Genomic DNA, 243,793 nt, shown 5'->3' with positions numbered 1-243,793 from the left:
TTGCTCGAGGGTGTTTCTTCTCCATTCAGGCCTCCCCAGGGTCGAGCCTCACCACTCCCCCTGCCCTCCTGCTGCTGGCTGAGGCCAACCCAGACCTGAGAACTATCTGCCACTTTTTCTAGGGCCTTCTGCCAGAAATCATCTTTTCAAGTCCAGCAGCTAGTCTAGCCGACAGCCCACTCAGGGGGCCGGCATTCACCCTGGGACTTCTGTTGCTCAGGGGAGGCTGTTCAAAGGCTTCATGGGTAGCTCATGGGCCAGAAAATCCTCTGCTACTGCCCAGGGGGCTCTGACAGTGCCCACCGCAGAATGAGTGAGGTTCCCCCCTGCCCCCGTCTCTCCAGCAGGCCAGGCGGCACTCGTCAGGCCTTCCCCTGGGAGAACAGGGGCCTGGGAAGGCCTCAGGGGCCAAAGCCACGGAGCAAGGTAGGGGATGCTCCAGCCTGGCAACCTCAGGGAGGTGTGGGCCAGTCCAGATGCAGAGGCACAGGCCAGCAGAGGTTGGGACCACTTATTTATTCAAGGCACGGTCATAGCATTAATAACAAGAAGGTTCGGCATTCTGGCACATTCCTTTAGTGGTGGTGGCCAAGGGAAGTCCACATCCCACACTGGGGGCCCCAGAGGATGCAATGCTGCTGATAGGCACTTTGCTTCCAGACGCATCTGAGGAAGAGGCAGCCAGGCTCGGAGCTACTCTTGGCCCAGTGGGGCACTTCTTAGAGGCTCTAGGCTATCCTGGGTTCCCTCAGAGGCAGCCCCCTCCAGAAGGAATCAAGCCTGGGGGGTGGTGTTTCTGTGGAAGGACGGGGAGGGACAGCTGGTAGGTAGACTGTGGGGTAGGGTCTGAAGGTGGTGGGTGGAGGCCAGTGGGTGAGACAAGCATGGGCTGAGTGGGCAGGCCAGAGGGGAGGTGCCTGGAGAGGGCCTGCATGTGGTGGGAAAGGAGCCAAAGCATGGCCACCCTGCCTTCACAGTGACCATGGGGGGAGAGTGGGGAGGACTTGCCAGTTGCCCTGGGTCTCCAGAAAGAGTTGAGAAGTGAAAGGATTCTGGAACTTTCCCAGCATTTGCACTGTCTTCTCTCAGAACCAACTGCGCTTGGCCCATATGCAGAGGGGGAAGCCCCCAGCCATGCTGCCGTGTAATCTGCTGGGACCCTTTCCAGCCCAGAGGCTGCTGGGTGGGCAGGGGACAAAGGAGGGGCAGTGACAGAAGCGGCAGGAATAGTCCAGCAGGGGCTGCAGGGATGGGGGGGTGCCAGCAAGTAGTGCCCAGTGGAGAGCCTACATGCCAGCTTCTGGCAGGAAGGCCACACGCACACCAAATATGCCTCCCGGGGGCGGGGGAGGGCCTGGAGCCGGCCACCTCCCCGTGGCATGGGCAGATCTCCCTGTTGGGGCCCTGACCGCTGCTCTGGAAAGGACCCTTCCCTTTGTTGGCTGGTGAAATGCTAGGAGGCAGCAGCCCTCAGGGACTGGCTGGGTATTATTTCCTCCTTATTCCTAACTGGACAAGGAGTGGGAGAGACTGCTAACGCCCCAGCTGACTCAAGCTCTCTGGGAAGATCCTTTATGCCAAGGTCTGGGCCAAGCTCCTGGGGTATGGCAATGTTTGCCTCTCGAGGGCTATTTTTTCCTCCGGTGAAGCCTGGAGCTTCTGCAGCTGAGAGATGGGCACAGGTGGAGCAGGGCTGAGACCCAGGCGTTCTGAGTTCAGGGGCACCCATGTGCACCTGGTGGGAAAGGTTTAGGTGAGTGAGCCTGGGGCCTACTTTCAGCAGGTTGGCTGCAAGGCCCCAGACCCCTGGAGCAGGGAGCTCAGGAGAGCTCTATAGCATGCAGAGCCCCTTGACTTGGCTGCTCCTCACCCATTCAGGCCTCAGTCAGCCCATCTCTGCATCCTCCCCTGCTGTGCTGCTGGGTGGGGGGGCGGTGGCTGTCCTCAGAGGCAGGGGTCTGCACCCCTATAACCATGACAAAGTGGCTGGGTGCTACCAGCATTATTCCTACTCAGGATTCAGTTCCACAAAGGTCCCGAGTGGTGGCCCTAGGAAGGCAGCCTTACTCCACCCGAAAGGGCTTCTCCATGGAGTACACACCCCACCCCCACAGTCCCTGGCAGGGTGTCTGCAGTGTCTGGGCCAGGACCATACTGGAGGCCACTTGGGTGGTCTTCAGTTCAGGGTACAGGCGGCCCCAAGAGAGGAAGGGTCCTACTGGGATGCCAGGGAATGGCCAGTGCCTTCAGTCTGAAGCATGGGCTTCTTACTCTAAGCTGTTGCCCACCTTGGCTATGCTGAGGGTCCAGGCACTCAGGTGAGTATGAGGCAGGAACAACTTTCAGGGGCCACGTCCTTGACCTTGAGGGTCCTCTCATTAGGCCTGGGGTTTGGAGAGCTGTATCTGGTTTCCCATCACCCAGCATTTGGGGAGAAGACCCCTCTCCGTGAATTTTCTGCCTCTGCCCCTCCCACCTCGTAGTAACCAGCCAAGGTTGCCTTCATCAAAATGCACACAGGTCCCATTTAATGAGCCCGGAGTGATCGTGTCCCAGCTGCCCTCGCAAGAATAGAGCAGAGGAGGGTCTCTACCCCGCAGCTCCGGGGGAGTCTGCTGCAGGGCAGAGGGCTAGGAAGGGTCTCAGCCTCCCCTGGCTCCGGGGGATCCCCAGGCAGGGGATGTCCTTGCCGAGGCCCAGCATACACACTTGTGCTTCCTCAGGCTGCGGGGGAGGGGAGAGTAGGGCTGGGCGCCGGGGTCGGAGCAGCAGTGGAAGCTCCTGGGCAGGGCAGCTGGTGAAGGGTGGCAAAGACGCTGGAGAGTCTTCGGCGGGCTTCTTTCTGCCTCCTCCCTTGTGCATATGCCTTCTCCACTCTGACCCCAGGAAGGTCCCTTGGCCTGCAGTCTCCATGCCCAGGGCCTCAGCCATGTCTGCCGAGATGTGGTGCCCGGCCGTAGCCTCCATCCCATCCCGGGGTCCCCTGCACTGCCCAGCACCTCCCGTTCTAGCTGGTCAGCAGGTCAGGACCTTCATATGGCCGACAGCTGTCGGGATGCAGACAGCTCCGTCGGGCCTTCCCAAAGTCTGCAAGGGGTAGTGGGGAGGTCCACGTGGCCCTCCTGCCTCCCCCCTGCCGGGACCTCCCCTGGCCGCCACTCCGGTGGAGTCGCCAGGTGGAGGCCTGGGGTCCTGGTCAGTGGTACTGGCTCTGGCCCTCCAGTTCCAGCCCTTCCTGGAACTGGGTGGAGCCCAGCTCCCTCGCAAAGCCCCTCGTACAACTCTCCTCTTCGCTCTCCTCCAGCTGTCTGTTCATGGTACCGTAGGTGTGCCGAGCAGGGGAGGAGGCAGGGGACAGGTTCATCTCGGGCTCCTGCAGCACCGTGGCCACGTACATCTGCTCAGGACAGAGAGAGGAGATGAGAGTGAGGTCACATCTGGGGCCAGGCCCTGGGCACGCCCTTGCACTCATGCCCTACCCCTGGAGCCTCTGCCCCTCTGAGCCACAGATCCTTCCTTCTCCCCCAGCAGCCTGAGGCCTGGCTGTCCCACCTGCTGAGGTGCTCTTGATCATTCCAAGAGCAACTGCACCTCCGAGGGGGAGGTAGCGCAGGCCTCCTAGCTCCTAGCCCACTGCTCCTTCAGTATGGTTCCATCCATTCTTGGTTCCAGGTCGGGCTGAACCTAGGGGGAGAGGACACGAGGCTCCCCTGTGCTGGGGTCTGAAGAGACCCCACCTCTGAGATAGTGCACTTCTTAATACACCAGAGAGGCACATCCACACACCCCCTGGGGTGGGTCATTGGCTGGCCTGTGAATCAGGATTTGCAACTGAGACTGCTAGCTGAGATCTTGGTCATGTGACCTGTCAAATCCAGGAATGGTCCCAGGAGCACCTGGGAGGGCAGCGAAGTAGAAAAACAGGAAGTGCTAGGGACAGAGCTGTCATCCTTTGAATGGCTTTGAAACCAACTCCTTATTTTGAAAATAGGTAATTATGGGATAGAATTAAATCTTTCCTATAGGAGTTCATGTCAGTGAAACCAAACAGTCCTGGTCTATGAGGGAATACTCTTCCTACAGAAGAATCTACATATTTGTAGGATTCCAAAGTAAACCCCATATAAACCTTCTGGTCATAAGGGGAAAAATGGTAACTTAACAATGGAAGAGGCCGTCATCCCCCTAATCTGGGAGTAGTCAGCATCACTGGTAAAAAATGGAACATTCTGTGTCTCTTGGTATGGTGCACGGCACTACCCATAATGTGTTTTAGCCCCAAAGGCTCAGAATCTATCCAGCCTTTGGATCAAATGTCTAGTTTTCAGGGAATACAGGAGATAGTGGAACCTGTTGCAAGACATCATGAAGAAATAGCTGGAAAAATCCAGAAGGTAGGGTATTCTGCAGGGCTACTGGCTGGATCAGCAGGTCATAAAGAAGAGATTGTATGAAATTACAGGAGACGCACAGGGACCAGAGTCATCTAGCATGGAGCCTGGACTGGATCTTGGTTTGGATGTGCTTTGTAAATGATATTTCTGAAACACTTAGAGCCACTTCAATATGGGCTGTGTATTTGAAGACAGAGAAATTTATATACATGGAAAGATGGAAACTGTTAACTAAAAATGCAGATTATACAACAGTATGAACAGTATCACCTCATTTTAGTTAAAATTATATATATGTATATTATATGTGTGCGTGTGTGTGTGTGTGCATGTGTGTGTGTGTGTGTACCTTGAAGAACAGACACTAAGTTAACAGTAGTCATCTCTGATTGGTGGGAATATGAACTTTTCATTTTCTTGTTTTGCTTATCTGTTTTTCCCCATAATTATCTGCAATACTCATAGACTACTGTTGTTATCACAAAAGATTAAAAAAATCAATTCCAACAATTATTATTATTGTTTTAAGCTCAGGCTTTAGAACATGACAGACCCGGTTCAAACTTTGTACTGCCACTTCTTTGTTCAGTAATGTCTTGGGGTCTAAATTAATTGACCGTGTTGAGCCTCAGCTTCCCCGTTTGTCAAAAAAGCATAAAAACCTCTACTGCGTGGGTGTATCATAAAGATGAGGAGCAAGACTGGCAACGTATCAGGTTCCTAAGTAGATTTCAGTAACCGATTGCTAACAATATTCCAGAGGGGTCGTCTTGCGAGGGCCCCTGAGGAGAGAGGCTACGTGCAGAGAGGCCCCCACTTTGAAAGCTGTGTAGACTCTCCAACACCGGAGTTCCTTCTCCCCATCACCTCCCAGAGGAAGTCTGCCCCTCTCTGCAGGGTTTTTCCCCCCGAGGTGAGGCCGACCTGCAGTTCTGTGCACGGGGGGTGGGCCTGTCCACCACGGTTGTCTCTGTGCATTTGTCCCCAGCTCTGCCACAATCACAGGGCCTCCTCTCTCCCCCTGGGGCCCTGCTGCCCACTGCATTTCCACCAGGACGAAAACTGTCTTCCGGTGCCCAAACGCTCCAGATTCTCTCTTCCGGGCCTTTGCATAGGCTGATCCTCTTCCTTGAATGCTTTTCCCCCACATCCTACTCCACCTAGCAGCCCCTCCTGCTCCCATTCCTAGAGTCGGATTAGACGGAGGCCTTCCCTGAGCACCTGGGCCGGCTGGCGCCCTTCTTCGGTGGTCCTCTGGTGCGCCCCGGGATCGGGACATGGGCCGAGCCGGTAGCCAGCTCAGAGCATGCGTTGGTGGCCGTGCGTCCACACCACGGGGGTGGCAGGGGTTGGGCAAGCGCTCGGGCCCTCCAGGCTGAGCCACGCTGCGGGCGCCACCCCTGCCTTACCATTCGGTGCAGGCTCCCAATAGCTCCCTGCAGCTCTGTCTGCGCCGCTCTGCCTGCCATGTGTGCCCTTGGAGGCAGCCTTCGGTCCTGAGGCCGCGCCCCAACATGTCCCTGTGTCTACACGACTGAGCTTGCTGTGGCTGGCTTCTCCCTGACATTTCTCTTCCTCTCTCTGTTCCTTACAGAGTATGTCTTGTTTCTTCTATCTTCCCACATCTTCAGCCAGGGCCACGGCAGCAATTGGACCTGGGCCAAGTCCTACTGTGTCAGGGGAGGGAGCCCAGGCGCCCCGGCTCCTCCCCAGTACCCAGGGGGTGGGCACTAAATGCCGGTGCCCCCCCCACTGCTGCTGGAGTCGCCCACCCCAGAGGTGGCCCCCCTCCTGACCTGTCCCCCAGGGTGAAGGCACTGACTCACAAGGGACGTGGGTGTGGAGGAGGTGCTGCTTGGCTCCATGTCGAACACGGTCTCCATCTCCTCCTCGGGCTGCGGCAGTAGGGAGAGATGTACAGGGTCACGGAAAGGGGGGGTCCACCCTCTGGCTCCCTCCCCCGCCAGATCTGCACCTGGACCTCTGGCTCCCCTGGAACGCCCAGACCTGCAGGCCTGGGCTGAAGCCCACGGGGACAGGATGAGGACTGGGATGCTGGTGGCTCTTTTCAATGTTCCATTCCCAAGATCCATAATGGGGTGAAGTGCAGAGAGTTGGGATTAGGATCGAAAATGAGCCTGCTTTGATTCTAGTCTCTTCTTTCCTCCCGGGGTTTCTGCTCTCTCTGAGAGCTGCCGAAATCACAGTCTAGGTCCCCTCCCATCTCCCTTCTCTAGAGTGGACACCCGGGCAACCAGCTCGCATGGCATTGTTGTACTGGGAAGACAGAGCCAGAGGCCTTGTCCCCTCTGGTTTCTCGTGGCCCTCGAGCCAGGGATGGAGGAAGGGCCAGGCAGAGAGGGCCGTGGGGGTCTGAGCCCAGGGCCTCCAGACACAAGGCCACTAAAAGTAAAAGGATTCTCTTCTAAGAGGCTCCTTCCTCCGACTCAACAGGATCCCAGAACTTTAAACAAACTTCCTTTCTTTTCTTTCTGTACATTCATTTTAAAAGGACACCATTTACTATTATAGACAGAAAACCTACATTAACTGACAAAAGCAGACACAGAAATAAATGCGAACCAACAGAATAATGGGTAACCATGAAAAATAAAAAAGATGTTTCAGTCCCTGGAAATCATTTTTAACATGCCTGCACAGACGCGCTGCGCCCCTTTGGGAAATGCCCATCTAGAGCGCACAGCATTGTTGGCATGGCTCTCGGCAGGCAGGGACTGGCTCCCTTCTCTGATGACAAGGCAGGGTCCCAGTGGCAAAGAGCTGAAGGAGTCACGTGGCCCAGACAGCCAGGCCTCTAGTTCAATAACCTGGGATTCCTTAAAAGGTGATACCTTTCCACCTCCCCAGGGAATCGTCCTCCTCCGCACCCACCCTTCCACCCTTCACCCCGTCCTTCTCTCTCAACCCTCCATCCTTGCAGTGGTGTTCACAGCTCGGTGGCTGGACAGACTCAGAATGTGGGAGGGATGCGTGACCAGCCTGCTGTTTGGAGGACATGCCAGAGGGGAGAGGAGGAGGGGATGGCCGTCTGTGAAACCTCCCCACCGCGCCTGGGCCACCCAAGGGCATGCACACATGCACACTGAGTGTGCACACACCATCACTGAAGGCAAGAGCCTTTCATCTCTCACGCTGTGGCTGTGCAGGTCTGAAGATGGCCTAGGGCCGTGTCCCCCGGGGGGCCGGAAGAACAAAGGGAGGAAAAGAAGGGTAACTCACCTCATAGTCAGATACCCTCTGGAGCTTCCCCAGAAGAGTGCTGAGGAAGGCGATTATCATGGAAATGATGAGCGTGGAAAGGGAGAAGAAGGTGATGGTGTGGAGCGTACCTGCCAAGGAGAAGAACAGGCTGTGGGCCTGGGTGCTTGAGAACAGGAGCTGCGGGCAGGAGTCTGGAGCCGAGATGCTGGGTCCCTAGGGACCACCTCAACACCTCTGTGGAGGCCTCGAGTCCAAGGCAGGGAGGCCCCTACCCCAATTCTCCTCCTAGCAACTGGAGTCAATGAGCCTGACACAGGACGCCATCCCTCGGTGCTATGTGACCATTGGAATTTGGCATCTTAAGGATTCCAGGAAAAGAATTTAATTGCCTTAAGCATCCACTCCAGTGCCCATTAAACCTGTCCTCCTCGACCTGTCAGTTTCCTTCCAATATCACAGTCCCTGGGGCAGTAGCTCTGGGTTACTCATTCATGCTGCTGCCCCCAAATACAGTCTCTGGCGCACACCTGCCCTTGCACCTAGCACCAGCGTTTACCTGTGCTAACGGCACTGAAAAGCAATCCAGAATTCAAGTCATTTACATTTCTCTCAGGAATATTTGGTAACTTTTTTATGCCACCAGTTTTCTACTGAGGTAAAGATTAAAAATCAATCTTTATAGGGGCAACTGGGTGGCTCAGTCGATTAAGCCTCTGCCCTCGGCTCAGGTCATGATCTGAGGGTCCTGGGGTCAAGCCCCACATCAAGCCCCACATTAAGCTCCCTGCTCAGCGGGGAGTCTGCTTCTCCCCCTCCCTCTGTGTCTACTCGCCTCCTCCCCCATGCTCTCTCTTTCTCAAATAAATAAATCTTTAAAAAAATCAATCTCTACAGTCAGAGGCTGACCCATGATGATGCTTGTCATCGTGTTTCTCCAAGAGCAAAATGGCAAGCAACCTCAATATGCAACAATGGAGAGCTGACTCAGATGGGTAGGATTCAATGCAGCTGTTCAAGGGCCCGTGCTCAAACAGGAAATTGCTCAGAACGTTATGTTGAGTGAAGAAACTCGGGATACGGGACCAAACATTATAAAGTAGAAATCATGATTTTGAAAAGTAAGAATAAAACAGTAACTGTCCCCTTCCCCCCATGCTCCTCTCTGTCCCCCAGCCTGTGCACACAGAATGAGGTCTGAAAGCCACAGCAGGCTCTGGGTGAGATTATGGGTCATTCAGAAACATACAGTCTAGGGCAGCCCGGGTGGCTCAGCGGTTTAGCGCTGCCTTCAGCCCAGGGCCTGATTCCTGGAGACCCGGGATGGAGTCCTACGTCGGGCTCCCTGCATGGAGCCTGCTTCTCTCTCTGTCTGTGTCTCTGCCTCTCTCTCTCTCTCTCTCTCTGTGCCTCTCATGAATAAATAAACAAAATCCTTAAAATAAATAGAAACATACAGTCTTTTATACTTTAGAGGAAAATTATTTAAAAAATGAAGTCCGCTAGATGGCAGGGAAAGACTAGAGGGATACGAAGTAGGGCGATGGCAACAAATGGATAATGCACACAAATAACTAAGGGCAGAGCTGTTTCCAGCCTCTACCGCAACAGGAGTAAGAAAATACGGTTTCCTTTCTCCGCTCCACTGAGAAGGCTAAGGTCCAGTGTCCCTGAGGGAAGACCAGTGTGGGGAGAAGGCAGGAAACCATCTGGTGGTGGAGAGGATGGGGAGGTCAGAGTGAGCTGCTTGCCGTGGGGCGGGGGAGGAATCTCTCCCTCCAAGGGGCCAGGGTCAGTAGCTTGGTGTAGCTAAGAGCAGGGGGAAAGCTGGCCACTGGCCAGACCCCAATCCTCCTCCAGGTTTTAGGGAATCCGAGAGACCAGGCATCTTATAGGGTCCTGGGGGGAGGTCATGGGAATTGACCCTGATAGCGAATATTCTATTCTGACCAGCCTTGAGTTAGAATGGAGGAAGGTGATGTTCCTTGCTCTGAGGGTCGTAAACCAAAGTGCATCTGATCTGGACCGTGTCGGTCCAAGCCGTCCCCTTAGCTTCCAAGTTCTGCTGGGACGAACCCAATTTAGGCCTGGAGGAGCCGCCGGGGGGGCTGCCATCCGGGAACAACCCTTGCTCCTCTCAGGCCTTTTCTGCTTTACCAGAGCAGAGGGGTTGTTGAGGGCTTTGTGCAGCCAAGGGGAGCAAGCAGAGGCAGGCCTGGTACCTACCTAATCGCAGGATGGAGAAGAAGAGCATCCAGAACAGACCCAGGAGCGGTGCAAAGATGGCCTGGTAGACGGCAGCCATGTGGATCTGCTCGTTGAGTTTGGTGGGTGCGTAGGAGTAGTACATGTTATAGCGGTCCGTGATGTGCTTCATGCACAGGTACAGCAGTCCTGGGGGGCCGGAAGGTGGAGGCATGCTCGGGGGCTGCTGCTTCCAGAGCCAGGCCCCCACCCCTGGTGCCCCCCGCCGCCACCAGGGCCATGCACCCTCCGGTAGGGAGAAGTTGAGCACCCCCACGTCGGGCCGCTTGCTGGAATATGAGATGGCCTGGGACAGACTATCAGCAGAGCAAGGAGAGGCTGGGGCCAGGGCTGGGGAGGTGGGGTGGCCCTGGGGGCCCCAAAGGAAGACTCACCGAAAGGCACGATGATAGGGCAGGTGATGCTGTACGCTATCACCACGCTGAACACGTTCATCATCCACGCGTACTCCCGCCCATACTGGAAGTCCATGGCCTGGCTCTGGGGCAGAAGGCGGGGCTCACTTGGTGGCCTGGTCCCCTTGCCTCGGCTCCTTCTGTGGCTCCTGGTCTATCCCCGGGGAGCTGCCCCGGAGGCTCAGCCTGGCGGACCAGCTCCCTGCCAACCCCAGCCCACCTCTCCTCACTCCTTGGGTCCTCTGTCCCCCTCCCATGGGAAGGAGTGCGTGCAGGGCAGGGCCCAGCCCCCACCTTTCTGATGTGGACTCTCTCTGGCTCCGACCTGGAGAAGAAGAGGCGGATGCTATATAGAAAGAGGGACCCCAGGCGCAACAGCTCCATGCCCGTGCCCAGCAAAGCCGCTGTGATCACGTAGTTGACAAAGAAGGCGCCGTTGTCTGGCAGGAACACACACCTGGCCGCGGGGACAGTGGAAGATGGCACAGAAGCCAGAGGGGGGATATTGGGTGGGGGTGGAGATGGGAGGGGTGGAGACGGGGAAAGGGTGGAGGGTGAGGGTGGAGATGGGGAGAGTAAGCTTCAATACACAGGTGCCCCCTGCCCACTGTAGTTCATGCACACCCTTCTGAGCAGGGATGGGGTTGGTCTACGTCAAGGGTGGGTGTGTAGGGAAATATACGATCTGGCGTGATCTAAAGCAGAGGTGAAAAAATAATTAAAAACATAAAGTGCTGTGGAAATGCCCTCAGAAAAGTGACTTATGGCTGCACCTGGGTGGCTCAGCGGTTGAGCTTCTGCTTTTGGCTCAGGTCATGATCCCGGGGTCCTGGGATCGAGTCCCATATCAGGCTCTCCACAGGAAGCCTGCTTTTCCCTCTGCCTGTGTCTCTGCCTCTCTCTGTGTGTTTCTCATGAATAAATGAAATCTTAAAAAAATAATAAAGCAGAGGTGCTTGACCAGGACCCCTAGATCCCAGAGAGTCCATGGTGGTGGTGGGGGGGTTGTGGGCGTCTATGACCTAGAATGGGGAAAAGAATTACATCTTGACATTCAGAAGCCTCTAACTGCAATGTACCACTTCTTTCCAATAAGAACGTGGGCAACAAATCACAGTGATATCAGCTACGGCTGTGACCCTGTCACCGTTGCAATCAGCCCACTGCAGTTGGTGGTGATATCTGACAATACCTTGCACTTTGAAGTGATGGTAGTTATTAAACACATGGCTAAATTAGACACACTAACTTTACATGACTGAAATGTTCTGTCTGCAAGGGGTGTTCTTGACATAGCTGGCCAGCTTCAGCTAGGAGCCACTGGGCCACCTGAATGAATGGCCACACTGCCTGTTCTCACGGTGGTGCCCCAGCATCTCTGTTGCTGTCTAGTGTCCCCATCTACACAATTCTGCCAGTTTCTTTGAGAGGAGAAATCTGCGAGCTTCCTGGATAGATTTCAGAACTCCTTCAAAAACTAGTCTTTCTTGATGGCACCAAAGTTGAGTCATGGGCTTACAACTCTTTTCTCTCATACAACTGTATCGAAGATACTGACCTAACCAAAGATGCACTCATTCATCCTAGAAAAAAAAGAGTCCAACTTATCACAAGTATAGTTTTAACTGCAGAAACTTTAGAGAACTCTGGTCCTTGCTCTATAAAACAAGCTGTGAGGGCACCTGGGTGGCTCAGTGGTTGAGCATCTGCCTTGGGCCCAGGGCATGATCCTGGGGTCCTGGGATGGAGTCCCACATTGGGCTACCCACAGGGAGCCTGCTTCTCCCTCTGCCTATGTCTCTGCCTCTCTTCTCTCTGTGCCTCTCATGAATAAATAAATAAAATCTTTAAAAATAAATAAAACAAGCTATGAAAGCTTGTGTGTCATTTGTGACATCACAATAAAGATGCAAACATCTGTGAAAATTGGGATTTTCAACATTTGTAACCTAAAAACAAAACAAAAGAAATCAAAATTGGCTGGATGTCCAATGTGATCTACGTGTTGCTTTGTCAAAGATCCTGCCACCCCAGTCAACTGAATGCTCTTCTGCTAGCTAAGTGGGCTCAGCATTCACACTGACTCTTTTTAAAACTAAATGTAACTTTAGGGACACCTGGGTGGCTCAGCGGTTGAGCGTCTGCCTTTGGCTCAGGGTGTGATCCCGGAGTCCTGGGATGGAGACCCACATCAGGCTCCCTGCATGGAGCCTGCTTCTCCCTCTGCCTCTGCCTCTGCCTCTGTGTGTGTGTGTGTCTTTCATGAATAGGTAAATAAAATCTTTAAAAAAAGAATGCAACTTCAGCTTACTTGTATTCAAAATGCATTGTCCTCTTATTAAATGTGATAATAAAGATTTTTATTACAAATTTACTTTTAGAAATATTTTGGTAACAATATTTCAATATAATTGGTGTTCTTTGCAACCCAGGTATTTTGTGCATTTAAAGACATCTATTCAGAGTGTATATGAAACTGGCAAAATCTGAATAAGCTCGGTGGATTGTATCAATGTCAATTTCCTGGTTGTGACAGGGTACTATAATTATGCCAGATGTTACCAGAGGTGGGAGGGAACTGGATGAAGGATACACAGGACAGTGTGGGGGCAGTTTCCTATAAATTTACAATTTGTTCCAAAACTTCATTCAGAGAAGGGATCCCTGGGCTTTACCAGATTGCCAAATGGGTCCATGGCGTGGGAAAGGTTAAGAGGTTGCTTAATGAGAGTCTTTGCATGCATTCATCTCTCTACCCGTGTGGGCAAATGAAGGAGATGTGTATCTACCTGGAGTGGACCTATGGAAGCCCCAGGGTACCCTGGGAGCGTGCTTGGGGCATACTCTTATACTCACTGGAACCTGATGGATGCCTGCTCCAAATAGTAGATATCAAAGAGCCACCGGAAAAAGACATCCAAACTAGAAGTAAGAATAAGGTAGGTCCTTTAGTTAATGAATCTAGGCTTGGGGTTCAGTCCCTCTTGGCCTATCTTCCCTCCCTCTGTCCTCCCTTATTCAATCCCTACAGACTCTTGCATTCTAATATCCCGGCTGCCAGTCCACACTGCCTCTCTGCCTTCTTAATGCTGGGCCACCCCCACCCCTAACCCTCTGGCCTCTCATCTCAAGGCCGCCTCTTCTAGCAAACCTTCACCAGCCGTTTTCCCCACAGTGCTTTCTCCCTCTTCGAATTTCTACTGTACATTGGCTGCATTTTTCCCACCTTAGGCTGTCGGTTAGCTGATGGGCATGGCTTGTTTCCCCAGCTGGATAATAAGCTCTTTGAAGGCAGAGTTCATGGCTGACGCCTTAGCGTCCACATGATACCTGGCTCATGCTAGGCATTGGACTGTCATTTGCGGAATGGATTTGCAGCAACCACAGGTAGGCCTATAGTATCTGAAAGAGGAGGTTCCAACTCTAGGGTGAGCCTGTCTGAGAGAGGAGGGATACTGGGAGGTGAGGTACCTGGTCAGTCCCATAGAGGGCAGAATAATCACCATGAACACCAGAAAGATATAGCACTTGTTCACTATGATCAGATTCTGGCTTGATCTAGAAGGGAACAAAGAAACATGTGATAAGAACCAGAGACCTAACAACAGCATGGATGGAGAGACAGAGACAGCTCCCTGGCCTAGACAATCGGTTGGCTAGTGCATACCAAAGCCATCTACACAGAGCACAGGGAGCTCTGCTGCAGCTGGGAGCAGCAGGCAAGGGCAGTAGAGTCAACTAGTCTGGTCAGCCGCGGGCACGGGATGGGGAGGAAGGGCACATGTGCGCTGTGGGCTTGATATCTTTGTCAGAGGGACATTACCAACAAGACTCAGGATCCCTGCCGAGTTTCAATAATCTACAAAAGCCATGCTCTTGGACAGAGAAAAGACCAGTAAGGGCTTCTGTTAGGATGGTAAGAACTTTAGGTGCAGGAAATCCCTTCTGAGATCCACACGGTCTTCAGGTAAAAGCAGGTCCACCTGCCCCAGGATATGGTAAATATTTTCTACCCAGATGGCTACCATCATAGAACTAGTAGGGCTAACCTGCTATTCGGGCTTAGTTATAGGTCCTATTGTTTAAAATGGGGGTGCTGCTCGGGCCACAGGGGCCTACAGTCAGGTTGAGTTCACAGGTTCCTCTGTGACAGCCTTCCTGATGTTTTTTAGACAAGTCCTGCTCTCTCCTCACCCTAGGCCTCCTGCCTAAAGTTCCAGGCCACCTGTCTCTGCCTACGGCTCCAAACCCTCAGTGCATGGCTGGAGGCTGAGGGAGCTGTCCAAGAAGGCCTTGCTTTGGGCCTGAACGTGCCTGAGGTGGTGGCCCAATCTCAGCATCCCTGAGGCCAGGGGCCCAGAGACAACTCGGTCTCCTCTTTCAAAAAAACCTATCTCTCTCTCTCTCTCTCTCTCTATCTCTATCTCTATCTCTCTCTCTATCTCTATCTATCTCATAGTGTCTTGGGATGGTTTTGGGTATCGAAGCCATCCCATGTCAGTTTGACTCCTTAGGCCAGATGGGAGGCCTGAGCCCCCAGGCTGGCGGGAGAGTGGGCTGGGGAAGGGGCTGGCGCCGGGGCAGAGAGCAGGAGAGGCAGAGAGCTAGGAGAGGAGCCCCCATCTCACCTGGTCCAGTGGGCCTCTAGGAAGGCGGAGAGGTAGACGATCAGAGGCAGTATCACTGTAAATGCCCAGAGCAACAGGGAGGGGAAGAATTGGGTTATGACCGGGCTCTGTAGGGGTAGAGCGGAGACGTGCAGAGACGTCAGTACAAGCAGTGCCCCTTCCCCTTCCGGGCCACCCTTGCTTCTCCCCCACCTCTGGCCTCTTCTCCCCCAGCTTTAGTCCCAGAGCAGGATTGGTTTCCCCAAGGAAACCAGGACTGCTCAGCGGTCCTGGCCTTTGTTGTCAGCCTGGCTGGCCAGGGGTCTGGGCTGAGGCTGACACCCCAAGGTCAAGGAGTGCTCTCAAGGGGCACGGGTCTTCTATGCTGAGGTCCCTGGAGGGGCAGCCTGGGCTCTTGGTGGTGACTTCGCCCCAGGGCCAGAGCCAGCAGCTGTCACTGACCTCATGGTTCAGAGAAGGCAGGTGGGACATTACCTTTAATGTGATGTCATGTGACAGGTGGGAGAGAAGGGAGAAGGTGTGAGGGAAGAATCCCTAGGGGCAGCTGTGCTGAGGCGTCCCTCCTGTGAAGCTGACAAGCAGCCCAAGCAGTATGGCTTGACTGCGTGCGTGCGTGCGTGCGTGCATGTGTCACTGGAATAAGGATGAGGATAATACGGAAGTGGAGGCCTTCTAGGCCTGTTATAACAGCCTGGAGGCTATAGGATTTGGAAATGGGCCGGCCCAGTTCCTCTGAAGTCCCTGTCAGGGCAAAGTCCCTGCATGACTCCTCCAGGGACCAGCGCTCCCAGCCCGGAGCGGGTGTGTGTGTGCAAGTGAGGGAGGTGAAGGTCCTGCTTCACCTGGGAACTGACCTCACTCTTTCCCACCCTCATCCCTATGCGCCAAATGGGGAGGGGGGCCCAACTCTAGAGAAAGTGAGAACAGAGCTGTCACACTTGCCACACCCTCTGCTGCACCTTTTGTACCCCTCGCTGGCCCAGGGTGACCCAATCTAAAGGAGCCCTCCAAGCCCCCTCATGACTGGACCACCCATTCCCTCCACAACTCACTCCAGAACCTGCCTGCAGCACCCCCACAGCCCCCCTCTTTCCTCTCCCGCTCCAGTCCCTCAGACAGGCAGTGACCTGCACAATCCCTTTAGGACACAGGACACTCTACGATACCATTTACACTGCTGCCACCTCCACAATGTTGGTGGTGCCCAGACTCCAGAGCCGTGTTCCAGGGGGCCCTCCCACCCTATTCTCGCCTGAGTTCTTCCTTCATCTCCCTGGGGCCCCACGCCTGGCCTGAGCAGAGGCAGGACCTGCAGCTTCTCGATGGGGCGAGTGACGTTGTACATGTCGATGGTGTTGATGATGATGGCAGGCGTGGTGAGGAAGAAGAAGAGGAAGAAGAGGAAGGTGTTGATTGCGATAAAGCGCGCCCACCAATGGAAGCGGCGGACCGACAGGTGTTTCCTGGGGAGGGATGGAGGAGGGAGATGCACTTAGGATCTCAGGTCTAGCCCTTAGACGGGGCCCACGTGTGGTTTCCAGCATGCCGGCTAGAGACCTGGATGGCCCTGGTCTAACTCAGCCCCCTCCGGCATCCTGCCAGGCCCAGACCTGAATGCACCGGGCCCTGGATCTGCCCCTCAGTCACACTCTTTGTCAAGGCCCTCGTGGTGGGGTGGGGTTAGGGGTGGGCAGAGGCTGTGGTGCCCAAGCCCAGTGGGGAACAAAGTAGGGGAACTGGCCCAGATTCCTTTCCCACCCTGTTCTCTTCCTTGATCTGGGAGGGGCTGAATGGAGAAGGGAGGGGCAGAGGGGGCTTACCAAATAATGTCTTTAGGGTGTGGGGCCAGGGCAACCCTCCAGTAGTAGGATTTGACGATGGTGGTCACCGAAGACTGCTGGGGGGGCACGCCACACTGGATGTACTTGTAATCTTCCCGGATGCTGCGGAGATGGGGGTAGGAGGCAGAGGTTGTGTGAGGGTCACAGTCTCAGGAGGGGTCCCATGCCAGGGTCCTACAGATGGCCCCACTTCCTGGGGATTTGTGAAGCCTCCCAGGATCTTAGAGGTGGGCAGCTCCTAAAGCCTAGTCCCTGGAGGAAAGAGGTACCAGTGGGAGGGCCTACCTGGGAAGAGAGGGGACCACATGGGTCTCAGCTGAAGTCTTTTCCCCTTGATGGCAGTGACAGCAAAAACACATGCTCTTTCCTTGAGAGTGACAAGCAAGGTACTAATTTCAGCCTCATCTTAGTATTAATAGCTACCAACTGAGTCCTTTTTGTGTGCCGGACACTGTGCTAATTGACAATGAATATAATCCCAATTGCACAGATTACTAAATTGAAGTCCCTGAAGACACAACCAAAGAGGGACAGGTGCTGGCACTGGAGTCCTTGGTCTTCTAATTCATGTTTCTGCTGTAATTAAGCCTCAGATTCACTCTACTGAATGACGGTGTCTCAGAAGAGAAACAGTTTTGTCTTATATTGGTATATTTTTATATAACATATATACCAAATAGAACATATATCGCTTCTTAACCCTCTGGGAAGTAGGTAGACAGGGAAGATATAAGTGGACCAAAATCGAGAGTTACAAAATTTGAGAGTATAAGTGACTTGCAAAATTACACACAATTGTATTTGACCAAATTCTAGGTGGTTCCACTGTTCCCTTATAGAGTGTGGGTGGGTGAGGACAAAGTGTTGTGTATGATCAGCTCCCTCAAGAGAGAGGAGGGCCCCACCATACTCCAGGAACTTATGCTGGGGTCCCCATCTATTTGATCCTGTCCTAAGGATCCTTCCAAAACTTTCCAGAGTGCTACTCCACTCCTTATCAAGGTACAGCTGCTAGAGGCTGGGGCAGAGGAGGGAGGAGGCTGTAAGGCTATGAATTAGGGGAGGCCTTGCAGCAGAGAGCAAGTAGAGCCTCTCTACCCTGACTCTGTCACTCGCGATGAGGAAAGGGGTGATGTGTAATGGGGGGAAATGGATTCATTCTTGTCAAGGCCTAGAAGAGAAACCAAGATGTCTATCCTGACCACCTCTGTGCTACAGCAAGGACATGAGAATGGGGAGCCCAGAGCCTGGGAGACAAGCAGAATCTGGCAGCTGTGGGGAAATGGATGCAGACATGCTCTGGAAAGCAAGATAGCGGCCGCCTCTGAGGTGCATGGAAGGGTTGAGGGGTGGTCAGAAGATGGCGAACTGGAGGGAGGTTCTCTCTCCTTCTCCCCTTGACTGGAATGGAGGTGAAAGAAGATGGTTTCAGAGAAGCAGAAGCTCATTCACAGGGCCGGGCTGGGCACAGCAAGCCGCTGGCCCTGGCACTCACTGCTTCGTCATCCTGGCGTCCTGGAAGGTGACAAAGATCAGGTCCAGACGCTTCAGCCGAACGCGGTTGAGCTCAGCGTTGAACTCGTCAGTCAGCTGCTCCTCCAGCTCACTATAATATTGCTCTGCATCTACCTGGGGCGAGATTTGGCCCTCAGCGCTGGAGAAGCCACAGCTCTAGGAAGGCCTTGCCTGGACATAGGCCTCCCTCCACTCAGGTGGTAGGCCTGAGGCTTTGGTTCCATTCCCAACTCCCTTCAAAGCCTGGCAAAGAGCTCAGGATCCCAGTGGGCTCCAAGACCCCAACTCGAGAACAGGAAAAGGTCGTAACTCTGACATTGGATCCCTGCTCTTAGATCCGGGGAAGGTGAGGCACACCTGGGGATTAGGGGTTGCTTTTTGGACTTGGGCTGGACTCCGGAGGAGTGATAGGATGTGTCTGCAGCATTTTCAGGAAATGGGGATGATTCATTTTCTGGATTGGCTAGAGTTTAGTCCTGCCCTGTGGCCTCCTCCAAGCCATGGTGGTTGGGTGCTAAGATGGAGCCGAGTGCCTTCAAATGTTCCTGTCCTAGCCCTCTGAAAGCCTGAGGCACGGCAGCCTACAGCAGTCTATTGTGTTCTCTCTGGTCCTCCCATCCAAGACTGGAAGTGAGCAAGAGCAAGCCCTCTTGGATCACTCCAGACAGGTATCCAAGAAAGGCCTCAGCTCCTCGGTATTATCAACAGGGAGGCAGGGTATGGTGGAAAGGGAGGGAGGAGCTAGGTGCCACAGCACCTGAGCAGATCTGAATAGGGCCGGAGGTACAGAGCCTGGACAGAGCTGGAGACCCAGGGCCCCAGCCCCTCCTCTGCTGCATCCCTTGATGCCTGGGCCAGGTACCTCTTTGAAGCAGGTCCAGCACTTGCAGAAGCACAGGCGGGAGCAGGGGTGGGTCTTGATCATCACCTTCCCACTCTTCTTGGCCTTGGCAGTGTAGTAGAGCCGGCCCCGCATCGCGTGGCGCCTGTCAGCCGGTGGGCAATGGAAACAAGGATCTTGCGGTTGGGGGCCAGCAGAGCCACATCCTCCCCTTGCACTCCCATCCCAGATCCAGACAGGCCCCGCTGCACTCACCTCTGATCATCCAACTCGATCAGGTTCCTGACGTCATAGCAGAAGTGGACTCTGGTCACTACGCACCCCGGATAGGCCTCACTGTAGCCACAGACATGAATGCTGAGCCAGCCTGTGGTGCTGGGGATGGGCCATCCTACCCCCACGCCCACCCAGAACTACAGCCCACAGGGCTGAGTGGCTCAGCTGCCTGTGGTCCCTTTTTTTGGGGGGGGGACTCCATTCCTTGTTCCTAAAGTCAAATTTCAGAGTTGATCCCTGGTAATCTGAGATTTGCCACCTCCTTCCCAGATGATCCAGAGTAGAGCCAGGGAGCAGACCTGGAAATTGCTGCTCACCAGAGAGAATTAGCTCCTGGGGCTAGGAATTTGGGTCACAAAAGATGCCCCAACATGACCTGCTCTAGATAACTGCGGTCAGGAGCTCACTGGGCTCTGTGGTTAGAGGAACGAGGGAAAGGAAGAAAATTGTACCCCACCACACTCACACCACGCAGGAAAGCCCTTGGCTTCAGAGACCCTACACTGGCCCCAGGGCCTCTTGCATTCTGGAAGGTTAATCCTGAGCCAGGTCCAGGATAGGCTACCACTTGGAGTGTTTCTCGCTCTGGCATCCTACTGCACCTTACTATCAGCATGAAGATCCAGGCAGGGTTACCGGGGGGAAGGTAACCAATGCTTCTGCCCCCTCGATCCACTTACTGAAAATGTTTAATGATGATTTCAGGGTCTTGGATATCCTTTGGGACATAGGTGATCATTAGGGTCCTTGTGACCTAGGTGGGGAGGGCAAATGGAGAAAGAAGACTGTGTTTACACAGGACTCCTAATGTCTGGGTCTTTGGTGGCTCAGAACTGTCTGGAGTAGGTCTGCTACTCAGCCAGGCTGTCTGGGCCTGTGTCCCTGAATTCAGCAGGCTGTGTGCCGTGGGCTGTGGGCAGCTGTGGGCAGCTGAGGGCAGCTGAGGGCAGGCATGCTTCATCTCTGTTATTCTCTGGGGTCCTGGTGCAGGTCCCCTGCCACAGACAGCTGAGGTCAAGGGAGGGAGAGCCAGAGGCTGCAGACCAGGCCGGGGAGGAAGACTAGAGCTCCGGGAGGAGCAAGGGCTGCTCGTGCTCTTGTGCTAACCAGAGGGCCCCGCCGTTGCTTGGCCCTGCTGCCTCTCCACTGTGCCACGTGAGGTTCACATAGCAGGGCTGTCCCTGACATTAGACTGGGCAGGGGGGTTAGGAGGTGAGTAGACTCTGGGGAGGGGATGGGGAAGCCCCTCAAACTTTATATTTTATTCTGTGAGTGGGAAATGTCTTCCCAGGCTATCCCCTCAGGTCTGGTAAACTGAGCTTCAAGAGATGGGAGTCTCAGCAGAAGCTTCTGGTAACAAGAAGGAAACCTGAAGTAGCTGAGTCCAGACTGGTCAAGGGTGCCCAAGCCTCCATGCTTGCAGGCCAAAGCATTCGGGGTAGCCTCTCAGAGGTATGCGGATTTGCATTCTGGGGTGGGTTAGAGTGTATTGGTCCTTTAGGATGGATGCCATCAAGGGAGGGAGAGGATCCTATTACACTGAAGCTCTGAATGGCTGAGGACAGAGCCCAGGGTGTTAGTCTGCACCATTCCCCTTTGTCACCAGAGCCAGGACAGCCCAAATACCCCTTCCCTTGCTGGTGCTGGTGCTGGTGCTGATGCTGGTGCTGGAGCTGGGGCTGGGTCTGGAGTTGTAATTGGTACTGGAGCTGGGGCTGGGCCTGGGGTTGGAGCTGGTACTGGAGCTAGTGCTGGTGCTAGAGCTGGGACTGGGCCTGGGGTTGGAGCTGGGGCTGGGGCTGGGACTGGGGTTGGAGCTGGATCTGGGGCTGGGGCTGGGGCAGGGGCTGGGCCTGGAGTTGGAGCTGGGGCCATATGGGTGTGGGTGCGGGTTTGGGCAGGCAGCACTGCTGGGCCCACCTGCAGCCCCTCAGCTTCACCTCTACACCCTAAGGACAGCTGTGCACTTTAAACACCAGGGCTGCCAATGTCAGGGAGCAGGTGTGTGAAGCGGTAAGGCCCCAGATGCGCCTCAACCAGTGATGGACAGGTTGTTGGTAGAAAAGTGCCCGGAAAGGCTGGGAAAATTCTAGGGTGCATGTCCTATCGGACTCCCAGGGCAGTGTGAGCCGCTCCTAGATGGCTCCCTCTTAACTGAACCTTCTTTTCCATCTCACTTCCCCACCCTCTAGAAGTTTTTCCTAGGAGCCACTTTTAGAATAAGTGAACGCTGTGGAAAACCCTTATCTTAGGGCCTGCTTGGGAGCTGGGGTGGGGGTGACCCAAACCAGGACAGTGGGGACACGTGGGCCAGGCCCTGGGGGGCGGGGTCTCTGACCTCAGAACTATGGAAGGGCAAGGAACTTGGGCACTCCCCAGCAGGGGGCACTGAGCACTCAGGATGGAAGCCCCTTGCTGGTCCAGGGGTTTGTTAACCCTTTAGTGGTGGGAGGTGGGGGCCCAGGGGTCTTCAGAGGGGGGTGGGGGCAGCAGGGCACAGGCGTAGGATGCACCTGGGAGCAGCTGTTTACCAACCAGTGTGGAAGTGTTTCCATGGTTTACCGACCAGGAGAGCTGTGCTAGGTGCCAGGTACTGATCCACTGGGCTAAGGGGAAGAGGCTTGCCCTGCTCAGGTGAGACTGCCCCCCACAGGTGTGCAGAATGTGCCCAACTGGGATGCCTCTGAGGGCTGGGAGTGGGGAGGTCCAACGGGGGAGCTTCTGGCTGGGAGGGAACAGTTCTGGGAGTTCTTTCCACTTACTCACCCTGTAGCTCCTCTTGGGCACAAACCCTAAACAGTGATGAGCCATGAAGACGAGGTTAAGGAGGAAGTAGAGGAAGGAGAAGCAGCTGTGCAGCCACAGAACCTTACTCCTGCCAGAAACAAGACACAGGAGGGATGAGAACACCCTCTCCCACCCCATACGGTGCCCCCTGGGCCACCCTCTGGTGCTTCCAGACACTTGGGCACCTTGGAATGGGATGGCCATGGTCAGAAGGGGGTGTCCCACGCCAGGTACTGAAGACTAACATTTATTGGGTACTTCCTATATGCCAGACCCAGGGTGGGTGGGACTCAATGCTTTCTGTACATTCTCTCACTAGACTCTCATGCCGTATGAAGGGGGCCCTGTGACTATCTTCATTTTAACTATAGGGAACTGAGGGTCAAGGTGGTGGGGGACCTGCCCGAGGTCACCCTAGCTGTGGCAGCACTGGGTGGCAGAAGCACTGGGGCTCCTCACGCTGTATTGTGCTGCTGGCGGCTCCCGCTCAGGCTCCCATAGCTGCCCAGTGGAGGGCCATGTGACCTCTGTGGTGGGGAATGGGGGGTCATACTCAGGCCCAGAGGGAGGAGGGCCCGGCAGATTCGCTCTGCTTCTCCTAAAGTAGCAAGAGTGGTGGCATTAGGGCTTTGGGGCTCATATGATGCTGTCCCAAGGCATCTGGCCAAGAGGACTGTTCAGAAATAGGGCCCTCCATATTTGGTGCAGTTTGAGAAGAGCAGAGCTGCCTTGCTTCAAAATATCTCCTCACCACTGGTCCCACGGGCATTTCACCTAGCATTCCCTGTCCCTGTCCAGCTGGATGTCTCACTTCTCCGTTTCTTCAGAGGGGCAGGTTTATGTGGTCTCTCAAGGACACGCCAGCTCTCTGCCAATATGGATTGATGGATGTTGAAGGGTTTTTCCTGCCCTATTAAAATTAACATCTTGCCGGGAAGCTGTAGGTACCTTGCACCAGTGGCTGGCCTGGGAGAAGCTGGTGAGCTCTGCTCTGGTACTGGCAGCACCAGGGGAAGAGGTGGCTGGAGGGGGAGGCAGGAGGATGCCACAGCCCCATTCTGCTGATTTTGGAGCTCGACAGATTGCAGGATTTGGGGGGGCAGAGGGGCAGGGCTGGGGCAGGGGAAGTGGGGCAGGAATGTGTGAAAGCTCACCCACACCTGCTGGACCTGCTGCATCAGCTTTGTCAGGAAGTCGGCCACACATGGCCAAGACACCCAGGGGGCCTGTTTTCTCAGCAGGGACCGGCAGGGCCATACCTGGCTCAGTACACATTGATTTAACCACCAACTGGGTGGGATGCTGTTCAAATCCATGAATCATGTCCAACAGCTGTTCTTCCTCAACAGACCAGAAATGAAGCTTGGGGTGGGCATGCACTGCCCCAGATTCAGGGCCAGCTAATGGCAGAGGTGGGGCATGAAGCCAGGTCATGTGGTTCCTCGGTCCCTTCCACCCCCACTATGGGAATTGGGTCTACGTTTTATTCACTATATGACGGTTGACTTGCACTATTTTGTGGGCAGGAAATAATAGCTTAAGCCTCTACTTCCTACAGAGTCCTTGCCACTTGGGTGCTGGACATATTAAACAAACAAGAACCATCTTTCCAAGTTTTTAGGAGTGGCCAGTTTGTTACCTCTTACAGATCCAGGGACACTGAGGCAACAAGAGTCCTGTCCCGCCAAGAGAATGCAACTTCTGGCCTCCCACTCAGTACACAGGTCCCAAGGAAACCAGGCCTTTCTTATCAGCAAAGCAGTGCCCACATTTCCAACCCACACATTGGACCTTCTCTCCCCACTGATGCCCCAGCCTGTAGAACGGGAGGTAAGAGGCGCAGGTACCTACTCTATGGAGACATTGACAATGGTGGTCCGACCAAAGTGGCTACTCCAATCTGGAAGAGAAGAAAGTGGCTGACCTCAAGGCCAGTTTCTTGGCTGAGCTGGGGGGTCGCTCAAATTCAAGGTTACTGAATGAACACCTGGGGTCTGGAGACGCTTGCCCACGTCCTGCCCTTCCTTCTCGTTCCCCAGAACTTGCCCCCAACTCCCAACAAAACCAGCAGAGGCCTCTTCTTCTCCCTGGGACTGCTGGTTCAGGCTCTATGGCTGTGCTGTGAGATCAAGTCTTGGTGTGGCATCCCCAGTGTCCAACTGGAGCATGGCAGGCACCAGAAAATGCTCATTGAAGGAGCCTGGGGTCCCGCCATCAGTGGAGGGATGAAACCAGCAAGGCTGTTAACCCTGGCAACCATCACAACAAGAATGTCCCATTGCCTCCTTCAGACAGACTATATCCTTCTGGCAAAGTGTGTTAGTTTGTCAGTTTAGACATCTCTGGATGTTATGAAATGTGCCCAGAAATCCTGCATTAGTATAACATACATATTATATAAAATATAGCCAACACACTAGCTCTTAGGAAGAGAATCTGGAAAGACAGAGGTTGCTTACTCTGGTGGCCATATTTGGTGGCACAGATGTTGGATGCCACCTTGAATTAGCTGAAGCTTACCTGTGGCTGAGGAGAGACAGACATGTGAGGAACCAGGGTACCATTGGCTGCCACCTGGGCATTTGGGGTGCTAAACTATACCACCCAGTTACACAGCCTCCAGCTCTGCCCATCCTCATAGCTCTACATGAAATCCTGGCTGGTTTTCGCTGAGTGCTCACTATGTGCTAGGCACTGGCCATACATTCTCTCCCAACCCCCATAGCTGAGGACCCAATGCCCAGGGAGATTGATCTGCTGAATATAAACTGAAATAACTTGCTAGATTGGGCGAAGGTATTTTCTGGGAAGCAGATATGGGTCAAAGTCAGGGAATCAAGATTTTTCTGTCTTTGAAGCCCAAACCAACAATGTCAGCCTGTCAAAAGGACTTGTCCCTTTTATAACAAGTGTACCAAGACTTCCCAGGAGACCAACTTTGCACTTCCAGTGCTGTGTCTGCCCCAGTGGAGGTGGGGAAAGATCAAGTGCAGGGATCTTTGCAGTAGATCACATGCCATAAAAAGGCCTAGCAAGCACCTGGCCAATTTCAGACTGAATTGCTACCACGTGCAGGGAAGGGAGGGTCCTGCTGCCATGTGCCAGGTCCTGGGCCAAACTTGTTCTCCACTTGGGGGAACTAAAGTTTAGGTTGCCTCAGGTCCCACAACAAATTTTGAGAAGTGGAATTAAATTTTGGATTTCTAGACTACCAAGACCCAAGCTCTATCCTGCCTACTGGGCTGCCCTTGTAGTGGCCCAGGCCCTGGGCACACTGAGCTCCACCTACCCAGAACGGTTCCAGTGTAGTTGATGGGCAAGATGATACCCAAGGAGGGGATGCAGAGTATCAGCACAAAGATGATGAGGTGATACTGGAACATGATGTAGGTGCGGGCATCGTCTCCACACTTGCTGATCAGATCCTCATTCCTGGAAGAGACATATAGACAAGGATCGTCCTCAGGGGGCCGATATGGACACAGACTAAGCTGGGCGGGGAGGGGAGGTGGGGGGGGGGAGGGTAGAGGGAGATTAGGAAGAGAAGATTATCACCCTATGCCCAAGTTTTTATTTTTATTTTTAGAAATATCACCCTTCATCTCAAAGCCTCTATCATGTCTGAAATGTATTTCACTGAATTTCAGAGGCATGTCCAAGGCAGAAGCTATTATTGACACACACTTGGGAATCCAGAAGCACTTTTTTTTTTTCAGAAGCACTTTTGAAATCAACCATCCATTCCATCTTTTATTGCTTCCTCATGCATGTTGAGTGCTTGCTATGGGGCGCGCACCAGACAAACCACTAGGGATAGCAAGATGCACCCTATTTCTTTTCTCTTTTAACTTGTAAATTAAAAGGGAATCTTTAAAGTCACAGGGAGACATCACTCCACATTGCCAGATTGGCCAAAATTAGAAAGTCAGACAATACCAAGTGTTGGTGAGGGTGGGGGTGGGGGGCACTGGGAGCTCTCCCACACCCACAGGCACGTAGTCTGGCACCGCCACTTTGGCAAACAGTGGGTATTATCTAAGGAAATTGAATATATGCACTCCCTATGACTTAGCAACTCCCACCTAGTCTTATTTCCAGTAGAAACACATATACATGTGTATCAAGAGACATGTATAAGAACCTCAGATGCCCAGCCCCAAACAACCTAAATGTCTACTGAAGACAAAAATGGACACAAGAATTGTGAGCCATAGGGGTGCCTGGCTGGCTCAGTCGGTGGAACGTGTGACTTTGGATCTTGGGGTTATGAGTTAAGCCCCACACTGGGCATGGAGCCTACTTAAAAAAAAAGAATTGTGAGATATATATGTATACATATGAGATATACATATACATATAATGATATATAGATAGATGATATATCACATAATATGTAGAATGAAATACTATACAGAGATAAAAATGAATGACCATAATTGAACTTCATAAACACAATATTGAGTGAAAGACCCAGGCACAAACAAATACATACTGAATGTTTTCAGACACGAAGTTCAAAAACAGGCGATACTCAACAATGGAGTTAGAAGTCAGGGTACGGGGCAGCCCTGGTGGCACAGCGGTTTAGCACCACCTTCAGCCCAGGGCCTGGTCCTGGAGACCTGGGATCGAGTCCCCCATCAGGCTCCCTGCATGGGGCCTGCTTCTCCCTCTGCCTATGTCTCTGCCTCTCTCTCTCTCTGTGTATCTCTCATAAATAAATAAATAAAATCTTTAAAAAAAAAGAAGTCAGGGTACGGGTTGCCTGTGGAGAGTGAGAAGTGAGTGGGAGGGGACAGGAAGGGGGGCATTGGGAGGAAGCAGGAGGAGGGCTCCTGGAGTGTTGACAATGTTCTAATCCTTGACCTGCTTTGCTATAACTGAGCTGGACATTGATTTTTTTTGTGCACTCTTCCATATGTGTGTTGTACTTCAAAAAAAAATTTCAAAGTAGCACATGCTTACTATAGAATTTTTGGGAAATAAAAGGAGAAGAAAATCAACCACCTACAATCTCAATCAGCCTAAGATAATGACTGTGAAGCACTTTGGTTCATTGCCTTTAGGTTTTTGTTGTTGTGATGATTTAACTTCGTGACCATAGTATAAACAGCATCGGATGTATTGCTGTGTTGCTCAGCATTTACTCTAAAGCCTTTTCTGAACATTTCACATTTTGTCTTAAATGTCTGCACGGCTGAACAGTGATTAACAATGACAGTGGCACTGACGGAGCACGGGTTCACACTCAGCACCAGGGTGGCCCCGACCCCATTGGTGGGCGAACCAGAGTTTACTCACCCTCACTCCAATCAGGCTTGTAGATTGTGTGCAACTTCTAGCATCCAGTCCAGGATTCAGGTTTATTTTTAAACAATACTATAAAGAGCATATCTTCAAGGCTTTTCAATATTCCCCATTTAGGGAATTATTTAGAGCTCTCGATTTTTTTTTTTTTTTTTTTAACTGCAAGCAGTTAAAATACTTCCTGGCCTGGACTTGAGAATTAAATCCCAAGAATGGAGTGGGTGGGAACTGGCGAGAAGGCTGGGTGCCAGAGAGCGGGAATGAAGGGAGGGTCCTGCTGCAGGCTGGGGTGCCAAGACCTGGTCACCTGACGGAGTGTGCCTCTGAGGAGGGGGGCGCAGAGAGCCTCTGTCTGATCTCCAGGAGGGAGCAGAGCGGGGCTGGGGGGCCAAGGACACAAGGATTTCCTTCCTGCTCCCCACCCTGGGCTCACTGCTCCGTCTGTCTCCCCGTCTCTCTGGGGGGAAGTCAGGCTATCCGCCTTACAGCAGCCTGCCTTACAGCTCCGGGGGAAGCTGTAGTTCTGAGTCTGTCTGGATTCCTCTACTTCATTGTTCCTCTTCTCAACCACGATGTTCCAGCCACCACCCTCTTCCTCACAATAAATCTCCCCTTGGCTCTGATCGCTTCCCTTCCCCTGCCTCTTTCTGGAGACCAACTGTATCCACTGTCCTCTCTTCACCTACTCACTCTTCTTCCCCTGGAACCACAACCGGGTTCAAGTGCACATGGGCCACTCTGAAATACAAGAAATTCCTCAAGCCTCCATTCCCTGACTTGTTTCCCCTCAAGAGCCAGTCAACACCTTCACCCTCCCTCTTCCCGCCTGCCTCTTCCTCTGCCTCTACTTTGTGGACAGCTTACCCTGGAATGGCCGTCCCCATGCAGACCCAAATCACTGCCGTCCACGCCCTCTTCTTACTCTCATTCCACTCACCCAAGAGCTGGGAGCTGCGGGCCACACCCTCCTGGGTCCTCGAAGCCCGAAGCCCGTGGCTTCCGTGAGTCCAGGCCCTAGAGATTGCGCCCTCTTCCTCCTGCCCCATCTACACTCTTTTTCAATCTTGCTCCCACAACTTCAATTATGGCCTCACGCACCCACCTCTGGCTCTGACCTTCCTTGGAAGCTTTAACTAACCCTGTTTTTCAATAGCTTGCCGGTCAACTCATGGTTTGCCCTAGCCTCTCTCACCCTTCTCCCAACTCCTCATATCTCCAGCTCCCAGAGAGTGGCATGGCTGTCTTCCCCAGAGACCAGACCCGGATCACTCCTTTTCTAAACCAGTTGAAAGCCAGGTGGAGACCCATAGACTGCAGCCCCATGATCTCTCTCCATCTGTCCCCTCCCTTCGTCAGCACCACTTCTCACCCAGGCACGGGAGAAACCTCCTCAGGTGCTCACTTTGCCTCTGGACTTTCTCAACTGCCAGTCCCCCCAGCCCATACTTCTGCCTACAAATAGGTTCTCATTCTGAGGATTCTGCTCAAAAAAAAAAAAAGAAAAAAAGAAAAAAAGAAAAGAAAAAGAAAAGAAAGGAATTGGCTCTCTACTGCCTCTAGATCAAAGCCCAGGATTCTCAGCATGGCAGTCGAGATCCTCCGGGCTGATCCTTCCAGCCCAATCTTTTAGCCTCTCTCTCTTGCCATGTATCCTTGTTTCTAGCCACACCAGACTAAACATTTCTGGATGCTCCCTGCCCATCTCTGCCCCAAACCTTCACTCACAGGGTCCTTTATTTGTGATGGATCCTCCAGGGGGCCTAGTAAGGAAATTCTTCCCATCTTTCAAGGCCTAGTACAAAACCTGCTTCTCCTGAACCCCCTATCCCTGGTTGGAATGAATTTCTTGCTTCCCAAATGCTCTTTGGACAGCAATTATAACCTCCCCATTATGAATTATATGTAGTGATTCTCGTTAACATTTGCCTCTCCAACTAGGCTGCCTGGGCTTTGTGCACAGGGGACTCTGGCATCCTTGTCCCTGCTCAGCAAATGTGTCAGGCTATCTTCTAGACACTGCTCTCAAATGCTGCAGGATGCATGGTGCAATAGCCAGCCTTCCTCCCTTCTTGGATTATGTGTTCCCAATGGAGGAGCCTTAGGGTGGAATAGGATAGGGGAAGAGGATCCTCACCCAGACACACACACAACTGTGCATACCAACCTACCCCTGACCTGCAGATCCAGGTATGCACACCTGAACAGCTGCACACACAGATGTGCACCAACATAGTGATGTGCCTCTTATTATCTCATATTTGCACACACACCACTGAGACACCTACCAAAGTGTTCTATTTTGTGAGCTTGTGCATGCCTTAAAAATTACCAAAGCCAGAGTGCCTGGGTGGCTCTGTTGCTTAAATGTCTGCCTTAAGCCAGGTCATGACCCCAGGGTCCTGCCATTGAGCCCTGTGTTGGGCTTCCTGCTCAGTAGGGAGCCTACTTCTCCCATTCCCTCTGCCCCTCCCACGGCTCCATCTCTCTCTTGCTCACTCATACTCTCTTTCAAATATAAAAATAAAATCTTTTTGAAAAAGTTACCATAGCAAAGCCAGAGAAGGTGCCAAGAAATAAACTATTTCCCCTCCACTCTCCCTTACATGTGGCTAGGATCTCTGAACCTCACACAAACTAGCTGTATCACTTCCTAGGGGCTCTGATGAATGACAAAGGAAGACTGGGGTGGAGGGAGGCAAGGCCATGGGGACTACTCCTCCATCAGTAGGGTTGGAGCTCCAACACCAGAGGCCAATGGTCCTGAGCCCAGCTTAGGATCCCCAGGGCTCAGGCCAGGTGCCTTGTGCCCCCTTCAGAAGGTCTAGAGAAAGAGAGGTGCCCTGAGGTGGCTCATGGGGGTACGGTGGGGTCTCAGGGGAAATGTATGAATGAAGCCCTTGACTAGTGGGCCTGGAGGCACACGAAGGAGGAAGTCCTCTGAGCCTTTGCCAAGAATGCAAATTAGCAGGCCCTGTCAGGCCCCTTGCTGCGGTGGCCTTTGAGGGGCAGCTGGGGGGCACCCCAAGGTAGGCACACCAGGCAAGAGAGGGCCCTGAAGGAGGGGTTTGAAAGATGGGCAGGGCAGGATGCATGGGGGATATTTAGGGAGTGCCCAGGAATGGACAGGGCTATGAGGTGGAGGCAGAGCTGTGTGCATGGGCATGAGTGTGTGCACATGTATACACGGACATCCACACAGTGGGGGCAAGGGGTTCTGGAAGGTGCTCAGCTGAAGCAGGGCAGAAGCAGGAGCATGGAGTCAGAATCCTGAAGCATGGGAGAATCAGGAGAAAACAGCTGACCTGGGGTTGGTCTCCTTCCCAAGTGGGGTCTGGCCCTAAAGAGACCCAGGAGGCCCGGCAGGCAAGGCGCTGGCCCTCGGTAATCAGAGCTGAGGCAAGAGGAAGTGCGCCCTTCTGCCCAGTGTTTTCTTTTCCATTTCAGTATGAGGAAAGATGGCCACAAAAATAAAGCAAAGAGCAATGCAGGAGGAATTTCTTTTTCCTAGTGTGGAGGTCATAAAAGCATGTTTCTATGTGTGAGAAAGTGGTCCTCTCTTGAGGGCTGCAGGCCAGGTCCAGTTCTCATTTCCTGCCCCAGGAAGCCCAGAGAGCATCCTCTGTCTGGGCTGGGCTAAGATGGTCAGGGTGCAGGGGTGGGGATTGGGGTGCAAAACTCAGGTCCCAGGCCCAGGCCTGCAGGGCAACAGGTGCTACCCCCATCGTCCCCCCTGTAAGGCAGCTGTTGGACAAGCTCAGAAGGTTCGGGCACTTACTTCATGGTGACGGTGTTGAAGAACCAGGAATAGAAGCCCTGGGGAGAAAGGAGAGAACATGTGAGAAAATCCAGGCCCGGGCCCCCCCTCCTCGGCTGTGGGAACCCAGGCCTCCTTCCAGGCAAGAGATGGCAGCGGGAAAGAGCACAGGCCCTGGAAGCAAGTGGGCTCCATCTGGAATCAGCGGTGACCATCCAAGGAGAGGTCTCCCTGGAAGTGAGCTGTGAGTTGACATTCCTGCCTCATGGCATTCTGTTACCATGAAATGGGAGCTTCATGGGCCTTGGGCCAGAGGGAGAGAAGGGACCCTTTGTGGGGTGGATGTCAGCTGCTTTCCGTCTGTCGCTCCTTGCTTCCTTCCAGAAAATGCCCCCACCTCGTGCATGCAGCCTGGTACGCTGACCATGAACTAGGGGTCTTGCCACCAGTGTCAGTTGATGGATGGGAGCATGACCCAAGTGGGGCCAATCAAAATTCTCATAAGGGGATTAGTAAGGGTGTTGTGGGAGGGGGTCTCTCTCTGCCTGAGCTCCTGCACCGTAATGAACACCATGCAGCCCACAGTGGCTTGGTGCCATCTTCAATGTCACGGGCAGGAGCACATCTGAAAGAAAAAGCCCACTCAGAGGAGAGAGGTCAGGAGAGGGGATCCTGGTGGCATTGCTGGACTTCCTGGATCTACCTGTATGCAAAAGTAGCCACTTTTCTCAAATTTCCCCCGATTTAAGCCACATACTGCTGTGGGTTTTTTTTTTTTTTTTCCAACACTAGTTTGAGCTGGGTTTCTTCTCTTACACCTGAGAGTCTTCTTGGTTGTGCCCTTCTCTCAGGGTCTTGCTGTCTGGAGTCTCTGGGTGGTGGGGAAAGGTAGCCTCAGCCTTGCAGGTGAGGGGAGACCTAGAGAGGAAGTCTGCTTGGGAAGAGCGTGTGTGAGGATGGGCAGGGGCCTATGGCCCCAAAAGCCACCAGATCCAGTGGGTAGTTAAGTTGCCCTGGAGCAGGCTTCCTTCTGGGATCCTGTAGGATTCAGCAAAATCTTGGAAAAGGTTGCAACTCTTGATTGAACCACATCTGATCACAAGCCAATCAGTAAAACAGGCAGGCCCACTTGGCTGACATTCCCTGGCCCCAACACTGATTGGGGAAGGGGTATTTCCCAAAAGGAAGCCATGGGGGTTGGGCTAGCAAGAAACAGAAGGAAGTTCCTGGCTCCCTTTGCTTTAAGGCCCGTTAAGTCCCCTTCCCTGTACTGGGGTTGACTGACAGCCAGATGTCCGCCTCAGGGGGAATCATTTCCCCAATTATGTCCCTCGGAACTAAGGTAAGGACACTCTCTAAAAGCAGGGGGCTCCTGGCTCAGTGGGTTAAGCATCTGACTCTTGATTTCGGCTCGGGTCATGATCTTGGGGTCGTGAGATCGAGCCCCACATCAGGCTCCGCACTCAGCATGGAGTCTGCTTGGGATTCTCTCCCTCTGCCTCTCCTCTTCTAAAAAAATTAATTAAAAAACAAAACAAAACACTGACATCGAGGTAGGAGTCAGAGCCATGTCGATGGCATTGATTGGGAGAGTCTCCAGGGAAGGGGAAAACTGCTAAATTAAGAACTGGGCTGAAAGTCTGACCACCTGCCCTGCACTGGAGGGTCTTTCTCCACCACCCACCTTTGGGCAAACAGGAGTGGTTTATTTAGGGAGCAAGTAGGTTCGTTGACGGTCCCTAGTGGGCATGCACAGTGGAGGATATACCTTCCTGGGAATCCCTTCCACCCCTTCTACAGCAGGTGCAAAGGTATATAGCACACTTGGCACGTGCGTATCATGGAATTCACACAGGACAGGACTGGCTGTCCAGGGGTAGAGGTCATGCATAGAAGTGTGGTCTACGTGCCTGAGAATATTGCACAGACACAGATGTGTGAGCAAGCCTGTGGAATCGTTGTCTATTCTCTCACAAAGGACACACATGCCCCTATGTGTACATCACGGCTATGAAAGGCATAAACCATTCAGAAAACTGAGCAGCTGCACAGGGGGCCTAAGAACAGATGCCGCCTCTCCTCTTGCCCCACCCTTTAGGCAATGGCCACAAGCTCCCAGGAGCCAGCTCAGCTGACCAGAGTGACAGCAGTGAGTTCATTGCACCTCTCTTGGTGGCCCCGCCCTCCTCACTCCCACCACATGGGGTAACAACCCCTTGGCTTCCCCCAGGCCACTCTGGCCCAGCTGAGGCTCCAGCATCCTGGCTGTGGTCCTCCAGGTCCACCTCACCCTCCAGGGGCCACCCTGCCTGTCTCATTTCTACCTCTGCAGTTTGACTGCCCTACTGTTGCCATCGTGATTTCTCAGAGGTTTTTAAAATAAATTATCTTTTTTGCCAATGTCCAAAAAAAAAAAAAAAAAATCCCAACCCAAGTAATATTTCTAAAAAGAAACCTGAGAACCACCTTGTAAGGTAGGTGTGACTGTCCTTATTCTATGGAGAGACTCTGAGAGACAAACTTGTCTGAGGCTCGCCCCACAGCTTGGGGCAGATGCTGGCAGGGAATGGGACCCGGTCTCTTGGAGGGATGATGATGGAAGGAATATGGTTCTACTCACTCACTGCCTCCAACAAATACATCTCACGTGCTCATTGCATGGAGAGCGGGACTGGGCACGGGGACAGCGGTGGGCAAGCTCAAGTCAGCGGCTGCTGTCACCGGGGGATCAGCAGGCTAGACTGATCTGGTAGGAGAGGTGCTGTTACAGACTGGGTTAAGAGCTCTGATGGAGGGGCACCTGGGTGGCTCAGTGGTCAAGCGTATGCCTTTGGCTCAGGTTGGGATCCTGGGATCAAGTCCTGCATCGGGCTCCCCACAGGGAGCCTGCTTCTCCCTCTGCCTGTATCTCTGCCTCTCTCTGAGTCTCTCATAAATAAATAAATAAAATCTTTAAAAAAAAAAAAAAAAAGCTCTGAAGAAAAAGAATGCATTCTCCACGGGTGGAGAACAAAAGATCTGGACCCACATGGGGAGGATGGGGCTCCTGGGGAAGCGATGCTGGGGCTGAAATCAGAACACAGGGCCAGTGTGTCAGCCCTGAGAGGGACTACTGGGGAGGGGGACGGGGAAGAGCAGGTGAAAGGCCCTCTGGGGTGGGGGGAGGATGTGGCACCTCTGGGGATCTAAAAGGTAGCCAAAGTGGCCAGGGACGAGGGAGTTGGGAGGAGCAGGACAGACTGGACAGATGGGCAGGAGACTAAAGCATGAGGCCACAGCGAGGCACCTGCACTTTATCCCAAGAGCACCAGGAAGCCACTGAAGGTTGGCACTGGGGAATGTGTGTCCCCAATCACAGGGATCACTTTGGATGCAGGTGGAAACGGGTGGGGCAGGATTGGTTAGGCGCCACCCTGGTCATCCAACAAGAGACTGATGGGGGCCTGGTGGGAGGTGTGGGGGGAGAGCTGGAAAGGAACAAGGTTGGGAAAGTGACCACCATACACCTTCCCATATCAACATCTTGGTAATGGACTGGCTGTCCCTGGGGGCCTGGGCCACACCAAGGGGGTGCACCTGGGTGGGCGGTGGGCAGAGTCTGAGACCAGGGATCTAGGAACAGGTGGGTGGAGGGATATCGTGGCATGTTTTGGACATAACAAATCCCAAATTCCTTTACAATATCCGTGTGGAGATCTTTTGAAGGCCACTGGATAGATGTATCTGGAGCCCAGAGGGAGTTTTAGTTGGAGACAGATAAAATGTAGGAGGGGTCTGCAAAAAGATGGCAGTTGAGGCCGTGAGTATGGGTGACACTGCCCAGGAGAGTGAGGAGGGGGTCTGGGACCAGCTGTGGAGGAGGAGCCCACAGAGGGGACAGAGAGGAACAGGCGGGTGGCAGAAGGAAACCCAGAGAGTGTGATGTCACAGAGGCAACTGCCAGCGCCTGTTCAAGCAGGGACAGTCTACAGGGCCAGATGTTTCTGAGAGATCAGATGAAATGAGAACTCAGGCAAGTCCATCAGACTGCATGGGGTGGGACAACCGATGACCTATCTAGGTGGGATAGAGGGGTGGAAGCCCCAGTGACGGGGTCGAGGAGTGAGAGTGAGGAAGTGGAGAGCACAGGTGCAGGCTGCTCTTTTGGTTTTGCTATGATGGGGCAGAGGGAGACAGGCAGGTATGGGTGTGGTAGGGCCATGACTGTCCCCGCCACCATCTGTAACACCCCGGCTCTGTCCCAGGATGGGGTAGTGCCTTCCCTGCCCCTTTGGGAGTTCGTGCACTGACCACTATATTTATTTATTTTATTTTATTTATTTTTTATTTTTATTTTTTTACTGACCACTATCCTATGGGCATCTGTCTGGGTGTGTCTGACCCAGGGAGAAAGCCCCATGAGGCAGGACTTGCTACATTCTGTCCCCTGCCTGGTCCCCAGAACAGTGTGGCTCAGAGCAGGGGCACCATGGCAACCAGCTAAGCAAATGGACAAACTTGGGTGGGGGACTGGCGTCTGACAGGCAAGAGAAGGAAGAGGAGATGGGGCTCCACCAAGCAGAGTTGGGTGGCAGGAGGTTAAGGGAATCCCTGCCTGATGTGAGGGATTTCCTACGTACAGGGGGAGGTGAGTCCTTGGCTCAGAGTGGGGGCTGTGATGAGGGTTGGAGACTTGAGAAGAGAGGGAAAATTACTTTTAAAAATCCTTTTAAAATATTAAAATTAAAAATATATATATATTAAAATTAAGGAACTCTTGCTTGGCACCCTAGGATGTAGGAATGGTTAATAGCTCCATCTTTCCAATGGGGAAACTGAGGCCTGGCAAGGCTGAGGGATGCGTCCACAGTCGCGTTGCCAGGTTGGATGTAGCTGGCTGGAAAGCCCCTGAGTATAATAGACCCACTTCTGCCTGCATACGGCAGGGCTGCCGCCCGGAGCCAAAAACCCCCTGGGCCTAGGCCCACCCCAGCACTCACCTTGTCCTTGTGTTCCATCTCTAGGGAAATATCTGAGGGAGACGTCTTCTCACTCTGCTCCCCGTAGATCAGCGAAGTCAAGCTGCAGCCAGGAAAAGCAGTGAGCAAGGAGGCAGGAAAGGAGAGAAAAGGCCTCAGGCCTTGCTGTCACCCCGGCTTCCCGGCCAAGAGCTGTGGGACCCTCCTGCCCGGTACCAGACACGCCTCAGCTAGTATGCCAAGCACACAGCTCTGGGGACAGACAGTAATCACTCCTGTTGCCAGGTGCCCAATGTATCTTGGGAGTCACAGGATCCAGAAAGTCTGAGATCTGAGAAAGAAGTGGCCTCGTGTCCAGAGACGATGGCCCCTCCCACCAAGTTCTCTTCCTACAACGAGGGTCAGAGCCGGAGCAGGAGTTGGTGCCAGGAAGACACCCGCTGTGTCCTGGTGGTGGCAGCACATCCCCCAGGGGAGCAGACTTGTCCTGACCCTCAGCCTCCCCTCACCTGTCATTGTGTATCAGCAGAGCCAAGCGCCCGTAGTCCCACGCAGCTTTCCGGAGGAAGGAGTAAACCAAAATGATGACCTACAGGGCAGGGAAGTGGGGGGAGAGATAGGCCTTCTGTGTGGCTGGCCTCTGCATCCCCATGGGGGAGACCCTGTCCCCCAGGTTCCCAGGAGCTCCCTGGGCTCCCCCACAAGGTGGCCAGCTCTGTTAGGGTAGAGGCCATGCCTTGTCTCAACTCTTGGATGCCCAGCACCCAGCAGCTTCCCAGCACAGAGTGGATTCTCAGAGTTTGCCGAATGAAGGCATCAGTGTCAGGTTTGGAACTATCCAACAAGAACATTCCGTGAAGAAATCAGCAAGGGGAGAGAGAAGGGAGGCCAAGGGCACTGGCTAGGTGGGCCTCTGGACAGTGGCGCATGGAGGGGAATCTTAGGAATCTGTCTATTCCTGCGGTCCCCTCTTCCCAGGGCTGCCCGGGATGTGACTGACATTCAGAGGTCCCCACCACCAGGGCTGGTATGCACTTGGAGAGCTGAGACCCCCCAGCGTCACTTGTGACAGTTGGCCGGTGTACCCCTCCCTGCCTCCCTGCCCACCGCAGAGCCCAGGACTTACCACCCACAAGAAGATGTTGAGGATGAGCACGGTGGGGATGCCCCCAAAGGCCTGCCCCTGCAGGACAGTGCTCCGAGATTGGAAACATTCATCCGTTATGTTCCGTGTCTTTTCTACCATATTCAGGTTGCTCAGTGGGACAGCCATCCTGGGGGCTCCCTGGTGACAAAATGATGCTCAGATCAGACAACAGAAGCCCTCTCACTCTGTAAATGCAGAAGCCCACCAGGGTGATGGGGAAAGGTGTACCCAGTACCCATCAGACCCAGGGCCCACAGCCAGCAGTTCCCTCAAACCCACCCAGGGCCATGATGAAAGAAGAGCCCGGTTCCCCTAGGAGAGTTTTTATTTTGTACCATTTGCTCCCTTGACCAAAAGAGTTGGCAAAAGCACATCCAAATGGATCTTCTTATTTCTACCTTTGTGAAATGTTTCTTGCATATAAATGAACAGACTTCACAAAGGCAGGTAGGACCCCAGAGTAGAAGTACTCAATTTGGAGAACAGAACTGCATTTGTGGGATGCCCATTCAGACAGGGTCTGACATCCTGTGATTCTCTGATCCAGTTTCTTTTTTTTTTTTTTTTTTTTCTGATCCAGTTTCTAGGAAAGGAAGGTTCCTAGGACAGAATGAGGTAAAGCTGCAAAGCGCCCAACACATACCAGTGCCTCAGTAAATGTCACTATCTTAATGTCGAATGGGAACCAGAGAGATCAGCAGCTTGCCCAGGGACCTGAGCCAATCCATTGAGGGCTCATGGTCATGGGCATCAATATTCTCCAGACTTGGGGAAGAATGGGAAGCACAGATCAGAATGGGAAGCACAGATCAGAACGGGAAGTGACTGGTAGCTGCTTGAGATTATCTGCGAAGTCGTTCTGGTTTTAAAAGATCATTTGTTTTGGCTCCAGACCTCATCTCACTCTAGGAACTCTTTACTTTTCATCCAAGAAAAGTAGGCTTATTCATTCATTCCTTCATTCCACAAGTATTTAGGCAACAGCTGCCTTGTGCGAGACTGATGCTGGTGATGCATCAGTGAACAAAGGTCACAGAGAAACCCCTCTCTTGCAGGATCCTGGTGGGGAGAAGCAGTACAGGGGTGAGGGCGAGCTTAGAATGGAAAAGAGGGAGACTGGGAAGGCCTCACTGGGAGGATGACATTTGGACAAAAACCTGAAGAGGGAGCAAACCCCACAGCAGGCACAGCAAAAGGCCTGGGTGTATAAGCTGCTTGGAGTGTTGAAGAAGGGCAAACAGGCCAATATGGCTGGATAGGGGAGAATGAACAGGATGGAGCTCAAGCCAAGGAGTGGCACAAAATGACCTACGTATTACAGGGATCGCTCTGACCCGTGGTTTGAAGATAAATGGGGGAGGGCAAGCAGACAAGTAAAAACAGAGAGGTAATTAGGAGGAATCTGTAGCAAGCCAGGCAAGAGGTAACCAAAGCCAGGACTGGGATAGAAGCAGAGGAGGTGGTGAGAAGTGCTCAGATTTTGGAAGTATTTTGAAGGCGAAGCCAAGATTTGCTGATAGAAGGGATGGTGGGCGGTGGGGCAAAAAGAGAGGAGTCTAGGATGACTGAGGTTTCTGGGCCCAGCAACTGGAAGAGTGGAGGTGCCGTTATTGGGTGCAACAGCCAAATAGTGCACGGTAGGGGGTGGTCAGGAGCTGGGTACTGGGCATGCTAAGTGGATATGCCACGTGGGTGGCTGGATACGTGAGTCTGCAGCTCAAAGGAGGCTCAGGAGACATAAATGTGAGAGTCACCAGCAGACAGATGACTCTTAGTGGCATAGGACTGGATCACCAAAGGAGTGAGCGCATGCTCAAAGTCTGAGCCTTGGGATGCTCCATCACAGGGAGGTGAGGTAGGTGAGGAGGAAACAGGAACCAGACTAGAAGAGCAGCCATCGAGGAGGGAGGAATAGTGGGAAAGGGTGGTGTCGTGGAAGCTAAGTAAAATGTCTCCAGGAGAACAAAGGGACCAGTTGTAATGATGTGGTCAAGTACGATAACAATTGAGAATTAGCCATAGGTAAAGCAATGTGGAGGTTTAGTCAGTGGCCTTGCTGGAACAGGTGCGAGAGGAGGATGCCAGGAGATGTGGAGCCAGTGGGTGTGAAATGATTCCTTCGAAAAGGAACAAGAGTTTGGAAGTGGTTATAATGGGAGAAGCAGCAGTATGTGGCATGCCAATGGGAATGGTCCAGTAGAAAATTAAAAGCTGGTGATGTGGGAGAGATGGGGCATTGCTGGAGCAATGTGAGGACGTGGGAAGGGCTGGGAACCGGCTCACAAGTGGAGAAGCTGGCCTTGGCCCAGAGCTGGATACTGACCGACAGCAGCAGGAGAGAGGCAGGTGCACAGGTGGAGCTCGTGGGCGTGCCCTCCCACGGCTTCTATTTCTCAGCCTCAGAGGGAACAAGGTCTCAAAGGTGACTGTGCAATGCTGGTGGTGGGCAGATGTGGGATGTTTGAGCACAGGATAAAGGCAGAAATAGAAGTCTAGAGGAGTGATGGAGTGAATGGATTTCAGGAATGTGGTAAGACTGCCAGGCAGCACGAAGGGTCCACTGAGGTTCATGGTCTTGAATGTATAGCCAGAGCAGCCAACTCATCAGGCATTTCCGCCAGCTGTGCTCACTGGGTGGCTGCAGGTGTGGAAGAGGCAGACAGCTCGACCTAACCAGGCTAGAGGTTTTCCCAGGTAAGTATGAGAATAAGAGAGTTGGAACTACATATGAGGGAGTAGTTTTAATGACTGGCCAGGTAAGGAGAGAAAGGAGACGAGATGGGCGAGGGATGGTGACAGGTGTCAGAGGTCCAGGGAGGTGGAACTGTGGAGCATGACAGACTGTGAGCTGACAGGGAAACAAGCTGTTAGAAGGGATTGGTTACAGATAGTGAGAAGGTCTGGGGCATGACCATGGAATGAATGGGGGAGTGGTGTCAAGGAACTGAGAGGCTGGAATGTCCTTTGTGGATACGTGGATACAGAAATCTGTAAGAATGGAGACCAGACGAATACTGGTGTGACAGTGAGGCAGGAGCTGAACTCTTCTGGGAAGGAGGAGACTGACCTGGTGATGCTTCAGGATAGTTGGTGCCTGTACCAACTCCCCTGTACCAACGACGGGGAGTGGGATGTTCAGGCTGATACCTTAGGTCCAAGGAGCCAGGAGGAAGGAGGAAGGAAGAAGACGCTGGAAATCACAAAGAGGAGCAAGGAAGATGTCTCTCCCATCCCCTGGCCTGAGAGGGTGGTAAGGGAAGTCCTGTGCTGGGGAGTCTCAGGTTCCAGTATCCGGTGGGCAGGTGAGGTGCTGCAGGACCCAGGGGTGTTTCTGGGCATCGTGGGCTCTGTGGCACTGAATCCCAGTTCCAATGCTCACTAGCCACCTTGAGCAAGCTACTTATGGTCTCCCTGCCTCATTTATTCATCTGTAAAAGGGGGGTGGTGTTCGTAACTAGTACCCCCTTCACAGTGCTGTCAAGAGGGATAAGTGGATTAAGATTCATCAGTCATGGAGGGCAGCCTGGGTGGCTCAGTGGTTTAACGCCGCCTTCAGCCCAGGGTGTGATCCTGGAGACCCGGGTCGAGTCCCATGTCAGGCTCCCTGCCTGGAGCCTGCTTCTCCCTCTGCCTCTCTCTCTCTCTGTGTGTGTGTGTCTCTCATGAATAAATAAATACAATCTTAAAAAAAAAAAAAATCTGTCAGTCATGGAGAACAATGCCTGGAACACAGAAGTACCACGTAGGCGCTTGTCGGATGAAAAGCAGACCCAGAGCTGAGGGGGGAGGGGGCGGACAGAGGAACGTTGTCCAGAGTTGGAGAAGCTTGGGGGATGAGGATGCAGAGAGGAATAAAGGTGAAGGTGCTGGTGTGCCGGACACAGGAGGTGGCCTGGAGGTCTGGGGCTCCCCGTGCTAACTCACAGAAATAATACAACACAAGAGCCCCCAGCCCCGCCGGTCAGATTAGCCTCTAACTGGAGCGGAGAGCCTCTGGCCTATGTTTTTCTGCTCCTCTTTCGGCCTCGGCTGCCCAAGGTTTTACCAACCCAGGTCACTGCTTAGCTCAGGCACACAAGCATGCTCAGCTAAATGTAAACTCATAATGGTTTACACTGAACACAGTATCTTTATTTATTTTTTATTTTTTTAAAGATTTTATTTATTCATGAGAGAGACAGAGACAGAGAGAGAGGCAGAGACACAGGCAGAGGGAGAAGCAGGCTCCGTGCGGGGAGCCCGACGTGGGACTCGATCCTGGAACTCGAGGATCAGGCCTGGGCTGAAGGCAGGCGCTAAGCCGCTGAGCACCCGGGTGTCCCCGACACAGCACCTTTAAATGCGGCGCCCCCGGGGCAGAGAAGCCCGAGGACAACCGCGGCAGCGAGCTGCAGTTCTGCCGGCGGCCACTGGGGGAGCCCGCGCGGAGGGAGCGGCCGGGGCGGCCGGGGCGGCGCGTGCGCGCTCGGGAGGCCGGGGTGGGCGCGGGCCCTCACCTGGGGCACTTCTGCAGGGAGGGGCCGAGGCGGGCCGGGGCTCCGCGCACCTGCGCGGCAGCTGCAGAACAGCACAGGCGGTGCAGGGACCGCGGGACCCAGGGGCCCAGGCCGCGTTCACGCGGCGTCATCCCTCAGGGCTCCCCGCCTCGCCTTTAGGCTCCGGATCCTCAGCCTTCATCACCCGCGTGTTTTGCAAATAGCTCTTCTCGGCCTGTGCCTCTTTTCGTTTCCTTCGTGCTATCTCAGGAGCGCTACAGTTTCGGATTCTGACAAAGCCCAATTTAACAAGCTGTCCTAATATGGACCGGGCTTTTGGCGCGGTGTCTACGAAATCTTAGCCTACCCCGAAGTCTTATTAAAGATTTTCTCCCCGGGGCCCTGGGATCCAGTCCTGGGCATCTGGCTCTGCCAGGGAGCCCGCTTCTCCCTCTGCCTGTGTCTCTGCCTCTCTGTGTGTCTCTCATGAATGAATAAATAAAATCTTAAAATAAGAATATAGATTTTCTCCATTTTCTTCTAAAAAATCATACAGTTTTAGCTCTGACACTAAAGTTGAGGATGAAAAAAAAATAAAGTTGAGGATGCATTTTAAGTTAGTTTGCACTGAACAGGAGGTAAGGGACTAAGTTCATCTTTCAGCATATGGCTATCTGGCTACCCAGCACCCTTTGCTGGATTCTCTTCTTTCTAAAAGGAGGGGAATGGCTGGGAAGCCCCAGTCAGGGCTATCTGGGGGACAGGAGGCAGGCCAGGAATGTGAAAGTGCTTGGTGGCCTGCAGCACATCCAAAAGGATGTGCAACTTATTATTTGGCTAATCCTGTGCATGATGAGGGAAGGGGAGAGGTCCTGGGCTGGGAAGAGCTCTGGCTTCCATCTGGCTCTAAGGAGGTCTGAGTTCTGGATGCTGCTCTTTTCTGCTCAGCTCCCACACATTCATTCACTTCTTCCAAAAGTGCCCCCCTTCCTCCTTTCCTCGTCTTTCCTTCTTTCCTTCCTTCCACAAAGAAGGGCTGAGTACCTACCATGCACCAGGCATCCTGCCAAGCTCTGGGGGCCTGGCAGACCTGGTTCCCACCCATAGGTGGCTCCCAGACTCACTGGGGAGACACGTAAGCATGCCAGGCACATGTCGCCACACACTCCAGCACACCTTGATAGCTCAGGTAAACACAGGGGCCATGGGGTGGGCCTGCCTCGAGTGGTCAGAGGAGCCTTCTGCCTGGAAGTGACCTCCGGGCTGAAATGTGAGGAGGTGGGATCGGCACAGTGTGGTGGGAAGCATGGACAGAGGGAACCACATGGGCCGAGACCCAGAGGAGGCACAGAGCGTGGTGCTTTGGGGAATGTGAAAATGAATAGTCATGTCTAGAGTGTAGGATGGATCACTGGTGTGTTCTTTTGTTTGTGCATTTATTCATTCAACAGGAATTCCTGGTGTATCTACTCTTGCCAGGCCCTGTGCAGGGCCCAGGAAGTACAAATGTGAAGTCTTCAGGAGGTTCCCATCCTTTGGGATTTGGGGAGAGGACTGCTGTTGGGAGAGTGGGGCCCCAGCAGCAGTTTTGTGTAGGAGGGTCTCTAGATACAAGGAGCAAGCATCTAAGCTCAGAGTAGGCTGCAACCCATTGGCACGGCAGGGCAGGGACAGGTGCAGCTTGGGCAGCACCGGGCAGGTGAGGGAAGCCGGTGAGGGAAGGAGGTGAGGAAGGACAAGAGGGAAGAGAGAGAGCCCCGCACCCAACTCAGCACCCCCATCCCTCCACCCCATATCCTCAGGGGCAGGCAGAGGCAGGATGAGGGAGGCTGTGGTAGAAACCCAGAGCATTGCCCGGCCTTTTGTCCTCACCCCTAAATCATGCCTGGACCCTCCTTTCTGGAGAGCTTTCCTCCTTCCTTCTTTCTAGCTCCTGGGTGTGAAGAACCGGAGTAGAGAGCTTTCTGGAGACCAAAGTATCAGCACTGGAAGGAATGAAACTTGGAATCTGAGGAATATAAAGGAACATAGAGCAGGGGCGCCCACCTGGCTGGTCGGGGCAGCAGGGGACTCCTCATTGGGCAGCAGGGGACTCCTCATTGGACATTTCACAGCAGGGCAGTGGGAAGAAGCAGACCATCTGCAGCCAGACTGTCTGGGCTGAAATCCCAGGTCCACCCCTGCTAGCTACGTGACCCTGGACAGTGACCTCACCTCTCTGAGCCTTGGTTTCCACCCCTGGAAAGTAGGGATAATAGGCACACTGCCTCACAAGGTTATTGTGAACACAAAATAAGCGAATTCACACAAAACCCTTTGCGGAGCGCTTGAGAGAGAGAGGGCTCACTATTTGTACTGTTGTCACTGGCACTAGCTTAACTGTGACATGGTGGTGAGGGCCCCAGACTGGACCATTCCTGGGTTCTGGCCACCTACTCTGTTCTGGAACAGGCCAGGGGAGAGATGTGAAATATGGGAAGGACTGTCCAATACCCCATAAACTGCAGCCTGTAGGTGGCTGTTGCCTCTGTTCTTCCTGCGAGGCAGAGACAAATGTCAGCCTTGCTTTCTGGGCCAACGAGGGGCAGGGAGAGATGGTGGTGAGTCAGGATTCTCAGCCCCCTCCTCAGCGGCACATCCCCTCTGATGGGGAAGCACATGACCTTCCTCCTTCCCATTTCTCCCTAAGCCTGGCCTCCAGTGGCAGAAGCTGGAGGCTCAGCCCTCCCAGGTCTAGACAAGGTTTACTCTGCCAAGTGGACAAAGGCTTTGAAAAGAACTAGCTCTGTATTTATTAGTCTCCTGGTCCATCGTTCACCCCCTTCCTTCCAGACCTGGCCTGGGTTCAGCTACTGCTATCCTCAGTAGCCAGGCCAGCGCTTTGCTCCCCTCTCTTCATCTTGAGGCCAAGGCCTCTGCATGAGGAGCCCAAACACCCCTGAATCCCGGAGCTAGGATGGTCTGGGAAGCCCTGGGAATTGGGGATGGGGAGAGGAGAGCAAGCTTATTAATAGCTAACATGTATTGGACACTTACTATAGAAGTTACATTTGAGTTACAGTTCACTTAATTCTCACAAGTACCAGTGGGTACTAAAGTCCTCCCTAGATGCAAAAGAAAATGAAGGCCTGGACAGGTTAAATAACTTGCCTAAGGTCCTGGAGCTATTAAGTGGCAGGGCTGGCCTTTTAACCTGGGCACTTTACAACCCTCTGCTCTCTACCTCCTAGACCCTCTGGACCTCTGCTGGGCTGGCAGTGCCGGGCAGGGGGCCGAGGAATGGAGTGACCTTGCTCAAGCCCTAGTCCAGGGATTGAATCTTGCCAAGGCTGTCAGGATGGTGCATGGGAAAGTGCCCTAGACTGAGGCTCTGGGTCACCTGTGTGGCCTTGGGCAGGTGGCTTCTCTTCTCTGGGCCTCCTGTCTACAGGATGAGGGGCTTCTATAGTTCTCCGAGGGCCAGACTGACCACGGATTCCAGATGTCTCAGAGACACAGCTTGCAGCCACCTGGCCTGTACTTCCTGGCCCTGCCCAACGCCACCATCCCCGTGAGTTCTCGGGAACTGATCCAGAGAGCTTGCAACTTGGTTGGACAAGCAAATCTCAGTAGGCCAAATCCATGTCCTAGGGAAAGAAGCTGGGTGGGGAGGCCACCCCCGCCTCGTCCTGTAACCCTGTCCCCCCTGCAATGCCAGAGCACCTGCTGCCACCATCTAGCCTTCTCACTGGCTTCAACACTTTTCATCACTTTTCTGCTAACAACAGGAAAGATGATTTCCCATGGCTTGTGACCTTAAATGAGCTGGAGCCCTTGGCTATGCGCAGCCCCCTACCTTACCACCTCCCCTTCTTCTCTGGGTCTCTCCTCATATTCCTTCCACTCACCCTGCTCTCAGATCTGCATCCCCATTTCCAGGGCCAGCTTGGCAGCTGGTTTGCAGGGGGACCCTGAGTAGAGGGAGTAGGGAAGTAGGGTCACTCCATGGAGGGTTCTGGTTAATGTCCCTCCCCTGCCGCCATGCCAGCTGGCCACGAATCTTCCTTACCCTAAACCACCCTGAATCTTAGTCTCCTCATATTGTCACAGTGAAGGGGGTTTTGCCCAAATTTACACGTGAAGAAATGGTCATCAGCAGGCTAAGAGGCTTGCCTCTGACTGGGGAAAGTGATGGAACAGGGATCAGAACTGGCTCCCCCTTCAGTGCTCTCAGGCTTGGATTGGTGATTCCTCAGCCTGGGGCTCGGGGGTAGGACACACTGGGATCCCCGAGAAGGTGTTTCGTAGATCCAGATACTCACGCCCCACTCCAGACTTTAAGAATGAGAACGTCCACTCCATTTTTAGGTGCAGCCAAGATAGAGAAACACCGGCTTAGGGTTCCCAGGATTATCTGCATCTAGATAAGGCATTCTTGCAGATCTAAAAGATTTTCTGATTCCTCCTAAAAGGAAGGAGGATGAGGAGATGTGGCCCATGCAGGAAAGTAGCTCAGCGCCACTTAAATCCTACCGCAGCCGGCAGCTCAGGACGCTGGTCCTTACATTATGCTCTGGAGAGACCTCCCCTTTCCCTCAGCTCTGTGGGAATCTGCGGAAGGTTGGCTGGAGGTCTACAGGGGCCCACACCACCCCTTCACTTGAATCCTCAAACTCCTGCCTCTCTCCCTGGGCCTGAGGTCCCTGGCCTGGTCACTTCATGGGGCACCAGGCCTGCTGTCTGTCCCGTCTCTGTGTCTCTCTGAGCTTCACCACTTTTTGCACCCTGGGTCTTTTGGCTGGGGTCTTTGCAGCACCTGAGTCCAGCTCAAATCCTGCTCCCCTAAGCCTCCCACCCTCCAGTGAGCAGCCCTGGGCTGCACCTAGTCCGCACCCTCTTTACACAGCTGGCCTTTGCTATCACTGCCTGGAACTCCTTGGCTTTTCCATGGATGTGAGCAACTAGCTCTCCCCCTACCCCCAACTCCACAGGTTCCTTGATGGCAGCCCATGTCATTGTGGTTCTCCCACAAGGACCAACATGTGGTAAGCCTCAATGAAAGACAGACAGTCCTTCACCCAGGGCCATACTCAGGGGCAGGGAATAATAAAATGTGATTTGGATATATTTGCACAGCATGAGTCACTCATTTGGCCCTGTCCCCGTGCCCCACCTACACACCATGGGTTATCAGGTCTCTCTCCCTAAGCCACAGCATGGAATAGAGGGGATATATGATTTGGGGGTCAGGAAACTGGCATCTAGCCCTATTAACTGCAACCTAACCTACTGCCACTCAGTTTTTCCTTCCATAAAATGGGTATAATCATGTCTGTACGGCCTCCACCAGGGGAGCTATGACAGTCAAAGGAGATAGTACGAGGAGACTCTTGTGTAACTCATGAGCACTGTAAATGTTGGTTTGCCGCCTTTGCTATCCTTTTCCCAGGACCGAGGTTGGTCTTCCTCCCTCAGCTACCCTTGAAGCCCCAGCACGGGGTGAGTGGACTGGGGTTCCACCTCACTGTCAGGTCTGCTATAATAATAAGGCCACCAGCAGCTGGGACCAGCAGGAGGACATTCAGCATTGTGCACAGCACTGCACAGAGTAGTGCACTTCTGCAGCCGCTGTCTCTGCTGGGGCTCTGTGGGTAGGGCTGGGCAGCGCTCGCTGGTGTCCCCATTACAAGAGCTACCATCTACAGAGAGAGTTTGACGTGCCAGGTGCTGTGCCAAGTTTCTTAATGAATGCATCATAACAAACCTATCGGATCATGTGTTAGATGCACTCGATGGCCTTCAGCATCCATTCCGCCTCGTTCTAGTGGACGTGGCTTCTACAAGCTAGAAAGTGAGACACCACATGTCCAACACTCCCTTTGTCGCTGGGACTCTGATCCAAGTTAGGTTCCATCAGGGACACATGCCACAGTCAGATTTACAAAGTGGGAAGGGGGAGGAGGCATCCCCCCAGCCCTGGGCTCAGGCTGTGTTCTGCCTACAAGCAATGTTGAGGAGAGGAAGGAGTTTTTAGCAGGAGATGGAAGCCCCAGCCTGGCTCCTAGAGATGGGGGTTGGGGGGTGGGGGTGGTGAGAGGCCACCATGCCCAAGGCTGCAGGGGATCCCTGACCCCTGGCTTGCAGGTGGAGGGATGTAAACTCATGGCTCCAGGAATCCATTCTGGTTTTTGGTTGACTCTGTTCCTTCTGACACCTGAGCTCCTAGCTCCTGGGCTGCTCCAGGGGTAGGTCCTCCTGGCCCCAGGGACCCCTCCAGCCTTATCTCCCCACTGTCTCTACAAGAAACCTCAGCCCCACCAAATGGGGGGGCCCCTCATCCCCTCAAAGGCCTTGGCTTTCTCTGCTTCTTCCATTATTCTCCCTTGTGGAAAGGCCTCTTGATCCTCCCTGAAGAAGAATGTTCCACTGCCAGGCCCCATTCACTTCTACTTCCCCCAGGCAGCCTTCCCCCAGCAGCCCCTTTCTCCCCTCAACCCCGTAGCCCTCAGTTAGCCCTCAGTTAAGCCCTCCTGAGTTCTCTACTGAGTTGTGGGTGCTGGAGAGGACAAGATGTGTCTCTTCCTCAAACCTCAATCTAGAAGGGAGTGAGAAAAGCCGTGGCTAAGAGGCAACTACAACACAGTGTGAGTGAGGGGCTCTGCTGCCGCAGCAGGATTCACACACAAGGGGGCACTGAGCCTGGTCTGGAGAATCCAGGGAGCCTTCCTGGAGAAGATGAACCTGTGTTGTTCTGCAGGTTGTGATGGAATCAACTGGAAGGGCTTTCTGTCACTTTTCTTAACTTGGCCAACAAGGCCTGCCTATCACTCCAGCTCCATCTTATATAGCAGTCCCCTTCTTTCATCCCCTGGCCTCATCTATCTTTCCCGCAATGCCCAGAGCATGCCACCTTCTCTCTTGCCACCAAGGGCCTTTGCATAGGCTAGTCCTTCTACTTAGAGTGTTCTTCCCTCCCACTAGTTGACTCATCCTCTCCTAGTTAATCTCAGCTCAATTTTTGCTTCCTTAGGGAAGAACTCCAGGCCAGGTCAAGCCCCCACATCCCATGCCTCAGAGCATCTTAGGCGACAGACATAGCATGACATTTAGGTGTGGTCCCTAGGGACCCAAATCCTGTCTCTGCTATTTATAAGCTCCATGTCTTTGGGTCAGTATCTTAGCTTCCCTGTGCCTCAGTTATCTTATCTGTAACATCTACCTCACTGCATGGATGTGAGGATTATATGAACCAATTTATATAAAATACAACAGTGCCTACTGCATAGCAATTGGCTTTATATAGTTAACTATTTTCCTTGTTTGTACCTAGACAGTTGATGTTTAGTTATGAGGTCATGTACCAAATGGCTGACTCCCCCAGGGGATGCAAAGCTCCGCGATGGCTATGTTTGCTTAGTATTTTCTCTGCTGTGTTGGTCAGAGCTTGGTGCCTCACAAATGTTTGAGGGAGGGAGGAATGACTGGCAGCGGGCTGCAGCAGGCCTCACTTGGCCCCCGATCTCCATCCCAGAGTGATCAGCTAGAGGAGCACCTACAAACTCTCTAACCTAAACCCCTCCTCCCACAGGTGAGCAGAGGTTGCTGCTGCCAAGTATGTCCCTGGCTTCTAGTCTCGCGGGGCTGAGCAGCCCCTGACCACCTCCATCTCCCCCTGGAATTCCGCTCAATCAGTGGATTGAGGGCATGGTGAAATCTCGGGCTGAGCAGCCAGTTCTGTCTTGATTTAAAAAAAAGAAAAGTGGCACATCTCCTCTGTGAGTGTCAGGGGAGCCGACAGATTTTCCCACTGCAAGCAGGGAAAGCTGCAGGCTTCAGCTGGACCCCGAGATGTTGTGATTCCCGTCTCCATGGTAACGAGTGCGCCTGAGCCTCAGCCAGCAAACACTGGGCAAAGGACTCGTCATCGTCATCACCATGCGGCCTGCAGTGGCACTGTCCCTGGTCAAGTCCTCTCCCCTGTCTCTCATGCAGCCAAGGATGGCTGGGTTTGCCTACAGCAGTCCCGCACGGACAGGAGGGGAGAGATGGCCAGATCATCCCCGAGTTGGCCCCAGTCAAAGCGGGATGGAGGGGCGGGGCAGCGGGGGTAAACAGCCAGGAGGACACTAGGTGTCATCCCTCAGCTCCTGCTGCTGCCAGGATGGGCTCTGGTGGACGCTGTCACAGACTGCGGAGACCCAAAGCTCTGCGGCCAGGGTGGAGCTGCAGCCCCCGCAGCCACAGATACCCCTGTCCCCCGGCGGCTGTTGATGGTTCACTGGTGTGCAGCTGGAACCAGCCTTAACGAACACCTGCTTTAGCTGGCACCAGCCTAGGGAATGAGCAGACGGGCCGGGTCGCGGCGAGCGCGCCGTCAGGTGGGAGAGACCCGAAAACACGAAAGCAGGCGATCAGGATAAAGGGTAACAGATGCTCTAGTCAGTGAAGCAAGCAAGATGCGGACGGCACGTGGAAAATGCCGCCTCCTGCACGCCTGCCTGGTCTCTGGGAAGGAGACCCAAGAAACTCTTGACAAGTGGTTGCCTTCTGGGAAGGAAGCTAGAAGCTGAGCACGGGGAGGACTGACTTTCATTATATTCTCCTTCTCACTTTTTTGGATTTTGTACCGTGCACACCTAACCAGCTCAGACAAAACAAAGTCAGACCAAGCTGAAAGGTGGCACCGTGTGTTAGGCGCTAGAGGAGGATGCGACCTGCTTGGTGGCAGGCCCGGAGAGGAGGAACGGGGCAACCTTGACATCGAGGACTCTTGTCCTCAGGATCTGAGGCTTCTCATCTGCCAGGGCTGGGTGTATCAGTACATGACCTTATTTGGAAATAGGGCCCCTGCGGCTATAACTAGTTCAAATGAAATTGTACTGGGTTAGTGTGGGCCTTTGATCCAGTGGGCATCCCTGTACGAAGGCCACATGGAGACAGGGAGGAGACGGCCCGTGGACATAGGCAGAGAGAGACGGGAGGCATGCAGCTACCAGTCAGCGAGCGCCTGGGGTGCTGGCTGCCACCACAAGCCAGGAAGAGGCAAGGGAGGACCGTCCCCGAGAGCCTGCACAGAGCACAGCCGTCCCAACGCCCTGGTTTCTGACGGCCAGCCTCCAGAACTGCAAGAAAATAAATGTCTGTTGTGTGAAGCCACCCAGTCTGTGGTGCTGTGGTGCAGCTGCTCTCTGAAACCAATTCAATGGATCTGTGCATTTGTGTTTGCGTATTTTGAGGCAGATCAGTGCATTTTGCATGGGTGCATCTGTGTATGCTGCAGGGTGGTATCTGGGTGTGCTTAGGAACGTGTTTATGACTACACTTTGTGTTTTGTGTGCTTATGTGTGTTTTGGGGTGATGCATGTTTGTTTTTATGTGTGGGCATGTTGTGTATGTGTATGCATGTTCGTGTATGTGTGTGTGAACACACATGTACGTAACCAATGATTTCTCAGGTCTTTCTTAGCCCTAACATTCCAAAAGTCTACCCTGAATTTGGCTACAGAGGTTAGTGCTGGGGGGATGCTGGCCACTGGCAGTGGGGAGGGACCCCAAGACAAGGTTGGAGCCACACCCATTCGTTCTGGTCTAGGGCTGCCTGGGAAACGGGCAGTCTATGGGAGCAGTGTTCTCTGCTGCACCTGCCTTGTCAGCAAAAGGGTCTGAAGCTCAGGAGTGTGGGGCCAGCAGGATCCATGCCCTGGGGTCCCAGCCCGACAGCTTTCTTGGAAGCCTTCAGCAGAGCAGAGACCCCCCCCTCCCCCCCCACCTGCTATGAATCTGAGTTACTCTGAAACGTTAGAGTGGTTCACAAAGACGGCTTGTTCTACCACAGATGCTGCCCCTGCCCAAGTTTGTGATGTGGCAGGTCTGGGTTGGAGTCTAGAAGCTCCCAGGTGATCCCGACACTGCTGGATGGGGCCGCGCTTCAAGGATCACTTCATTAGACTGTGAAACAGGCGGTGGGGCTGTCTTCGTCCTCCACCCCCTACCTGAGACCCGGGTGTGGGTATCCTGGTCTTTGAGGACAGGCCCTGGAAAGGTCAGGCCTGGCAGGCTCCATCTTATTCCCCAGTCTGTCTCTCCCAGCTGCCTGCCTGTCAACTGTGAAATCATTCATGCAGGTAAATAATGGGCCAGACTCTGTTCCTTCTAGTCAAGGTGCTTTTGGTCAAAGCACAAGATTCTAGTGGGTCCACAGACCCCAAAGGAACCGTGCATTCCATAAGTGCACTCCAGAGGCCCAGCGAAGGGGTGCTGGGAGCATAGCGGAGGAGCCCTGGGCAATCTGGAAGCGCTGCCCGGAGGTGGTGTTATCCAAGGCAGAGTTGGGAGGGCAGTAGGCACATTCTTCGAGGGCTTACTGCCAAGTGTTGTGCTAAGAGTCCATAAGCACGAGCTCTTTCAATGCTCACGACTCCAAGGTGGGAGCTACTGTTACTAAAGAGACTGGAGTCTGGCAGCCACATATCCAGCCTTCGGTTCATATGGGGCTTCTGACCTGGAGTTGGGAGTTGTGGCCACAGAGAGGGCAAGGCCATGATATGCCCAGAAGAGACTGTGCGCACACAAAAGTAGAGAGGGAGGTGGGCTTGGATTCCGTAAAGGCTTTCCCCAGAGACAGTTTGGGTCCCAGATGGAAACACACCAGCCCTCAGGGCAGCAGAGATGGAAGGGACACCCAGCTCTGTCCCCATCTGGCTAAATAGGGCAGGAGCCAGGCTGGCTGCCTCCGGGGGAGTCGGAGAGAGGCAGAGGGAGGGGCAAGAGTGTAGCTGCTCCCACGATGGGTGCGAGCCAGATGGCAGAGGCCACGGGGCTGGCTGGCACCGCTTCATAGGGTCTGGGGGGCAGAGAGGGCCCAGGACACAAGTGGCTTGAGAATCACGGCGCTGCGGTAGCGCGGGCTCTCTGGCTACAGAGCTGATGGTGATGAAGGGTGAAACTGCCCAGGTACTCCCAGTGCCCCCTCCTTCTCTGTTTCCCCACTGCATTTATCTCCTGTCCCCCTTTATCCATAGTTTAGGCTGTTCTCTGCCCTGACCCCCGTTAGAACGAAGGCCCTATGAAGACAGGGCCCACGTCTTCCCCTCTCATCGCTGAATATTCCAGTGTTTCCCATAGTGCCTGGGATCCCAACAAATTCATTCATTTGTTGAATGAATAAAGAAAAACGTGCCACACTGCACGAAGCAGCAGGGTCTGGTGTGTTCTCTCCCTGTCACTTCACTCCTGGCTTCCTAAGCTCGCACCACCAGAGCAGAAAATCCCTGTGAAAGCCACACAGAGCTCTGCTTCCTCCCTATGGAGCCTCACACCCTTGCCAGGAGTCTGGGAAGATTGGGACTGTTCCTACCCCCCGCTTGCCAAAGATAACACCACTTGCCTTCATCTTGGAATGGAGGCCAGGTGAGGAAATGTTCAACTAAGGAAAGCAAGAGGACTAGGGTAGCTCCACCCGGCAGCTTAGAGGAGCACCTCTGATGGATGGAATAGAACAGCCACAAGACACGGAGCGCCCACCCCATGCAGGTGCTGTATAGGTGCCCTGGGCACTTTGATCCATTTTGGCCTTTCCTCAACCCTATGGAATGGGTATTATTCTCCCATTTTATAGATGGAAGAGTAAAGGCTCAGAGAAGCTAGATGACACGGCCAAGGTTTCCCCACCCAGGGCGGAGCCTGGTTTTGGACCTGGGTCTGTCCTACCCCAACCTGGCACCTGCTTTTCCATGGTACAGGCCTCTGTTCTGCTAGGGAAACTGGAGGTGCAGGGCTCACCAGGCTCTCCGTCCCAGGTGCCAGATCACGGGTGGTCTCTGCTGGCCTCAGCCTTCCACCCAAGCTATGGGAGCTTAAGTTCTGGCCACCAGCCAGTAATGAATGAGGACAAGGACATCGTGTCGGCATGGCCTGAACTCATCCAAGAACGTGAGTTTCAACTGCACTCACCGCCTGCTCTGGCCTGTGCTGGGCATCCTCTCCTCACTCTGATGTGCACCGGCAAGGCTGGAGTCCAAATGGTATTCCCTGCATTTAAGGCCCCCGGCTGATCCAAGGCAAACCAAACCTGCCTCCGAGGCAGATCCAGCAGCCAACATCCAGGGGCTCCTCAAACTGGGGCACAGCTGAGAAAGCAGGAGAGCCTGGATCAAGCCTTCAGCTGTGGGGCTCTCTGCAGCTGCCCTTCTGTTCCTCGAGGACTCAGTTCGCCCACCCTGACGGTGGAAACCCTCTCTCACAGCAAACACTACTGATTCCTTATTACGTGCAAGGAAAATAATAAAGCTTCTGTTCTTGAGGCCTTCAAAGGACAGGTTAGACATAGTCCACCGAATGGGCAATGGGGAGCCATGGACGATTTCGGAGCAGGGCAGTGAGAGGACTGCAGAGTGTGGCTTTTGTCATGACCAGAGCTAATGTGTGGGAAGCACTCACTGAGTGCTGGAGGTTGTTCCGAGTGCTTTACAGATACTAACTTTAATCTTCACAGCCCCCCTGGGGTACTGTGTTATCCTCATTCTACAGATGAAAAGACTGATGCACACAGAGATTGCAAGGCCCGGGCTGGGACAGTGGGCATGGCCAGGGGAATGGAAGTGAGATACTGTCTCTGGCTAAGACTCCTTGCCCTGGATCTCAGGCTGGACCAGGAAATTATGAGGGAGACACATCAAGCACTTTGATCTGCGCAGAGAAGAACTCTATCTGCAATTGCTTTTATTGATAATGGCAACAATCACAGTATTCTTGGCCAATAGCCCACACAGGATAACTTCTTTGCCAGAAAAGAGATTTTAGAGACTCTCAAATAGAGATAGCTTATCACTGTGTGAGCCTGCCTTGACTACCCAATCCTTTCTTGATTTTATTAACTTAACTTGCTTAAATTGGGGAGAAAGCCTCACTGTAATGCTAACTTGGCTTTAATGCCTTCTAGCTTGGGATGTTTGATCACCACCAGGGGCCCCATCATAGAGTGGGATGAGTTGCTAGGAGTCACTGGGTTGGTGGAAGGAGAGGAAGGGTGGGGGGTGGAGGGTGGGGGGGTGGGAGGGCTAGGGGGTTGGGGGAGAGACCAGCTAAGGCCAGGTAGGGGAAGAGGCAGCTGAACCCAGGAAGGACTGCCTGAGACCCCAGGGCTTCCTATGTTGTTTTGACAAAATTACACGTGGGTCCTCTGAGACATTCAGCTCCACCACCGTCAACAGCACTACTGATAGAAGTAATGCTTGAGAAGTAAAAAGAGACTGAGGTTGGAGTATATCACTGAGATCCCTTCCAGCTCTAAGAGTCTATGAAGATGCCATCTGTCATAATCCTTTCCTGAGAGGCAAGGAATTCTTGGAAGAGTTGCTTACTGGGCCTGTCCCAGACTGGGGCTCAGCTGGGACCCATGCAGGACCCAGTTTACAGCTCAACCTGGGAGCATTTCAGGGTGGAGAGGGGCAGCACAGGGGACATGCTAACCAGAGCCAGAGTAGTCTTTGGACCCCCTTCCCAGGCTTTAGGAGCCAAGGTCCCCCAGGACAGTGTTCTTTGGAGAGGACTGAGCTTTCCGGCACTCCCCTCCCACCAGGTTGTGGGTTTCGGAGGGCTTAGGGAGAGCCTCCACCCATGCAGCAGCTGGAGAGCCAGAGGTCACAAGCAATGGGGCAGCTACATTTCCTTAGCCTGACAGAGGAGCTGCTGCCAGGGTCTTGGAACTGCCGGGTGAGATGGTGGGAAGAGAACCAACCTGGATCAGCAAGTGAGGTTTGTGGCTGAGGCGGATGGGTGGTCACCGGCCCTGCCTCCTCTTGATCTGTCCTCGGGCGCTTCCCAGTGGCCCAGCCTTGCCCTTGCTTGGTTCCTGACCACGCCGGTGGCTCCTCCAGGGCTCTGTGGCACAGGGGCGACAAAACACTCTCAGGTCTCCCCAGCCTCCTTGCAGCTGCTCACCCAGCCAAGGCCCAGCATGCTGGTCAGCACCTCCCCATGGGGCCTACCTCAGGGGAGTTCTCAAGGGGTGAGGGGCACCCCAGATGACCCCAGTCCGCCCCCTTTCTCTGCACCCAGCTGCCCATCCCTGGGGTGGGTGAGTGGGGAGCCATCCTTCACCGTGGGTGAGCATGAGCATGAGCCTGAGGGGAGGGGAGCTGTGGACAGAGCACTACACTAAAGGCACCCGGGTCTGCACTGCCACTTGCCTCCAGGTGACATGGGAGTACCCCACTTCCCCACACAGGAAGGGTGCTTCAGCCTAGATACCCAGATGCTGCCAACAAGGCTGAGCTGGGAGCTCAGAGGGGCCCATTACCATCAGGGGACTTCAGCATCATTTGGGGGCTGCTTGCTAAAATGGTTTCAGGGCCCTTACCCTAGCCCACTGAATCAGAATGCCTGGGAAAGTGCCTGGGGATCTGCATTTAACAGGTTCTCCCTGTGGATGCACCTGAAATAAGAGTCGCTGGACCATATGCCACAAAAGGGCCAAGATAAGGATGAAGCTTTGATCATATGCATGAAGGAAGGGGTCATTGGTCCCTTTCCTGCAAGCAGCGCCATAGGAGCCCCGTCTCTGCAGATAGACTAGCCAGGGGCCCCGGGCAGCTGCTGAAAACTTACTAGGCCCCATTTCTTTGGGGACAAGATGAAGACTGGAGACATCTCCCTAGCCCTTTCAGATTGAAAATTATAAATAGAAGAGGGGAACCCACTGGGAATTTAAAAAGAAAGTTCAGGGTGAGGCACTGAAATAGTACTCTGCCTTTCCAATTGCTTTCTTCTTAAATATTCATTTTAAATTCTTTTTGTTAAATATTTTACTTATTTATTTGAGAGAGAGAAACAGGACAAGCAGGGAGAAGGCTAGAGGGGGAGGGAGAAGCAGCCCCCCACCCCGCAGAGCGGGGAGCCCAAAGTGGGGCTCCATCCCAGGACCCTAAGATCAGGACCTGAGTCGGAGGCAGATGCCCAACCAACTAAGCCAGTATAGTAGCACTTCTTTTTAAATTTTGAAAATAAGGACACCTGGGTGGCTCAGTGGTGGAGCGTCTACCTTGGTTCAGGGCACAATCCTGGAGTCCCGAGATCGAGTCCCACATCAGGCTCCCTGCATGGAGCCTGCTTCTCCCTCTGCCTATGTCTCTGCCTCTCTCTCTCTCTCTCTGTCTCATGAATAAATAAAATCTTTAAAAATAATAAATTAATTCTGAAAATAACATGCTTATAGGAAAAAAAAAATCAAAGCATTTAAATCCTTGCACAAAATCCCCCTGCTATTCCTCCAAACCTTGGTCCCAAACACAGCCACATTTCCCATTTTACTTTTCTTCAAAAACTTTCCCATAAATACTGACAAATACACATCTATGCCTACATCTTTATTTTATTTTTTTAATATTTTATTTATTTATTCATGAGAGACACACATACATACAGAGGCAGAGACACAGGCAGAGGGAGAAGCAGGCTCCATGCAGGGAGCCCGATGCGGGACTCAATCCCAGGTCTCCAGGATCACGCCCTGGGCTGAAGGTTGTGCTAAACCGCTGAGCCACCCGGGCTGCCCTACATCTTTATTTTAAACCTAGCCAGGAACATATTCCTGGTACTGTTTTGTTAGTTTAACATACATCACACATCTCTGCATACTAGCACAGACAGATCCTTCATCTTTGTGGAGCTCATGTGTTCCATTGAAAAATGCACTGTAATTTATGTGAATCTATTCCGGTTGATGGATGTTTACATTGTTTCTACCCTTTTGCTGCAAAAAGCTGCAGAACAGCATCTTTGAGTTTTCTTTGTGTCTATGTCGGAGGTTAGCTGTAGGGTAAATGCTAAGGACTCGAAGATTAGGTGGATCTCAAATTCTGATAGATGTTTCCAAATTGTCTTCCAAAGAGGATAAACCAGTTCAAACTGCCCAGACAGGCCAGAGAATGTCTGTTGCCCTCCACCCTCGACAACATTGTGCATTATCAAATCATTAAGCTTTGCCAATATGAATGTTGAAAAATCATATCTGGTTTCAATGTGTCATTCTGTAATTATGAGAAAGGGCAGACATTATTTTCATGTTTATTGATTGATTTGCCTTTGCATTTCTTTTTCTGTAAATTGCCTATTATGTCCTTTTCAAATTATCTTACTGATTTTTTTTAAAGCATCTTTTTTTTTTTTTTTTAATTTAAATTCAATTTAGGGACTCCTGGGTGGCTCAGTGGTTGAGTATCTGCCTTCGGCTTAGGTCCTGATCCCAGGGGTCCTGGGATTGAGTCCTGCATCAGGCATCCCAAAGGGAGTTTGCTTCTTCCTCTGCCTATGTCTCTGCCTCTCTCTATGTGTCTCTCATCAATAAAATAAAAGTCTTTAAAAAATAATTTAAATTCAGTTTAGTTAACATATAATATATTGGTAGTTTCAAGGGTAGAGTTCAGTGATTCATCAGTTGCATATAACACCCAGTGCTCATTACATCACGTGCCCTCCTTAATACCCATCACCCAGTTACCCCATCCCCCCCACCCACTTCCCCCTCCAGCAATACTCAGTTTGCTTCCTATAGTTAAGAGTCTCTTATGGCTTGCTTCTCTCCGTTTTTATCTTACTTTATTTTTCCTTTCCTTTCCTTATGTTCATCTGTTTTGTTTCTTAAACTCCACATATGAGTGAAATCATGTATCTGTCTTTCTCTGACTTCCTTCACTTAGCATAATACCATCTAGTTCCACTCACATTGTTGCAAATGGCAAGATTTTATTCTTTTTGATGGTTGAGTAATATTCCATTGATAAATACCTGGTGGTGCAATTGCTGGGTTATAGGGAAACTCTATCTTTAACTTTTTCTTTTTTTTTTTTTTAAAGATTACTTAACATCTTTCTTTTTTTTTTTTTTTTAAAGATTTATTTATTTATTTATTCATGATAGACACAGAGATTGAGAGAGAGGCAGAGACACAGGAGGAGGGAGAAGTGGACTCCATGCCAGGAGCCCAACGCGGGACTCGATCCAGGGACTCAAGGACCGTGCCCCGGACCAAAGGCAGGTGCCAAACCGCTAAGCCACCCAGGGATCCCCTATCTTTAACTTTTTGAGGAACTTCCATACTATTTTCCAGAGTGGCTACACCAGTTTGTGTTCCCAGCATTCCTCACCAACATCTCTCATTTCCTGACTTGTTAATTTTCGCCGTTCTGACTGGTGTGAGCTGGTGTCTCATTGTGGTTTTGATCTGTATTTCCCTGATGCCGAGTGATGTTGATTTTTAAGAGGTTTTTCTAAGCTAAGGCAATTAATCAACTTGTCATGCGTATTGCAAACTGTCATATGTCTCTTTTTCATTTTTTTATGTCATCATTGGCTTACAGAAATTTCATATTTTCCTGTAAGCAAAGGTATTTTTTTACTAGAGCATCCTAAGAATATTTGCCCATGTTTTCCACTAGTACTGTTTGGGTTTTCTTTTTAATCTTTTTTTCTAGACTATATTTTGGTGTAAGGAACATAGTAGGGCCCAGCTTTATTTTTTTCCTCAAGGGGATAAACAGTTGCTCAAAGTCATGTATGAATAATCTATTTCCTCCCTCCACCCTACCACCCTCCCTCTAAGTTCAAAATCTCAATTTAACTATGTATACAATTTGAGGGATGCCTGGGTGGCTCAGTGGTTGAGTGTCTGCCTTTGGCTTGGATCATGATCCCAGGGTCCTGGGATTGAGTCCTGCAGCAGGCTCCCTGCAGGGAGCCTGCTTCTCTCTCTGCCTGTGTCTCTGCCTCTCTCTGTGTGTCTCTTATGAATAAATACAATCTTTTTAAATAAATAAATAAATAAATAAATAGGCCTCCTTTTATAACTTCTGTTTTTAAGATTCATATTGGATTGTACTTCTCAAGCAGTGTTAATGTTCAAGGTAAGAGTGGTCATTTTCCCCTAGTATATGTGTATATCTCTACACACACCTACACACACATGCATAAAACTATATTAAGCAATATCCATCTATTCTTAATAAATAAGAGTTAAAATTGAGACCTTGTGTAGTCAAAGCGATCTTGAAAAAGAAAAACAAAGCTAGAGGTATCAGATTTCAAGTTATACCAAGTGGTAGTAATCAAAAGAGTATGGTACTTGCATAAAGATAGACACATAGATCAATGGAATAGAGCAGAAAACCCAGAAATAAACCCCAATTATAAGGTCAATTAATCTTCAACAAAGGAGGGATGATACACAATGAAAAAAAGACAGTCTCTTCAACAAATGGTATTGGGAAAACCAGATAGCAATATGCAAAAGAATGAAACTGGACCACCTTCTTACACCATACCCAAAAATAAACTCAAGATGAATTAAAGACCTAAATGTGAGACCTGAAACCATAAAAATCCTAGCACAGGCAGTAATTTCTGTGACATCAGCTGTAGGAACATTTTTCTAGGTATGTCTCCTGAGGCAAAGGAAAGAAAAGCAAAAATTAACTATTGGGACTACATCAAAAATAAAAAGCTTTTGCACAGTGAAGGAAACAAAACAGAAAGGCAACCTACCGAATGGAGAAGATACTTACAGATGACATATCTGATAAAGGGTTAGTATCCAAAATATTTTTAAAAACTTCTAAAATTCACCATCTCAAAACCAAATAATCCAATTAAAAATGGGTAGAAGTCCTGAACAGACATTTTTTCAAAGAAGACATCCAGATGGCCAACAGACACATGAAAGGATGCTTAATATCATTCATCATCAGGGAAACGCATACCAAAACCACAATAAGCTATAACTTCACACCTGTCAGAATGGCTAAAATCAACAATACAGTGTTGGTGAGGATGTGGAGAAAAAGGAATGCTTGTGTACTGTTGGTGGGGATGCAAACTGATGCAGCCACTGTGGAAAACAGTATAGAGATTCTTCAAAAAATTAACAGTAGAACTACTGTACAATCCAATAATTGTACCATTAAGTATTTACCCAAAAAAACACAAAAACAGTCATTCAAAGGAATACATGCACCCCTTGGTTTATAGCAGCATTATCTGCAATAGCCAAACTATGCAAGCAGTCCAAATGTCATCCACAGATGAATGGAAAAAGAAAAGGTGGTATATACATATAATGGAATATTATTTGGCCATAAAAAGCATGAAATATTGCCATTTACAATGACATGGATAGAGCTAGAGAGTATAATGCTAAGCAAAATAAGTCAGAAAAAGACAAATACCATATGATCTCACTTAAATGTGGAATTTAAGAAACTAAACAGACGAGCAAAGGAAAAAGAGAGACAAACCAAGAAACAGATTCTTAACCATAGAGAACAAACTGATGGCTACCAGAGGGGATGGGTGACAGAGGGGATGGAGTTTAAAGAGTGTACTTATCATGATGCAAGAAAAATAAAGTAAAATGATAAAAACATTTTTAAAAAGAGGTACAATCAGAGACATATGTTGAACTTTACCAAATGCCTTTAAGGCATTTTTAGCATTTATGGAGATGTTTATGTGATTTTTTTTTTTTTTACCTCTTTTGACCTATTACTTTGTTCAAAATAGCCCCACTTGCTTGCGGTGCATTTGTTTTTTAAACATACTGCTGTGCGACTCTATTTGTTACTATTAATTTATTAATTTTGCACCAATATTCATAAGTTAGATTTTTTCAGTAATTTCTCTTTTTTGGTGCTCTTTGTCATGCTGTGCAGGCTTCATAGACTAATTTGGAATCTTTCCCTCTCTATGATCTGGTATGGTTGGTGCAACTTAAAAAACATGCTATTAGGGATGCCTGGGTGGCTCAGTTGGTTAAACATCCAATTCTTGATTTCAGCTCAAGTCATGATCTCAGGGTCATGGGATTGAGCGCCACATCGGCCTCCACACTGGGCATGGAATCTGCTTGGGATTCTCTCCCCCCCCGCCCCTGCCCTGCTCTTTCTCTCTCTCCTTCTCCCTCTGCCCCTCCCCTGCTCATGCTCTCCCTCAAAATAAATAAAGAACATCTTTTTTAAAAACAGAATTATCCCATCCTTGAAGGTTTATAAAAATTCAAAGTTGGCAGAACCCCAGGTTTTTTAGGGTGGAGTTTTATGAAAATGCAGTTTCTATCATGATTATTGATCTGTTGAGGCTTTCTAGTTAGTTCTTCTGGGGTCAAACTGGTGATTTAGATCTTCTCAGAAAACTGTCAGTTTCAGCTGATTTTCAACTGAATTCACATGTGGTCAAGCACAGTATCCTCTAAGAATTCTTTCTCTTTTCTCTATATAGTGGCTATTTCCCTATTTTAGTGTTCAATTTTACATATTTGGCTCATCCCTCTCCCAATCCCCGTTAGATTACCTAGACTTTTTTTTTTAAGATTTTATTTATTTATTCATGAGAGACAGAGAGAGAGAGGCAAAGACATAGGCAGAGGGAGAAGCAGGCTCCCTGTGGGGAGCGCAACACAGGACTTGATCCCAGGACCCTGGGAACACACCCTGAGCCAAAGGCAGACACTCAACCACTAAGCCACCCAGGTGCCCCTACTTAGACTTTAAAAAATCGTCCAATGACTCATGCTGTTCAAACAGTAGCCTACTGACCAGATGCACACCCAGAGATACAGAAGCTGGAATCAGGGACATCGATGAGGAAGGGAGTGGGGGAGGGGCAGCTTGACAAACACAAGCCAGGAAACCTTTAAAAAGTGCAGAGAGCCCCAGCACATATGCCCTGGCCTTGAACATCCTGCATCTCCTTTTCACAAATTCCCCACACCCAGTAAAATCCGACAACTCCCACCCCGCCTTCAACGCCCAGCTGTCACCTCCTCTTGGAACCTTTCCTGGATTTCCTGGGAAAAGTCGATGCCTTTCCTCTGACATTCAAGATTACTTTTGTTTTTAACTTTGAAAATATATTTTTTTAAGATTTTATTTTAGGGACGGCTGGGTGGCTCAGCGGTTAAGTGCCTGCCTTTGGCCCAGGGCGTGATCCTGGAGTCCTGGGATCGAGTCCCACATCGGCACCCTGCATGGAGCCTGCTTCTCCCTCTGCCTGTGTCTCTGCCTCTCTCTCTGTGTCTCTCATGAATAAATAAATAGTCTTAAAAAAAAAAAAAAGATTTTATTTTAAAGTAATCTCTACACCCAATGTGGGGCTCAAACTCACAACCCCAAGATCAAGAGTCACATGCTCCACCAAATGAACCAGCCAGATGCCCCTAATTTTGAAAACTTTTAAACACCAAAAAATTAAAAGAATAAAACCAATGGAATTAACCAGTGTTAACATTCTGTCATTTTTGTCTTGGATCTTTTTTGTTAAAAAAAACATTACTGACAAATTAAAAGTCTTTCCTTCTATCCACCAGCACCAGCTCATTCTTTCTCTAGCCAAAGACCACCACAAGCATGAATCTAGTAGCTACTGCAACATGTTTACATCCATAAATGACAAATAGTATTGTTTGTGATTTCCACTAAAATGAAATGTTCGTGAATGGTATTTTTCTGCAATTTCCTGTTTCTCACAATATTGTTTGAGATTGATTTATGTTAATACAGATAGTGTGTGTTTCTTGAGGTGTAAGTCACAAAACATAAAATTCCCCAATTACATGTGATCTACCTGCTGTGTAAGAACACATTTTTAGTTGTCTGCTCCGTCAGTGTAGACACTGAAGAGACTGAGGTGGAGACCTCTCGTGCTTCCAGCACTGCTACCCTAGATATCTTTGGAACTGTCTCCTCATGCACACATGTGGGTTTCTCTAGGTAATTATACACCTAGATGCAAAACTGTTGGGCATGAAGTATGTACATTTTCAGCTTTGAATGTCATTGCCAATATAGCTTCTGGCGCTCTGTCCTGCCGTTATTACAGCATTTCTGTAGCTGTTGCCACGATCAGTTGACTTGCCTACCTGCCCCCTCCCCATGAGTTACCAGAGGGCATGTGTGTGACTGGCACTCAATGAACACTTGACAAATGGAAGGATGAGCTCACTGTCTAGCACAAGAGACAGACACTAATGGGACAAGGACAAGACTATGAGACCTCCACTGGCTGGGATCCAGGGAAGGCTTCATGGAGGAGGTGGCATGTGAGCTGGACTCTGAAAGGCGCTGTCTGACCAAATGAAGATGGGGATGACGAAAGGACGGGCTGGGAGGAAGGGGTGGGTCAAACAGCCTGGGCATCTTTCATTTGCCAAGAGTAGTGGTTCTTAGCTGAGCTAAGTAAGGGGTGAGCATGAGCGGGGAGGGAAGGCCAGTGTGTGTACTTAGTAAAATCTTCAAGGTGATCTGATGCATCTCGCATCCCATGCAGGGAGAGCCTCTGAGCCAGAGTGGAGTGTATGGGAAGCAGGAAGGAAGCAGGAGGGCAGGCTGGGAAAGGTAATTGGGTTTAATCCAAGCTCAGTCTCTGATGGCAGGCTCTGGGAAGCCGGTAAGAAGTGACCAGGTCAGAGATGGGCTCAAAGATGATTCATCTGATAAGCAGGCAGATAGCTGTGATACCCGGGCCCGGGTCTAGATGTAGGTCAGAGAACCTTTGCCTCCCCACCCCTCTCCCTCCTCTGTCTCTTGGAACAGATAGACCACAGGGCCCGGACTTGTGCCTCAGACCCACAGGAGAGTGCTGGGACTTGGGCCCCTCCACGTCCTCCACTTTGTGGCTCTGTGAGCACAGGCCTAGGCTGCCTGTCCCCTCCCTCCCGGCTGTCTCATGCAGGTGTCCAGGCCAGGGAGCTGGGGAGACCCCCCGGGAAGCTCGAAGCCAAGGCCCCTGCACCAAATCTCCTGCCTAGCTCAGCCCCTCTGATCGAGCCTGCAGCGTGTCCCAGGGCGGAGGTATGGGTGGGGTGGGAATGCCGTCTGTCCATAATCCCGGCTATCCTTCAGCAGGGCCAGGCTCTGGGCACCCAGCCCAGAGTGGAGGGAAAGGGGAGAAAGCCTGACCTTCACTTCCAAGTCCTTTTGTCATAAGCAACTTCAGCAAAACCACCAGCAGCGGCAATAGCAGGTGAACGGAGGATGTGTCAGCCGTGCTCAGGGGAGGAGGGACACTCCACTGGAGTCAGACAGGCCTGGAGCCACTTTGGTGCCCATGTGCATGTGTGCGCATGCGTGGGGTTATGGCTGTTAAAACCTCTCTAAGCCTCAACATTCCCATCTATCAAGTGGGCTGTTCACACCTGCACTGCCCCTCACCCGGGGCGTGCAGGGGATTTAAAGGAATAACAAGGGATGCGAGGTCCCTGAGTGGCACCAGGACCTCAGGGCAGAGACATGGTTCAGACTGTCGTTCCATTGCCTGAGCAGCTCTCCCCAAAGGCTGGCCCTATTTTGCAGCCCTGGGCCCATGAGACCCCAGCCCAGAAGGGATCCCGGGTCCAACAACAGTTTGTCTGCTGTACGGGACAGACATCCTCCACGCCTGTCCCACACGCCCCACACACTCCCTCTGGTTCTGAGGAGACCTCCCCATCTGCCAACTCTTTCGTTCAGAGGGAACAGCTCAGTTCAAACAGTGCCAGAAGCAATCCACACTATTGATTAGCCATTGCCATGAAAGCATGGCCAGCCAGCCCACAGACCCTGGACAGCCTGCCACTGAGCAAGTATAGGGGAAGCACAGGGAAAGAAGGGGGCTCCCGGTCACTAAGCACATGCAGGCATATGTGCCTTTCCACTTCTTTCCATTCATCCTCATGCTGGCCCCCTGTGGTGGGGATTATTTCACCATGTTGTGAACAAGAGACTCATAGAAGTGAAGCAACCACATAATGAAGCAGGTGGAAACTCAGCTCCCAAGTGCCCCCAGACAGGGTGTCTCTGTATGCCTTGTCCCCCCACACTCTTGTGCCCTCAACAAAGCCCAATTGGCTTCCCCATGGGGCTCATTCGCCTTCTGCAGCATTTCCAGCCTATGGTCCAACTATTGCCACGCAGACACCAGAGGTGATGAGGCTCCCACATCAAAACCCAACACACGGCCACGTCCCCAGCCAACTGGCCCATCTGTATCTCCCAAGACCTCAGGATGCCTTTCTCTTCTGACAGGATCCCATGACTGAGGCCAGTGTCCCTCTGACTGGGCACAACTCTGAAGACTCAGCCGATCTCGTCTTGAGGGTGCTCGTGAGGAAGAGCAGAGTAGAAGGGTGGGAAAAACAGATGGTGGGAGCCCAGGACACTTGGATCCTGGTTTTGTAAGCGGGTCCAGGCTTCAGTTCCCTTTTGGAACAATCACAGCCTCAGACTGCTAGGAAGGAACTTGGCAGCTTGGTTGCACTCCTTGCCCTGGAAATACGGGATGTAGGGTTCTGGCCACAGGTGCTCTTCTAAAGAGCAGCCCTTGTTTTGCCCAGGGCAGTCTGGACAGATCCATGACAAGGACACATGGTACCTCATGAGTTGCCCAGGTTCCCATCCCAGCTCCCCCTGGAACCCTATTTTACACAAGTTGCACCAGTCAACTCATGATAAGAACGGTAGGGGGGGTGGGTCCGGTCCATAGCACTCATGCCTGTGTGTGAGCCAGGAAAACCACAGCTTTCCCAGGACAGAGAGGAGAGGACTTAGTGCCCTGCCTCAGGCACGACAGTGCACTTCAAGCTGCTGAGCTCACGTCCTCTGAGCATCTTGATTACAGTCAGTCCCAGAATGAGTCTGCCTAAAGCTCCAAAGGCCCCATGGCCTCCTGCACCCTGGGCACTGTGTGCAAAGAGCTCCCAGCACTTTATGCTCATTATCTCCACTGTTCTTCCACCAGCTGCTTCCCAGAGAGAAACAGAGGAGAAAGAGCGTCCCCAGCTGTGAGTCAGTGGGAGGTAAGAGGCCGGCAGCAAGGTCCACCATGCCACCAGTCACCAGTACTTTACTGCGTGGGGATCCTGCTAAATATCATAGGCAGCCAAAGAAGGGGAATAGAAGCCCTCAAGGGCCAAAATACAACTTGAGGTATGTTGGGGAGGATCAGCCTACCTTCCAACCTTCGAGGGGTACCCTACACTGGCCACAGGGGAGAGGGCATCCTCCATAGCAGGCATAGCCACATGTTCCCCGGGGAAGCTAGAAACAGCCTCAATCTATACCACAGTCTCCAGGAATAACACTACCCACCTGCAATAAATGCATGACATGCTTCCAAAGCCCTCTGACCCAACTGGGAAGGTGTTCTCATGCCCAGCTGTCAGGTAGGAAAACTAAGGGCAGGATGCCAATCAGTAGGGACTCTGGTCCAGAAGCAGGTGCCCTGCTCCTCTGTAAGTGGTTCTTCTCCCACAAGCCAAGAGCCTCTCTGCCACCTGCCCCTGCCTCTACCAGTCGGGAGGGACATACCGCCAGCTCCCCAGGACCACGGGGCAGTGGCCTTCCTCCTGGAGAAGGGCTAGAAGGGACCTTCAGGGATCCCAGCAGAGGAGCTGGACACACGGCAGGTCCTCTACTCTCTCTGGCCTTGTACTGTCACCCCCATGGGCAGCTAGTTCTGATCTAGTTTACTGGCAACCCTATCCCTTCCCAAAGGTCACCCCAGTGATTACTGGTGATCATCAAGCAGCCCAAGCCATGCTGCAGAATCACCGGGGTCTAGCTTCAGGGGCTCTGTGCTCAAGGGGTGTGTCCAAGGAGCAGCATCCACGTGCCAGGCACAAGCTAACTCCCTTTCACTTAGAATCAGGTTGGGCTGGCCAGAAACTCCCAGCCTGTGATGCTATCAGAGAGGAAACTGAAGTCACTGGGGTCTTCTCCCAGCTGTGATCACAACCGCTGGCACCAGGGCAGAAGGGATGGGTGCCCTTGTCCCTGAGGGCCCCACATAAATCGTGTTACGGGAAGGTAACCAAGTGACTGACTTTGGCTTCCTTCTTCTAGCTGCTTCTTTCTTTTTAACTTGAAAACATCTCGTAAAGGAGGAGAAAATGCCAGAGCTGTGGCCTCTCACTGACAGCCCCTTCCACCCCTCAGGAGGCACTCATGGCCTCACCCTACCAGGGCTGGGAGCTGTAGCAAGAGGAGAGGAAGGGGCCTCATCCACAGCCCGGTGGTGGGCCAGGGAATAGGAGACCTGTGTGTAGGCGAGAGACCTGGAGTAACGCACTGCACCCTCTGTGCCTCAGTTTCCTTGCCTGTACCACAGTGCTGTCTGGCTCCAGCTCTAAAATACAATATAGCTCTCTCCCTACCTCAGTTTCCTTCCAGAGAAAGGCACCTGCTTCAAACAGAAGAAAGACAAGGTGAATTCAGGAAAAGTTCACCTCCAAGAGCCACAGATCCAACAGTAGTCCATTTCCCCTGGGGACAGGAGTTGGGGAGAGAGCAAGGGTGAGCTGCTACAGAGGATGGCGTCGAGAGAAGGCCAGTCTTACCAACATGGTTCCCCAGCCTCTTCTCCAGTGAGACACAGGCCAACAAAGGAGAAAGTTCATCTCCTGGTCCCCTGTCCTTCCCACAGCAGCCTGGGAACTTGCAGGTGGCTTCCATCAAGGCCAGTTGGTACAGAGACTGATGCCCAGAACCGGGCTGCCCCGCCGTACCTTCCTCTCCCAGAAGCCAACTCCCTCTCTCCCCGAACCCACAAGGATGGTAGAGGCCCACAGTCCCTTGAGTCTCTTGAGCAATTTTCTCCTGGCCCCAGACAATTCTTATCCTTGCAGCGTTCCCACCCATAACACCTCAGGGGCCCATGCAGAAGCTGTACCCGCCTCCATTCTCAGGGAGGGGGAAAGGGGGCCTTGGGGTGGGGTGGTCCACCCCAGATTGGACCAGAGGTCCGGAGAGCCGGATTGGCCCCCGCCCCTCCAGAGAGCATCAGATGGTCAAGGCAGTGGCTGGGAGGCCAGCTCTGTAGGACCTGCTAAGTGACCTTGGTGAAGCCACAGCACCCCTGCGCCTCAGTTTCCCCAGGCCCATCACCCAAATGCAAAGTTTCTCTCTCAAGGCCAAGATGAGGACGGAGGCAAGACCCTTTCTTTGAAAGCACATGAGAAAGGGCGGCCTGCTCCAGCGCCGGCCGGGAGCCCGGAGCCCGGCCCACTGCACCGGGCGAGCCCCCCACCCGGCAGCGCCCAGCGGCGACGCTGCCATCACCCAGGGCGGTGAAGTAGGCTGCGGGGGGAGCGCCACCCTCGGGGCCCGGCCCGGCGAGTGGGCGGCACGCCCCGGGACTCCCGCGTGGGCACGGCCCAGGGAGCAGCCCCACCTGGCTGGCGGGGGGGGGGGGGGGGGGGGGAGGGGCCGCCCCCGCCCTCCCCACGGCGCAGCGCCCCGGCCGCGGCCCTCCCTGGCCGGCAGCTCCCCCCCCCGCGTCCCCGGTGCAGGCCGGCAGGAGCCCGGTGCAGGGCCCCCGCCCCCACCCCTCCGCCGGGGCCCGGGGAGCCTAGAGCAGAGCCAGCCCCCCCCCCCCGTCCTGCGCCCTCCTCCCCGCCGGGGCGCCCCGGCTGCTCCCGCCGCTGCTCTCCCCACCTGCGCCCGGTGACGGCCCAGCCCAGGGGGGGGCTCCAGGCCACGCGCTCACCTGAGAGCAGACCGCCGGCCGGCCCTCCCGCGGCCTGGCGGAGCCGGCCCCACCTGGCAAGGGACTGTCAGCAAATTCCCCGCTGCATCACCGCGGGAGCGGCGTCCCGGCTCCGCCCCGGCTGAGCCAACCTTGCTCCGCCCCAAGGCTGCTCTGACCCACCGGGGCACCCAGGCCCGAGGAGCCCCCACGGAGGCCCGGGCTCCGCCTCAGAGACCCCGTCGCTACCAGGAACCGTCTGCAAATTCCCATCCCGAACGCACCAGGCTGCGGGTCCCTTGCAGAAAGGGCTCCAGCTCCGGCTCCCCGATGCCCTGGGCCTCGGCGGCTGTCTTGCTGCTCTCTGGCCACCCCCCCACCTCACCCCCCCACCCCAAACTCTCCTCTGAGGCTTGTCCTCCTTCCAAACCAACCCACCCCCAGTGCCAACCAAAGCAAGAAAAGATGCACAACCACACAAAGGTAGCAGGGTTCTGGCCCGCCCTGGGACCCGCTCCTGGAGCCCAGTGGCTGATACCCCCCAGCAGAGAAGAGATCTACAAACTGGCCACAGCCCTGCCTGGGAGGCCGGAAGGAGTGGGCTGGGTCATTTCCAGTTTGTGAGGGCCACAGTCCCCTGCATGTCTCCAAATTCATCAAAGTCCTGGCTATTCTGCTAGAAATAACTGCTTTGGGCCCCGGCATCAGGTACCGGTGTTTTAATGTTTGAACCCCCAAGGATCAGTATGCAGAGTAAGGGGGTGGTGGTGAACCGTTGTTCTCACTTTCCCAGGCAGAGGCCCAGGCACGTCTATTTAATAGACATTATCCTGTACTTTTAGTACAATAGCTAATGGGTGAAGAGAGCTGCCGAACAATCTCTGAAAGGGACTGTATACAGTTTTATAAGGGTGACATACTGATCATTAGGAGTTGTTAGCAATAAGGTGAGAAGACCTAAGAGGAAGCAGCTGAGTACAAGGTCATGCAATGCTGCAGGGAAGGGAGCTGTGCTTTCATGGATTGCTTCCCCCTAACCAGCTGCACAAAGCCCTCTCTCAGGCTGGCGCCTTTGTTATGTCCCTCGCTGCCATGCATCTACTCCCCACCTCACTCCTTGGTTCTTCTGATCCAGCCACCCCTTGGACCCAAAGTGAGCCACTAGACAGATTCCGGCAATATCTGTCCATGCCTTCCCTCACTCCCCCCATTCATTCATTGATTTTTTTCATTCATGGGATAGGAAGGGCTTTGGGACATTACCACCCAGTGTCCACGGGGCATCAGGGTCTGGGTTTCAGCCCAGGCTCAGCTGTTAGTGTGCTGTGTAATCTTGGGTAACTCACTTGATCTGACTTGTTTTCCCCTCATCTGTAATCCTGAGGGGGCTGGGCTAGTGAGAGTCTAAGGCATCTCTGGCCTAACATTTGTTACTCTCTTCTATAATAAGGGCTGGCGGGAACAAAGAGCGGACCAGATAAATGCAAGAGCGTCATTTAAGAATTCTAGCTGCCTGGATTCGAATCCCAGCTGGGCCATCTAAATATGGGGCTTAACCTATATGAACGTCACTCTTTGCATGTGTAAAATGAGAGAAATAATAATAACTTTGGAGGGTGGGGATGAACTGAAATATTGTATACAAAGTAGATGCTCAGTGGATATGAGTGGTTGTTGCCATTGTTACAGTACTGGCAGGAGAGAGAAAAGTCTGCACAGAAGCAGCTTGCGGCTGCTCCTCTCTTTTCTCTATTTCCTCATTACAGAACTAGGGTGGAGGGACTGAGGATCTTGTGTAATGGAGCTAACAGCTGCTCCTTAGAAAGGCCCTGCGTTAACTGGGAAGAACATGGTCTTCAGACCCAGTTGAACCTTGGTTCAGATCTGAACGTTGTCTCTTAATAGCTCTGTGACCTCGTACAAGTTACTTAACCATGCTGGGATTAACTTCATCATCTGTAAAACAGGCGCCCTGACACAAACGAAAGAAGTCTTATAATAGTACCTACCTCGTAGAGTGACTAGGAATATAAAATGTATGTAAGGTATTTAACTCAGTTTTTCACATACAGAAGATGCAGGTCATTGTTAATGTCCCTTCCTGGAAAAACCTAGATAAAATGGTGGGAAGACCCTACACTGAAATTCCCAGGCATCCCGGACTGACTATCCTGGGAGGAGACTGATTTGTAAGTATTCGAACCCAGATCAAGAGCTGGTTTCAGCAGCTCTCCATCCCCTTTTCCAAGGTGCCATCCACACAGAACCTGTGCAGCCTGCCTCCCTAGATAATCCTGACCCCTGGACATGCCCTCTGGTGGGAGGTGAGGCCAGAATGGAAAGGTGGAAGCAGGTCTTCAAAGACCTCAAAGACAAGGCTAAGAAGTTTGGACTTGACTTAGTAGGCCCAAGTGAACCATGGAAAGTTTTTGAGCAGAAGCAAAGGATAAGGGATCCCTGGGTGGCGCAGCGGTTTGGCGCCTGTCTTTGGCCCGGGGCGCGATCCTGGAGACCTGGGATCGAATCCCACGTCGGGCTCCTAGTGCATGGAGCCTGCTTCTCCCTCTGCCTGTGTCTCTGCCTCTCTCTCTCTGTGTGTGACTATCATAAATAAATAAATAAATAAACTTAAAAAAAAAAAAAAAGAAGCAAAGGATAAGACTAATAAGCCTACACCCAAACCCACTCCCACTCCTAGAAGCAAGACCTGGTAGGCATCAAGAATGTACACTAAAGGGAGACACGACAAACTGAACTCCAATTAAAAAATATAAAAAAATAAAATAAAATAAAGGGAGACACAGAAGAGGAAGAATGAGAACCCATCCAGTGATACAATCGAAGAGATGACCCCAGTGTCCTAACCAACTGAACACCAACCACCTGGATGAGTGTGAAACTGGTAGAAGATGCTCAAGAAAAAGAAATGAATAGCTGAGGCTTTGTGGACCTGGGAGGCTTTTGAAGGAAAGGTGCTTTCAGCTTGTAGGTGCTGAGAACATTTTTTCATGCTCTTATGTGGATTGAGGTGGGAGCTCTATGAAAGACAATGACTGCTATGCTACTATCTTTATGACTCTTTCGTCAACCTCCAGTGGAACATAATCCAGAACAACAGCAAAGAAACCAAAGGCTTCTGAGCAATCCAAGCAGATGGTACTGTCAAACTGTCAAAATCGGGTGCTTTTCTGCAGAAGAGTACCTCGTATCTTCAATGAGAGCCGACCTACATTTACTCTACATGTCATTTCAACACACCCAGTGAGGCAGAGACTGCCAAGGGTCCCCTTATATCCTTTCCTTCCCACTTCCTTTTTGTTTTTTATTTTTAAAAGATTTTATTTATTTATTCATGAGAGACACAGAGAGGCAGAGACAGAGGGAGAAGCAGGCTCCACGCAGGGAGCCCGATGTGGGATTTGATCCCGGGATCACAGCCTGAGCCAAAGGCAGATGCTCAACCGCTGAGCCACCCAGGTGTCCCCTTCCCACTTCCTTTTTAGCAGTAGAGCTTCCAACCAAGATTAAAACCTGGATGCCTGGCTACCTTGCCAGAGACTACATTTCCCAGCCTCCCTTGCAGCCAGGAGCTGCTACCAAGTTCTAGCCAATGGGATGTGAGTGGAAGCGATGCTTCATTTCTGGGCCCCATTCTTAAGAGGAAGCTGCCTGCTGCCTGCTCCCCACTTCCTCTTTACCCCTGTGCAGACTGGACCAGGGGCAAGGGGGTGAGGTGGGAAGCAGCATTGATGAAGCTGACATGGACAATACCCTCGGGTTGCCCAGTCACCAAGACATTAGGAACCTGTGGTTCATAATGACCTGGAGGGGAAGACCACTTGGACTGCTGCTGACCACCTTGGTTTCTGTGACAACAGCTGAACCAGAAGCCTAACTGATAAACCTAGTTTCCTGATTGTCAAGCCCACAGAAGATGAGCAGGAGCACATTGGAAGAAAAAAGGACTCATAAATAAGCAAGCACAATGAAATAAGCAGAAGTCAAGAGCAAAAGAAGATAGGACAACTAGGAAACAAAGCCAGAAGTCATTTCGTTCTGGGTCATTCCAAAAAGATTGGGGACATTACAGGGTAATGTTGGAAATATGCTGAATCATTAAGAAAGTTTAATTCTGACCAAATGTTTTCTTTTAAAATGAAAGCAGTGTTCTATTTGGAAAGTATTTCTGATCAACAATGGTTAACATAAAATAAAACATATACATTTAAGGGTAGAGACCTTCAGCACCCAGAAAACTCAGCCATCCAAAATTATATTTCAAGAGTCAGAAAGCAGAGATTTTGATTCATTGATATTTACCTTCTCCCCTACTAGATTATAGGTCAGATTATAGCCCCTTTTTCTTTTAAATCCTATTATCTAGAGCAATGCCCTGACTCAATAAATACTTCTGAATGGCACTGGAGGTGAGATCCCAGAGCTTAGTACGGCCTCACTGATTTCACTGATCCATTATTGATCTGTGAAATTGCCTGAGGTCTCAACCATTCCAGTGGAGAGGACAAGGACATAGCCCTCACAAGAGTGTTATGGGCCCACGGTGGCCCTGGTACCTCCCCATTGTTGTCTAGAAATCATCTCATCAGAAACATTCCCCTGAGCTCATAAACACCTACACTCACATGGATGGTCATTGCAGAACTGAATGAAATTGCAAAAAACAAACACAACTGTATACAACCTATGCAACTGTTCATGGCCTTTCTATGCTGCCCAGATGAGATGTTCAGGAAAACTCAAAATGACAGGGAAAAGGTAGGAGACCTTTCTAGTGAGCTAGATGTGCTCACTGCCTATTTTTCATTAGTTTGATTCCACTGGTTTTAGGTTTCAAGGCAGGAGAGCTACACTAGAGTCTCTATCATCCCAGACCTGGTGCTGGGTCAAGACTGCTGGTGCTGGATAAGACTGCTAGGGAATAAGCAAAGAAGGGAAGGTGGCTGTGGTCCAGAGGTGATGAGCATGAGACTTCACAGATTTTGCTATACGACCCATATAAATATAAACTCATGCCACTAACAGGGACGGTATTTTTAAGGCAAAACTACATCACTATTCACACTTTGACAATCCAGATACTCTAGGGTATCTGCTGCCCCCCAAGAGCTGAACCAAAGCTCTCCAAGAATGTGAGTCCATTTTTTTGGAACTTGGGTTTCTGTCACACACTCTGATCTGCTTTTCTGAACAGAAGGGAATTTGATTTCCTGTGCAGAAGGTAAGGGAGCAATGTATTGAGGTGGAAAATTATTTTTCCAGTGCCTTCCATCTAACCAGACATGAAGTTGTAGATTTCAAGAAAGAACAAGGCCTCAGGTTTCAATCCAGAAACAGCACTGATCCCTCATTGGAAGCTGACATTCCCCAGGTTGATGGGGTCAGAGTAGAGAAGCCAGGCAGAGAATGGCAGAGAATTCTGAGCTTCCCCTCTGCTGGCACAGGCTGGCCTCCCTGCCCCCCAATTATCCTGGTCTCAGGCTAGAGCCCCACTCACCAGTGTTCCACCAGGTAGACGCGCTTAGCTAGTAGCCTCTTTTACTAGTACTTCTGTCTGGGAAGAAGGGAAATTCATGACTGGTGGGAGGTCACTTGCATCCACCAACAACAGCCACTACCAATGATCAATATTAGAAACTTCTGGTGGGCCAGGTCAGCGGCAGATGCTGATGACATCACAAAGGAAGCACCTCTGTTGTGCTGGAACTCTGGAGGCATGTGAAGGGAGGGTTTTCCCAACCAGAATTGAGACAACCTTGAACATGATGAGACAGATCTGAGTATTTGAAGCCTATGCAGTTTCACTTCAATTCTGTCTTGAGTCTGGCTGATGCCCTGCAGAATTAGGCTGATAAGAACACTTGAGTCTTGGAATGCCTGGGTGGTTCAAAGGTTGAGCATTTGCCTTTGGCCCAGGGCCTGATCCCAGATTCCCAGGATTGAGTCCCACATCGGACTCTGTGCATGGAGCCTGCTTCTCCCTCTGCCTGTGTCTCTGCCTCTCTCTCTCTCTCTGTCTCTCATGAATAAATAAATAAAATCTTTAAAAGAAAAAGAATACTTGAGTCTTCCTGTTGATATTTCATTAACGCTAAAGCCTCCCCACCCCACCAGATGGATCTCACAAGGCAGAAATATGGCTTTCCTATCGGATATTTTCTGGGCTACAGAGAGAGGATCCCCTCTTCATTGCCAGGTTCTTAAAATCAACTGTTATATCCGTTCCACTAGGAATTGGCATCTGTTTGGGTAATGAGACCTTTTTGTTGTTGTTTTATACTCTTTATTAATGTCATAAAATACATACACATACAAAAATGTATATATAAATAATATAAATGAGCACTATAATGAATAATCATAAAGCAACTTTGTGTTTTACACAACTTTGTGTAACCACTACCCAAGTCAAGAAATAGGATATTATCACCACCCTGTGTTGATTCCCAATCACACTCCTTCCTCCTCCATCAGACCTCTATCCAGAGATAACCTGTCCTGCCCTTAGTGGTAATCCTGTCTTCCTTTTCTTTATCCCTTCACCATCTGCAATCAGTATAGTTAGGTTTGGTCTGGTTTTTTTTTTTTTTAAGCGAACATTAATGGAACCAGAGTCTGTACATACTTTACATTGGGCTTCTCTTACTCAACATATTTTTAAAATTCATCCATATTTTAGCATACAGTTGTAGTTTATTCCTTATTATTGCTGTATGGTATACACTAAACTCTCACCTTTGGCTGATCTTCTGTTTCTGTGCAAGCAGAAAGTAACAGGTAGGGCAGAATGTAAACTACTTGGCTGAATTTTGAAGGACTGCCCCAACACAAGAGTCCATCTTCAAAGACTAGGAGATGTTGTTCCAAATGTTTAAATAAATCTCAAATCAGTAGCTGACTACAAATTTAATGGAATAGAGACTTCAGTGGCCACATATATAACAAAAAACATAGATTTTGCAAAATTATTTCAGGAAAGACATTAAGCAAAATAATTTGGACAACAAGCAGCAATGACAAGCCCTGGAGAGAGAAAGACTGTAATTCCCAGAGTTGCCACATTATAATATTCGAAATGTCTAGTGTTCAACAAAAAATTATTAGGCATAAAAAGAAACAAAAAAGTGTGGCTCATATACAAGAAAAGAGGTGATTAATAGAAATTGTTGCTGAGGAAGCCCAGACATTGGACTTCCTTAAAAATATTTTAAGTCAACCCGTTAAAATATGCTCAAAGAATTAAAGGAAACCATGAGAATGGTGTCTCACCAAATAAAGAGATAGAAATTATAAAAAAAAAAAAAAAAAGAGCCAAATAGAAATTCTGGAGCTGAAAAGTACAATAACTGAAATGAAAAATTCACCAGAAAGGCTCAACAGCAGAACTGAACGGACAAAAGAAGAATCAGTAAACCTAAAGATAGGTCAACTGAGATTATCCAGTCTGGGTAGAATAAAGAAAAAAAAAGAATAAAGAAAAATGAATAGGGCACCTGAGTGGCTCAATGGTTGAGCATCTGCCTTTGGCTCAGGTCCTGATCCCAGGGTCCTGGGATCAAGTCCCACCCACATTGGGCTCCTTGCGTGGAGCCTGCTTCTCCCTCTACCTGTGTCTCTGCCCCCCCCCCCACCGTCTCTCATGAATAAATAAATAAAATCCTTTTTAAAAAGTATTAAAAAAAGAAAAGGAAAAGGAATAGATAGATCCTAAGGGACCTGTAGGACACAAGAATACCAATATGTGCATAACAGGAGAGCCAGAAGAAAGAGGGTGGGGGCAGAAAGAATATTTGAAGGGATAATGGAGCCATACTTCTCAAATTTTATGACAAACAATCTATACATCCAAGAAACTCAATTGAGTACAGATAGGATGAATTCATAGAGATCAACACCAAGGCACATTATAATTAAACTGTTGAAAGACAGTCTTTAAACCAGCAGAAGAGAAGCAACACATCATGTACAAGGAACACTTGAGAAGATTACTCACTGATTTATTGTTGGAAAACATAGAGGCCAGAAGGCCATGGGATATCATAAGCACAGTGCTGAACGAAAAGAACCATCAATCAATAGATTGTCTACCCAGAAAAATGATCAAGAATGAAAGAGAGGGGTGCCTGGGTGGCTCAGTGAGTCGAGCATCCAACTCTTGGTTTGGGCTCAGGTCATGATCTCAGGGTCATAGAATCAACGCCATGTCAGGCTCTGTGCTCAGTAGGGAGTCTGCTGGAGATTCTCTCTCTCCTTCTCTCTTTTCTCCTCCCCCCTACTCATGCTCAGTCTCTCTGTCTCTGAATAAATCTTTTAAAAAAAGAATGAAAAAGAATTTAAGACATTTCCAGATAAACAAAAACCAATATAATTTACCACTAGGAAACCCACATTTGAGAAATGCTAAAGGGAATCCTTCAGGTTGAAATGGAAGGACAGTAGACAGTAATTTGATTTCATGAAGAAACAAAAGACACTGGTAGAGGTAACTGTATAGGTAAATAAAAAAGTCAGTATTAACATATTATTGGTTTGTAGCTCCTTTCTTTCCTATATGATTTAAAAAGAAAACTGGATAAAACGAAATATTATACATCTATGTGAACAAGCACACAATGTACAAAGATGTAATTTGTGACAACAGCAACATAAAGGTAGGTACAGAGCTATATAAGGGCAAAGCTTTTTGTATACTATTGAAACTAATCTGAACTAGATTGTTATAAATTAAGATGCTAACTGTAATCCTCAGAGCAACCACTAAGAAAATAATTTAAAAATATGTAGTAATAAAAATGACAAAGAAATTAAAATGATACACTAGAAAATAAGTATTTAACACAAAAAATGTTGTAATGGAGAAAATAAACAAAAATAGCATAAGGCATACAGAAAATAAATAACAAAGTGACAGAAGTATGTCCTACCTTTTCAATAGTTATTTCAAACATAAATGAATTAAACTCTTCAATCAAAAGGCAGATACTGGAAGAACGAATCAAAAAGAAATATCCAGGGATGCCTGGGTGGCTCAGTGGTTGAGCATCTGCCTTTGTCTCACGTCAAGATCCTGGGGTCCTGGGATCGAGTCCTGCATCAGGCTCCCTGCAGAAAGTCTGCTTCTTCCTCTGCCTGTATCTCTGCCTTTCTCTGTGTTTCTCTCATGAATAAATAAATAAAATCTTTTTTAAAAAATAAAAATAAATATAAATATCCAAGTATAAGCTCACAAGAGACTCAATGTAGATAAAAAAAACACAAGTATGTTCAAATTAAAAGGATAAAAAAAAGACATTTCATGTAAACAGTAATGAAAGAGAGCTGGAGTGGCCAACTAATATTAAAAAAATAGACTTTCAGACAAAATTGTTACAGAAACAAAGAATGACATTATATAATCATAGAAATAGAAACAATATATAAAATATATAATAATTACATAAAAAGGTCACTCTACCAAGGAGGTATAAAAATGTAAACATATATGTGCCTAGCAACAGACTCCCCAAAATATATGAAGCAAAAACTGACAAGATTGGGGGAAATAAACAGTTTGATAATAATAATAATACCAATTTTGATAATGGATACAATAACCAGATACAGATCAGCAAGGATATGGTAGACTCGAACAACATCGTGAATGAATTAGACCTAAGAGACAGCTATGGAATTCTCCACCCAACAACAAGCAGAATGCACATTCTTCTCAGGTGCACATGCAACATTCTCCAGTGTAGACCATAAATTAAGCCACAAAACAAGTCTCAGTAAGTTTAAAAAGATTGAGGCTTATGCAAAACATGTTCTCTGACCACAGTGGAATAAAATTAGAAAACAGAAAGAAATCTGTAAAACTAAAAAACATGGAAATTAAACAATACACTCTTTAATAACCAACGTTCAACATTCAAATAAGAAATCTCAAGGGAAATTAGAAAATATTTTAAGATGAATAAAAATGAAAATATAGCTTCTACAATTGACAAGATATGGTGAAAACAGTGCTCAGAGGGAAATCTATACATGTAATTTATACATGTAAATGCTTCCACTAAAAAAGAACAAAGATCTCTAACCTATAACCTGTACTTCCAACTTAAGAGCGAACTTAAGAAAGTAGAAAGAAGGATGGGATGGCTGGGTGGCTCAGCGGTTTGGCACCTGCCTTTGGCCCAGGGCGTGACTGGAGTCCCGGGAAAATATGAACAAGAGATTGAATCAGTAACCAAAAAACTTTCAACAGAAAAGGAAACCCTTGTACATTGTTCATAGGATTATTATGGAAAATAGTATGGAGGATCCTCAAAAAAATTAAAAATAGAACTACCATATGATCTTGCAATTCCATTTCTGGGAATATATCAAAAGGAAATTAAAACACTAACTTGAAAAGATATCTGCACCCCAATGTTTGTAGCAGCATTGTTTACCATAACTAAGACATGGAAACAACCTTAAGTGTCCATTGATAGATGAATGGATAAAGAAGTTGTGGCGTGTGCACACACACACACACACACACACACACACACACACTGGAATATTATTCAGATGTAAAAATGAGGAAATCGGGCAACCCTGGTGGCCCAGCGGTTTAGCGCCGCCTTCAGCCCAGGGTGTGATCTTGGAGACCCTGGGTCAAGTTCCATGTCAGGCTCCCGGCATGGAGCCTGCTTCTCCCTCTGCCTGTGTCTCTGCCTCTCTCTCTCTCTCTCTCTGTGTCCCTCATGAATAAATAAATAAAATCCTTTTTAAAAAATGAGGAAATCCTGCCATTTGCAACAAATTGGTTGAAGCTTAAGGGCATGATGCTAAATGAAATAAGTCACACAAAAAAAAATTAAAAGAAAAAGAAATAAGTCACACAGGGAAAGACAAATAGTATGTGATCCCACTTTTATGTAAAATCTAAAAAAATAAAACAAATGAATGAACAAACAAACAAAAAGCAGAAACAGACCTGTAAGTAGAGAGAACACACTGATGATTGCCAGATGGGAAATGGGTGGGAAGATGAGCAAAATGGGTAAAGGGGAGTGAGAGATACAGGCTTCCAGTTATGGAATGAATAAGTCATGGGAATAGAAGGTATAGCACTGGGAAGATAGTCAGTGGTACTGGAATGATGCTGTGTGGGGGACAGGTAGCTACACTTGTGAGCATAGCATAAGGAATAGACTTATTGGATCACTGTTGTACACCTGGAATGAATGTACCATTATATGTCGACTTTACTTCAATTTTTTAAAAGTGTACAATTTGAGGGATGCCTGGGTGGCTCAGAGGTTGAGCATCTGCCTTTGGCTTGGGTCATGATCTTAGGGTCCTGGGATGGAGTCTCACATGGGGCTTCCTGCATGGAGCCTGCTTCTCCTTCTGTATATGTCTCTGCCTCTCTCTCTCTGTCTCTCATGAATAAATAAATAAAATAATAAAAATAACATTAATAATAAATTAATTAAAAAGTGTACAATTTGAGGTGCTTGGGTGACTCAGTGTTTAAGCATCTGCCTTCAGCTCAGGTTATGATCTCCAGTCCTGGGACTGAGCCCTGTGTGAGGGCTTCAGTGGGGAGTCTGCTTCTCCCTCCCCCTCTGTCTCTTCCCCAACTCGTGCTCTCTCTCTCTTTCAAATAATTAAATACTTTTTAAAAATTAAAAAAAAGTGTACAATTCCTGTTTTTAGTGTATTCACAGAGTTGTATAGTCACCACAGTCTGATTTTAGAACATTTCTGTCATGCCAAAAAGAAACCTCATGTCAATTAGCAGTCATGTCCATTCCTCTACCTGATCCCTCCGCCAGCCCTAGAACTACTCAATTATTTTCTATATTCATAGATGTACCTACTCTGGACATTTCATATCAATGGAATCATATATGGTCTTTTAAAACTGGCTTCTTTCACCTAGTATAATATTTTCAAAGTTCCTCCATATAATCCATTTACTTTTAATATAATTGTCTGTGTGGTTGGGTTTAAGTCTGCTATCTTGGTATTTTTTTCTATTCATACCATTAGTTCTTTGAGGTTTTTTTCCTCCTTTCCTGACTTCTTTTGAACTGAGTATTTTTTTAAGGCTCCATTTTATTTCTGTTGGCTTATTAGTTATTCTTCTCTCTCTTTTTTTTTTTAGTGGTTGCTCTAAAGTTCACAATATGCACAAGATGCAGTTTTAATTTCTCACAGTCTACCTCCAAATAATATTATATGCCTTCACAGATTACACCAGAAACTTATAACACTGTAGCTCTTTTTCTTCTTCTCTCTTCCTTTGTGGGCTTTTGTCATACATTTTACATCTACATACGTTGTAACTCTATATATAGTACATGTCATTATTTTTGCTTTAGATAAACTCTTATTTTTCTTTTACAGAAATTTTTTAATGAGGGGGGAAACAACTCTTACTTTTACCAGGTCTGATATTTACTTCTTTCCATTTACTTCTTTGTGAGGATTTGAGTTTCTCTGCCTGGAATCATTTCTCTCAAGCCTTCAACATGCCTGCCAATAATGCATTCCCTCAGCTTTATCACTGGATACAGACTTCTAGGTTGACAGTCTTTTGTTCAATTCAATTCAATTTTAAAGACTTAATTCCATAGTCTTCTGACATGTATTATTTCTGATGAAAAGTCAGAAATTATTTTTATATTTTCCTTTGTATATATAATGTCCTCCCCGCTCCAGCCCCTTAAAAAAATCTTTTTTGAAAAAAAAAAGATCTTAGGGGGCAGCCTGGTGGCTCAGCAGTTTAGTGCTGCCTCCAGCCCAGGGCCTGATCCTGGAGACCCAGGATGGACGTTGGGCTCCCTGCATGGAGCCTGCTTCTCCCTCTGCCTGTGTCTCTGCCTCTCTCTCTCTCTCTCTCTCTGTGTGTGTGTGTATGAATAAATAAATAAAATATTTTTTAAAAATGAATTAAAAATTTAAAAAAATATCTTAGGGGTGCCTGGGTAGCTCAGTGGTTGAGCGTCTGCCTTTGGCTCAGGTGGTGATCCTGGGGTCCCAGGATCGAGTCCCAAATTGGGCTCCCTGCATGGAGCCTGCTTCTCCCTCTGCCTGTGTCTCTGCCTCTCTCTCTCTGTGTCTCTCATGAATAAATAAATAAAATCTTTTAAAAAAATAAAAAAGATCGTATTTATTTATTTGAGATAGAGCAAGCGAGAGAATGCACAAGTGGGGTGGGGGTAGAGGGAGAGGGAGAAGCAGACTCACCACTGAATAGGAAGCCCGATGTGAGACTCCATCCCAGGACCCTGAGATCATGACCTGAACTAATCACCTGAGCCACCCAGGAACCCCTAAAAAAATCCTTTTTATCATCGATTTTCAGCAATTTAAAGATGATGTGCCTTGGTGTGATTCTCTTTGTGCTTGGCATTGATTTAGCTTTTTGAATCTGTGGGCTTATGTTTTTCATCAAATTTGGAAATTTTTCAGCCATTATGTTTTCAAATATGTTTCTGCCAACCCCTCAGAGTCTAATTACATATATATTATTCCGGTTAATATTGTCACAGTTTACTGAAACTGTTCCTTTTTCAGAGAGTTCCTCTCTGCTCCTTCTGCAGCTTCTTTAGAAGACATCCAAGCCTGTGGGAGAGCCCCAAGACTTTAACTGGAACTTAAATCTTTATAAAGCAACTTATTCTTTCCATCAGACTTATTTGTGCATTTGAAAAGTGAAAGAGTGCAAGGACAAAATCAGCATTCAGAATAGTGGTCACCTCCACGAGAAGGTAGGGAAAGGTGATGGGAGGTATACCAGGGAATATTTAACTGTAGTGACATGCTTTGCTTCTTAAGTGGGTAATGAGTTTTTTGTTCTGCTGTTCTTTATATCTTATATATTTTTGTTTCAAATATCACCAATTTTAAAAGACTACAAGGACATGAATCTCTACATGTTAAACTCTCTGATAGGTGCGTGGGTGACTCAGTCGGTTAAGCATCTGTCTGTGGCTCAGGTCAGTATCTCAGGGTCCTGGGATTGAACCTGACCTGAGGGCTCTCTGCTCAGCAGGGAGTCTATCTGCCCCTCCCCCCCCCCTCATGTGTTCGCTCTCTCTCAAATAAATAAAATCTTTAAAAAAATTTTTTAATCTCTGAAAGTATAATGAAAACATTGAATTAAGATATTTGGTCATAGAAAACATATGCATCTAGGGGTGCCTGGGTAGCTCAGTGGTTGGGCGTGATTCCAGAATCCTGGGATCGAGTCCCACATAGGGCTCCTTGCATAGAGCCTGCTTCTGCCTATATCTCTGGCTCTCTCTCTGCCTCTCTCTGTGTCTCTCATGAGTAAATAAATAAAATAATAAAAAAAACATATGCATCTAGATTTTGGTCCCCTGGCACTGTTCCTCCTGTCCTTCAGAGATGCATCCTTGTTCTCTGCCTCTTCTCTCTGTTTCCTGAAGCAGCTGGAGGGGCTCCCATGATAGAGTGAGCAGCGACAGAGGCGGTAGGCACCCATGGGTCATTTGTTGAGTCTGATGCCTCGAGGCTAGTACTACCTGCTTTCTAGTATATTTTACTCCTGACTTTATTACCAACACATTATTAGTGTGTGGGAAAATACGGCTAACATGTGCCTTTATGCTGCAGCAACAGGACTCTCTCTAGATTTCATTTCCTCTTTGGCTGGGCAAGGCTTAATATTCCTAGCTCTGTTCCCTGCATCCTTTCAAATGCTTCTGGTCCCTAAGGAAATCTTCCTTCTGTGTCTCACGGTCTGATGAGCTGGAGAACCAGCTCCCTCCCTGCCCGGGTATTTCCCCTCACTAACCTAGCCAAGGCATATGGTGGTAGCTAACATTTGTTAGACTTGAGCTATGTGACTTGTTTCATCCTCATGACGACCCTACATGATAGATTCTATTATTATAGTTATCATCTGATCTTCAACATATCTCAGGTAAGAGAGATATCACTGTTCTCATCTATAACACTTTATAGATGAGGAATCTGAGGTTCAATAATACGGCCAAGATCACCCAAGCAGGGAGTGGCTCAGCTAACACTAGAACAGTTTTTCTCTCTAGACGCTGTGTTTCTTGCAGATGGCCAGGAGGACTGCCTGGGCAACCTGTAGAATAATGAGAAACAATAAATCATGGTTGATCTAAGCCACTGAGTTTTTGGTGGTTTGTTTTATGGCAATTATTTAACTAAAACAAATGCTGAAAATTAGGTTGTAGATGAAGGTTTTCTCCATATTTATAACATGTTGTTAAATGAAAAAAGCAGGTTATAAAACAATATATACAACATGATTTCACTGTTGTAAAAAAAAAATTAATGAATCTGATTCTGTTCAATTCCTGATTTGGGTAGTGTGTTTGATGTGGAAGGATGTTTGTGTCCCTAACAGGATGTTGATTCCTTCAGGTCCCATTGCCTGGGAGATGCTGACTGGAGCCCAAAGGTGGGAATGGGGGGAGTAACAGGGTGGTAGGGAGTTCCTCACTACCAAGAGAGGCGGAAAGCACTGCCATGTGTGGCATACCCTGAGGCATTTGAAGGCTCCAGAACCAGCCCTGCTACTCCAACCAGCGCCTCCACTTCTCCCTCCTTTCTACCAGCTTGTCCCTCCATTCTACTGATGGATAAGGATGGTCAGAGTGCTCAGTCCTGGGTGGGACCAGCTACCTGATTTTCAGGGTAAAATGACAATGAGTGGGTGGGACCAGCTACCTGATTTTCAGGGTAAAATGACAATGAGTGGCTCCTTGTTCAAAAATTGTGAAGAATTTCAAGATGGCAGAGCATTGGCCAAGCATGAGGCACTTCTGGTCCTGGGGCTCCCTGTGACTGCATAGGTCAAATGACCCCAGGCTAGGGCAGGTGTGCTCTGGTTTCCCTTCCACTTTCTGGGGGTGCTGGACGGTGGCTAGAGACTACTTACTCCCAGAGTGGGGTGCCTGTGATGGAGGACTGGACCCCCTGCCTCAGCTGGGTACCTGCCCTTGGCCTCCGAGAAGGGGGATGGGAAGGAGAATGGACAGAGACACCAGGGGCAGTGGAAAGGGCGGCCTGCCTGCCTCCATCTGGCCAGGCAAGCCTACAAGAGTTTCCTGTGGAGGGTGGGGGGAGCTGGGGAGGAATTCCAGGGGTGGGCTTCCAGCTCCAGAGTTGACTGGGTATATAGGAAAAAGTCTAGGCAGAGGAGCCTCTCCCCAGAGAACTCAACTACACCCCATTTGGAAGCCTGCCCTGGGAAGTACTGGTCATAAGGGAGTGCTGGACAAGAAAACAAGACCCGTGGCTGGCCGCCCCCCCCCCCCCAGCTCTCATGGCCTCCCCCATCACACCCTCACCCCAAACCTTGGAGGTGAGAGCATTCTGATGGGGGGGGGGAAGCCCCCATGGTTAGCCTTGCTTGGAGGAGAATCATCCTAGATTTGCCTATCTGGCAATTGGACTGGATTCTCCTGGGTTTTTTTTTTAAGATTTTATTTATTTATTCATGAGAGACACAGATTGAGAGAGAGAATGAGAGTGGGGCAGAGACACAGGCAGAGGGAGAAGCAGGCTCCCTGCCCCAGGGAGCCCGAGGTGGGACTTCATCCCGGGTCTCCTGGATCACACCCTGGGCTGAAGGCAGCTCTAACCCACTGAGCTACCCGGGCTGCCCCTGGGTTTTTAATAATTAAAAAAAAAAAAAAAAGGAAATCTGATCAGAAAACTAGGAATCTGACTGGACTATTGCTCAGGGACAGAAAAGATTTGACAAGGCATGTTGAAGGCTGTGGTTAGAGACAAAGGTAAACACGTTCCCTGTTTGGATCTTGTCCAATTCAGGTTTGGGTTTTTGTTTTTTTGGTTTTTTTCCATAAACCAGGTCCACATGAACAGAGTATGCCTGGAAGGGTCTAGAGTTGGGTGTTAGACAACAATCGGGTTTGGGGATTTTTGTACTAAGACCAAAAAAATGACTTTCAGTGGAAGGAAGCGCTACGTCCACCCTCCAGCCGTGCTCTGAGCCCACTGGCTACTTAGAGCCTCGCCTCGGGACCCAGCGCCCAGCTGGCTCTGGGGGAAGGATTCCATCCTTCGCCTCTTCACCCCACCCCACCCACCTTTGAGAGTCCCTTTGGACCCAGGGCCCCAGCCTCATTCATTTCTGTCCCCCGCGGCGCGGGACAAGTCTCATAAAATTCTGTCATATCAAAATACCACATCAGAGGCAGGAAGGCTCCTTTCCTCCGTGAGGGCGTGATTTACAACGGGCAGGTGCAGGACGAGGCGGTGAAGTGGAGGTGAGCGTGTAGGGTGACCGACCTGTCCCTGGGACTGTCCCTTGTCCTCAGCCATCCGGAGGGTTAGTCGCCCTAGGGGTAGGGTTGGGGGTTGGGTGGAAGAGAAGGCTGGTAGAAATCGGGTGAGGGAATTTAATTTAAATTTTAAAAAATTAAAAAAACATGAAATGGGGTGAGGACAGAGAGAGGGGTGGAAACATGACAGGGACAGTGGCAGCTGCCTTTCTCTTGTCTCCTTGGCTTTTACATCTTGTGGGGAACAAAGCCTCTCTCTGCTAGGAGGGGCTCCTTCTTAAGCTGAGAGGGGTGAGTGTGTGTGTGTGTGTGTGTGTGTGTGTGTGTGTGTGTGTGTGCTGAGAGCTCGCACCAAGCTAGAGCTGCTCTCTCTCTCTCTCTCTCTCTCTCTCTCAATCTCTCTCTCTCACAGCAGGCCTGCCCCCCTCCTCTGAAGCTCCAGTGGGAATGACTCAGCAGGAAAACCAGGCCTGCTCCTCACTCTGGCTCCAGTGCAGCTGCTGGGGCCCCGCACCCACAACTCCCTGCCCCCTGCTTCTCCTCCTTATGGCACCTAAGGCATGAATCTCCCTGACCCTGATCACCAGAGCAGGGGACTTCCCAGGCCGAGGCTCCTCTCATCTACCTTGGTGACCTACAGGAGAGGTGCTGGGCAGCCCCCTGCGGAGCAGCTGGCCCCTACGCACCCCATCTCTGTCCTCTCACCCCAAGAGAGGGCTCCCTGAGCGGAGCACCGTGCTAGACACTCGGCACGCATCATTTCATTTCATCCCCATGTGGTGAGGTGGGTGCTCTGATTATTGTCACCTATGGATTCAGAAAGTGAGGCACAAGAGGCTGGGTCCCTCCTTCATACCCTGTTCTGAAGGATACACACACCCACTCGGGCTAAAATGCATGGGCAGGCATTCACTCAAGACCTGTGCCCTCTAGGTAACAGGGGCACCTGGCTGGCTCAGTCAGTAGGGCATGAGACTCTTGATCTCAGGGTTGTGAGTTTGAGCCCCACAGTGGGTGTAGAGATCACTTAAATAAATAAATAGGAAAAAAAAAAAGAACTGTAGGTAACAGCTGGAAACAATTTGTACTCACCCAGTAGGGCACATCAAATAAATCATGGTGCATCTGCACGATGGGATACAATGCCCCATACTCAGCGTAAAGCCTGCATCTCTCCCTCCCTCTCTGCCCCTCCCCCAACTGGTACTTACTCTTTCTCCCTCCTTCTCTCTCTCTCTCTCTCTCAAATAAATAAATCCTTAAAAAAATTAAAATTAAAAAGAAAAAGGCCGATGTGCTCTATGTGTCCAGGAACATGAGCAACCACCAGGTACAGCAACCAGGCCGGGAAAGGGTGCTGGGCAACTTAGCAGCTCGGAGGGTCAGGAGGCAGATGCACCCAGTCCGGCTGATAGCCCAAGGAGTACATTGGCACAAACAGAAAATAAAGCAGAGTGCATAGCCGTGTGCCAGTAGACTACTGTGTGTGTGTGTGCGAGCACCCTCAGATAGAGGCTCCCACCTGCAGACTGGCCCTGGAAGAGGATACAAGAAATGGTGACAATAGCGATCCCTGGGGAGGAGAACCAGGGACTGGGAGCAGTGGGGCAGAAGACCCTCACTTACTGCAGCTATGTGTGGTTCCGACTTCATAGATTCCTCCTGAAAATGAGAAACCATTGTTTAAAGACTACAATGCAGTGTGCAAAAGCACACTTGGCATCTGCCTTCAGAGCTCAGACGCTGAAACACAGGGGCACCAAGGTGTCTCTTAAAATTTTATTTTTAAAGGGAAAGAAGGGGAACTGAGTGGGAAAAATTAGAGAGGGTGACAAACCATGAGAGACTCCTAACTCTGGGTAATGAACAAAGGGTTATGGAAGGGGAGGCATGTGGGGGGCTGGGGTAACTGGGTGACGGGCACTGAGGAGGGCACTTATTGGGATGGGCACTGGATGTTATACTATACATTGGCAAATTGAATTTAAATAAAAAATGTAAAAAATTAATTAATTTAAAAAATAAAATTTTCTTTTTAAGTAATCTTTACTCCCAACATGGGGCCCAAACTCACAACTCTGAGATTAAGAGCCCCCCACACTCCACTGACTGAGCCAGCCAGGTGTCCCAAGAACCAGATGTTCTAAAAGAGTTGCACCCCTCTTCCCACATACAAATACCCTCTCACTCATGCACACAGCATCCTGGTACCCAAACATTCAGACACCTACACACACACACACACACACACACACACACACGCCTGCATGCCTTAATTTAAAATCTTCTAGGGATACCTGTGTGGCTCAGTGGTTGAGCGTCTGGCTTTGACTCAGGTCGTGATCCTGGGGTCCTGGGATCGAGTCTTCCATCGGGAGACTGCTGGGAGCCTGCTTATCCCTCTGCCTATGTCTCTGCCTCTCTCTCTGTGTCTTTCATGAATAAATAAATAAAATCTTTAAAACACACACACATACACACACACACACACAAAACCCTACCTGGAATATATAACTCATGAAAATGCCATGGCTTGAGAGTCAGAGAGCTGGTCCCAGTCACAGGGCTGCCACCTGCTATCTGGCTGGCCAGTGCCAACTGCTTAGCAGGCCTCAGGCTCGGAGGTCCAATCTGTCCAATGGGGGATGGGGTATCTAACGCACAAGGCAGCTATGAGGATGCAGGGTGGGGAATGGGGGGCTGGGGGGCACTGGACAGTGTCAATGTCCCATCCCTCATTCCCTGCCCTGGGGTGCCTGAGGGCTTGTGTTCCCCTTCTTACAGGAAGAGATGATGAATAGGCAAAGGAGTATTTCAAAAGAGTGGGGGCAGACAGCAAGGTGGGACCAAGGGGCCTCAGCCCCCACGAAGTGTCTCCTAAGCAAGAAAGAGAATGCGGTGGCGGGTCAGGAAAGCACATTTAGCAGCATTCTAGAAACCTCTGCCCAGCTCACCAAGGCAACCGCCACCGCTCCTGCCTGCAGCAGCCGCTGTCACAGGGCCTCCCCCTCACGGCTCCCCACACCTTCACTTCAGCCAGATTCTGCTCTAGAAAGAGATGAGGGGGCAGTGTTGGATGCGTGGGAGACTTTGGGGGGTGGAGGGCAGGGATGCCAAAGCGGAACCTGCAAAGAATAGGTCTGGGCCGCTGAGAGCTGGGTGGGTGGGGGGGTTTGGGAGGGTGTTGCAGTACTGAATGTTGTCATCATGCTAATCACAACCAAATACAATGGTTACTTCTGATGAAGTTCTGGAATACAGGTGAGGTCTGGAGCCAAAGACCAAGAAAGAATTCTTGAGACTTCTTTGGTGCAAAATGGTTTTATTAAAGCACAGGGACAGGGCTGATTATATTCCTGGGAGTTGGAAGAGGTGTGAGGATAGCGTACTCTCTAAGGAATATCGGAAGCAAGGTTCCCAGGACCTTGAGGGGACTGGATATTTTTGGGAAAAGCCATTTATAACCCTCTAATAAAATCTGAGTCATGAGACCCTTCAGATGTATATCGGTGGCTCATATGTTTGGGGGTTGATTGTCAACACGTATCTTGGAGGTTTAGAGATAAAGGGAAATTTCTAAAGGAATTTTTATACATTAAAGCAGACTTACAGGATCCTGGGGGTTGGGCTAAGGTTGTCTTTTACCCTTCCAAAGTATGAACATGGGAGGCAGTTGAGTCCCTAGAGGAATGTCACTCTGCCTGTTTCAAGGACTTGTCAATGTGCTGCCCTAGGCTCATGTCTTGTCCTCAGCTAGCCCTGTGTTCCCTCATCAACTTCCACACAAAGAGGAAATGACATTCTTACTGCCTTTGCCTTAGTCCTGTTCTGTGATGTTAGGGTCCGGCTCAATTTATGCCATGGAAACTGCTTGGTGGAGGCACCTTCTGTAGGCAGGAGATGGTACTTCACAGGCAAGAAGCGCTAGATAATTCTTAGGGTTTCTCCATAACCGTCTTCTTTTGTCTCCCCTTAGCAATTGGACTCATCTGAAATAAAGACCATTTCCTAGGCTTCTTTGCCATCTAGATATGATCGTGTGACTGAGTTCTAACCAGTGGAGACAAGTGAAAGTATCATGAATAACTTCCAGGGAATGTTCTTAGGTAGAAAGGGTATGCCCTTGCTCTGGTGTCTTTCCTAATTCCCACTGGCGGAATGTTGACTTGATGGCTGGAGCTCAAGCAGCCATTTTGTACTGTGAAGTGGAAGCTGCATCCTAAGAATGGTGGGGAAATGTTATAGAAGGGGCCTGGGGCCTGATATTATAAAGCACTTTGCCAGCCCTGAAATGCCACCTCTACCATGAGGATGAGGACTACAGCTGACAGATGACAGGAGGGTACTAGAAAGAGCTGGAGTCCTTCTTGAAACTATACAATGACCAATAATAAATAAATAAATAAATAAATAAATAAATAAATAAATAAATAATAAATGAATGAATAAATAAATAAATAATAAATAAATAAATAAATATTAAATAAAATAAAAAAAGAAACTATACAATGACCGTATTAGCTCTGGACAACCTGCCTCTAGACTTTGTCTACATGTGAGGGCAATGCATCATTTAAGCCACTAGTACTTTGAGTTTCCTGTCTTCTCACACCCAAACCAAACTGGAAATGAAACCCATAGTGAGTTTTTTGCTGCTTCTTCAACCTTGCGCAGGATGAGCAGGGCAGGAAAGATCCCAGCAAAGCCTCTCTTGATCTGGACCTTGGAGGGTAATGTATCGTGGGGAGGCCAAAGTGGTATCTACAGTGTCCAGGCATGAAGTGGCCGAGGAACTAGAAAGGGAGAGAGTGGGCAAGGATTCTTTCTTGCTGGAGTCCCAGAGGAATGGGATGGGGCCTGATGATTCAGAAATAAGATGGCAACTATGCTAAATCTTTTGCCCCTTCCCATGAGATGGTAAGTGAGGAGAAGGTAGAGACTGGCTCAGAGCCTGGCACATAGTAGATGCTCAATAAATATTTGTTCACTGGCCAACTGACTGTACTGTACGATGGAGTTTGGGGCAGAGACTGAAGTAGCCAAAGTCCCTGAGGGAGGATGGAGTGGTGGTGGAGATCAGGAGAAAGATCCCTCAGGATAAGATGACTGGGGGGTGGGGGTAGTGACAAAAGGGCACTCATGGGGTCCGCAGCACACCCCTGCCCCAACAGTGTGGCATATTCTTCCAGGGGCAGTGGGGAGAGTCCTGCATTTCATTAATGCAGGATATTCCTGGGCAGAGGTGCCTTACAGCTAGTGATGTGCAGCCATGTTCAGGGGAGCACATGTTCCCCACAACCTCAATGGCAGGGATATTACTGCAGTCTTTGCAGAAGAGAAACCCAGATCCCAGAACTGCAAGGTCTCTTGCCGAAGATCACTTGCAAGGAGATGCAGCAGCTGGGACTTGAACCCAGGGCTTCCAATCACAAACTTTACCTTCTTTGGAACAAAAGATGCAGGTCGGGATTTCTGACGCTAAATGTCTCTTTCCCCTGAAGCTCCCAGGCCAACGCAAAGGCCCTGGGTGTGGTTCATAAAATTGTGAAGAGAAGGTGGGACAAGGCTGGAAGAGGGTGTCAGGCAACTTCTCAGCAGATTGGAGGGCTGGTAGACAGATGCACCCAGCACTCTAGATAGCCCCAACAGTGCATTTGCACAAACCGCAGGGGGGGTGGGGGGGGGGGACTTAACTTAAGATACTTTACTGCCATCTGCTGGGAAAGTGTCACAATAACCATAAAAATCTATGTTGACCTAAGTGTGAAAACGTTGTCCTGGAATTGTAAAGTGCAGAACCTGAACAACTGTACAGGGAAGTCCTAGAGGTCTCTTCTCTTGCCTGAGAGAATGAAAAAGACAAGGTCTCTGCTACCATGATGGTTCAAGTTCTGCCCCCTTTCTTTTCGGCTTGGGAGTCCCTGGTTCAAACGGTCTATAGTGGTCTGCCTCCCACAGGTTCTCCACCTAGATCCTTTCCTTCTATTCTGCTATTCTGTGTACATGTCCTGAATATCTGCCCTCGGCCAGCTTCCATTCTGGGCATTGCGGGTAAAAACATGGGCAGAACCCTCTCTGTCCTTCCTGAGTTCACAGTCCAACAGAGGACAACCGACCAAGCCATTAAAACTTGTGGGGACGCCTGGGTGGCTCAGCAGTTGGGTGTCTGCCTTTGGCTCAGGGTGTGATCCCACAGTCCCAGGATCAAGCCCTGCATCGGGCTCCCTGCATGGAGCCTGCTTCTCCTTCTGTCTCTGCCTCTCTCTGTGTGTCTCTCATGAATAAATAAATGAAATCTTAAAACAAAAACAAAAAACAGTGTGATTTGGTGGTAGAAGGACACACGTTAGTCAGACTTGGAGGCTTAGGGAAGGTTTCCCGCAGAAAGTGACAGCAATTGGGAAGCCTGAAGGATGAGTACGATAAGGCAGGCAGAGGGGCAGGGAGTGTGGTCCAGGTGGAAAGGGCTGAAGGCTAGAGTGAGTGTGTAGCCTACAGGGCCTTGGGTAAAATCCTGGAGCACTCCAGATGGTGCCTTGGGGCCCCAGGAGTCCCAGGGTTCTGCTGGGGGAGGCTCCTGGTCTGGTGGGCACCGGAGATGGTGAGTCAGAGCTGGCTTCTGACGGGGGTGGCAATGGGGCAGGAGCCTTCACTCAATCTTAGACCCACTGACAAGAAGTGGTTACTGTGCCACATTCTATGGCTTGAACTGAGGCTCAGAGAGGTTAAGTAACTTGCTCCAGGTCACATAACTGGACAGTGACTGAGTCAGATTGCCCCCCGATCTGTGTGGCTCTGGGATCCTGCGGCAATGCCCCGTAGGGTGCTGTGGGTGCCTCTGCTGAAGGATGCGGGGGCGGGGGCTGAGCCGACCAGCTCCTTCCCCACCTGCTCTAGGCCTTGACACCTCACATCCCAAGTCCAGAAGTGGAAAAGAGAAGGAAGGAGGGGCGGGTCCTCACTGCCACCACCCACAAGGCCCAGGCAGTTCTGCTCCAGGCTAGAGGGTCGGTGCGCCTTATTCAGGCTCCCTACAGTCCACCCTCAAGGGTTGCCCTCAACTCAGGGACAGTGCATCTCCGCCTGCAGGGCCTCAGAATGGCAGCCTGTCTGCTCCTGGGTGGTGGGGGTGGGGGGATGGCCTGCAGGCTCTTTGTTTCTTCCTCAAGGCTTCAGACTCTTACAAGGGTACAGAAATGTACTGAAGTATGTCTTCTGGTCCAGATCAGAGAAAGGATGCGCATCCCTCCTGGACTACTGGGGTCCCTCACCATTCAGCAGCTGGCACCGCTGGAACACTTTCCCCAGCCCCCGGCTCTGCCCCAGGAGGATGTGGAGAGTGTCTCACCAGGCAGTTGAGACCTCCACGAGACCATGTATATCAAATCCCGGGCATGTGATCACTGTTTACCCCGTCCCCGTCCCAGTGGTCAGCTGTCACCCTGCTGTGATGGAGGATTCAGTGACCAACAATCTTGACCTGCTCCTGGTGCCGTTAGAGTCTGCTACTACACACACACACACACACACACACACACACACACACACCCCAGGTGGAGGGGCAGCTCACTCCAGGAAGGCAGAGGCTCTGATGCAGTTTCCTTCAGCAATAACCAAGAAGCAACAATGCATGTAAAGTGCCCAACACAGAGCCGAACCCAAAGCAGAGGAGGGTTTCATAAGCACTGCCTTTTGCCTTTCCCCTTTCTTCCACCTTCAAGCCCTGGCTGGAAATGGATGCAGCCTAGAAGGGTGTGGGGGCCCCTTTAGCTGCCCCCAGGGTTGAATAGTTAGGGTCATGGGGATTGGACCTTACAAGTTTCATTTGCTTGCAAGAGAAGGCTTTCAGGTTATTCCTTGGCCAGGTCTCTGGAAGCTTCCATCAAGGCCAGGAGCAGGGCCACCCAACCCTTGGGCTTCAGTTTCCTTATCTATAAATTTAGGCCAGTAATATTTACTTTGCATCATCATCGTGAGGATTAAAATGCAAGAAGTACCTAAAGAGTCTACCACAATGCCAGAAAGAAGATAAACACAAAACAAATTATAGCCGTAATCACAATGATGGGATCCAGAAGGGTTTGGAACAGTCTGAAGGATGCTACTCTCAACCACCCAACTGCCAACCGCTGTGGGAGGCTGCAAATGCGGCTGCCATCACTGAGGAGGAGCCAGGATACAATCTCTCCCTACTCTACTCCTCTCGTGGGAGGGAAGCTGGTACCAAGTTTCAGGAGGGTAGTTTGGCAATAGGAATCCTTTTGATCCAGCCACTCTCCTAGTAGGAATTCAGCCAAAGAAATAATCATAGAGCCCCATGGGGTTGTTTGTGCTAGGACATTCATTGCAATGTTGCTAATAATAGTGAGAAATTAGAAATAATCTAAAATTAGAGATGCACTCAATACACGCTTTGGTTGAATGCCAGGTGGCCAAGTGTTGAGACCAGTATTCAGCCGCAGTCCAGGCCAACGTCTACTATCACCTTCATGGAACAAATGTTTCTGATGCAGGAGTACATCTAAAATTGTATCCGAGATTATTCTTGATGATAACTTCACTGTTAATGAATTGCATTGTCAGTGCTGAACAGTGTAACATGACGGTACAAGAATAACACCCCCCTAGAGCCAGTAGTGGCCGCTTGCTCCTCTACTCTATATATTATGCACATTTGTGTTAATAAATCCGTGCTTCATTTTGATTGATGATGGTGGAGGAGTGTGATCCTCACTTTTCCTGATAATTTCTTCTCTTTATGTTCTTTATATTCCTTGCCACGTTGGGTCAGACACGATTCGCCATGGATACTGTTACATATGATAGAGGTTTTCTTCCTCATGAAATTAGGAGGCTGATTGACATCCTGTTTTTAGCTTATCTTTACAAGATGAATTGTAAAGGTATTCACAATTGGACTTTTTTATTAAAGACTTAACGGCCTAAAAAGAACAGAGTAACTAAAAATTGATATTCTTAAAGATTATTTGGTTTAGTGTTACGAAATGCAAGCATACCAAACAATTCTACAAAAATCAGAATTAGAATATAATCTGCTTTCCATTATTCTGTTTCATAGTATTATTTTAATGTTTTACTGTTGTTGCCTCAAAAAGTATCTGGCTGACATGCTTCTCAATATTTGAATTAGTTTTCAATGTTTCCTTCTATATTTAAACACTTGAAAACTCGTAATCATTTTTGTACATGAAAGAGACCATGTTTATAACCATTATGAGTGATCCAGCATTTTGCTCTTATAATAATAAATATATATTTAAGCTTTAACTGGCTGATAGGATTTCAAAAACTAAAGCATGAAAGGAGATATTCATTACACGCTACATCTAGAAGGTTATCGACATTTGAAAGTAATGATTAACAGTAAATCCAAATGACATGCCATATGTGTATCACAGAGGTTATTATGCTTCTTGGATGCAAAGATTATGTAACATGGTCACAGAATCATGGATCATACACTAGTCCAGGGAGCCCAGAAAAGACAATGAAGTCTGAACTTAAGCTCTTCAATTCAGCCTTTCAAAGACCAAGGCTGTAGATGAAACTGAAGGGCATAGTTTGACCAGACACTAAGGTCAAAGCCAAATTCTGGTGTATCCCTCCTAAACTGTGTCCCTTCTGTAATAGAAACAATCAGGCTGGCCGTTAAAAATGACGTTGGGCTGGGGATCCTTGAGTGACTCAGTGGTTTAGCGCCTGCCTTTGTCCCAGAGCGTGGTCCTGGAATCCCGGATCCAGGCCCACATCGATCTCCATGTATGGGGCCTGCTTCTTCCTCTGCCTGTGTCTCTACCTCTCATGAATAAATAAATAAAAGCTTAAAAAATAAATAAATAAAAATGACTTTGGGGGCATCTGGGTGGCTCAGTTGGTTAGGCAACTCTTGCTTTAAGCTCAGCTCATGATCTCATGAGTTGTGGGATCCAGCCCGTGGGGTGGGGGGGGGGGCTCCACGCTGGGAGGGTGCTTGAAAGATTCTCTCCGTCTGCCCCTCCCCGTGCGCGCTCTCTCACTCTCTCAAATAAATAAATAAATCTTCCCAAAAATGGTGTTTAGAAAATATATTTATCAACATGGGAGGATTGTCTTACTATTGCAGAATTTTAAATACTGATTTTTATAAAAGAGGATGAAGATGTAAGCCCAAATTGACAATTAAAAGGAAAAAATTGGAATGAATAGAAGATTGAAAGACACACACAAAATATTAATGATTATTATCTCTGGGTTTAGGATCAAAGGATTCTGGCTTTATTTTTCATTAAAATTTAAAACTTCCATACAAAAAATTGTTACTCGTATGGTCTTTTAAAATTAAAAAATAAAGTACATCTTTTCTATCTCCCCTTTCTGCCTCATCCAAGGCCAGCTGTCAAGCTTGCTGAACTGGCCAGATGGTCTGGGACACTGAGCACGGCTGCCAGTAGCGCTCACTGCCCATGTTCATTGGAGGTCAGGGCTTTGTCAGGCTGGAGCTGCTTTCCTTGGGCCTGTTTCTGTGAGGAGAAATGCCCGAAGGACGGTATGGGTCCGTGGGAGGGTGGGAAAAGGCAGAGGTAATAGCCTCATTTGACCAATGAGGAAACAGAATCTTAAAGACCTCGAAAATGCTAGGAAACTCCTGCTTCTGTACGGAGACCTGGGGGCTGGATAGCTTGATGTGTCTAAACTTTCCCATAGTAGAAGAAAAAGTGCCAAGGTTGGCCTCCAAATTAATGTTCCTTTCCCTTTGCGTCAATACAACCCACAGATTTTAGCTGGTTCCATAGGTACCTATAGCTAGATGTGGCCATGTGACTAAGTCCTGGCTGATGAGAGGTAAGTGGATGTGTTGCGTGTGACTTCCGGGAGATGTCCTTAAAGAGAGGGGTATGTCCTTTATCTTTTTCTCCTTCTTGCTGGCTAGAATATGGACATGATGGGTGGGACAGGAGCAACCATTCTGGGCCATGAGACAACACGCTCAGGAAGATGGGACAACAAAATAGAGAGAATCTGGGTCCCATGTGATCATGACACTTCCCTACCAGCCCTGGACTGGCTCCTTTAAACTTCGTTTGTGTGAGAGTGAGGCAAACTTCCATCTTGGTTTAAACCCATGTTTAATTAGTTAAGATTAGGTACACTAGGGACGCCTGGGTGGCTTAGTGGTTGAGCGTCTCCTTCGGCTCAGGGCGTGGTCCCGGGGTCCTGGGATTGAGTCCTGCAACAGGCTCCATGCAGGGAGCCCGCTTCTCCCTCTGCCTATATCTCTGCCTCTCTATGTGTGTCTCTCATGAATAAATAAATAAATTTAGTTAATTAATTAAATCTTTTTTAAAAAAAGAAAAAAATTAGGCACACCAGCTGCCACTTATTTAATACTTACTATGCCAGCCTCTATTCTAAGTGCATTATGGATGTGATCTGGTTTAGTCTATATAGCATCTCTATGAGGTGGGAATCATAATTAACCCTGTTTTACAGATAAGGAACCTGAGACACAGAAAGGTTAACTGACTTGCTGAAGGTTGTACAGGTGACTGGTGAAACAAATCTGACCCTAGATCATCGGACCCCAGAGCCTGTCCTCTCATTGCTCTTCCGGACCCTCTCCTTTGGCTCCCTTTTATCTTCTGGTCCCATCTCACACTTCCATCCACTACTGCAGGCCTGTTTATATTAATTCCACTCCCCCATCCCATCCCATTCCTGATCTCCAGCAAAAAGCCCATTCTTTTTTTTTTTTTTTAAAAAGCCCATTCTCTCTACACCCTGTGTCATTGAGAAAAGATTTTGGCTGGCTAATTCATACTAAAGTGTAAGAGATATCAACATTAGCATAACATGTTACTTTGCCATCAGGAAAACAGGCTCTTTATTTCTACGTCAGTGTCAGGGTTTAGGTGTGAAAGACAGAAGGAATCACATTGGGTGGGACTTGGACACTGGAATCACGCGACCCAGATTTTATTTCTGCTGCCGGCACGCTTTGCAATCTTGGCAAATCTCACCACCATTCTGAGTCTCCACTTCTCCCTCTACAAAATCGGTAGAGTCAGACTTTCAGTAGACAGAGCTATTGTAACCAATGCAAAGGCACTTGGCCCCCTATCAGCCTGACACATAACAAACATCCAGAAATATGAATCTTTATGAGTTGAATTCTGTTTATCCATTGCTCCCTAGAGCCTATTTTTTTAAAGGTCAGAAATTGAGGTATAAACAGTTCTATACGTTTCAACAAACATATAGTCATGTAACTATCACCACAACCAAGGTATAGATTTTTTTACACCCCAAAGAGTTCCCTCATGCTCTCTGTCCCCCAAGCTGCCTCTTATTTATTCTAATATTTATGTCCTAGGCTCTGTGCTGGATCTAAGCTACAGAAACAAAGCTGGTGGGTAAGTCCCTGTTCTTGGGGGTTTACAGTCTATCCGATGAAAAGAAGCAATAAACAAGTGAACAGACATACAAACAAGATCATCATGGATGCAGTAGGTGCTAGGCAGCAAGCAAGAGTATTTGGTGGCTGGTAGCTAGGGGACTGTTTCAGTAGAAAGGACAGGTGCTATTGAGTTGGCAGCTTTGTTGTGAAAAAATGATGACAAAATGCAAGTTAGCTAAAACCCCCATTTAATGGGCAGAGAATTTGAGGTTCAGAGAAGCTAAGGAATGTGCTCAAGGTCACGCAGCAAGTAAATGGGAAAAAGAAGGATTCAGGCCAAGGCCAGCAGGCACTAAAAGCTCACACCAAAAGCACTTGCTTCTTTCTTTTCTTTCTTTCTTTCTTTCTTTCTTTCTTTCTTTCTTTCTTTCTTTCTTTCTTTCTCTTTCTTTCTTTCTTTCTTTCTTTCTTTCTTTCTTTCTTTCTTTCTTTCTTTCTTTCTTTCTTTCTTTCTTTCTCCCCCCCCCCCACCCCCCGTCAGTCACACCACACTGCCTCTCTCCTAGGCCCCAGGCCATCTCTGCTGGAGCACTGGGGGAGATGGAGGCAGAAGGGGGTTGGCGGTCAGGAGTGTGAGGTCTGGGCCGCCTGCTGCTCTGTGACGGTTATAACATACTACAACCTGAGAGTTTCACAAGCAGCCAAGGGCACTGCAGTGCCTTTCCTGGTCTCACCTCCCTCCTCCTCTAATTGAGATGTCAACCTTCTGCCTCATTCCCTCCCATCCTGGACACCTGGCCTTGCAGCGCTCTCAGCAGAGACAGCTGATCTCCCCTGCGCCCCTGAGCGCCCTCCATCATGAAGACATAAAGTGAGATTATGTCAAACAGATGAGCATGCACTCCCTCGGCCCCTCTTCTTTTCTTTCCACTCTCTTTCTCCCTCCTCTGCCCTCTGCCCTCTGCCTCCCTCCTCTTTTCCTTCCCTATGCCCCCTCTTTCTCTCTCCCTCTGCCTCCTGCATGCTTTGAGACCAAAGGGCCAGTTCATCTTGCTGCCACCACCTTGGCTACACTGTGCACCGGTCCACAGGCATAGGCATCCCTAGCAGCACTGCCCGCTTGGTCCCTGGAAACCATGGCTAATTGGTAAAAGATCACATTTGTTTTTCCACAGCCTGAACACTCCAAAGGAGGTGCTGCCAAGCCAAGCCAAGAATTCCAGCCTTATGCATCAATCACCAGGGGGACTGCTGGGGTTACCTGTCACCCAGAGGGTGACATTCAGACCTGCTGTTCCTACCTTGACATGTGGGCTTTGCTGATGAGCATCACGGCTCCCAATTCCATACACACTCTCCAGCACCACAAACAGCAGAATGCTTGAGAGCATTTGATTAATGTGCTGCAAGCTTGCTTTATTCATGTAATTTTACATAAATATCTCACGTAAAAATCGTGCCAGTCTTTTATGCTGAGGGAGTATGCTCTATACCTGTTTCCTTTATGCATGTGAGATATTCCAGAAAAGTTAAGTATCAGTGAGATTCTTGTGTATTAAGGCACATTTTAAATCGAACATAGGCAAGGTTTGCAAATTAACATGCAGCAAATCTCTGAACTCAGTTTCCTTATAAGAAAAATGGGTTTAATAATTTTTGCCCCAGCTAGCCTACAGGGCTGTTGAGAGACTCATGGAATAAAATTTTAATTTTGTGGATGTACTTTGTAGCCTGCAAAGCACTTTATTACATCAAAGTAATGTTGTTGTTGCTAAAATGAAGACGTAGTTGGCCAAGTACATTACCACCTCCAAATAGAAATTTTGTAATAATACAATTTCCATGTATTTGGTTCGCTAAGACAAAGATTATTACACTTACATGTTTTTTGGATCCAGCCAGGCGGGGATGGCGTCTCACTAAGCCTTCTGAGACTTCAGGAGCACTCTGTGGTTGCCCCTGGCTATGACTTGCTATCTGCAGCAAAGAGCATCCTGTCTGAGGATGTCTATTGAAGTCTTAATTTCAGGGCACCAGTTAACCTTAAGACCCCAGTTTATCTTCACCTTGATCAATATGATATAATAAGAGTATGAGAATGGAGGAAAATCCCTACAGCCTCCTTCATTGTGGCCCCTTGAATCTTGGAATGTTCTCCATCCTAAACTGCTAGGAGCTGTAGGGCCAGAGAGACATGTGTGTGGGATTCCCCACCCAAGGGAGAAGCTGCTTGCTGCATAGAGTTCCTCTTTCGGTACACAACACTTTAAGGCAAAATGGAAAGATTGCCTCTTGGGAGGGAATTTATTTTATTCAAAGAATAGCACCAAATAGCAAGATTTATGGCACATATTTCTGGGAAAGTGCTCGGCAGCAATCAGATGCCTGTCTGTGCTCTTGTTCTCTTGGGACCGCCTGCAGGTACAGTCATGGCTTAACTATAAGAAAATATGACAAGGGCAATGAGGAGTGTAGCTTATAAATTATTTTCTGATGCTGTTTATGGAGGATGAGACTCTAGTTGGGGTGGGTAGTGGCAGGATGCAAGATCAATGGTGGCTGTGTCCTTACCAGACATTTTAAGGACCTTGGAACATCGCTTTTCCTCTCTGAGAGAGACCACTGTCAACTCATTAGTCAACATGCTAGTATTCAGGGTCTCTGCTGGGCAAATCATCCTGTTAGGAGATACGCAAGGGACCCCAAAATATTTCCAGCATAGCCCAGGAGCTCTTGCTTCAGCTGGAAAGGCAAGATGTTCTTGTGGGTAAAGATAAGGGCCCAGAAGGGAGCTAGGAGGAAGGAGCTAACATTGTCCCACCTCCTGCCAGGATGAGGTGCTTAAATAACATTATCCCATTTGATCATCATCACCACGAGGTAACATCTTCACCCCATTTTAGGGATGAGAAGCCTGAGAACAGAGAGGTTAAGTGACCTGCTCCAGGGCCCACAGCTGGTAAGTAGCAATAAAATGTTCATTCCTAGTCTTTTTAATTCTGAGGGGTCCAAAATCGAGGTGAAGTTTTCAAATTGACCTCCCTATTGATTTTGTCAGGGATAAGCACCAATTTTAGAATTTTGTTTAGAAAAACAAAACAACATTCAGTTGTACTTCCTCTTACTCAGTTCACTAAGTGATATGGGTGGGGAGGGGAGGTGGGGGGGGGGCACTGAGGAAATACTAGCTCTAGCTCTGAAGCTTTAATGTCCTCTCCAGTTGATAAACTATATTTCTAAGTAATTGGTCTTGTCCATTTGCGTTTCCACAGCCAGACTCTTTCCTGGCTGAATATTCCTTTCCCCCACTGCCATCTTCCCACGTTCATTTAGCTTCTCTCTCTCCCTCCCCTCACACACACACACACACACACACACACACACACACACATATCCAGACGCACACCTTCCCACCACACACCCATATGCAAAGTAAAATTAGAAATACTGCCCGACTCTCAAGGTATTTAGGGAATGGAGATCTTCAATCAATATAGCCCAAACGAAGCTCTCCAGGCTCCCTCCCTCCCCAGCCAGTGCTGGAGGCCCGCAGAGCTTACCGAAGAGGGCCCAGACAGCCATGATTGTGACACAAAGCAGCTCTAAAGGGAAAAAGGCCATTTGTGCATCCCTGTGTCTGCCCTGTAGCCACTGGAGTCACAGAGCTACCAGATTCTCAGAATGCAGCCCCTTTGCAAGCTGTTCTTTTGCTTCCATGTAGAACCCTTTGAGGACATGGAAAGGTTTTCAGGCCCCCTTTTTATTTTGATGTACAATGATAAAATACGGAGAAAACAACAACTGATGGCTCAAAACTATAGGCTGAGCTGCTAAGCATATGGTGCTTATGTTCAGGGATTGCCCTTGTTTTAATCAACCAGATGAGGAAGCAATAAACACTTATTTATGATGTTAGCCTTCCCTAACATAATAGGAATAGGCCAGATGAGTGAGCTATGACAGCCCAGGAAATTGAGGTAGTGGTGGCACCATTATTCCTGCAGTGTCTCTAAAGCTTTCTCTGCTTCCTCCCCGTCCCCACTGACGCACACTGGCCAAGTGTCTCTGCCCTCTGGCCCTCTTTCTCCTGTGCCTCTCAGTACCCACCTCAGAATAGTGGAGGCAGGAAGGGGAAGGACTGGAACAGGGAGGTGGGGATGGGGCTCCAGGCAGGAGCTCCTGGTTCAAGCACTGTGTCTGGATAAATCCTTCTGTTGTCTTCCCTTCTCCCAAATCAGAGCTCCCCCTGGGTCTCAGGGTGATTCGAGCTGTACAGAGGCCGAGAGCCTGTGCCTTAGTTGGAATCCAGGCTCCGTCATTTCCCGGGATGACGCTGGCCATGCGACTTAGCTTCTCTGTGCCTCAACCTCCTCATCCATACAATGGGGGGATGACTGAACTGCTTGAGAGGGTTAACCAAGCCGGCCTCTGCTCAAGGCTTAGCACCCTGCCTGGTACAGAACAAGAGCCCAGCAAACAGTGTCACCCATTATGAGCTCATCATACTCCAATAGTGCTTACCAGGGGCGGCCCCGTTTAAGGGCTTTACCTAGGTGGTCCTGCGATCCTTACGTCTCTGTTCTACAGATGAGGAAACTGGAATCTGAAGATCACACCGCGGTGAATGGCGGATATGGAGACCCAGGCCGACGGGCTCCAGAGTCGGGGCCCTCAACCCCTGGGCGCATGAGGACGCTGGTCTTTATGGGTGTGCCCCCCCCCCCCGCAGGCTGATCTCCCCCCCCAGGCTCCCCCACTTCGAGGCAGGGTCTGGGGGTGGGGGGAGCAGGCGAGGGCCAGGACGTGCAGCTCAGCGCTCCCTGCAGACCCCCGGTCGGGGTGGGGGGGGTCAGGCGGGGCGCCCCAGCCGGCGCCCGCGGAGAGGAAGGGGGCGCCAGTCCGCGGCGCGGAGAGGGGTGGCCAGAGCGCCGCCCCCAGGCCGGGAGGGGGCTGGCGGGTTGAGGGGTGCCCAGCGGCCGTCCCCGCCGCCTCCTGGCCCCCCCTCGCCGGCGCCCCAGTGGGAGGGCGGCAGCTGCCCGCTCCCTCCTCCCCGCATCCCCGCTACCTGCCCAGTCCCCGGAGCGGAGCGCGCGGAGGCTGCGAGCCGGCGGGGCCGAGCCCACAACTTTGCAGCCTCGGGCAGGGCGAGCGCCGGCGTCCAGGGCTCCTCCGGTCGGCGGCCCGAGCGCGGTGAGTTCGCCTCCCAGCCCTCTGCGGCGGCGCGGGCGGCTTCCCCGGCGTCCGGGAGGCGGTGGCCGGGACCCGCGGCCGCCCGCGCCGCCTGCCTCGCTGGGGCTCCGGGCCGGGCCGCCCTCCGCCGCGGGCGCCGAGCGGGCGGCTCCCCGCGCCCCCGGGCCGCCCGGGGGGCTCGGCGCTGGGCGCTCGGGTGCGGGGCCCGCCCGCCGAGCGCCCCCGCCCCGGCCCGGCCCGGCCCCGGCCCCGCGCCGCCTTCCCCGGCGCATCTGGAGGCTGCTCCCGCGCCCCCCTGGCGACCGGCGCGGGGAAGACACTCGCCTCGCCCGAGCGCCGAGCCCAGGGCTCCCCCGGGTGGGCAGCGCCGCCCCCGCAGCCCCGCAGCCCCGCAGCCCCGCAGCCCCCGGGCGCCCCGCAGCCCCGCAGCCCCGGCGACCGCCTCCCCGCGAGTCCGGCCGAGCCCCGCCGCCCGCCGCCCGCCGCCCGAGCCCGGCAGCCCCCGGGCGCCCCGCACCTGCGGGGGACCCCAGGGTGACCGGCCCCACCCCGCACGGGGCCGCCCGCCGAGGCCCCGTGGCTCCCGCCCCGCCGCGGTGCCGCCGCCTTCCCAGAACTTTTCTTGGCGCCCGGGGCTCGCCGACTCCTCAGCCCCGGAAAAGTTGTCTCGGGCGCTGGGAATCCCACTTCCCGGCGGCGCCCGAGGCTGGGGAGGACCCGGGGCGGCGGGCGGCGGGCGGCGGGCGGGGAGCGTGCTGGGGGGAGGCGCGGGGCGGGGTGCGGGGTGCGGGCCGCGGGGTGCGGGGTGCGCGGTGCTGGGTGCGGGCCGCGGGGTGCGGGGTGCGGGGTGCGCGGTGCGGGGTGCGGGGTGCGGGCCGCGGGGTGCGGGGTGCGCGGTGCTGGGTGCGGGCCGCGGGGTGCGGGGTGCGGGGTGCGCGGTGCGGGGTGCGGGGTGCGGGCCGCGGGGTGCGGGGTGCGCGGTGCTGGGTGCGGGCCGCGGGGTGCGGGGTGCGCGGTGCGGGGTGCGGGCCGCGGGGTGCGGGGTGCGCGGTGCTGGGTGCGGGCCGCGGGGTGCGGGGTGCGCGGTGCGGGGTGCGGGGTGCGGGCCGCGGGGTGCGGGGTGCGCGGTGCTGGGTGCGGGCCGCGGGGTGCGGGGTGCGCGGTGCGCGGTGCTGGGTGCGGGCCGCGGGGTGCGGGGTGCGCGGTGCTGGGTGCGGGCCGCGGGGTGCGCGGTGCGGGGTGCGGGCCGCGGGGTGCGCGGTGCGGGGTGCGGGGTGCGGGCCGCGGGGTGCTGGGTGCGGGGTGCGGGCCGCGGGGTGCGGGGTGCGCGGTGCGGGGTGCGGGTCCGCCCACGGCCGCGGGGCGGGCTCGTCGGCCCCGAAAGGGTTTCTGCGCCCTGGGGGTTGTCTGGGCTTCTCGCTCCAGGAGGGTGGGGGAGGGCGCGCTGGGGGCTTTACATTTCGTCGCTTCCAATGAGAACGCTCTTTGCCAAGAGCCGGGGCAGCCAGGACGGAGACTGGGGCCGACCGGACCCGCTGACACAGGTATTCCCGCGCCCCCCCAGCTCGCCCGCTGCCTGAGCGCCTGTGTGAACGTATTGATTGTTGTAATTGATTTTTTTTTAAAGCCAGGTGGCCGCGGCTGCGTGTGTAATACAGATACACGCGCACACACACACAGCCAGGCGCACGCAGCCTCCACGGTCATACACAGAACACCCTCCACTCAGCACCCACCACACACACACACCGGGGACCTACAAGCACAGGGATACCTCCAAAGAGCCCTGGGTGAAGGGTGTGGTCCTTGGGTATTGCCCAGGATTGGGTGGGGGTGGGGTGGGTCAGAGGGCCAGAGAAAAGGAGGTGAGGCAGGACTTCCAAAAGGTCATTTCTCTCTGGTCCACCCCAAATTCTTTGCTTTCTCCTCCAAGGGGGTCTGAAGGAGAAATCCCAAACCTGGGCTCCTTTCCTCTGCCATAGAGGAGCAGAGCCCTAGCCCCATGCCCCTCATCCCCTCCAGAGAGCGAATAAGGCCTGGCCTTGCCCTCCTTGTGCCTGACCCCAGAGGTCGCTCAGATGTTCAGAAACCGAGGGAGCAGGCACCCCGAGGTAGGGCCTGCCCCCACCCACCCAGAGGCACTTTCAGTCAGGGTATCACACCTGCTTGGTCTCGGGTTAGGGAAGAGAGGAGAGGGCTGATCCCAGGGACGGGTGGGGGGGGGGGGTTGGATTTGGGTGGGGTGGGACGGCCAGACTGCGCCCCCCTGGACACGGCAGTGAGTCTTCCTCTCACCCTGGGCCCCTTAGGAATGTAATCGAGGATGCTGGCCCTGAGGCTGCTCAACGTGGTGGCCCCCGCCTACTTCTTGTGCATCTCCCTGGTGACCTTGGCGCTGCAGCTCTTCCTCTTCCTGCCCAGCATGCGCCAGGACCCCGCAGCCGCCCGCCTCTTCCCTCCCGCGCTGCTCCACGGGGCGCTCTTCCTGTTCCTCTCCACCAATGCCCTGGGCAATTACGTCCTGGTCATCCAGAACTCCCCCGAAGACCTGGACGCCTGCCAGGGGCCCCCGGCCAGGAGGGCCCCGTGCCCCCCACCCAGCACCCACTTCTGCCGAGTGTGCGCCAGAGTCACCCTGAGGCACGACCATCACTGTTTCTTCACGGGCAACTGCATCGGCGGCAGGAACATGCGCAACTTCGTCCTGTTCTGCCTCTACACCTCCCTTGCCTGCCTCTACTCCATGGTGGCCGGCGTGGCCTACATCTCCGCGGCCCTTTCCACCTCCTTCGCCCACCCCCTGGCCTTCCTCACGCTCCTTCCCACCTCCATCAGCCAGTTCTTCTCCGGTGAGTGGGCCTCGGCAGGCAGGTTGGGCCCCACACAGGGACCCTCCACCCCCACCCCAAGTTTGCCGCGTTCAGCAAAGAAAAACACAGGATGCCCAGTTAAATCGGAAGGGCGGATGAACAATGCATGGCTTCTTAGTAATAAGTATGTCCTAACTATTGCATGGGGCATACCTAGATTTTAAAAATTCTGTTATCGAGGCACCTGGGTGGCTCAGTAGGTTAAGCTGTGGATTCTTGTTTTGGCTTAAGTCGTGATCTCAGGGTTGTGAGAGGGAACCCTGCTTCCGGTTCTGTGCAGAGTGAGGAGTCTGCTTGATGATCCTCTCCTTCTGCCACTCCCCCCACCCATCCACTCAGGGTGCTCTCTCTAAAGTAAATAACTCTTTAAAAAAATAAAAATTCTGTTATCTATCTGAAATTCAAGTTAACTGGGCATACTGTATTTTACCTGGCCACCTCGCTCTTCACCCCCAGTTCTCATTCATCGTCTCCTCCTTGCTTGCCACTAACCATTTGCGCACAGAATCTCCTGGTGACCCAGGCAATACACTCACTCTCTGCCAGACAGGACTGGGTGCTGACCATCCCTCCATGCAGCTTGTACTAGCCATCCCTCCATGTAGCCCATGCTATGACCTTCCTCTGCCTAGACTCCAGCCCTGCTCACATATTCCCCCAAGGATTTGCCTTCCAAAGGTCTTGCCAACCAAGCACAGTAAGCCAGCAGGAGGCTAAGCCCTGCCCTCTTGCCCATGTGTTTGTTCCTACCAGGCTGCTTTTTAGCCTAGAGATGGCTTGGAGCAAAGGGCACCTGCAGCTGGAGATGTGCCATGTTGAATGGTTCCATGTTCACATCACAGAGCTATGGGACTGGCATGGGATTTGACCCTCCAAGGAGGCTCTCACACTTACAGGAGCCAGGCATGTGGGCCTTCCCACTAGCACTCAGCTGAGCACCCTGTGGGGTCTGTATTTGATATGGTGTGTCTCAGGGAGAGCTCTTTGATTCCTGGCCTAGAGGGATCTGGCTCCTGGTGGCAGTTCTTACCACTTTACCTGGACTTGAAATTTGCCCCTACCTCATTTCCTTCCATTCCATCCCTACCCTGGCTTTTGACTCCAGCTGACTTGGCTCTTATAGTTGGTAGCATGCACGCATGAGTGTGCGTGAGATTGTTATCTCCATCTCTCAGATGAAGACACTGAGGCTCAGATGGGATTAAACAGCTTGCCCAGGATCTTACTACTACCAACCAGCAGCCTCTGTGCCTCCCTCAACCCCAGGTCTTGAAACAACCCCTAGCAGCACAGGGAATCTAGCACGTTTCTTCACCTACGGACTTTTCAGGGACAAAGAAAGACATGGCTATTTCCATTGGGAGCCCAAGACTGTCTTGATGTGCCTGGGCTGGCCACTCACAAAAGTTCTGCTCCACTCTGAGGGAAGCCATCATGTTGGTCTTTGTTGGGACTGCATCCTGGTCCTTCGCAGGAGTAGAACTGTTGCGCCATCAGAGTGGGAACTCCGAAGCGTAGGAAGGCCCCAGCCGTCCCAGCTGTAGGGTTGCCTTGAGGGCTGATGGCTGAGTTCGGCCCAGAACTCAGAGCTTTGGGGCCTTCTGGATCCTGGCATGGGCACAGGAGACTGCTAGGACCAAAATAACCAGGACGGGGGTGGGTAGGTGGGCGGGCCAGGGGGTGGAGTGTGAGCACAGGCAGGTGGAGGGATGAGGAGAGCCAGAGAGAGCCTGATTACACTTTCTTTTCCAAGTAGCTTCATCATATCAAAATGAATGGTTCCAAAGGAAGGATCTTGAAATGGTTTGATTTGAGATAAGCCTGGGCTTGAGGCTTGTCCATATGTGCTAGGTTTTGGAGACAGGACAGAAAGGAAGAGGAGCTCTTGCTTTGATCTGGGTGGGGGGGGGTGGGGGGGGGTGGGGAACAGAGCCAGTCAGTACCTACCTTGGGGCCCAGATCCCTGGTGCAGCAGCAGGGTGAGTCCCGCCCCCTTTTCCAAACTCCTCCTCATACCCACCAGGAAAAGGAGGCCAAGATTTCTAATCTCCAACTCTCCCATTTCATCCATCTATCCATCCTCCTCCTTTGCTGACCTTTCTTCCCGCCCCGGGCCAGCCCTTCTCACTCCCTGCAACTCACCCCTTCGGCTTCTCCCTTCCTATCCCCTCTCTCTCTAATTCTCAGCCCAAAGGGCTGTGGGCACACCCTCTCTCATCTGCTCAGGAGGACAGGTGGACAGGAGGCAATAGGAAGGGACAAGCTGTTTAACAGATTGAGCTGTCCGCAGCTGCGGTACTGCCCCGAGTCAGAAGTGCCAGCATAGCAAGGCAGGTTTTCTTTCATTCAATCCCCACAACAAGTCTGTGAGGTAAGTACCATCATATCCATTTTAAAGGCTCAGGAACCAAAGGCTCAGCAAGGTTAAGTTGCTTCTAAACCAACATGACTAGTGTGACTCTAACCCGAGATGGAGACTCAGGGCTGCTAGCCCCTTAGAGCTAGCTCATCCTCTTTCCGCTGCACTGCATGGCCTCCCTGGAGCTGCCTCTGAAGCTGCTTCTTGATGAATGAGCCACTTTGGGAGGGAGGGAGGTTCTTGTCCCTGGATGTCTATTAAAGATGCTGGGTGACAATCTGTCAAAGGTGTTACAGATGCCTGGTAGGAAGGAGAGGTGGAAGGATTGGATCGTGTGACCATTCAGGCCTTTCAGGAGAATTCTGTGATTTTTCTAAAAGAAGCAGAACTATTATTAAATAATTCAAAGGAGCTGAGGCAGCCAGGCTGAGCAACTTCAAACACTTCAAGGGAAAGCAGGTCCCCAGAATAGCCTTTTGTAGCTGCTGCAAGGGGCCAGGAAAAGGCCACAAGGTCTTTTCCGCATGTCTTGATTTAGTGCCAGAAAAAAGCCTATGGAAAACAGCTTCCATCAGCCCAGGTTTATCCGTGCAGCTGAGTTGCAAGGCAGGCCCTACACTTGACAGCTCTGATGTTCTCACATCCCAGCTAGAGGGCCATCTTTGCCTGTCAGCATTCCCGGAGCCCAAAGAGCAGTCCCAGGATCCCTCATCCTGCACGTGGCTGCCTGAGCTAATCTATGCTGACAAGGAAGAAATGGGTCAGAGGGATGGAACTGCCCTATGCAAGCTGTCCCACTGCCACCCTCATGCCAGCTGAGGGGCTGCTGAAAACGCCAGCTGGAATGAGCTTTCCATCCCCTGGGCAGCTGGACTTACTTGTCTCTGGTTTTGCAAGGAGAAACGTGCCAGCAAAGCTCCCAGGGCTGGGGGCAAAAGGAGGCTGCTAATGAGAAAACCTGAATCTGGTCCATATCCTCCTGGCTGCTGAGTCCACCGCTGCTCAGATCGGACAAGTTGTAAAAGCCAAACCCTTGAGGGGCCTGGAGAGACCAGGGAGGAGGTGGGGTGGGGCCAGGGGATGCTAGAGAAGAGGGATTTGGTTGAGATTCGCAGAGGCAGAATAGGTTGTAAGGTGATGTCTCTGGAGCAGGAACCTTCATCTCATTGGAAGGGGTAGTGGTGGACTTGTCGTGCAGGGAGAGAGGGGCTAAGGAGGGCTTTTGAATTCCCTGGTGGACCACCACCCTCCCGCTGGGCAAGTTAAGCTGGGGGGTCTCTACCATGGCTGCCAAGGCTGCAGCTTATCCAGTCTTCAAGTCCTGGAAAGAAGGAGAAAGCTTGGTGGTCTTAAGAGTTAAATGTGAGCCCTTCTTGGATGTAGTCTCACCTGTGAATGACCCTCAGCAGGGAGCATCGCACTGAGTATGAACCAGAATGCTAGCCACATTGTACATCATTTCCCTGAATCATGCAGGGATTACTAGCATCCTATGGAATCATTCTTATTCTACCCACTTTACAGATGAGCAAAATTGCAACTAAGAGAGATTCAGAAGTGTGTATGAGACCACAGAGCTGAGAGATTCAAGCTAGCATGGACTGACCACCCCAGATCTGAAGAAGGGTGCAGGATCTCTTACTCAGTGGGTTTAAAAGCAATAATAAAAGTGCCAGTTTGGAGGGGTTTGGAGGGGTCCTGCCCAAGGCAGGGAGCCGGACTGATGACCTTGGGGACCACTTCCAGCCTTAGCAAGTTCTGACAGGCAGGACAGCTCTGGCCAAATGCTCTAGTGGCCACACTGTCCTCTTGTTAACATTAATGACTGAATTATTCTCTAACTCAACGCTCTGCGCTGCCCTCGGAGCTTGTGACTTACTCTTCTTGATGACTAGGCCCTGTTCTCCATCATGCTGTCACTTTCTGGAGACCCCCCAGCCAGTGCTCCCAGCTCCATAGGAAGATGGCGCTGCAGTCAAGGCTACTGCCCGGGGAGCCGGCTCCCTCTCTAGCATCCTCAGCTCACCCGCCTCACCTCCTGAGAAAACATCTCCCTGTTTCCAGACCACAAAGAGAAGGCAGAGGGATTCGGCGGAGTCCCAGACTCTGAGGAAACATCAGCGGCTAGGCACGCCCAGAGAAGCTTCCTTTTCTTCTGCTCACCGCCCCCAGTCCTCCCCTCTCCCCTCAGGAGCCATCCGCACCACGAAAAAACTTAGGTCAACTAGTTCATCCTTCCAGTCCCTTGCTGCAGCATGGAGATTGCTACAAAATACAGCTTCAGTCCCATTAATCTCCCGCTCTCCCTAGCGGAACGCAGCCCGGGTCGCAGTTGAGTACGTGGCCTGGGTGTAAAGCAATTCTGGTGTGTCCCCCTCTCCCCCCCCCCGCAGGAGCTGTCCTCGGTTCTGAAATGTTCGTCATCCTCATGCTCTACCTCTGGTTTGCCATCGGCCTGGCCTGTGCCGGCTTCTGCTGCCATCAGCTGCTGTTGATCCTCCGGGGACAGACCCGCCACCAGGTGCGGAAGGGGGTGGCGGTGAGGGCCCGGCCCTGGCGCAAGAACTTACAGGAGGTCTTCGGCAAGAGGTGGCTGCTGGGCCTGCTGGTCCCCATGTTCAATGTTGGAGGTGAGAGCTCCAAGCAGCGCGACAAGTAGCAGGCATTCCCATCATTTCTGTGTGTGTGTGTGTGTGTGTGTGTGTGTGTCTGTGTGTCTTGACTCCTCCTGAACATAAGACCATGGCACTTTTGTCTCCACACATGACCTGATACAACCTTGAGCTGGTAAGGTTCTAGCATCCGCCCCTGGTCTGTGGCATGTAAGAGAACAGTGTTGGCTGGTGGATCGTGGCAAGCAGGAAAAATGCCTCACCTTACCCCCACCCCCCAGCCATTGCTAGGCTCCCAGGAGCCAGCCAACTGTTAGGAGGCCCCTGCTTTCCCCCTCTGCCTGGTTCATCCACTCTTTCCTATGTCTCATCACTGCTATCAGCTAGAGCTCTTCTCTCAGACCCATGTTAGGATTGGAGAGTGGATTCTTGCTGTTGGTAGGATGCTCTCTGGGGCCTAGAGGCTGGCAAAAATGTTTAAAGTTATCATATGTAAGAGGTAGCCAAGTTGGCTCTGCCAACTGCTAGTGAGGTGAGAAAGGAGGGGTGTGTTCTTATCCTCTCTGTGGAATTGTGAGCAGTGGAAGGGAAACTCAGTAGTTTACTGCTCCAATGCCAAGTGCCAAGGCCTTTTCTCTGGGAGACAGCAGCCAATGGCCAGGGATTTCTAGGTGCTGTCCCCTGCCCAGCCTGCCCTGGCTAGCCACCCCAGCCCAATCTGGGACCTGCCTGGATGCTTCCTTTCCCTGGCACTCTTCCAGCTTTCCCTTCTTGATCTCTAGCCTCTGGGTCTTTTCTAGGTTCTGGGGAGGCAAGGAAGAAGGAAAGAAGTACTGATAAATGAGAGAAGCATGAGACTGCATAACCATACCGAAGGGGATGTGTGTGTGTGTGTGTGTGTGTGTGTGTGTGTGTATGAGAGAGAGAGAGAGAGAGAGAGAGATGAAGAGGAGGAGTTTTGTTGTGAAAACAGAATGCTTAGGGGAGGGAAGAGGAGAGGCCACACAGAGGTTGGGCAGTGGGATATTTGAGGAACAAGAATGAGAAGAGTGAGTGGGTTCATTTCTGAAGGACATTCTAGCAGCTAAAGCTGTTCAGTGTTTGAATGGCTGCCTGGGGAGGTAAAGAGTGCCCCACTGGAGGTATTCCAGCAGGGACTGGCCAGTCATCTGGCAGGCATGCCATGGAAAGAATTTCTGCATAGGGTCAAGAAACGGAAGATCCTTTCCCACCCCCAAGATTCTGGTGTCCTCTTTGTGATTGCCTGGTCCAGAGGCAAGATTATAGAGATGCCTGTGAATTATTTGCTTTCAGGAAGGGGGGAGCAGGCATGGAGAAGCCTGAAAATCATGATGCAAACTTTCAGGATCCTACTTAGCCACTGAAGAGGGAGTCTCTGGATAGACAGGACAACCTAGGTATTAATGCTGGTTGAGGAGGTTGGCATTTGAGGAAAGGGCGTTGGAGCAGTGTCAGGGCAGGTGGGGGCAGGGGTGGGAAGAGCTGAAAGGTCATGCTCAGCTCTGAGAGGTGAGGTTGGGAGAGTTGAAGCTTGGGAACAGGGGAGACCAAAATGTAGGGGTGCAGTTGTGAGACCATCTCTGCTTATCTAATTGGTTCGATGGGGACACTGCTGTATGTTCTAGGACCCAGAGGATCAAATCTCTGGGAAATATATTCAGGAGTGGGGACAACACAAGTGCCCCTTCTGACTGTATACCAAAGTCAGTCTGCCATCCATGCAGGCAGCAGGGCTGAAGTCCACAGCCTACAGTGTCCAACTGGTGGCCACAGCAACCCCAAGCGTCGCCACACAACACCCTGAGATCTTGAGCAGAGTTGGGGAGGACTTTACTTTGGTCCTGCCTTCATGCCCCCTATAGGGCTAATGTGGTAATAGCATCACTGGCTCACACTCCCTCCCATATCTATTCATCCATCCATCCATCCATCCATCCATCCATCCATCCATCCTACATATATTTATTGAGTGCCAACTATATTCCAAGTCTCTTCCAGGCACTGGTATACAATGATGAACAAGACACACTTGTTGTGATGAGCACTGGGTGTTATATGTAAGTGATGAATCACTAACCTCTACTCCTGAAACTAATATTACACTTGGTGTTAACTAACTGGAATTTAAATAAAAACTTGAAACAAACAAAAATTGATGAACAAGGCAACAAGATCTCTGCTGTCAGGGGCATCTTGTCACTGCCCCCATGCACTGACTCCCACCCCTTGAAAAATGATTCTTCTGCCATGTTGGTGTCAGCAGGGCAGGTCACTTGGAGGGGAAGGATATTTGCAGAGAAGGCTGAAGAGGAGCCCAGGCTGGCTGGCTGGAGGAGTCATTGGGGAGCATCTTCACCCCCAGTTCTGTCCATACTTAAACAGTGGGAGTGGAAGGGAAGGGAAGAGAGGTCCTGGGCAATCCAGGCCTTGGCTCTCTCCCAGCCCAAACTCAAGCTTGGAAGCTAGCCATGCCATTCCCAGCCTCCTGGAGGCTGAGCACTGTGAGGCTTGACATGGGGAAAAGAAATAAAAGAGAGACCTGCGGGGGTTGACTCCTGACAGACTGGTCAGTGGGTGGTGATGGTGGGGAGGTTGCCCGGTGTGGAACTGGGGTAGCATTTGTATACATGGCCCTGTATTGTTGATAAAAAAACATCAATAAAATATGTGGTGTTAAATTGGATTTGATGTGATCACACGGGCCCCACGGTTGGTAGTAGGGCTGGCAAGGCTGGAATGCACTGACACTGTCATAGTAGCCATTGAAATATTGAAGGTAAGTATTAAAAATACTTCTATTCTAGTAGGTAAATAGCCACTCTCCAGACTCCCTGGGGACCCACCCCTGCTGCTCCAGCTGCTCCTGCTCCTCTCCTGGAATCCCGGGCTCACCTCAGAATTCAGTGATTAAAAGGGCAATGTCTGTTATCTGCATGGAACCCCCAGGATCCTCCTCCAGCCCATCAGCTAGTGTCCTTTGTGACAGAGCAGGATAGTGCTATGTGGTTGGTAAATGTGCGGATACCACCCCAGGGGTGGTAGCATGTTTGTGTGCTGGGATCTGTGGACCCATGGAGACCAGGAGTAGAAGGTCTAACCTGGGAGCTTTCCTCCTCCGCCGCCCACTCCTCTTCTTCTCCCACCCCTTCTCCATGAAGAGAAGCCACTCAGTTATCCATCACAGTCAGAGCTGACGGCTCCTGAGGATCAGCCAGGCTCCCTGACCTTTCAGCCCCTACAACACTTGGAGACTACAAGCTGCCCAGTCCTGGGGGCAACAGAGAGGGGGTGGGGCCCTGCAGGAAGGGAGTGGTCCCTGAGCAGGTGAATGGGCATGACGTCTGATGCATCCTAAAGACAAGCAGGCCTGGACTAGTGGAAGACACAACTACAAAGTGCTAGTTCCATCTGGGCTGCTGAAGAATCTTCAGCCTAGGCCAGTGTTGTATGTATATGGGTCTGCGTTCCCTGGACACATGCCAATGAACAACCATTGGTATGCTGGGTGAGGGGCAGGGAGGAGATGAATAGAGCTGTGGCTAATCTTCAGCACATTCTAGAGCATGGGCTGTCTACACTCCACAGGTCAGACACTCGCCTTTTCACCGTTGTATCCTGAATGCCTAGCAGGAGCTGGGTACATAGTAGGTGCTCAGTAAATATTGACCAAACAAATGCTTAGATTTTGTGCTCATTTGCTCATTCCACATCTCTTTGCTGTGCACACTATGGGGCTGGAAGAAGATGAGACAACACTGTCCTCCAGAGGTTCACATCCTAGGAGAGGTTCCTGGGAAACCCCAGAGGAGGAAGAGAGCCCACCCCAGCTGTAGAGACAAGGGAGCTTCCATATGTGGAGAAGCTGGAGGCATGGATGAGATTTGAGCAGGCAGAGATAGACGGGGCGGGGGGGGGGGGGGCATTCCAGGAAAAGGGAACAGGCCTGGAGCTTTGGAGTGATCATGGGACTGTGAGCATAGAAGACACCACAGAGAGGCAGAGGGACTTAAATCTAAGAGTTGGAACCTGAACTAAGAGATCTGGAGTGAAGTTGATAGGGGAACCATTACAGGTTGTGAGCAAGGGAGTTACATGATTAGAGCTCAATTTCAGAAAGTGGGGCTTTGGTGGGTAGACTAGAAGTGGGGAAGGCCCAAGAGGAGGCATTTGCTGAGGGTGACATACACCAGGGCTTAGGTAGGCATACTGGCTGTGAGCCAGTAAAGGAAGGGAAAGTGTCAGAGCCACTTCACAGACATGAGCATGAGTTGGAAGGGTCTAGGGGGAGAAGGCCCCAGGTGATCCTGAAGGTTGAGACAGGATGGTCAAGGTGATCTCAAAGGAAAGACCATTAGGGCCAATGGAGTGGGGAGATCATGACTTGGGGGTTCAGGGTAACCGGGATCACTCGCCTCTGTCCATTGGTCGGTGATTGATGGTGTCACTCGTAACTAACCACTCTGTAACCTGCCTCAGGCAGGGCAATCTGCACACTGAGCCGCGCAGCACAACCTTCTGACTGCCAAAGCTGGGAGAAAACATCTGCCTGTGAGAATAGAGGTCACAAGTCCTTGAAGAGACCTGAGCCCCCACCTGCTATAATGAAGAAGCCAGTCCTTAGGTCCCAGCAGCCATCTTTTAGCCAGTCTCCTTTCCCAAGAGCATGATTGTCCTTGTCATTCCTGTCCTTGTCACTCCGTGCACGTACTCCAGGCACAATAACCAACTCAGTGTCCTGCAACTGGCCTCATTGCTCCTCTCATCAACCTTCCTCTGGGCATGCTCTCCAGTATGCTGGGGAGGCAGCTCCTCCTGCTGGGGAGAAAAGGAGGGGATGGACAGGGAGCCAGGATACATTGCTCCTGCCTCCTCTGAGATGCTTTGGAGATGAGGAAGAACCTTGGACCTGTGAGCCTGTTGGTGGGGTGGGGGGCCTGGGGTAGCTCAGTTGCTCCTGATGTTGGGTTCTGCTTCTGTCTTCATTCCTTTCTCTGGGAGTGGTGCTGGCCCAGCTCCTCAGACATTCATTGATGCTGACTCCATGCCAGGCATGATGCCAAGAACCAGGAATGCAAAGATGAATGAGATCTATTACCTGACCTTGGGGAGCTCACAGGGAAGAGGACCAATTGCAGACAGTCATGAGGGAGAAGGACAGGGTGCTGCAGAAGGAGGAGAGCACTCACTCAGCGGGTAGGCTGGACGACTTCCCGGAGGAGGCAATGCCAGGTCATACAGGATGAATATGAGTTGCCAGACAGGAAAGCAGGGCCCTAGGGGGGAGTAGGGGTAGGAGGGACTGTGCCAGAGGCAGGGATACCACGTGATTCCTGGGAATTGTGAGTCTCCATTTAGGAGCAATGGGGGCACCAGTCAGTATCATGCCATCACCGCTGGAGCAGTTTAGTCCTCAGGCCATGCTCCCCACAGACCCGCCTCTTCCCCTCTGATCACTTTGCAGGTTGTCATGCTTGGAAGAATCAAGCAAGAACCAATGTCTAGTTTTTCTAGTGATCAGCAGGGTCCTCCAGGTTGGAGACCAAAGGCACGGGGTCAGGTTCAGTCCCCAGGGGTTCAGCCCAAAGCTGTTGGAGAACTCATCTGGGAACATCAGAGACCCCCGGGGTTCCTGAATGAATTGCCTCTGGAAAGAGCTCCCCATCACTCTTTCTTTCTCGTACAACTGCAGCGAGTAGGGTAGAAGGAAGACGTTTCTACCAAGATGACAGCCAGGGGCTCATGCAGAGGGGGGAGCTTTCACGATGTATAATCCTCTCATCCTGACTGAAGAGGCCTGTGTCCTCTTCATGGCCCCCTGCACCACCCTCCCTCCACACAGGCACCTAGTGGTCCCCATGTGCTTCTTCCATTAGCCCTGACAGGTCCAGCCCCCAGGGAAATCTTCCCTCCTCTGTGGGTTTTGTCTCCCAGCTGAACCTTGGGGGGCGGGGAATGGCAATGGTGGAGTCCTCTGGTTCCTGCGGTACCTACCAGATAGTATAGAGCCCTGACACGATCATTGACATGTGAGTAATAAGTAATAGTGACCAACATTTACTGAGCATTCACGACGTGCCAGGCCCCTCTCATACAGCCTTTATCTATAGTAACTCTTCCTCATAGCAACCCCACCAGCTCCGCTTTATTTTTTTTTTAATTATTTATTTATTTATGATAGTCACAGAGAGAGAGAGAGGGGGGGGCAGAGACACAGGCGGAGGGAGAAGCAGGCTCCATGCACCGGGAGCCTGATGTGGGATTCGATCCTGGGTCTCCAGGATCGCGCCCTGGGCCAAAGGCAGGCGCCAAACCGCTGCGCCACCCAGGGATCCCTCCGCTTTATTAATTACCCCTATTTTCCAGGTAAAGAAACTGAGGCCCAGAGAGGTCATATAAGTTGCCCAAAGCCTTGCAGCTGGTAAGTGCCAGAGCTGGGATTCGAACTCGGGCTGTCTGCTCCTGAGTTTATGCTTTTAACCCAGACTGCTAGATTTTGTATTGTGGACATCCAATAAACGCCCTGCTGATAAGTAACAGTCGAGTGTTCGTTCATTAATTCATCGACTGACTCCTTCATTTAACCCACGTATGGAGCATGTTATGCAGAAGGCCCTGGTGGACACAGAGAATTAGGAATTAGGTCCAGCCTCAGCCTCTCTAGAGCTCACAGTCAGCTGCGTTAGGTGGCTCTGTGGGAGAAAACAGGCAGGCTTCAGGATGCGGAGAACCTTGAGGTGTCTCTGGTCCCTCCCAGACGGATGATTATGGGCAAGTTGCCCAGGATGAAGCAGCTTCTTCCAGAAGCTAATTGTGGATGTCTGAGGACAGTCCAGGCTGAGGACCCCGCCCCAGGTCTCAAGGATGATGTCTACTGGAGGGGGGCAGGGAGGAGGCCTGAGCTATTTCTGGGCTGCTGCCCTGCCAGACAGTATCGGGGTGCCTGCAGGAAGGGACCACACACTACCGAAGGGCTGAGCACAGCCGGCACGGCTCCACACCCACCCTCTGGAGACCAGGGCAGGGGAGCCACCGAAGACCCTAAAAGGGAGCAGGCTCCGAGGCAGACAACATCTGCCAAAGCTCATCTGTGACATATGGGAAAAGAGGCCTCCGGAGGGGCCAAAGGGATGGCTGGTGAAGTGGGATCACACATTAATGGCCCTCCCCCCAATTAAGGCAGCATTAGCACAAAGCTCTGCAGGCAGGGAAGGGGGCAGTGACCTGGAACCCCGAGCAGAAAGCACGGAGAACCAGGTCGTGGGGTCTTCCAGGGAGGAGGCGCTCCCACGTGGGGGGCTTCTTCTGGAGTCCCTGTCCCCAAATGCCCCCTTTTCTGTGTGATCCCTGAAATCCTCACCAGTAATATCTCCTTAAAAATAGCATTGGTCCCCGAAACTCCTTTCAAATTCTGGGATTTTCCTGAGCTACCTTCTTTCTCAGCCTGACAGCTAGCTGCGAATTGGGCCAGCAGCGGTCTGCATAGGGGATGTCATATAGAGCGCAGAGGAGCATGGGGTCCCTTTACACCCTAAGGGGAAGGGGACCCTGCACAAGCAGTGGGAGGGGGGCAGGCCTGGGACCCTTCTCCACAGCGTGGGGGAGGAGTGGCAGGAACCAGGTCTCAATAGGCAGAACTGAGCAGGGGGCTGCCTACACCCACCCAGGAAGTGGCATCTCAGAAAGATCACCACACTGAGGCCTGAGTGCCCAGTGGTTGTGCCTTTGAGTCCCTGGCGCCCAGGGCAGGTCACTGCCGTCCTCGCACACTGAACTCACTCTTAGACTTGACCAGCAATTGGGCACTCTTGGCCTTCAATGGGGCACGCTGTTTGAATGACCCCCAAAGGGACAAGCTGCTCTACTTTGCCACAAACCCCACCCCTCTCTATTACCCCACACAGGGCTACCCCACATTCTTCCTCTGCCTGTTTGGCCCCTGGAGGTCTCTCACTTTGTGACTCCAGAGAGGCTAAGCTTCAGGAGAGCCAAGTTCTAGTCCCAGCTATGCCCCACATCATGCTGTGTGACCTTCCAGAAGTCACTGTGCCAGGGGCCTGCCTCCGTAGGTGCTGTGAACAGTGGGGGAGAAAGTAGGAATAGTTCTTAAGAGAAAAAGCAAAGAGGGACACCTGGGTGGCTCAGTGGTTGAGTGCCTGCCTTTGGCTTAGGGCGTGATCCCGGGGTCCTGGGATCCAGTCCCAGATCCCACCCACAGGATGGAGCCTGCTTTTCCCTCTGCCTATGTCTCTGCCTCTCTCTGTGTCTCTCTCATGAATAAATAAAATCTTAAAAAAGAGAGAGAGAAAGCGGTGAGAAATAGGATTCAGAAGGACAGAGGAGGTAAAATGACATGCAGTGGACTTTGATGGATTCCAGGCCTCCAGAGGTCACCAGCAGCAGGGGAAGGGCTGTGCCCGCTTTTACCTAGGCTGCAAGGATGGCTCGTCCAGGTGGTTCCAGGTGGAAAGGGAGCCCGGAGACCGGAGGAGGGACGCCGCGGGGTGGGTGAGCATCCAGAGCATCGAGGTCCCCACCTGAGCGCCTCCCCCAGGCTGAGAAGCCTCTCGCCCCTGCTTGCTGGTTTAATCAACAGAGGAGCAGGGGAGGGGACAGGCGGCTCGCCGGAGAAAGGATTTAATTAGCAACGCTTTCAGGGGAGGAAATTAAATTACAGGAAACAATGGTGCGCTCGAGGAACACGAAACCCCTAATCCGATTCCCCGCCCCGCGCGCCCCGGGGCCGCAGTCAGCTCAGCGGGCGTCCCGGGCCCCGCTGCAGTGACTCGGTTCCGCCGCAAGGGGGCGCCGCCGGGCCGCACACCCAGCTCTCGGCGCGCGGGAGAGGACCCGGGGGCAAGCCAAGCCTGGGACTGGACCGGCTGCTGCGGGTCTTGCCTCGCCGCGGAGCCACCCAGGGCTTGGGGGGCAAAAGGGCGAGATCTGCGCCCAGGCTCGTGCTGCTAGCAGTGGTCTGACCCGACATTCATCCAGAGAAATGGAGTCAGGGAGTGCGAGGACAGGGCAGCCTTGTCCACTCCCCGCCCCCCCCACCCGGTGCATCAATTCCTGGGAGGTTCTTAGCGCCCACGACCCTGCTTTCTTCCCTGCTGCCCCTCTGCAGGCACCACCTTGGCAGCGTGTCCCTCCACTCCCCTCCTCCCTATCACCTGGCAGTACTTTTATTTGTAACAATAGCAACCATTCTTGAGAGGGTGCTAGATCCAGATGGGTGGTGAGAACCTGGCCTAGGGAAATTTGCTTACTCATGACCACAGCCCATACCTGTACAAGGGGAAAAGCAGACCTCAGGCCCAGGAAGTCCCCCAGAAACACACAGCTGGTAAGTCATGACATTGGCATCACACCCCATTGGCCTCTGAGCTGTTCTCCGGCAGGGGGACACCCATTTTTGATACGCAGACCCCGGTGTGAAGCTTCTCTCATGATAGGCACTCGGGAAGGGTTTGTTGAATGGATGGTAGGTGTTTCCTTGTTTGCCAGAGGGGGTGCTGATACCTGAGAGGCTGAAAGGAGACACCTGGCGCCACACTTGGACCACTGTGAGCATCTCGTAGAAGCTGGCACCACTGCTTGAGACCTGACAGTGTGCAAGGATCACCTGGGGATCCAGTGAAAACGCAGATGCGGAATCAGTTGGGCCTAGGATTCTGACAGGGCCCTGGGTGCTGGCGATGCTACCGAACACATTTAGTGTTCCAGAAGTGAGAGGAAAGGCTGAGCAGGTCTAGGTCCACGGTCAGCCTTTCACTTTGTACTTACAGGCAGTGAGCCGCACACTGCCCCCCCCTCCAGAACAGAGCCCCTCCTTAGTATGTGCATGCTCATCCCTCCACCCACCAGCCCCAATCCCAACATCAGCCCCGCCACAGGGAGTCAGTGAGCAGTCCCAGCCTTGTCTGCACATGTGCAGTCACCTGAGGAGCTGTAAAAACCCTGAGCGGGTGGGGGCGGGGAGGTCCTACATCTTGGAGACTAGTAGAATCTGTCTGGGGTGTGGCCTGGGCATCTGGATTCTATAAGCTCCCCAGAGGCTGCCACTGTGCAGGAAGAACACTGCAATGGAAGTGCCCGAGGAGGCCAGTAACGGGAGCAAGGGGGGGGGGGGGCGGGGGTGCCAAGGTCACCCGATGCAGGTGTGGAGGGTGGACTGTACAGGAGCCTGGAGGCTGAGTCACCAGCCAGGAGGCTGGGCCAGGTGCGAGGTTAAAGATCCTGGTTAGGGTGGGACTGACAGTCAATGTACTCCAGATTCCTCTCTGGCTCCCCACCCCCCTGGCTGTGCAGCCCTGAACAGGGGTGAGGCTCGCACCGGCTGGGGAGAGTGTGTTTGCCAAGTACTCTGCAGGGTGTGTGCCTAAGGAGGGGCTCCGTTCAGGGTGGATCAGGGTGTGGGTGGCTGCCGGGAGCTGGGCGGGTTTGCTGCTGCTGTTGCCTCTAAATACAAAGTGAAAGGCTGACCTTGAACCAGGGCCAGCCCAGCTGGCCTGTCCTCACTCCTGGAACTACATGTTTCCCCTGCACTAACAATCTTATGATTACTGTTTATCAAGCAGTCGCCACGTGGGGCCACTGTACTAGATACTTCATACATGAGGGCACAGTAAGCTTTGAGAGGAGATAGTAACCTAACAAATGAGGAAATGAAGCCCAGAGAGGTTATCTAATTGCCAGGATCACACAGAAACCAACTGGATCCAGACCCAAAGCCATGATATTTCCATCCCACCAGGACGCCTCTACTCATGCTCTTTCCTTGCCTGAAACACTGGCCCCTTGCTCTGAGCCAATCCAAGCTGCACCATAAGCCAAGCCTGGCTCAAATCTCAGCTCACCTAGAGTTCCTTTTGAGCAAGGCCTTGTGGAGCCCCTGCAGCTCTGGTCTGTAGGCTACACTACCGTGTGCTGGTGCTTTCCCCAGGAGTCCCATCTCCCGGCTCAGCTCTGAGGGCTCCAGGGCCCAGAGCTGTGTCTTTCTGTAGGCGCTGGGCTTTCGTAATGTTTGGTGCTGCTAGGGCCAGGACTAGGGTAAGGCAAGTGAGATGCCTATGGTGAACTTCAGAAGGTGCTCATGCTTGGGGTCATGCAAATGTTCTTGCCGGCCGCAGCTGGCAGATGCAGGTGCTACTGTGGGTGAGCTCAAAAGTCTGGAAATACAGTGACAGATGGTAACGAGACTCATCATGGGGATCATTTCATAATGTATAAAAGTGTTGAATCACTATGATGTACACCTAAAACTAACAGTATATTGTATGTCAATTATATTTCAATTTTTTAAAAAGCCCAGGGGTGCCTGGGTGGCTCAGTCGGGTAAGCATCTGACTCTTGATTTCAGCTCAGATCATGATCTCAGGGTCCTAGGATGGAGCCCCTCTTCAGGCTCTGCACTCAGCTGGGAGTCTGCTTAGGTTCTTTCTCTCCCTCTGCTCTTCCCCAAGCTCACTTGCTCTCTCAAATAAATAAATCAATCTTAAAAAAAAAAAAAAAAATCTAGGGCACATGGGTGGCTCAATTGGTTAAGCATCTGCCTTCAGCTCAAGTCATGATCTCAGGGTCCTGCTTCTCCCTCTGCCCCTCCTCCCCACTCATGCGTACTCTCTCCCAAATAAATAGTCTTTAAAAAAAAAAAGTTTAAGGTGAGTCACCAAACAGGTTCTGAGAACTCTTAGTATGCCTGGGTGTTGGGGTAAACCTAACTAATACATTGTGCCTGTATCGATACTTCTGTTCTCAACTAGTAGTTTAACATTAAAAACCCTTGCCCTAAATAACAGATGCTAAACCCAAAAGTTATCAAAATGTTAATCTTTAAAATAAAAGTAGGAGTAGGACATATCCCCTTGCCTAGACCTACATGGCCAACTTTGGATGGGTAAGACCTAGTGAGGCCCAAACCACCAAAGGGATGACTAACTGATGGCCACTGCCACCCAGCCTCCCGCAAGAGTATCAGCAGAGACCACGTCTGTTTCATGTACCACCCTACCACTAGGTCAGCACCTGGGACATAAATGTGTTAACGACTTTATGTATCTCTGTTACTGTGAAGTAACAATGACAATGTCTTGGTCGGGTAAGCTTCGGGAGTCATTCAGACTTTTAGAAGAAGTGGAAATGATCAGGGTTGAGAAGAATACAAATTTGGGGGGAGTTAAGAGGAAGAGGAGTGAAACCAAGCAGTGAAGACCCCAGGTTTGAGGATTTTTAAAGGTCCCCAAAGTGGGAATTGCCCTGGGGCTGGCCTGTGCTGTCAATGCGTGCTCACTTCTGACCCTCAGAGACCCAGAGCCCTTTTCTTCTCAATTAAAAAAAAACAAGAAGTCAGCGAGCGTGGCAGACGCTTACCATGGAGGGGGAGCTCCCACACTGCTTCAGCCTCTGCGGTCTGGTTGGTGGGGCCAGGAAGCCAGTCCTGTCACTGTGGCCCAACCAGCAGTATTAGTAACCTACTAGCTAATGGCTTCACTAACTGATGCTCCGAAAATGCTTCAAGAATGAAAGCAGCCTAGACTGTGAAGCACAGCTTCCAAATAGATCTTGACTAGACAAGGATCAACCTATAGGCTTTTAAAAAAGGGTTTTCTCGGGATACCTGGGTGGCTCAGTAGTTAATCTTCTGCCTTCGGCTCAGGTCATGGGATTGAGTCCCCATTGGGCTCCTCGCATGGGGACCTTCTTCTCCCTCTACGTCTCTCATGAATAAATAAAAAAAATTTTTTTTAAAGAGGGTTTTCCCCTGCAAGTTATTCTGGCCCCTCTCGGCCTGCCAGAGCGTGAAAACCATCCGTGAAAGCCCACTGTCTAAACCATGCCTTAACTTCGTGGTCAGGGATGTTTGTTTTGGTGGTTCACTGCCTTTCCTGTGTGTTTTAAGTGAATGCTCATTTGCATTTCCTGAGTGGCCCTGTCACAGGCTAGAAGCCCAGAAGCCTTGCTGGAGTGCAGAGGGGAGCCGGGGTTTAAGGAGGCTAGGAGGACGCTAGGCCTCCAGGAACCAGGCTTTCCTCGCATTCGTTAAATTTGATTCCAGGCCCGCTGAGGGTGAGACTTTTTTTTTTGAGGGCATCTTGAAGTGTCTTCTCTTGATTTCGGGACAGGTTACAGATTTGTATGAGGCGTGGGTAAAGATGGGTGATTTCAACCCAACTGTCATAGGAGTATTAGGGTTTTGTACCATCTACAGGTAGTAGCAGCTCCTGGTCTCCCAGCCTGCTCCTGGAAGCTCGCCAGGCTCTTAGCCCCAAATGGAGGGCAGGCTCCAAGCCAAGTGCTCCCATCTGCCCCAGAGCGATCAAAGGCTATGGGGATGGGGGTGGGGGGGCTGCGGAAAAGAGACGCCTACCTGTTACAGAGACTTCCACCAGTAGTAAGGAGCCCTCCTCCAAGCTACTGCTATTCCTGAGATAAAGTGAGTTAGGAAACCTGCAGGCAGCTCTTTTCACTCCCGCTCCAAACACTAATCACTCAAGCTGCCTGGGCGCACGCGGCTGGCCTCGGGATAGGCCTCCAGGTTTCAGATACCCCCCCCCCCCTTTCCTAAAGGCTTCCGCCCACTTGCTGCGTTAACTTCCTACTCCACAGGCTTTTCTCTTTCTTGCTCATCTTCTCCAGCTGCCGTAATTTGAGGCAGGAGCCATACAGACTGTTCTTCCAAGCAATTCTCTAATGGCTTGCATAACCATCCTTCAGAGAGGGAGGGAGGCAAGCCACGTGCTCTAAGAACCAAGCAGGAATTCTGAGAGGTCCAGGACACCAGGAAACCAGTCAAAGGCTGGGTTGATACCTGCCGTCTTCCCGTTAGTTGGAAATGAGATTTTGGTAGGCGATAGTCTTCGTTATTCCAAGCAAATGACAACCCTCGAGGGGCCGTGGGGTGTGCGTGCAAGGGGGTTGCCTCACTTCGTGGGGCAGTTTTAAAACACTTTAGAGACATCACTGTTTCTCACCTCACCATAACCTCGGGAGGCCAAGTGGACAGCAAAGCTCACACCCTCCTATGATAGAGGAAACTGAGGTCGGAGAAAGTCTGCTTCCGGCTGCCTCTTTCTCCTGCCCTTCTGCTCACACTGTGTCATCAGACGGACCTCACCTCCACCTCTCTTGTGGTGTGCTTGCTTAGTGGTACCCAGAAAACAGGACCTCATTTACATGGTGTATGACTATTTCCCTTAGAAACAACATGAAGTCAACCTAAAAGGCTCGCAGAAACATCCTCCCTGGTTGGGGGAAAGAGATCTGGACTGACATGCAAGCTCACTGACATGCCCTCCAACATATACAACCCATTATCCTTCATTTCAGATGAAAGGAGTGGCTGGGGCAGCCCCAGTGGCGCAGTGGTTTAGCGCTGCCTGCAGCCCCGGGTGTGATCCTGGACACCCGGGATCGAGTCCCGCATCGGGCTCCCTGCATGGAGCCTGCTTCTCCCTCTGCCTGTGACTCTGCCTCTCTCTCTCTCTGAATGAATAAAATCTTAAAAAAAAAAAAAAAAAGAAAGGAGGGGCTGTTTGCAGATGACTGGCTAGGAAGGCCATGACTTAACCCCAAACGATTCTCCTGTGGGGCTCATAATTCTTTGAGAGCAGGCTTTTATATGGCAATTAGCAAATCCATATTTGCTGCAATCAGGCAATCTTAAGAAAGGCAAAACCAATGCGGACCAACAAAATGCTTCCCTTAGAGCCACATACAAGTTAAAAATCCGACTGAATGCTTTAAAATCATTTTACCAGGGGCAGCCCCAGTGGCACAGCAGTTTAGCGCTGCCTGCAGCCCGGGGTGTGATCCTGGAGACCCTGGATCGAGTCCCACATCGGGTTCCCTGCATGGAGCCTGTTTCTGTCTCTGTCTCTGTGTGTCTCTATGAATAAATAAATAAAATTAAAAAATAAAAAATAAATAAAATCATCTTACCAGAGCACTAGGGACCCACTTTGTAGGCACCCCAGGTTGTTTTAAATCTGCTAATTTTATGGCTTACCTGTAACACAGCTAGAGATTTTTCAAATGGTGAGGCCTGGGAAGAACTCTGGGGAGAACCAGTTTGAATCCTTCGTTATTCAGCCAGGAGTGATGTCTACAGAGGCTAAGTGACTTACCCAAAGCCACCCTGTTTGTGAGTTAACAAAGGAGAGGGGACACGGGTCTTTAGACCCTGTCGCACCAGGCTACAACCTGCTAGGATGCCATCCACGAGGTGGATCAAATAGGCGTCCTAGGCAGACAAGTATTTCCCCTGGACAGGAATCAGTCCAAGGGGCTGGGGCCACGAGCTCAAATAACCTCGCTCACCTTAGTCTCTCAAGGTCCACTTTTTGTGGTCTGCCTCTATGTATGCCACTTCTTATGGGAAGATGGTTCTCAATTTCAGAAGGGGCCTTCTCTAGCCATCTTGACATTTCATCTAAGTGGTCGTACAGCCATACATTTTAAAGTCACTTATAAAATTGTGTAGGACAGAAACAATGCTGTTAAAAATCAGACTCTGGCAACCCTCTAGGCCTTTAAGTGAGGATAAGCTTTTATTTTTCCAGCATCTTAAAAATCTGGGGAGGAAGTGGCTTGACTGGCCTTGGGGAGCAGGGAAGAGCAGAGCATTAGGAATCAACTCTAAGAAGCAGAGTAGAGCGCCTGGGTAGCTCAGGGGTTGAGCATCTGTCTTTGGTTCAGGTCGTGATCCCAGGGCCCTGGGATTGAGTCCCCCATCTGGCTCCCCGTAGGGAGCCTGCTTCTCCCTCTGCCTATGTCTTTGCCTCTGTGTCTCTCATGAATAAATAAAATCTTAAAAGAAAAAAAAAAAAAAAAGCACGGGGCGGGGCGGGGGGGGAAGCCTAGAGCTGTACTTGCTAACGGCCTCCATGATAGAACTTCATTTAATGTGGCATGAATTTATCTCAGCAGACAACTGTTATTCCCAGACAACTGTGAAAGTATCAGGTCAGAAGAGAGAAATCATTGGATTGTATCCACCTCTCACCCCTCTTAACCTACCCAATATAAACTTCCAAGATCCTGGGGAACACTGGACTCTTCGTTTGCCTTAAGATTGCCTGCACTTCGAGTTCACACCAGTTCAGTATCTAATCCCCACATTCTCAAGTGGCCTGAGTACATCTGTTTGAAACTTAAACACACTTGAGCCTTGAACATGGATGTTGGGTGCCAACACCCCACACAGTTGACAATCCATGTATAGGTTTGGACTCCCCAAAACCTTAATTCTAAAAGCCTACTGTCGACTGGAAGCCTCACCAGTAACATAAACAGTCAATGAACACCTATATGTTCTATGTATGATAGACTGTATCCTTACAATTATGTAAGCGGGACTAAAGGAGAAAAGTTATGAAAACCATGAGGAAGTGACATGTGTGGCACTGTACTGTCCTTATCAAAAGACTTCCATGGATAAGTGGATCCGTTCAAACCCATGCTATTCAAGGGTCGATTGTACTTAGATTTTTTTTTTTTTAATTTTAAAAGATTTTATTTATTCACTCATGAAAGATAGAGAGGCAGAGAAACAGGCAGAGGGAGAAGCAGACTCCTGGTGGGGAGCCCAATTCAGAACTCGATCCCAGGACCTGAGGATCAGCCCCGGACGGCAGACGCTCAACCAGTGAGCCACCCAGATGCCCCCTTACTCTAGATTTCACTTAGTATTTTTAGCAGTTACAAAGCAAAAAGGCCAAATAGTTTTCATGTAAGTGACTTTTATTTTTCTCTGACATTTCACAGTCAATTTCTACAAAACTTCATACTTCCTCAAAAGAATTCACATTTGGTAAATAAATCTCTATCCTAAAGAATTCATAGCAGGAAAAACACTTCAATATATGCACAAGAGTTAACTTTTCTGTTGAAGGAATCATAGTAAAGTCAGACAATACTATAATCAATAAAAAGCCATGAGTGTAATAAATTACAAATATTATTAAACTCCATTCCCATAACTAGTTCCATGAGCAGCTTTTTCTAGATGTGTCTCACCACTGCCAACCAGATCTGCCAAAAGTTCTCTTTAAGGGTTGGTCTAAACTAAGAATTGCTTCTCACTTTCAGAAAACAGTAGCTCTGCCACAGTACTTCATATCAGATTAAATCATGCTCGCTAAGACCATCACTACTTACAGCCTTGTGCAACCAACGGAGATCCTTCTGGTCTACTCCAAGGTTCCTCTATTTGCTGATCTGGCGTCTGGCCCCAAATGTCTGGGAGCTTCAGTGGACCTCTTCTTCCAAGAACTAGCTTCCCTTTTTGGCTTCATCTGCTTACAGCTCCACTAGGGAAAGAACACCCATGCTAACAGCCTAGAGAGACTTCCAGCACTAAGTCACACGATCAGAGAAGAGCCGAGGAGGTGCTGCTTCTCCCTGCCACTCAGCAGTGAGGATCAATGGTAGCTTTCATCATCTTTTACCATAACAGGAAGGGAAATGCAAACCTTAGTCTAGGAAGAAGAGTCCAAGAGGCTTATAGCTCCACAGAGGGTTTTTCCGATAGAATAAATTTGGTTCTCAGCAAGTATGTTCAGATTTTTGACACTCAGTAAGACTCATGACTGGCGCCCAGGCTGTTCTGAATGCACCTGTCTCTGCAGCTTTGCTGCCAAATACTTTCTGCCAAAAAGGAAGCTTCCTAGCATGGTGCACAGAGCAGAGCTGTCGTAGTACCACACAGATTCAGGGGAGGCACAGGGAGTGGGCCAAGAGGAGAATATTCAAAGGAGCTGAGAGTCTGTTTAAAGACACATTTGCTGGGATTTTGAAACTCTTTCAGAAAGCAAATGGCAGGTAATAATTCTGCACTGATCAGGACAGAGCAGAGATTTTACCAAGCTATTTCTAAATTGGTCATATCTAAATCATACATGTCTAATAACAAACTCTGGGCCATCTGAAGCCTTGAAATTTAAAAACTATGTTATAGTTCTAACTACCAGGTGAATGTGATCGTTAGCTTCTGGCCTTGGTAAAATTTCAAGGACATTTTTCTTTGCAGAAAAGATGAAGCTGGTCATATAGAATTTCTTATTAAGGTAATTTGTATGGAGATTTTCAAGAGAATGAAATGTTTAAATGAGATAAAAAAAAATCTGATATGGTACTACTCAGAAATCCCATTTACCTTTACCATGAAGCTGAAAGAATGGGAATCATCTGGGAATTCCATCACACTCTCCATTTCTAGATGAACTTCAGAGAACCAACACTACACCTCTGGCTTTGCTGCCGACATCCAACGCATGAAGGAAACACGGAAGACTCTGCTCCACAAGTGCTCTGCGTCACTATGACATGTGACAAACAAAAATTTTGGATAGGAAAAGAAAATCAGTATGAAGAATGGTTTCCAATATTCTGGGGACTTCATAACCTCAGGATGATTTTAATTCAAAGTTTATCAAACTCAGTAATCGCTTCTTTCCTCTTTTACAAAAACAAAAGGGGGAAAAAAGGTGGCAGCAGAGAGTTAATTTACATTCTCAGAAACCATGAAGCTATCTTTTGAGATTTTCACACATAAAACAGGTCGCATTGTTTCAAAGGGGGGGGGGGGGGGGGAAACGATGACAGGAAGCATAAATTTCCAGAATCCTCCAGCTCCCAACCAAGAGATGCTGGCCATGTCTACTTTCTTCTAAGTCAAAAACGCAATTCAGCAATTGTAATTCCAGATGGTACTGAATCCATTCCATACTTTAAAAATCTGAAGTATTTTGACTACCAGTTTAAGTGAAGAGAAATCTGGCTTGTGATTTAAGTGTTAAGAGTTCAATGGTGCTACTCTCCTCTCGACTTTCCAGTTTAGGAAGACAAAGCATCACATGATTAAGCGCTTGCACCCTTGGCCCAACCTGTGCCTGAGGCATTTTGGGTTTTGCCCAGGTGGCACGATGCCTTGTGGGATGCAAGCACACCTCGTATTTTCCTCTGTGACTAAGACGTTCAAGGGAAGATCTACAAAGGGATGCTTATGTCACTTATGTCACCTACTCCCTGGCTTGACAGGTATCACTCTGTGTGCTCCTCCCTGTCACCGTACCCTTGCTCACAGTGAGTGGGATGGTGGGAGGCGACAGCCAAAAGAGCCCCACACAACCATCTCTCCTGCTTTGCCCTGTGACCCATCAAAGTGCCTGCAGGCTAAGGAAAGGGGACTTGAGAGTGCTCCGAATCTGAGGTCCTCAGAGGAATGGAGACATATGTAAACTGTGCACAGACCACATGGTTAAGATTGCAGCCAGGTACTGGCTTGTGGCTTCCTAAGTGAACTGCCCAACACTTTAAGTATAGAAGGAAAAGCTTTGGGAAACAGGAGTAATAACAGCCAAAGAGTTAAAAAGAACCACTCAAGTAACACGAAACTATGCCTTCTGGGTTACATGTCTGGGTGGTCAGAGAACGCTTCTAGGTCACCGCCGGTATGACCAGACCCTGATGTTAAGGATGCCTGTAGCTTGGCCCACGCCTGAGGAGCCCTGCTCTTGGTGGCCTCTATAAACAGCTGGGTCTGCTCCTTTAGCTGGTCTAGCTCCACCTGAGTTGCCTGGTTCTGACGAATCAACTCCTTGGTTTTCAGAGTGATCTCCAGCAGACCAGATTTGTGCAGGACCACCAGGGTATTCTGAAAGCGCCTATGCTTGCTCTGCCGCTGCTCGGCGAAGAGGTCAGGGCTGCGGCAGAGGTGCTCGGCAGCCCACAGGGGCGAGCTGTAGTTGGCTGCCAGTGGAGAGAGTGGGGAGCTGCTCTCTAAGCCGTGCAGAGTGCTGTCTGATGCACAGACAGGGCTAGCGGGGGATGCAAAGGTCAGGCTGGGGGCTTTAGCCACGTGGCTGCTGGACACCGGTTGAAGAGTCTGTGGACTTCCACCTGCCACCAGCGAGGGCACACCTTGTAGAGCGGAGTCCTCGGCAAGCTTGGCGCCGGGTGGTGCTGGCGCCGGGGGGCTGGGGGACACGGCACCAGGCTTGGTTGGCTCATTGGAAGACAGGCTTGGCCCAAGTCTCTCAGTACAGACTTTCTTCTGCATCCCACTTTCTCCTCTTTCTTCTGGGCTGAGGGAAAGGCCCCTTTTGCCTGGATGGGGGGCTATTTTCGTATAAGAATTCAGAATGGGCAAGTAGTTCCTGGAGTCTGATTTCTTCTCGCCAGTGTGACACGGGCTGACAGGAGACGGCACGGGTGGATGAAGGAACAGGAGCTGTGGCTGTGCTGAGATCACTTCGAAGGAGGGCTGGACAGTCCACGACTGGAGCTGGGATGAGCTGCTGCCCTGCAAATAAAGAAGAGCAGCACACTGCCATTACCTGCCGAGGGGAGAGGCACTTGAAGCCTCTGTCAGGTGCCCATCCCTCACATATGGGGTAGCCCTTCTCAAGAACATGACTGCAGAAGTGGCTTGAAAATCTGACAGAGTCCGGTATCAGCAGTTTGTTGTTTTTTTTTTGTTTTTGTTTTTTTTTTAAAACCTTTCTCAGGAAAAGAAATTGTAGATAGGTGAAGTAATGACAGGGTTAAGGTCACAACTGAGGCAATGAAAATATGGACAGTTACGATGTCCTGACCTGTTAAAATGTGCTCATCTCAAGACTATAAATGTGTCTTTACAATAAAGCCTGTCTTCATTTAGTTATATCTGTGACCTCTTTGGGTTTTTTTTTTTTTTAAAGATGTATTTATTTATTTATTTGACAGAGAGAGAATGCACAAGCAGAGGGAGCAGCAGGCAGAGGGAGAGGGAGAAGCAGACTCCTGGTGAGCAGGAAGCCCAATGCGGGGCTTGATCCTAAGACCCTGAGATCATGAGCTTAGCCGAAGGCAGGTGCTTAACTGACTGAGCCGCCCAAGTGTTCCTGAAATGACTTTTGGTTAGAGAGTTACATATTGCTGGGGCCCCTGTTGTGTGAGATAGTTTATGTGGGCACACTCATTTCATCTCCCTAACACCCATGTGGAATTATACCATTTCCTTTCGTAAATAAAGATATTGAGGTTCAGAAAGTGGAAATAACTTGCATTAAGTCTCCAAGCTACTAAGTGGTGAAGTTAGGATTCGACCCTTGGTCTGAGCCTAAAACCATCCCAACCACTCGCTACACTGCTTTCATTATGTTACCCCTCAAATATACACTTTTTTCTAAAAGTATTGATTCAGATGGAAATCTAACAAAGAAGGGCATAGTTACTTATCCCTAATATTTATTTTTTTTAAAGTATTTTTTTTTAATTTATTTATTCAGAGAGAGAGAGAGAGACTGAGAGGCAGAGACACAGGCAGAGGGAGAAGCGGGCTCCATTCAGGGAACCCGACGCGGGACTTGATCCTGGGTCTCCAGGATCAGGCCCCGGGCTGCAGGCGGCGCTAAACCGCTGTGCCACCAGGGGTGCCCTATCCCTAATATTTAAAAGCCAGTCCAGTTAAAACCTAGACCCAAAAATATGCATGTAGATGATGCTAGGAAGGGAGAATCCAACAGAGGTTCTAATCTCCAGTGGGGTCATTTAAGAAAGCTATGGACTTGCTTCCCACATCTGCATACCATGCTGCATACACTTCAGCTTCTTGGACGCCCGGCTAGGAACTTTAGCCCAAATTCAACTACAGTTTATCTGTACAAAGGCTAGGATGACCCGGAGAGCCCATTCTGGAGCCCAGATGGTGTTCAAACACACCCGGGCATATGCATAAGCAAGTAGTGCCAGGCCCAGCAACCACACTTCCTTGTCAGAGATCCAAAATTAAGGGTCTTTTGAAGCAGAGATCAGTCTAGCCTACTCTGTCAGGAGTAAAACTTCAGTTTTCAGCAAAACTATCCCCCTAGTCACTTATGCCATAAGTGACAAGACTGACAAGGCAAACAGATCCAAAAACTCACTCACTGCACTCCCAAGACGATTTCAGTGCACCGTTCTCAATGCAGCCGTGTGCCCACTGCCCTCATAGATACTTAGCTTATTTGTTCTGATTATTAGGTTTGACAACGTATTATATCTCAGGGAACACAGGTCAAGAATTTCGGCTTAGATAGGATCTCAGAATCATTTCACATAAAGCCTCCACATTAAAGATGAGCAAACTGAAGTTCACAGTCGGGTAATTATGTGCAAGATCACATAGTCCAGCAGCAGAGGGAATCAGACCCTCCAAAGAAAAACACCTAAAAGCAAGCAGCAATAATCAAGACATTACACAATAGGCAGGGATTTTTTTTTTTAAAGCATACAATTATTTTAATTTTGGAACGTGCTGGATTCTAACATGTCTGAAAACACAAAACTCCTAGACTGCTCAGCTAGGTCAGCCTTCCCCGCCAGCTCCCAAGAGAGCCTGGAGCCCGGCAGCCCTCCCAAAGGATCCTAAGGAATGCTGCTTTGCTGGAAAAGCCTCCTCACTGCTCAACCCTCAGCCCTCAGGAGCTGCCAGCCTCGCCTACAACAAAGAAGGCACATAAACAGACAACAGAAGAGAGCAAGAAGACAGAAGGAGAGGAAGGCGGGGAGAAAAAGAAACCCCAGAAGCAAGGAGCAAGCATGGGGGGGAGGGGGGACCTGGACAATCTACTAAGGGCTCCATCTCAGGTCTTTATCTCCTCTCTTCGTTTCAATAAGGACAACTATGCTTCCAGCTGAGATGTGACCTGCCAAGTAAAAATCTTCAAGTTCTTTCCTCAAAGTCACTAGGTTGCCTTGTTGAAAATCAGTTTGTGTTCCTCTGTAATAAGGTAAACAGTTCAGACCTTAGGGTTTCCTGTCAGGCTCTCGCCATGTTCTTCTTCTACGTAAGGTGGGAAAGTCAACAACACAAAGCCACATTTTCCAGCTTCACTAGCTGCAAGCAGCCTCATCAGTGGACCCATGCGAGAACTGATAGGCTTTAGAGCAAAGAAGGGTGAGGTTACATGTTCTTTAGGCAAGTTCACATGATTGAATTCTCTACTTCCACACAATGGGCTGAGCTTACATTTTCATTTCTATGTCTTCTTCTCTTTCATATCCAGACAATAATCATGTAATATGCATAGTTGTGTAATAAAGCCTGAAACAGGGTACTTTTCAATTCCAAAACAATGTCATATGGATTCTACTGGGATAACTGTACCTAAACCAAAGAGCTGCTTTCTCACTAATGACATGGCTTTGAGAGAACATGGAAATTGTCTCTACTTCTCAGACAAATTAATACATCCTGCATTTCTCAATTCAAGGGCAACTCAAGTTAAAAAGAGATTCTTTTATTTCTATCCTCAGTTCTGCCATATGGTGGAATGCAACATTGAAAGTTACGACATTCCTGCTCCTGACTAGAGAATTCTGAGGTCCCTTTGGACGAACCAGGAACACAGAAATAGAGGAGTCCTACTGTCTGGAAAATGGGAACATGGGTCATGATTATTGTAGTCCTTTTGAAAACACCGTCAGTAGCTGAAAGGAAACATCATCTCCCCAGGACAGGAGGAGGCATCAGTGTGGTTCCAGTGGTCTGCTTCTAAAATCTCTCCTTGACGGAGAGGGAGAGGCACTGTACAGGAAGCTCAGACACTTTAATGTGCAGACACATTAGGAGACAGTAGCCCTCCTCACCTGTTTGACCAGCACATTCTTCATTACAACCATCGGGGACAGTGCTGGGAAGGCCGTGCCTGCAGTCTTGGAGTTTTGCCTTGGCCTGTCTTCTCGGCTCCAGCCTAAGGCGCTCAGCATGTCCTCGGACTCCATCTGCTCTGCTGAGCTCAGACACTCTGAGCTCCCATCTGGTGAGCAGAAGAATGGTCAGTTCGCATAGGATCTAGGCTAGGGGCTCCTAAGCAGATCTTCTAAGGAGTTAACAGACTTCTCGGGATGGAATGGAATGGAACATTTGTGATAGGTGGTTTTTGTGAACTTTTCTGAATGGGTCTTTAGCTTTCATTGTATTCTCAACCAAATACACAATAACCCCTCCTACCCCAAAAAGTTATGAAGCACTGCCCTAGGACAGCAGACTTCCCTTCTATCTCTATTACAGACAAAAACTTGCATCAGTTAGGTTTCTGTAAAAGTCATCATCACCAGTCTACAGGAGAAACGATTGAAAGCTTCAAAGTTAGATCATTACTTTCAAGAATCTGTCCTTGAAAGGGGAGGGGACTGTGTGTGTGCCGTGGGGCAGGATGAAGACCTGTAGAGGGGCTGGGCACCACAAGATAGCATAATAAAAACAAAACAAAACCAACCTGTAAACCTCAAAACATGCATCCATGATGAAATTTAAAGAGCTCCATCCTAAATTTGTTAATTGTACAATTCTGGGTAAGATAATCAAAGCTGAAATTTAAAATGTGTCTCTATTACCCCCACCTCCACCCAATACCTCCAACAAAGGAGGTGCTGATATCCTAAATGCATGCTGAGCATGCCTCCTGGGGATCCTGCCCCATGAGAGATAGAAAGATAATCTCTGAGGTAAAGAAAATGAGATTTCCCTGATGTGAAATCCATACAAAAAGGACTTAATTAGCTACCTGCCAGAGTAAACCAAGAGACTGCTCTAACCCTGCTAGAGAGGAGTCTGGGAATACACTAAATACTCATCAAAAAGCTCAGAGTAATTTGGCTCAGGCAGGACAGAAATGTGACCATAATTTAAATGAGTCTATCAACACTTGCATTTAATCAGAATCTCTGGTGATGCTTTTCAGAATTTATATATGTTGGGGGTCCTCCCTTCAGTCTACTGAACCAATTGTCTGGTGCCCAGGCAGGTGGATTTTCACAAAGCACAAGTATTCCAAATGTGCACCTCTGGTGAACAGAGCTAGAAACAAAGGACCTCAGAAGCAAAATGCATACCTAGTGCATGGATCTTGATTTCTAAATGCCATTCTGCCCAAAAAGAAAAACAGGGGTCCTTGGAGAAACAGCTAGTCCAATGCAAGTCTTTGCCAGTGAAAAGTACATGATGAGCCTGGACTCTTATTGCCCCAGAAAGCAAGGAAGTGCTCAAATACAAATGGGGTCAAGTAGAAAAGTCACAGGAACTATCTAGAAAGAGCTCCCACTGGCCAAGTTTGGGACAGTTTGACTATCAAAAGAATTAATGATATAGCACTGACAAAGTGAATTACAAAAGAATTCCACAATTCCATAGTGTACTCAATAAAGGAGAAGGAAAAAGGAGAAAGATGTAACATCAAGAGAGTAGTATTCTGGCAAAATGAAAATGCTTATCCTGATCTAATAATGGGGAAACTACCAGAAAAATTCAAAGAGTGAGACATTCTACAAAACAACATGCCTAATTCATTCAAAAATGTCACTGTCATTAAAACAGAAAACAGAAGGAAGAAGGGAAGGAAGAAAAGGCAAGGAAAGATGAGGGCATTGTTCTAGATCAAATCAGACTGAAAAAGACAACTGAATGAAATGCACAATCTTCAGCTGGATCCTGGACCCAAACAAATTTTTTTTAAAATTTTTATTTATGATAGTCACAGAGAGAGAGAGAGAGAGAGAGAGAGAGAGAGAGGCAGAGACACAGGCAGAGGGAGAAGCAGGCTCCATGCACCGGGAGCCTGACGTGGGATTCGATCCCGGGTCTCCAGGATCGCGCCCTGGGCCAAAGGCAGGCGCTAAACCGCTGTGCCACCCAGGGTTCCCGGACCCAAACAAACTGACAAAAAAACAAACAGCTAATAAAAGACATTACTGAGACAGTGGGGAAAATCTGAATACGGACTGTGGCTAATTAATAACTATATTGATGTGAAAATTCTTGGTGACACTGATGTAATCATACAGAAAACATTCTTTTAGGAGATTTGTACTGACGTATATATGTTTATATATATATAAGAAATAGAAACAGGTGAAATAGAAATAGAAACCTCAGAAACAGGTGTGTATGTGTATTGAGAGAGAAAGCAATATGGCAAAATGGTATGACTCAGTCAATCTGAAAGACACCCATGATATTCATTCCCTTTTGTATAGATTTGAAATTTTTCAAAATATAAAGTTGGGAAAATAATTCAAATGGGAAAAACCACCTTGGTTTTACGAATCCCATCACACTCCAAGGTAACAGGCACTGATGAACTCACTCGCTGGCACCTGGCCCAGGAGCGGCCAGAGGCATTCACTGGGGCCACTTTCTGGGGCATAATGATTATTTTTAATCCCACTTTATGTTTGAACAACACAATGCTTCTTAAAGAACTTCTACATAGAGAATAAGGCAACTATCAGAAAAACTATCCAGACTTTGGGACATACTACAAAACAAGTGGCCTGGCAAGGCTGAGGTTGTTGGAAGGAATACTGAAATGTCGACAGACTGGAAATAATCGGTGGTAGTGTTACGGATAATGTTTAGTTTCTTCTTTGCATGTTCCTAAATTCCTAAGCTTCTACAATGAGCATACAATTACCATCATGATATGAAAAACATGAAAAACAAACATGATATAAGAGAAAAAAGGAGAGACATTAGGCCTACAATGGTTCCCAAACCAGTCTGATCACAGAAATCTCCAGAGACACTTGTAAAAAGCAAAACCTGCCTTTCAAGCCCTCCCCCAGACCTTTGCCATCACAACCTCTCAGAGAGGAGTCTGGTGATCACTAATTTTTTTTTCATTCTCCCTCAGAGAATGAACCTTGCCCACACCTTGATCTCAGACTTATAGCTTCCAGAACTGTGAGATGATAAATTTGCTGTTTGAGCCACCCAGTTTGTGATACTGTTATGGCAGTCCTAACAAACTCATACACCACCTTAACCAATAAAAGTCTAGCTAGAATAACCATGGCAATATTCTTACCACTCAGATAACAGGAACTACATATGTATCCATGTGCCTACCCAAACTTCTGCCATAATGTTGGCCCAGTCCCTGATGAGTTTGTGCCAAAGGTCAGTATATACGGAATGCCATAGCAAGGGAATCTTGTGGCTGCCCTACAGAACACCAAAAGGTGTGATAGTCATACCAAATGTAGGTTTATTTTAGTCCTCACACAGAATATTTTCAATCCAGCGCAGCAACTGTGAGCATCTCAGCCAAAGTGTATTCGCCATCATTGAGTACTTCCGATCAATTATTGAGTGAATAAATGAATAAATGAGGTGGATTTGGCTGACATTAACCTAAATTTCATCAGAGCTTTCCACTAAGAACTGGGTTATCGTGTCCCCGTTCCAGAAAGGTAGAGGCCTCTGGAATCACACATCCCTGGGTTCAAATCCCAGCTCTACTGGCCAGTTGCATGATCTTGGAAATTATATAATCTTTCTTTTTTAATAACATTTTTTAAATTTATTTATTTATTTATTTATTTATTTATTTATTTATTTATTTATTTATTTAAGAGAGAGAGTGTGTGTGTGTGTGTGCGCGTGTGAGTGAGGAGGGAAAAGAGCAGAGGAAGGGGGACAAGCAGACTCTGCACCAAGCAGAGCTTGAAGCAGGGCTTGACTCCAGGCTCCATCCCATGACCCTGAGATCATGACCTGAGCCGAAATCAAGAGCTGGATGCTTACCCGACTGAGCCACCCAGGCGCTCCAGAAATTATGTAATCATTCTGTGCCTCAATTTCCTCATCTCTAAAATGGGGAACATAATAGTACTTTCTTACAGGATAGTTGTTATGATAATTTTATGTGAACTATGTAGCTTACTATGTAGCTTGAAGTGCTGCAGTTGGTTCTTACCAGCTCACAAGGACTGATAGTATACATCTTTTCTAATTCCCCAAATCTTCCCATCCCCATATTTGGTCACATTGTAGCCTGAAATTAATTGGTCCTGGTGAGAGTATATGCACCATGGAAACTGGCAAACATTATCCATCCATTATCCATTGGTTATGCAGAATTTATATGGTAAATTCTATACAAATGTCCACAACATTATTATTACTCAGCAGGTCCTCCAACTCCCTTGTGAGTTTGCGAAGGCATTCTGCTAATTAAATGATAACACTGATGATATTCCTTTGGCAATTGATGACCTCAGGGGAATCAGTACATAGCTGGGTGGTGGTGATCATTATTTTTAACAAGAACCTCAGATGAGACTTATGATGAGTCAAGCTTGGGAAACAATGTTGAGAGAGAAGAAAAACCCAAAGGGCTAATAAATTGGCCCTCCTTCCCTGGACTGTCCTTATTCTAATCCTTCGATTTGCTGGTGCTCTGTTTCTCTCTGAGCAACAATCTATTTATAATTTGGCTTCTCATGCAGGATGCCTACAGGGAGAAAACACACCAATCTAGGGATAAGAGAACTCTAATTTTCCTAACAGCTGCATTTCTCACTATAAATTAATAAATCAACAAGATGGATTGATTAGTCTCTGTGAAGCTGGATAACATAAATCTTCCTCTAGGAGGGGGCTCTACTCTCAGGATGCTGACCCAGCCAGAATTCCCTGCCATCATCTCTCTGCATCCTCTCAGCCAAAGACATTGACACTAGAGCCATCTCTAAGCCAGTACCCTCAAACCTGGAAATAAAAGTGCCCAGCACAGTGAAAATTGAAAGATTCACTGTGTAGGCAGCTAGCCCTTTCAGATAAGGTTTAAAACAAACTAGCAAGGGAAACTGAAAACTGTTCTACTTTCTTGTCTCTAATAGATTTTCAAGTTTGGAACTGCACTAGGGGTCCCACAGTCCAAATACAAAATGCAGATATGCAGGGATGCGTTGTGGAGGGAAATGTTTTTAAACATCAAAATTACTTTTTTTTTTTTTAGCAAAAAAAACATATGCTACTTTGTTTCATTTGCTACAGGGTGACAGCATGCAGTAGTACTTTTTTTTCCAGCCATGTAGCTATTCCTATGAAAAAGGAGCTAAGACAATAGGATTACCAGTACTTAAAGATTTTTTTTCCCAGTAACCACTTGCAACAGTTGGAAACAGAAGATTGAAAGTTGAGAGAGTCTGAGTTGAAAAAAGATGTCAGATCAATTCCTTCAGAACCAACCCCAGGTGACTGATGGGAAGCCCACCATATGGCACCAGAATTACCATTTTAAGAGATCAGATATTTATCCTGTACATGAGAGCTTCCCACGTTTATCACACAAATGAATTTTAGGGAGGACGTTTTTCAGGCAAATCATTCATTGCAACATGGAAGGAATAAGGTATTTTTAACCTGAAAATCCGGAGTCCTTGTCTGATTCGGCGGCTGCCATGCCGAGCTGACGAGCCACCTTCTTCATCTCTGTGCCTTTGCCCAGTTTGGCTGAGAGTCTTCGAGGGCTCTCTCTGGATGGGTTTTTCCTCTCCATGTTTTACGGGGCTGGAAGTGGATGCATCAGGCCTCCTTTCCTCTGGATTGCCCTGGGAACAACAACAATTACGTAAGAAGACAGTGCCTGGAGAGCTGACACAGGTGATCCAGGCGGTGAAGAGGGTGAGGGCAGAGAACACTGGCCTCGCCCACTTCCTCGTATTTTCTCAGAGGCCTCGGCTTACACGAGCTTCCACTTTGCTACACAGCAGAATGGTTTCTACCCAAAAGGAGGTTCACTGTCCTCTCCTGCCCTCAAATTCCATTACAAATTCAGGGCATACAAACCACACTCAGTGGAAGCATTGTAAAGTGCTAACAAAGGCACACTTGATTAGGCTTTTTGGAAGGGGTAACTCACCCCATGCCCCAAGGGAGGGAGGAGTGGTGATGCCCATCTCCGACGAGGCTTGCCTTCCCAGTATGCACTGGCAGACTCTGGACTTAGTGCCAACTCCCACAGTATAGTTGCTCAAATTAACCTTTCACTTCTTTAGATGAAGTACTGAACAAAGTAAACACAACTCATATATGCATGTTCCATTTTGGCTTAAAAAGAACTTTCCTGCATAAATAAGATCGTGTATAATAGTGCTTTGATTCTATACAAGTCCACACACAATATTACTCTGTTAATGTCCTCCTCGGTTGCTATTCCATTTTACAGAGGAGGAAGTTGAGGCTCATATAAGTGACAGCCATTTAGAAATATTTATCAAGGGGCACCTGGGTGACCCAGTCAATTAAGCTTCTGCCCTCGGCTCAGGTCATGATTCTGGCTGGAGTCCCAGGATCAAGCCCTACATTGAGCCTCCCATCAGGCTCCCTGCTCAGCAGGGAGTTTGCTTCTCCCTCTCTCTCTGCCCCTTCCCCTCCTTCCCCACTCATGTGTGCTCTCTCTCTTACTCCTCTCTCAAATAAATACTCTTAAAAAAAAAGAGAAATATTTATCAACTGCCCACTATGAAGCAGGCATTGTGCTAGGACCAATACAAAATGCACAGAAGAGACATGGTCACTACCTTGCTGGAGCTTTTGATCTAGAGAGCCAGAAAGACATTAATCCAGTAATCACACAATTACTTAATCACTATTTTTGATAATAGCTATGAAGGGAAGGGGCTAACAGTCAGAGATGGTGAGGGAGGGCTGGGCAAGGGAAGGCTTTCCTGAGGAAATGCCATGTAGCTGGATCGGAAGTTAGCTGGGGGGGATGGGTGGGACGTGGCCACGTAAAGGCCCTAAAGGAACAAGAGTTTGAAACATTCAAAGAGTTGGGAGACCAGGGAGTCCAGAGCACAGTGCAGTGCAGGGGGGCGGGGGGGGGGAGGGTAGAAGGCCATGCACTTGTGCCTAGAGAGATTGATGGGGGTCAAACAGGCAGTGCCTCATAACCCATGATCGATCAGCATTTTATTTTATTTTTAAAGATTTTATTTATTCATGAGAGACACAGAGAGAAAGGCAGAGACACAGGCAGAAGGAGAAGCAGGCTCCATGCAGGGAGCCCGATGTGGGATTCGATCCTGGGTCTCCAGGCTCACACCCTGGGCCGAAGGCGTCACTAACCCTCTGAGCCACCGGGGTTGCCCTCGATCAGCATTTTAAAAGCATTTTGGATGCTGGATTGAGATTAAAGTGAAGGGAGGTAAGAGAGGCACTGAGATCACTCAGATACTACCACAGTAGCCAGGGTGAATTAAAGTTGTAGCAGTGGAGATGGAGAGAAGCGAACAGACTGGAGATCTATTCAGAAAGAAGACTTGATGGGAATTGGTCATTGCATGTTGGGAAGTAGATGGTGGTACCATTTCCTAAGCTAGGCAGCCCAAGAATTGCACAGAGGGACTGGGTGGGGTGGCTAGGCTGGTCCAGTCTTGGCCACGTAGAGAGAAGTGGCCGTGGGTCATCTGAGTGGAGATGCTGGGGAGACTGTCACATGTACAAGTGGGGAGCCCAGAGAAGCTAAAGAAGCCTAGACTTGCCCCAGTGACACACCTCGTCCATAGCAGATCCAGAATTTGGCTAGCAGTGAAAAGAATGAGACAAATGAACCCTTCAAAGGGCTGGCAGAGGCTGAGAACATTCTACATATTTTAACAAGGACATCTGAGTCCTGTGGAATGGCAGTGGTTAGGATGGCATAAGACCACAAAGGCTATTGCAGGGATAAAGAGGACAGGAAAAATGGCAAGGACAATGAAAACTGGGTAGAATTCATATGTTGAAATCCTAACCCCTAGAGAGGATGGCATTAGGAGGTGGGGCCTTTGGGAGGTGCTTGAATCGTGATGGTGGAGCCCTTGTGAATTCGATTAGTGCACTATAAACCAGACTCCAGAGAAATCCCTTGCCCCTTCCACCACAGGAGGACTGTGAACATTCTGGGACCCAGAAGATGACTGTGCTCAGCCCCTGATCTTGGACTTCCAGCCTCCAGAACTCTGAGAAATACATTTTTGTTGTTTATAAGCTACGCAGTCTGTGCTGTTTTGTTACAGCACCATGAATGCACAAAGATATTAGGTATAAACAATGCCTGGTGATGTTTTAATTCACAGTCCACTTGCAGCTCCATCCATTCGTCTTTCTGAGTGGAGCGAAACACGAGCTCCCTGCCAAAGGGCACTGTATCTGGAATACCCTGAAATGCCACGTCTGAATATTTCCCTAGCGGAGGATCTAGTGAAGAACATCAACTACTCCAGAAGCAGAGGAGCAATTTAAGATAAAATTAAAGACAAGGATGTTTACGAGCAACCATCTTGCTCCTACTTTTCATACAGTAGAAGTGGACTAAAGGGAACTCTTCTTTTTTTTTTTTTAAGATTTTATTTATTCATGAAAGACACAGAGAGAGGCAGAGACACAGGCAGAGGGAGAAGCTGGCAGGGAGCCTGATGTGGGACTCAATCCCAGGACCCCGGAATCACGATCTGAGATCACGCCCTGAGACGAAGGCAAACACTCAACTGCTGGACCACCCAGGTGTCCCTAAAGGGAACTCATCTGAATGAGACTGAATTTTAAACACAACTCCAGGGGCACCAGGGTGGCTCAGTCAGTTAAGCATCTGCCTTCATCTCAGGTCACGACCCCAGGGTCCTGGGATTGAGCCCTACCTCGGGCTCCCTGCTGAGTGGGGAGCCTGCTTCTTCCTCTCCTTCTGCTTGCTACTTCTCCTGCTTGTGTGTTCACTCTGTCAAATAAATAAAATCTTAAAAAAAAAAAAAAAACACACACACAACTCCAAGTAAAAACTATTTTGGACCATAACTTATTCAAGGGGACTGGCTTCCCCGCTTCAGTCAGTCAAACCACACACTCTTACACAGGTCACAAGTTAAGTACCATGTGCACAAAAGATACACAATGGCACTGTCCCATCTTGCATAGCACAACAGAAAGGTGATATCTCTAGTGGGTAGCTATGATGTTTGACAGCATGAATAATCCAGCTGAAAAGGTAGACCTGGGAGGCCCAGTGGTTGAGCATCTGCCTTTGGCTCAGTCATGATCTTGGGTCCTGGGATTGAGTCCCGTACTGGGCTCCTCGTGGGGAGCCTGCTTCTCCCTCTGCCTATGTCTCTGCCTCTCTCTGTGTCTTTCATGAATAAATAAAATCTTTAAAAAAAAAAAAAAAAAAAGTAGACCAAAATGTAGAACTGCATCTCTAATTAAATCAGGATCCTTTTGTATGGAACCCAACAAATGTGCATAGTTTCATTTTCCTGAAGTAATACCATGGAAAGTAAACCCGACGCTTCTTCAAAATGGAAGGAGATGTAGCTTGTGGATGGGCAATGAGACTTATTCAAGTCTGACCCTGCTGTTGATTTTGATCAGGAAGGGTAGCTCATGTTAGTTGCAACTAATTGAGCACTTGGCAGAGTTCCACATTACCTTACTAGATATGAATTATTTAACAGGTATTTTCGATAAAGCACCCCAGTTTGGTCTATAATCCTTTTGAAAAGACGACGAAAAAGCTCTTGCTACTGTTACTAAAGTGTGGTCAACGGAACTACAGAAGATATGTAGGAATTTTCTGGCTCATTGAGAATGTGCAGGACAATACTAATTGTGGAATCAAAACACAAACATTGGCCAATAGGTTAAAAGGAGAACAGATGCAAAAATGTTAAGCCCCAGAAAATTGGTGGCAGCTGGAAATAAAGAATGCATAATCCACTTTAGAACAGCACACAGGGGAGGCTGGGTGGTTCAGTTGTTTAAAAATCTGCCTTTGGCTCAGGTCATGATCCTGGGGTCTTGGGATCGAGTCCCACGTTGGGCTCCCTGCTCAGCAGGGAATCTGCTTCTTCCTCTCCATCTGCTCCTCCCCCAGCTCACACACACTCTCTCTCTCTCTCTCAAATAAATAAAATCTTTAAAAAAAAAAAAAAAGGCAAACTACTTTGGATGTGAAAGTGACTAAAAACATGGAAGCCTCTGTCCTAAGTAGAGTTCTTTTTAAGCCTTGGGAAGGTTTCCATGGGATGGGTAATGAAGGGCTACATCATTCTACCTTGACCTGTCCTCTCTGAGAGGAGAGGCACTGCCTTCCTGGGTGTGGCGCTGGGGACGTCAATGAGCCAGTGAACAACAGATCCACTCATGCACAGCACCACGTGAGGCCCATGACATGAGACAAGCACGCAGCGGGGGAACTTACTACCACCGCTCTAAAAATCCAAGGCCGTGCAACCAGCAGTCTGAAAACCTTAAGGTTTTTTTCCTCTTCAATATTATTTTACATTGAACTTAGATGCTCATAAGCTGACTAGCAGTTGGAAATGGGTTACTGAGCCCATTTCACCCACCATGCCATCTCCTGCGTCCTGGCACAGACTGGAAACCACTAACGCACCCTGCTTTACAAACATCTGAGGTCCTCACGTGCCTGACTTTCCATTGAAAGGACTCCAGCTTAAGTTCCCTTAGACTGTCACAATCGACCCTAAAGGGGCCTCTTCTAAATGCATCGTAACACATTGTCCAAAATGTTCCCAGAGGGAATGGTACACATGAAACTCATAATATAAAGTGAATCGAGGGTGGCCTGGGTGGCTCAGCGGTTTAGCACCACCTTTGGTCCAGGGCCTGACCCTGGAGACCCAGGATCGAGTCCCACGTCGGGCTCCCTGCATGGAGCCTGCTTCTCCCTCTGCCTGTGTCTCTCACGAATAAATACATAAAATCTTAAAAAAAAAAAGTGAATCGATAAATACAGAAGTTTATATAAATAAGTATAACATAAAATTCTAACAAGTGCTCCATAGCACTTGGATCTTCTATTTTTATACTCCTTACATTAGGGTCTAGTTATTTGTCTCCTCAACCTCAAGAGTTGTCTTTTTTTTTTTTTTTCCATCTTTGCAACCTCAACCCTGCACAATTAATATGTGAGGTCCTCAACAGAATAATACATTCCAACAAATCTTCTGTCCTGCTGAGTCTCGCTGACAGCCGAGCAGCTTAGCTGTCACCGAAATACCTGAACAGCTTGAAGGTCAAGACTGCATTTCCAAACACCAGGATCACCTCAAGATCTAACTTCCAGGTCTGGTCTCCTGTGAGAAATAGGTATCTCATCTACCCCTTATTCTAAGGTGAAACCTCAGGGGTAAATCCACCAACTGAATTAAAGGTTGTCTAATCCACAATCTTTATGGAGATTTAGGCTCCTGATAAAAGGGAGACCCAAGGTTTACAAGGAAAGGATCTGAAATGCTGCTCTCAGATCTTTCCTTTTATAGACACTTGGCAACTTTCCCAAGAGCTCAAGTTCCCTTTAAAATGCATCACGTGGATAACATGCGTGCATGGACAGAGGTGTGAGGTGAAAGCCCAAGCAGAGGCTTAATTACAAAAAAAGCACAAGGCCATAAAAATTAAGACCTTACCACCCAGAAAATCATGAGTAATCCCAGCTAGAATTATAAATACATTACTGGCTTTTCCCTGAAGTTATTTTCTCCTGGTGTCCATGTGGGAGATACCACTCGGGGGAAATATCTGTGTGTGTTAACAGAGGGAGGACCCCGTCCCCCAACCTAAATCTCAAATATTCATCCTCCCCTTTCACATCCACTTCCATTCTCCAACTTGGCTGCAAATTTATTATGTCAAAGATCCCAAACCCCGATTCCACACGATGTCCTGTTTGGAGGACCAGATATGGCTCCCTCCATTCTCCTCTTTCAAAGAGGAGATAAGATCAGAGAAATTCTCCAAATCCCCAGCTTCCCAGAAGGGTTCACAGTAACAGTGCCCACCTCCCCATTCGCACCAGCCCACGCTGCATCTGTGCCAGACGGTAGGAGCACCCTCCAGGCATCCACCAGCCTGCCAGCTCAGCAGGGCAGAACTGGGCAGACCCTAGGGCTGTGCTGTGACTGGCATACCACCAGACTCCCGGGGCAAACGCCCAGGCAACGTGCATTGCCAGGACTTGGGCAATAACAGGGAGCCCGGCTGCGGCCTGTGCCCTGAGCCCGGCTCAGAACTACCCGAAACCCCCCCACTAAGCACTAACTCCTTACTTGGCGCTGCGCACCTTCTCCCCCCACCTCCCCACGCGCTGGCACCATACCTGGCAAGCTGGCCACAGGGAGAAATAGCCAGCCAAGTGGGTGACAGCAGGTCTCTGCAAAAGGCAGCACCCCCGCGTCCCGGGCCGAGGAAGGGGCCCTCCGTGCACCCCCACCCTGGAGGCGCGGGGCCCTCCCCGCGCTGCCAGCCCCGCGCCCGCTCACCTGCCCGTTCCCCGCGCCTCTGCTCAGAGCCCCTGGAGGCCCGCGGGCTCTGCGCCGCCCGCACGCCCGGCAGACCCAGCCCAGGGCCCGGCCGCCCCGGCCGCGTACCCCACTCGCTCGGCACCCTCAGCCCCCAGGCCCGCCGTCTCCCTCCCACGCAGCCGCGCCCCTCGCAGCCACAGCAACCAACTAAAAGGGGGACCGACGCACCGCCCCCTGCTCCCACCTTTTGGCCCTCCGTCCCCCCAAAGTCTGGCCCTCTCTTCGGCCTACGTCGCCTCCCTCCTCTCCGCTACTCCTGCGCCTTGCCCCACGCTCCCGGCGCGAACCCTCCACCCCGGGGCCCAGCCCTCCCACTCTCACCTAGGGCCGAGGTCGCCTCTCCACGACCGGCCCCGCGGGTCAGGCGGCGCATGCGCGAGCCCGGCCCCGCGGCTCCATGACAACCCCGCCGGCGCCGGGTCTCGAGCTACTCCCCACCCCCCCACCCCCACCCGCGCGCCTCCCGCCCATTTCTCCTCCCTCCGCCTCCGCGGCGGCGCTCTCCGGCCACGTGACTCGGCTCGGAGGACCCGGCACCATGGAGACCGCCGACGGTTCTCCTAGAAGGGCCCCGCCCCCACCGGAAGGCGAGGCGGGGACGCCTCTCGGGGAGGCGCGGGCGTCCCTTAGAGGCCTACACTCTCTCCGCGGAAGGCGGGCGTCTCTATGGTTGGTTCCGCGGGCTCGCCGCCATTTTGTACAGGGTTAGGGTTAGGGTTAGGGTTAGGGTTAGGGTTAGAGACCCCTCCCCACCCGCCCCCTCCCCCAGCGCAGAGCCGAGCGGGCACGGCTCCGAGGCGGGGTTTGGAGGAGCCACGGGGGGCCGGGCGTGGAGCGGACCCGAGCGGACGGAGGTGGCCGAGGGAGAGTGGCTCTCGGTCTGTACGCAGGGACACCCGCGGGCCGGCGGTGCGGACGGGCCTGCCGACGGGCACGTGGGGCGGCGACGGCGGCGGACGGGCCTGGCGCGGCGGGCGGGCGGGCGGGCGGGCGTTCCCAGCCGCCTGGAGACGGGGGCGCGCGAGGCAGGGACGCGGTGGGTGCTGCTGTCGGTGGCTCCGCGTCGTTGGACGCACGCTTGCTTGCTTCGCCCCCCGCGACCGCCGAGCTGGCGGGCTGTAGGTGGGTACAGCCCCTCCCGCCAGCCCTTGGACACGGGTCACAGCGAGCACGCGGGTACAGACGCTCAAGGAAAAGGGGCTGGGATCGCCTCTCGCGTCGGAGCAGGGAGGGCTCCTCATTAGACGGTCCTTCTAAGGTGCATGCACAGGGACCGACAGGTGGAGGCGACTTCTGGAGCTGCCCTGCCTGGTCGCCGCTTAATCACTAGCGATGGTTTGTTTATCTTTTAAAGATTTTATTTAGGGCAGCCCGGGTGGCTCAGAGGTTTAGCGCCCGCCTTCGGCCCAGGGCGTGATCCTGGAGACCTGGGATCGAGCCCCGCGTCGGGCTCCCTGCGTGGAGCCTGCTTCTCCCTCCGCCCGTGTCTCTGCCTCTCTGTCTCTCATGAATTAAAAAAAACTTTTAAAAATAGATAAAATCTTTAAAAAATAAAATTTAATAAATAAAAATAAAAGATTAACAAATATTTTTTTTTAAGTAAAGATTTTATTTATGAGAGACACACAGAGAGGCAGAGGGAGAAGCAGGCTCCATGCGGGGAGCCCGACGTGGGACTCGATCCCGGGACTCCAGGATCCGGCCCTGGGCTGAAGGCGGGGCTAAACCGCTGAGCCACCCGGGCTGGCTTACTAACGGGTATTTAAAATACAAAATTTCAGGGAATCCCTGGGTGGCTCAGTGGTTAGGCCCTACCTTCAGCCCAGGACGTGTCCCTGGAGTGCCGGGATCGAGTCCCGTGTCGGGCCCCCCGCATGGAGCCTGCTTCTCCCTCTGCCTGTGTCTCTGCCTCTCTGTGTGTCTTTCATGAATAAATGAATGAAATCTTTAAAAAAAAAAAAAAATTACAAAATTTCAGAGATGACTGGGTAGCTGAGTCGGTTAAGCCTCTGCCTTCAGTTTAGGCCATGATCCCAGGGTCATGAGACGGAGTCCAGCCCCTGACTCCTGCTAAGCGGGGAACCTGCTTCTCCCTCTCCTTTAGCCAATCCCAACCACCCCCACCCCCACCCCCGCTGGTGCTTGCTCAGGCTCTAGCTCTCAAAAAAAAAAAAAAAATATATATATATATATATATATTTAAAAGAAATCTAAAATTTCCAGCGCCTCATTTGCACCAGCCTCATTTCAAACCCTCAATGGCCACGTGTAGCTAAACGGCTACCTTATTGGGCCTCACAGATGATAGCAGTACATTGCCAATATCACAGAGTTGTATTCCACCACCGGATCGGGATCGGGATCACGGGACGGGGAGGAATCGCCCCGTGTTGGTAATCCGAGCCTTTTTAAGCGCTGCTAGGTCATGGTTAATCACGTTAGTCCTCTAGACACAGATAATGCTAATGCATTACTCCACATCAATGTTTTTATTAGCCTAAGCCCCACCAACAAATAATAATTGAATGCCTACAGCATGTAAGGCTTTTGTTGAGGGGATGGAGGGAGTGAAAACAATAGTTAACAATTATCAAGCAATTAAGATCCAGGCAGCTTTAACATGCATTCTCTCACGATGCTTCTGCAAATTTATGAGGTTGGTGCTCCTATCATTTGTAGTTGACAGATATGAGAGCAGTGAGGTTTATGCTACTGATGACACAAACTACTAAGTCGGAGATCTGAACCATTAACCATATTGCTTCTTTTTATGGGGGGGGGGGGGGATGGAATAAAACATTCTTTGTCTTCAGACACCTTAGAATCTGATATGGGAAAGACATGCTCTAATAAACTATGTGAGAATGTTGTTAAGTGTCAGAGGATTCTGACCATAAGCTAATTAATAAAATCAAGAAAAAAAGAGCCTTCAGTTTGTTTTTTTGTTATCGGAGAAGGAAGAGAGCAGAAGGTAAAGCTTTAAGGACAGATAAAAGTTGGATTTACGATAATGGAAGTAGATGAGGGCATAATGCATATCAGGCAACAGGGAATCCATGAAATAAGGCAAAGCGTGAGGATTATTTTAGTCCCCCAAAGGTGCAAGTAAACCAGACTTACCTTATTTTACCTGTTTTATGAGCAGACATTCATGCTGCAGTAATAACTTGAACTTTAAGGACAAGTTTGCTAATGGAACCAAAATCAGACCAATTTAATTTGACAGGTGTGATTTTTGTTGAGTATGGATTTATATAACTAATGATATAAAATAAGCATTCCGGGGCAGCCCTGGTGGTGCAGCGGTTTAGCACCGCCTGCAGCCCGGGATGTGATCCTGGAGACCCAGATGGAGTCCTGCATTGGGCTCCCTGCATGGAGCCTGCTTCTCCCTCTGCCTGTGTTTCTGCCGCTCTCTCTTTCTCTGTGTCTCTATAAATAAATAAATAAAATCTTTTAAAAAAAATAAGCAATTCATAAAAACAGGTAATTTTTTTAAATGAATAATATTTTTATATAGCTAAACCAATGTAAAAAATTTTCTTCCTGGCTTTGTTCATTTGCCAGGGTTTGTAAATCAGCATCTTTGTTGATGGTTTCCTTGGTGCCATGACTTCTTTCATCTTTACTGTCATGCTTACATTTAGGCTAAGGTTCCTATGAGGAGAGTGGGTATCAGAGCACAGTGTCTCCTTGCTGAAGAGTCCTTTCCAGTTGGAGTTCTCCGTACCCCTTGTGGTTCAAGACTCGTTTTGCCACCACCACTGCCAGCAGGGGGAGACCTGCTCCCTTAAATGCTACACTCAAGGTTTTGCAAATTGGCTTCTTTTCCTTTCTCTGGCCCTGGAGTGCTGCAGCATGGAGTCAGAAGCTGCACTTCCACCCAGCCTACTTTATTAAGCTGTTGACTCCCTTGTCCATATGAAGATTTGCATTTCAGTCCTGCACAATGATGCCAGGAAGAGTCAACCTTGTGTTGAGTTTCATTTGAAGATATTTTCAAGTATACAATATGGTCTATAATTTAAAACACTTGTAATTAATTGTCTAATACTTATTTTAATATGTAAAGCTGAATTTAAAGTTAAAATTAGCTTAGAACTATTTTAAAGTAATTGAAATAGTGAATAGAGTGAAAGTATTCAAAAGATGAAGTTTCAAATCCCTGCTTCTATCAATATCATTTTATAAAATAAGGGCATTTTGGCCAGCCCAGGTGGCTCAGTGTTTTTTTGTTTTGTTTTGTTTTGGTTTTGTTTTTGTTTTTTTGTCTGTGCACAGAAATGATACATTTATTGAAAGAGGCTCAGTGGTTTAGCGCCGCCTTGAGCCCAGGGCATGATCCTGGAAACCCAGATCAAGTCCCATATCAGGCTTCTGCATGGAGCCTGCTTCTCTGCCTGTGTCTCTGCCCCTCTCTCTCTCTCTCTCTCTCTCTCTCTGTGTGTGTGTGTCTCATGAATAAATAAATCTTAAAAAAAAAAAAAAAAAAAGAAAGAAGGGCATTTTAACATCTTTCCCCCACATATACCCAGGAAGGAAGATAGGCCATAATCTCATGATTTAAAAATGAAATAATTTCTACTTCATGAAAAATTCATTGCATGGTTCTTATTTTTCCAGTTTTGCTGAGGACCAGTGAAAACATCACCTCAAGGCATCAGTTCTTGGACCAGCACCTGAGAACCATCTTGTATTTTCCCAAACCTTAGTCTGGCCATATGTCAAGTAGCTATCCTCTAGACTGAATCTAGCATTAGACTCACAATGTTTTAAGAGGATTTGCTGGGATGATAGGTATGTATGTACTCTGGAGTCCCAGAGCCGTGAGTTGGTGAGAGAAGAGGACAGGGGCCCTAGCCTGTGCATGGGCAGAGGGTTCTACAGGTCCCAGGCTGGCAGGGGCAGAGGTGGGTGACAGTGGGATTCATGCTTCTTTTTTTCTTAGCAGACTAGGCCCCCATCAGCCAGCTTGGTTTGGGGCTCATATTCTTAGGGGCTATCTGGAAAAGCAGGGAAGACAATAACATTTAAGTCACAATCAGGACATTAATATACAGGCACAGGTTTGATTTCAGGGGCAATGGAAGCCCCACCACCAAATAGCTCTCTGTCTTCTTGCCTGTACCTGAAATTCCTTTAAGTGAAATTGCTTGACTTGCAAATACTCTAGAACCTAAGACAAATTTTTTCATGACCACTAACAGAGTGCTTACTATTTGTTAGTCGCTGTCTTAAATATCTTGCCCAGATTTACTAATTTAGTCCTCACAGAGTCCCAGGGGATGGTTGAGGTATCATTATTCTCATTTTACAGAGTAAACTAACATAAAAACACCATGTTATTTGCCAGGGTCCCTGGTAGTAAGTAGTGAAACCAGACTTTGAATTCCATAGGCCATGCTTTTAGCCATCCTGCTAGACTGCTTCCATGTTCAAGTGGAAGTGGTACCACCACACCGTTTCCTACTGTGCTGAAGGGGAGGCCAGTGGGGAGCCAGAAGGCACTAGGTACAAGCACTTGTGTGGGAAAGGATGCCAGGAATGGAGACCGGACACCACAAAGGTAAACTTTGCAGAAAACCCCTCCATCTGGTTGGTTGTCTACTCCACCCATGATAGAGATATTTTGTGTGGGGTGGGATGGGAGGTAGTGCTGATTTCAAGCCACTTACCTTCCCAAACGATGCGACAGCTGCCTTTTACCTGTTAGATCTACCTTGAATCTTATCAGTGGAAATATTTTTTAAGTGTCCTCTCCCCCAACTGAATATGAAGTTTTTGACATGTACTCATAACGTCTCCTTCACTCAATGGCCCAGAAAGCTGTTCAATTTCCCCTTTGGGTGGAACCATTTGATTCTACCATTTGGCAGGTTCTCCGGGGCCACATCTCCTATCTTGCCTTATGGGCTGCCCTCCCTTCTGTAAATAGCCTTGGATCCCAGCTATGTTCCCCAGCATGGGCACCCCCAGCAGAAAGCCAGAGGGGGCTGGGGCTCTTCAGTGGAACCTGATATTTCAGTAATAGGAAGCTGGCTACAAAGCCCAAGATCAGGAGTAGCCTCTATACAAGACACTGATTATTCCTCAGATGAAACACTTGCTGTCTCTGGCCACTCCATCTAGACTGGTTCGTGTTGCAACTTCTTGGGTACCTATCTGTCTTCCCCACTGGAATCCAAGCACCTTCAGGGCAGGGATTACATCGAATGTTTTTCTTTCACAAAGCAAAAAACATCACATAGTAAATATTCAACCAAGGTGTCATCAAGGGGACCCCTGCTTCCTGGAAATTTAACAGTGCACTCACACATCAGTGTCGAGGCTCTAGAAAAGGAGAACTGCACCAGCCATGTGAGTTGAGTCACTTATGTGGCCACTGGTGCAAGAACAGACTGGAGAGCTTTTCTTTTGTCAGTTCCCAGACTCACCCTCTGCTCTGTCCCACCTCCAAGCCTCTTGCACACAACTATATGTATCACTGGGGCTTGTTGAAAGGTGGAGCGAAGGTCGCTGCTGACAGGTTTTGCTCCACACTTAGTAATTCTGGTAAAGAATCTGTTGTTACTACTAAACCCCCACCCCACCCCAGTCATTGGAGGTCTCTCCTGTTCTGGGCGTTTGCTCAACATTGCTCTTGAATCCTCCTCCCTGACATTTGATTGGGCTCTATTGGAATAGCTGGCTTTGTTTGGAATTCCATGAAGAAACTCATAAAACCCAGAAGTCAGTGGAGATGACCGATGTAGTGGCTTTATTTTGCAGTCAGAGATAAGCCCAGAACTTCACACACCAGCACTCCTCTTTCCAGCACCAGATAGGCAGAGCTGGTGCTTTTGACAGGCTTTGCTCCACACGGTTGGCCAGCTGGGCAACATCAAAACATGTTGGATAGATGGGCGCCAGATGTTGGGTTGAAGCCTCACCCAACTGTTCATCGAAACTACCTGGTTGATTTTATCTCAATTCAGAATCTGCTGTGCTCTCTCTTCAACTGATGGCCTGATTCCCGAGTCCAAAATCTCAAAATTCAGTCTCAAATAGGAGACCGAAAAGCAAGCAATTTCTGAAGAAGTTTCAAATATATTTGTGGGAATAGGGAGTAGGCAAGTATTCTTTTTTTTTTTTTTCTAATCCAGGAGATGGTCCTTTTAAAACTCCACATGAGGAAGATGAGTACTCTTAGCCTTCTAAATTTGAAGTGGCATTTAAATTTGATTTCCATTTGTCTTAATGTTAGAGAAGCTTTGAGACGTTCCTTATTCATCCTCCAGCGCTTTGTCGGGTTTTCAGCGTATTTCAAAGACAATGCTGTCAATACCTACAGTGGAGTGAAGTCTTTAAGAGGCAACTCATTTGCCTAAAAGGTCTGGGAAGTCCCGTCCAGACAAAGAAATTAGTAAGAGCATTTTCTTCAGGTATAAAAAGGTGCAGTTTATTCACTCAGAACTTTGGTTTCTTTGAGATGTTGAGTGTCCCTTTTAAGATGTAAAAAGGATGCTTTTATCTGATAAAATCTCATCCCAGCTGGAGTCACGGGACGCGCTGTTCTGGAGCCCTTCTGGGATTGACAGCCGTCTGTATGCAGAACTACAGTGCTTTTGGTCTCCTGCTTTCTGGACAGGGATAACAGGATAACCCACAGGATTTACCCACAGGGTAAATCCAAGAAAATTCACCAGAATGTCTTGTGCTAATAGTTTCACAAAATTCTCCCTCCAGCACTTTCTGACAGGGCATGGGGATTTTCTTGTGTCATCACACTTCAGGAGTGACTGTGTCATCCAGATGCAGGTGTTCTTGGCTGTCCTTTACCTGTTGTCTTCTCATGTCACATATAGCCAAGAAAGCAGATGACAGGTTCATCTCTATTACACAGGGAATTACCAAGTGGTTGCCTAGCAACTCGGCACCATCTACACGGTCTCTGTTGTGGAATGTAGAGTGGTTGGCTTTCAAGAATGACTCTATTTGCATATTTCTTTTGGGCCTCTAGAAAAACCCGTATGTTTTCCTAGATGTAAGGCTATTAGAATGGCCTTTTTGTATTGCTTTACCCTGGTATTCATTTTATAGTAGTAGCCCATTATCGTAAAAAAATGACAGTTATCTGATCAAATCATGAATACAGCAATTGCTTCAATTAAATTCAATTCAGGAAGCATCTTCTGGGTGTTAGATACCATACTAGATACTGTAAAGAGTTATAAGGAAGAACAAGTATGGCCCCTGTCTCAGGGAACTTCTGTGTGTCGTAGATGTGTATAAATCATTTGTTTACACGTGTGAAACAGACAGCTGTGATGTGTGTGGAAAATGAAGGTATTTTTATTTGGAAGAGTTCCTTTGTGTTTGATCAAAGGATTTTTCACTTTTACTTAGATCCCTTCCTTTATAGCTTATAGCCACGATCAGTTCAAAAAGCTGCAGTCAGTTCAAAATCACTTTTAAGACATCCTCTTATTGGAATCTCAGCAATTAGCAGCTCTTACACAGCTCATGTTGGAGTCTGACACTGCCAGCGTTATCGGGTGGGGTGATGCTGCCCTGCGTCTATACTGCAGGCTTCCTGCATAATTGCTGCCAAGGTGTTTACAGCCTCCCCACCTCTATTCTGCACATTCCAGTTGAAACGAAGCCCCTGGCCTTTCTTTGTCTACTTTGCAGCAGTGCCATCACCTCCTTCCCCTTAAGGAGGGACTTCAGAATGTTCCAGATCTTGAGCTAGGGAATTTTCCAATCACCTGAGCAAAGTTCTTTCCCCATGGGGAGACAGTTGCTAGACAGAAACTGGGATTTGACTAGCCCCTGTCTCTGGAGCTGATTCATTTGGTGAACTGGTTTCCCATTTTCCTCAGGAGGGGTCCAAGGGCATGGTGTGAAGTACCTGCTCCTGACAGCCTTGGCTCGCAATCCTGTGCATGCTCATTACCTACCCTTCTGAGTGGACTGTATCTGGAATCCACAAAGAAAGAGGAAGCTTTTGAGGACAATTGTAGCAAGGCACCAGTTTGGCTCCAGCACATTCTATTAGCGCACTTCAGTTGCTCTGCTCACCCTCCCTGATCCCAGTGCAGGACCTGCATCTTGCTCATTGTCTCCACCATCACGTTGCCTTGGATCCTTTGCCGTTCTCAAGAAATCATGCAGACTTCTTGGGTTCACATGGAGCTCCTGACCTTTGCTTCCAGACCCCATGTTGGGCAGATGAAAAAGGCCAGAGGGGAGAGGAGGACTGGACAAAGCAGACACAGCATCGATGTTTGCCTCATGCTTCTTTTTTCCATCCTCACGCCTTCTTCCTAGAACCTCCTGCCCTTTCCACAGATGAAGCTCCAGAAGTGCCCATCACACTACTGAGGACTAACATATTCTCATCCCAAGGCAGCTTTTCACTTAAGATCGAGCCAGCCAACATTGACTATGAGCTATGTGTCTCCTAAGGGTCAGGGATACAGTAAAGAATAACACAGCTTCTACCCCTGAGCTGGTCACAGATGGGTTCTGTTAGGTGATATAATGAGGACTGGAACACAAAAGAGCAGTGAATTCAGGTAGCGGGCGGGAGTTCAGGAAAAGATGTACAGAGAGCCAGTAAACTAGACCTGGGAGGCTGGCAGATAAGGGAGGTCTCTCTATCTGCCTTTGGGAATGGGCCAAGAGCAGAGCGTCTGTTCCCTTCAATGTTAGGAAATCCTTTATGGCTCTGATCTAAATCCTTTCCCTTGCAGTTTACTTTGTATTCCCTCTCATTCCGATGTCAGGTGAAATAGCAAAAATCTTTGCCTAATAACCTAATTACTCAGAAGCCTCTAGCACATCATATCTGGTGCTGTACCCTAACATAGGAAAAAACTCCTCCCACCCCAAAACCCTGCAGCTAGACTTCTCCAGCCACTACCCTAGAAAGAGTTTCTGAGTGGTGTCCCCCTACTAGGGCTCTGCCTGGAAGGTGGAGGGAGACCAGGCAATCAGCTACTGGGGACTCTGCCCCAGATAACCGCACTTGAAAGAGTCTATACTAGAAGCATGTTTCGTGGCATCTTTACTAAAGACAGATTTTTAAAAATGTTTTATTTATTTATTTATTTGAGAGAGAGAGAGAGAGGCAGAGACACAGGCAGAGGGAGAAGCAGGCTCCATGCAGGGAGACCGACATGGGACTCAATCCTGGGTCTCCAGGATCACACCCCAGGCTGCAGGTGGTACTAAACCGCTGTGCCACCAGAGCTGCCCTAAAGACAGAATTTTTGAAGTTAAGGGACTCAGACAAATAAAGTCCAGTGTTTCACAGCATCCTGCTCCCAGATGTCACCAGCCTAGGGGCTGTCGTATTGACATCCAGACCTAAATTGTATTAGTTCTGAGCCTTTTTGAAGGCCTATAGGACTTTCTTCTGGTTCCCTCCTCTGCTAACTCCTCCTCAGTGATTTGAGCATGCCCCTGAGGGATCTGGTTCATAGCAGATCCACAATGCTCTCCAGTTACAACCTCCCCATTGGTGGTCTACCTCTCACATCCCCTTAAAAAGAGGTACCTCATCAGCATATGTGTCCTCTATGAGAACAGTATTCTTATAATGGTCACTCCTTGGGGTGTGCCTCGGTGGCTCAGTTGGTTAAGCAGCCAACTCTTAATTTTGGCTCAGGTCATAATCTTAGGGTGGTGAGATAGAGCCTCTCATAGGACTCTTCACTCAGTGGGAGTTGGAGCCTACTTGAGATTCTCTCTGTCTCCCTCTGCCCCTCCCTCTGCTTGTGTGCTCTTTCTCTCTAAAATAAATAAATAAATCTTTTTTTAAAAAGTATTGGTCACTCTGTTCTGCTGGGCACCACATTCTTTCCTGGGGCAGATTGGCTGTACTTTGTTACCTATGTCCCAGAGCAAAACTGTTTATACCTTCAGTTGCTCGAAGTCTTACATGATTATTCCTCTCTCACCCAACTTCACCCCTCACTGGGGCTGAAAATGAGTCTCTCAGGCCAAGATGGGGGCTGAGGATATGATAGTTCTTCCCTTTCTTTTTCTCTACAGGGAGCTCTTCACCCAAACAAAGCAATTCCCACAAAACAAAACAAAACTCGAAACCTTCCTACTTCAATAAAAAATAACAAAAGCGTGTCAATTGATTGCAAACAGATACTAATACTTGGGTTGTGGGCTGTTGGTGGTATTCTGTGAACTCCATCCCATAATTCATAAAACTCAGGAGTATTGGCTTCTTATATGACTTGAAAATGAGATCAAGACTACTCACCCACTTCTTAAAGGCACCTCTTACTTCCCTAAGGGATACAACGCATGAAAAGCTCCTATCTCACGGGCAATCTGTGAGAATGCCATTTTAAGAGAAATTAGCAATGGTTGCAGTTCAAAGTTAACATCATTTTGTCAGATGGGGTTCTTGCTGTATAAGAATTTTCTCTGTAGACTCGAGAAACATCCATACCATCACCCTCCACTTCCATTTGCCCCCAGAATGAATGCAAAACTGTAGTGGACCCTTGAACAACACGGGTTTGGACTGTGTGAATCCATTTACATATTTACTTCGTTGTTTTTTTTTTTTAAGATTTTATTTTCTAAAGTAATTTCTAAACCCAACATGGGGCTCAAACTTACAACCCAGAGATCCAAAGTCCCATGTTCTATGGACTAAGCCAGCCAGGTGCCCCTGCTTGAGTCCATTTATGCAGAGATTTCTTTTGATAAATACAGTACAGTACTGTAAATGTATTTTCTCTTCCTTACAATTCTCCTAGTAACATTTTCTTTTCTCTAGCTTACTTTATTGTGAGAATACAGTATACAATACATACAATATATAAAATATGTGTGAATCAACAGCTCATGTTATTGGTAAAGCTCCCAGTGAATAGTAATGCTATTCCTAGTTACATTTTGAGGGAGTCAAAAGTTATACTCAGATCTTTGTCCAGGAGTCAGCACCCCTAACCCCCTCATCATTCAAGGATCAAATGTATGTAGATCCAGATAATGTAAAAAACAGAAATAGAAATGGGATAAATAAAATCTTTAAAAAAGTAAAGTATCTGTTATTCTCTACAGGGAAAGCTGGAAGAAATCACAGCAGCTCAGGCACATCACTGTGGCTTTCCTAGGGTGATGGAGTTTTGCCTGGGAGCGGTTCTGTGCCCACACATCATGCCACCCTGTGTCTCCAGCACAAATATGAGGCCTGGGACTGACAGGCCCATCCTGATGTACTACCTTGTCTTAAGTTACAGTGGAGGGATGCCTGGGTAGCTCAGTTGGTTAAGTGTCTGCCTTCGGTCCAGGTCATGGTCCCAGGGTCCTAAGATCAAGCCCCACATTAGGATCCCTGCTCAGCAGGGTGTCTCTTCTCCCTCTCCCTCATATATATATATATCTCAAATAAATAAAGTATTTTTTTAAGTTACAGTGAAAAATTCAGTCTAATGAGGCCAGTCCTAGACCCAGAGAGAATGGGAATGATGGTGGCTAGATGAATGTGCATGTGCTCACTGACATCTAGCCTCAGTCAAATCCCCTTTTCCACTGGAAGCTGGTTCCTCTGAACCACTGCTAATCTCAGAAATCATTGCTGTGTTTTCCCCCAACAATATCATTCTTCCTACCGAGAGCACTGGTGATGCAGCATATCTTAAAAGACTGTTTCACTATTATGTCTGGGATTTTTTCCAAGCCATGGACACTTTCTTCAAGTCTGATGCTGGCACTTTTTTGATCTTACCAGAAGGATCCTTCGTATGTGGGGAGTGACAAACAACAGTACTGCTGAAATCAGGAAAAGCAGAGCTCCTACTCCTGCCTGCAACCCACTCGCCATTGGCACAAAAATATATTATGACAACAAAAGGCATGCTATATTGTGTCATATCCTTGGAAAGTCCAGTGGGTGTCACTAAATGGTCATGACTTTGGCATTAACAATGTTTTGTAGCATGAATGGCCTCTGCCAAAGACCCAACCCCAGCAGCAAAGACTATTCTCACTCTGAGCATCCCTCAACCATCTCCCAAACTTTGGGCTGGATCCATCTAAGTGGGGGAGCTTTGAAGCTCTCTGTACTGGATGATGATTGGAATTACAGTGGCAGATGGATTGGCTTTCTTTTATTATTTTTTTTTAAAGATTGGCCTTAAATTGACTTTGATATAAAGGGTCTGTTGACATGCTGCCATTTCCCACTTAGAACCTTGTCCCTTTTGCTGTTTCTGTATATTTATCCTGCACATCTTGTGGACTGTTGCTCATCCATTCATAGCTACCTTGCTGTCCCACTGTCTCATGGTCTCTTGGCAGCCCCTAAGCTGAGGCTCTTGGCTTTATGGGGGGAAGGGGTATCACTACCCATGTTCTGCCGGCAGCTAGCTAGACTGTAGCCCTCCTCCATCATACCCCACCCCTCCCAGGCTTCTGTCATCTTCTACATCCCTGATGCCCAAGCCACCCATTGGCCCTACCCCACTGGATGATGTGGACCAAGGGCCTCCGACCTGAAGCACCCAGGGGCACTGCAGGGTCGGGGGAGGGGTGCTGTGGCTGGCAAGGATGCTCCCCTACTGTGTCTACATGTGCACAGGCATGGCTGGCAGAGTGCTCTCTGGAACTGGGGCAAGGGTGGGTGTCTGTAGGCACTTGACCTGTGTGCTGTTGCCTTGGAAAACAGGAGTCCTTAGCAATGGGTCCTGCCCAAAGTCTAGAAAACAAGTCAATAAGTAATTTTACATCTTCTTCAAATGATGAAAGAAACTGACTATAGGGCAGCCTGGGTAGCTCAGCGGTTTAGCACCGCCTTCAGCCTGGGGCATGATCCTGGAGTCCTGGGATCGAGTCCCACATCGGCCTCCCTACATGGAGCCTGCTTCTCCCTCTGCCTGTTCTCTATCTCTCTGTCTCTCTGTTTCTCATGAGTAAACAAATAAAATCTTAAAAAAAAAGAAAGAAAGAAAGAAAGAAAGAAAGAAAGAAAGAAAGAAAGAAAGAAAGAAAAAGAAAGAAAGAAAGAAAGAAACTGAGTATAGAAACTGGCTTTTATGGTCTAAGATTATTCTAAGTGCAAAACTAAATATTCTGGGATCCCTGGGTGGCGCAGCGGTTTGGCGCCTGCCTTTGGCCCAGGGCGCGATCCTGGAGACCCGGGATTGAGTCCCACGTTGGACTCCCGGTGTATGGAGCCTGCTTCTCCCTCTGCCTGTGTCTCTGCCTCTCTCTCTCTGTGTGACTATCATAAAAACAAACAAACAAACAAACAAACAAAACCCTAAATATTCTGTTACCACTGTTACTTGTTTAAAATCCCTCTTTGGGGGTGCCTGCGTGGCTCAGTTGGTTAGGGTGTCTGCCTTCAGCTCAGGTCATGATTCCAGGGACACATGCTGGGCTTCCTGCTCAGCAGGGAGTCTGCTTTTCCCTCTCCCCCTGCCCCTCCTCCCTCTGCCCTGCTCATGCTACCTCTTTCTCTCTCAAATAAATAAATAAATAAAATCTTTAAAAAAAAATCCCTCTTGGGGTCCCTGGGTAGCTCAGCGGTTTAGCACCTGCCTTTGGCCCAGGGCATGATCCTGGAGACCCGGAATCAAATTCCGCATCGGGCTCCCTGCATGGAGCCTGCTTCTCCCTCTGCCTGTGTCTCTGCTTCTCTCTCACTCTGTGTCTCTCATGAATAAATAAATAAAATCTTTTTTTTTAAAGATTGATTTATTTATGATAGAGAGAGAGAGGCGGAGACACAGGAGGAGGGAGAAGCAGGCCTATGCCGGGAGCCTGACGTGGGATTCAATCCTGGGACTCCAGGATCGCACCCTGAGCCAAAGGCAGATGCTAAACCTCTGAGCCACCCAGGGATCCCCAAATAAATAAAATCTTAAAAAAAAAAAAAAAACCCTCTTGATTCAACATTAGCTTTGGCCAATGAGGTATCTGGGGCTGGAAGTACATGAGATCTCTATCAAATGAACGCAGAATGTGACTTCTACCCAATATTCAATTTCCAGAAAGGAGAGGAAAGCCTCAATAAGCATCAAGCAATCAACAGTCAGTGACAAAAGCAGGTCAAGGCTGAAGCAGAGTATTGGCACAAGTGTTCTTAAAAGATACGATTAGGTGCCCAGTGTTTAATCAACATGATGCTGTGGCTATTTCTTTCTCATAGTGGCTGAGATGAAATTATGAAAAGATGGTTTCTGGGTCTCAACACGAAGAGATGGCGCCCGGCCACAGGGAACCTTCATGTGCATCGATCGGACAATAAACAAGCACCTAAGCAGGTCTTCTCTACACATTACTCTAAATCTTCATTGATAAATCACTATACTATATATGGACTTATGCATTTTGTAATGCATTGATTCTAAGTTACTTTGTTATACAGACAGGAGCCCCATGCATATATCTTCCTGGGGCCTGACTTAAAGTGGTCCCTACTGAGCACTGTACGGCCAACGACATAGTGAATTTCAGAGATATTAGAACATGAAGAAAACTTGGTTGTGTTGCTTGGTTATGGACCCTTGACCAAATCAGAGCAATAAACTGCAATGAAACTTTTGCTAGGAATGCATAAAGAAAAACGTTTGATGGGGCACCTGGGTGGCTCAGTTAGTTAGGCGTCTGCCTTCAGCTCAGGTCATGATCCCAGGGTCCTGGGATCAAGCCCCACATCAGGCTCCCCTGCTTGGTGAGAAGCCTGTTTCTCCCTCTCCCCCTCCCCCTGCTCATGCTCTCTCTCTCTCTCTCCCTTGCTCACTCTCTCTCTCAAATAAATAAATAAAATCTTAAAGAAAAATACTTGGCATTTTTTTCCTCCACAAGTCTCAAACCAGGAACATACAGGACTGGAACACTGGCAGCCGTCTTGCCCCTATGCTAAGAGAAGAGGAGGAAGAGCAAAGTCAAGAGATAAAGATAAAACCAAATTCCAGTAATATTGTTTGAGTTCCTGGGTCAAACTAGGCCTGATCCAGCACTATGCCAAAGTCCCTGGTCTTCTCAATTACAAGAGATGATATCCATCCCCTTGTAAGTCACTTAGAGTTGATTCGGTAACTTAGTGCAACCAAGAGAGTATTGATACAATGATGTAGAGTGAGGAAAATTCTCTTGGGATCTGTGTAGCCTAGCTCTGCCCTGGATCTCCATAGCTGTCTAATTGCTGAATGGGCACTGCTTCTAACCAGTGGTTCTCAACCAGGAATGGCTTCATCCCCCAGGAATATTTGGCAATGTCTAGAGACAGTTTTGATCGCCACAGTGAGAGGGAAGAGGGAGGGAGGGGATGCTACTGACATCTTGTGGGTGGAGGCCACATCCTAAACACCCTACAATGCACAGGGTCGCCCCCACAACAAAGAATCATCTACCCGAAAATGTCGTCAGTGCAGTGCCGAGGTTGAGAAGTCCCACTAGCCCCATGCCGAGTTCAGACACTCTGGAATTACTCCCTAGTCCAAACACGCTTGAGAAACTGAGCTCCCTGAAAGAGCTGTGTTCTCACCAGGGGAGGCCTCGCCCCGAGACCCTCCAGGGCTTGCCAGCTCCAGGCAGAGTGACCGCAACTTGGTCATGATTAAGCTCTTTGGGAAACTGATCCAAGAGGCCAGCCATTGCCTGGTGGGGGTTATGAGTGCTTCTTGGCACCTGAGAGTGAGAAATGGGAGGCCTGTGACGAAGAGATTTTTTTTTTAAGGCCTAGGATCTTTTAAAGAGTGTTGGTGCCCTCTCTCCAGTAGACTGAAAAAACAAGGCTTGTTTAGGTCTGAAATACCACTGTTATCCTTAGCATGATAAATGCTTTTTACTGAAATGTGAAGAACCAAGGGTCTCTACTCCGTGAATCCTCTGTGCTGGCTTTTCTAGAAGCCCTGATTGTGGAATGCCTTGGCTTCCCAGGCGCATATCCCCGCTAGCATTCCAGCCCACGCCTCAGCTCAGCTGGGTCCTTTCTAAGAGCTTCCTAGTGGGTGTCTGCTCAGCAGACCAGTGCTCTGAAGACCCTGGGCTCTGCAGAAACCCAGCTCCCACCTGGTCCTGGCGCCTTCTGTCCAAGGCCTGCCCTTCTTTACAAGCCGGCCTCCCAAAAAGGGACCGAGCTACCCAAACTTGCTGCAAGGACCCTGACAGTCGGGGGCTCAGAGGCAACCTTATTCTTTCTTCCCAATATTAACAAATAAGACCCTTAAAGCACTGATCAGACCACAGATCCAACAACCCTGGGGAATTGAGTTTTTGTTTTTGTTTTTGTTTTTGTTTTTTAGCGGAAATGTCCCCCCTGGTGTTCAATCAGGCTTTGCCGGGACCCTCCCCCACTCAGTTGACTGCACAAAGCTTTCGAAAAACAGCTCTGGTTTCCAGGCGGAGCTGTATCCACCCAGGAACCTTGCCTCCACCACATGCAGCCTGCGGACCTCAGGCCTCGCCTCCCCCTCCAGGGGTGAAGTCAGGCCAAGACAGGGTGAAGAATTCAGAGGGTGTGGGTGTTTTGCTGGGGACAAGGAGTCCCTTTTTGTTTGTTGTTCTTGGTGTCATTTCCAGACAGATAGGAAGGGAAAAAGCAGTAAACATTTTTCACTTTTGGACAAAAGCTGAGATGAAATTTTTGTCAGGAACCTCCCTGTGGGCCAAGGGATCTGTCGTCGGAGGTGGAGGGTGGGGAATGGAAGACCCAACTTCCCTCGAGAAAGGTTGAGTCGGGCGAAGCCAATCCCTCAGATGTGGGATGTAATCAAAATGCCCCTCGATGGTTGCCCCTCGCTGTCCACGTGAGCTGTTCAGCAAGGGAGATGCGCCCCTTCTGTTCAGGCTCAGGTAAGGTCATTTTCTGTCACAGAAAAAAATCTTTGATCCATTTAGAGATTAAAGCCTCCAGTCACAGGGGCACCTGCCTGGCTCAGTGTGGTGGTGCATGCAACTTCATCTCTGGGTTTTGAGTTCGAGCCCCATGTTGGGTATAGAGATTACTTAAAAACAAAATCTCTCTCTCTCTCTCTCTCTTTAAAAAAAGCATCCAGTAGCCTGGGTGGCTCAGGTCGTGATCCCAGGGTCCTGGGATTGAGTCCCACATCAGGCTCCTGGCTCAGTGGGGAGCCTGCTTCTCCCTCTGTCTGTGTCTCTCTGCTTCTCTGTGTCTCACATAAATAAATAAATAAAATCTTTTAAAAATAAAAGTAAAAAAAGCATCCAGTCATAGATATGACACTCATCTCCCTTCAGAGAAAAAAATCTTCCTCCTCCTGCTCTAGGGTCTGTGGTTGGGCTGATGGCGTTCAGGAACAGGACTGTGGTAGGCTTTTGTCTTTTTCTCACCTGACTGCCTCCCCTTCCTTGATGGTTGCTTCCAAGGTCTCAGTGGGAGGACTGGTGGGGGGAGAAGAAGTGAGACCAGGGGAATAGGGCAATTCTTTCATGGCAGAGTTGCCAGTGTGCTCTGGGCCCAGCAGATGGTGAAAGCTGTTTCCTGGGGCATCTCCCGGGTTCTTCAGAGGTTCCTGTCTCTGCATCTCTTTTACAGGTAAGCCACCTGCAACTCCATCTTCAGCCCCTAGGCAACCCAGCATGCCCTTCCAGCTTCTTCCTGCTAAGGTCCCTTTACCACTTTAGGAGGCATTACTGGGCTTAAAGTGACCCCGGGCTGGATCTCCGTCCCACAGCCTGCATCTCGCCCCAGGGAAGCCCTCACAGGGCCCCACTCCAACCCCAGTGCCATGCATCCCCTTGGCATGGGCCTGTGGGGGCCATAAGCCGAGGAAAATCTGGGGCCACCAGAAGCTAGAAGAGATGAGAAAGGATTCTCTCCTTTGGTGGGAGAGCTAGAATTAGGATCCAGACTCTCCATTCTGGTCTTGGATTGTGTTTCCTGCTGAAACCTTGATCTCACACTTCTGGCTTCCAGAATTGTGAGAAAGTAGATGTATCTGTTGTGTTAAGCCTCCCTGTTTGTGATACTTTGTCATAGCAACCCTAAGAAACTAATGCAGTCGTAAGAAACATTGTCATCTCTTCCTTGCTCTCTCTCAAATCACTCATCCTGAGGGAAGCAGGCCACCATGTCATGAAGATCCTCAAGCAGACCTATGGAGAGGTCCACATGGCAAGGAACCAAGGCCTGTCAACAGCCAGCACCAACCTGCCTCCATGTGAGTGAGTAGCCTTAGAGAGCAGGTCCTACAGCCCCGGTTAGGCCTTCAGATCGCTGCAATCCTAGTTGACATTTGACTGCTACCCCCTAAGAAACATGGAATCAGAACACCCAGTTAAGCCATTCCCCAGTTCCTGGCTCACAGAAACTGTGAGATGATCAATGTTTATTATTATTATTTTAAGCTGCCAAGTATTGAAGTAATCCCTTATGCACCAATGGGTAACAATTACTGATATCCATTATACGGGGGCCTTGTTATAACCTGAAACAGGAAGAGTTGCACTGTGGGGTCCTCATACATCACTTGGAATGGTTGGGGGCTGCAGCGCCATTCTCTTTGGGGACATTTCCAGCAATGGGCTCTTCAACCATTTGTGGTTAGGTGTCCCAGTTATTCCGTTACCAATGGGCACCTTCCCTGTGCTAGACACTGTGTTAGGGGCTGGGGCTATGGGTGTGAACAGTCCTGTTCATGACCAGTCGCCATGATGGCCATCCCTCTGCTGGTGGGCAGGTATGGGCAAGGAAGACTGCCCCCATTTGCAGAGGCCTGAGGAGGAGGGGGCATGGGGACACTAGGAAGAGGAGCCTTCAGCAGTAGGATCCTGTAAAGGCAGGAAGAGCACTAAGTTTGAAGGTCCACAGAGCAGTGGGAGGTAGCACTGGAACTAGCATCACGGCTCTCCACTCTTGGAGTTCTGCTTCTTGAACTGCTCACAGACTGGTTCATGGTACCAGGGTCTCTGCAGATACTTGGAGTCAGGGACTTGAATCCTGCAGGGGCACTGTTGTCTGGATGATAGTGTCTCTATGGAAAGATGGGAGCCCAAAGTCCCCAGATCTTGTGTCTGGTGTGCCAACTTGGCTAAGTCCCTCCCTTTGGGGATCCTTTGAACCATGACACATTAGCCACTTATTCTGAAAAGCCTGAGGGTGAGAAGGCTGGCCCTTTGCAGTCCTAGCCCTTCGTACTGGTATTTTCTAGAAAGGTTAGGTCAGATTTTGCCACCTACAGGAATCTTCCAGGCTGGTCCTTCCCAAGGCAACTTGTACACCTTGCAGGTAAGAATAGCCACCATTTCTGCAGCATCTACTCAGCAGCAAGTGATTTCTAATCTTCCCAGCACCCTCCAAGGCAAGGGATTATGACCCACATTTGGCAGTTCTGAAGAGTAATATTCAAGAACAAGCCCCAGGTCACAAAGCTAATGAAGGGCAGAGTGGGGATTCCAACCTCGACCTGTCAAACCCTAACACCCCTCATGTCCACCTGCCCTTCATTGCCCCAGAGGGTCACTCAGGGGCATTCGGTCTGAGGATTAAAGCCAGTGCCCCAGGAACTGGAATCTTGTCCAGCCTCAGGGGCTTACCAAGGAGGAGTAGACACGGAGCAGTGAGGCTGCAAAGAGTGGTAGCTAAAGAGGATGGAGTCTGAGGCCAGATTGCCCAGGTTTGCAGCCTAACTTCCCATTATGCTCCTAGCTGCTGATTCCTCATCTGAAAGATGGAGAGAAGGGCACCTAACTCCTTGGGTTGTCGGGAAGATTAGATGAGCTAATACATGAAATTCATGGGAAGAGTAAATAGTCCATGATGTTTGTTTTCTATGAATAAATAATTATTGACATTATTGTCCCTTCATGGCCACCAGACTTTTCTATCAGGTCAATATTTGCAAAGGAACACATTTACATGAAACAGATATAAAATTGGAGGCTGATGGAAATTTGTGGCTGGAAGGTTGTTTTCTGCCTTGGGGAGGGATTCTTTCCCAGCTCTAAGACAGCTCCCTGTGCAAGGTGATGAGTGTGATTAATTGCAATCAGCTCCTCTCCACATAATGAGGAAAGTTGGATGTCACCCTGTGGCTGCCGTCCAGGTGAGTGCAGTTACCCATTGGGTCCACAGGATGTCGCTAACAATCATGCTTCTGCTACCCGCCGCCAAACCAAGATGCTCAGGGCCTGGAACTCAGGAGCAGACTCCCAGTCGGGGAAGAGACATTACCAGGGGCTGAGCAGTCTTCAGCAAGACCCTTTGAAACCGTTCTTGACACCACAACACGGTGTGAATAGAAGGGAGGGTATGTGGTGGCCAGGAGTGACCTCGCCTAGGGGCGACCCAGGTAACGAGGTACAGAGCTAGAAGAGTACCAGGGTCTCCTCCTGCCTCCCAATTAGGTATGCCAACCCTACATTTGTCCAGTGTGTGTAAAAGGCTCAGTTGGGAACAAGAGCCTGGTTTCTGGGTCCCTAGGGATGGCCACCTCAGGGAATGTGATTTGAAGATGGGGGTTCAGCTGTAAAAAAAATGAAGATGAAGGTTCAGGGAGCCATGGGAGGGCCTCTGCTCCTTTCCCTTAGGCTGCCTACTGATTTCTGCTCTTTTAATGGCAGGAACAATAGAATTAGCAATTCATCCTCAAACTAGGGTGCTCACAAAGCCAGCCCCTCAGAAAAATGCTTGCTCCCAGGCCCTGCTCCTGAGCAGAGGGTTCTTGGGGAGCCTGGGCAAGTGTCTAACTCTGGTGAGAAGAGGCTGCCAGACAGCATGAATTTCTCCACCTAGAACCATTCTTAGGAGCCTACTCTGATTGGAAGGGAAGCACCAGAGATGCAAGAAGCTATGGTCCTGGTGTCTCACTTGCACAAAGGGGAGGGGACGAGAGCATGTTTGTGGAGGGTCCACTGTGTGTACACAGTAGATGCCTGGGAAGCTCTGTTCCCATCTCCTTCCACGCTTCCTCGGAGCCTTCTAGAAGGGGCCAGCCTAGCCCCATCCCAAGACACTAGTCTTTCTTTTCTGATGATCAATGTTTGGGAGTTCTGTGATTTCTTTCCCCTCTCTCTCCATTTTGGCAGAATCACTTCTCAGCAGAGGAGCTACTTGCCCTGAGGCTCCAATCCACATGACCTGGAGGGCCTGGGCCTGAAAAGCAAACAATGCAGTAGAAAGTGGAGCATTTCCTCCTCCGTGAAAGGGCAGCAGGAGAGGGAGAGGGCCTTCTCCTCCTGGCACTGTGCTTTTGACTAAGGCAGTTAGCGGAGGAGTTTAGAGAGGGGAACATCCTTCACACCTCCCATCTGTGGACCTGGAGCAGGGAGGATGACCCCCACCCCTACTGAGAGGTGGAATCCCTGGAGGAGAAGGGAATGCCCAGGACTTGGAAGTGTGGGGTTTTTTGGAGAGCTATTGGAGGTAGGGACAGGGACCCAGAGACATACAACCAGCCTGGGATTGATTTGTTTTTATTGCTTTTTAAAAATCATGTGAATGATCTATGTTCATTGAAAAAAAATTAGAAAACACAGATAAGCCAAGAGGAGACAACGAAAGTCATTTGTTAACGTCTTGGCAAATATCCCTTTTCTATGCTTAGATACATAGAGAATATTTTTGTTTGGTCAATAACATGTTTTCTTACTAAAAAAAAAAATGTGTTTTCCTACTGTACATTGCTTTAAAACCTGCCTTGTGGAGTGCCTGGCTGGTTCAGTTGGTCGAATTCTTGATCTTGGGGTTGTGAGTGCAAGCTCCACATTGGGCAGAGAGATTACTTAAAAAAAAAAAAAAAAAAAAGAAACCCTGAGGTGCCTGGGTGGCTCAGTTGGTTAAGCATCTGCCTTCTGCTCAGGTTGTGATCCCGGGGTCCTGGGATCAAGTCCTGCATTGGGCTCCCTGCTCAAGTGGGGAGCTTGCTTCTCCCTCTGCCTCTGACCCTCCCTCTGCTTGTGCTCTCTCTCTCTCTCTCTCTCTCTCTCTCACACACACACACACATAGGTTAATAAAATTTTAAAAAGAAAACCTGCTTTGTTGTCTTTGTCAACAGAACAATACACTAGGACATCTTTTTGGGACCAGAAGGTAAGTGTACTCCATCTCTCGATGTTCCTGGCTCTGGGGTGGTGACTGGTGGTTGGAACTTGCCCTGGTGACTCTGCCTGTCTCTTCTCGGCAGCAAAAAGGACCCGGGTGCCCGCATGGGGCTTGGGCCTGGACGTGGGTCCTTGGGCAGCTGGGACAGGCTGGAGACAGCAGGGCAGAGAGCTGTTGCAGAAAAAGGACACGCTTTCCCAACAGAATCTTGATGATCTTGACCACTCCAGCCCCTGACGGAGTAGGGCTCCCTCCCCCCCCACCCCCCCCACCTCCCCCACCCCCCACCCCCCCCCGCCCTGCTCCCCCCCCCACCCCTGTAGGGGTTGGGGCAGGAAATGAGCAAGGACAAAGCTGCACAGAAGAGGGGGAATGCAAGTGAAGTAGGCTGGAGCCAAGTTTGCACAAGTGCTTAAGCCCACAGGCTCTGGAGTCTGACAAGGACCTGGCTTCCAATTCTGGCTTTGGCACTAACCAGCTGTGTGGCCTGGATCAAGTTATTTAACCTCTGAGCTTCCAATTCCCCAGTTGTAAATCATAGTGGTACGTACCTTACCGAGTTTTGGGTTTTTATTTTTAAGACTTTATTTATTTATTTATTTATTTAATTTATGATAGTCACAGAGAGAGAGAGAGAGAGAGAGGCAGAAACACAGGCAGAGGGAGAAGCAGGCTCCATGCAGGGAGCCCGATGTGGGATTCGATCCTGGGTCTCCAGGATCGCGCCCTGGGCCAAAGGCAGGCGCCGAATCGCTGCGCCACCCAGGGATCCCGAGACTTTATTTTTTTATTCATGAGAGACACAGAGAGAGAGGCAGAGACATAGGCAGAGGGAGAAGCAGGCTCCCCTTGGGGAGCCCAATGTAAGACTCGATCCCAGGACCCCGGGATCGCACCCTGAGCCAAAGGCAGATGCTCAACCACTGAGCTGCCCAGGTGCCCTACCTTACCGAGTTTGTGAAAATTAAGTCAGACCTCCAGTACCCAGGCGATGGTAACCAGAGTTATTTTTATCATCATCAGGGAAGTGGGCCTGGAGAGCTGTGCACAGAAGATGAATGTGCGTTTCCCCAAGTTCATAGCTATGGCTGAGTTTTTGGTATAGGGCCAGGCTTGGGTGCAGGTAGCTGGGATAGAGATAGGAAGTAATGGGAAGGGAGTTAGAGGGGAGCTTAGCACCAGAGCCCCTTTGGAATCAGGTAAAGGCTCTGGTCACCCTTCCAGTTAAGGAAGATGTTGGATGTGTCCATACCACCCCCCCCTTACCTACTGCGCTGGAAGAGGCCCCCTCCTCCTGGGGGTGCAGGGCAAAGGTCTCAGGCTGGATCATAAGAATGAGGAGGGACACCTGGGTGGCTCAGTCGATTCAGTGTCTGCCTTCAGCAGTCCTGATCTCAGGGTCCTGAGACGGAGCCCTGTGGTGGGCTCCCTGCATCAGGGTGTTGCGGGGGTCGGTCTGCTTCTCCCTCACTCTCTGCCCCTCCCCCCACTTGTTTTCTCTCTCTCAAATAAATAAATAAAATATTTAAAAAAAGAATAGGAACAAGGTAGCAGTACCTGCACCTGTTTGTGCAGGTGGGGGAGAAAGGGTTGTATTTAGCTGGAGGACCCTGGCCTGGGAAAGAGGTGGAGAGTGAGTGGTCACTGGAGGATCGCCACCTGGCCACCAGATCCAGTGAGCAGATCCAGTGAGCAGATCCAGTAAGCAGAAGGGGGCGGGTACTGTGACCCAATGGTCACCTAGGTCCACCCTCCAGGGGAGCAGGGGCCCCTCCGGCCTCCTTGCCTGCACACCGGCGGCCTGGGCCCTTCCCACACAGCTGCTAATTAGGAGCAGCTTCTCCAAGGGCAGAGGGCTGTGCTCCCAGCAGTTGGACTGGTGGTAGATGATCAAGAATGAGAGTGTGTCTGCCTGTGTTCTTTTAACTTCTCCAGAAAGGTCATCATGGGGTCTCCATTACAAGCGGTCTTGAGCCCAGTATGATTTTCTCCTACAATTGAATCTACTCCCTGGATGGCTTCCAGTGTTCAAGCCGATGACAATCGCCTGTCTTTGCAATTGATTTCCTGGAAGCTGCTGGCCGGCCAGCAGCCACATGATGGATGTGTGCTAGGGGGACTGGTGCGGCCGGCGGGGCACAGGAGGCTGTGAGCCACCCTCCCACATCATGGCAGGGTCTGTCAAATGTAGGACGCACGCGCTCCTGTCCACCCGCTCCGCCTTGAGGTGGCAACGCCTAGAGGACAATTCACACATGTGTACCAAGAGGCATGGGCAGGGATACTGGCTGCAGAATCGTCTGTGTGGAAAAAAAAAACTGGAGACACCTTATCTGTTTATGGGGGATGGGAGGGACTGCTGCATTCTGAATGTGCAGGGCATCCTCTGGAATCATCCAGAGGCACCATGTACCATGGAAGCCTTTTGGTTCATGCTCCCCAGAGTTGAGGGAACAACGGGGACCAGGAGTGAGGGTGTGAGTGCAAAGGGAGTGATTGAGTCCACTCTGTTATATCCATGTGCTATATTATGCAGAAGTTTAAACAAACAAACAACAAGGATGCTCCATATATGTTGACATGAGAAAATGTCCAGGACATACTGTTAATAGGGAGAAAATTGCAGAGCAATAAAGTCAACAAGATAGTATTTGTGTAACAGCAAAGAAAAACAAAGACCCTGGCACCATATACCCGTACACATGAACGTACATGTGCGTGTGTGTGTGTAAATGCTTGGCAAAAGTCTCTGATGATACACTGCAAACTGCTAGTGCAGGTTACTGCTGCGGAAAGTGGTGATAATTGATGAGAGATGGAAATAAAAGGAACTCTTCTTTTTTTTTTTTTTTTAAGATTTTATTTGACAGAGAAAGTGAGAGAGCACAAACCGGGAGAGCTGCAGAGGGAGAGGGAGAAGCAGGCTCCTCGCTGAGCAGGGAGCCCTATGCAGGGCTCTATCCCAGGACCCCAGGACCATGACCTGAGCTGAAGGCAAACACTTTTTTTTTTTAAGATTTTATCTAATTATTCATGACAGACACACACACACACACAGAGAGAGAGAGAGAGAGAGAGAGAGAGAGAGAGGCAGAGACACAGGCAGAAGGAGAAGCAGGCTCCATGCAGGGAGCCCGATGTAGGACTCGATCCCAGAGCCCCAGGATCACACCCTGGGCTAAAGGCAGTGCCAAACCACTGGGCCACTGGGGCTGCCCTCCATCCCGGACTTCTGACCCGAGTCCTGCACGTGGGGGTCATGTCCCCCAGCACACACTGCAGAGACAGCCCGTGGGGGGGCGAAGCCCTTCCTCTGCGGGCTTGCAGCAGGGGAGATGCGTGGGAAGGAGCCCACCAAGGCTGAGGCATACAAAGGGTGGAGCCATGTCAAAGAAAACTCCTTTTTCTAGGGGGGACGTGCCAGCCCAGGCCCGTGTGTCTGCCAGACCTGCCGCAGGCCCAGCCCCAATTGCCAGGGGGCCTCTGCTTCCTCCTTCCTGTTCTTGAAGGAAGAACAGGGAATGAGGGCAGGACACATGGATCCCACACCTCTTCTGCGCCAGGAGCCTACCTAGGTTCTTGACACTTAGCTCATTCACACTTCTTCGCCATGCCACCCTGTAGGTGAGGCTCAGGGGCATGGGGGTGGGCGTCACTTGGCCACGCAGCCAAAGAGCAAACACGGAGCTGAGATCCTTGCACAGATCCCTGTGCTCCCACCACACCCCAGCACAGCCTCGCAGCTCAGCAGGCTTCAGGGAGGGTGCCATTGTCCCTGTCTCCTGGAGAGCAGAGAAAGAGGTGATGGAGGGAGCCAGTGGTATGGACCCCAGCAAGGAGCCCAAAGGGGAAACCAGTCTCCAGGGGCTCCCTGCAGCTTCCTGCAGCAACCTCGCCAGCTCTTCAAGGGGGGGTGCTTGCAGGGATCCTCCTGGCTTTCCCTGGCTTGTGCTGACTTCCCTTATTGAGCTCAGACTCTGCTCTGCTGGAGGTGGGGTCAGTCAGGCTTTGTCCGGCCCCATGGATTTATCCGCCTTCCCTCTGGCAACCCTTCTCCTGGCCACATGGGCAGGGCCCCTACTTCCAAACTCTGCCTCCTTCCTACCAACACCGTGTAGCTAAGATTGGGTTTTCCGTGATAGCAAATCAGCAAAATCTGATGGTTAGTACAGCTCAGATCCCAGCTCTGCCATCACTAGCCATGTGACCTAGAGGATGTCTCTGAACACATCCACATGTCCGCGTCTTCACCTGTGAAAGAGAAATGATGATAGCATCACCACACGTGAGTAACGAGAACAACTCCTGGCCGGTGGGTCGAGCTCTGTATGTCTTCATTGGTACTGTCTCTTCCTACACAGGCCTCATGAAGGGTGGGTCATTCTGCAGACCCAAGCCTGGGAGGAAATCAGAGTGGGCTGGATGGAAACCAGCCCGTGGGCCTGATGAACTGCCATATGGTGCTTTTCTCAGAACCATATAAGGGAAGAACAAGTTCTTGTGCCAGGTGGGGAGCTGATGGAGGCCAAGGAGGGAAATAACAGAGACATGTTTTAAAATGTTCTTTTGGGGGGCACCTGGGTGGCTCACTTGGTTAAGTGTCTGCCTTCAGCTCAGGTCATGATCTCGGGGTCCTGGGATCGAGGGCCGCATTGAGCCTGAACTCCCTGTTCAGCGGGGAGTCTGCTTCTCCCTCTGTGCCTCTTTCTGCTCGTGCTCCCTTTCTCTCAAATAAAGACATAAAATCTTAAAAAAAAAAAAAAAAAAAAAACTCTCTTTTTGCTTGCTTGCTCCAAAGCCTGTGGCCTCCCATAGCTCATTGTCAGGTTTGCAGGACTCCACACCAGGAGGGAAGGCAGGGGTTGTCTTTTCTATAGGCAGATGCAGCAATTCCAGGTCATCTTGTGGAAGAGCCCTCAAGGAAAGGTGGGGCAGCTGGGGGAGGAGGAGGAAGTGGACCAGCCCATCCTCAGAGAGATGTGAAGGGCCTGGCACACTGACAAGCTCAACCACCGGCAGGTCCTGCTTGGTAGCGGCTGTGGGCAAAGCCAACGTGAACATCTGTAGCAGACTGCGTTTTCTCCTTGTTTCTTTTTCCCTGCAAGAGATTCTTTAAAGAAATGAAAGAAATGAAGTGTCCTTAAAAAAAAAAAAAAAGGTAATAACACTCAGAACCCTCATAGCCAGCCCTAATTCCTTTTCTGGAACATTTGTATTTATCTATCTTCCCCACCAGGCTGCCTCTGAGGATGAGACTATCTGTCCTGCGCACCACCGTGTCCTGATGCACTGTGCCCGAACAAACGATTGATATGTATTTGTGGACAGAATGATGGAAAGAGGGATCTGAAAACCTGGGAGACCTGATGAGGCCTCTCATGTGTGAAAGGGCCTCCTCCCATTATACACTTCCGTGGAACCTGGTACTTCTCATGACTCTTATCACATTTTGCAATTACTATGAATTTGTGGAAGTATTACATTGATGCCTCTGAAGGCTGTGACTGATTTGTTTCTCATTGTCTCCCCTGTGCCTGGTACAATGCCTTGTACCTGCTAGGTGCTCTGCAAACAGGAACTGTATGAGTGAACGAATGAATATGTGCAAAAGGCATTATGGGCTCAGGTGACTCTGAGCTCCAGCAGCGCAGTGAGGGGCGGTGGTGGGGAGGGGTTTGTGCCATAGCTGCAGGGGTTCAAACCCAGTCAGTTGCTGCTAGCTGTGTGGCCTTGGGTTGGTTACTTACCTCTCTGTGCGTCACCTTGCTTATCTGCATGGTGGGAATAATAACAATACTCATTTTGTAGGGCTGCATGAGGATTAAATGAGTCATATATGGAGCATGCTTACAGGTGTGTCTGCCCCACGTTAAGCACCACCAGAAGTCATGTCTTGTTGTTATCAAAGTGCCTAGCAGTGAGCTCCCTCTTGCTTTAACCCTGGAGAATTCTCAGGGTCTCAGGCTCAGCTTCTGGAAAATTCTCTCTAGTAGACACAGCTAAGAATGAGACCCAAGGAAGGAGCGCAGGGTTTACATTTGGATAGACCCTCCCAGGATTTGCTATCCCCACCTGCCCGGGGCCTCAACGATGGTCCTAGGCAGTATGTTTGGGGTGCGGCCTGGCTCCCACCCCTCTGGCTGCTCCCCACCGCATGGAGCTGGCGTCCCTGGCCTTCCCTCACCACCCGCCTGGCACGGAGCTGACTCACCGCCAGGAGGGGTGGTGATTAGCATGCAGGGCAGGTACCCGGAGGAAAGCTGTCTCCATGCAACAGCTCTTGATGTGTTTCTCTGATTAATGTGGCAGAGAGAACATTGCAGCTTTTTCCTGAATGGTCGCCACGTGGAGCTGGAGTCATTAGCATCACGTCTCCCGCTTGCCATGACCTGCTGACCACCCTAAGTAGATAAAAATGAAAATGGCCAAGACAGCTGCAAGGCTCTGAAACAAACTGCCTGGTGGCTCTGCAGAGTCTTTTATGTGCAAGGTTTCCCGAACAGCCCCGCCTTCCCCATCCTCTCAAACCCCTGTAAAGCGGTCCTTAAAGTTTCTGCTTCTCTAACTGCCAGTCCCTGGGGAGGGCAGAGCCCCTTTCTCAGGAATGGAGCCCAAATGTGAGCCATGTCACTGCCACCCCGCAGGTGTGTGCCCAGGTGGAAGATGAGAGGAAGATGGAGAGAGGGCCTGGGGAGAGGGGCCAGGCTGGGCAAAGGGCAGGCAATGGGAGGGAGCTGAGGGGTCTGCACTGGGGCAGAAGGGGCAGGTGGGGTGAAGACTGGGGACTTGGACTTTATCCTGAGGAACTGGAGAGTTCCCTGGGGTGGAGGAAGGGGGTCTTGAGAGTATGCAACAGGACATTAGAAAGGTCCCATAATCCAGGCAGGTGGTGCTGCTGCCTTGAATTAACACCACACATTTCCTCAGCACCCTTCCTCCCACCCAGGAGCTGGAGCATCTATTTGCAATTTCTGCAGGATAAAAACTGAGACACCCGAGGGCCACCTTATAGCCTCCCAAAGAATGGGAGTGATGATAGGAGGTATGTCTTTGATCTTGCCTTGGCTCTGTGTGGTTGGAGTCAAGTTGCCATTACGATTCTGAGTTATTGGGTTTGGATTTTTTTTTTTAAGATTTTATATACTTAGGGAAGTGGGTGGGGAGATGGGGTAACTTGGTGGTGGCCACTGAGGAGGGGCACTTGATGGGATGAGCACTGGGTGTTATACTGTATGTTGGCAAATTGAATTTAAATTTTTTAAAATGTAAAAAAAGAACTTAAAAAAATAAAAATACCCTTTGTTTTTAAAAATAAATATCACAGGGACGCCCGGGTGGCCCAGCGGGTTAGCGCCTCCCTTCAGCCCAGGGCGTGATCCTGGAGACCCAGGATCAAGTCCCACATCAGGCTCTCTGCATGGAGCCTGCTTCTCCCTCTGCCTGCGTCTCTGCCTCTCTCTCTCTGTGTCTCTCATGAATAAATGAATAAAATTTATTTTTAAAAATAAATAAATATCACAATAAAAAAGATTTTAGGGATGCCTGGGTGGCTCAGTGGTTGAGTGCCTGCCTTTGGCTTAGGACATGATCCCAGAGTCCCAGGATGGAGTTCCACATCAGGCTGCCTGCGTGGAGTCTGCTTCTCCTCCCTCTGCCTATGTCTCTGCCTCTCTGTCTCTCATGAATAAATAAATAAAATCCTTAAAAAAAATAAAATAAACATTTAAAAAAAGATTTTATATATTTATTTGACAGAGAGGGTGAGCAGCAGAGAGAGAGGGCAAGAAAATCTCAAGCAGACTCCCCGCTGAGCACAGAGCATGATGTGGGGCTTGATCTCAGGACCCTGAGGTCCTGACCTGAGTGGAAAGCAAGAGTTGGACGGATGCTCAACCCACTGAGCTACCCAGGGTTAGTTGGCTGTTTTTTTTCTAAGTTGCCCCTCTCCTTCCCTGAGTCTCAGCTCCCCAGCCAGGCCGTAGGGGTGGGGGCGAGGAGGTAGAGGCCGGCTCCTGGGCTCCCTGGGCAGAATGATGATAAGAGGGGCGCAGCAGTTCTCAGCAAGCGAGAGCCCTTGCCAGCTCCACGCCCCCACCACTGCGCCTCCGCCGCCCCCTCCACCAGCAGCAGGCCCGCAGCCGCTTGCCAGAAAGCAGGCCCGTGAACTCAGCCCAGGCTGGAAGGGAATGAGCAATGGTGCTAATTGCGGAGCCGGCAGGAGAGGCTGGGAGGAGGCAGCGGAGAGAGAGAAATCATCTTGCGATGCGCCAATTACTGATCAGCTGGGACATAATTGCGGGGCTGCCATCCCGGCTGCTGGAGGTACCAGGCCTCCCTCTCGTTAATCAACGATAATCCAGAATTACGACCCTTAATGACTTGCAAAGACACTTATGCACACACGCACACATGCTCTCACACGGACACAAGTAATTGATAATCAACCATGTAATTTGAGGCAATAATTCTGTCCGGGCCAGATGACAGGCTCCACCCTGCCAGCAGAACAGAACCCGAATCACAGCCGACTGTGCGGCCACAGGGGCAGCCTCTCAGGAGGAGGGTGGGGGGGCTCCTTCCTGTCTCCGGAGTGGGTGCCGAGGGGGCCTCCAGTTGTCTGCAGGCAGTAGGAGCGTGGAGAGTTGTTCTTTCCTGCTCTTGCTCGTCTGTAGTTTCCAACTTTTGCACATTGTTATTTGTAGCATTCGCAAACCTCATTGCTGTTGTCTTCCCTTATTCGTGGCCCTAAACCAATGCTCTCAAACCTCAGTGTGCATTCACATCACCTAGAGAGATGGTTAAAAATGAGGATTTCTGGGCTCCACTCCCTGGTGATTTAGACTCCGAGACTTGGTGTGGAACACAGGAATTGCAGATTGGTTAAGTGTACCCAAGTGATTTGGATGCAGATGGTCCATGTACCATACTTCGAGAACTAAGAGTCTAAACCAGTGGCTCTTGACCCTGGAAGTACATTGAAATCACCCAGGGAGCTTTCAGAAAACTCTGATGATGAGTGGGCTCAATTCCAGTGGGCTCAACTGGCATCTGTCTTCCCAATTTGCCCTCTTCTCTCTACCTTGGGAACTACTTGATGCCTGAATCCTACTGATGCCTATTCCTCAACCGGCATAGGAATCACCTGGACATTTGTTAAATTGTAAATTCTGGTGCGGGGAGTAGGGTGTCCCGCCTTCCCAAACACATTCCCAGGTGATGACAGTGCTGGTCCCAAAGTGAGACGCTCTCTTCCTTGGTTCCAGGCCCAACCACATGAACTCAGGTGCCCAAAAAGTCAAGTTTATGAAGCTCTTCTTCTGGGAAAGACCCCGTGGCTGGGTCTGCAAAGGTGAATCTGACCCAGTTTTGTTCAGATGGTTGACTGTGAGTCACATGTTAGGTTCTTATAGGATCCTGAGAATAAGACAATCTTAGGCTGGTCCATAGACCATGAAACTCTTGATCTTGGGGTCAAGAGCTCAAGCCCCATGTTGGGCATACAGCTTTTTTTTTTTTTTTTAAACAAATGGTTTATTTATTTATTTATTTAAGATTTATTTATTTATTTATTTATTTATTCATGATAGAGAGAGAGAGAGAGGCAGAGACACAGGAGGAGGGAGAAGCAGGTCCCATGCCAGGAGCCCGACGTGGGACTTGATCCTGGGACTCAAGGATCGCACCCCAGGCCAAAGGCAGGCGCTAAACTGCTGAGCTACCCAGGGATCCCCCATACAGCTTATTTTAAAAAATGGAGCTACTGGGTGGCAGAGTCAGTTAAGTGTCCAACTCTTGGTTTTGGCTCAGGCTGTGATCTCAGGGTGGTGGGATCGAGCCCCACATCAGGTTCCCCTCAGAATCTGCTTGAGACTCTTCCCCTTCCTCTGTCCTCCACTATAATAAATAAATAAATCTTAGCAACAACAAAAGACAAGCTTAGGCTTACTCAGGTGCTGAGACCCTACCTAGGAAGTAGAAAAATTTGGTGCCTGCTCTCAAAGAAACAAGATATAATAAATTCAAAAAAAAAAGATATAATAAATTCTTGTGAATCTAGGTACAGAACATGAAGGTGTCATCGGGCAAGAGGGCCCAGGAAGACAAAACATGGGCATGTGCCTTGTGGCAGGGATCTAGCAGGCTCAGAGCCCCCCAAAATAAGAGTGTCCTGGGTCAGACTCAGGGTCTGGGAGGAGGGCGGTGAGGAGGCTGGGGAGGTTAGTCATTCTCTCACCATGGCCACAAATGTCTCCCATTCTGGTATGTATGTATTGCCATACCCTTCAAGAGGAGAACTCTAGGGCATCCCTGGGTGGCTCAGCGGTTTAGTGCCTGCCTTCGGCCCAGGGCATGGTCCTGGAGTCCCGGGATCAAGTCCCACATTGGGCTCCCTGCATGGAGCCTGCTTCTCCCTCTGCCTGTGTCTCTGCCCCTCTCTCTCTCTCTTTGTGTCTCATGAATAAATAAATAAAATCTTAAAAAAAAAAAAAAAAGAAAGAGGAGAACTCTGTTTCCCCTCCTCCTGAATCTGGGCTGACCCTATGACTTGCTTTGACCAGCAGAACATGGTAGAAGCAACACTGTGCTAGCCCCTAGGGAGCCTGACAGCTTCTGCTTTCATTCCTTTGGAAGCCAGCTGCTATGTAAGAAATCCAGCTACCCTGAAGCCACCATGCTGGCCACATGGACAGGCCACATGGAGGAGGGCTGAGGTGCCAGGTGTGTGAAAGAACCCTTCCTGGTCATTTCCTCCCAGTCCAGCAGCCAGCTGAACGCGGCCAAACAAATGACTCCAGGTAACTCACCAGCCGAGAACCACCCAGCTGAGCCCTGCCCAAATTCCTGACTCACAAAATCATGAGAAAGAATAAATTGTTGTTGTAAGCCACTAACTTTTCCAGTTGATTGTTACACAGCAATAGATTACTGAAACACTTGGGTTCTTGTCTCAGTTCAGACAGTCACAGGTGAGATCAGTAAGCTTGCCGGGCCTGTTTTCTGATCTGAGCAACTGACGGTAAAGTGATGTCATGCATCCAAACTGCTGTGCACGGGGCCTGGGCCCGGCACACAGCTCATGCTCACACCAAGAATGTATGACTGTTAGCAAGGTGGTGCCACGGTTTCCCGTTCCTGGCTCCACCCTAAGTGATGGCCACGTGGATCATATCATCCCAGGTCCTTGCATGAATGGCCATAATTCTCCTCTGATGGGAATGGCTTGTCACCAGGGTGGCCCCCTGGCTAAGAGCAGTGGCTTCTGACCCAGACAAGCATGGGCACAAGCCCTTCTCTGCCAGTTTTTTGCTTTGTGACCTCACACAAGTTATTTAAAATCACTAAACCTTGGGATCCCTGGGTGGCGCAGTGGTTTAGCACCTGCCTTTGGCCCAGGGTGCGATCCTGGAGACCCGGGACTGAATCCCACGTCGGGCTCCTGGTGCATGGAGCCTGCTTCTCCCTCTGCCTATGTCTCTGCCTCTCTCTTTCTGTGTGACTATCATAAATAAATAAAAATTTTTAAAAAATCACTAAACCTTGGTTTCTTTCTTTCTTTCTTTCTTTCTTTCTTTTTTTTTTTGCATTTATTCTATGCAGAATTTACTCCTGGGCCATACGTTTTTTGTTTCTTCAGCTTCTTCTGGGATATCTTTTTCTTCTGTGCAATCTCCTCTTCTGGTTTAGGAATAATCTGCTCTTTTTTGGTAAGAATCATCATGTGGCAGGGAGAGCTCACATATGGGTTAATCCAGCCATGAGCCCTGTAAGTTCTACATCATACCTTGGGGGCTTTGTTCACCTGGATGTGCTCAATGAGCAGAGAATCTACATCTAAACCCTTAAGTTCAGCATTACTCTCTGCATTTTTAAGCATGTGCAGTAAAAATTCAGCACTCTTCTTGGGCCACTGACTCTGTGTCCAGCCCCACTGTTTGGCCTGTGCACACCTACCAACTCCACCATTGTAGCGACGGAATGGCACACACTGCTTCTGCAAAGTGACATCTTTCAGATACTTGGTTGCTTTTCGAATATGCATACTCTTGATGGCCTGGTCAGCTTCATGTGTGTTCTTAAAGTGAACACAAAGATTTGAACCTCTCAATTTGCATGATTTTGTAGGGTTTTCTGGGTCCAGAGAGTAGCGAACCATTTTCAAAGGTCACCTCAGGCCACTTGGGATAGGAGCTAAACCTTGGCTTCTTCACTTGAAAAAAAAAAGCAGGGAGGCCAGCTCCTCTTCTGGGAAGCCTACCCTGATTAACCTCTCCCCACCCCATTTCTCTAAATAGAGCTTTGTCATGTCCTGCCAATTTCTGAACTTTCAGAAGAGGGCTGAAATTAACTATATTGGTTGGAAAGAGGGTGTAGGGGACCCTTGATCATTGTTTTTTAAATATTTTATTTATTTATTTGAGAGAGAGGGACACCTGGGTGGCTCAGTGGTTGAGCGCCTGCCTTCAGCCCAGGGCGTGATCCCGGAATCCTGGTATCAAGTCCCGCAGCGAGCTCCCTGCATGGATCCTGTTTCTCTCTCTGCCTATGTCTCTGCCTCTCTTTCTCTCTCTGTCTCTCATGAATAAATAAATAAAATCTAAAAAGAGAGAGAGAGAGGAAGAGAGCAGGAGCAGGGACCAGGGAGAGGGAGAAGCAGGACTCCCACTGAGCAGGGAGCCCAATGCAGGACCCCATCCCAGGACTCTGGGATCATGACCCGACCTGAAGGCAGCCATTTAACGGACTAAGCCACCCAGGCACCCCTGATCATTTATTTTATTAGTGATTATTTATTATTTATACTAATCAAAATGGATAATTTCTCATCAAACTCACTGCCCTAACTTCAGAGGACCTCCAGAAGCAGATCCCTTCTCACAACTTTGTCACCATCACCCTGGCGTCAGCCACCATTCCCCTTGCCTACATCCCTCTCACAGCCTCGTCCCCCTACTCTTCTCCCACCCTTACCCCCTACAGAATGAGCCTATTCGGGGCACCTGGATGGCTCAGTCAGTTAAGTGTCTGCCATGATCCCAGGACCTCAGCAGCGAGTCTGCTTCTCCCTCTCCCTCTGCCTGCAGCTCCCCCTGGTTGTGCTCTCTCTGTGTGTCAAATAAATAAATAAAATCTTAAAAAAAAAAAAAAAAAAAAAAAAGAATGAGCCTATTCAGGACAGATGATGTCACTCGTCTGCTCAGAACACTACATGGCTCCCAGCTCGCTCAGAGTAAACACCGGTGTCCTTCCAATGGCCCTCGAAGCCTAACACCCCCTGCCCGTTTCCATTCTCTCTCTGACATATGTCCCATTCCTCCCCCTTGCTGTCTCCAGGACAACCTCTCTGTCAACAGGTGTGCTCCTGCCCTAGTGCCTTTACACTGGCCTTTTCCCTCTGCTGGGGACTCTCTTCTACCAAGTTACTACATGCTTTAGTCCTTCACTTTCTTTAGATCTTTACTCACATGCCACCTTCTTAAGAGCATTCCCCAACCATGCCATTTACAATTGCCCTCCACCCTGGAGCACACAAAATCCCCCATCTATCTGCCTTGGCTTTCTCCCTAGCATACATAACCATCAAACGTGGTTATGCCACTTGTTTATTTATGTTCTATCCCATGCCCCCCACCACATACACACACACACACACTCCACTGAGGGCAAGAATTTGTGTCTATTTCGTTTACTGCTATTGTCCCAATAGCTTGCAATCAATAGCTCAATAACATGTTGTTATGTGAACAAACGCAAAGGCACGTAAGCACATCCTCAAAAAAGAAACTGAACACAATTTGGATTGTGTTAATACAGAGGTTAAAGCATCTTTCTAGAATGGAGGGTTTCCAGGGTTCACCTTTGCTTTGTGTGTGTGTGCACATGTACATGTGTGAGGTAAAGACCAGTGGGAGTGGAAATTGCTTATTGTGGTAGTGATGGGAGTTGTTAGTAAAAATTCATTGAGAAAACGGGGGCACCTAGATGGCTCAGTTGGCTAAGCAACAGACTCTTGATTTGGGCTCAGGTCATGATCTCAGGGTCATGAGACAAAGCCCCATCCAGCTCTGCACTGGGCATGGAGCCTGCTTAAGAGTCTCTCTCTCCCTCTCCTCTGCTCCTACCCCTGACCCTGGTCTCTCTCTCTCTAAAAAAGAAAAAAAAATCCTTAAGAATATGTTTTCCTCTCCTTCTCAAACCCTGGCAGCCATACCAAGTGACAGAAGTTGCCTGATAGTCTAGGAGAGAACAGGCAGACAGGAGGGCAAATAGCCCACACCAGGCAGACGCTGTGAGCTAAGCAGTCCAAGAAATTCAAGGAGGAATGACCAGGTGTGGCCTGGAATGTGCAGTGTGGGGACTTGCGTGGTCAGGTTTGCTGTTTGCACAATCCTGCTACATCCATCCCGATGGCCTCACAGGAGAGGTTAGGGCTCCACCATTAATCTCCAACAGAAGGGCTGGGAGCCCTGGCTGTGCCAGGGTACTTGGTGGATGGGAGAACCTGGGGAGCCTGGCACGACACAGGAGCATGACAGGGTCCCTTCCCGATGAACCAAGTGAGTGACAGCCCAGGTTCAAAGCCATGAGGTTTCCCTAGAGAAGATATGACTGTTTTCAACTCCTCCAAGTAACAGCATCTCCTCGCTCTGGTTTGGAAGGAAGGGTAAAGAAGTCTTCTGTGCAGGGGCAGCTGGGTAACTCAGTGATTGTCTACTTTGGGCTCAGGGTGTGATCCCAGGGTCCTGGGATCTAGTCTCTCATCAGGCTCCCCACAGGCTCCCCACAGGGATCCTGCTTCTCCCTCTGCCTATATCTCTGCCTTTCTCTCTGTGTCTCTCATGAATAAACAAAATCTTAAAAAAAAAAAAAAAAAAAAGGAGAAGGAAAAGACTTCTGTGTTACAGAGGAGGACACTGAGGCTCAGAGGGATTATATGGCTTGTTGAAGGTCACTCCACACACTACCAGTCCAAGATGCCAGGAACTTTGCAACTGCTGTATCCACTACAGATGGTTTCTGGGGGTGGGGGGAGGAAGGGGAGGGCGGGTGGGGTAAGCTTGAACCCATGCCTGGTTGACTCCAAACTTAGTCGGCTCCAAAAACCTAGTTTTTCTGCTATTCATTTTGCATCTCTCTGAAAGCCTGGCTGGTAACACCTGGAGCATGCTCTGTGAATAAGGGTCAATATACCAGGCTACGGCAGGTTGTACTAACAAGGATCCCCCTGCATCCCCCCCCCCCCCCCCGCCCCAAACTCCGAGCCCAGAGGCCTGCGCCTTTGCTCCCGGCCAGCAGGGGGCGTGCACACATTGTTTCCAGGGGGCATCCCACAACCTCCCCAGGCGCCTAGCACATTCTCCCCTCCTGTGATTGAGAGCAGGGTGTGAGCCTTACTGGGGCCCTAGATGAACCAGCCTGCTCATAGGCAAGAGCCTTCAAACTGTGTGATCTTCCCTAGCAGGCAGCCCTCTGGCAACGTGCAGGACTAACATTTGCTGAGTGGTCCCTCCACCAGGCACCACGCTAGGCACTCAACAAGCATTACCCCAGTTCATCACACAAACTACTCAAATGATCAATTTTTTAAAAGATTTTATTTATTTGTTCATGAGTGTCAGAGAGAGAGAGAGGCAAAGACACAGGCAGAGGGAGAAGCAGGCTCCATGCGGGGAGACTGACATAGGACTCAATCCCGGGTCTCCAGGATCACGCCCCGAGCCAAAGGCAGACACTTAACCGCTGAGCCACCCAGGCATCCCATGAAATGATCAATTTTATATATGAGAAGACTAAGGTACTCCTTTTACCTCATTTTACAAATGATAATACTGGGGAGGTGGGTTGGGGGATGGGGTAACTGGGTGATGGACACTAAGGAAGGCACTTGATGGGGAGAATCCCTGGGTGGCTCAGCGGTTTAGCACCTGCCTTCAGCCCAGGGCGTGATCCTGGAGTCCCGGGATCAAGTCCCGCATGGGGTTCCCTGCATGGAGCCTGCTTCTCCCTCTGCCTGTGTCTCTGCTGCCTGTGTCTTTGCCTGTCTCTCTCTCTCTCTGTGTGTGTGTGTGTCTCTCGTGAATAAATAAATATAATCTTAAAAAAAAAAGGAAGGCACTTGATGGGATGAGCACGAGGTCTTATACTATATGTTGGCAAACTGAATTTAAATTTAAAATTTCAAATAAATAAATAAATAAGATAACTATTAGTAACTTGTTAAAAAAAAAAAAAAAAAAGATAGTCCTGAAGTTTGGGGCTGGTAAGTAGCTTGTGACTCCTACCCTCATGGTCTCACTTACCTGTCTGCTCCCAGGTGGTGGACATGGGCAGGGAAGACTCTGGCCAAGACCTGGGCTTCCAAAGGGAGCTGGATTGGAAAGAAAACTTCTCAGAAGAGAAATATTTTTTTGCTCCAGTTCTGCCCGGGACTGTTGTCTCCTTGTGGTTTGCTCCCCAAAGTTCTGAGTGGGCCCCCTGAGCAGGCCTGCCAGCCCTAGGCTGCTCTCAAGGGGGATCCAAGAGACATTTCCTCCTGGTGTCATTCCCAGCCCCCTGGCACACATTGAGGCGTGTCCTGGGTGGTGACACTAGTGTGTGTGGGGGGGAGGGCCAGCCCTAAGGGAGAGGAGAAGGCGTCACAGGACGCATGTCACAGTGGGACCAGCTAGCCTAACCACTCTGCCGACCTATGTGCAAGAAGACCCAGACAGCGGAGGCCAGTGCCCCAAGGTCACCTGGCTGGTAACGAGAGAGCCAGGGCTGGAACCCAGGTCTCTGAGCTGCCAAGCTTTCTTCAGGCTTTAGCTGACCGTGTTCTCCAGGGCCTGGAGATGCCCTCTTCCCACCATCCAGCTTCCCATCACATCCTGGCCATGCTCCATGTCAAATCCTGCCCACCCTGCTTGGGGCCCAGCCTCCTGCCCCACTTCCCCAGAGGCTCTCCTTCCCTGCACTAGAACCAGTTGCTCTCTTCAGCCTGTAGTATGTGCCTTCCAAGCCAGGTTGACTTGCCTCATCCCTGCCGCTGATGTTTGAAACAGGTGCCGATGGGTAGGGCAGGCTATCAGACACGGCACTGGGCCAGGAGCTCAGACACCTGCCCTGGAGCGTGGCTGGACTGCTGACTTGGGGTGCATCTCAGGGAGGTCGCTTTATTTCTCTGGGCCTCAGTTTTCCCCTTTCGTCTAGATCAGTGCTTTTCAGATTCTGTCCATAGGGAGGACCTGCCTCTAGCCACAGAGGACAGGGCCCTGCCCCTGCCCACATTCGGCTACAGCACTCTTTGCTCTGTTCTTTCAGAGGGGAAGAGTCTGAGGCGGTGAATATGGTTTGAAAACCACTTTGAGGGGTGCCTGGGTCGCTCAGTCGGTTAAGCTTCTGCCTTAGGCTAAGGTCATGATCCCAGGGTCCTGGGGTCATGGCTCCCTGCTCAGCAGTGGGCTGGGGCTGTGGGGGGGGGCGTATCTGCTTCTCTCTCTGCCCCTCCCCCTGCTTGTGCTTTCTCTTTCTCTCAAATAAATAAAATCTTTAAGAAAAAAAGAAAAAAAAAACAGGGGCACCTGGGTGGCTCAGGTGAAGCACCTGCCTTCAGCTCAGGTCATGATCCAGAGGTCATGGGATCCAGTCCCATGTGGGGTTTCTTGCTTAGCAGGGGGTCTGCTTCTCCCCCTCCTCCCCACTAATGCTCTCTCTCTCTCTCTATCTCAAATAAATAAATAAAAACCTTAAAAAAAAACATTTTGAGGTCCTTTCTACTCGAATCTTGTTAATGTATTTCCCTCACTTCCCCCCACCCCGCTCCACCCCAGTTGTTCGCGGGAATATGGCATCTGACACAGAGTATTCTCAACAAACATTTGGGGGATGGAATTGATCGGCAGTGCTGGGAAGCAGAGAAGGGGCAAGCAAGCAGGAAGTAAGTGGCCAGAAGGTGGCCGGAAGGAAGGGAGGCCTGGAACAGGCTTGTGGGGTGAAGATGGTCTTTGCAAAGGGGCCAGGGCTGCCTGGGGTCTGTGGTTTCTGCTCCCGGCCTCCTCTGGGTTCCCTCCCAGCTTGCCCTCCCCTGCACCCCTCCACAGTGTCCTTGCACAAACCCTGCCCCATCCCCTGCTGCCAGGGCTGTCCACATAGCCAACAGACTTGGGTCTGGCAGACATCAAGCGGGCTGGGCCCTCCAGGAGCCAGGTTCAAAAGGGCCGTGACCCTGGTCAGCAGCCCCAAAGCCAGGCGGGCCCCTGTCTTCCTGAGGCTGCAGAAGTCTGCAAGGCTTCTCTGGGCACGCTGACAGGGGAGGGGGGGCAGAGACGGTCGATGGACTCTGTGTGCCTTTGTCAGACGCAGTCTGTGCTTTCCGTTGTGTGGGTACGTTAGTTCTGCTTCCAGATCTTGGCTCCTCCCGGAGCTACAAATTACACTCTAGCCTTCATCCTGTAGCAGGGCTTCCATGCCCCAGGGTAACAGGGACCACCCCGGATCGTGCAAGTGTGGCCGCCCACAATTGGAAAAGCCTGTGTGGGGTTGGTTTAACTCCGACCGGGGTAAGAAAGGGCCTGAGCAGTACAAAGGGAAACCACTGTTACAGCCCCAAGAAGTTCCATCAGGACACTTACTAACATAATGTTTGAATTTCCTCGTCATCCCCATCTTCGCTGTCATGCCAGCACCCGCCCACCTCTGAACTGCTCTCAATTTTATCACCATCTGCCAAGTTCCTGGGGCCGCTCCTCATAGTCATTCATGCTTTCACCTCAGAAGGTCTCAGCAGGAAAGTCTTTAATCTTTTTTTAAGAGCCTACTATGTGCTGGGCGCTTTATAAACGTTAGGTGCCTTACAAACTTTATTTTATTTAGTCATCATGACAACCCTGTGGAGCTGACGCTCTTGGCTTCAAGTAACAGTGACCTCAACAATATTGGATGGGGCCAGGGGTATCTCACTGAGCAATGAAGAAACTGATGATCACAGGGACGAGTCCAGAGGTAGATGGCTCCAGCTGCTGAACTGTGCTGCCACGACCCAGGTTCTTGCCATGTTTCCATTAGTGTGTTGGCTTTAGCATATTGGCTTGGCTACTTATCTTCATCACAAGATGGCTGCTATTGCTCCAGCCATCATTCCAGACATAACATCCGGCTACAAAAGGACAATTAGTGGGGCGCCTGGGTGGCTCAGTCGATTGAGCATCTGACTCTTGGTTTTGGCCCGGGTCGTGATCTGGGGGTCATGGGATTGAGCCCACATTGGGCTTCATACTTGGTGCAGAGCCTGCTTGAGATGCTCTCTCCCTTTCCCTCTGCCCCTCTTGCTCATGGTCTCTCTAAGATAAATAAATCTTTTTTTTTAAAGATTTTATTTATTATTTATTCATGAGAGACAGAGAGAGAGAGAGAGAGAGAGAGAGGCAGAGACACAGGCAGAGGGAGAAGCAGGCTCCATGCAGGGAGCCCGACGTGGGACTCGATCCCGGGTCTCCAGGACCACATCCTGGACTGAAGGCAGTGCTAAACCGCTGAGCCACTGGGGCTGCCCTAAGATAAATAAATCTTAAAAAAAATAAAGAGAGAGAAACAGAGTCTCAAAAGGACAATTACTTCCTCTCATGTTTTAAGAATATCCTAGAGGGATGCCTGGGTGGCTCAGCAGATGAGCATCTGCCTTTGGCTCAGGGCATGATCCTGGATTCCTGGGATTGAGTCCCGCATCCAGCTCCTTGCATGGAGCCTGCTTCTCCTCCCTCCACCTATGTCTCCGCCTCTCTTTCTGTGTTTCTCATGAATAAATAAAAACATTTTTTTAATTAAAAAAAAAAAGAAGGTCCTAGAACAACTCTCCATTCCCCACCCCCTACCAAAAGATCCCTCCTCACATCTCATTGACCAGAATTGAATCTCACTGACAGATCCATCAGACCATTAATCACTGGCAAGGGGAATGGCATACCAAGATTAGTTTACACTAATTAGGATTTCCCCCTTCCACCGCAGGCACCTTCAGGAGTGGGTGGACTCCTGAGAGAAAAATTCAGAGCCCTAAGGAAAAAAGCAGGAGTGACCATTAATCAGATGTCTGCCATATGGGCAATTATCACACACCCCATTTTACAGATGGAAAAACTGAGGCTAAGAAAGATGAGGCATTAACTTAGTACGAAGTTAGGACTTAAATCCAGGATTGTTTGACTCCAAAGCCCTGGCTCTTTCTACTATAGAATGTACGAAGCACTCTTCTATATGTGCTTATGAGTTAGAAAGATCGGTATACCCGCATCTACCTCAAATTCTTGATGGAACAAAGAGGGGTGTGTGTAAATAATATCCACATACACCCACATACCATTTTATTGTCAATAAAATTATGTCATAAGAAGTGACAGGTATATTCATTTGACCTGCATTTATCTAAGGCCTTCTAGAGACTTTGACTTTGGGGACAGACTGGTAAGCCCTAGCCTCGAACTTTAGAGACTCTCTGGTGAGGGAGTATATGGAAAAGTATAACTCTCTGCCACATAAGCAGATTGCCATGGGTGTTAAGAGCCTGGGAATGTTGGAGACCAATGTCACAGGAAAGGGGAAAACTGAACGGGGTTTTGAGAGATGCATAGAAGTTTGCTCACACACACACAAAAAAGAAGTTTGCTCACAGAAGAAGAGGAGGCAAACATTTCTACTAGGCAGAGAAAAGAGCCCTGCAGAGGTGTGGGCTTGAAAGTTCTTGTTGGGTTTAAGGAACAAAGGGGGACTTAATGAGGAGGAGGAAGAGGCTAAAAAGGTTGTAGGCAGTTTCTCAGGAGTCTTGCCTTCCACGCTAAGGAGTTTGCCTGGGTTCTGTTAGGCGCCTGAAAGATTTTGAAGCAGGAAAGTATAAAGGGATCAAATTTGAATGATTTTGAAGATTTGGAACCCCCTGCTGAGTCCAGGTGACTGTGAGTGGACAATGTAGAGGCTGAGACACAGATTCCAGATATGTGGATTCCAGAATAAGTTAAGTCACTGACAAGGAGTGACGCCTCCCCGGTATCAGCACTGTATCCAACTGTAATTGGGGCCAATGTGCCTGGATAGGGCTGTGCAGATCCTGCAAGGGTTTGAGAAGACCCAAAGACCATGAGTAGCTGACTAATGTATCCATACTGAACAAACACACCGACTCTGAGATTATTATTAAAAGCTAGTGTCTATCAAGTGCTTGCTACGTGTCAGGTGCTCTGCTGAGTCCTCCATATGCGTTGTCTTATTTTATGCTTTTTTTTTTAAGGTTTTATTTACTTATTCATAAGAGAAACAGAGAGAGAGGGGGAGAGACACAGGCAGAGGGAGAAGCAGGCTCTACGTAGGCCTGGAGCCCGATGCGGGACTCAATCCTGAAACCCCAGGATCACACCCTAAGCCAAAGGCAGACACTCAACCGCTGAGCCTCCCAGGCATCTCTGTCTTATTTAATTCTTCTTTAAGCCTTGTAAGGAAGGTTTAAACTAAATTATGTAAAATTGCCAATATTTGATGTGTTTAATTTATGAAAACTGATGAGGAAGCCTGGAGGTTGGCTCAGGTCACACAATCACACACAGTAGATCAGGGTTTGAACCTAGGTCTGGGGCAGCCCAGGTGGCTCAGCGGTTTAACGCTGCCTTCAGCCCAGTGTGATTCTGGAGACCTGGAAATCGAGTCCCACATCGGGCTCCCTGCATGGAGCCTGCTTCTCCCTCTGCCTGTGTCTCTGCCCCCCTCCTCCCGTATGTCTCTCATGAATAAATAAATAAAATCTTTAAAAAAAAAAAAGAAGAAGAAGAAGAACCCAGGTCTGATAAGGACTCTGGAGTAAGGCAATCCTAAGTTCCCACTGTGGCCACTACTTATTAGCTGTGTGTCCTGGGACAAATTGCTTAACCTCTCTGAACTTGTGTTTCTTCACTTATACAGTGAGGATAATAACTGAACGCACTTCATGAGGTGTGGGTTAGAAGAGAGAATGCATTAAAACACTTAGCACAACGCCAGACACGGAAGAGGTGTCTGATGAACGTTAGTCGTGCCTATCATCACTGCTATTAATATTCCAAAGCCTGGACTGTGAAGCACCTCTCCCAACCTGCTGTGAAGGAGATGCCTTCTGGAATCAGTGTTTCCCATGGATGGAAAGGAAAGAAATTTTGCTGCAAGAACCAGACCAGCATTACTGGTAAATGGTCCTTAGACTCACAGGGCAAAGGGAGCGCCAGGAACTATGTCCTCTTGTCTCCAGTACTGCCAGCCTCTGCTTATTCTTTCCTCTCCTGAGGTCTTTGGGTCCTCATGGCCACAGGGGACTGACCCAGGGGAAAAGGAACCTTCCCACTGGAAGAGTAGCTGGGGCAGCTCTGCTCAGACTCGGGACAACCTTCCTATGAAGCTACTTTTGCCTCGTTTTCCCCATGAACCAGCCTGAGTGGGGTGTATTTCCAGGATACTCCAGCAGCTTTTGCTTTCGAGAACCACATCCATCAGCAAGGAGTCCTGCGAGTCCCCATTGCACTTGGGCCTCATGTATGTGCTTTCTGGCTTTATGTACGGATGTCTCTGACTCATGCCTGCATGAGGCCGTGTGTGTGTGTGTGTGTGTGTGTGTGTGTGTGTGTGTCTGGGCCTGAGTGGAACTGCACTGGCATGGGTTAGGGGTTGGCACCACCTTGGCAGCCTCAGTAAGCCCCAGGACACCTTTTGCTTATTACATTCCACGCTTGGGTGGGGCTCCTGCCTGCAGGGTGGGTATCGACTCCCACTCTTCTCCATCTACATCTCTGAGTGTTCGTTCTTTAGACAGAAATTACAAGTGCTGCTAGCTTGAGAAGGAAGTTCAAAGCCTGGCTCCCAGCAGTTCTCAGCATATCTCCTGGAGCCGGGCTGCTTCCGAGCACAGACCGACACAGAGGCAACTGTGATAATGAGAGGCTCGAAGAAGTCGAGAACAGGCAGGCCAACCAAACCACACCTTTGCGGCAGCACTTTTGGATGCTGGCAGATGTTTCCCCATGGTCTGCTCCTTTGCTTGCCGGGACTCTTGTACAGACCTGGCTGCCCCCTGTTCAGTCTCTCTTAAAAAAAAACATGTTCAGTCCCCTCCAGAGAAACTCAAAACACAGACACTCCTTATGTGTTTTCCTGGAAACATTCTATAGCTCCAGCCTGGGAAAGCTTCCCAAAGTTTTCCAAACCAAAATAATAGTAATAATAATAATAATAAAGAGGTAGGAGGAGGAGAGAAGCTTGGGCAAATGCCTGTTGATTAATGTTCAAGGGAACAGACTTGGATTGTAGGGAAAGGAAAAAGGAAGGGTTTTCCAGGTCAATTTAAACATTTGTGCTGTTTGCTTTAAAGGCAATTTCAAAATAGTTGGCCTCCCGAAAGCAATTTTTTGGAATCTACTCAGAGGGCAAAAACTTACCCTTCCTTCCCCCATCTGGAAAGTTTTCACACCAGAGGCCCCACTCATTCCTGAGCGCTGGCTTCAGAAAGAAGGACTTTCCCAATCTTCCAAGATTCCCTACCCTCCCTCACCCTGCTGACCCAGAAGGAGTTGCGTTTGCTCCACCCAGCAGCAGCTGCATTCCAGCTGTGGAGCGATTATGAAACATTTAGGAAGCCTCTGGCTGGAAAGGTAAATGAGGAATGTGTCCTAATGACACCTGAATACCGGCTCACCCTGCCAACAGAGAAGCAGCAGGAACGCTTTTTTTTTTGGACTTAGGGTCCCCTTCCCAAGTCTACCGGGCAGGGGAGCCCGCTGTCAGCTCACAGAAAGACTTTTTAGTGGTGTCACAGATAAAAGTGCTGACCAGCCTGACCCCCCTCACTGTGAAACACAAGAAACTGAATTCAGACATTTCTGTGAAGATTCAAAAATATTTTCACTTACTCATGAGCTCTCCTCTTTTTAATTAAAGCACAACATCTTGCTCAAAACAAGCCTTTGGAACAGCAGAGTAAACAGAACCTTAATTTAGGAATTTGCCAACCGATCTCGACTACTGCAGGCAGGTTACAGCAGCAGCTCAGAGGCAGATGATGGACTGGAGGTCTCCCAGGAGGCTCCCTGCCCTCCCAGAGGTGGTGTCAGCACCTGACCATTCAGGAGGAGGTGTTGGGCGGGGGGAGGGGGCGCTTCAGAGACCAAGGAGGATCCTTTAAATACATAGAAGTTGGCCAGACAGGGCAGGCCTGAGCAAATGGCTTTTTAGGCAGCTGAAGCCCTCAGCAGCTGTCAGGACAACTGCCACCAAGTGCTCCTGGTGGCCTGGAGCGCTGCGGCACTCACTGGGGCCTTTCCCCTCACTCGGTCTCCTCGCCATCATGTTATCTTTTGGTTCTGCTCGCTAGACACTCGGGTTAATGACACCATCACACTACCTGGCTTCAGAACGGCTGGCAGCAGCTGCCTAGCGACACGCTGTCTTGTCCAAACCGCTTCATTTCCTGGCTCCTGAGATTCCATACCACCCCGGCCGGCCGCCCCGACAGCAACAATTAGCCACCCTGGGAATGCTTTGAGAATCCAGGATCCAGGGTGAGGAACCCCATGAAGTCCTTCATTAATTCCTGGTGCTGAAAGCGGATATGGAAATTTAGCTGGAGAGCTGGTGGCCTGTGTCCCAGGGGGCCACCCAGCTATTGTGAAAGTGCCCTCTCCCTTCTTCCTGCCCCTGCTGTCCCACTTCAAACACTGCCTGTGATCCACCTTTTTAACACCTCCAAGGCCACCACTGCCACTGCCCCCCCCCCCCCCCCACCTAACCACCCACTTCTCCTCCAGGTCCTTTCAGAGAGTAGCCCAGCACGGTTGCCATGGAGAGCGCCCCACCCCCGTACCATTTGGGGCTTTGAGACCCTAGAAGGAAAGCACCAGGAAACCCCAAAGCGTTCTCCCTCCCGAAAACAATGGCTTCCAGGGTCTGTGCCAGACACAATCACAGCACCCGAAATAGACTCATTGTCCTCTTGTGCAATATCCAGGAATTTGGTGAAACTCATCATTTTTCAGGTTACCGATAATGCAAGTCTGGAAACTGAAACAGGAAGGAACACAGGCTGAAAAAGCTTTTCTCCAGCCCACCGCGTTCCTCTCTCCAGATGCAAGATAGGTTTTTTTTTGTTTGTTTTTGGGGTTTTTTTTCCAGCAGTACTTTGGTGGGGTTAAAATTAGCTGGCAGCATTCTGGTCACATGCTAGACAGCAAAACAAAAGGGGGTTGTTCCCTGGCAGCTCCTGAAGCAGTCCCGACAGACCTTCCTAATCCATGGACTTCTGGGAAGCTGGCTCCTCAGGCCCTGGTATGGAGGGGCCTCGCCACCGCGTCCCCTCTGTCGTCACCCTGCTGTAACAGGGCAGAGCATGGGCGGTGTCCCTGCTGCCCCGGATCTCGGGGCCCGCCTCCATCTGGGAAGGCACTCAAGGGCCACAAGATGGCTTTTGCAAATCTTCCCACTTGGGAGAGGAAGGCTGAAAAAAGGAAGAACTTCTGAAGCCAACAAATCAGCAAACACCACAAGGACATGGAGAGAAAGAGGAAGGGCAGTGTCTGGAATCATGGACGTGGGCCTCGTCTTCCGGGGGAATGGGCTGCTCTTCGCATGCCTAAAACCTAGAAACTCATACATCCAAGCTGTACGTGGCTACGCTTTTCGGATGGATTCTTTATTTCTGGACCCTGATGATAGGGGCTCATTGTGATCTGCTTTGTTCTTCCAGCTTAAAACTGTCACCAGAAGCCCTGGATGAAAAATGCAGCCTCTGATTCATGCGCACAGTCAGGAAACATCCCTTGCGCTCAGTACAGAAACATGTCCGTCAACTTGGGAAAGGAATCACCGCCACGAAATGTGCTTTTGGCTTGCCAAAGCTTAGCAGCTGCCAGAGCCAAAAACCCAGCTGCCTGGATTGTCTGGGGAAGGTGGTGGCTGGAGTGGGGGTGGGGGGATGTAGAGAAAGAGGGGCTTTCTGAATCACCTGATTTGTGCCTCCACCTCCTGTTTAATTCCAAGCCAAAACCCACCTCGAGGGCCAACTACTCCTAAAAATCGTGCTTAGCACTGCCCCTTCCAGCTCTGAGCCTGCTGTCAAGGTGAAGCAGATGGCTTTTATTGATTAATTTATTTATTTGGAAGGGGCTACTTTGAAGTCAGGAAATTCCAGCGAGACAGAGTGCGTTGCCCTGGCCAGAGTTGTTGTGACAATCATAAGCAGACATCCAGAGAGAGGTGGGTTAAAAGAAACTGCAGCTAGGCTCTGGGAACTCGGATTTTTTCGTCTTTCCCCCGTCCTGGCCTCCATGTCAGCCATGCGCTCATGAAGAAACAGCTCCTTTGCCTCTACGTTCGGTGGTATTCAAGGGTTTGTGTGAGCTCCGTAGGGCCCGCTTTGTCAAAGGGGCTTCGTAAACCAAACAGGCCTCGGACTTGGATCTCATCCTGAAGCCCTCGTTATAGAGACAGACCCAAACAGAAACTTACCCCCCCCCCCAACGCCCAGCACATAAAGTCCTCTTTAATAAACATACACCATTTTTCAGTGGAACAGCCTCAAGGTGTCAAAAGTACATAAAGGTCTGAAAGCTGAAACCCTAGACAAACAGTGGGCTGAAATATATTTAGCAGAAAATATTGAAAGCCACTGGAAAAATATGTTCTCTTCCTGGGATGTTAACAAAGGTTTAGGTTCAGGAAACCTTCAGGAAAGAGCAAGTTGGGTTGAGGAGGAATACTGTTCAATGTAAATAAATCCCTAAAACCTCCTTGGCCTTCCTGGGCCTTGGCTGGAACGGAGTATTTCATTTTTTTCCCCCATTAAACAGGCCACCCGGAGAGTTGGCATTAGAGACCTGAACATGTACCAAATCTGAATGTGCTATTTTGTTTCTGTACATTGAATCAGACCGTGTTTCAAAGAGCAGCTTGTGCAAAATGGGGTGGGGGGGGCGACCATCCCTGACTAGTGCGCCCTCACTCAGAGTCAGTGACAGATCGGTTTCAGCCCCCCCATTGCCCAGTGTCTTGTCCCCGACAGGAACATACCCTTGGTTATTGCTGCCCAAGGTGATGTCATGCTCACTCGGCCTGAAGGTTCATTTAGGTTGTACCTCTCCTGCAATAAAATGGCTTCAGAAAGACCCACATTTCCTGCTGTCTCAAGGTAGGAGAGCAAGAGAGTAAGAGAGAGAGAGAGAGAGAGAGAGAGAGAGAGAGAGGCAGAGCAGGACAGGGCAGGCAGCCACTCTCCCTAAGATGGATGCTGCATGATGTAAGCGGCTGGCTAACTCTCTGGCATCCTTGCAGTTTTAAGTTGCCAGCAAAATATTATTAAAAAGATAAAATACACGCAAACCGTGCAGAATGTAGGGCTGCTGTGTTTACATCCGGGTTTTGATGACTCAAAGACTTAGACTCCGGCTTGCTGAAAAGCTCTATTAAAAACACAGCTTTTGTGAAAGCCCCCAGGGAGCAGGAAGCCGGGCCGGGGTGGGTGGGTGGGTGGGGGGATGGGGAGGGGGTGCGTGATGTCTGGGGGTGGGGGTGGGGACCCCCCTCCCCTCCCCTCCCCCTCCCCACCGAGGGCCCCAGGCCCCGGGCTGCCACTTAGGCCCCCACCCCCCCGCGGGAAGAGCTTGGAGGTTAACCTTCTCTCGGCTTTGGAACCAGAGCAGGCAGGGTTAACCTTTTTCCAGAACATTTATTTCACCATCTCACTGACTAGAGGGAGGAGGGGCAGGAGGCAGAGCGAGAGCCTGCCGCGCTGAGAGGCTGCGGATCACAAGGCCATTCTGATAGCCTCCTGTCCCCATGGCAACTGCAACGGCATTTATCAGTTCCTTCTGCGCACAGGCACAGCAAATCTGCATTGCACATGGCAGGCTTCCAGCATTTCAAATGAAAGAGCACTTTGAACGGCTGCCAAGTTTGGAAGGAGCAGAACTGTCAGGGCTGCTTAAAGCTGGCAGTTTATACTGGGGAGGCTTTCGCTTCCCACAATCCTCCGGGCCTGGCGCGCGGCCAAGTACTTAGCGGAAGCTAAAAAGTAACTCGCTCCCCTCCCTCCCCGCCCCTCCCCTGCTCCCTCCTCCCCTCCCCCTGCTCGCACTCCCCCTCCACGCCATTCACCGCAGTGCTCTCAAAATTTTCCACATGTCCTGTGTCACCAGTGCAGGCTGTACAATGAAAACCAGAACGCAGGCTGCTGCGACCGGGCTCCTATTAATAAGGGGCGGGTGGGGGGGGGGGGGGGTGCGGGGGACGGGGCGGGTCGGGATCAGAGGCACTGACAGTCGGGGCACCCTGTCCCCGCCGTACCTGCCGCCACCGCTGGGTGCGAGCCCGCGCGCGCGCGCGTGTGTGCATGGGCGCGCGTGTGCATGGGCGCGCGCCTTTCACTCTTAAAAATGCATTAATGAAAATAAAAAATAAGAGCAGCTTCAGAAGGGGTAGACAGCCTGAGCACGGGGGTGGGGGTGCGGAGGGTGGGTTTCGGTTGGCTGCTTTGGAGCTTCATTGAGGCTGGAAAATGGAGGTCATGCAGGCAGCGTTGTTCAGATCCAGCCTTTCCAAGAGCCCTGGGGAAGAGGGTTGTTATTGAGAACGGAGCCCGTTTCTAGAGCTTTCCCTGAATCTCTCGAGTGTCACGGTGAAAGCTCTGAGGCCACCGGTGGGGAGGGAGTCCGGAGATGGCTTTCCATGGAAAGTTTACCCGATAACTTCTGACCGTCACGCAGAGCACAAGGGCTTCTGCTAGCAGAAACTGGGAAATTGGCGTAGCGTTCACTGTGCTGGATTTAAAAAAAAAAAAAAAAATTATAATCTACACTGAGATCAAGGGCCCGGGCTTTATTTTCCAGTACAAATAGAACGAAAATTGTCTGCCGCTTAGGCGGTTGGATAGAGTTCAGGAAAACTATGTCTGGCATTAATTCCAAAGTGGAGGTTTTGGTTCAAGCGAGGCCCATTAATTTCAGTAAACTGTTTTCACTAGTCCAGACCCTGCTGTGCAAGGACTATTTATTACCTTTTGCTAACCTGATGTCTGCAGAGTTGTAAAGCAAAGGGAGAAAAAAAAATCCAGGGTGGAGATATCTATATCTTGGATCAAATGGGTTTTGCACCTTCCCTTTGGGGGCCATGTTTTATGGGGCGTTTTCTATCCTTGGTTTTTCTTTATCAGGCCCGGTTGTTTTTTTTTTTTTAAATCTATCTTGCAATGAATTAGAGGGGAAAAAAAAATCCTGATGGAAAGGAATCTGGGTGAGAGCAAATACCTATCTTTTGCCTCTTTCAGGGGGGCACCTCCAGGCCACAGGATGTTTTGTGTGCTTGTCCCAGGCTTCCAGGTCCAGTGCAAAGCCCTGACATGATTCACCTCAACGATCCAGTCTAAAATACACCAAGACAGTCAATTTTGGCATTTGTTCTCCCTTAGGAATTTTACTAGCTGCCTTAGAAAAGCACATAAATTGTTTCCCCCTCCCTCTTTCCCCCCCCATGCCTCCTCTCTGCATCCCCCTCCCTAGTCCATCTTGATGTCATTTCAAAGAGAAGGATGAAAAGGGGGGATTTGTCAGGAGGTCAGGTTGGTGAATGTGTCTTTCCAGCCCCCAACACACACACACACACACACACACACACACACACACACACACACACACACCAGCTGAGAATGTTAATCAGAATTAAAAGCTAGTCAGTCCTATTAAAGCATCAAACATCAAGACCTAGAGGATGGGGAATATAGGGTGGGGGGTAGACCGGGTGGGGCTGAAATGTGATTCAGGCCTCTGTACTGACTTACTATAAGAAAGCAGGGGAAAGGTAGCACCAATTTGATCAGCTTGTCAAATGTCAAAATTATTGGTCTTTTAACTAACCCCCCCCAACCCCGCCCCAGCAGAGTCAAGTTTTGTGCCTTTCCCAAGTGTGATTAATCTCTGGCAGAGGCCAGAAACAGGAGTAGGTTTCTTGGCTGCCCGTTCTGATAAACAATCTGTTCCTGGGAAGAGTAGGTGAAGGGGGCGTAAATTGAGGGGGTAATCTTGGGGTGTGGTGCCGTGGGGGGGGGTCGTCGCCAAGAGGAGGCCAGCGTAGCTAACTCTTGCAAAGGCCCGCCTTCCCGGAAAATGCAAGTGCCCTTCCTTGGAGCTCGTGGTTTTGGGGTGGGTCAGGTTTCCTGCCCTTAAGAATGTGAGCAGACAGTGAATCCATTCTTGCTGCCAGTTCACAACGTCCAGGAAAGGTCGGGGCGGGTGGCGGGTGGGGGGGAGGACCCAGAGGCCTTGGGGAGCAGGAGGTGAGGGGAGGGCACCCTGGGCATTACAGACCACCAGGTGGTGTGTGCAGCTGGCCAGGGGGAAACCGAGGCAGCCGCAGGAACGGCTGGGGGCTGGGTGGGGCCTATGGTGCTAGGAAGTATCGCCAAGCAGAAGGGGGGGGGGGGGGGGTGTTGTGCAGAAGATGTTCAAAACAAAAGGAGGGACGATTTCCCTGCGTCGGAGGTCGCTGGTAAGGAAACTGTAGGCAAGAAAGCTGGCTGTGGATTTTGCAGTGGGTTTATTGTGTGGGCATCCAGGCAGAAAGCAGCAATCTGAAAAAGTGGGGAGGGGGAGAGTCTGTGGGTGAAGAGAAATCAGTGCCGAGAAGGCTGTGCACGGCTGGGAAATGTCACTAAGGAGAGTGCAGTGGCCCTGGATACAAGGTGAATAATCGGCTGCCTTTTGGAAAGAAATGTAAAAATATCAATAAAGGCAAGAAACCCTTGTCTTCTCAGCTTGAAAAGCAAATCCACCTCTCACCTTCTGCCTCTCCTCCCCACCCCAACCTGCACACACACTCAGGCACCCATACACACACACACACACACACACACACACACCCCTCTTGTCCACTCTGCATCCAAGAAGCCTGGACCAGGCTCACTTTCCTTTGGATTTAATTACACGAAAATGCTGAACAAAACCCTGTAATTACACCCTTAGTCCCTGCCACTCAGACCCAGCACACTTCCTGCCTTAGTTTTGTTTTTTAAAGAGGAGGTCATTGCCTCTTTTCTTTCCAAATTGACCAAAACAAAAAAGTAAAAACCCCAAATAAATCCAACTGCTCCAAGCTTCAGCACACCAGGGATTTGGGGATGGGAAATCCGTGTCCCTCTAGGAAAGATGAGAGAAGACAGCCTGACCTGGCTGCTTTCTTACTCTGGCTCTTAGGTAGAGGGGCAGTCACTGCTTACTCATCTGCCCTCCCAGAAGAACAGAGATGGCAGACTGGCCACCCCGGAAGGAAATCTTCCAGGGACAGGGTGAGTGTGGGCAGGCCTTAGTTAGCATCAGGCCTCCATTTCCAAGTATTTTACTGAGAAGGGCTTGGAGCTGGAAGAGATTTGGGACCCTGGCTCACCTTTCTATGGCCTGACGCATTAACATACAGAATTTCACAGCAAGCCCCTGAAGTAGGGAGAAGAAATTTTAATATCAACACTCACACTCAATGTGTGAGGAAACTGAGGCCCAGAGAGGAGAAATAGATTGCTCTAAGTCACGTGGCTGGCGGGAGTGGTGAACAAGCACTGTCTCTGTTGACTTCTATGCTATTACCTCAGGAGACCAGGACATCTTGGAGGAAATGGAGACTTCTAGATTTGGGGCTGGAGCCAGGCAGACCTAGTTCATCATTAGATCCCCAGGACTGAGAAAGTGCTGCCTAAAGGAATAGTTGAATAACGGAATAAATGGCAAATGGAAGAGCACACATTAAGGAGCTGGGGAATGGGAACCCATCAGGCCATCTGGTGGCCCAGTTTCAGCTTTGAAACAAAAGTAAGTGATGAGAATAGTTTCACACCCACTAGGGACATATCAGGCTGGGATCCTCTGGGTCTGGCCAGAGAGGGAAGTTCAAGTGAAAACATGGTGGTCCTCTAGATGGATCAGGGTTGGGGGTACCCTTTGTTCCCTCGCTATCTCCAGTGATGCCTATGCCAGGCTTGGTTGTCAGGGGTGTAGACCTCCCCTGGACTAGAAGTGGTTTGTTGTTGTTGTTTTAAGATTTATTTACTTATTTGCCGGTAAGGGGGTGGGGAGTAGAGGGAGAGGAAGGGAGAGGGAATCCCAAGCAGACTCCCAGATGAGCACAGAGCTCCACCCAGGGCACATCCCACAACCCAGAGATCATGACCCCAAGATCATGACCCAAGCTGAAATCAAGAATAGGATACTTAACCTGCTGAGCCACCCAGGTGCCCCTGGGATAGAAGTGTTTTGAGGGCAGCAGCCAGAGTCATCAAGCAGCTTCTAGCCCAACGATAGGACAGTACAGACTAGGTCGGTGTGCACAGTCAGTGTTCTGTGAATTAGGTGAGAACAAAGATTTGCTTCTTGTATGATATGGCATGTGGGACTGGAAGGAGGTTCCCTGCACCATAAAATGCACCCTCTCCACTTTTGTCGTTCGCCTTCATCATTCAGCCTGGGGATCCTCCTCCAGGGTGGACATTTAAAATGCATCTGTCCCAGGGAAAGGTAATTCAGTAAGTTTCCTAATAACTTTGGTGTGTTCTAGAGCTTCAGATTGTTCTCCATTACTCCTGCCTAGGGCCAGGGTATAGAAAACCCAGAGAGAGAGAGAGAGAGAGAGAGAGAGGGAGAGAGAGAGAGAGAAAATCTCAGGGGATGCCAGGGAAGCATGGTTACACCATTTTGCTCAAAGGTGACTAGTGACTGATTTTACCTCCAAAATAACGGGTGTTCATTTGCGCATAGTTTTGCATCTACTGGGACAGCAGTGACATTCTTAACCCGCAAAGTCCTGTGCGAGAGGCAATTTTTTGCAGTTTCTTAGAGGGATGTAGGGAGCACCCCCCCCCAAGCCCCCACCCCCCAAAAAAAGCTAGCAGCTGGTGGGTCTGAATAAGGAATACTAGGTTTAAAGCCAAGAGAACCTGGTCTCTAGTAATTCTGAACTAGCTCTGGACCTGCTTTCCTCACCTATACAGGAGGGTGATGAAAGTAACACCTACCTCACAGGGCCTATGTGGGGATTGGTGAGATAATGTCTGGGAATGCACTTCACGGCCCTAGACAAATGTCATTCATTTTATTGTTCATAATCTCTTACATTTTTATTAAGGACATCATAATATTGTATTTTCTTCTTTTTTTTTTATAATACTGTATTTTCCATGCGGACCAATGAGGCAGGCAAATGAGGCAGTGAAATCATTCCCATTTTACAGATTAAGAAACTGAAGTTAAAGTGATTTGCTCAAGGTCAGGCAGCTATTTAGGGTCAGCCAAGTCCAAGTTGAACAACATAATGTAAATATGTGCAATGTAAGCGTCCTCTGTTCCTCCCTCTCCCCGAGTGAGGAGTTGACCGCCCAGCTCAGGCAAGTCAAAATATTTGCAGATCGCGGCCATCCACCCGAACCAGTGACAGCAGTGACGGCTGCCCCCGGCTGTACCAGGCTTGACCGTGGGACCGGGAGGCCTCCGGGAGGGCTTCCCGCCCCGAGGCCCCGCCTTCGGGCGGCCCCAGCAGGAAAGCAGCGGCGGCGACCGGTCTCCCAAGTGGCCGGGCTCTGGAAATCCCCAGCGCCGGTGGGCCGGGTGGGAAGCCTGCGCCCCCGGGGTCGCGGGGAGGGTCCGGGGTCTGCGCACCTGTGGCCGTGACCGCTCCCCCGCCGGGCTCTCCGCTCACACTCGCCCTCCAAGCTCTGTCTCCGCTACTCTCCTTCCCGGGGTGTGGGTGTTTGTATTAACCCAACCGGGTCAGTGAATAGCACCCTTGTCTGGCGCTTCTCCTTTTTTCTCCTCTAGGCCTGGTCCCTAGGAGGCTCATTCTAGGGTTCCTTTATTTTTGGACCTAAAAAAACAGCAGCTTTTGCTGAGGACAGCGCTGGGCTCCCCCTTGCCCTGGCACGCTGGCGAGGAGGAAGCGGGGAGGAGGCAGGAACCAGACGCGACTCCCTCTGCCTTTCTTCCCTTCCTTGCTCCCCGCCCCTTCAGGAAGAAGCAGTGCGGGCTCTGCTCGCCCCGCTCCGCGGCCTCCGCGGCCGCGCCAGCCCAGCCACCCCGTCCCCTTCCCTTCCCTTCCACCCAGACTCGCCCGGAGCGCCCGGCTGGGCGCGGGCTGGGCACGTCCTGGCGGGCGCGCAGGCTCCCCTCCCCAGGGGCTCTCAGCGAATCACGTTGTTCTTGGGCTTTCACGCTCGAGTGGCTCTTGCGTAACCCTGGCCTAAGTTGAGACTTTTTTTTTTTTTTTAAATACCAGAATTAATACTTTAGGAAAAGGCCAATACTTCCGCCACGCAACCCGCCCGGGAGTAAATGTGTAAATTACCGTGCTGACCGGTGCTCCCACCCTCAGAGCCCGCGAGGGCTCCTGGCTCCCCGGGATGGGGGCCCTTGGAGAGGCCGGAGGAGGGCCCAAGCCAGACGTTTGTTTTCTCCGGGTCCTGCTTACCACCCGGCTCAGCGTTACCAAAAAAGGCCTTTCTCCCGCCTGGGCCTGAGCGCTTGGCCCGTGCAGCTTTGCAGCCGGGTGATGCGAGGTTCAGCCGGGGCCTCTTCGAGGCCGAGCCAGTTGGTTGCAGGGATGCCAGGCTGAAGAGGCCCCAGGCCAACCCATCTCTGCCACAAACCGGCTTGGGGACAGAAGGGAGACTGCAGGGAGCTTAGAAGTGTGTGGACACGCTGCGAGCGACCTTCTCACCCCTAAGGTTGGGCTGTGGCCTCTGGAAAGGCCAAGTGGAGAGCTGACCTTTTGCTCCAGCTTTGGTGGGGGATGGGTTCTGAGGCTGCCAGCTCAGAAGGCATGCTGGGGGAGACACAGCCTTAGGAAGGAAATTTAGGGAGGACTGCCTGCCTTTCCCCTAGAGCCTGGTGGAACCTGGCTTTGCCTGATTCCCAGACCCCACTGTCAAGAGTCTCTCCACCTGATGCCTTAGGCTGAGCATTCCAGGCTTCCTTCCTCTCCATATTGTGGAGGCAGTATTGTCACGTGGGATTTGCCTTGAGGGGGAACTCTACCTCCAAAACATTGATGTTCTCGCCTCTCACAATCCCTGACATCCCCAAACATGGCCATCTCAGACAGGCAGGACAAAACGGATCACCCTACTAAATGAGGGTGAATCTTGGACAGGGGGAAGGGTATCAAGAGAGCTACGCTTTTTAAATTAAAGTATTATGAGGCTGTAATGGAAGTTTGTTTAAATGCATGTTTATTTCTAACTGTGTCTGAAGACACCCGGCATGTATGTGTATATATATCTCTCCTTTAGTAACAGTGAAGACAGAGACAGACAGGGAGACGGAGACATATGTGCGCGCATACCAAACATAACACTGTGACATAGTCTCCAACTTGCTTTCTCTAGCAGCCTGGCTAGAGGGTTGGGGCTAGGTTGCTGTTCCTCAGTATTTCTGGTTTAATAAAGGGATGGGCTGAGTAAATATTAATGTAAAGAAATGGGTGAAGCAGCCTAGCCAAAGCTAACGAGCCTGGAGCCATGGGCTGGTGGGGATGTCACTCCATTTCCAAAGCGCTGTGTTTTGACTCACCCCAGGGTAGCTGTGGTGTGGGGAGGGCTGAAGTTTGGAAGGGTGAGGCAATGCTCTGGAGCAGCTCTTGACAGAGCAATCACTACTGGGAACCAGAGGGCCAGGGGAAGTTTATTTTTGTTGGGGGGTGCACAGTGAGCTCACTTTTTTTTTTTGCAATAACAGAAATCTGGCTGCTCTGAGATGAAAGAGGGGCTCCCTAGGGCTCTTCCTTCCCTCTTTCTCCCTATCCTGATAACTCCCCTTCCTCTGCACCTATGACCCCAGAATGAGTGGGAGAACCATGTGCTGAGGAGTGCTAGAGCCCAGAGCAGGCTCTGGAGGTCAAGTGTCAAAATAAAAAGAAGTACTTCTTGTTTCTTCAACTGAACTTTATTACAAGTAAGAGTGAATAGTAGTCATGAGAATAATGATCCTCACCTTTTATGCGATTTACAAAGTACTTTCACATATTCACTAGCAATAGTACCAGCATTAATACCAATACTAATAATAACCAACACTTACGGAAGGCTTCCCATGGGCCTGACACGGTGCTCTACACAGCGCATGCTGTATTTGTTTGAGTCTGCGGCAACGGCAGATCCGAAACTTCTGTACATGTAAAAGAACTCACTGGCACAACCTGTTTGGAGAGGGAAGGATGGAGGTTGGTTGGAAGGTGTATTTGCATAGCACTTTACATGAGAATGTAATGAAGAATGGGGGGACTGATGGAAATTTGGAGCACTGCAAACCACCTCTGGGAACCTGAGAACCCAAGGTAGCTTGCTTGTCACAGCTACCTCTCTGATTTTACTGGATTCCGATCTCAGCTCCATCTCTAATGGCCATGTGACCCTGGGCAAGTTATTTAACCTCTTTTGTGAGCCTGTAAAACAGAGTTCATGATAGAATCTACCTTGTGGATACTATTGAGAGTTTAATGATGAGGCAAGAAAATCACCTAGCAGTGTCTGGTTCGCAGTAACCTCAGTGAGTTACCTCCTAATTATGACAAGAAGCAAAATGAAATCTCAAACAATTCTAATGAGTTGGGAGCTATGATCCCATATGTACGGGTGGAAAAACGGAGAGAAGGTAAAAGAAAGTAATCAGATCAAGGTCACAGAGCCAGAGAGTGATAGAGAGGAAATTCCAACCTGATCCCGCAAACTCCACAACCTGAAATGCCGGTATATTGCTTCCTCTCTCCAGCCTTGCCCAGAATTATTTCAATTTTCAGAGGGGTGGGAGAGGCAGACCCAGTACATAGAAGAAATGGTTGAACTGCCGTGACTACAGCTATGACCAACATGCCTGTTCCCCAATAAGCAGTAATGACGAGCAGCGGTCCCCTAATGGAAAAGAAATCATGGCCTTGCTCAGCCTTCTGGGGCACTGTGGAATGAAATCACAGCACGTGAGAAAGAATTTTGAAAGCTGCCACTGCGCTCTACAAAGAGATGGCAAAATCATTAAACGCTGCCCCACCTTCTTTTATCAAACCCGGAAAAACCACTCACCTGTTTGGCCTCTCCAGCACCTTCCCCCCCCCTCCCTGCCCCAACTGCAGCTGTGCGCAGCCAGTAGACTGTTTTCCTTAAAGGCCTCCGGGTGCTCGTAGCTTCTTTCAGCCAAAATTTTTAGAATGCGACTGGGGGGGGGGGGGGGGGGGGAAGGAGTAGCTCACCCTGAATTCATTTAGCTCTGTCGTTGAAACTCAGGTTCCTAGACCAGAGCACAAAAACAAATCGAAAAGGCAGTTTCTGGGTAAATGGAAAACAGCTAATTTTGCAGGTGCTTTGGCATCGGTGGTAGCAAGTGAACGTAACATCCATACGGGGTGGGGCGGGGGGGGGGGGAAGATCTGATTACAGATAAAACGAGAATGAAATTCGCGACGAAAATCCTGAAACTGGACATTTAAATGCACTGCCCGGGGTGGGGTGGGGTGGGGAGCGGGATCGGAAATGACGCTTGTGGTTTTTAAATGCGTTTTTACTTGGGAAAGCCGGGCGGGGAAAGGAAAGGTCATCGTCTGTTTAATTTCCACCCCCAGCCCAGGACGTCCAGCATTAGCTCGCCGGGCCTCAGCTGTTGTACACACACGGGGAGGGGGAGGGGAAGGCGGAGGCGCGGGGGCGGGGCCGCCGGGGAGGAATCTGGGCGCCCTGCCGCGCATGCGCCCTCCCCGAGCAACAAGTGGCTCCACAGACAGAGGAAGTGTAAAGGGGAGGGAGGGGGGAGAAGTGGTGCAGAGCATGGCGGTGACGTCAGCGCTCCGCCCGGGCGGCATCCCGCGCGGCCAAGCCGGGGACAGCGCGAGCCGCAGCGCGAGCGGGAGCGCCGAGACGCGCCTCCGGAACGTAGAGTAACAATCACAACCCCACATTCCGGGCGAGTGCGAGCGGGAAGGGATGCGACCCGGGCCGAGGCGCCGCGCGAGCGCCCTGCAGCCAACGTGAGCGCCGCCAGCCGCGGCGGCCGGGGCGCCGGCCGGGCCTGGGGGCGGCGGGAGCCTGCGTGCGTGCGCTCCTCTCCTCTGCTCTCGTGCGTCCTGGAAGCAGTGGCCGCGGCGGCTCCCTCCGGCCGTGCAAACCCAGCCGCCGCCAGCGGAACGGCCGACGCTGCGGAGGGGAGAAGCTCCTCTCGGCGGCCACCCCCTCCCTCCCCCGGCGACTTCAGCAAGACTGGACCCGGGCACCGGGTGGCACTGAGCCCTCTAGCCTTCGCCCCAGTGAGCCTGGCGGGGAGAGGACGCAGCTCGTAGGGGGCCCCCAGGGAGAGGAAGAGACCACCCCTTTCGAGCTTCCAGGCACCAGCCACTCCGGGGAGGGGGCCAAGAGCCCACGGCGGCCAGCACCCGGCACCCTCGCCCCCTCCCCTCGGGCCCGGAGCTCGCGGCCCGGGTCCGCGGCACCAGGAAGAAGGCGCCTGAGCTCCCCTCCCGACGACACAGCCGCAGTCGGAGGTGGGGGCGACGAGCGGGCAGCACTCGTCCGCCGCCCCGGCGGTGGAGCCCCCACGGAGAGGCGCTGCGCCGGCGGCGGAGACTCGCGCTCCCTCCAGCCCCTGGGGCAGAACTTTCTCGCCCCCCCTTCCTCCCCCGCAGCCGGACTCCCTCCCCAGCCGGCCAGTCCTCCCGGAGGAGAAGGCGCCGCGGAGACAGCCTGGGCGGGGGCCTACCTTCCCCAGGGCGGGCATCATGTCGGCGGCGCAGGTGTCCTCGTCCCGGAGACAGTCTTGCTACCTGTGCGACCTGCCCCGCATGCCCTGGGCCATGATCTGGGACTTCTCGGAACCCGTATGCCGCGGTTGCGTCAACTACGAGGGCGCCGACCGCATCGAGTTCGTGATCGAGACGGCGCGCCAGCTGAAGCGGGCGCACGGCTGCTTTCAGGACGGCCGCTCCCCCGGGCCGCCGCCGCCCGTCGGGGTCAAGACGGTGGCCCTGTCGGCTAAGGAGGCGGCGGCCGCGGCGGCCGCGGCGGCGGCGGCCGCGCAGCAGCAGCAACAGCAGCAGCAGCAACAGCAGCAGCAGCAGCAGCAGCAGCAGCAGCAGCTCAACCACGTCGACGGTTCCAGCAAACCTGCGGTGCTGGCGGCCCCGTCCGGCCTGGAGCGCTACGGCCTGAGCGCCGCCGCCGCCGCCGCCGCCGCCGCCGCCGCCGCGGTGGAGCAGCGCAGCCGCTTCGAGTACCCGCCGCCGCCGGTGAGCCTGGGGAGCAGCAGCCACGCCGCGCGGCTGCCCAACGGGCTGGGCGGCCCCAACGGCTTCCCCAAGCCGACGCCGGAGGAGGGCCCCCCGGAGCTGAACCGCCAGAGCCCCAACTCCTCCTCTGCCGCGGCGTCGGTGGCGTCTCGGCGCGGGACGCACGGTGGGCTAGTGACGGGGCTGCCCAACCCGGGGGGTGGCGGAGGCCCCCAGCTCGCGGTGCCCCCCAACCTGCTGCCGCAGACGCTACTTAACGGCCCGGCCAGCGCCGCGGTGCTGCCCCCGCCGCCGCCCCACGGCCTCGGCAGCCGTGGGCCCCCGACGCCCGCGCCCCCAGGGGCACCCGGGGGCCCCGCTTGTCTTGGGGGCGCCCCGGGCGTCTCGGCCGCGTCGTCCTCGGCGTCGTCCTCGACCTCGTCGTCGGTGGCGGAGGTGGGGGTGGGTGCTGGCGGCAAAAGGCCCGGCTCGGTGTCGAGCACCGACCAGGAGCGCGAGCTGAAGGAGAAGCAGCGCAACGCCGAGGCCCTGGCCGAGCTGAGCGAGAGCCTGCGCAACCGCGCCGAGGAGTGGGCCAACAAGCCCAAGATGGTCCGCGACACGCTGCTCACGCTGGCTGGCTGCACGCCCTACGAGGTGCGTTTCAAGAAGGACCACTCGCTGCTGGGCCGCGTCTTCGCCTTCGACGCCGTGTCCAAGCCCGGCATGGACTACGAGCTGAAGCTGTTCATCGAGTACCCCACGGGCTCCGGCAACGTGTACTCCAGCGCGTCCGGGGTGGCCAAGCAGATGTACCAGGACTGTATGAAGGACTTCGGCCGGGGTCTCTCCTCCGGCTTCAAGTACCTGGAGTACGAGAAGAAGCACGGCTCCGGGGACTGGCGCCTCCTGGGAGACCTGCTGCCCGAGGCCGTGCGCTTCTTCAAGGAGGGCGTGCCCGGCGCCGACATGCTGCCCCAGCCCTACCTGGACGCCAGCTGCCCCATGCTGCCCACGGCCCTGGTGAGTCTGAGCCGCGCCCCCAGCGCGCCCCCGGGCACCGGGGCCCTGCCGCCCGCCGCGCCTTCGGGCCGGGGCACCGCCGCCAGTCTCCGCAAGAGGAAGGCGTCCCCCGAGCCCCCGGACTCCGCCGAGGGCGCCCTCAAGCTGGGCGAGGAGCAGCAGAGGCAGCAGTGGATGGCGAACCAGAGCGAGGCACTGAAGCTCACCATGTCGGCCGGCGGCTTTGCGGCGCCGGGGCACGCGGCCGGGGGCCCGCCCCCGCCGCCCCCGCCCCTGGGACCCCATTCCAACCGGACCACCCCGCCCGAGTCGGCCCCTCAGAACGGCCCGTCCCCCATGGCCGCCCTCATGTCGGTGGCAGACACTCTGGGCACGGCGCACTCGCCCAAGGACGGCAGCTCCGTGCACTCCACCACTGCGTCCGCCAGGCGCAACAGCAGCAGCCCGGTGTCGCCGGCCTCTGTGCCCGGGCAGCGCCGCTTGGCATCACGGAACGGGGACCTGAATTTACAGGTGGCGCCCCCGCCGCCTAGCACCCACCCGGGCATGGACCAAGTGCACCCCCAAAACATTCCGGATTCCCCTATGGCCAACAGCGGGCCCCTCTGCTGTACCATTTGCCACGAACGTTTGGAGGACACGCATTTCGTTCAGTGCCCGTCCGTCCCCAGCCACAAATTCTGCTTCCCTTGCTCTAGAGAGAGTATCAAGGCCCAGGGGGCCACCGGCGAGGTGTACTGCCCCAGCGGAGAGAAATGCCCCCTGGTTGGGTCGAATGTACCTTGGGCCTTCATGCAGGGCGAAATCGCGACGATCTTAGCTGGAGATGTTAAAGTGAAAAAGGAGAGAGACCCTTGAACCACAAGACAGCCACCTCCTCTGCCCCTGACCAGCTCCTCTCCGATCCAGAGAGCCCCTCCCCCACCCACAGCGACCCTCCCTCCCCTTGCCCCTAAGATGTAGAATTGTGAATATAACAAACTGCAAAAAGTTAGTCTTATGTATAGACATTATTTTCGTCGTATGTTTCTATATTTTGAAACAAAAGGTATGTAACTTCTTCATTTGAAGGATAAGCTGGTTTGTGTTAAGCAGTATAATATTGGTTGGGTCATTTGCATCATTTCGTTAGCATTTATTTGGTGGCAGAGTGTTTGCCTAGGTACAGAATTAATAGCCCTTAGCAACGACTGCTGCTGGTGTGTATTTTTGTAAATGTTATGCACTCTCTGAAAGGAAAAAAAAAAACACACAAAAGAAAATGACTTTTTTTTTTTTTGCCAAGGCCAGTGTTGCTGCCTAAAAAAAAAAAAAAAAAAAGATGCTATAAAATGGTGAAAGCTTCTTTCTAAACAGCCCCAAGTGTTGAAGTCTTCACTTTATTTTGTTCCATTTTGTTCTGTTCTGTTTTGTTTTTCTGTTTTGTTTGCAAAATGGTAAGGGGGGGTGGTTGTTGGGGGGGGGCGGGGTGTTTTTTGTTGCAAGTTTGTGAGGGAAAATGTTTTGGTTTGTTTCTACGGACCTGAATGTGTTGGATCTTCACGTGTTGTTTTGTTTTTGCTTTATTGATGCACGGATGCTTTTGAACAGTAGAGCGAAATGCTAGACATGGGGAATCTGCTCTGTTTGTCCTTTATACATTTCTGTAGTTAACAGAACACTGTAATGTGCCTTGGAGCTTAGTAACTTGTAATAAATTCAATTGATATTAATTCTGCCCCGAGTCAGCAAGTGTGTTTTTCTAGAGCTAAGGCCACGTAGTAGTTCCAACATAGGGGACACCCTCCCTGCCAACGTAGAGCACAAATGCTGGTGTCTTTGCAAAGCCTGGGAGGTGGCATCTGTAGAAGGCCCTGTGCTGGCGGACTGCCCCTCCCCCCCCCCACCAGACTATTTACATTCACCTCTTGGGGCAGGACAGTTGCTGACTAAGCAATTTCTGTTTACTCTTCTGCATCTCTATTTTCCCTGAGCGCCCCAGCTGCAAATGGCATTGTCAGAAACTCGCCCTGTGGCCTCCGGTATGTGCTGATCTCCAGTGCAGCTGTGCCTTGTGCAAGTGGGAAGAAAAACAACAACAACAAAAAACACAAGAAACTAGGATGCTTTGCCTCTTAGATGTGGCAGGAATCACACTTACTGCACATTATAAAGCAAAAACGCCACAGAGCTGGGAGCTGTCAGTGGAGGCAGGAAGGGTGTGGGCAACAGGGAAACAGGCATGTAGTGAGCCAGGAGAGTTGCCAGCAGCTTCCAGCTGATGCATTGGAAAAACAGTGCCACCTCATTCATCACTCATTCCCCACCCCCTACCCCCTTTGTGAGAAGTATTTCTAAGGGCAGGACACTTAGCTGGTGGGAAGATGATGGCAGGGAATGGGGGAAGAGAGAAAAAAGCCAAACCCCATGTCCAGAGGCAAAGGTCACTTACGACACCAAATAAAGCCTGTTCCCATGGGTGGGGAAATTCAAGGATTGGTCTAATCAACTTTTGGGCAGCATTTGGGCGGCAGAGAGGGGTAGGGGAAAGGACCAGGACTGGAGCTCTGAGCCCCCTTGGCTGATACCAGACCGCAGCTGTCCCAGAGCTAGGGCAAGGCAAACAAACCTGGCTTGGACCTTGGACCTTGGACCTTGTGGGAGGCAAATGGAAGAAGAGTAGAAAATAGGAGGGAGGTAGCAAAACAAAACCTATTGAAATTCATTCCTGGTCACACCTGACTCCCTCCGGGAGAGGGGCATGCTGGGCCAGGACAGTCTCTATCCAGGTGAGGAATAAATGAATAAGGGAAGAGACTTGGTGCCTCCACCCCACTCCTATCAAAGAGGGTGCAGGAGCCAGGAGGCTAGGGAGATGGGTATGGGTGCAGGCATGTTTGGGGAAAACCAAATCACCGGTTAGCCCAGAACACTGGTGTGGAGGTTGGGTTGGTGTTGGGACTCGCTGTTAATAACACCTTTTTAGTTTCTGTTCCTTGCTATCACCATCATTGAAGTAGTGGAGAAACCATGATTCTCTCGCTGCATGTGTGTGTGTGTGTGTGTGTGTGTGCATGCGTGTGTTATGGGGGTGTGGATAACTGGCAATTGATGGATCCGCTGCAGCCTCTTAATCCTGGTAGATGGGAGGTGCCTGTCTCACCTCTTTAAGAATCTCCCCACATATAAATAGATATGCGTGTCAGCTTCTTGCAAATGTGTCCGTGCATTTTCATCTGCTGCCAAGTGTTGTATTGGTGTTTATGAGTCATGAAACCTATTTTCATCCTCAGGGGTAATTAACTTGGGGGTGATAATGCATAGCAGACTGTAGGAAGAGTTAATTCTAAAACCCATCCTTGCCTGGCTACCAATCACGCATTTCACTTAAAGGTCTGAGGTTGGCTTTTCTCATAAGCTCATTAATAAAAACCAAGCATGTTTCGCCTGGAAGATCCTCTAAGGTGCTCCCAACCCCCACTCCCCAGCACACATACACTCTTAAAAATGGGTAAAGCTCAGCAGCCCGAGAATATAGAGATAGAGTGTCATGGGTGTAATTTAACCACACTTGAATGAAGGAGCCCTGGGTGCCGCCACAGCCCTGAACTGCACATGTGAACTTCGATGTGTGGATCACCTTTCGGGATGCGGACCCTGCAAATCCGGTCCAGTGGCTGGAGCAGGAGCCCGTGGGTGCGGAGATCTGTCTCTGTGTGCACCTCCGCTGCTGGGGGCCTGCCTTTCTGCCCTCATTGCTGCGGTATTATGCGCAGGAACTTTTGGGATTCACAAGACCCTTGCTTTAGTGCACACAGGTAAGAAAGGGGCCCGTCATTAAGAGCTGGGAACCGCAGCGTCGTTGCTTCCCCGTCTTGTTGCTGGGTGCATTATTAGCAGGAGAGGCAGTGGCTGTAATAATGAGGCATCCAGCAAAGGCGGCCAGTTTGGTTTCACTAAAGGAAGGCTGCCTTGATGAGGCCTGGGGGAGAGGAGGGAGGAAGTGGGAGGGAGAGCCAGAGTTGGGTGGAACTCGGGCTGGAAGTGAATTATAATGGCACAGTTAATTAAAGTTTACCATAGCCAGGGGCCATTTGTTAAATGGCGGCTCTCCCTTCTCCTTTTTGGAACCATGTGACCTTTCTCTTTGCTCTGACCCGTTCAGCCGCTAGCTAGTCTGGTTGTTCTTCACCAGTCTTGCTTTGATTCCCCAGCTAGATTCCCCCTTCCCCGAAGCTTTCCACATTGCACACCGAGAAGGCATTTTCTTCTCCTGCATGTGAAGATTCTCATGGATTCAGATGGAGATCTCTGGATGGGCCTAGGCTCTTCATTGCCCCTGGATGGAGCTTCTCATCTCCTCCACTTCCCCTCCATCCCAGTCCCTTCCCCCTCAGAGCCAAGGTGGCCAACATGTAATAATCCATGTTGTATTTACTTAAATGCATTATTTGTACAGCTAATCCAAACTGAATGTTTCTTTCAGTGGGCACGGGGGTCAGGCAAGGAAGGTTTTGAGACAATGGGCTGACGGGGGTCATTGTTGGACCTTGATCTCTGAAGACTGCGCCGTAGGAGAGCCCCACTGTGTCCTGCATTGGCATATGAACCTGCTCGGCTCCTGCGGGTATGCATGCCAGCGTTATCAAATGTAAGATTCATGGGTGCATCTTCACATGCATCCAGCCCGGGCTGGTAGTGTAATGACTACAGAAATTCACTTTTGTTTTCTCTCACACTTTATCAAATCAAGGAAATGAGAACTGGGAATGACCTTATGGTCATCTAGTAAAATGCTTTCTAAATCTTCCTGAGGTCAGAGACACCGTAGAAAAATCTGATAGAGGGGATCCCTGGGTGGCGCAGTGGTTTAGCACCTGCCTTTGGTCCAGGGCCCGATCCTGGAGACCCGGGATTGAATCCCACGTCGGGCTCCCGGTGCATGGAGCCTGCCTCTCCCTCTGCCTATGTCTCTGCCTCTCTCTCTCTCTGTGTGACTATCATAAAAAAAAAAAAAAAAATCTGATAGAAATTATGGATCCTTCCCAGAAAGTACAGGTGCCCTCACACACGTGGATTTGCATACCTTTTCTTTCCTTTTTTAATTATAAATTTTATGTATTCTTAAATAGATAAAACATTTCTTTGCCTCGAAATTCAAAAGGTGCAAAGGGGAATACAGCACAACCGTAAGGACTGCTTTATGCAATTGGCCCCTCTGCCACACAGTTCCCTTCTGGGATGCTACCAGTGTTACTCGATTTTTTAAAGGGGTCTCTGCACATCTAAAGCCCAGGCACAGAACCTGAGTTTGGGACTTCAGTCTAGTCCGTCCACCTCATAAAGATGAGGCTGCCAAGGCACGGAGAGGAAAAGTAAATTGCGTAGGGTCATACACTGGCAGAACCTGGACTAGGTTCCTGTAAGGAACAGCTCTAATGGACATTTTCTTTTTTAAAAAAAATTTTTTTTTAAGGACATGGCTTACCCTAGAGCAGTATATGAGAAAAGGTGATGATGAGGTGGGCAAAGGAGTGTGAGTGGCAGGCAGGGGAGGGCTCAGGGTTTTCACTGACTCTTGGGAGACTAGGAACAAGCATTTGCCCCTTGGTTTCTTGTAGCCATTCCACTTGGGGACGGGGATGTTTAGAGAAGTTTCTAGGTCTCTGGCTGCAAATATGAGGGGGAATCTGAACTAGTAGAGTCTTAACCTTTAAGCTGTGGATCTTCGTGCCACCTCCCTCTTTACGGATCAGAAACTTCTGAATTTTAGACAGGTAAGCGACCGTCTGGGCATAGAAGTAAGTAGGGAGAGGGGCTCCTGGGTAGCTCAGTTGGTTAAGCATCTGCCTTGTGCTCCATCATGATCCCAGGGTCCTGGGATGGAGCCCCACATCTGTAGGTCCCTCTCTGTGTTCGGCAGGGAGTCTGCTTCTCCTCCCCTCATCCTCTGCCTGCTGCTCCCCGTTTGCCAGAGCTCTCTTTCTCTCTCTCTCTGTCAAATAAATTAATAAAATATTAACAACAACAAAAAAAAAAGTAGGGAGAGAGAAAGATCAACCAGGACTCCTCCTGCCTTACCTTGAGCTAGTTTGGGGCTTCTCTCCTCTCTCCCTGTCACCATCCTCTGCCTGGCCCTCTCTCCCCGGCTGACAAAGAGGGAACCGAAGGAGAAAAGTGGCACCCCACGTGTTGTGGGATGTGCTGAGTAGATGCACACTAGCCCATCCAAGCTTTAGGCCAGCCTAGGAGGAGGGTGTGATGACTCCCATTTTACAGATGCACCAACTGAGCCCAGAGAGGTTCAATACATAAGGCCATCCCTGTTATGTAATTCAAGTCCAGGGCAGTCTGGAGCCTGGACTCTTCCCAGGACTCCTAGCCTGTTCCCGGCAAAAAGCATCTGACTTCTGACCCTGAGGACCCAGGGAATCCAGGCTGAGAGCTTAAGTCTTGAACCCTCAGTCCTCTTTCATCTTCCAGCACCTCAGTGTGAGCCTGGACAGTTCCAGAGAGCATGGCTGTCCACAGGACGGGCTGTCAGGAAACCCCTAAGAGTGGACATTTCCTAGGCTCAGTGTTTTGGGGACACACAGTGGTGCTGTCCAGTCAGTATGTCCAGTCAGAATAAGACTGTTGTGAAGCCTCCCTCAGCTGTCTGCTACCCCCAGACTTAATTCAAGAATGAGCCCCAGGCACCTGGTGGCTCAGTAGTTGAGCATCTGACTCTTCATTTCAGCTCAGGTCATGACATGGGGCTCTGTGCTGAGCTTGGAGTGTCTCTCCCTCTCCCCCTCCCACTGCTCGCATTCTCTCTAAATAAATAAATAAAATCTTAAACAACAACAACAAAAAGAATGAGCCCACCTCGGTCTCAGCTTTGAACAGAGAGGTGGGCAGGAAGCAAATGGGGGTTCTAATTTCTAAGGCACATTGCTTCTCTGGGGACCATATGCCTCAGGAGCTTCCATCTTCTCTGGCACTCTTGCTTGTTTGAGGGGAAAAGAAGTGGCAATGAACTCTTGAGCCTGGCCTGGTTGTCCTGTCTCTTTGGGGTCACAGATATGCATCCACCCATGTAAGAGATTGTGTGCAGTCTGTATGCAGTCTGTGTTTTTTAGTCTTGGGATTTGACCAGGAAAACTTACCTCTCTGTGAGTGCCATAATGTGGGACCCCAGTCCAGGCTAGACTGAAGAGAAGTGTCCCAGCCTCCCAGCTGGTCTTGGGTGGGCTGCAGTTCCTGCTCATTTCAGACCATGGCTCTGTAGCACACCTGAGCACGTCACATCCTTGCTTAGAAATCTCCCTTGAGGGATCCCTGGGTGGCGCAGCGGTTTGGCGCCTGCCTTTGGCCCAGGGCGCGATCCTGGAGACCCGGGATCGAATCCCACGTCGGGCTCCTGGTGCATGGAGCCTGCTTCTCCCTCTGCCTATGTCTCTGCCTCTCTCTCTCTGTGTGTGACTATCATAAATAAATAAAAAATTAAAAAAAAAAAAAAAAGAAAAGAAATCTCCCTTGAGGCAGCCCGGTGGCTCAATGGTTAAGTGCCACCTTCGGCCCAGGGCCTGTTCCTGGAGACCCGGGATCGAGTCCCATGTCAGACTCCCTGTATGGAGCCTCTTCTCCCTCTGTCTCTCTCTCTCTCTCTCTCTCTCTCTCTCTCTTTCTCCCTCTATCTGTGTGTGTGTCTCATGAACAAATAAATCTTTTTAAAAAAAGAAGAAATCTCCCTTGGTTCCTGTTGCCCTTCAGCATAAAGTTCAAATCCTTGGCTTCACTGTTTTCCTCTGCCAGAAGTAGGATATTTGACTTTTTAAAAAGACATTACATATACATGGAGAGAGAGAGAGAGAGAGAGAGAGAGAACATCATACAGCATGAAAAGATATTCAGGAAAAGTTGGTCAGTCTCCTTCCAGTCCAGGTCTTTAGTCTTCCTTCTCCCAAGGGAAGCACTACTGGCAGCTCTTTGGGGTATACGTTTATTTATTTTTAATTTATTTATTTGAGAAAGAGAGAGACAGTGAGAGAGAGCAGGAGTGGGAGGAGGGGGAGAAGTAGGCTCACTGCTGGGCAGCAAGCCCCATGTGGGGCTCGATCCCAGGACCCTGGGATGATGACCTGAGCCGAGGGCAGGTGCTCAACAGACCTGAGCCGCCAAGGCACCTGGTGTATACTTTTAGTATACAATACATGAAGAAACCTAGGCTTACAATATATATCTCCTGGGGATAGATATTGGGACAAGCCAAAGACAAGAAGGAAGGACCAAGGCAAGGAAGTGGACTTGGGTCAGAGCCTCTGTCTGGGCCTGGCGTATCTCCTAACCCCATAGCTAGAGATTAGCTGTGATTCTTCGGAGGCTCCTGTACAAAGGGTGTGTGTGTCCATGTGTGTATGTGCACCTGCATCACTGCAGTGTGTTGGGCTCCTTAAGTGAGCCCCTGTGTCATTTAGGGGGTCCTCTGGAGGGAATGGGGGTGGGGAGAAGTGGGGCGGTGGCCACGGAGGCCAGGTGTCCACGGCAGTGGATGAGCCCTTCTCCTTCAATAGCCACGTCCCCTGGCTCTGCCAACGCCCAGGACAGACAGCTTGGTGAGGCTGCAGAGCTGCTTCCCTGGGTGACAGACCGGGAACCTGTGGTGAAAAGAAAGAGCAAGGGAGGAACATTATTGAGTGTAACCTTTGGAGCTGACAGTGGGTCAGGCATTGTCATGTACTATTTCTCTTTTATTACAGCTCCTTGTTGCTATTACTCTCCCGGGACAGGAAAATACCCAGGCTAGGTACTGTGATGGCCCCCAGTTTCCAGACAAGACAGCCACAGCACCGAGCAGTAGAGCACTCGCCCCTCCCTCGGTCCACAGGCCCCCCTGCCCTCCCCTGCTCTGCGCCCACACCTCACTCTGCAGGAGCGCAAAGCCTTCCAGGGAGGCCTGGGTTGTGTGGCCGGGAGTGAGGAGCAAGCATCGGGAATCCTGGGGCCCCGGGTGAATGGGGTGAATGGCTCGGGAGCCGCAGCAGTGCCAGGTGCCAGGGGGTCCGGCTGCCTCGGGTTTGGGGCCCGGGGGGGGGGGGGGGGGTGGGACGCTGGTGGCCAGCACCCCGGGAGAAGCAGCTGTGGAATGCCGGCCACGTGAACGAGAAGGAATTAACTCTGCGCCCCTGGGTCTCAGCCCAGACGGTCACATGACCACCTCCTACAAACTCCCCCCCACCCCAGCCCCCCCTCGTCTGCTTAGAGCTGTAGGCCCACAGGGCTCTGTCTGGCTAGGACCAGGCCACGGGGTCCCAGGTGCTTGACTCACCCACTAACCAACGTGCCCAATTCGTTGAGGGTGAGGGAGCCCGCTGGAATTAGGACCGTTTTAGGGGAGGGGAAGAGAGAGCTGGGAGCCTCTCAGGGTAGGACAGAAAGGGGGGGGGGGGCGCAAGGCAAGAGCTGCTGTGGAGTGCCCCCCTTCCGTGGGGTTAAACTGCCTGGCCAGGCCATCTGCCCGAAGGCAGGTTCTCAGGCTCCAGCAGGAGCTGGAGTGGCCCAGAAGGGTCTCCATGCCACTTGGGTGAGTGAGACAACTCAGCTAGGGCTGTGGCAGGCGGGACCACGGGCTCAGGGAGCTGGCACCTGCAGCTCCTCATTGGCCTGGGACCCGGCACAGGCCCTATAACTGACTCCTACCTGGGCAAGGCCTTGTCCCCCGCCTCCACCCGGCACTCCCCTCCCCCGGTCAAGGAGGAATGGGTCAGCAGGTGTCAGCCAGCCACAGCCGCTGCCTCCAGCAACCTGGGGAAGCAAGGGCCTCTGACAGCCTGCACCAACTTTTCTTAATCCCACATGGTTCAGCTCAAGCCCTTCTCCCTGAGAAGCAGCTGAGTCAGAGTCTGCTGCCTCCTTATCCCTTCATCTCCTGTCCCACCTGCCAGTGGCTTCTTCCCAGGGCTCTCTCTCCTCCCCGCTGAGGCCAAGTGCCTGCAGCAGGGTTCCTGTTCCCTTAGGACGGCAGAGGCAGCCAGAGACACCTAGAGCCCAGGCTGTTGCTTGGCTGCAAGGCTGCACCCTCTCCTTTTGTCTTCTCAGCTTGCCTGCTTCTTCTTTGGTGCTTCCCAAAGTCCGTGCTTTGGTGACATCTTGTAGCCACCCAATGGACACTGACTGATTAATGTCTGGGTTCAAATCCTGACTCTGCTGTTCATGTTAGGCAAGCTGCTTGATTTCTTGGGGCCTCAGTGTCCTCCTGTGAAATGAGATTACCCCTTACAAGGATGTTGGAAAAAAATTTTTTTGAACTTAATAAATTTTATTTAAGCTGCTACATTCAAAATATCATTACTTCAACATAAAACCAATATAAAGTTGGTAATTTGATGTTGGAAGAATTTAAACACATAATGCAAGTCGGCAAGGCTCTCAATGAATGTTAGCATTCTCGCTACACTTACCCTTGCTTGGCTCAGCTGCCTTGTCCCCTCTGTGCCTCCACCCATGCCTCCTCCCCCGTGCCCAGTGCTGGGAGGGGAGAGGATGGATAGGGCTCCAACCACCTGACCCTAGGAGCACAGATGAGACCTGTCTCATCTGGGGCACTAGGAAAGACCCCTTCCAGAAGGTTGGGTCTAAAAGGAAGGAGAAATTGGGGAGAAGAGGACTAGGAGGCAGGAGATGATGATTCTGCTGGAGAAGGGCAAGGAGTTAGCTTGATTTGTCTGGTGTGTAGGGAGAGTTGAGGTGGGACCAGCAAGCAAGACCTCCCGAGCTAAACTGAGGAGCTTGGAATTAATCTTAAAGGGCTTTTGAAAAATGTGAGCAGAGGGACACTGTCTGATTTGCCATTTGAAAAGATCTTTCTGGCAGTAGCGTGAGGACTAGATTAGCCCGGAAAGAGAACCAAGGCTGGGAAACTAGCTAGAAGGCAATTGTAGGATCCAGGCAGGAGGTGATGAAGCCAAAGTAAGGAGGGGCTGTGGAGTAGGGAGGGGTGCAGAGGTGTTAGGTGGAGAGAAGACAGGCTCTGGTACTAAGATGTGCTCTGGTGCATGAGGGACAGGCAGAGGAAGGAAGGAGGCAGGGCTAGCCCTCAGTTTGGGTGCCCAGGGAATGCAGCATGGGAGCAGGTTTAGGGGGAGACGTCTGGTCCCCTTTGGACACTGGCCTGAGGTGCTTTGGGCCAAGTGCGGGGAGATGCCAAGGTGAGTAGGTAGATGTGCCTGTTTGGACTCTGCGGACAGGTCCAGGCAGGAGCAAAGAGGGATTGTCTTCCTCGTGGGTGGTTATCGGAGGTGTGAGCTTGGATGAGGTCCCTGAGGGAAAGAGGACAGAATGACAAGGCTCGGAATACTGAGGACACTGGGCTGCAGGAGGAGATGAGTAGCCAGAGAGGTGAGAGGACAGCCACAGGAAGTAGTGTCCTGCCTGCCAAAGAAGATGGCACAGGGCGGAGTCCTGGATAGGGCTGGGTGCTGGCTGAGAGGGAAGATAAGGCAGCAGAGGCGCCCCTGGAGACCCTGGCCAGCGCAGCATGTGCAGGATGGAGGTGGCGGGAAGTGCAGGGGCAGCAGGAGACCCAGCTTGTCCCAGTCTTGGCTCTGAAGGGAAGCAGAGAACTTGGCAGCCAGGGGGCAGGTGGGAGGAGTCCCTCTGATGCACGCTGAGAGAGACAGAAGCATGGCTATAGGGAAGGGCTCATGGAGAAGATGTTGAATTTACCAGAAGGCGGATGGTGATTAATGAGTGACAGCCCCCAAGAGGGGAGGAGACACCCAGGAGAAGCAGTACAGGATCCAAAAAGTCATATGGATAGTGGCCATTTACATAGCGCTTACTAGGTGCCAGGCACCATTCTAAGTGCTTTACGTATGCTAACCCACTTAGTCCACACGATGACCCCACAAAGTAGGTGCTGTTAGTTATCCACATTTTCCAGAAGAAGGATCCAGACATAGAAAGGTTAAGCAGCTTGCCCAAGGTTACAAACCTACTAAGTGATGCTGCTGATTTGCCAGGACTTGAACCCAGGTATGGTGCTGCCAGAGGTATGTCATGGTCAAGAGCACAGATTCTGGGGCCAAATAGCCTGGATTTGTATCCCAGTTCCTCCACTTACTTGCTTCACCTCTCTGTCTCTCGGTTTCCCCACCAGGAAAATGGGCATGAGGATTATACCTAATTCATAGTGCTGTTGGGTGGATCAAATGTGTAAACACCCATGGAACACTTAGAGCAGGGCTTGGACATAGAAAGCACAAGCAGAGGGGCTCCCCCAGGATAGAATTGGGTGCCTCTTACACTGGAAGCAGCGGGAGGCAGCCAGCATGGGGCTGATAGAGGGCTTTTTGTATCTCGTTTGCCTATTTATGGGCCCTCTCCTGAGGCAGCTGGGGCCCCTTGGAAGCAGGCCTGGGAGCTGCTTGTGCTAGAATTGAAGAAGCCGTGGGGACTTCTGTGCTGTACTCAGTCACTATGGGACCCTCTGCATGTTACTGTAAACCTCAGCCTCCTCCCAGGCCAAATGAGGCGATGATACCTACCTGCCGAGCTGTGGGGTGGGAAGGATGCTAACCCTTCCTATAGAAGCTCCCTCCTGCACTCCTACACACATTGTTGGAGCAGGGGCCAGGTACTGTTCTAGAGTGAAATTATTAGTATTTGCCTTGATGTTTCAGCAGAGTACCTAGATGCTCCATAAATGTTGGTCAGAGGAGGAAAGAGGGTGTCTCCAGTGAGGACTAAGGAACAGGCAGGTGAGGGGGGAGGTGCCAGGATTAATTAGAAGAGGAATGGGGGTAAGCACTCCCTCTCCCCTTTGCTCCATAACATGCACCATTAGATGCCTACAGGACAACACTCACTCTATGGGTTGATGGGCAGATCCCTGGCTGCATGCTCACGTGACCTGGAAGATAAGTGTCTAGGGTGGTAAGGGGATGGGTGGCAGAGCCTCCAGGCCAGTGGAGGATTTGCTCCCAAGGCCTGAACTCTTAGGGCCCCTTGAAATCAAACCCACTTGAGTTGCCTATGTGATTTCCCCAGTTAAGGGAGGAATTTGTTCAAGGGGATAATGGGTTCTGGGCAGGACTGGCTTCACGGACATGGACCAGGTTTGAAAGGGATGTTTTAATGCTTTGGTGTTGCCATTTTGAAATTCTTAATCATTTTGAACAAGGAGCCCTACATTTTCATTTTGCTGGGGGCCTGCTAACTCTGTCGCAGGTCCTGGTTCTCTGGCCTGGGGTGCTTGTCTGTCTCCTTGCCCGTGATGAATCAGAGGGTCCACCGCTGCACGTGGCAGCAGCTGAGAGCTGCATGGCCAGGCCAGAGGGGGTGGGGGAGGCAGCTTATGGTTCCGGCCCTCCCGAGGGCTGGAGCAGGCGTGAGACCTGCGGTATTGAATAGAGTATGCTGGACTACTGGGTTTGTGTCCTCACTCTGCCACCAGCCAGCTGTGGGCTCTGAAGTAGGTAAGGGGCATCTCTGAGCCTATTTCCTCATCTGTAGAATGGGGAGGGAGTGACCACATCATGGAACAGTACCAGGGTTCAACTATTTTTTTTTTTAACGATTTTATTTATTTGTTCATGAGAAACACAGAGAGACACAGAGACATAGGCAGAGGGAGAAACAGGCTCCCTGTGGGGAGCCTCATGAGGGACTCAATCCTAGGACCCTGGGATCACGACCTGAGCCAAAGGCAGATGCTCAACCACTGAGCCACCCAGGGGCCCTGAGGGTTCAATTAGCTAATTAATGTATGGAAAGTACCTGGTTCATGGTTGGTGCTGAGCAAATATTTGCTGTCAAGTGTGTGGTTGGGGTAGAAAGGCAGTTGGATTGTGACTAATGTGCACTCTAGGAGAGAAGAGGCCCTGAGGCCCCTCCCTGCTGTCCCAGGAACCACGTTCAAAGAAATGAGTGGCCAGCTCCCCCTCCAAAGTGGCCACTGTCTTTGGCCCCTTCTGGCCAAGAGCTTTGCCATTTCCAGAGTGAGCAGAGGCAGAACAAATCGCACCTCTGGTCCAGTGATTGGAATTTCAGGCCGCCAGACCTTGTTCTGGGAATTTGCAGGGCACTGCCCCTCACTCCCCCCACCATTCCACACCCTAGTTTCCCTGAGACCCTGTCTGCTGTAACACAGGCCTCGCTGCCCATGCAGTGGCAAGGCTAGCCCAGCTTTTCCTGCATCAGTGCCGGGCATGATCAGTGCCCTTCTCTCTGGAGGGCTTCCCCCTCCAGGGAACAGAGCTATGGGCTGAGGTCACATGCTGCCTCCTTTTCAACCCCCTGGTGTCCCCACCCCTTTTCTGATCCTTGATTTACCCTGAGCTGGATTAAGACCTCTAAGCAGCCCCGAGAGCTGAGAGGTTGAGGTGTATGACCCCCTCCCCCCACCCACAAGCTATTCACATACAATCTCAAAATAAAAATCACTGTAAACTTTAAAATCAGTGTGAGGAAGTCCAACAGAGTTCTGTTTTTTTTCCCAGGATGACTACTTCCTTGCTATTTTTGAAATACTAGGAATCAGCCCTTTAAAAAACCAAACCAGAGCGCTGTTGATGCCCTTTTACTGCCAGTGCCCTAAGCACATACTTAATCTGTCTGTTGGGCAACCTGGCCTCGCCTGCCCCCTCCCCTGTGCCAGAGCTGGACAGAGGACTGGGGCATTGGGTCACTCTGCCCAGAGACTTCCCCCCGGTGTGAGGGAAGCCCTGGGCCAATCAGCCGCTGCTGGGGAGGTGACGTCAGGAAAGCCCAGAAGGTTCCACTTCCGCCCCCGGCCGGCCACAGTACACCCTCTCCTTCCCACTAGAGTGGCCAGGGCCAGCCCGGGCCCCCTTCCAGTCCTCCAGCTGGCCAAGGTTAGTCCCCAGGCCTGCTGTCCTGTACTCCACACCTGTCCGGCAGGTCTCCCCACCCCAAGCCACTTGCCCTCCCTGTTGGGGTGGGAGCCAGCTAAGTGCTGGGATTTCTTCTGCAGACTGGCTCTTCCGGATCCTGCTTGTAAACTCTGGTTAAAACTGAACCTCACGTGCCTGGCAAGGAAGGTGCCATGGTGGGAGGTAGGGAAGGCAGGCAGAAGGCTCTGCACCAGCGGGAAGACCAGTCCTTCTTAAGCATAATCAGAGAGTGCCCCAGAGAGAGAGGCTGATGAGCAGCCTAGAAAATTCTAAGGGGGTGGGAGATTTCAGAGCACTTCATTTTGCAGAGAGCAAACAGGCCTAGAAAGAGAAGGGCAGGTGGTTTCCACAAGGTGATCAGCAGGCAAATGGCAGGTGGACCAGAGCCCTGTTGGCCTTGCCTCAGTCCTCCCCTCTCGCTGAATGAGGCATGAGGACAGTCTTCTACCTCCTGTCTGCTCCTCCCCTGAGCCCCCCCCCCCATGAAGCTGGGAGATGCCCTGCATCCCCAACTGCTCCCCCAATTGCTTTCCTGCTCGGCTGTCCGCCCGCCAGCCAGCACTCTACACCCATCCAACGTGCCACCCACCTTCATCTCACCGAGGGAACAGACATTCATTGAGCATCAGGCCCCTACAAAGCCACAGATTCTTCTCGATAAGAAACCAAAGCCAGAGGTTAGATGTTTTCTGCAGGAAATTTCACATTCCCAGGGAGAGAAGGAAAGGATGAGTGGATTTAGAGCACTTTACAAGTGCAGGGGGTTTCCCCTACAGGACTCTGAGCCTTAGAACAGCCAGCCCCTTGGGGCAGTACCCCTATCCCTGAGACAGGCCCTGCAGCCCAGCTGCCCGGAGTCTCCCCGGGGAGAGCAGGGGCTGCGGGTCCTCATTCTGGAGCTGGTGTTGACAGATGGCCACTCCGGTGAAAGGCTTGGCAAGGAGGAATGACAGATAAGGACTAGGAGTGCAGCTTCACATGTGTGTCTTTTGCTTTCTTGCCCTTTTTTGGAGTTCGAGCCTTGTCCCCATTGCTCTGGGGGGGATCGATTAGATTGTACCTTTCCTTCCTCCCTTAGTGCTCCCCCCAGAAAAAGCCATAAAGTCTAGAGATGGGGCGTTTGGAAGGAATTCATTCAGACCTTGGGATGAGATGGGAGAGGGTTCGGATATCTTCTGTATCAAGAGTGATCTTGGAGAAGTCGTTCAGAGCCTCGAATTTCTGTTCTGTGAAGCAGAAAGACTAGTGCTTCCTTCAAAGCATGATGAAGGGAATCAAATGATTGTGAACTAACGACGAAGTCCTGGCAATGCGTGGATGTTATTATCTTCCTAAAGGAAAAAGTCAGCGTGGGGGTTAGGGAAGGTAGTTAGGGGAGTGACAAGCTTCAGCTGAGAGGCTGTTGCCAAAGCGGATTGTGTCCCAGAGCCCGGAGACTTTGAGCCACAGGAGGGAGGCTACGGATGGACCAGGTCTTTGCCTTACCTGGGTGCCCCGGGGGGTAGCAAAAAACCTGCTGAGGAAGCGAGGGAGCAGCAGGTGCTCACTGTCCCCAAGATGGAATGCACGGATGGACCCTTTCAGAGTGCAGGGCCCCAGGGCCTATGGCCAGACAGGAGCAGTGACATTCCCTTCCCAACTGACTCCACCCCAAGGGTCCTCCCCAAAGAGAGGCTCTCTGGCCTGTCTGGGAAGCTGACTGCACCTGTCTGGGGTTCCAATGAGCCTGGTAGCTGTGGGGTGCTTGGAGGATATATGGAAATGGGGCCAAGGGTCCATGGCTGGAGGAAGAGAGTGCTGCTGCTACAGGCTGATACACTCTCCTTAGATTATGTAAACATTTCCCTCAGCCCCCTGCGGAGTATGTACAAGCGATAACTTGGAGGAGATACCAATCTGGTTGGGGCAGGTCATCAAAACCGGGAACAGTCCCTGCCAAACAGGAACATCCTGCCCCCCTCAGCTGAGCTGCTGCTTGGGTTATTTGGGAGGAATGAGAGATGTAATCACATTCTCAGAGTCAGGAAGCATGGCCTGTCCTTGCCTTACTGGGTCTTCTAGTCCATTATCATTTATTCAACTTTTGGAATGTGGTCATAAATAAGCCAAAGTCTTTGTTGTTGATATGCTCAGCCTAGCGAGGAAGAGTTCCAGAAACACACAACTTGGTAACAGAGGAGCTGCGGTTTTAGGTTGGGCTCTTTGGCTTGGGTTTTGACAAGTGAGTAGGAGTTCGATGAGCAGTGAGGGGGAAATTCCAGCTCTTACTTGTCCAACACTTAAGCTAAGAAACTGCCCTTGTGCAGAACACGTGAGTGCTGGGAGGTGCTCTAAGCTTGAGAGAAAGCATGACTCAGGAATGAAGCCATTCTGGGTCTGAAGGTGAATCTCCCTGATATTGTAATTTTGGTCTCTACTCTTCCCTGGGCTCAGCTGGAAGAAAATATGGCCCGAACCAAATTTTTCTCTCTAAGGAGGCCATCCAGTGCCTCTGTCGCTGGAGCACAGAGGTCGAGGGAGAATGTCTCTGCATTGCAGAGAGTGAATACACAGATGAGAGACCTTCCACCCTGCCCTGACTGCACCTGCCCGGCACCCACATCCCTCTTAACCTGCTCTTGTCTGGTCCCAAAATAGCCCAGTCAAAGCCTGACCTGCCTGCCTGCCATTCTAGTTCTCTCACTTGGCTCCGTGCCTCAGAACCCGGACTCCTACATGGCTATTTTCTGTCATTCCCTAGGTCCCGAGCTTGCACCAAAAAGCTGTTTGATTCTGCAGCCCCCCGCCTTAGGTACTCTCAGGCAAGTCCTCATGAATCATAAAAGTCACAGTCCCTGACTATGTACCCACAGGCAGTCACCCACTTGAACATGACAGAGCTAGGGTTCATCATTTCCATGACCAGATGGACCAACTGCAGGACAGAGCTGGAGAAGCAGGCATACCTGGTCTCTTTGTGACCACAACTCCTCATTGCTTAAATGGCAGGGAATGCAAAGCCAGCCATGGATTTGGTCTCAGCTGAATTTTTTCAATGAATTAAAGGCATATCAAATAAATACATAAATAAATAAATAAATAAATAAATAAATAAATAAATAAACAAACAAACAAATAAACAAATATCCAGTTATCATGTCTTACCTATTCTCTCTCTATATATATATAATATAATTTATTATTATTATATTTTTTTAAGTAGGCACTTTGCCTAACATGGAGCTTGGACTCATGACCCCAAGACCAAGAGCCACACCCTCCACCGGCTGAGCTGGTGCTCCTGTGTCTTACCTCTTTTCAAATTAGAGTTTCCCCATGTGGCAAGTAAGGATGGGACTTCGTTACCTCCTTCACCATAGGGAAAGGCAAGACACTGAAGAGTTGCTCACAGTTCCTTTATTTAACAGATACCTATGGACCACCTACTACCTGCGAGCTTCTAGTCCAAGCACAGGGGATTCAGAGGAAGCAAAACAAAGGTCCTGTCCTCAGGAAGCTTATATTCTGGTGCAGCAGACCAACAACAAATAAATATGTCAAAATATGTCAGGTGGTGCTAAGTGCTGAGAAGCCAGATAGAGTAGGTGGGGAAGAGGGATTGGGGACTGGGGTGGGACCATAAGGTGGTCCTAGGAGGCCCTGCAGGTGATATGACATCAGAGAAGAGACTTGCTATAGACATGGGGCAAGTGTTCCCGGCCATGAGACAAAGTCATCATTATCACACTGTACTGTACACACCGCTTTAACCTGCCAGTCCCGGCAGCTGGGCGGTGACTCTTTGAAAGAAGGAATGACATTTACTGGCGTTGGGTCTTCCGTTCTGAATATGGCCCATAAGCTGTTTGCATGTTTCTATCTCCCCTTCTGGAAGATCGTCTGTAATACAAAATGCCAGTCCAGCAACATTGCTCAGGACAGAGGAGAGCGCTGGTGGACTGACTGCCTTGCAGACACAATAGAATGCATGGGCAGAGGCCTGTAGAGGGGTGTGTGGCACAGGCCGAGGGCAGAAGCATATCCCAGGAAGGAGGCAAGAGTGATCTCCAGTTTCAGTCCCTGTGGCTGATGTGGTGGCTCTGTGTTGGTCTGCTACAGAAAAATAATTGCAAACATCTGTATCATGTCAGCTGCTGTCCTAAGCACTTTGCATACATTAATGCATTTAATCCTCATAAAAACCCTAGGTGACAGGTGCTATTATCACACCCATTTTACAGGCCAAGGTTCTGAAGCAAGGAGACGTGAAGTGATTCAGCTACGGTCACATGGCTAATACTCGGCCGAGCCAAGATGTGAACGCGGGAGCCCCCGCTCGTACTCTTCCCCCAGAGATTTATACTCCGCATCCATGCCCCCTACACTGGTTCCCTCAATCTTTCACTGGAGTGTTTATGCTCTCAGAGTCTCTGAGAAGCTGAAGGGTTTTTGAAATTCAACTTCCAGGGAGGTCAGCGGTAAGCAAAGATTTCAGAAAAAAATTAAAATTTAATTGTAAGTCATTGAACACATGTTTATGCAGCCGTATGTTATAGTGAACAACACAAAAAGCCAGGTGAATTTTTAAGATAAAAAAGGAGGCTTCCAAGGAATGCCACGCTTTTGGTGGGTTACAGGATTTCTGTCCCCAGGCTTCCACCCCTGGCCCCCAGCTCAGGGAACTGTCATAGTCTGTCCAGCACAAGGATGAGTGTGTGGGGTGTGTGTGTGCCCATGCATGCATGTACCTACACACACACACACACACACACACACACACAGAGTTCCCAGTCACTGTGACTGTCTGGATAGAAGTGAGTGAGTCATGGACCATGTCAGGCTGGGATGCAGTAGGAAGTGTCACTTTCTGCTGATTCTTCTTGGGGCCTGGGCATGGGGTGGGCAGTGGGGGGCGCCGGGCAGGGAAGGGAGAGGCCTTGGCTCCCTCCACCAGAGCTTGTGCAGGGCTCCAAGAGCTTCCGGCTTGTGCTTGTGAGACGATGGCACATGAGGCTCATGTCCCTTAACACCAGCGAGACAGCGGGGCAGGAGGCAGAAGGAGCCCCTCCTCATCCCCTGCGCCATACGGTGCCCCCACCCAGGCCCAGCATCCACGTTGTGGAGCACATCCTCAGCTGTTCACTCCTGCGGGCCGGGAGGCTGTTCCGTGGCCTCTGCTTTGTGCACGTCGGTGCATGTCGGTGCACGTCTAGCCCAGGGACCGGTGTCCTGGCTGCCACGTGCCACAGAATGGGTCCCCCACCCCCGGGGGAGGCCGCGCCCACGGGGGTTTTAAAGGCAGAGCAGGAGGGATGTAAGCCGACACTTCCACCCACTAGTGACAAGGAGCTGACGTGCCTCTCTGAGGACGGACCTGGTGATTAATGTGCCCGCGTCTCCATTGACAAAGCCAAAAAGCAAACACACCAGCGAAGGCAGTTAGTCACGCAGGGAGCCGGGGAGCCGGGGAGCCGGCGGCGGTGGAAGGGAGTGGAAGGGAAAGGGCGAGGAGGTGCGGGTGTGTCTGGGGGAGTAGCAAGGGCTGGGGCAGGGCGGGCGAGCCAGAGCCAGAGCCAGAGCCAGAGCCAGAGCCAGAGCACTGGGCTGTCTGTGCATCTGGGAGGAAGCGTATGTGCGAGAGAGGGAAACGTGAGCGAGTGTGTCTGAGAGTGTGTCGGGGCTGGGGGCGGTGTGGGGAGCCCGGGTGACTGACGGGGGAGGAGGGAGGGGAGGGGGCGGCCGGCCGGCCTCTCTCATCCCTCCTTCAGCCAGGAGGGCTTCTGGAAAGCCCTGCAGTTTGCAAGTGAGGGACAGGCAGGAGAGGTGAGATTTCATTACCTTTCCCTTTGTGTGATATTTTCGAGTTAGAAATGTAAGACGGGAACTATAAATAATCCAGTCACAGCTGCGACGTCCTGGAGATTTATGGTGCATGCCAATGCCAGCCAGCTCCGGGCTGGGGGCGGGGGCTGGGCTTACAGAGCCCAGATGACAGGCCCACTCTCCCGCACTTGGGTCCCCGGTCCCCCAGTCCCTCTCTCCGGACCCACACAGCCCAGCAAGGACAGGGGCTCACAGGTGCCTAGGACCCCCACCCCCCCGTTTGTCCTGGGCACCCTGGAGCCACGAGTTCTGAGTAGGCAGCGAGGGAAGGTGGGGAAGATCGGTGAGGCAGGGGGGCAGGCCTGCCCTGGGGGCCCCTGTGCTCAGCTGCCTCAGATGAGGGGAGCCGACAGGTGGCCCAGACACAGATGGGCTCAAGTCTGATGAGGTCCCGGAAGCATGGGCCAGTGGCCCTCCATTCCAGTTCCCCTTTATGGGCAAGGGTCTTGTTCTGTGCAACGTCAGCAAACACTGCCAGCTGTGCTTGGTGCAAGACTCTGGGGGTGTGAGGGGGGCTGACGATCGCCCCGCCCCCGGACAGGGTACACACCCTGTTGGCCCGGGAAGGGGTCATTCTCCAAGACCTTGGGGACTGCTGGCCAGGACAGTGACACCCCAGGGAAGAGATAGACCGTGTGTTTGGGGCAATGAGAGGGTTTGTCCTCAGAACCCAGGGGACTGGAGAAAGAGGAGGGTCAGGGTCTCAGGGAGAGGACCTGGTTCAAGGCACCCCTGTGACATGCCTGTGTTTCCCTCACAAGAGTACTTATCTGGCTGTGTCCCCCACAAGCGCTTGGCTTCCTGGGCGCAAGAAACAGGGATACACTGCTCTCAGGGCAGCCTGGTGATTGCATGAGCCCTAGCCCTGGTTTAGTGCATCAGTTCTGCACAACAGTGGGACCCTGGCGCCGACATGTCCACAGACTGGAGCCCTGGGAGGGAGTGACAGGGGGAGCAGAGCCAGCTGGGTTCCCCCCCTTAGTCCTCAGGCTGTCTGCCACCCTGCCCCTGGCCCCTCCTGCTCTCCCTGGAAACCCCGGGGCTGGAGTGGCCCGGTTACCGCTGGCACCAGCCTGACACCTCGACGGTTTTCGTTTTGCTTTTCTTCTAATTCTCTGAGCAAATATTGAACATGCAGAGAGACATCCGAGTCCTAGGCATGGGGGTGGGGTGGACGTGGTAACACAGCTGGCTACTTCTTTGGCCAAATCAGTCAAGATCAACCTCAGCCCCAGGCCTCTGGCAGAGGGAGGCTGCTGGAGGGGGGGGGGGGGGGTGCTAGCCCGGTGGGCAGGGAGGGGCCCTACCTTCAGAGGATGCCTTCAGGGAGGAGCATCTGTTGTATGACTGTGGACTTTCAAAGTGGCCACACAGGGGTCATGGCAGGGTCTTTTCTGGGGGCCAAGGTGGTCTATTCTCTCTCAGCCTCCAACAGCAAACCATGTCTGGGAGTGGAGCACACATAGTAGCATTAAATCCCTTGGGGTGTCCCAGAGGCAGCTCAGCTGAAAATGACCTCAAAGCAAGCTTGCCTTATTTCGGGAATGACAGAGCCATGACATTCAGAAGGGGAACCTGGAGGTTCTGAGGATGTCTCCTCGCCTGATGCATTCCTGCCCCACCTGTTAGGAGTCATGGCTATATGTATCATCACACTGTCCTGGGTGGTTGTGCCAGTCAGGGGTCTGATTGCAAGCGGCAGAAATAGACTCTGACATTCTTTCTTTCTTTCTTTCTTCCTTTCTTTCTTTCTTTCTTTCTTTCTTTCTTTCTTTCTTTCTTTCTTTCTTCTCTTTCTTTCTTTCTTCTTCTTCTTTTTTTTTTTTAGAGAGAGAGAGATAGCATGTGAGCAGGTTAGGGGAGGGCAGAGGGGCAGAGGGGCAGAGGAAGAGGAAGAATCTTAAGCAGACTCCTTGCTGAGTGTAGAGCCCCACTCTGGGCTTGTTCTCACACCCCTGAGATCACGATCTGAGCTGAAATCAAGAGCCGGATGCTTAACCAACTGAGCCACCCAAACGCCCCTGGACTCTGACATTCTTTCTCTCTCTCTCTCTCCTTTTTTTTTTTTTGACTCTGACATTCTTAAGCAGAGATTTGGAGCTGCTCACAGCTTCAGCAGGAAGGCTGGGCTCCCAGCTTGGAAGATGGGCAGCATGCAAGAGATGCCAGCAATATCAGCGTCATTGCCAAAGTCATGCCATAGGGCAGTCTGCCTAGATGCCTTTGTTGTTACCACCTCTCTACCATCAACGGTGTGATGACGGGTAATTTTATGTGTTGACTTGACTGGACCCCGAGATAGCCGATATTCGGTCAAACATTATTCTGCAGGTGTTTCCACGAGGGTGTCTCTGGAGAAGATTAACACTTGAATCCCTAGGCTGGCTAAGGCAGATTAGAACAGAAGTGCTGGTGGGCTTGAATAGAACAGAAGGGTAGAAGAAGGGAGAATTTTCTATCTGCCTGACTGTTGAGCAGAGGGATAGGTCTTCTCCTGCCCTTGGACTGGGACTTGCCTTATTGGCTTTCTTGGTCCTCCAGGTCTTTGGATTCAGACTGAAATGTACAGTATTGGCCCATAAATACTCTTCAGGGAGGGGAATCCCCACCCCATCTTCCCATTAAGGAAAGGAGCATTCTGGATGGCCTTCCCAGTGTGTTCCTCTAGAGCTCCATCCTTCCATTGTTGTCTCCCAACTCTGAAGTCCAGGAGGTTGACCTGTGTGGGCTGCATCAGCCAAACTTCCATGCCTCTGGCTTGCGGGGTCTCCCCCTGGAGGAGACTGGGAAGATGGGCAGAGAGACACGGGGGTATTTTTCCCTTTGTTTCTTTCTTTTTTTTTTTTTTTTAAACAATATATTCTGTGTTCAGTATATAAGATATTTCAAAATCAGTAGCACATTGTGTGGTTTATGCAGGGCATGATAGGGAAAGATTGTAGAGGATCTCATATTTGTCATTTACTCTGGCTTCCTTTTTTTTTTTTAATTTTTATTTATTTATGATAGGAACACAGTGAGAGAGAGAGGCAGAGACACAGGCAGAGGGAGAAGCAGGCTCCATGCACCGGGAGCCCGACGTGGGATTCGATCCCGGATCTCCAGGATCGCGCCCTGGGCCAAAGGCAGGCGCCAAACCGCTGTGCCACCCAGGGATCCCCCTTTGTTTCTTTCTTTTGCAGCTCTGGCTCTCTTCAGATTCTAGTCATCTCCCTCCCTGCCCCATCAGGGTAGGTCCTCACCATTCCTCTTGGTTTCTCTTAGCACTGCTTGCTCTCGGCAAATAGCCCCTTTCTGAAAAACTCCTCAATTGCCCTGTTTGAGTGTAACACCTCTTTCCTGCTGGCACCTCAAATGGTACAGGACACTTGGAGATTGGGAGGCAACAGAACCCCAGCAAATGCCCACAACGTGGTGGTGCAGACGCCCAGGGGAGGCCAGGGGCATGGACTTTGGAGACAGACCTACCAGGGTCTGAATTTTCAGCCCTTCTCTCAGTACCTGTAGGAACTTGGTCAAGTTCCTTAACCACACTGACCCTTCTTTGTTCTTCATCTGGGAAATAAAAATTAATATTTATCTCACAGATTTCTGTTGAGAATCGGATGAGATCAATTTTTAAGCACTCGGCATTCAGGAGACCAATGATGACCAAAAGGGCCCCCCTGATGCACCAGCTCCCACTGACCAGTTAAGGGCTCCTTGGAAAGACTGGGTGAAGGATTCCAACATCTCCTGGCCTGGAGGTGGCAGGTGCACTCCTGATTGATTAGTGATGGGACGCCCGGGTGGCTCAGCAGTTTAGCGCCGCCTTTGGCCCAGGGCGTGATCCTGGGGTCCCGGGATCGAGTCCCACATTGGGCTCCCTGCATGGAGCCTGCTTCTCCCTCTGCCTGTGTCTCTGCCTCTCTCTCTCTGTGTCTCTCAGGACGAAATAAATAAAATCTTAGAGAAAAAAAAAAGATTGATTAGTGATGTCTGTCATGGCACATGCCTGGGAAATGGCAGTAGGATGCACTTACCTTCTCTGTCGTAAACACTCCCTAAATGATGGCTGTCAGGTTTTATATTTCTATGCTCCTTGGGAAAGGAAGTTGGATTCTGCTGGGGTCACAAAGGCCAGGATCCTGTTTGACCGCCAGCACAGCCCAGGTCCTGAGTCATCGAGCTGCGTCTCCTGGCACAGCCCAGATTTCTCAGCAGGACAGATGCTCTGGCCAGCACTTTCCTTTAATCAGCAAACTGCTCAGCCCTGTCTAGGTTGTTGAAGGTCTTCTTTCTCTGGGGACCTTCTCTTGCTCTTTTTCCATCTCTAAAAGCCCAGCCTAATTCTCCCTGCCATCAGATTACACACACACCCCTGTGTCCACTACCCTCTCCCCATCGACATTTATGGGGAATTACATGCATTTAACTTGAATGTCTTCATCCCATGTCACTCCGCCTTCCAAACCTCCCCCATTATCTCCCGCCCCAATCCAGGGCACCCGGCATTACCCCAGCAACATGCACCAGGGTTGGTTGAAGACAAAAGGTGTAGAAGAGAATCATGGCCACAGGTATCCTACAATGTGAACTGGAGCCTTAGCAGTCACCCAGGTGGTTCTTGGACTAGCAAAAAAAGAAGGTAGAGGGAGCAAGGAATTTTTTTTTCCAGAAATAATCTCCTTTCTATTTTCACTGGCACATAAGAGCAACTTTATTTGTTCAAAAAATATTTGTTCAGCACCTACAATGTGCCAGGCAGCAATGCATCAAATGGACGTGTTCTTTGCCCTGATGGAGAAGCAGAGTATAACCCTGTGGGTGATGGGCAGTACGGTAAAGTGGACAGGAGCACAGGTGGGACCTCTAATTGCAAGGACATGGTGAGACAATTAGGGAAGACTCTCCTGAGGAGGTGGCTTCTGAACTGAGTATGAAAGGATAAGGAAGCTCTTCCTGGTAGTCGTGGGAGGAGCATAAACACAGATCCAGGGACGCCTGGGTGGCTCAGCGATTGAGCATCTGCCTTCATCTCTGGGCGTGATCCTGGGATCCCGGATCAAGCCCCGAATTGGGTTCCCTGCATGGAGCCTGCTCCTCCCTCTTCCTATGTCTCTATGCCTCTCTCTCTGTGTCTCTCATGAATAAATAAATAAAATCTTAAAAAAAAAAAAAAAAGCACAGATCCGAAGGTGTGTGTTGGAAGAACTGCTGGTTGCTGGCAGGCCACTGTGGCTGGATCTCAGAGCTAGAAGCGGGAAGTGCTGGTTAGGCATTGTCGGGGAGGGTGGTGGGGCTCTAGGGGCCTTGAAAGGTCGTTCTCAGGAGTCTAGATTTTCCCAAAGCAGCCCCCACTCCACCCACCTCACCCCCTTCCCTCCCGTCTGTACTCCACCAGTGTTGACTCCTCAGGCCCTGAAAGGAAACCTGGCATTCCTCTCTGTCCTGGGAGCTGCAGGGATTTTCAGGCCTTAGGGTGCAGGGACTTCCCCACTCACGTCCTGCCCCTGCCCCCAACCCCAGGCCCTCTGAGTCCCTAGGAGTGCAGTGATAGCTGCTTGATATCAGGGGTGGATGGGCAGCCGGGCCACAGTGGCTGCTAGAGGAGGAACTGCAAGGTAAGAATGAGGGAGGGGGAGAAGCACGCAACCTGATGATCCAGGACTTTAATGCAGTCTTGCTAATAACTGGCTGACCCAACCATCAGGTGGAATTCAGGGTAAAGCAGGCGTTGGAGCATTTTCTTTCTCCAGTGTCTAAGGTTTGCAATTACCTCCTCCTCTCATAAAACCCCTCACACCTTTTCCCCAGCCACTTCCCCTGCTCAGGCCTGCTTCTGTTTGGAAAATAGGGTATAGGTGTAGCTGTGTGGAAATATGTGTAGCTATATGCACGTCTGTGGATGAAAGTCCCTCATATTGGCATAAGGAAGGGCATAAATGTACTTGCCTGTGCATGAAAACATCTCTGCTGGTGCTGTGCATGGCGACATATGTGCATGAGCCTTCTATGCCTCTGTGCATGTGGTGGAACATAAATGCGTGCATGTGCACCCGTGTCGACAGGCCATGTGTGATGACAAGTGTGGGGAGACCTGAGGTGTGTGTGGGTTTGCAGTGAGTGTGCATGGGATTCTATGCAACTGGCTCCCATGGTTGTCTGCAAGGGAGATGCTGTTGGGGTGGGATATTTATATTAACTGAAGCAGTAAAGTGCCCAACTGGTCTCCCTGCTTCCCCTCTTGCTTCTTTGTAACCCATCCTCCACCTAACAGCCAGAGCAAGCTTTTAAAAATGCAAATCAGACCATATCATTTCTAGGCTGAAAACCCTCTTGTGGCTTCCCACTGCATCTGGAATAAATCCAAACTTCTGACTATGGCCTGCCTCCACTCCAGTCTTTGAAACTTTGTGGCCTCATCTCCTCCCACTCCTTGGCACCCCTTGCTTCAGCCACATAGGCAAGGGCCTTTACACTTGACTTTCTGTCTCCTGGGCCTTTGTCACAGGGTGCTGTCCTGGCTCCAGGTTTCAGCCTGGAATGGTGACATTATCTGCAGGTCCTCCTCTCACTTCCCAATTTATTTTATTTTATTTTATTTTATTTTATTTTATTTTATTTTATTTTTTAAAAGATTTTATTTATTTATTCATGAGAGGCACGGAGAGAGAGGCAGAGACACAGGCAGAGGGAGAAGCAGGCTTCACACTGGGAGCCCGATGTGGGACTCGATCCCAGGTCTCCAGGATCACGCCCTGGGCTGAAGGCAGCGCTAAACCTCTGAGCCACCCAGGCTGCCCTGACTTCCCAATTTAAAGGTTCCTGGCCGGCTCAGTTGGAAAAATACTTGACTCCTGATCTTGGTATCATGAATTTGAGCCCCACACTGGGTGTAGGGGTTACTTAATGAATAAATAAACTTAAAAAAAAAGTAATGGGATCCCTGGGTGGCGCAGCGGTTTAGCGCCTGCCTTTGGCCCAGGGCGCGATCCTGGAGACCCGGGATCGAATCCCACATCGGGCTCCCGGTGCATGGAGCCTGCTTCTCCCTCTGCCTGTGTCTCTGCCTCTCTCTCTCTCTCTCAGTGACTATCATAAAAAAATAAATTAATTTAAAAAAAAAAGTAATGGGCACCTCCAGTCTCTTGTCCATCACTCTGACTTGAAGCAGAGCCTGAGAGTTAGGCCTGCACAGGGATTAGTGGGAGCAACCCCAAGGAGGAGGAGGCAGGACACTGGATTGGGTGGTGCCATCAGACCAGTGGCATGAGCATATGACAAGGTCTCTGCCAGCCCCCTGGGGCACCCAGAGCAACGATTGTCCATTGGAGGAGTCCTGATTTGGGTGGAAAAGGCTGAATGCTGGGCCACATCTGACTGGAACTGTCAGCTCAAAAGCCGAGGTTCAAGGGCATTAGAAGGCAAGCTGCAGAGTGGGCAAAAAGGATTTGCAAAAGACAGATCTGAGAAAGAATTGTTATTCAAAATATACAAAGAACCTCCAAATCTCAACAATAAGAAAACAAATAGCCCAATTTTAAAAACGGGCCAAACACCTCAACAGCCACCTCACCACAGAAGATATACAGATGGCAAACAAGCATGTGAAAAGATGCTCCACATCCTGTGTCATGTGGGAATTGCAAAATAACACACCAGTGAGATACTATTGCGCAGTGTTAGAGAAGCTGCATTCTGGAACACCGATGACACCAAATGCTGGTGTGGAAGTGCAGCAACAAGATCTCGCGCTGGGGCACCTGGTTGGCTCAGCCGGTAGAGCATGGGACCCTTGATCTTGGGGTCGTGACTTCAAGCCCCCCAGTGGGTGCAGAGCTTATATTAAAAAAATTTCAAAAGAAAAAACTATTGCAAAAAAAAAAAAAAAAAAGAAAGAAAAAACGATTGCTCATTGTCGATGGGAACACAACGTGGTGCAGCTACTTTGGAAGACGGTTTGGTGGTTTCTTACGAAGGTAAACATACTCTTCCTATCTAATCTGACCATCACAGCCCTTGGTATTACCCAAAGGAGCTGAAAATTATGTCCACACAGAATCTTGTACACAGGGATCCCTGGGTGACTCAGCAGTTCAGCGCCTGCTTTTGGCCCAGGGTATGATCCTGGAGTCCTGGGATGGAGTCCCACGTCAGGATCCCTGTATGGACCCTGCTTCTCTCCCTCTGCCCGTCTCTGCCTCTCTCTCTCTCTCTCTCTCTCTCATGAATAAATAAATAAAATCTTAAAAAAAAAAAAGAAACTTGTACACAGATGTTTATAGCAGCTTTATTCATGATTGCCCAAACTTGAAGGCGACCGAGATGTCCTTCTGTAGGGGAAAGGATAAACAACCTGTGATCTATCCAGACATGGAACATTATTCAGCACTGAAAAACAATGAGCTATCAAGCCATGAAAAGGCACGGGGAAAACTTGAATACACATTACTAAGTGAAAGAAGCCGATATGAAAAGGCTAAATACATTCTAACTCTATGGCATTCTGGCAAAGGCAAAACTATGGAGACAGTAGAAAGATCAGTGGTTGCCAGAGGTTGGGTGGGAGGGAGGGATGTACAGGTGAAGCACAGAGGACTTCTGGGCCAGCGAAACTAGGACGTATGATACCCTGTTGGTTGATATGTCCTGTGACATATTTATCAAAATCCGTGGAAGGTAAACACTAAGAGTGAACCCTAATGTAAGCTCTACACTTGGGTGATAATGATGTGTCATCATAGGTTCACGGACTGGAACGAATGTCTGGCTCTGGTGAGGGTGTTGATGGTCGGGGAGACTGCGAATGGGAGCAGGGCTATATGAGAAGTGTGTACTTCAATTTTGCTGTGAACTTACAAGTGCTCTAAAAAATAAAGCCTATTTAAAAAGAAAAAGGTGGAAGGAAGGAAGGAAGGAAGAGAGGGAAGGAGGGAAGGAAGGAAGAAAGAATTGGAGGGAGGAGGGAGGGACAGAAGGAAGGAAGGAGGGAGGGAGGAAAAAAGGAAAAGAAAAAAGCATAGAACAGAACAGAAGTCCTCAGACCTCCTCTCGGGCCATCTGCATCCTTTCCTTCTGCTGTCCAAGCATTTTCTGACCCCCTCATGGAGGATGTGTTTGCTAAGCCTGTCTGTCTGCCCATCCTTTTCTTTTATGGTTTGGCTGGATCCTTTGTTCAAGATTTTCCAGCTCAGGGGCTGGGCTGGCTGGGAGCTTCTTCATCTCTGCAGCTCCTGTCGGCCTTCCAGGCACCCCCAGCAGCTTCCTCCCAGCCTGCCGACCTTTCACCAACAAATGACAGCTGTGATCTGCTCTGGAGGCCCCATCCTGCTATAAATGAGCACCCTGACACCCCGCCTGAGGAGGAGGAAATTCAAGATAGAAGAGAAGAAAATCCTGGATAACTCATCAGCACCACCTCCAGCCAAGCTTCAGCTCACCTCCTCTGGTATCTGCCGGAAGCCAGAAGAAGACATCTTTCCCCTCTGTCCCCCAGGGGCAGACTTGGGGGGATCCCACAGACTGCGCACCCCACTTCCATTTCCCAGGCCTCGATTCAGACTTCTAGAGGCACCAAACTCCAAAAAGAGCAGGCCATCCCCACTGCCACGAGCAGTACAAAATAATATCAACACTAAGCCACAGAGTAAGTGGAAGAGTTTTGAATTTTCCCATGGTGATTACTTTGTAGTTTTGTATTTCTGCAATAACAAATATGAAATTCCTTTTTTTGAGATTTTATTTATTTATTCATGAGAGACACACAGAGAGAGGCAGAGATGTAGGCAGAGGGAGAAGCAGGCTTTCTGCGGGAAGCCCAATGTGGGACTCGATCCCAGGACCCTGGGATCACGACCTGAGCCAAAGGCAGACGCTCAACCGCTGAGCCACCCAGATGCCCCCAAATGTGAAATTCTTAAATGGTTTTCTCCTTCGCTGGTTCCCTAAAGTGTGGGGTTTGCATGCATGTTCCTCCCACTGTAATCAGCCTAGCTGACTTTCCTGGCCCCCAGCAGGCCAGCCCTGCCCTGAAGCTACGGAGGGTGAGGAGTGGTTCTCGGGCTGACGAACATGGGCCTGGTGTGCAGTGTCACGTGGGTCACATAATCAGGTTCTTGCTCCTACTGCCAGGGCACACCAGCTCGGGGCTAACGGGGGTGGGGATAACGGGGGTGGGGATGAGCCAAATAGGGAGCAGAGGGTCAGAGGCCTGAATCGGTGTTGGGAGGGATCTCTCCCTTTGGCCAGCATAGCCTGGCTTAGAAAACCACATTGGAATCAAATCAACAGATAACTGCTGAAACCTGGATCTTAGGCAAAAAGCTTGTTGGGCTGGAGAAGGAGGCCAGGACTGGGAGGCCAGTGTGGAATCTCACCAGGCCTGGGGGGTAGTGGCCTTAGGCTCTTCTGGAGTGTCTCGGAGGGTGGGACAGAATGGTCAGCAGTCCACTGTGGTACTGTCCATCAGCTCAGGTACTTGGCCTCCCGGTAAGTGTGGGAGGCCACACTTGGCCTCAGCTCAGGTGCTTGGCCTCCCGCATTACAAATGGGTAACCTGAAGCCAAGGTCACGGTGGTGGAAGAGCTGGTCCCTCTAACTGGGTCAGTATTGAGATTTTGCTCACAACGAGCCTCAGGATCCAGAGCTAGTTTGTGATTTTTGTCCTCACCTGGCTCCTTCTGAGGCTGGAGGGAAAGGTGGGCAGTCTACAGACATTCATGTGATGACTGTGTGTTTAGCCCCACTACGTGTTGGGCACCCAGGTGAATGCTTCAAATATTTGGTCTCATCCACACTGCATTGTGGATGTTATGCACCCCATTCTGCAGATGAGGTCAAAGAGGGAAAGGGATGTGCCCAAGGTGACACAGAGAGCTTGTGGTGGGGTCTTCCAACCCCTGGGAAGGGCAGCTCCAGGAGTGCGGAGCCTGCCTGGCTTCCAGAAGCTGACCCCAGGGCACAGCACCCAGTGCGGTGACTGGTGTATCATGGGCAGGCAAAAAAAAAATATCTGGTAAAAGAATGAAGGATCTTCATTCTTTTCAGGGGTGGCTCAGTGGTTTAGCGCCACCTTCAGCTCAGGGCCTGATCCTGGAGACCCGGGATCAAGTCCCACGTAGGGCTTCCTTCATGGAGCCTGCTTCTCCCTTTGCCTGTGTCTCTGCCTCTCCCTCTGTGTGTTTCTCATGAATAAATAAATTTTAAAAATATTTTAAAAAAAGAATGAATAAACAAATGATGGATTAACTCCCTCTGGCCCTAAATCTGCATTCTTGCCTGGGTTCCACCTATCTCAGCAATTTGGGAGCTGAAAGCAGAAGCCTGGGGTCTTCCTGGTGGGAAAGGCTCCTGGGGCAGGGCTGGTGAGAGCGGGGCAGGTGAGGTGCACCCTGGCCAAGCCTCTGGGCCTCACTCTCTCAGAGAACCCCTGCCCTCACCCTGGTCCTGCAAGCCATTCCTGGTGGCCAAGTGCAGCCACAGAAGACTGGGGAAGGGGGTTGACTGTGGAATAAACATCCAGTGTGATTCAGAAGATCCCGCCCTACTGGCCTCCCACCTCCCCCCCCCAAAAAAAAACCCTTGCTATCACCATGGCAACTGGCCTGGCCAAACCAGAGCTCGCTGAGGGCATCCCAGTTAACCCCTTCCTGGTACAGCAGAGTCCTCGGTCACT

The 243,793-nt window shown here is 50.5% G+C and overlaps 4 protein-coding genes and 1 long non-coding RNA gene across 17 annotated transcripts; 2 read left to right on the top strand and 3 right to left on the bottom strand.

Annotated features, from left to right (window-relative positions):
- Positions 1–501: 501 nt before the first annotated feature.
- On the bottom strand, positions 502–129,657 carry TMEM63C (transmembrane protein 63C). Of its 7 annotated transcripts, none has more exons than XM_072762089.1 (24): positions 129,162–129,657; positions 55,520–55,662; positions 37,307–37,465; positions 36,690–36,769; positions 36,202–36,283; positions 31,244–31,281; positions 25,451–25,593; positions 24,013–24,061; positions 22,141–22,249; positions 20,055–20,128; positions 19,354–19,434; positions 19,120–19,243; positions 18,238–18,371; positions 16,722–16,844; positions 16,211–16,364; positions 14,902–15,008; positions 13,745–13,831; positions 13,130–13,195; positions 10,568–10,730; positions 10,253–10,358; positions 9,840–10,007; positions 7,635–7,744; positions 6,221–6,289; positions 502–3,397 (listed from the first exon to the last, which is right to left on the bottom strand). In XM_072762089.1, exons 3-24 carry the CDS (start codon positions 37,451–37,453, stop codon positions 3,197–3,199), a joined length of 2,415 nt encoding a protein of 804 aa, XP_072618190.1. In that variant the 5' UTR covers positions 37,454–37,465; positions 55,520–55,662; positions 129,162–129,657; the 3' UTR covers positions 502–3,196. The 7 variants fall into 7 exon arrangements, with proteins under 7 accessions (XP_072618190.1, XP_072618192.1, XP_072618193.1 ...); XM_072762091.1 differs by lacking the exon at positions 129,162–129,657 and adding an exon at positions 104,024–104,168; XM_072762092.1 differs by lacking the exon at positions 129,162–129,657 and adding an exon at positions 103,480–103,830.
- Positions 104,024–114,688, top strand: ZDHHC22 (zDHHC palmitoyltransferase 22). 2 transcript variants are annotated; one of them, XM_072762095.1, is made up of 3 exons: positions 104,024–104,148; positions 106,458–106,997; positions 111,771–114,688. In XM_072762095.1, exons 2-3 carry the CDS (start codon positions 106,472–106,474, stop codon positions 112,034–112,036), a joined length of 792 nt encoding a protein of 263 aa, XP_072618196.1. In that variant the 5' UTR covers positions 104,024–104,148; positions 106,458–106,471; the 3' UTR covers positions 112,037–114,688. The 2 variants fall into 2 exon arrangements, with proteins under 2 accessions (XP_072618196.1, XP_025852205.1); XM_025996420.2 differs by lacking the exon at positions 104,024–104,148 and adding an exon at positions 105,564–105,692.
- On the bottom strand, positions 128,727–148,577 carry CIPC (CLOCK interacting pacemaker). Of its 4 annotated transcripts, none has more exons than XM_025996416.2 (4): positions 148,434–148,577; positions 141,175–141,362; positions 135,615–135,784; positions 128,727–132,306 (listed from the first exon to the last, which is right to left on the bottom strand). In XM_025996416.2, the coding sequence occupies exons 2-4, from the start codon at positions 141,308–141,310 to the stop codon at positions 131,413–131,415; spliced, it is 1,200 nt and encodes a 399-aa protein (XP_025852201.1). In that variant the 5' UTR covers positions 141,311–141,362; positions 148,434–148,577; the 3' UTR covers positions 128,727–131,412. The 4 variants fall into 4 exon arrangements, with proteins under 4 accessions (XP_025852201.1, XP_025852203.1, XP_025852202.1 ...); XM_025996418.2 differs by having other exon boundaries at positions 148,297–148,449; XM_025996417.2 differs by lacking the exon at positions 148,434–148,577 and adding an exon at positions 148,071–148,226.
- A 50,239-nt stretch (positions 148,578–198,816) lies between these two features.
- Positions 198,817–208,359, bottom strand: LOC112918298 (uncharacterized). 3 transcript variants are annotated; one of them, XR_012002288.1, is made up of 4 exons: positions 204,802–205,193; positions 203,366–203,488; positions 200,413–200,527; positions 198,817–199,926 (listed from the first exon to the last, which is right to left on the bottom strand). It is a non-coding gene; the product is annotated as an uncharacterized lncRNA (long non-coding RNA). The 3 variants fall into 3 exon arrangements; XR_003234660.2 differs by lacking the exons at positions 203,366–203,488; positions 204,802–205,193 and adding an exon at positions 207,214–208,359; XR_003234661.2 differs by lacking the exon at positions 203,366–203,488.
- A 289-nt stretch (positions 208,360–208,648) lies between these two features.
- Positions 208,649–213,119, top strand: IRF2BPL (interferon regulatory factor 2 binding protein like). Its single transcript, XM_025996415.2, has one exon. The coding sequence runs from the start codon at positions 209,894–209,896 to the stop codon at positions 212,258–212,260; it is 2,367 nt and encodes a 788-aa protein (XP_025852200.1). The 5' UTR covers positions 208,649–209,893; the 3' UTR covers positions 212,261–213,119.
- The last annotated feature ends 30,674 nt before the right edge of the window (positions 213,120–243,793 follow it).

The sequence above is a fragment of the Vulpes vulpes genome, chromosome 6 (assembly GCF_048418805.1).
Source record: "Vulpes vulpes isolate BD-2025 chromosome 6, VulVul3, whole genome shotgun sequence".
Classification (NCBI taxonomy): Eukaryota; Metazoa; Chordata; class Mammalia; order Carnivora; family Canidae; genus Vulpes; species Vulpes vulpes.
Note: the sequence above shows the minus strand (reverse complement) of the source record. Positions and strands in the feature narration are given on the sequence as shown.

Coding starts and splice junctions, on each gene's coding strand:
- TMEM63C (XM_072762089.1), bottom strand. CDS start 37,453: ATGGCTGTCCCACTGAGCAACCTGAATATGGTAGAAAAGACACGGAAC. Junction 24,062..25,450: donor CTACACTGGAACCGTTCTGG/GTAGGTGGAGCT, acceptor CTTCTCTTCCAG/ATTGGAGTAGCCACTTTGGT. Junction 15,009..16,210: donor GCCCCATCGAGAAGCTGCAG/GTCCTGCCTCTG, acceptor CTACCCCTACAG/AGCCCGGTCATAACCCAATT.
- ZDHHC22 (XM_072762095.1), top strand. CDS start 106,472: ATGCTGGCCCTGAGGCTGCTCAACGTGGTGGCCCCCGCCTACTTCTTG. Junction 106,998..111,770: donor CATCAGCCAGTTCTTCTCCG/GTGAGTGGGCCT, acceptor CCCCCCCCGCAG/GAGCTGTCCTCGGTTCTGAA.
- CIPC (XM_025996416.2), bottom strand. CDS start 141,310: ATGGAGAGGAAAAACCCATCCAGAGAGAGCCCTCGAAGACTCTCAGCC. Junction 135,785..141,174: donor CAAGGACTCCGGATTTTCAG/GTTAAAAATACC, acceptor TCTGCTCACCAG/ATGGGAGCTCAGAGTGTCTG. Junction 132,307..135,614: donor AGAATGTGCTGGTCAAACAG/GTGAGGAGGGCT, acceptor CTTTATTTGCAG/GGCAGCAGCTCATCCCAGCT.
- IRF2BPL (XM_025996415.2), top strand. CDS start 209,894: ATGTCGGCGGCGCAGGTGTCCTCGTCCCGGAGACAGTCTTGCTACCTG.